This window comes from Bos mutus, chromosome 22 (assembly GCF_027580195.1).
Source record: "Bos mutus isolate GX-2022 chromosome 22, NWIPB_WYAK_1.1, whole genome shotgun sequence".
Classification (NCBI taxonomy): Eukaryota; Metazoa; Chordata; class Mammalia; order Artiodactyla; family Bovidae; genus Bos; species Bos mutus.
The window spans coordinates 423,889-712,246 of record NC_091638.1 but is presented as its reverse complement, the minus strand read 5'-3'; the positions used below and the strand labels follow the sequence as shown (position 1 = coordinate 712,246).

Below are 288,358 nucleotides of genomic sequence, written 5' to 3'. Positions count from 1 at the left end.
GATTCCATTGACTGAGCTGATGCCCTTGTCAGAAGAGATTAGGACACAGACGCAGAGGGAAGGTGATGCAATGACTCAGGGAGAAGAAGGTGGCCAAGGTGGGGATAAGCACCTCAGGAGGACCTGCTCTGCTGACACCTTGATCTTGAAACTGCAGCCACTAGACTTGTGAGAAGATGAACTCTGCAGTATCATCACCCAACCTGAGGTATTTTCTGCATCCCGTCTGTGGTGTGGCAGCCCCAGCAAACTCAGACAACATCTTTGAGGGGCTATTTTTCTTTTGGCCAGAGGGTCAGTCTCAATTTGGCCTAAGTTTAGTCTATTTGAGGAATGATAATACTTGTTCTTTTACCTGAGAGACCTAAGAAACCAGAGGCCTACCTGCACTGAATGAGCCAGGGTGACACGCCTCTCTCCGTAACTCAAGGGCTCTGAATCTGAAATTCGACATGGACTCTTTCAGACAGTGGATCCAGCAGGAGTGATTGGTGAACAGGACCAGGGCTGAGTTAGGGTTTTTGAGCACAGATAGTTTGTCTACAACAAGGAAACCATGCCCCCAGCCGGAGATAGTGGTAGAAAGGTAAGATGCTTGGGGCACCATGCTGTAGCAGCATGGCCTACCCACCCGGGCACACGTACAGGGTGTACTACCTCAGAGAGTCCAACGACAATGAACTGATTTCCACGTGCTTTTTATAATCACCTTGGGCTGGAGATTTTACACAACGTCACACACAGGGCTCCTGCCCCCTGCTGTGGGGGAAGGGAGTGGGACCACTGTGGAGATGATCACGTGGTGTTAGAGCTGACTGGGGAGTAAGAACATGGACAAAAAGAGGTTATGTGACAGGATCGCAGATGTGTTTGTGTGGTTACGTTGATGTGTGTCTCCTCCATGGCTCACAGCACCCTGAGGGCTGTGTTTGCCCTAATGATCACTGCATCGAGGCCTAAAACTGAAGATGTTTCATGAGTGGACAGATGCTGAAGTCCCATCTGGTAAGGATTTGGGAGAGTGAGATGAAGCTGCCATCATTTGTACACTACTTTTTAATTTTTGGAGGACTTTCAGTTTTATTTTCTCATTTGATCCACATATGTGCTGATATTTGCTTGACCCTGGTGCTATGGGTCCTGCACGGGAGCACAGGGACTTGCGCGTCTGCAGTCAGTGGTGGAACTGGGACTGGGAAGCAGCCTCTGACTCATCCCATCTTTTTTGGCTTCTTGCTTTCCCTGATAGAGAAACTACAGCACACAGAGGTAAAATAATCTTCACAGGGTTATAGAGCGACATTATATGAAAAACAAAATCACAGTGAAAATCTATCAGGTAAAAATAAGCAGTATTTCCCCCAATTATTTGCCTCCATTTGTTTATTCTGGTCCGAGGTAGATTCCCTACCATTGCATAAGTTCGCTTTCCCTACCAAGATGTTCCTTTCAAAATAAATTTGAGTTTAAAGATGTTCCTTTATAATAAGCAAAATAAACTTGAGTTTGGGGTCTTCATTTATGTGACTACTGAGATGCCATCAATCTTAGTTGCCATTCACATTCTCTTAGGAAAATTTTCTTTCTGTCATAAAGATGATTTAGCACACTCCTTCATGTCCTTTTCAATGTATTCAAAATAAGAAGAAATAATCCCAGGGTTTCCCTGGTGGCTCAGTCGGTAAAAAAAATTCGCCTGCCAATCTCTGGTCTGGGAAGATCCCACATGCCGCAGAGCAACTAAGCCCACACACCACAACTATTGAGCCTGTGCTCAGGAATCCACTAGTGAGCCCTCGCACCACAGCTGTGGAAGCCCGCGTGCCTCAGAGCCTGTGCCCTGCAAGAAGGGAAACCACCGCAGTGAGAAGCCGGTGCACCACAGCTACAGAGTAGCCCTCGAGTGCCACAACCAGAGAAAAGCCTGCCAGCAATGAAAACCCAGCACAACCAGAAATGAATGAAGAGAGAAAGAAGAAATAATTCCAGCCTGATAATGACTTATTTAACATGTAAATATGTAATACTTTGGAGTAGAAATCTGGGCTGAGAGTATGTGGTAGAAGCCTGTCTCTGACCTGTGTTCCACAGGGCTGGGAACTCGGAGCTGAGAAGGTTGGCGGGCCCTCCTGGTGCCTAAGAAGGCAGTGGGCCCTCGAGATCCAGTTACTCCCTGGGCTGTAGTACCTCCCCCCAAATCTTAACCTCATTTTGCTGACAAAATCAGCATCTGCATCTTTTCCCTTGACTGTTAGTACTGGGGATCACTTAGCACCTCTGTGGTGGAGCAGGACAGACAAGGCATGTCCTTGCAAGGCATCATCCAGTCATTTGCAGACGGAATACTAAACAAAAAAGAAAAAGAATCACCTTGTTTGGCAGCACTTTCTGTCTAAATCACCCATTAAGTAACCTCTTTAAAAGGGATTCTCACCTTCATAGAGTTCTGGATATTGCTGCTTTGAAGAGTGAAACTTTATGGGAAATTGTTAAGTAGGATTATTTACTCTGATTGTTCAGCAGCAGATAAAACATAAAGGCAGGCTTTAAAATAGAATTTATTATTTGCCCTTGATGAGTGTACTCATACTTAAATATTAGAGCTGTCTCTGCTTTCTGTCCTGTTTGCAATATTCTCAAATAGAATACATTCTAAGGGAAGAGATTTCAGTTGAGACTGTGAGCCAGTCTCACCCTGTGTATCTGTGGCAAACTGTTTGTTGCTCAAAATACTTGCTGTTCCTCCCACCAAGGATTGTAGACCCCACCACATGGAACAGATGTGAGCATGGGATTGACTGTGGCCAGCGAAGGGTGAGAAAAAGTGGCAGAAGTCATTCCAAGCAGAAGGGCTAGGACCAGCGTGGTCTCTTGTCTGAACGGAGCATTTCCTTGGGTTTGAGAGAAAAGAGCATGGAACAGGTGGGCAGTGGGCCCACTGCGGACGACCAACAAAAGCAAGAAAGAAGGTTTGTTGCCAAAAGCTTTCAACGCTGTTACTCACACATGACTCTGCCTGCCCCAACTAAAGTCGTGTCCAGGGTCTCTCCCAGGACTTTCTTACGATAATCTTTCAGTTAAACATACCTATGCATCCTACATGTTCCATGTCAGTCCTGAGTTCAGTTAGTCTATCCTGTGATTCTAATTTACACTTGTCGGATCACTAGTCCTAATCTGACGTTCAGAATAGCAGTGTGAGGAGTGGTCTGAGTCCTTCCTCAGGCAGTGCTGTTCTATGCAATGTCCCTCCTAGTGACTGCAGCTGGAAGGAATCCTTCCATCACAGCACACGCGTGAAGCCCTTGGGTGCCTACTTACAGATAACCACTTTGTATATTTGCATTGGGTAATTTAGTCCCAAATCAACCCTAGTTAGTAGGATTACTTTGATTACTAAATTACTGACAATAATATGGACTAAAACAATCTAGAAGTCATTTCTTCTGAAGAGACCAGAAACATAGGAGCAAGTCAGATTGAAAGGTTTTTATTTTTTTATGTGACTTTTTAAAATTTCATTTTCTAACTTTACAATATTGTATTGGTTTTGCCATATATCAACATGAAAGGTTTTTAAAAATAGATTTTGATACGGGTTTACAAATCCTTATCTGAAAATCCAAAATCCAAAACAGTTCTAAAAATTGAACATTTTTACTGGCAAATTTCATAGCAAAATTTGACAGGCATTGTGAATATCCCTGGAGGAAATACAGCGTTTTCCCACGCAATCATTTTTTCCCTTGGAGCATCTCAAGGGAGTCTTATTTTGGGAAATGATGCCCTGAGATAATCTTGTTATTAGTGCTGAAGAGCTCCTCATTTATTTTTTGCATAAATTTGGATTTTTTTCAGTTTACTTCGAGTCATTCTTTACTGCCTGACTATGCCAGGTTATCTGATGGCTTCACAGTGTAAAGATCACATCTATGTGTCCAGTTCTTCAGGGCTGATGAAGCAGTTTTGTATTCATTTCTCATATGGTCCTCAGTAAACCCCTATTTTTCAGTAATTCAGGAGTGGAGACACAGGACCCAGCTGGAACGTGGCAGAAGCAGAGCTGAAGCTTGGCTCTGGCCTTTGGGATCGCCCTGCCCCCAGTAGAGACTAACCCCAGTGCTGTCTCCAGGACAGCTTGTCAATGGCTCTCACAGGCAGGAAGAGTCCCATGTTTTAGATAATGCACAACCTTCACACCTACGAGGGAAACAAGTAAAGAGCAGCGGTGGAATAGCCGTGGCCCAGGAAGAGCAGTGGGATTCGGACTGTGGGAAGGCAACGTATGGACGGTTCAGCAGCCCGCCCTCCTCTGCCCCGGGTTTCTCTCTGTTCCCTCAGGAAGCTGAAAAGTCAAGATGAGTTAGGAGATATTTTATTGACCTGAAGTTATTGTGGCTCAGGAAGTTTTACGGCTTCTACAGCAGGTTGTGAAAGGGTCTGGTTCCCAAACCTTGGATTCGTTCCCTTGATATCCAGGAATGCAGGGCTGTAGAAGCACCAGTTCAAGCTCTTCATTCCAGCACAGGCCCTCGAGACCCAGGAGGGGCATCACTGACAGGATGCCAGTGAGTCAATCGGCAGAAGAGTTGGGGCTGGAATTCAGCTTCTTCACTGCTGAGCTCTCAACCTCAGCACCTGTAGACGGGAGGCCCGGATCCCTTGTGCTGTATGTTCTGTGCTCTACCAGCAGAGGGCACCATGAGACCGGGAATGTTTTCAGTAACGGTTTCTACTCCAGGCATTACCGGAAGTGTGTCAAGATTTAACACAATATAGGGATACGGCATTCGTGGATTGTGAGAATGAGTATTTGAATATGTGGTTTTTACAAAAAGATACGAAACATTATGATGTACTCTAAAGTGGGACTAGATAGAGCTGGGACAAGGGGGAGCTCTTTTGAAAACCAGATTTAGGGAAGCATCAGTGTTGGCTAAGCCCCTGAGGGGCCACTGAATGTTCTGTCCTTGTCATCCAGGCACAGGAACACACTGCCCTTTGTGCTGAGATAAAATGGGCAGAACACACGGGACTCACTCCCTCTCTAGAGCAACGTGTCACATTAAAACAAGACACTGCTTCCAAGCTTGGTTCCCAGGGAAGAAGGCAGACAGCTGGGATGAAGCGCTTCCCTGCGCCTTCTAGCTGCTCAACTTGGTGACAATTAGATCACTTTGCAGGGCCTTCATGGGAATGAGATGAGACTGCATGAAGCTGCCCAGGGTGATGCCCAGTGCAAGGAGGACCGACCCAAGAGGACCTGTGCTCGGGTGAGGGCTTTTGGCTACTAGCTTGGGCTGGAGATGGCCAGTGTCCTGCAGTGTTTGGGAGATTACTGGAGTCAGTATGAGAGCAGAGGCTTGGTGCCTGGACCATGGGTGACCTGCTGGGCATAGTCTTGTGCTTGAACAGGAAGGCCCTGAACAGTTTAGCGTGGGGCAACAGGCCAGTGCCCTGTTAGAGACTTGGTTCCAGGGCCTGGCCGTGCCCCCTGGGTCTCTGGGTGGGGTGAGCCTGCAAAGCATCAAGAGCACTTCCTGTTCACACTGGGCCTGGGCCCGCACTTCCTGTTTGCACTGGGCCTGGGCCCACAGGCTCACCTGCAGGGGGTGCTGTCAATTCAGACCAAGGTTGCTAAATCCGAGGGGGTGCTAGGAGCATCTTCACTAAAATCACCTTTCCCTACCTCCCTCTGCCCATCCTGCTCCTTCCCTTCCTCTGCATCTTGCAGGTTGGAAAGGTTGTGAGTGAGATTACAAGTCCAATAGGGACTGACGTGGAAGTGGCAGGGGAATCCACCAGGCCTGGCAGGCGGGTGTGTACAGGAGGATGGGCCAGTGGTGATGCTGCAAGTTTGGTGAAATGTGGATCTTGCTGCTCTTTTAGGGGAAGCTGGGGTGGGAGGGTGATATTAGATTTGCTTTATACATGCAGCTGATGTGCATTTGGATTTTGGGAGAGGGAAGAGGCCTGGAGGTACCTGTTTGGGTGTTTTCCACAAGGCAATTATAAGTGAAGCCACAAGTGTGGATAGAATCTCTGGGGAGTAAAAACTTTCAGAGAAGCTGAGAGGCGTGTGGGTTGGAAACAGAGGTAAGTTCCCTTTAGAGTCCAAGAAGGGACACGCAGCCTGAGGAGAAGACAAAGAGGGCTGTGAGATGTGGGTGGGACCCGCGGGGGAGAGAGATGGGAGCAGAGAGGATCTCAAACTGTTGAAGAGGCGGGGTGTCCGGCCCTCTGAGTTGACTGGCCGTTGTTATTGGCAGGCGCAGGACAGTTTGCATCTGAAACCACTTTACTGCGTAGGCTGAACAGGAGGCAAAAGCCCATTTTCTGCTGAAATTACCAAAAAAAGTCATCACATGATGATTCTGTGAACAGGTGAAATGTATATAACACTGAAAACAAGATGCTGAAGGTAAGGCATGACACCAGCACTTGCTGAATGCTGTTTTATTTCACTCTCACAACTACCTTCTGAGGAAGGCCTCATTACACCCATTTCACAAAAGAGGCGACTGAGGGACAACAGAGCTGTTTTGCCCAGATCATAAAGCTAGTAAATGGTAACAAACGGCAGAACCAGCTTTTGGCCGGCTTGAGCGCTTCTAGATTCCAAGTTCCATCCTCTCTGTCGTGACCTTCACGTGTCACTTGCCTACTGGTCTGGACTGTCAGCTTTCCTTGCGCCAGTTCTTCTGTGTCCCTGCCTAGCTGCCCACTTAATAAAATTATACAGTAGACACTTTCAGTCCATAGCTTCATGATGTCCCTCTGAAAAAAAATTTTACAGTTTTGAAATTTTCCTCTCCTTTGATGTTTGCGAAGCTGCCTGACCGTTTCTTCTGTTTCGCTGACTGTCTTTCCGCTGTTCACCCCCTTGGTGGCTGGCTTCTCCAGGACTGTGTGGTTGGACATCTCCATTAACTGCACCAGGATCACAAAGTCAAATGACTTTAGGGGCCAGCGAGAGAATGAAACTGTGACCAGCCAATGGATGAGATGTGGCCTGCTGCATTCGGACATGGAACATTGATACGGAGATGTGGGGTCCAGGTGAGGGTGCGGGATGGTGGGTATCAGAGTTTGTGAGAAATGAACCAAGCAGTGTCTACCAGGGGGCAGGCATGGAGGGACTGTGGAATGCAGGCTCAAGGAAAATTAGCTTTGAGGAAATTGATAGGATGTTTGGAATAAAGGAACTCAAAAACACATGGCCCAGTTGGGCCAGTTAGACATCAGAGGCTGGAAGGTCACTTTTTTCACCGTGCCCTTAGACAAAACATCTGGGCTTTATTTATAATTAGTGAGCAAATAAGCAAGCAGGCTTCTTCACACCAGTTTCCAGGCCAACACTGGAACTGGCAGGGGATGTGGATTGAGGTTGAAAGACTGTCACTGTGGAGATGGGTGATGAGGTCCAGAATGCTGACGGGGTCCCAAAGGGCACTGGAAAAGGCGGGTGACTTCCACTAAGACAGGGAATTCTACTCATCTTTTCATTTGAAAAGATCTTAGTTTCAATAAATCTTCAGTCTTTTCTAGGTACTCCACCAGTATCAGGGAGTTGATATCTGATGACAGGAAACCAAACCTCTGAAACCACTGTTGATCCTCAGAAAAAATTTGGATGAATAGAATTGAAATGTAACAGTTTTGCACTGTTACATTTCTAAGGTCATACTGTTACTTTAGGGGTCTTTTGAACATATCCTTCAGGAAGCCTGAATGGTCAGCACAGGTTCAGGGGAAGGTTTTCTGTGGCAGGTCCTGAGCCTTTGAGAAATGGCCCAGGGGATTTGAGGACCCCCCCCCAGTCAGAGTTTACAGGCATATGTAAGATCCACAGACACAGGCAGGACAATAAAAGCTGCTTTACTTTGGGGTGTGAGGGAGAATCGCTAGGAATGCATGGAATTTCATGGATCTCATCCAAAAATGGAGAAGGCAATGGCACCCCACTCCAGTACTCTTGCCTGGAAAATCCCATGGACGGAGGAGCCTGGTGGGCTGCAGTCCATGGGGTCAAACAGAGTCGGACATGACTGAGCGACTTCCCTTTCACTTTTCACTTTCATGCATTGGAGAAGGAAATGGCAACCCACTCCAGTGTTCTTGCCTGGAGAATCCCGGGACGGGGAAGCCTGGTGGGCTGCTGTCTATGGGGTCACACAGAGTCGGACATGACTGAAGTGACTTAGCAGCTTCGCAGCATCCAAAAATACCACCTTTTGAGAAGAAGACTTAGGGAGACTTCCCTGGTGGTCCAGTGGTTAAGAGTCCACCTTGCAATACAGGGTATACAGGTTTGATTCCTGACTGGAGAACTAAGATCCCACATGCCATGAGGTAACTACGTCTGTGTGCGGCAACTACCGAGCCCGCGAGCCACAGCTAGAGAGTCTGTGTGCCACGACAGAAGACCCTGAGTGACACAATAACGATTCCACAGTCACAGCTAAGATCCAACAGAGCCAGATAAATAAACAGACACCTCGTGCTATCAGCCCGACCCCAGGGGCCTTAAGTTCCTTCACCGAAAGGACAGTGGACCGCAATACAAAGCTACCTCTCAAATGTCTGGGTCACGTGAAGAGTTGAAGCTTGATCAGGAAAGCTCCCCCATAACCAATTGCTGTGGGGAAATGCAGACCATGCTGGGGGGAGTCTGGAAATGCATGTCCTTATCTGTGTCCCCTTCTGCTCCTTCCTGCCGACTTCTCAGAGCAGCCTTGCTTCTTCAGTGTCATCATCATCACTGTCACTCAGGTAAGCAGCTGGAAGACATCCCTCCACCTCCCAGGTCACTGTGGTCCCTCCTGTACGAGCCCCGACTCTTCCTTGCTTTCCTAAGGCAAAGACAGTCCCAGGGATTATATTCCACCCCACCACCTCCTGTTAAGAGAGGGGGATGTGCCCTGAATTTTGAGGCCAGTGCAGCCCAGGACCCTGCAGTCACGAGACGGACTTGGTGTCTGTTCTAAGGTCAGTTCCTCAGATAGACTGCAGAATTCCTCTCGTGTCTCCAAGGCCCCAGGCATGCTTGTCTCAGGTTTGTGGTGAGGTTTTCATGTCCTTCCCTGCCTCTTCTCTTTCTGCACCTCTGGGGCCAACATTATTAGCTAATCGATGTGTTCTTATCCTCAGTTCCTGCACCCAGGAGAGCGGCTGCTTCTAGTTGACGAGCTAGCACCCGAGCAGAGCCTTAGATCTCCCTAAGAGTCACCTTTCACTGCACTCCATGCCATCAGTCTGTTCTTAATTCCTGATCTGGGGCTTTGTCTTCCTAACTCCATCTTTTCCCGTGTTATTTCTACCTAGAATACTCTCCCCCACTACCCAGCAGTTCCTGCCCTTGGGTTGCGGGATGCGTAATACATAAAACAAACACTCTTTCCTTTCTTCTAATAGAAAACTCATGAGGATCCATGACAAAGATGAACAACAGCTCTGTAGGGTGATAACAGAAGAAGACCCTACCCCAATTTCCCAGGAAACTTTGACTCACATCACTGTTAGTAAGGGGAGTAGGAAGTTAGTTCTAGATCATACATTTCCCTCTCATTCCCCCCCAACATCAGTACAGGAGGGAGGGGTAAGAGGCGTGTGGACTCACATTGTCCACTGTCTGCAGCTCCAGGAAGGTGGCCGCACACACTGGGATGCTAGGCAGCAGCCCCTCGGGTGCTCTGGACCCCATGACCGACCAGAAGGAATCTCCCAACACTCATGTGGACAGTGTGGGCTGCAGAAATGTTCCATATCCTGTTTTCATCACTGCTGTTGTTGTCACTCAGTCATGTCCAACTCTTTGTGATCTCATGGACTGCAGCACGGCAGGCTTCCCTGTCCTTCACCATCTCCTGGAGTTTGCTCAAACTCATGTCCATTGAGCTGATGGTGCCATCCAACCATCTCATCCTCTGCCACCCTCTTTTCCTTCTGCCTTCAATCTTTTCCAGCATCAGGGTCTTTTCAATGAGTTGGCTCTTCACATCAAGTTGCCAAAGTATTGGAGCTTCAGCTTCAGCATCAGTCCTTCCAATGAGTATTCAGGGTTGATTTCCTTTAGGATTGACTGGTTTGATCTCCTTGCTGTTTAAGGGACTCTCTAGAGTCTTCTCCTGGAGAAGGCAATGGCAACCCACTCCAGTACTCTTGCCTGGAAAATCCCATGGATGGAGGAGCCTGGTAGGCTGAAGTCCACGAGGTCACTAAGAGTCGGACACGAGTGAGCGAATTCACTTTCACTTTCACTTTTTACTTTCATGCATTGGAGAAGGAAATGGCAACCCACTCCAGTGTTCTTGCCTGGAGAATCCCAGGGACAGGGGAGCCTGGTGGGCTGTCATCTATGGGGTCACACAGAGTCGGACATGACTGAAGTGACTTAGCAGTAGAGTCTTCTCCAACAGTTTCATCAATGGGACTAGGCCTAGACAGAGTTCTCCATTCAGCGATCTCTCCCAGCACGTGTCCATTACTCCCTCAGAAAACATACAAACTCTGGTGTTTCCAGCAGCTATGCTTTGCTGCACCCCAACTGCACGCCTCCTGAAAACCAGGATGCACTTCTTCACTGCATCAGGTCAGCTCTGCACCATGTCAACACTCATGGAGGTGTAGAGAGTTAACCTGGCAAACCCCTTCTTACAAAATCCTCTACAACTTTTTCTTTTCCCCGGAACTCTTTCCTGGAGTCAGCAGCCTCATCACTCCACCTGTAAGTCTGCTTGTCTGGGCCTCTCTGGCTGAGCTGGCTTCAGCCCTGTCTTCCCAGACTTCAAGTCACTTCTTTTCTTATGTAGAGTGACTTCTATAATTTGTGTATTCACTTTCATTCCTTTGCTGATCTAACAAAGATTCTCCTTGGAATTTGCTCCAAATTCCAAGGTACTATCCAGTGTCTGTTCTCTCATTTTTCTACAGTAAATGAACTGAGGGTGTTTAGCTGGGCATGTGGCCATGAGAACAGACCTCACCCCCCAGAGAGCATGGCTCTGTGAGTACAGGGCACCAAAGGGATATAGGTGTTCTGAGAAGTGTCCTCCAGAACAGGAGCACACCCTTTCCTGCCTTTGTCTCCTTTTTGCCTGGAATGTGGATGTTATGGCTGGAATTAGAACAGCAATTTTTGGATCAAGAGTTAAAGGCTGTGTGCTGGAGATGGCAGGTGCAACCAAAGAGAAAAAACAGGGGCTTTGGTGGATGATCAAAACTTTTACTTAAATTAAAAAATTTTTAATTTAAATTTTTAAACTTTAAGTTTTATTTTTTTAAACAAAGTCTCATAACATGTACACACAGAAGAGACCCAAGAAAATTAGCTCTTAAAGTTTTTTGTTGTAATTTTTCTATATGCATTATGTTTATAATTGAAAAAACCCTCAAATTCCATGATTTGAGGCCTTTTAAAAATTTTAGTTTCTCTCTTAATATTTCCATTAATTTCTTATATCAAAGAAAATAAATAAATAATTGGTAACTTGATTCTTAAAATATTCTAGTTTTGACACAAAGGGATATTGAATTTCTGGCAACAGAGGTCAGATTTGGATCCCTGATTTATCTCTCTAGATATTCAAACCTTTATTTGAGCCTTACATTTAACTGGCCCTGCTCTCCTGTCAAACAGTTGAGCTCCAAGACTTCCAACATAGGATAAGGAGCAAAGGAGACAGAGATCAGGGCATGGGGTGCAGAGCTGCTCCTAGAGGGATAAGAAAGTCGATTTTTTCTATGTTCCTGCTTTGCCAAACAAAAGCTGATGAAGTGTTTTTATCTAGGAGGAAGGTAGTTGCTGGGCCTTCTACTCATTCCTGATCAAACTTAGACAAAACAACGAGGCATGCCTGGGCCCAGCCCTTGGGATGTGGTTCAGAGGCCAGGTCAAGGCTCCTGCCTGTAGGGGTGGGAGCTGGGGTGGAGAGACAGACTCTCCTTGGCTGGCCTCCAAGTTCTGAGGCCTAAACCATTTGGAATCATGGGGGGATCATGGCCACTGTCCCTGGCAGTGCCGGCAGCCTCCTGTTTTTACAATCTGTGAGTTTCTTTCACTTGGTGCAATGTGAAATGATCCCTTTGCCTGATCCTCCTTCTTTAACCTTAAAGTTGGGTCATGTGTGGGCTGAAAGGGGGTGAATCTGTAATCACACTTGATGGTAAAACCAGAGTAAAAGGCTCTTACTAATCCAACTTTTCAGAAATTCAGATGTAAAGTTTCATCAAAACTTAAATATAATTAAGGCCCTATCATGAAAAACATTCAAGGCTCTGGTTCTCTTCTCTTTTAGACCTTTTTACCCAAGGAGATGTTGTGCCCTTCAAAGAACCAGCTCTCTTCCCATTGTCTCCAACTGAATGGTGAGTGTGTGTACGCTCAGTAGTGTCTGACTTTTTGTGACTCCATGGAGCTCACCAGGCTCCTCTGTCCACGAGCTTTCCCAGGCAAGAATACTGGAGTCGGTTACCGTTTCCTTCTCTAGGGGAGCCCAGGAATCGAGCCTGCACCTCTTTCATCTCCTGCATTGAGGCAGGTTCTTTACCACGGAGCCACCGTGTTTTCCTCCCGTGCTGTGTTCACAGCCAAGTAAGTGCAGGGGCTTGGAATCCAGAAGGGACAGGCACGTGAGGGTAGCTGAAGGTAGAGCTACATATGCAGACTAAGGTGAAGTTCTGGCTGAGTGAGACATTTGTTTGGCAAGGATGGGGGTGTGTGTGCATCTGTGAAAACTTTAGAGAGAAGGTGGAGAGGAAAAGAAAGTTGCTCAGTCATGTCAGATTCTTTGTGACCCCATGGACTGTAGCTTACCAGGGTCCTCTGTCCATGGGATTCTCCAGGCAAGAATACTGGACTGGGTTGCCTGCCATTCCCTTCTCCAGGGGATCTACCTGACCCAGGGATCAAACCCAGGTGGGCAGGACGGGGGCCTCATAGGAGGACCCAGCTTCCTGCCTAATTGTGCATGGTGTTTTCTGGAAGTAAACTAGAGCCTCAGTCTCAGGGTAATTCCCTAAGGAAAGAATTTAAAATCCCATTGCAAGCTGAACATGGATTACAATTAAAACAAGCCTTCCTGCAGAAAAGGGATCAGGGCAATTTCTAGCCTGATAGGAGAAGATCTCCATGGTGGGGAACCCAGCACAGTGAAAAGAAAGAGGCTTATACAGCCCGCATTACTATGAAATTTCAGAACTCATATGACAAAAGAAAATATTAGTGGCTTCCAGAGTAAAATAAATACCAACAGTAACAACAAAATCCCACCATCCAGGGGCAGGATTCAACATATTTAACACTAGGTATGGCCTGGGCACTGGCCCATCAGAATGGATTTTCTGGAAGCACTTTCAGGTGGGACCCTGCTGGCCCTTTAACTGTTTGGATGGTGGGAAGGTTTAGAGATCAAAGAGGAGAGGCTGCAGGTGCTGGGACATGCTGGGGTAGGGGTGGGGGCTCACAGGATGCTGACCATCTACCAACTGGTGCAAAAGAATCTCTATTTTAATAATAGGTGTGGCTGTGGTTAGTGTAGGCCAGCGGACTGTCCATCCTGCCCACTCCCCACCCCACTCTACCAAACAAGGGAAACAAATTAACATGGTACTCTCTTCTGATTCAATGCCTTTGGGCATCTGAGAAACAAAAATTCAAACCAAAATTTCTTACTTAGCCATGTTATCTGTCAAATATAAGTTATTTTCAGAATTGCAAGGCTTCAGAAAATGTACCTGCAATACAATGATGGATTCAGTTTTGGCAGGACCTGAAGTCTGTACAACCTAGGGGACTCTCTTTAAGAAAAACATTAAAAAATTGCTACTCCATAATTAGGTACAAAGTAAGTAGTTACTTAGAATCGTACAAGAAGTTACAACTAAATAAAATATTAGCTTTAAATATTGTAAAGTCCAGAAAAAGTTCATTTCATTGACTGATTTCTATTATACTTTTATACCTCATTTTCCTCATACTTTTTGATTGCTTCTTCATATGACAAAAGTCTTACACTATTTTTACAGAGCAATTAGAAACATTCAGTCCTTTCGCTGTGATTGATCAGAATTTGTTATTTCCTATTGGTAATATGACCACAGGAAAAACCATAGCCTTGACTAGATGAACCTTTGTTGGCAAAGTAATGTCTCTGCTTTTGAATATGCTATCTAGTTTGGTCATAACTTTCCTTCCAAGGAGTAAGCATCTTTTAATTTCATGGCTGCAGTCACCATCTGTAGTGATTTTGGAGCCCAGAAAAATAAAGTCTGACACTGTTTCCACTGTTTCCCCATCTATTTCCCATGAAGTGATGGGACCGGATGTCATGATCTTCATTTTCTGAATGTTGAGCTTTAAGCCAACTTTTTCACTCTCCACTTTCACTTTCATCAAGAGGCTTTTTAGTTCCTCTTCACTTTCTGCCATAAGGGTGGTGCCATCTGCATATCTGAGGTTATTGAGATTTCTCCCAGCAATCTTGATTCCAGCTTGTGTTTCTTCCAGTCCAGCGTTTCTCATGATGTACTCTGCATATAAGTTAAATAAGCAGGGTGACAATATACAGCCTTGACGAACTCCTTTTCCTATTTGGAACCAGTCTGTTGTTCCATGTCCAGTTCTAACTGTTGCTTCCTGACCTACATACAGGTTTTTCAAGAGGCAGGTCAGGTGGTCTGGTATTCCCATCTCTTTCAGAATTTTCCACAGTTTATTGTGACGCACACAGTCAAAGGCTTTGGCACAGTCAATAAAGCAGTAATAGATGCTTTTCTGGAACTCTCTTGCTTTTTCCATTATCCAGCAGATGTTGGCAATTTGATCTCTGGTTCCTCTGCCTTTTCTAAAACCAGCTTGCACATCAGGAAGTTCACGGTTCACATACTACTGAAGCCTGGCTTGGAGAATTTTGAGCATTACTTTACTAGTGTGTGAGATGAGTGCAATTGTGCAGTAGTTTGAGCATTCTTTGGCATTGCCTTTCTCTGGGATTGGAATGAAAACTGACCTTTTCCAGTCCCGTGGGCACTGCTGAGTTTTCCAAATTTGGTGGCATATTGAGTGCAGCACTTTCACAGCATCATCTTTCAGGATTTGGAATAGCTCAACTGGAATTCCACCACCTCCACTAGCTTTGTTCGTAGTGATGCTTCCTAAGGCCCACTTGACTTCACATTCCAGGATGTCTGGCTCTAGGTGAGTGATCACACCATTGTGATTATGTGGGTCATGAAGATCTTTTTTGTACAGTTCTTCTGTGTATTCTTGCCATCTCTTCTTAATATCTTCTGCTTCTGTTAGGTCCATAGCATTTCTGTCCTTTATCGAGCCCATCTTTGCATGAAATGTCCCTTGGTATCTCTGATTTTTCTTGAAGAGATCCCTAGTCTTTCCCATTCTGTTGTTTTCCTCTATTTCTTTGCATTGATCACTGAAGAAGGCTTTCTTATCTCTTCTTGTTATTCTTTGGAACTCTGCATTCAGATGTTTATATCTTTCCTTTTCTCCTTTGCTTTTTGCTTCTCTTCTTTTCACAGCTGTTTGTACAGCCTCCCCAGACAGCCATTTTGCTTTTTTGCATTTCTTTTTCATGGGGATGATCTTGATCCCTGTCTCCTGTACAATGTCAGGAACCTCATTCCATAGTTCATCAGGCACTCTATCTATCAGATCCAGGCCCTTAAATCTATTTCTCACTTCCACTGTATAATCATAAGGGATTTGATTTAGGTCATACCTGAATGGTCTAGTGGTTTTCCCTACTTTCTTCAATTTAAGTCTGAATTTGGCAATAAGGAGTTCATGGTCTGAACCACAGTCAGCTCCTGGTCTTGTTTTTGCTGACTGTATAGAGCTTCTCCATCTTTGGCTGCAAAGCATATAATCAATCTGATTTCAGTGTTGACCATCTGGTGATGTCCATGTATAGAGTCTTCTCTTGTGTTGTTGGAAGAGGGTGTTTGTTATGACCAGTGCATTGTCTTGGCAAAACTCTATTAGCCTTTGCCCTGCTTCATTCTGCATTCCAAGCCAAATTTGCCTGTTACTCCAGGTGTTTCTTGACTTCCTACTTTTGCATTCCAGTCCCCTATAGTGAAAAGGACATCTTTTTGGGGTGTTAGTTCTAAAAGGTCTTGTAAGTCTTCATAGAACCGTTCAACTTCAGCTTCTTCAGCGTTACTGGTTGAGGCATAGACTTGGATTACTGTGATATTGAATGGTTTGCCTTGGAAACGAGCAGAGATCATTCTGTTGTTTTTGAGATTGCATCCAAGTACTGCATTTTGGACTCTTTTGTTGACCTTGATGGCCACTACATTTCTTCTGAGGGATTCCTGCCTGCAGTAGTAGATACAATGGTCATCTGAGTTAAATTCACCCATTGCAGTCCATTTCAGTTCACTGATTCCTAGAATGTCGACATTCACTCTTTCCATCTGTTGCTTGACCACTTCCAATTTGCCTTGATTCATGGACCTGACATTCCAGGTTCCTATGCAATATTGCTCTTTACAGCATCGGACCTTGCTTCTATCACCAGTCACATCCACAGCTGGGTATTCTTTTTGCTTTGGCTCCATCCCTTCATTCTTTCTGGAGTTATTTCTCCACTGATCTCCAGTAGCATATTGGGCAGCTACTGACCTGGGGAGTTTCTCTTTCAGTATCCTATCATTTTGCCTTTCATACTGTTCATGGGGTTCTCAAGGCAAGAATACTGAAGTGGTTTGCCATTCCCTTCTCCAGTGGACCACATTCTGTCAGATCTCTCCACCATGACCTGCCCATTTTGGGTTGCCCCACGGGCATGGCTTAGTTTCATTGAGTTAGACAAGGCTGTGGTACTAGTGTGATTAGATTGACTAGTTTTCTGTGAGTATGGTTTCAGTGTGTTTGCCCTCTGATGCCCTCTTGCAACACCTACCATCTTACTTGGGTTTCTCTTACCTTGGGCGTGGGGTATCTCTTCATGGCTGCTCCAGCAAAGCACAGCCGCTGCTCCTTACCTTGGACGAGGTGTATCTCCTCACCGCCGCCCTGCCTGATCTTCAATGTGGGATAGCTCCTCTAGGCCCTCCTGCGCCTTACTCCTTGGAAGGGAGTTATGACCAACCTAGATAGCATATTCAAAAGCAGACACATTACTTTGCCAACAAAGGTTCATCTAGTCAAGGCTATGGTTTTTCCTGTGGTCATGTATGGATGTGAGAGTTGGACTATGAAGAAGGCTGAGCACCGAGGAATTGATGCTTTTGAACTATGGTGTTGGAGAAGACTCTTGAGAGTCCCTTGGACTGCAAGGAGATCCAACCAGTCCATTCTGAAGGAGATCAGCCCTGGGGTTTCTTTGGAAGGAATGATGCTGAAGCTGAAACTCCAGTACTTTGGCCACCTCATGCAAAGAGTTGACTCATTGGAAAAGACTCTGATGCTGGGAGGGATTGGGGGCAAGAGGAGAAGGGGATGACAGAGGATGAGATGGCTGGATGGCATCACTGACTCGATGGACGTGAGTCTGAGTGAACTCTGGGAGTTGGTGATGGACAGGGAGGCCTGGCATGCTGCGATTCATTGGGTTGCAAAGAGTCGGACATGACTGAGCGACTGAGCGACTGATCTGATCTGATCTGATCTGATTGGTAATATAGGAAAATAAGTGTTCCTACTGGGACATAACCTCAGGCCCTGCAGGGGTGACGCCTGATGGAGACAGAGAGGACATGGTGAGTGGGGTTGCTCCTGGCTTGCAAGAACCCAGCTCTGCCTGGAAATGGAGGCGCCGCAACTCAGAGTGTCCACCATTCAGCTTCCCTGAGCCACACTGTAAACGTGTGTTCAGGCAGCTCCACTGACACAAGGGGATTCCCTGGTGGCTCAGACAAGCCGCTGCATACAAGCAAATGAAGACAAGTGTTTGCCTGCAATGCCATAGATCCAGGTTTGATCCCTGGGTTGGGAAGATCCCCTGGAGAAGGGAATGGCTACCACTCCAGTATTCTTGCCTGAAAAATCTCATGGACAGGAGGAGCCTTGTGGGCCACAGTCCATGGGGCCGCAAAGAGTCAGACATGACAGAATGACTAACACTTTCACCAGCATTCAGGAAGGTGGGGAATGTGAGAGAGGGCAGGCAGAAGAGAGATGTTGCCCTAAACAATTGCTGTTAAAGTATCTAATTTTTGAAGAATTTGTAAACACACACAATCACGTCAATATAAGGCAAAGGCCCTTCCTTCCCAGGCCCTTGAAAGATGTTCATTAGCAGGGCAGGACGTCCACATTTACTCCTCTGCATCTATCCTGGGAAGCTACCGCAAGGCTGTGCTATGGCAAAAACAAGGACCAAATAAGAAAAGAAGCCATGGGGTCCAGGAGACAGTGGGTCCATGTTGGGAGATCTCTGAAGAGAGTTCCTGGAGGATAACAGTTCTCAGCCCTGGAAAGATCACGTCTTCACAGACATGGGAGAAGAGGGTTCCTGGGACACACACAAGTTTCTCCAAGGTGCAGGCCATGGATGTTGTGAAGGTGCCCTGTGGATGCTGTGACAGAGCCTGGCCACCGATGCAGTCTGGGTTTCAACAGCTCTCACCACTGAGACAATAGACATTTTGCAGTAGACCTAAAAAACACTAGGACAGAAAGAAAACAAGATGCCCAGGTGATGCTTACCATCTCTGACAGCTGCTGCTGCTGCTGCTAAGTCGCTTCAGTCATGTCCGACTCTGTGCGACCACATAGATGGCAGCCCACCAGGCTCCCCTGTCCCTGGGATTCTCAAGGCAAGAATACTGGAGTGGGCTGCCATTTCCTTCTCCAATGCATGAAAGTGAAAGTGAAAGTGAAGTCACTCAGTTGTGTCCGACCTTCAGCGACCCCTTGGACTGCAGCCTTCCAGGCTCCTCCATCCATGGGATTTTCCAGGCAAGAGTACTGAAGTAGGGTGCCATTGCCTGCTCCATCTCTGACAGCTAGGGAGCCTAAATTACAAATCAGAGCAGATGTATTTTCCATTTGACTTTGATTAATAAATGAGTGTTGGTATTATATTTTGAAAAGAGAGAAATGCAACATGCCTATAATTAGTGAAAGAAGAAATAGAGATGTAAAGATATAATTTAAATTTATAAAGTAACAAGAGATACATTGAAAACATATTATACACATATTTCATATACATATGTATTTGTATATAGTAGATGAATGTGTTATGGAGAAAGATATTGAGTATATAGGAAAACAAAACCATCATTCAGCATAACAGAGAGCTAATGGATACTACATAGAGCTGATGAGTCCAGAAATGGCTCTGTGCGTTTGTTATTGGAGGCAATATCAGAGGCAACTGCAGAGCCGAGTCAGAAATGATTGAATCAGGTTGCTCTAGAGAGCAGGGCTGATGGGGGGCATGTAGGCGGGGACAATGGTTTTCTTTATCAGTGTCTCTCACTAGTTGGTTTTTAGAAAACGTGTACATGTTATTCTGATTAAAAATGCATTTAAACATTTAGAAAAGAGTTTAGCTGAGGATGCTCACTTGAGCAGGGACACGGAGCTCAGGTATGTTATTGCACAGCGCTGCCAGTCCTCATCATAGGCGTGTGTGTCTTAGCCAGCTAGGGCTGCTGTCACAAAACACCACATTCTTGAGGCTGAAACAATAGACATTTGTTTCTCACAGTTCTGGAGACTGGAAGTCCAAGATCAAGGTGCCAGCAGATTCAGTTCCTGGCAAGCCCTCTTCGTGGCAGCAGATGGCTGCCTTCTGGCTGTGCTCATGAGTGGGGGCAGGGAAGCCAGGTCTCTGGTGACTCTTTTTATAACGGCACTAATCCACCATAGGGGCCCCACCCTCAGGATCCCATCTAAACCAGCCACCTCCCAAAGGCCTCATCCCCAAATGATGACTCTCTGGACCCCCTCATTCAGGCCCTGGGCGTCCACGTGTGATTTTGGGAAGACAGCTCAGTCCAAGTCACATGCGGGTGGGAGTGTTGATGTGCCGCTGTGCAGGGTGTTAGGTTTGGATTTACAAAGTGTTAGGGTTTGGTGTGGGCCACACGGCAAGTTCGTGGCAGAGCCTGTGCTCCTGTCTCCACTGTTTCTGTCTGTGGGGAGATGCTCACACTGTGAGCTCACAGACAGGGTCTGTGGGGTCAGATAAGGCTGAGCGAGGCTAAATAGGCCATCTCTCTCTCCCAGAATTCTGCAGAGTTCCAAATCGTTAGCAGATCAATGTTTCTGAGGAATCAGCAAGAAAGAAAATACCTTTTCCTAAAGCATACTTTTCCCCGAGGCAACAACTTTTCAACTTTTAAGTTTCAGGACTCTTTTTATTTTTATTTTTTGGCTGCACTGGCTCTCCACTGAGGCACATGGGCTTTCTCTGTTTTCAGTGGGTGGGGCTTCTCTTGTTGCTGGGCATGGGCTCGAGAGTGAGCGTACTCAGTGGTTGCAACGCCTGGGCTTAGTTACCCAACGGCATGTGGATCTTAGTCCCTAACCAGGGATCAAACCCACGTCCCCTGCACTGGAAGGTAGATTCTCAACCACTGGACCACCAGGAATGTCCTCCCCTTTCATTTTTAAAACTTACTAAGGGCTCCAAAGAGCTTTTGTTAATATGGTTTAGAACTCTCAGTATTTATTGAAGAAGAAATTACAGGTAGGAAACCTTTAACCTATTTACTAATTCATTTAAAATAACAATAATAAACCAATTGCATGTGAACATAAATGAAAAATTTTAGGAAAAATAATATTTCAAAAGAAATTTTAGTGAGAAAAGTGGCTCTGTTTTGTATTTTTGCACACCTCTTTGATTTGTTGTAGTATGCTATTATGGCAGAAATGTTTGCAGAAAATCCACAAAAAGGATGGGTATTTATTAATAAATATCTGCTTTGGAAAATTACAGGTCTTCTTTTTCAATATTACACCAAAACTCAACAACAGTAATTTCTTAAAAGGTTAGTTGCAATGTGGAATTTGAAACATCAATTAAATTTTTATAGTCTGTTACATTAAAATCCATTTTTCTATCTTGCAGTTCGAATAGATGTTTTACCATTGTATTATTTTGTCACATTTTGTGACTTTGGTCATTTGGAAAATACTGGATTCTTGAGTTTGAAGTTTTTCAAATATTGACACATTTCATGTTACAATACCAAAATATCACATCTGTTTCTATCACCACTGATCTCATTACAGAAGTAATTAGATACTGGGAAACAGACAAGCTCATGGTGGCAGATTCAAGTTTTCCAATATTCCAGTTTTTGTTAAAGATCTTGAAATTTCTCATTGGGAACTCTTGCTCTCAGTTATTTCCTTTGAAGCTTCAGGCTTGGTTTCTCAGTTTTTGAGAAAATGTCTCCCTAATACCCAAAGTGCGAATTTGTCTATAAGTTCTTTCAAATAAGACTGGTGTCCGTGAGAAAGCTGGCCAGCTCCATCCCTGAACCCCATCCAGCACCAGGCTCCTCGGTGCCATGACCATCACCCTTCAGCACAAGGTGCCCGCGCCTCACCCAGCCCCCTCATTCCACCTCACGCAATAGTAAAGGACGTGTATTATTGGCCCAGACTTAGTGAAATTGATACCTTCCCACCCCAACCCCCCCACCATTTATCAAGATTATTTTTGAGAGAAACTGACATCACTTGTCATTGGTGTCACATTTCTTTGTTCATGACTGTGTGCCTGACGGGGAGAGTGGGCAGCTGGTGGTTTGCAGCTGTTGTGTTGATGTGTGTAAAGGTGCCAGCAGGCTTAGTGCACTGCATTTGCACTCTCAGTGTGAGTGTCAACACCATGAAGTTTCCATCTTTATTCTGTATTTATGAGTTGGCATTCTACTTTAATAAAGAGCTTTCACTTCTTATATATATGTCTTTTATTAGTATGGACTCATCAACTCCTATTTGATTCAATGAGCTCTAATCTGTTACAATCATTGCTTATTTCATTGTTCAAATTGTTACAGCTTTGGAAATCTGCTTCTTTCTGCCACACATTCCCATCACAGATGGTCTTACTGTCCTTGCCCACCACTACTGGCCCTGAAATTGCAAGACCATTTGGACTTGGGTCTATGGCAAGTTCTCCTTGCATTTTAGCCTTGAAAGGTAACATAGTGATGTCTTCTTCTCTCTCTTTTATAGCATTTTTTCATGTACCTTGGCGTGGAAGGGAATTAGTTTGTAACACAGTCTTTTCATTTCAGGAGATTTATCAATATTTATTTTGGCCACCTGATGCAAAGAGCTGACTCATTTGAAAAGACCCTGATGTTGGGAAAGATTGAAGGCAAGAGGAGAAGGGGACGACAGAGAATGAGATGGTTGGATGGCATCACCGACTCAATGGACATGGGTTTGGGTAGACTCCGGGAGTTGGTGACGGACAGGGAGGCCTGGCGTGCTGCGGTTCACGGGGTCTCAAAGAGTCGGACACAACTGAGTGGCTGAATTGAATTGATCAATATTTATACTGGTTTGGAATTTCAGGCTGAACACTACTGAAAATCTTATTCCCACAGATTACTGACTCAACAAAAGATCTGGATACTTACCTAGAAGAATTTCCTTTGCAGAGGTGGCATTTCTAAATTCTCTTTCGTATTGGTTTTTGACCAGGTGTTTATAATATATTAACACCTATGTTTGACAAACCAAATGAAACAGTCTCTGTCTTCATGGAGTATAAATTGTGAAAGAGATGTGACAGATATACACAAACAGGGGAACCTTTGCTTAATGTATTTTGTTATTTTTGTATGTTTTTTTTTTTTTTTTTTTTTTAATTTTTTAATTAATTTTATTTTATTTTTAAACTTTACATAATTGTATTAGTTTTGCCAAATATCAAAATGAATCCACCACAGGTATACATGTGTTCCCCATCCTGAACCCTCCTCCCTCCTCCCTCCCCATACCATCCCTCTGGGTCATCCCAGTGCACCAGCCCCAAGCATCCAGTATCGTGCATTGAACCTGGACTGGCATCTCGTTTCATACATGATATTTTACATGTTTCAATGTTTTTTTCTTTATTATTTATTTTTCATTGACACCTGAACACGGATGAGGGTGAAAACATAATGACAACTAGAAAAAGGAAAGTGACGATTCCTTGCACGCACTAGTACATTCAAGGTCCTGCTCTGCATCCTTCACATGCGCTAGACCTGCCACATGTATGCTGGTGGCTCCCCACTTAGAGTTGGGAGACTCCCTCCCCTGCTTTTAAGAGTTTTCCATAACAGAGACGAGCCCCCGCAGCATGGATAAAGCAGGGCGAGCACAGGCACCGGTGCGAGGCCTGTGGAGCTGGCTGGCATCAGGCTGTTTCTGTGCAGAGGGACAGGAGAGGTGCCAGGCTGAATCTGGAGGGGTGGCCGCTTTCACGGCAGAGGAACCTGGCTGAGCACAGGGGGCATGCAGGGGCTCTGAAGCAGGTGGCCCGCGGCTGACACCGTCTGTCCCTCTGCTCCAGGGCAGCTGTGAGGATGCCCCTGGGCCATCAGTGGGAGCTGAGGACAGGGTGCTGGCTTCAGAAAGAGGAGCGACCTGGTGGCCAGGACAGCAGAGGCTGGGGGAGGCTGCACCGCCCACGCTGGATGCCCACAGCTCACCTGCACTTTCTCCTTGATATTAAACCAGATTGACACCTGAGCTGAAGTGGGTAATGAGCAGGCTGCCATCTCAGGACCACCGCGAGGCCTTGGCCGGACTCCAGCCCCCATGGTGCTCTCTCTTTGTTGTATCCCCCAGCGCAGGTGCTTCTCGAGGGAGAGAAGGGCTGAGAGGGGCGGGCAGGGGGCCATGGGGAATGACTGAGCTAGGGAGCCCAGGAGGCCAGATAAATGGCAGGAGGTTCTCCCCTCCAAGTGAGAAGCTGCTCTTTACCCCAAGCCTGCCCTTCAGCATCGGTTCCCGCCGGCCCTTAGTGGTTCACCAGGCTTCAGGCTGTGGCTGGAGGCCTTGGCTGGAGTCCAGGGAGGCAGAGCGGTGCCAGCAGGCCTCTCCAGCCCCCTCTGCTCTGTGGACGGAGCCACCTGGCTCTCCTGTCACCTCATCCGGACGCTTTTGCCTTCAGAAAAGAGCTGATGACACTCGGTCTTGTTCCAGAATCCCAGCTGGAGCCCTGGGCTTTGGTCTGGCACCCCCTGCAAGCCAGAGCTGAGCCAGCCCACCTCCCTGGCCACTGCTGCTTGCTCTGCCTGCTCCTGTGTGTCTGTGGTGACCCGACAGAAGAGGAACAGGAAGAGGGAGAGGCGGGCAGCCATCGCCTGTCCTGCTGTCACAAATCATTTTTCACAAGAATCTGAGTTGTCCTAGAAGACTTTTGTTTCCCCAGTTGACATCAAACAGCTACATGTTCTTTCAACTTGTGCTTCCTCCCCGCTTATGGGGAGAGAATCTCATTTTATATAACCCTGCATGTAACATTGTGGCTCACGGTTTCCTCGTTTGGGAACAGGCTGGGGAGTGTAGGCATTCTATAAAATACTGAACTGACAAGGAGGTAATTGTGCTCATGTATTGAAAAGTCTGGTTTTCTTGGAGGTTTTGCTGCTGCTGCTGCTAAGTCGCTTCAGTCGTGTCCGACTCTGTGCGACCCCATAGATGGCAGCCCACCAGGCTCCCCCGTCCCTGGGATTCTCCAGGCAAGAACACTGGAGTGGGTTGCCATTTCCTTCTCCAATGCATGAAAGTGAAAAGTGAAAGTGAAGTCTCTCAGTCGTGTCTGACTCTTAGAGACCCCATGGACTGCTGCCCACCACACTCCTCCGTCCATGGGATCTTCCAGAGTACTGGAGTGGGGTGCCATTGCCTTCTTTCTTGGATGTGAGTCCTTTACAAATGATAAAGTGCATTTCCATAGAGTCATTGCACCTTTGTAGGAGAGGCTAGAAGCACCTGTTCTGCCTGCTGTTTATTTCACATACGCTTGTAAATCACGTTAATGGCTGATTTGAGACTCTCACTGCCAAGGAAGTGGCTCCTCAGGTTATAACCTGAGTAAGCTCCCTCCTTTTCTCAAAGAATGTAAAACAAGGTAAGCACAATAGTGCTTTCGCCCCCTGAATGTGAAGTCCTCAGCTCGGGCAGTTTGTGGACTCCCATGAAGGGCAGAGGGGTCCTGTGCTTTGTCTCTCAGAAGCGAAAACATCTAGGATCCTGCTTTGTTTGAACAGCACACACAACGGAGCAGACCTCTGCTCAAATCCTAGCAAGATGTCTTACTCCAGCAATTTCAGATAAATCTACTAGCAACAGGATGCTCTTTATTCTTTATTGTTTGTTGTTGCTGTTGCTTAGTCGCTAAGTCATCCTTCACTATCTCCCAGAGTTTTCTCAAACTCTTATCCGTTGAGTTGGTGATACCATCCAACCATCTCATTGTCCACTGCCCATTTTCCTCCTGCCCTGAATCTTTCCCAGCATCAGGGTCTTTCCAGTGAGTCAGCTCTTCACATCAGGTGGCTAAAGTTTTGGAGCTTCAGCTTCAGCATTAATCCTTCCAATTAATATTCAGGGTTGATTTCCTTTAGGATTGACTGATTGGATCTCCTTGCTGTCCGAGGGACTCTCAATAGTATTCTCTAACACCACAGTTCAAAAGCATCAGTTCTTCAGTTCTCAGCCTTCTTTATGGTCCAACTCTCTTACCCATACATGACTACTGGGAAAGCTATAGCTTTGACTCTATGGATCTTTGTTGGCAAAGTGATCTTTCTGCTTTTTCATATGCTTTCCGGGTTTGTCACAGCTTTTCTTCCAAGGAGCAAGTGTCTTAATTGCATTCTATATGGTCTAGTAATGAGAACTCCAAAATGCATGAGGCCATGGGCAATGTGCCTTACTGTTTCCTGTTCTGTGGTAAATGGTCTTCATAACTAATATGCTGTATTCTGTTAGATGGAATAGGTTGGGGAGACTAAAAGGTGAGAGTGAAAGCTGAGCTGCAGTATGCAAGAGATGACAAAGTCATAGAAGAAAGTTTGTTTTTAGTGAATAAATACATTAAGGTTCTTGAAAAGATGGCTGTTGCACCTCCAAGCAGCAAGTCAGAATTCCAGGTGGGAAGTGGGCCCTGCTGGGTGTGGCCTGAAGCACAGACAACTCTTGGACTCCAGTTTCTCTCCACACCCTAGTGGATGAAAGGAAAGGAGGTAGAAATAACCCAGAGGGTGCCCAAATCTGGCACAACCTGTCAAGAGAATGCGAAGGGCATCATGGGAAGAGAAAGAAGGGAGAGCAGTTGTTCTGGACCTTTCTCTAGAATCACAGACACAGAGAAGCACATGGAGAGAGAGTGGAGGGAGAGGGGCTGTCTCCTCTGTCACAGGAATGGGTGTGAAGGAGGCTGATGAGCAAGTGAACGTGAGTGGGAGCTGTGAGGACTGTGTTAGCCCCTCTTCCCTGGGTTCCCCTTCCAGCCGTGTTGGCTCAACTGAGGTCAACTTTGACAGGACCTAGTCACATCCAGCAAGGGTGGAGTGTACTATGAAAGCCTCATCCCCACCCCTAGGATGGAGGCTAGACTTGGTTGTGCTGCTCCAAGCCTTGCTCTCAGAAATCCTGGGCTACACCCGGAGGCGATCCTGGTCACTGCCTGACTCCTAAGTCCCAGCTTCCATCTCTAATGCTAGCTGCGTCTCCCTGGGCCAGGTGATCAGCTCTGCCTTGGCTTCTTGGCTGCTTTCTGGTTTCCTCCTGAGGCTGCTGCCTAGTCCTGCACTTTGACCTACTTAGCTGAGCCCACACACCCTGATCCAGTTTTCCAGTCCTTCTCTGTGGGTTGGACTCTGCTCTTCACATCACTGTTAGCTTTCCAGGGTCTGCTCCACACTGAAAAGAGTATGTGGGTAACTGTAGGGTTCCAGCATCCCTGGCGTCCCCAACATCCCAGCCATTGGGCACTCCCCACATTGAGCCTCCATTGCTGCGCTGCCTGTGGAATTGTGATGAAATCTCTGGTTACCACTCGGTTGAATTCATACCTTTACCATAGTTCTGTTTCCCCCCAATTTCTCCTTGTGTGCACTGGCTAGTCTCTCTCTGGCAGCATCTCGTTTCTCTTGCTTTCTGCTGTAGTAGTCCCAGTTGTTTAGGTGGCAGAGATTCCTTGATTCTGAGAGGGTGAGTGACTACTCCAGCTCAAATGGATGGAACATCATGGCCCTAGAAGGGTCAGGGTATCTTGCTGCCCTTGATCAGTGTTCTGACAGATGACAGATAATCAAACTTCTAGAGTTTCTGACCCAAAGCTGCTTGTTTCGCATTCCTCTTTACCTGCTTCTCCTGTCTCCATCTTCTTGCTGTCATCTGGAGGTACAGCAGCCATCCTGCAAACTAGGATGATAATAACAGCCAACCTCATGAGGATTGTTGTTGCTGTTGGAAGGAAGACTCTGGTGCTTCTTTCTGTTTGAGGCCTGGAAGTCTTGGAATTGTCTTATGACAAAGGAGAAGGTGTCTCCTGCTGAAAATGTGCAGTGGTCTAAAGCCTGCCCAGCTCCAGGAAGGGGGACCCTGATAGAGTTGGCACGCACTTGAGGTATAGAGCATGTTTCTCTGACCCAACAAGGAGGAGAGATATGGTCATATGGATTGGTTCTCTAGTCTGGAGGTGGCTCAGTACCACCCTGGCAGCCAACAGCGTCTGCAAGTTCTTCTTGGAAAGATGATCCTGGCTATGACAGAATCTGCCAAGGTTCTTCAGACCCCTCACTGCCGCCCCATCCTGCTGAGTTATGTGGGGATGTGTTCCTCTGCCAGGAAAACATTTTTAAGGCATCACATGAACCTCCTACTGGTTAAGTCCCAGGGCTGTTCCTAGGTTTCCAGCCTCTGTGGGTGGTGTGGGAGGCATTTAATCACTAGGACCATGAAATCAGAACCAGAAAACCCAAAGCAGCAGGGCCATTTGGAATGTTTCCCTTGACTTTTCTCACTGAGGCTGGGACTTGGTTTGCTGGGAGGTTGTAGGTTTAATAGTGATGAGGGAGCAGACCTGCTGGGTGTGCCTTGGCCCAGGAAGTGCCAGCTGAGGAGCACGTGGCTAAGGAAACCATCTCATTGGAAGGATGTGTGGTCTAGCACCAGAGGGGGAGCTATGCTGTTGAAACTCATAAAGCTGAGAATAAAAAAATAATAATAATAAATAATTATAATAAATATAATATATAATATAATATAATAAATAATAATAAAGCTGGAGACAAACAAAAATATAGGAAAACATTTTTATGTCCTTAGGGAAAAGGAAGACCTTCTAAAATAAGATTCACAAGGCGAAAACCAGAAAGAAAAATCATTTGTTTGAACAATGTTAAAATTATGTTTACCAATGGTAATAGTTACAATATATACTGTATCTGACTAGAAAATTGAAAATGAGAATCCAGGGTATGTAATGAACTCCTATACATCCACAGAGAGGAAACAGACATCCCAATAGAAAAAGATCATAAACAAAATTTGAATGTGTAATATAATAAGAAAATAAATATATATTTTAATGTTCATTTATCTTTATTTATGTGTTTTACTTAAGTATTTTGTAAATGTCCATATTCACTAGGAAAATGCAAAACCAATACAAAAAAAGAAAAAGAAAAACCAAAACAGCTATTTAACATTCACTGAACTGACACAAATGTTAAAGTTTGATAATACTAAGAATTGACAATGATATTAAGAAATGAGCCTTTCATTATTATGGCAATTTGACAGTATGTATTTAAAATATCCCATGATTTGACAAAGCAGTTCCCTGTTGCCATACCTCTGAGACAGCCTTGCAGAGGTGTACAGGAGGGAGTATACAATGTCCATTGAAAAATTGTTTATAATAGCGAATGACTGGAAACAAGCTACCAAGGGGATACAAAGAGATAGTGGCTTTAAAAAGAAATGACAAGGTTATACTGTGGAGTGTGTGTGTGCATTGGTGTGTGTGTTCAGTCGTGTCTGACTCTTTGTGGCCCCATGGAATGTATCCCACCAGGCTCCTCTGTTCATGGAATTTTCCAGGCAAGACTACTGAAGTGGGTTACCATATCCAGTACTATGCAGGATTTGGATAGAATAGGCTGGATTTCTCTGTTATAAAAGAGAGAAGTCTCTTTTTATAATTTTGTAGCTTGCTCTTTTCCCTCAGGAAAATGTTTTGGAGACTTTTCCCTCCTCACACACACAAAAATCGATTACCATGACAATATCTTAGTGTTTTATAAAGAGGGATGAATTGACATTACATAGGTGTAGTATCAAAGACTATCTCCACGGATCGCGAGGTTCATGGAAGAACAGGAGTGTGGTGACACGGGCCACAGTGATGTGGAGCTGAGAGTGGGTGCTGGGGATGGATGCTGTGTGCTGATACAGGTCTTAAAAGAGAAATAAGATACAGGACCGCTCATGGCCAGAGATTTCAGCTGGAGTTTTCTGGTCATCTCATTCTGCTAATTATGCCTTTGGTCACTGAGAAATTAATTTTATAGAACATGGAGAAAGTCGCTGTGGGACTATTTCTGGATCTAAGTGAAGGATTGGTTACTACGTATAGACAAAGGCAGGGATCATGTTAGTTTGGTTCAACAAATCTTTATTGAGCACTTACTAAGTGCCCGTTACTGCTCTAGGCACCAGAGAATAATAGTTAGTATGGCACAATATTTGACTCCATGGAATTTTGTCTAGTGTGGGAAATACTCCACACAACAGAATTCTCAGTATGAGGTAGAGGTCAGACGTGGCTTCCTGGAGGAGGTGGCACAGGGCTGGGTGTTGTCGGGTAAGTGACAGCTGGATCTGCTGGGGAAGGTGGGAGGTGCGGCATCCTGGACCAGACAGTGATGGGCTAATTATGGGCTAGGAGGGTGGACAGGCTGGGTTGGGTCACAAGGAATGAATGTCACACTGAGGAATTTGGATGAACAGAGTCAAGATGGTGAGGTATGTGGTTGGATCTGGGTGCTAGATAGATCTGCTTGGCATTGGTGGTTAGTGGGCGTATTGAAGAAACCTGTCTTTGGCATTAGGGAGATGAGCTGGTGGGTGGTTTCACCAGTGAAAGCACAGAGTCCTAGCCAGCTCCGCTGTGGTGGTAACAGAGGACATGTCTGGGCAGAGTTAGTACTAGGTCTAGGAAGGAGGGGAGAGCTGCTTAAAGGAAAACTCAGTGAGGAAGTGTTGGAGGTCCTAGGAATAAGTAAATATACTTGAGAAAAAGGAGTCACCTGGAGAACCCACTGTGGCTATTCTGGGAACTCCTTGGTGCCTTCAGATTTAGAAACTTTAAGATCATCTATGTTGTCTCAGGAAAAGGGGGAATGTAAGAAACGAGCTGAGGCTCTGGTGGAGAGCAGGGCCTTGCCAGCTTTTCTACCATCACATCCCCAGTGTCCAGAACAGTTCTTGGCCCTTGGTGGCCAAGAAGTGTTAGGCACTGTGAAGAAAGCTGGTGTTCTGCAGCAAGTGCCTAACACTTCTCTTGGCACAGGGTGAGTTTGTAAATGTTTGCTGTAGTAAGCCGGTGTCCTTCATTACTGATACATACTCTACTGGCCTGTCATTCTCTGGGGGCCCAGAAGGACTATATCCCACCGTTGCCTGCTTTGACTTTGTGTCTGCAGCCCAGGCAATGTGCAGCTGACCCCCAGAGAATACCCCAGCTCTGTGGGCTCTGTTCCCATAAAGGTTGACATGACTTTTCCTATGTCCAAAATGGTAGTATAACACTGCATTTTAAATGTTTTTTCATCTGTAAAATGGGAAAATCATTTTTCTCTCATAGTGTAGATATGCAGTTAGCACAGTGTCTGACCTATGTTAACAATCAGTATTTGCTATTAATTATTATTTTCTTAGTTAATTTCTTTCATTGTTTAAGTATTAATTAGCACTTCATTATTGAGTGTATTCCTTCTGTTAGTGTAATGGCTGAAGCTTGAAATCCTTCTTTACTCTTAGAGGTCAGCTGGCCTTTTGATACCTGGAGAGAATTAAGCCCTATAGGAAGTAATCTAAGTGATTATCGTCTTGATTCTCCCAAGTATGGTACATAACTAGCACAATGCTAGACAGGCAGGGAAAGGTTATTAGGTACATGCAGCTGCTGTCGTTCAGTCGCTAAGTAGTGTCTGACTCTTTGTGACCCCTTGGACTACAGGCACCAGGTTTCCCTGTCCCTCACTATCTCCCAGAGTTCGCTCTAACTCATGACCATTGAGTCGATGATGCCATCCAACCATCTCATCCTCTCTTGCCCCTTCTCTTCCTGCCCTCCATCTTTCCCAGCATCAGAGTCTTCTCCAATGAGTAGGCTCTTTGCATCAGGTGGCCAGAGTATCGGAGCTTCAGCTTTAGCATAAGTCCTTCCAATGAATATTTAAGGTTGATTGGTTTGACCTTCTTGCAGTCGAGGGACTCTCAAGTATCTTTTTCAGCACCACAATCCGAAAGCATCAATTCTTCGGCATTTGGCCTTCTTTACGGTCCAACATTCACATCCGTCTGGCTCAGTCTCTTGTGGGGTCACTGCTCTTTTCCCCTGGATCCTGGCACATACAAGATTTTGTTTATGCCTCCCTAGAGTCTCTGGCAGGTATGGGGTTTGGTTTTAACATAATTGAGTTCTTCCTACCATCTTGTTGCAGCCTCTTCTTTGTCCTTGGACCTGGGATATCTTTTTTTAGTGGGTTCCAACAACCTTTTGTTGATTGTTGTTCAGCAGCTAGTTGAGATTTTAGTGTTCTCAAAGAAGATGAGCACAGGTCCTTCTACTCTGCCATCTTGACTTGGCTGCTCTCACATCCATACATGATTACTGGAAACACCATAGCTTTGACTACACGGATCTTTCTTGGCAAAATAATGTCTCTGCTTTTTAATATGCTGTCTAGATTTGTCATTGCTTTTCTTCCAAGGAGCAAGTGTCTTTTAATTTCATGGCTGCAGTTACAATCCACAGTAATTTTGGAGCCCAAGAAGAGAAAATCTATCACTGTTTCCACTTTTTCCCTATCTATTTGCTTTGAAGTGATGAGACTAAATGCCATGATCTTAGCTTTTTGAATGTTGAGTTTTTAAGCCAACTTTTTCACTCTCCTCCTTCACTTTCATCAAGAGGCTCTTTAGTTTGTCTTCACTTTCTGCCATTAGAGTGGTATCATATGCTTATCTGAGGTTGTTGATATTTCTTCTGGCAATCTTGATTCCAGCTTGAGATTCTTGCAGCCTGGCATTTCACATGATGTACTCTGCATATAAGTTAAATAGCCAGGGTGACAATATACTGCCTTGACATACTCCTTTCTCAATTTTGAACCAGCCTGTTTTTCCATGTCCAGTTCTAACTATTGCTTCTTGACCTGTATACAGGTCAGGAGACAGGTAAGGTGGTCTGGTATTCCTATCTCTTTAATCCACATACAGTGGATTCCCACATTAAGGCTAATCCTCTTGTGGAACTGGGTTAGGACTGTCTTTGGGATGTGCTCTTTGAAGGGAATATATTTAAGGAAACTCTTCCTAACACCCTCCTGCTCCAACTCACTTTAAAAAACATATCCCAGATCTTTCTGCTGCTGGTTCCTGAAGCCAATAAACTTAAAAATATTGTTTCTTAAGCATTAAAAAGCATTAAATATTGAAACTTTGACCTATAATAGCCAAGGCTTGAATACTTGGATCAGTATCTCACTTAAAAAAAAAAAAAAACCAGAAATTCGAAGGCATACTTGTATATCACTTAAACTAAAGGGTGCATGTGCTCTCACTAAAGTCCTCTATCCTCCTCCGGGTTCTTGTATTCTAAAATGAAGAAAGAGTTTTGTTATAGACTGAATATTTTTGTCCCCAGATCCATATGCTGAAACCCTGACCTCCAGTTATAGTAGTGTTGAAGATGTGACCTCTGGGAGGTGATTAGGTGAGGTCATGAGAGTGGGGCCCCATGATGGAATGCACCAAGACACATAGGAATCAAACTGACAAACATTAAAGACAGAGATGAAATATTAAAAGCAACAAGGGAAAAAGAAATAACAAAGGGAAATTCCATAAGGTTATCAGCTGATTTCTCAACAGAAGCTCCACAGACCAGAAGGGAATGGCACAATATATTTCGAGTGATGAAAGGGAAGAACCTACAACCAAGAATACTCTACCCAGTGAGACTCTGGATCAGATTTGATGAAGAAATTAAAAGCTTTGCAGAGAAGCAAGAGTTAAGAGAATTCAGCACCAGTAAACAGTTTTACAACAAATGGTATTCCCATTTGTTGGGAAGGGAATTCAGCACCACTAAACAGTTTTACAACAAATGCTAAAGGGATTTCTCTAGGCAGGAAACACAAAGGAAGGAGAAGATCTACAAAAAAATAAACCCAAAACAACTAACAAAATGGTAATAGGATCATACAGATGGATAATTACCTTAAATGTAAATGGATTAAATGCACTGACCAAAAGACATAGACTAGCTGGGCTGATAAAAAAATCAAGACCGGTATATATGTTGTTTACAAGAGACCCACCACAGACCTAGGGACACTTACAGACTGAAAGTAAGGGGATAGGAACAAGGGATTCCAAGCCAACGGAATTTATAAGAAAGCTGGAGTAGTAATAGTCATACCAGACAAAATAGACTTTAAAACAAAGACGATGTAAGAGGCTCAGAGTGGGGCTCCCTGATGTGTTAGTGTCCCTTTAGGAAGAGGTGCCAGGGAGCTCGCCCTCTCCCTCTATTTCTGCCATGTGGGTAAGCAGTGAAGAGTCTGCTCTCTGCAAGGCCAGGAAGAGGCTTCAGGACCCGAATCTACCTTCACTTTGACTTTGCATTTCTCAGCCCCCAGAACTGTGAGAAATAAATGTCTGTTGTTTAAGCCACTTGGTCTGTGGTGTGATTTTACGACAGCCAAGCTGACTAAGACTCCCTGGCTGTGGAGGGGCTATGTCGTCCCATCCTTGGTGAGCCAGGAACCTGTGTGCTCAGCTCGACTCCCCGCCAGCCACATCCTCTGGCGGCCTGAAGCCCTAACACTGCTTTCTCCTTCCACGACCAGCTCCCCCGAGACCATGCTGCAAGGATTTGTTCTGGGGGAAGAGAGGAAGAAAAGCAAACAAAACGAAAAACCGCTAAATGTTTTGTTGTGAGTGGAGGGAATGGAACCGACAAACATTAAATTTTGTCCCGAAACAACTGCCAAAATAATATATATTCATTATGGAAAGCCAAGCAACACAGAAGGATAGAAAACAGAACGTAAAGTTGTTCCTTGCTACTTTGTTATTTCACATATTGCTCCCTACTCAGTTCTCCAGCATGAATGGGCTCACATTACTATTCCCAGATGGCTTTCAGACTGTGTGCACACACCCCCACATACACACACACTCAAAGGTAGGTATATATAGAAATATAAGCTTTTAAAAATGACAAAAATGCTATTTAGCAACTTGCTTTATTTCATTTAGAACTGTATCATGAGGATATATCTCCATATTCATATAGATTTCTCCTATTCTTTCTCACAACTGCTCAGAATCCCGTATTATGAATGCTGCATGATTTATTTGATAATTTCTTTTTTGATAGATATTAAAATTAAAATTTTTTTTCTTTATTACAAATAATTTTTTAGTGAACATTTGTATTCATATATTTGTATGTATAATTCATATAACAAATGTATAATTGCTTGAATATTTGTCTTTTTATTCATATAACAAATGTATAATTGCTTGAATATTTGTCTTACCTCCAACTGGCAAAACAAAATACCACAGGCTGGGGGCTTAAACAGCAGACACTGACTTCTCACAGTTCTGGAGGCTGGGAGTGTGGAATCAGGGTGCCAGAGTGGTCAGGTTCTGGTGGGAACTCTTCCTGGCTTGCGGACAGATGCCTTCTCATTGTGTCCTCATGTGGCAGAGAGCATGTGAGCTCTGACCCCTCTCCTCTTACAAGGACACTAATTCCAATATGAGGTCTTAACCTCCTGACTTCACTTAACCCTAACTACCCCAAAAGGCCCAACCTTCAAATACTGGCATGAGGACTTCAGCATGAATTTGGGGTGGGGAGAAGTTTGGTCAATAACAGTATTTTGCACACATGTTTAGTTTCTAAGTCATGTTTGACTCTTTGCGACCCCATAGACTATCCAGCGCACCAGGCTCCTCAGTTCATGGAAATTTCCAGGCAAGAATACTAGAGTGGGAGTTTATTTCTACAAATATTAAATTACCCTATCAAAGGATATGCACATTTACACTTTTTTGAAAATTTATTTAATTTAATTAGTTTATTTAATATTTTTGGCTGTGGTGGGTTTTCATTGCTGCTTGTGGACTTTCTAGTTGCGAGGAAAGGGAGCTGCTCTCTAGCTGTGGTGCTCAGGTTTCCCCCTGCGGTGGCTTCTCTTGCCGCAGAGCTGGGGCTCTAGAGTGCAAGCTCAGTAGCCGTGGTGCACAGACTTAGTTGCTCCATGACACGTGGGATCTTCCCAGAGTAGGGATCCACATCCCCTGCATTGCAGGCAGACTCTCAACCACTGGACCAGGAGGGAAGACCCGCATTTAAACTCTTTTGCTGTCTTTGTACAGTCACTCTGTTGTGTTTGACTTTTTGCGATGTGATGGACTGCAGCATGCCAGGCTTCCCTGTACTTTACTATCGCCTAGGGTTTTACTGACCTCCAAAAAGTTTATGATACTTTATATTTCTATCAACATGTGTGGAGAAAAGGGTTTATAATTTCATTTTAATTGGCATTTTCTTGACTATTAGTGAGGCCAAGCATATATTTCCTTGTTATTAGTCATTTGTAAGTTCCCCATTTTGTTCAGTCTCTAAGTCTTGTCTGATTTTATGACCCCAATGGGCTGCAGCATGCCAGGTCTCCCTATCCTTCACCATTTCCCAGAGTTTGCTCAGACTCATGTCTATTAAGTTGATGATGCCATGCAATTATCTCATCCTCTGTTGCCCGCTTCTCCTCCTGCCTTCAATCTTTCCCAGCATCCAGGTCTTTCCCAATGAGTCAGTTCTTTGCATCAGGTAGTCAAAGTTTTGGAGCTTCAACTTTACCATCAGTCCTTCCAATGAATACTCAGGGATGATTTTCTTTAGGATTGACTGGTTTGATCTCCTTGCTGTACAAGGAACTGTCAAGAAGTCTTCTTCAGCACCACATTGAAAGCATCAATTCTTTGGTGCAGTGCTCAGCCTTCTTTAAGGTTCAACTCTCACATCCATACACAACTACTGGAGAAACCATGGCTTTGACTGTATGGACTTTTGCTGGCAAAGTGATGTCTCTGCTCTTTATTATACTGTCTAGGTTTGTCATAGCTTTTCTTTCAAGGAACAAGCATCTTTTAATTTCATGGCTGCAGTCATCACCCAAAATGATTTTGGAGTCCTAGAAAATAAAATCTGCCACTGTTTCCATTTTTTCCCTATTTGCCATGAAGTGATGGGACTAAATGCCATGATCTTAGTTTTTTCAATGTTGAGTTTTAAGCCAGCTTTTCACTCTCCTCTTTCACCTCATTATGAAGCTTTTTAGTTCCTCTTCACCTTCTGCCATTGGGTCGTATTATGTGCACATCTGAGATTGTTGGTATTTCTCCCGGAAATCTTGATTCTAGCTTGTGATTCATCCAGCCCAGTATTTTGCATGATATACACTCCATAAAAGTTAAATAAGCAGGGTGACAATATACAGCCTTGATGTACTCCTTTCCTGATTTTGAACCAGTCCATTGTTCCATGTCCAGTTCTAACTGTTGCTTCTTGACCTGCATACAGGTTTCTCAGGAGGCAGGTAAGCTAATATGGTTTTCCATCTCCTAAAGAATCTTCCACAGTTTGCTGTGATCCACAGTCAAAGGCTTTAGCACAGTCAATGAAGCAGAAGTTTTTCTGGAATTCTCTTGTTTTTCTATGATCCAACAAATGTTGGTAATTTGATCTCTGGTTTCTCTGCCTTTTCTAAATCCAGCTTATACATCTGGAAGTTCTTGGTTCACATACTGTTGAAGCCTAGTTTGAAGGATTTTGAAAATTACCTTGCTAGCATGTGAATGTGAGTAATTGTGTCATGAATTGTCCATGTATACACTGTCAAAGTCTTAGTACAGTTTTTAACATTTGTATGGGTCTGTTGGGCTTTATATTTTAATCCTTAATATTAATCCCTGATACCCCTCAAGGTTTTTTCTCCTTATATAAATTTTGACTTTTTACTGTGTTATTTTTTTCTTTAAAAACTAAAAAGAAGAATTTAGGTGGACATGATAACAGTCCTTTCCTCCATGTCTTTGGAATTAAGTTATTATGTGTCAGCATCACCTTGCCTGAGTTTCAAGAATATTCACATACATTTTACCCAGTTGTTTTGATATCTTTTAGGTTTAGATCTTTAGTCCAACTGGAATTTGAAGTAGATCTCTAATTAATTTTCAAAGGTATAAACATTTTCTCTAAAATCGTTCATTGGGGAGCCTTCTTCCCTGGTGGCTCAGATGGTAAAGAAACTGCCTGCCGTGTGGGAGACCTGGGTTCAATCCCTGAGTTGGGAAGATTCCCTCAAGAAGGAAATGGCAACCCACTCTTGTAGTCTTGCCTGGGGAATTTCATGGACAGAGGAGCCTGGTGAGCTACAGTCAATGATGTTGCAAAGAGTCAGACATGGCTGAGTGACTAAACACACTTTCATTCTTCCACTGTCTGGAAATGGCATTACCATTACATGCTACATTTCCATGTGCACATCTGTTTCCATAATTCTATTTTTTTTCATTAATTATTTCCTGTGGCTACATTGGTCCTAGGTAGCTTTATTTTAGATTTATATAGTGTATTCTTATATCATTGATATCATTACTCAGTTGCTTTCCAAATGTTCTTAGCTGCTGTCATGCATTTTCATTTTTAGATTCCAACTTCTAAAATTTCTACTTCCCAAAAGAATCATTGAAATTTTCAAGTGAATTGCATTGACTTTACCTTATAATTAGGAGAGAATTGATATTTTAACATGATTAGGTAGGTACTCATATCCATGAATACAATATATATTTTAAGTCTTCTTTTATGCCTCAGCAAAGTTCTATAGTTTCTGTTTTCATACTGTTCTTGCACATTTAAGTTTACATCCAGTTATTTTGTAGTTTTAATTGCTATTTTAAATGGGATTATTTTCCATTACATTGTTTAATTAATGATTGATGGTATATAGGATTAATGACATTTACATATGGACTGAATTTTCTTATTTTATTAATTTTGTTAATAATTGCTTTCATTCCATTGTTTGGGATCAGCAAACTTCCTCTGTGAAGGGACAGATAGGAAATGTTTTTGGCTTTGCAGGAGCTCTGTTGCCCCGAATTGACTCTGCGACTGCAGTGCGAAAGCAGCCTTAGGCAATAAATGTGACCATGTTCCAATAAAGCTTTATTTATAAACTAGCCTGCTGGCGAGATTTAACTCTTGGGCATGGAACAGGATTTGCTGACTATAGTCTATGGATGCAAATATATTGTATATGAATTATATGCTTTTCCTTGTCTCCAAAACAGTGGATTTCAGAAGAGTGTTGAATAACAGAAGTGATAAAGTCACTTGTTCTTTATTTGGTATTGGGTTGCTATTTCACCATTAAGGTCAATGCTTCTTTTAAAATTTTTGGTAGATATTTTTACCTAAAGGTGTTTTCATCCCTTCTTAGGTTACTAAGAAATTTTAGTAGCAGTGTGATTGAATTTTATCAAATCCTTTGTGAATCTCTTAATATTCACATTTTCCCTATTATTCTCTTCATGAATATAAATGAAATCTTTTATAAACTGTCCTTGAATTGATGGAATAAATAATTCCATTTCCTGTATTTCATTAATGATTTCTATATCTACATTTGTAAATGAAGTTACAGTTTTCTTTCTGTAATATTTCTTTGATTTTTAAAACATTATTCTAACTTTTGTAGGATGAATTGGGAAACTTCCCATTTTTTATAAAGTTTTGAAACACTTTAATTGATATGAAAATTAACTATTTTTTTTCAGGTTTGCTAAAACGTCCAGAAATCATTTGAGTCTAGTACTCTTCAGTGAAGGGCTGTGCCATTTCCATTTTGTCTGTTATTTATTGATCTTTATGAAGCAGAGCCTCTTTGTCCTGGTGGCTAAAGGCTGTGTGCTGTGTGAGGTCCATCCATTTAGACTTGCCCTTAAGGAAACTGTTCAGCTGAGTGGATGTGAGAGCAGAGGAAACTCGTCATAGGTTAGCATACGCTCCCATTTCTGCTTGGTTCCAGAACGGTTAAATTATACAATAGAGATAAGATAGAGGGGAAGCAGGAAAGGCAGAAGAGGCAAGCTCCTTAGAGAGAAAATAATTGGAAAGGAGAAATGCCGAGCTACTCTGGAATAGAATAGAGGGCAGGTACCCCTCCAACTTCTTCCACCCAGAGGGAGGAGGGCTGGGCTTTTTAATGGCATCACTGGTTCAAGGGAAGAAGAGGTTTTGCATTTTGGAAAACTGGGTGGGCCTTTCAAAGGCTCCTGGGAACCTTGGACCGCCCCTGCCGAGCTGACGGGTCATCGCTGCTTGCCACAGCAGCTTCAGTCCCAGGTGTCGGGGTCCTGGGCTGTAATCCTAGCTGTGTCCCCACAACACCCTTGCATCCTGGGACGCAGCCTTTCCTGGGGGAGGGGTAGGAAGTACGCAGAGACCCCCCCGCAGCCTGCCTTCCCTTCTCATGCTGGTGTAGGGGGCAGGCACTTAGGGAGTCCTCCCCTAAGCCCTGGTCAGCAGCACCTTCTCCGTAAGACCACCTGAGAGGCCAGGGTGGCCTGCTGTGCGCGAGGGGAGCCACCGGTGGAGGACAGAATGGTTGGCCAGAGGCCCTGTCTGTCCTGCGGCTGACCCGCACGTGTGAGGGCCTTGGATGGGCTAGCTCTGTGCTTGGGCTTGTTTTACTCCAGGAATGGAGTAAAATATACAAAAGATGTATTTTTGTTTTCTTTAGAACCTAGTATCCAGGGCAGGGAGGAAGAGACTGCAGGCAGAACCAGTGGAAAGACCTCAGGGCAGATGTGGCATCCCCCAGGGTTGAGTCTTTCAGGATGCTCAGTGTGCCTGGTGGGCCAGGGGGCAAGCCTCCTTCCAGTTCCAAACTACAAACGGATGCCCATGGGCTCTAGTATATTTTGTTTACTGTGTTTTGAGACCAGAGCAAAAATTAGATGTGATACAGCTTTCCTACTCCAGGTTTTAAATATCCTTTTCTGCGTGTGGAGGAAGGCCCTGAACAGCCTGAAGGAGCCGGGATCCAGCAGAGCTGGCAGAACAGGCTGCAGGAGGCCCTGCCCAAGGCCTGAGCTAGGGGAGAGCCACACAAAAGCAGGAAGAACCAGCTACTCATGCTTTTCAGACTCTCCTATACTTGGCAAAGCTGTTCTCTCTCCAGAGAGCTGTGATTACTTTTACAAGATTGTTGGCCCAAAGGCAAAATCTCTTCAAGCTGAAACCCCATCTGCACTGAGCTTCAGCTACAGATCAGGGGGCGGGAGGATGGAGACTGAGGGGCCGGTGTACTTATTCTCAGGTGGGGGTGTCAGCCTCCGGGTGAAAGCCATGGCCTTCCCCTGGGAGTGAAGGTTCCAGGCAGCCAGGCCCTAAAACATGGTCCCTGTACCTCAGTTGCCTGACCTTCCTTCCATGGCTCAGCCCTGATGGAAGGCTGTGATGCTGAGAGGCTCATGCCATCCAGGGTGCTGTGTGTGAGGGCAGTGGGGGCTCGGGGAGGCCAGGAGCCTGAGGAGGTCTGGGGGTGGGGCGTGTCCCACAGGGATACAGAAAGGTCCCTGGATCCGCTTATTATTCCAGAACCTAGTTAACCTGAAGTCCTGCTCCCACCTGTACGACAGTCCCGCTCAACCTGTGTTTGTAAGTGATAATGGTCTTCTGGATGAACCATGTTAAACAAAGCCACAGTTTTTCTGAAAATGATGGGTGTCACCCCAAGCATCAGGGAGACTGTGACACAAGAGGACCTAGGGGTGGCCCCCGGGGAGGTAGGGTGGGCTCCAGGTGCTGGCCAGCCTGTGGCAATCCCCCACCAGCACCCGCCTCCCGCCTGTGCACCCCATTCTCCCCGTACCCCCTTTTAAGGGCAGTTCGAATGAGAAACCTGATTCCCTTACCTGTTCAAGGATTTCATCTCAACGCAACAACTTCCCTCAGCACCAGTCATTTCTTGATGGGCTCAGAAGGGCTCCCCCACAGGCCTGGAGTGGGGGTTGGGGGGCCGGTCTTCCCCATGGGGGAGCACTGCTGGGGAAGAGTTGGAGCAGCTGGGCCTGAGGCTCTGCACACACGGTTGTGGTTTGCTAATGCCTCAGACTTTCAGTGTTTATGATTGAGCAGAACCACAACTTGCTGTAGAATCATCATCAAGGAATTCCCTCTCGGCTCTGGAAGGAGAAGAGACTATGCAGGGAATCCGGGAAGGTTTGCCCTACATTGCAAGGTGCTGGGACGGTCAACTCAGGCTCAGGAACTCTCCACTAATTGAAGTGCATCAGGCCCTGCAGTGTGCATGGAAGAGCGGGGAGCCTGTGGGGCAGAGGGCACATGGTAACTCTCCATAATTTCTCCTCAATTTTGCAGTTTTGAAACTAAAACTGCTCTAAAAATAAAGTTTATTAATTAACTTTAAAAAGTTGTCAGGAAAGGACATCTACAGTAGGTCAGATATTATTAATAACTATTATCAACACTGCATTGTTAACAAGAATACAATGTTTTTATAAGATACTTATGAGTAAAGAACATGAATAGTATACATCTAATTTTTTAATACTCCATATACAATCAACATGTTTTGATCAACAGTGTAAACCATATAAAAGAGAATCTTGCTTTCTATTTGTACAAATATTGATTTCATCACAGAAAAACTTTATAATATTAAAATGTACCATATATTAGAGGCTATAAAGCTATTGCTTGCTTGTTTAAAAATGAAATTACTGCTGCCTAAGGCTACTTGATTACATCACCTCTAATATGTCATCAGATCCACAGTACGTCTTCCTTTCCAAAATTTCATATCATACAGCAAGATTACTTTGTAGCCGAATTAAGTCAAAAGTATTTCTTTAAGAAAAAAATTAGTAAATGCACCTAAAAATGCAGTTTTATCTACCAGGTGATAGAGTAGGGATTCTTAGTACTTCTGATGGCAATTCAGACAGGAATTTGTAACCTCAGAGGGCATACTGTGCTTGTGAAGAGAAAATAATACTAGTTATTGCTTCAGTTTTTATCCTATATATATATATATATATCAGTTCAGTTCAGTTCAGTCACTCAGTCGTGTCTGACTCTTTGCGACCCCATGAATCACAGCACGACAGGCCTCCCTGTCCATCACCAACTCCCGGAGTTCACTCAGACTCATGTCCATCGAGTCAGTGATGCCATCCAGCCATCTCATCCTCTGTCATCCCCTTCTCCTCCTGCCCCCAATCCCTCCCAGCATCAGAGTCTTTTCCAATGAGTCAACTCTTTGCATGAGGTGGCCAAAGTATTGGAGTTTCAGCTTTAGCATCATTCCTTCCAAAGAACACCCAGGGCTGATCTCCTTTAGAATGGACTGGTTGGATGTCCTTGCAGTCCAAGGGACTCTCAAGAGTCTGCTCCAACACCACAGTTCAAAAGCATCAATTCTTCGGTGCTCAGCTTTCTTCACAGTCATATATATAAAACATTTAGCAGGAATCCTCTTGTTGGCTTTTATTTTATAAACACCATCCAACTACTCATGCAGTATCCTTGCCGTCTCCCTTTGTGACTAACTCTGAGTCCACGTTTCCTTTCTCCCTGGGCAGTGATGGCTGCACAATGGCTGGAGGCAGGGCAGCCAGATGGTTGACAGGTAGCAAGGATGCTTGCTATCCATCTACCTTTGACAGAGGACATGGAAGAAGGGGTCTGCTTTACATTTCTTTTTCATCGATGAATTAGGCCCTCTCCCCATCCTTTCAGGGTCCTGACCCGCAGCAACGGATGCTGGGGTCTTTGTGCTTAGAGTTCGCCCAATGCTTACGTACCTACTCTTGGAGAATCTACCTGCAAGTCCACACACCTGTGGCGAATCCCTAGGCTGGTGGTTCTCAGCTTTGGCTGTACATCAGAATGATTTTAGGAGCTTTACAAAGTATAAATCTTGGGTTTCACTCACCTGAGGCACTGTTAGGCCTCAAGATTTTCAAAAGCTTCCCTTCCCCCACTGCCATGATGTCACTGTGCAGCCTGAGATAAAAACCCCATCGCTAGGATGGCTCTGCTTAGTTTGGAAGACTGCTGGTGGTGTTCATCAAACATGCTACACATTAGGGCTCTGCAGGTATTTCTAGTCTATATTGTAAATGTCTATCAACTGTAAACACAAAAATAATCTACGTCAGTCAGATTGGTATATATAAACCAACAGAGAGCTCTGCTATTGTTTTCTTACATTTACAGAGTCCATCGGCAGATGAGTGGTATACAGCATGAAGCTGATGTTGTCTATTAGTTGTAATAGACGGTGGTTCTTTCCCACTGAATTGCCCCAGAGTCAAATGAACCTGATTCAGACAAAGAAACTAAATGTAATTGTTTCCTTTTCTTGTTTTATAAATATAAAAATGATTCTCCTCTTCATCAGGACAACAACCTAGCCCAGTTCTGCAATGACATTGTGCCTTTTTACGAGAGAGACTTTTCTCTTGCTTCAGTTAAATCCCTTTAAACAACAATTAAAACTGTTAAATGTTAAAATTGTTTAAACAACAATCTCGGTTTCAAATTTTGATTTTCTTGCAGTCTTTCTAAAGTAAACTATTTCCTTTAGCAGAAAAATGAGTTTTCCTAAAAATATACCTTACAAAGCTCAGTGCTCTAAAAAGTTACAAAAATAGACTTACATTTAAAAATCCTATTGGAATGTGTCTTTTATAGCATAAAAATGTGTGCCCCTGATATGGCTGATATGACTAGAGGCAAGAGACCCTATTCAGTAAGGTTTTATAGCCCCAGCAAGGAAGACAAAGGAAAAAAAAAAATAATGTGCTTGTCACCAAGTAATAAATGCAGAACAGACATTAAGGGCAACTTCAAGAACCGTCAGTGGGGTGAGCAGCTCATTCCCTGTAGCAGGAGATGGGTTTTTTAAACCAACTTCTTAGAAAAGAAACTGTCTAGGGCTTTCTCAAGGCTCAGATTTGGGGTATCTGCCACTGTTGGCATGAGTTAGCTGCTGGTGACAAGGAATTAGAGGCTTTGGAACGGCCAACAGCAGCCGAGGCTCCAGGCACACCAAGGACAGTGGTCATCCTGGCACGGCCTCAGGAACCTCCTCCACACACATAGTCTGATTCTGCCCTGATCAAGGGCACAGTGTCGATGCATAGGCTAGTCCAAGTGAAGGTGACCTGAGAGATGAGGGTTCCCATTCTGGTTGTCCATTAGAACCACATGGGGAGACCCTGCAATTATGATTACACTGCTCCTTTTGAGCTTACAGTCAGTCCTGACGGGCAGTGCAGGTGAGCACGGTGAGTCACCACGGCCTGACAGCCTGTCCTGCACGAATGCAGCCCCAGGCTTCGCACGAGTGGGAGGCTGTCAACCCAGGCCCGAGTCTCCCTGAAGGACGTTTTCCTTACACAGCTGTTGCCCAAACTCTGCCCATCAGAATCACCAGGGGAGCTCTCAGAAGCGCCTAGACCAGGCTGCAGCTGAGACAAATTCAGAGTCTTTTTGGTTGGGACCCAGGAGACACCCAAGGGCAGTCAGCCTGAGAACCACTGCCTGTCTGCTTCTGCACTTCATGGTTCATGCATGTCTGCAGTTTTGACAGGGGAAGGCTAAAGCTCAAAATTAAGAACTTTCAACAGACCTCTAAGCCTTGCCATCAACTGGAATGTAATCTGCACCCTCCCCTGTGCTCCTAGTTGTAACTCAGTGACAACTGACTCTGGGCAAATTTAGAGTTTGGAAGATTCAACTCTATCTTGAGGTGACAGAACTATTTTTCATAGTGTGAGACAACAGGGCCTCCTTAAAGATTATGTGATAATATGTATGTATGGCCCACTGGACAGCTAACTCTAGAACAGACCAGGTTGGGGCCCTGACCTCTGAGCAGTGGACTTGCCTGTAACTGTACACAGTCAGCTGTCCAGAGCTTTTGGTTCTTTAATGGTGAATTCGGCTGACTGGTGCTCAGGTGGCCTGTTGTGTCCGCTATCGAAGAAATCCATGTCTAAGTGGAGCCACACCATTCAAACTCATGAGGTTCGAGGGTCAGCTGTAAACACTCTCACTCTTCCTTTCCCTGACCTGTGTCTGAAGGCCTGGCTTGACTGGGCTGTGGGGAAATGCTCCAGGGACTGGCTGCGGAGGAAAACAGCAGACAGGCTCTCTGTGGGGCCTCAGGGCTTTGTGTTAACGAGCAGAAACCGAAGGGGTGAGGGTTAAGCTTTGAGTGGCCCCTCAGACCCCTGAGGTGTGAGAGCCCCTCTCCTGACTGTCCACGGGGCCCTGGGACCTGGATTCAGGCTCTGCTCTCTTAGGCTCTCTAGAGTCTACAGGCCCCCTGAACCTCCCTGGACAGACACAGTGAGAAAACTGATGGAAACACAATGTTTAAGAAAAAAAAAAAAAAAAAAATTTAGTGAGTAGATTTTATGCCAGGAAATTGAAATACAAAAAAGAAAAATCTTGAAGTTCTCTCTACTTTATTATGTTACAGTAAAATATTTCAAATTACAAAAATACTAAGCTCTTACTGCTACAGTTGGACCAGGATGTTGTGGTGCTCCCTCCTCAACTGTCTCCTGACAAACTTGTGAGAGCAGAATGTGGGTCATTCTGTCTCTCAGTGCTGGATACATATCTGGCTAAAGCACTTATGTTCTGAGATGAATAAATAATGAGAGTGGTTTGCTGACAAGGACATAAAACTTCAGATCCTTAGAGACATTGTTTAATCTTTTCATGAATCATTTTTAACCCCCCAGTGGGGATGGACCGGAAGGGCACTTGGGGAATGTGCCTAACCCCTAACCCCAGGCTTGAAGGGGCAGCAGAGCCTGTTGAGCTGCTGCAGGAGCAGCTTCTCTGGAGGACACTTTCATGGCCGGGCTCCCTCTGCTGCACTTTCCAATTCTTGCTGGTGACCCGACTCCATGGCCCCTCCACACCAGGCGCTCCTCACCCTGTGCCCTGTGCTGTCACCGTGCTGGGCTGACAAGTCTTGCCTGGCATCTGTCATGTCATTTTCAGGTTAGTATTCGTTAGTCAATTTTCGTTGCTAAATTGTGAATTTTGTGGAATCAGGTATTATGATTTATTTATTTATTTTTAACTTTAATACCTATGCCAAGCTGGTAAGGTGTTAAAGTGTGGAACATGATGGAGCTGAATATAACTTATATTTCTATTGAGACAAAATTAAATACTTTGATGACAAAACTGTGGGGCCCTGATCCACCTGAGTCAGTAAATAACTTAAAAGCTAATTGTGTGTGGGGGGAAAGTGGGGAGCTGAATAAAACCATGGGCTGAAAATACTGTCTGAAACACTTCTTGCTGGCTGAGATGGATCTTGACTAAGAGTGTTTACAACACTGTCTACAAAGAACTATGTAACATTCAGGGTTTGGGGACACAGATGAGAAAAAGCTTGTGTCGTAAGTAGCAGGTCTTCTAATTACAGGGAGTTATTTTAAGGGGGGATTGTTTTCTTCTTCCCACATACCTGGAGATGTTATGAAGGCATTATCATCAACCTCAAAGTGAAATTTCATATTTACCTGAATTTCATATGACACATAATGCCGTCTCTATTTCGCCTGTGAAAAGCGCCGTAGTGGTGAGGCACTCCTGCACAGATACCCCCGTGCCTGGACCCTTCAACTCACCAAGGGCAAGGAGGGTTCTGGGCAGCTTCCCAATGAAGAGCAAAGTGCCCTTTGAGTAAAAAACCCTTGAAGTAAAATAATTAATTATCTTCTAGGAGTAGCCTAAACAAATTGTTTTGTGTGTGTGTCGGGGAGAGCGTTGGGGGAGCTAAGAGTTTCAAGAGCAGCATCACATATGCAGTCTTCAGACAGACACCTGTCCCCTGACCTCCAAAGACTTGATATACTTCCTTTAAGACTCAAATTCGGGGGATTTGTTCCTTTTTTGCACTGTCATTCCATCTCAATTAAAGGCAATGGTCTGAATGCCGATTAATCACATATAAGCTGACCGTGGTTACCGTTTTGCTGTACAGGGAAAGCATACTGGGTTTCAAAACTATGGAATGGAAAATAAACAAGTCTAATACTTATAATTAAAATACACTGGTCACCCAAAGGAGAGAAAGTACCATGGAGACATCTATATACAAGTAAGTCTGAGGAAGAATTCTACTCCCTCTGTTTCTTCCTTGCTCAGGAAGAGTTCAAAGTGGCTTATTGTCTTGTACCTGCCTTGATCTGAGATAGTACCAATGTGGCCTGCTGAGAACTCAGAGGACTGGCTGGTTATTCAACTGACTTGCAGTGGAGGAGTCTCCAAGCAGAGCCAATGGAATCACGTGTTGGCTGGAAGGCTGGTCCGTGCGTCTCAGTCACAGTTGGGCCTGGGTCAACTCAGTACCACAGGTGCTATGAGCAAGCTTTTTCCTTATTAGAAAAGCTCATTAAAAGTAAAATCAGTGTCAATGAAAAAACCCCAGATGTTTCTAAGCAATAAAACTCCTTAAACATATTTAGTGTTTTTCAAATATACCTCACTGAAAGGTGAACTTCTGCCCAAACGGACATCATTCTTCCTGGATGCCTTTTGTGGAAGCCTCACAGTTTGAACACAAAGGAACGTCCCTGCAACTGTGCAAAGCGCATCTGTGTCGGGGGCACTTCTTGGTTGAAAGGTGGGCTGATCAGGGCAAATATGGACAAACCAGTCTGTGGGTCCAAGAGAGAATGTCGGCATGGTGGTCAGGACTCAACAGCTGCCATGGCTTGGTCCTGGGGGTGGAAGGGGCTGGAAGTTTATGGCTGATGTTGTCCTCCATGGTCAGGCCCCAGTAAAGTCACTGCCTGCTGGTGCTGCCCGCAGGTATTCTGCATTTTCAGCTGCAGGCCCCTTAAAGATGCCATTCGACTTGGCTTCCTTGGGAAAGAAGGCCTGCTGGTAGTCAGGGTTGTCTAGGCTAAACTGGTGACTGCCCTTCTGAGCCCAGAGGGCAGGGCCGTCGAGTACACCATTGATACAGGCAGGATGGGTGGTGTTGAGATACTCAGGGTTGTCCACGGCGTTGCTGAGTGAATTTTGGTACTGAGGGTCTCTGCCAGGAGCTGGATATAGAGGCTGATTGTGATAGACAGGGTTCTGGACAGAGCCTGCGGGTCTTTTGGGAACAGATTGGTTTACATATTCTGAAATTGAAAAGAAATCAAGTGTAATCAGCAAAGCATCATCCCCAACAGGATTTCACAGCTCTTTCTGAACCCTGTGACTATTCTTCCATGAGGCACTGGATGACAGAGGCAGGGAAGCCTGAGGAGAGGACTCTCTTGCAAAAATGAATTGTGTTCTTTTCGTACTGCTCAGAGAAACGTGCATGTTTTTCTTTTTAAAGTTTAAAGTTTTCAGAGGACTGCTTCCCTTGAGATGTGTGTTTGTGCAGGTTGGCTCTGTCTGGGGACAGAGCTTAGATTAAGTAAATACAAGTTTCACAGGCCAGAAATGCAGCCAGGAGAGAGAACAGGGATCTTATCTGTCTCTCTCTCACACACACACTCACTCTCTCACACACACTCTCTCTCTCTCTCACACTCTCTTTCTCTCATACACTCTCTCTCTCACACACACTCACACACATCTCTTTCTCACACACACTCTCTCTCTCACACACACATTCTCTCTCACACACTCTCTCTTTCACACACACTCTCACACACACATTCTCTCTCTCACACACACTCTCTCTCTCTCTCACACTCTCTTTCTCTCATACACTCTCTCTCTCACACACTCACATTCTCTCTCTCACACACACACTCTCTCTCACACACTCTCTCTCTCACACACACTCTCTCTCACACACACAGTCTCTCACACATACACTCTCTCTCACACACTCTCTCTCACACACACTCTCTCTCTCACAGTCTCTCACACTCTCTGTCTCAAACATACTCTCTCACACACACTCTCACACACTCACTCTCTCACACACACACACACTCACACACACACACTCTCTCATATTCTCTCACACTCTCACAAACACACTCTGTCACACACACTCTCTCTCATACACACACTCTCTCTCACATAAACACACTCTCACACACACTCTCACACACACACTCTCTCTCTCATATACTCACACACACTCACACACACACTCACACACACACACTCATATTCTCTCACACTCTCACAAACACACTGTCTTTGTCACACACACTCTCTCTCATACACACACTCTCTCTCACATAAACACACTCTCTCTCACACACACTCTTACACACTCTATCACACACTCACACACACACTCTCTCACACATACTCTCACACTCTCTCACACACTCTCTCACATACACTCTCTCTCTCACACACACTCACTCTCTCTCTCACACACACACACTCTTTCTCTCAAGCACTCACACAGGTATATCTTTACTGTTGGCTTCAAATTCTAGAAAATCTACAGACTCCTTCTAAAGACAACTTGGACATGCCTGGACCCATGTGCATACTTGGTCATTGTCTATTGACTGCCCTCTTTCTCCCTTCGTTTTGTCTGCACTCTCACCGTGGGCTCCACCTCTGAACCAGCTTGAAGGAAGCAGCTGGCCTGGCCCCGGGCCTGAGGCCGTGGAACAGAACTCCCCACAGCGAGCGGTACTCACCGGGTACTGGGAGGAAAGCGTCGTCCATGCTGTCCTCGATGAGGGCACCAGTGGGGTCTGAGCTGTAGCGCTGCAGGAAGCTGTCTTCCTTGAGAGGGTAGCTCTGTCGGGGGGAGATGAGGCAAGGTTAACTCCAGCCAGTGTTGCTCACTTCAGTGGGGATAAAAGTCACCTGAGAGCTTGCTAAAATGCAGATTCTGATGCAGGAGATCCGGGAGAGGGCCAGAGATGCTGCACTTCTAACCAGGTGGTACTTCACTCCTGGCCCAGACCACAGGGCAAGTGGATGGCCCGGACCAGGGCTGTCCAGCAGGGCTCTTGGCAATGACAGATGTGCCCTGTGATCTGTGCTCTCCCATACGGTAGCTCCTTACCACATGTGTGAGGAATGGAATTTAAAATTTTATTTAACTTTAATTAACATTTAAATTTAAGTAGCCACACATGGCTAGTGGCTTCTGCATTGGTAAGTGTGGATCTAATCAGGGCTTCACATATCAAGCATCAGCACTGCCTGGAAGGCGAGCTCACAGATGGCCAGACGCCTCCCAGCAGTTCCTGTGTCAGTAGGTTTGGGGTAGGGGCCCGACAGTCTGCATTTCTAACAAACTGCCAGGTCCAGGAACTGCATGATGCTGCTGGTCCATGAATCACATTTTCAATAGCACTTTGAGAAATGATAGCTAATTGCTGGCCACAGAGTAGGGATCAAGGGAAGAAGCAATACAGGAAGGAAATCACAATTATTCAGGTTAAGGTGGGTACTTCTTATGTCTAATAGATCTGGGGTACAGAGATGTTATTTAATTCTGGTTTGTAGATGTTGATACCTACCCCATTTCTATCAACGCAAGTCACAGTGGGAGTGTTGCTGGAGGTGCTCTGAAAAAGAATCACAGTGTTTATGATGCAGGCGGACACTCAACCATCTCCACTGAGAGCAGGAAGGGGCCTCAGGGAGAAGGGACATTTAAAGGGGCTTGATTTCATCTTGACGCATTAGTATGAGAAAACTAGGTTTAGTTCTGATTTAATTCTGTTCCTTAATGGACCAAAAAGATTATGACACAGTTGTTGCAATGCAATAAAATCACTGATACACTCAATTGATTCATTCTGATTTTAGCTTCACCATCTGGTTAAGTTCCGCAAGATGGGTATTATTTTCTCTAAAACTCAATCTGTTCAAATCAAGAGGCAGAGCTTAAGAAAGAGTGACTTTGGTACCAGCGAGCTGAGGAGGGGTGTCCGGGAGGTGGCGGGGCTGTGGAAGAAGCCCTGCTGGGGGACGAGGTACTCGTCAGCATCCACAACATCCTCCATGTCCTCCTCATCCATCAGGGCGCGGTAGAAGTTGGAGTCCGTAGGGCTTGGCAAATGCATTCTCTCGTCCCCCTGGCACAGAGATTGTGAGACCATCAGAAAGGCCAGAGAGCTGCTGTCCCACTCCCTTGCTATCGAGGTGTGGTCTGTGGTCTGCAGGTGCCTGTATATTTGCCAGTTTAGCTCTAATAACCCGCCCCCTTCCCCCGCGGGTTCTCCAAAATACAGTTCCTCCTCCCTTCCCCCATTCCCCACCCCCTGGCTGAAATGAAAACACTGAAAATTCCCTGACGTCCCAAAGTCCTCAAAGGAAATGCAGACAGCTCAGGAGGTAAAAGAGGTGCCGGAGGCACAGCCTTCACTGCGTGCTGTGCTATGTGCAGTAAAAAATGCACTTTTGTTCTTTATCCCTGCTCCTGGCACAGAATTCCTCAAAGTGAATGTCACTCAGTCACGTTCAACTCTTTGCGACCCCATGGACTGTAGCCTGGCAGGCTCCTCTGTCCATGGAATTCTCCAGGCAAGGATACTGGAGTGGGTAGCTGTTCACTTCTCCTGGGGATCTTCCCAACCCAGGGATGGAACCCAGGTCTTCCGCACTGCAGAGCTCCTAAACCCTTGGAATTTCCTCAGTGTCTCTTATGTTAATGAGGAGATTTTTGGGAGCACTGAAAGATGGGGGCTGGTGACCAGTAGAGCCACATGATTAGAATCCCATGTGAGGGTTAGAACTTTCAGTCTAGACCCTGACCTTCAGTGAGGGCAGAGGGCCTGGGGGTCAAATCTACTGGGGGTCAATGATTTAATCATGCCTATGTAATGAAGTCTCCATAAAGGCCTGAAAGGATGAGGTTCGGAGTCTTTCCAGGGTGGTGAGCACGTGGAGATTTGGGGAAGAGCAGTGCCTGAGAGAGCATGGAAACCATGCCCTCCCCTACACCTCCCCTCTGCGTCTCTTCCATCTGGCCTTCCCTACACCTCCCCTCTGCGTCTCTTCCATCTGGCCACTCCTGCATTATATCCATTTATAATCAAGCAGTGGTCTAGTGAGTAGAATGTTTCCTTGAGTTCTGTGAGCTGCTCTAGCAAATAAATGGAACCTAAGCAGAGGGGGAGTGAGAACCTCCAGCCTTTAGCTGGTAGGTCAGAAGCATCTGGACTTGGCACTGGCATCTGACGTGGAGGAGTATGGCCTCTGATGCTGTCCCAGGTGGACAGTGTCAGACTGAGCTGAATTGCAGGACACCAGCTGGTGCTGGAGAAGTGCTTGCCTGGGGGTGTGGGGACCCTCCCCCTAGAACACACACATTCCTGGAACTGCTTCAGGTGCTCTGCAATGCATTCTGCATTTATTATTTCACTGAATCTTTAAAGTTCCATGAGCTTGGTTTGGTTAACCTAAAGTGGAGAGTCAAGAATCTGAAGCCAGATTTGCCCCACACCAAAGCCCTGGTTCCCCAGAGACAGATATGAAGCTTTGGCTAAAGGGACCATGAAGATGAGGGGGTGCCAAGTGTGCTGGGCTCACACAGTGGCGGACAGTTGGGGGCCCCATGGTGAACTTGACTTAGTCCACCTTGAGCTGTGCTTGCTCTAATGCCTGACGGTTTCTGGTGCGGCCCGGGAGGCAGCGAGCTGCATCGCCGCGGTACTACAGGGATGTGTGAGCTCACTACAGGATCCTCCTGGGGAGGAGCGGGGGAGCGGACCGTACCTGGATGACAAGGTAGCGCTGGGGGTCTCGGGCCATCTTGGAGAATTCAAGGATCAACTCACGGAACTTTGGGCGACTGTCTGCATCTATCATCCAGCCTGGGGAAGGAAGGAGGGAAGTCAGTTCAGTTAGAACCCTAAAAGAACTGATAAAGATGGCATCCCTGAAAGTATTTATGGGGGGACTCTTTAAGACAAATAAATGAGGATGAAACCTAATCTTTGTGACAGGTTTTTCAGTCTTGGCAAGCAGGCACTGATTACTGTTTAAAGACCATGATGACGTCACATATTTGAGTCAGAATGGCAATAACATGCTCTAATTTCCTGTGCCTGCCCTTCCAAGGGTCATTACGGTGTCATCATCTTAAGTGACCCAGCAGCCGAATGACAGGCTTCACTTTCTGTGAACTGCTCTGACTGTAGGGAGCCCTGGGTCTCGACTCTCCGTAAAGTTCTCACTTGACATTCAGCCTCATCCACATTCACTCAGCAGTCTAGTAAGTTGGAAACCAGATTTAGGGAAATTTAGGAACTTTCTAAGAAGCTCAGCGCTTGGGAGTGCCATTCCCTGGCATTTCACTGTGTCACACTCAGCAATCACACATGCGCGTGACAGGACGCTCAGTGCCTTCGTGTGGAGGACGCTCCTGTTGACCACGCCACTGCATCTGATGACACAACGATCCAGGTCTAGATTAAACATGCTGGAGGAACAGCTGTTGACTGGAAATCCTCATGACCCTGAGAGTTCACATTTGTTTTCTATCAGCAGGACGTCAAGCTATTTTAGGCCAGGCTGCTATGTGACCTCAGACAAATCATGTGACCTCTCTGGATACCAGCTTCCTCAACCTAAAGCAAGGAAGTCACAATTGATTAGCTCTGTGGTCTGAAGTTCAGAAAGGCTCAATATTGACATGGATTTGGCTCTCTCACACTCCCTGGGCTGCTTTCTGTGTAAATTCTCATCATATATGTAATACTACCCCCAGAGCCTACTGAACTTGGGCTTCTGACAGCGAAGTAGTGTCACAATCAAGCCATACACTCTTACTTGGATTACAATGTTTACCTGCTACACTGCAGAAGGCCTCACGTAAATCCAATATCTGAAAGGTTTAAGTCAAAGCAGAAGTGTTGATTCTACTAATCTCGTGTGGCTATTCACCGTTAGGCATTTAAAAACAGTCTCTCTGGTAACAGGCTTCAAAATGTGGGGCAGGTTTTTCATTGAGCAACTCAGAGAGCAGAGTGTTTGATACAACAGCTTCTGGGGGCTTCTGACTTGACTTGTTTGCTTGAAAACATCAGCTCACAGTGCTGAGTGTGACATTAGCTCACAGTGCTCAGTGCAGCAGGTATGCGCTTCTGGTGAAGTGCCCTGAGAAGGGGTTGACGAATGTGCCTGCCTATAGGCTGTGATAGAGTGTCTTAGGGAGTCTAAGACCTGGGGTGTGGCTCAGGGCAGCCCAGTGACAGGTCCCGCTGGCCACTCACACTTGACCATGATCATGTAGACGTCGATGGTGCAGATGGGTGGCTGTGGGAGGCGCTCTCCTTTCTCCAGGACAGTCGAGATCTCACTCGCAGGGATTCCATCGTAAGGCTTGGATCCAAAGGTCATCAACTCCCAAACAGTGACTCCTAAGAGGCAGCAGGGGTTGCTTTATGAGTCAATAATAATCACAGCATCTTGTCTTTAGTCATCATTGTTGACATACTGTTCCAACGTTTAAAAACCCCTGTTTCTGTGGCTTTGGGCAATTTGCTCGGTCCTGGAAGCCTCAGTTCAGCGTCTGTCTCATAGGATGGTTGTGAGATCAAACAAGATAACACAACTTCAAAGTTCAGACAATGCCAGGCAAATAGTAAGTAGCCAATAAGTAGCAAACTTTAGTAATAACAGCACAAGACACCACCTCTCTGAGACATGCCTGGTCTATGGAGCAGGAGTTACACAGTCAGACGTGCGCCCCAAGAGACTTAACTAACTATAAATTGTGTTTTTAAAGAATAAAAAAATTAGAGATAAAAACCTCTGTTCCTTTTGATAAATATAAAAACTCCATATTTTAAATTTCAACTTCAATAAATCACCATGATTAAAAAAATTAAAGCAAGAGTACTATTAGAATTGGTGTTTTTTCAGACTGTTCTGAAGTTCTGATGGTCTTTCTACCTAAATGCCTCCCTTGATGGAATTCTCTGCTCCAGAAACACAAATGTGATGAGCAGTATGTCCCCATCTGGACAGCACGATACCCTGGGTGCCTCTAGTGATGAGCAGAGTGGGCCTGAGTCTTGAGTCCCCAAACCACACAGGAGTGCGGGGGGTGGTTCCTAATCTCCAACTAGTCTAACGACCCCTTTTCTTTAGAACTGACCTCTAAATACCATGCATCTGCACGGTGGATTTTCTAAAGGCCATTCCAAAACTGAATGATCTGAATTAACATGCAGATGCAAGGTGGAAGAATGAAGAAAAGCCATGGTCCAGGAACAAGAAAATATTAATAACCCTTCTGTCCTTCCCACCACAGAGTCATTATGGACTTGATCAAAAAAAGAAAATCTCACGTCCAGGTTTAAACTAGGTTTACACATTGCATTTAACACACACACACAATGACTTCCTAAAGGAAAGCAAACTTTGCAGGTTTGGGGACAAACGGTGAGAGAGGGCCGTGTGTATGCCTGGCTGCGGGTATGAGTAGGGTTGGAAGTTGGTATGAATTCTCTCTCTTTTCAACTGGTAAGTGGAACATGCAGGTTCCCGACTAAAATATTTTGCCTTGACTAGAGTCTAGAGAGTAGAGTAACAGGATATGTTTTTTAAACTAAAAATTCAGGTTCATATTGTAACAATTCTGGTGTACTGCCAGAACAGCAGATCGTAATCACTTGACAGCACAATTTCCACTGAGATGAAAAACATAACCCCTGTGCTGACGCTGCTTTCTGATGCTGGTTATAATCACCCAGAGGGATTAAGTCACTGAGTTTGAGAATTTTCATTTACTGGGCAGACATGGCCCTGCAGTCTGCAAGTGGGCACATGGGGCAAGGGGAGAACACAGGTGGGCAGCTGGGAAAGGAAGGGGCCCATACCACTCTTGACCATGGTCAGGGTTTCAGGTTTTATCTGGAGCATATTTGGAAAATCAAAGAAGGAGGTTAAGCAGAGAAGTAAAAGTCTAATGTAGTTTAAAATATTTTTGCCAGCTGTCTGGAGAATAGATGAATGAGTACAAAACAAGCCCAGAGAAGACCCAGGAGGAGCCCCTGCGTAGTGTCGCTGGAAGGGGGTGTGTGTCACCACACTGGGCTGTGTGGCAACAATGACAATGACGGGTCTGGGCAGAACCACAAACAGGAGAAGCAGCATTTCTCCCTGTCCCTCCAGGGGAGCAGACACTTCTTGAACACAGCTGAAAATAACAAGGTATCAGAATACTTTTGTTTCCTTATCTAGTTCGTCAACTGTAAGCAGCTCAGCTCACAGGTATAAATGAAAATTCACATATTCATTCACAAAGATTTCTGTCTTCATAAAGCTTATATTATAGCAGGAGAGATAGACAAAGACCCATGACATTTTTAAAAATTTAATTGGAATATTAGGAAGTTAATAATGCTGTAAAAGAAATGCTAAATGGGAGATATCCTGAATGATTCTGTTTTTGTGATAATGACAGCATTCCTCTTGGAAACTCCTTATAATACTACTCTCCTCAAATACATGTTCTATGGGTGGGTGATTCACCTCTATTGCTTTGATAGCTGGGATAGACTGATGTTCACCATTCAATGCAGATCAGCTGTTTTGCAGCCTTTGGGCTGATTTGGCAGTACAGGGGGGGCTGACTGCATAACAGTGGGTAGTACCCAGCACAGCAACCAGTGGAAATGCTTTCCTGAAAGGCGAGGCTCTTGAAGGCTCTGGAGCCCCTCTGACAGAGAACAAGATGAGAGCATGAAAGGTGTGTCTGAGGAGAGGGAAGCTGGGCAGAGGACAGAGCACAGGCCGCGTGGGATTTGGAGGAAGAAAGAAGCAGGTCCTGGTGAGATGGCCTTCATGAGAGCTGGAAGCAGCAGCTACTTTCCTCATATTTCCCCAAAGACACACTCTCACAGTGTGTTTTGTCGAGCACAAAGATAACCACTCAGTACACGGAGCTGCGGTCACTGAGTCAATCCACTGTAGAACCACACCCTCTACCGGAAACACTTCCACACGAAACCTGATTTGTCATCTCCCTTTGGTTCACTTCAAATTCACAGCGAGAGGTTATACCTGCTTGATTTTGGGGTACAGGCATTTCCCAGGTTCACATTCTTTCCCTCTTGTTACTCTCTCTCCTGACAAGCTCACTATTACCTCCAGTGACGCTCAGGACGGTAGTTAGACTCAATTTCCTTTTTCATGTTTTCTATTGTAGTCAGTGTCTCGCATGGCAGAGTGTACAAAGCACATCAACAGTGCAAGCCAGCACAGTCTCGGCCTTGATTCACCAGCCTCAGGATTCTGACTCACCATAGCTCCAGACATCACTCTGATGGGTATAAATTCGGTGTAAAATTGATTCCAAAGCCATCCATTTGATAGGGACCTTGGAATGATGAGAGGTAAAAGTAATAAGACAACTATTAGCTTCCTTCTATTGGAAAAAAAAATGACAAAGGGAGAAATTGAAAATGACAAAGGTGAGAAAACCAGGCCACCCACACCCTGCCCCCCAGGCCCAGGGCTCCTTCCCAGCAGGAGGAGAGGTTTGTCTGGCAGAGGACAGGGTCTCTGTCAGACCCCAGGACTGAGGAGGGCCTTTGGTCTGTCTGTGGGCTCCTCTGCTGAGCTGCGTGCATGGGCTGGTAGCTGGGGACCCTGGTCGTGCCCTGTGTTTGTGGGTTCTTACAGGGCCAGCTGCTTGGAGTCATGCAAGGCAGTGTGAAACTGAAGACGTGTACAGCTGATCTAGAGTGTTCTGAAGGGTGTATCTGGAGACCTGCACCCCTCACTGCTGGGAAAGCCCCCTGGAGAAGCCCCAGGCCTGTCCAGAGGAAGAAGCCAAGTCCATCATGGCCAGCGCCCCTCGGGAGGTCCTGGAACAATCACAGGAAACTTTCCTTGCTGCCAAATCAGCTATGACATTTCAAGATGTTCTTCCGAAGGGTCTTTACTCTGGAGCAGGAGGTGGAAACCTAACTGGCTAATAGTCCCCTACAGATGAAGCTGAATTCACATTTACTGCCTTTGGCTTCTGGGTGTGTCAGAAACATCTCTATTCACCTTCCCAGGAAATGCTTCTCCCCAGGCAGCTCTGGAGCCTGGCCAGACCCAGTGCTGGTGGCACTGTGACCTCACCTAGAAGGTCCTGAGAATGGCCCTGAGTTGGTCAGTCTGCTTCAGGAGAGTGTGTGCCTGTCGACAAGCCAGCCCCTCACCTTGCCTCCTTCTGCATGATACTCCTTCTCCTCGGCACCCAGCAGCTTGGCCAGCCCGAAGTCTGTGATCTTCACGTGCTGTGGCGTCTTCACCAGCACGTTCCTGGCCGCCAGGTCCCTATGCACCAAGCGCCGGTCTTCCAGGTAATTCATGCCCTGAAACACAGGGCCACACGGGAGGGGTGGGTGCCTCAGTGCCGCGTTCAGTGTCACACAACAGTATTTGACCTGAAGTCTACGCGTGGGCGAACTGCCCTCCACAGACACAGTTACTTGGACCTGGCAACATCAGTGACCATCGATCCGCTCCAAGGATGAAGAGGCTAACTGATCTCCATCCAGTTACTCAAGTTTCAAGCTCAAATGAACAAGTAGAAGAGGCCAGAGACAGAGAAGGAGCCCCACTGTAGGGCCAAAACCTGGCCGCATGCTACTCAGAATGGCTGCTGCCTCTTGCCTGGCCTTGCCACCCTGGGCCAGTTCATATGGGGCACTGCCTCCCCAGGGCCCAGGGCTCTCATCACACTGTCCTGGACTATCTTACATGATTCACTACCAGTGAAGGTTTTTGTCCAGTTTTGTTTTTCTTTTTAAATGGAAATCACAGGGCTTTAAAATTTGCTTTTACAAAGTACCAATCCTCACCCTCTCCCTGGCTGCCTCCATAACTGTGCTAATCAGAATCAAGGCTGTAAGGACGCAAAAGACCTGTATGCAGAAAACTGTAAGATACTGATCAATGAAATCAAAGATGAAACAAACAGATGGAGAGAAATACCATGTTCTCAAACGGGAAGAACGAATATTGTGAAAATGACTATACTACCCAAAGCAATCTACAGATTCAATGCAATCCCTACTAAGTTACCAGTGCCATTTTTCACAGAATTAGAACAAAAATTTTACAATGTGTATGAAAACACAAAAGACTCCGAATAACCAAAGGAATCTTGAGAAAGAAAAATGGAGTTGGAGGAATCAGGCTCCCTGACTTCAGACTATACTAGAAAGCTACAGTCATCAAGACAGTATGGTACTGGCACAAAAACAGAAATGTAGCTCAATGGTATGGGACACAAAGCTCAGAGATAAACCCATGTACCTATGGTCACCAAATCTATGATAAAGGAGGAAAGACTATACAATGACGAAAAGACAGCCTCTTCAACTGGACAGCTACATGTAAAAGAATGAAATTAGAACACTCCTAATACCATACACAAAAATGAACTCAAAATGGGTTAAAGACCTAAATGTAAGGCTTGCCACTATAAAACACTTAGAGGAAAACACAGGCAGAACGCTCTTTGACATAAAGCATAGCAAGATCTTTTTTGATCTACCTCCTAATGAAGATAAAAACAAAAATAAACAAATGGGATCTAATTAAACAAAAGCTTTGGCATAGCAAAGGAAACTATAAGCAAAACCAAAAGACAGTCCTTAGAATGGGAGAAAATATTTGCAAATGAAGCGATTGACAAAGGTTTAATCTCCAAAATATATAAGCAGCTGATGCAGCTCAATATCAAAAAAAACAAACAACCCCATAAAAAATTGTGGGGGGGGAGAGCTAAATAGACATTTCTCTGAAGAAGACATACAGGTGGCCATGAAGCACATGAAAAGATGCTCAACATTACTATTAGAAAAATAAAATTGAAAACTACAATGAAGTATCACTTCACACCAGTCGGAATGGCCATTATCAAAAAATCTATAATAATGTTGGAGAGGGTATGGAGAAAAGGGAACCCTCTGACACTGTTGGTGGGAATGTAAATTGGTGCAGCTACTATGGAGAACAGTATGGAGGTTTCTTAAAAAACTAAAAATAGAGGTACCATATAACCCAGCAATCTCAGTTCTGGGCATAAATCCAGAGAAAACTATGATCTGAACGGATGCATGACTCTCAAAATTCACTGCATCACTATTTATAATAGCCAGGACATGGAAGGAACTTAAAGGTCCATCAACAGAGGAATGGAAAAAGAAGATGTGGTACATATATACTGTGGAATATCACTCAGCCCATAAAAGGAAAGAAATGCCATCTGTAAAGACATGAATCGGAGAAGGCAATGGCAACCCACTCCAGTACTCTTGCCTGGAAAATCCCATGGACGGAGGAGCCTGGTAGGCTGCAGTCCATGGGGTCGCTGAGGGTCGGACATGACTGAGTGACTTCACTTTCACTTTTCACTTTCATGCATTGGAGGAGGAAATGGCAACTCACTCCAGTGTTTTTGCCTGGAGAATCCCAGGGACAGGGAGCCTGGTAGGCTGCCGTCTATGGGGTTGCACAGAGTCGGATACGACTGAAACGACTTAGCAGCAATAGCAGCAGCAGAGACATGAATGGACCTAGAGACTGTTACACAGGGTGAAGCAAGTCAGAAAGAGAAAAAAAAACATTATATAATATAGTGGGCTCTAGAAAATGATACAGATGAACTTATTTGCAAAGCAGAAACAGAGTGACAGATGTAGTGAACAAATGCATGGAAACTAAGTGGGAAGAGGGGATGAATTGGGAGATTGGGATTGACAAACAGACACTGCTGCTACGTCACTTCAGTCGTGTCCGAATCTGTGCGACCCCATAGATGGCAGCCCACCAGGCTCCCCCGTCCCTGGGATTCTCCAGGCAAGAACACTGGAGTGGGTTGCCATTTCCTTCTCCAGTGCAGGAAAGTGAAAAGTGAAAGGCAAGTCGCTCAGTCATGTCCGACCCTCAGCGACCCCATGGACTGCAGCCTACCAGGCTCCTCCGTCCATGGGATTTTCCAGGCAAGAGTACTGGAGTGGGGTGCCATTGCTTCTCCACAAATATACACTACTATATATGAAACCGATAACTAATGAGAACCTCTTGTGTAGCACAGGAAACTCTACTCAATGATCTGTGGTGGCCTAGATGGGAAGGAATCTGAGTGGATATATGAATACATGTAACTGACTCACTTTGCTGTATAGCAGAAACTATCACAACACTGTAAAGCAATTATACTCCAATAAAAAAAAAAATTTGCTTTTCTCAAATTGCTTCTGTACTTAAGAGAGCCCCAGCAGTTTATCTGGAGAAATCTTAGGTATTATTTATTACTCATAATATTGGAATTCTTTTCCCATTAACACCGTCAGTGTTTGAGTAATATGCCAATATGCATAGAAATATAGAAAAATTCTGATTAGTTAATGTTTAATGTATGTGTTATTGATATTACAGACACTTGTTTACTGCCAGGCTTTGATGTTAAGAGATGACTTTGGTATTTACCCCACCCTGCTCCCCGACCGCCTACTAGGCCAAAGAGGATATTACTCTCTACATATACTTCCCTAGATTCAGGATTTATATACATCATATTCCTTTCATGGAAATGTAGTCTGCCCTATAAATTGCCACAAGGCCTTCAGAATGAATAGATCTGAGGAACTAATCTGTGCTGAAAATTGTCCTCTATTTGGATAATGAATCACCTATGGTTCTCTTTTGGTTGTTCCAGTTGTGAAAGCTCATATAATCTTTCATTCTATCTTCATGGAATAAAATGAGTTAACTGGCCTGTGTTCCAGTTTTGTTTAACGAACCATGTCAAGAGAGAGTTTCTGTTCTCACCAGCTGTATGGAGACCTGCTTTTTCATAACATCTCAAACTGAGAAAAATCTCAAAGATATTGTCAAAATAGATACAAAATTGTCTTTTGTGCTCTGTAATTTGAATTTTTAAAAAACTAATAAATGGATTCTAATATGAAAAAAAAGAAGGCTGTAAGAGCAAGAATATTTGAGAAGCACCCAGCGCAGTGCCTGACATTTAGTGAATTCTCAGACGTGCAGTCCCTTGGTACCCATGAAACTGGTTCCAGGAACCCCTCCCACTGCCACCTCCCAACCAAAATCCATAAATATTCAAGTCCCTTATAAAAAATGGCATAGTATTTGTATGTAACATACACACATCCTCTTGCGTACTTTAAATTATCTCTAGATTACTTACAATACCTCATACAAAGTAATTAGTTGTAAATACAATGTAAATGCTATGTAAACAGTTGCCTGCGCCCAGCAAATTCAAGTTTTGGTGGTTTTTTTTCTTAGCTTTCTGGAATTTTCTTCCCAAGTATTTTTGATCCATGGTTGGCTGATTCTGCAGATGCAGAACCGTGGATATGAAGGGCTGACTGTGACCCTGACCTCTCATCCTTGTCCATAGCCTCCTTGGTGTTTTTGTTACCTGCCCTTCCTCCCCTGACAGGTGGGGTCACTTCCTGCACCTATTTCTGGCTTGATGCCTGCCCAGATGAGCTAAACTCCTTTGACCTTCCCAAGCTCTAACCTGTTGTCACAAGCTTGGCAGCCCTCGCTCCCAAGCCAGGCCTGGCAGGCAGGAGGAGCCTGTGTTGTTGGGACCACATTCTCTCCCACTTATTCACAGAAGTACCTCTCCTCTCTCCAGTCAGGGAAGTGGACCACACTTCCAGCCTCCTTTACAGCTGACACTCATAACCTCTCCAGGGAAGGGCAGGCATCATGGAAATGCTTATTGAAGGGCAAAAAATGGAAATGCTTATTGAAGGGCAAAAAATGGAAATGAATGGAATTCAACCAACTCTTCATTACTTTTCAGCTTTTTGTACACAGCTGTATTTATTTTAGTGCAAGTGCAGGGAACACTTGTAGATAAGAGTAGATCCCACATTTTCTGGCAAATTCTTTACTTCCTTTTGATACATATTAGGTAAAAACTAAAAATTAACTTGTCATATCAAAGCAAAATGAAAAATTAGGAAGATGAGTGAGTAAGTGAATGAAAGTCACTCGTTTTGTCTGACACTTTGTGACCCCATGGACTGTAGCCCACCAGGCTCCTCTGTCCATGGATTTCATCAAGGGATCTTCCCGACCCAAGGATCAAACCCAGGTCTCTTGTAGGCAGATTCTTTACTGTCTGAGCCACCAGGGAAGTCCTCATAAGAAAATAGGGTCTTATAAAGACATTGCTAGGAATTAGTCTTGGAGGGCTATTTTTGAGGCCTTTTGTGTTCTTCTTTCCTGTAAAAAGGTGACTGATTTCCAAGTCTCCTTAGTATGATTTAGAAAGCTCCTGAATGTTGAAGATGCTGTTTGATTTAATTGCTTCCCTTCCTAAGATTTCTCAGGTGCCAGGAAATAAGGTTAATCGGCTCATGTCTACTCAAGGGGAAACTGGCAGGTGCTTCCCTGGAGCAGCACTTCCAGGTTAGGAATAGTTATTTATGGATGGAGTATGGAGATGGAGAAAGAAGCAGGGCTTCCAAACACAGAAGGCATTCTACTCCTTGGCTCCTCTCCACCTTCACGGGGTTTCTAGCATCAGCCTTGTCCCCCGAAGGGTTCACTAAGCCCACAGGGAGGACAGCAGAGGGCATTTCCAGCTACAATTAACTATCACTGTGAACTTCCATTCTGCCTTTTTATATGCCCAACATAGAATCTGGTACACTGGATACATTTTTAAATAACATCTTGTTTCAATGCACTGGGATGACCCAGAGGGATGGTACGGGGAGGGAGGAGGGTTCAGGATGGGGAACATGTGTATACCTGTGGCGGATTCATGTTGATATATGGCAAAACCAATATAATATTGTAAAGTTAAAAAAAAAATGAAACAAACAAAATAACAGCTTGTTGAAGAAGAATGAGGGTATGAATGAGTGATCATGGCAGCTGACAGTTCCAAGTCAGGCATGGCAAACTCACCTGTAAAGAAACCTCTCCAGGTACTGGCAGACCCAGCACCCACACAACTGCCCTGAGAGCTGACCCAGGTCCCGAGGCTGAGCTGCTGCTACACAAACCAAGTGCTCTGAGGCCACCATTGGGACTGTGTCCATAATTTCATGCTGGGGTCTCTAAATGAAACTTGGCTGCTACCACAGAGACTGCCAAGTGCCAGATGCCCAGATACCAGAAAATATCCCAATACCCCAGCATTTGGTTCAGTTCGCTCTCTCAGTTGTGTCCGAATCTTTGCGACCCCATGGACTGCAGCACGCCAGGCTTCTCTGTCCATCACCAACTCCTGGAGCTTGCTCAAACTCATGTCCATCAAGTCGATGATGCCATCCAACCATCTCATCCTCTATCATCCCCTTCTCCTCCTGCCTTCAATCTTTCCCAGCATGAGGGTCTTTTTAATGAGTCAGCTGGTCCTATCAGGTGGCCAAAATAGTGGAGTTTCAGCTTCAGCATCAGTCCTTCCATTGAATATTCAGGACTGATTTCCTTTAAGATGGACTAGTTGGATGTCATCTCAGTCCAAAGGACTCTCGAGTCTTCTCCAACACCACAGTTCAAAAGCATCAATTCTTCGCTGCTCTGTTTTCTTTACAGTCCAACTCTCACATCCATACATGACCACTGGAAAAACCATGGCTTTGACTAGATGGACCTTTGTTGGCAAAGTAATGTCTCTGCTTTTTAATACGCTGTCTAGATTGGTCAGAGCTTTTCTTCCAAGGAGCAAGTGACTTTTAATTTCATGGCTGCAGTCACCATCTGCAGTGATTTTGGAGCCCCCCAAAATAAAATTTTTCACTGTTTCCATTGTTTCCCCATCTATCTGCCATGAAGTGATGGGACTGGATGCCATGATCTTAGTCTTTTGAATGTTGAGTCTGAAGCCAGCTTTTTTGCTCTCCTCTTTCCCTTTCATCAAGAGGCTCTTTAGTTCTTCTTCGCTTTCTGCCATAAGGGTGGTGTCATCTGTGTATCTGAGGTTTTTGATATTTCCCCTGGAAATCTTGATTCTAGCTTGTACTTCATCCAGCCTGGCATTTCACATGATGTACTCTGCATATTAGTTAAATAAACAAAGTGACAATATACAGCCTTGACATATTCCTTTCCCGATTTGGAACTAGTCTATTGTTCCAGTCTGGTTCTAACTGTTGTTTCTTGACCTGCATACAGATTTCTCAAGAGGTAGGTGAGGTTGTCTGGTATTCCCATCTCTTGAAGAATTTTCCACAGTTCGCTGTGATCCACACAGTCAAAAGTTTTGGCGCAGTCAATAAAGCAGAAGTAGATATTTTTCTGAATTCACTTGCTTTTTCAATGACCCAATGGATGTTGGCAATTTGATCTCCGGTTCTTTGGCCTTTTCTAAACCCAGCTTGAACATCTTGAACATCTTGAACTTCCATCTGGAAGTTCATGTACTGTTGAAGCCTGGCTTGGAGAATTTTGAGCATTACTTTGCTAGCGTGTGAGATGAGTGCAATTGTGCAATAGTTAGAACATTCTTTGGCATTGCCTTTCTGTGGGATTGTGATGAAAACTGACCTTTGCCAGTCCTGTGGCCACTGCTGAGTTTTCCAGATTTGCTGGCATATTGAGTGAAGCACTTTAACAGCATCATCTTTTAGAATTTGAAATAGATGAGCTGAAATCCCATCACCTCCACTAGCTTTGTTCATAGTGATGCTTCCTAAGGCCCACTTGACTTTGCATTCCAGGATGGCTGGCTCTAGGTGCATGATCACCCTGTTATGGTTATCTGGGTCATGAAGATCTTTCTTTGTGCAGTTCTTCTGTATATTTTTGCCACTCTTTTTAATATCTTCTGCTTCTGTTAGGTCCATATCATTTCTGTCCTTTATTGTGCCCATAATTGCATGAAATGTTTCCTTGGTATCACTAATTTTCTTGAGAAGATCTCTAGTCTTTCCCCTTCTATTGTTTTCCTCAATTTCTTTGCACTAATCTCTGAGGGAGGCTTTCTTATCTCTCCTTGCTATTCTTTGGAACTCTGCATTCAAATGTATATGTCTTTCCTTTTCTTCTTTGCCTTTAGCATCTCTTCTTTTCTCAGCTATTTGTAAGGCCTCCTCAGACAACCATTTGCCTTGTTGCATTTCTTTTTCCTGGGGGGATGGTCTTGGTCACTGCCTCCTGTACAATGTCACAAACCTCTGTCCATAGTTCTTCAGGCACTCTGTCTATCACATCTAATTCCTGGAATGTATTTGTCCCTTCCACTGTATAATCGTAAGGGATTTGATTTAGGTCATACCTGAATGGTCCAGTGGTTTTCCCTCCTTTCTTCAATTTAAGTCTGAATTTGGCAATAAGGAGTTCATGATCTGAGCCACAGTCAGCTCCTGGTCTTGTTTTTGCTGACTGTATAGAGCTTCTCCATCTTTGGCTGCAAAGAATAAAATCAGTCTGATTTTGGTATGACCATCTGGTGATGTCCATGTGTAGAGTCTTCTCTTGTGTTGTTGGAAGAAGGTGTTTGCTATGAGCAGTGCATTTTCTTGGCAAAACTCTGTTAGCCTTTGACCTGCTTCATTTTGTACTCTAAGGCCAAATTTGCCTTTTACTCCAGGTATCTCTTGACTTCCTGTTTTTGCATTCCAGTTTCATGTAATGAAGAGGACATCTTTTTTGGGTGTTAGTTCTAGAAGTTCTTGTAGGTGTTCATAGAGCCATTCAACTTCAGCTTCTTCAGCATTACTCGTTGGGCCATAGACTTGGATTACTGTGATACTGAATGGTTTGCCTTGGAAACGAACAGAGATCATTCTGTCATTTTTGAGATTATACCCAAGTACTGCATTTTGGACTCTTTTGTTGACTGGGAGGGCTACTCCATTTCTTCTAAGGGATTCTTACCTACAGTAGTAGATATAAAGGTCATCTGAGTTAAATTCACCCATTCCAGTCCATTTTAGTTCACTGATTCCTAAAATCTTGATGTTCGCTCTTACCATCTCCTATTTGACCTTTTCCAATTTGTCTTGATTCATGTACCTAACATTCCAGGTTCCTAGGCAATATTGTTCTTTATAGCATGGGACTTTTCTTCTATCCCCAGTTACATCATCCACAACTGGGTGTTGTCTTTGCTTTGGCTCCGTCTCTTCATTGTTTCTGGGGTTATTTCTCCACTCTTCTCCAGTAGCATATTGGGCACCTACCAATCTGGGCAGTTTTTCAGTGTCATATCTTTTTGCCTTTCCATACTGTTCATGGGGTTCTCAAGGCAAGAATACTGAACTGGTTTGCCATTCCCTTCTCCAGTGGACCACGTTTTGTCAGAAGTCTCTACCATGACCTGTCTGTCTTGAGTGGTCCTTCATGGCATGGCTCATAGTTTCATTGAGTTAGACAAGGCTGTGGTCCATGTGATCACTTTGATTAGTTTTCTGTGATTGTGGTTTTCATTCTGTCTGCCCTCTGATGGACAAGGATAAGAGGCTTATGGAAGCTTCCTGATGGGAGAGACTGACTGTGAGGGAAACTGGGTCTTGTTCTGATGGGCGGGGCCATGCTCAGTAAATCTTTAATCCAATTTCCTGTTGATGGGTGGGGCTGTGTTCCCTCCCTGTTGTTTGACCTGAGACCAAACTATGGTGGAGGTAATGAAGATAAGGCGACCTCCTTCAAAAGGCCCTGTGCATGAACTGCAGCACTCAGTGTTCCCGACCCTGTAGCAGGCCACCGCCAACCCATGCCTCTACCAGAGACTCCTGGACACTCATGGGCAAGTCTGGGCCAGTCTCTTGTGGGGTCTCTACTCTTATCTGCTGCTGTGTAAATGTAACAATGAAAGGCACCTCCACCCTACCCCTCCTCCTACTCCTGAGATCTTTAAAGGACCAGAGCAATGTTTTCTCAGAGAAGGCTTGGGAAAGGGGAGAAGAAAGCAGTTTATGTGTTCTGAAGCAGACAGCCAATCAGCCAGAGGGATTTAAAAGTCAGAGCTAATTACAGGATAAGATTAGGCTCCTTTGAACTTACATGAAACTCTATTCCTCGGTTTCTGTCCCACATAACACAGAGGGCTTGAAAGGCCATCTCAGTGCCCCACACAGTTAAGATTTTAACCAGCACCAAAGATAAGAGCCCTGACACTGCTCGTGAACTCTCAGAATCCAAACAGAACCGCAGGAAGCAACACCAGTGTTTAAGCCTCGTGGGGCCTCTTGGAAGTGCATTTCCCTGGTTCTTCTCTGAGATCCTCACTTCAGTTTAAGGGAATATATTTATTTTGTCAGTTAACATAGGACAGCAAAGGTGGATGTTGCAACCACGAGGTTAAAAGGGGATCTGAAGTGCCCCCTTCATGCTGGGACCTGAAGGCACAGACCTGTGGACACTCCATGAGGGATGTGAAGATGTTCCTGGCACAACACTCACAGAAGAAGGCCCGGGTTGGGTCTGACATTCACAGACGGCTTTCCCAGGCACTGCAGCATCCTGGAGCTCTGAGTAGGAGCCCAGAGGGAGAGGCAGACCTGAGCTGCGTTTCTAGCAGATTTTTTAACCACCGTGTGGGAAAGAGGGGGGATGTGACCTGGGGACTATGGAGACGGCATAAATAGGAAGTGGAGGGCAGGCAGAAGGCTCTGGTAGAGTTCAATGAAGCACAGCCTCCACACCACTGAGCCCTGCCCTCAGGAGAGGCGGGCAAGTGTCAGACTGTCCTGTTCCAGACACCAAGCTTCTGCTGGGCAGGGACAGGAGACCTGCTAGGCTCACTGGTCTGGGGGCACCACTCTGATCTGTGACATCAAGGGCTGGGGAAAAGCACAGATGTGGGAGCAAGGATGCCTGGGATCAAATCTTAGTTTTGCTGCTTATATACTTGAGACCTTGGCACGTTACTTAAACACCCTTACCTCACTCTCTCCACATGTAAGACAGGCTACTCAGAGGATTAAATGAGTTAATCCCTATGGAGCACGTAGGACAGCACCCAGTAGAATGGTCCGTCACTGCTGTGATTGTCATCATTTCCTCCTGGATGTCAAATCCATCCTCTCTACTCCACCCTTTTTGACATGACCTTGAATTAGGCCGCTGCCATGGCCCCCAATACCTGCATGGTGGCCTTGGCTTTCATGATGATGTTGGGGTTGAAGGTCCCTGGGTGGTATTCCCTCCCCTCCTGTCCTGCCCCTCATTCCTCAGCAGCCCTCAGCGTCTCTCCGTCACTGCCCACTGCTCCCTCAGACAACTCCCAGGACAGGGCCTGGCTCTCACTCCCATCAATGGAACCGAGCCACGTCCAGGACTCCAGAGGGTGTGGGGCACCTGCCTCACCACTGCCGTCCCCACACCGGGCGCCTGACTGGCAGGCTGAGCCCACCTTGCTGGTCCCCATGTGGCTTGTAGAGCAGCCTCTGGGAGTCTGGTCCCCACCTCTCCTGATCTGACCCCCTCATTTCTTCCTGTACTATTAGCTCTCTATGGATCTGTTTTCCTTACCTGTTCATAAGTTTGGGGAGATAAGAAATTTTGTCTTATATATATATTTCACATGATACTGGACACTGACAGATAAATGCTCAAGAAATAACTAAATGAAATGTCTAAGAGCTGATGAATATGCTTTAATCGTACAGCAACTTTTGGCTTTATAAGGACATAATGTAAAGTGATCATTTAGGTTAAGTTCAACTGTAATCTTTTATGGAACAATGTAAGAATGAAAAAAAAAATCCAAATAACTGAAAATATCTATGACTGGATGTGTGTTTGTCTCTGTCCTGTCTGCGGTTTGGTGCCTCGGGGTGCTATGCAGGTGTGTGCTTTGCAGGTGAATCAGCTCTTAGGAGGAGTCTTCTCTGGTCACCACCCTTAAGCTGCACAGTCAGTCAGCGGGGCTGGGGCTGCCTGGAACCTCACCTTTAGGAGTGCTGATCTGGAGAACAGGAAACCTGGGTGGTGTGGGGAAGGGGAGCAGACCTAGGTGCAAAGGTCAGAGCCCCCTGGGCCGGGACAGGAGGCTGTGCACGGGAGCTGCTCAGGATGGTCAGCATCTCCCACACGAAGGCCGAGCGATGGTGACGGATGACCACTCCTTTGCCAGCACGATTTTCATTCACTCCCGTTAGAGGCAGGACCACCTTCCTCCCCTAACCTGGATGGGTCTTCTCTTAGCTGTTCACACGACCTAAGAACTCCTATAAATGTGTGAACAGTGAAAATACCTGGGGCATTTTCAAATGAACTGAGACTGAACTAAGTGTCCGGTGTGCTTAAGAAATGGGTCCTTTGAATGGAATGCCTTTTGAAGTTCATCCTTATCAAGTCTCATCTTATAGAATACACTAGGCGTAGTCTGGTGCTTACGGAGTTGTGGTCAGTTTCTTTCTGACAGCCTCTCCCCTGGATCCCCCTTCCCCAAGGGCTGCCTTCAAATCTCACTGGGGCCTGGTCAAGATCTGAAACTTATCTCTCTGAAAACTAACTTCTGTGAGATCATAATCCAGGTTAGGTGAAAGAAAGCTCTGTGTCCCAAAGGCTGGAGAAAATGTTAAATGAATCAGCCTTGGGAGCTGATTTACATAGGATTTGCAGTATGCGTTCTGTGGTGCTCCAAGGAACAGCCTGGCACGGCAGCAGTGTTCTCTAAATTGAAGTCCAGCACATCTTTTGGATTCTAGGATTTTATGACATTATCATCCCATCTAATTATTTTGGAATTTACTAGCTAGTTTAAGTAGCCAGAAAGAATGGACACACTTTCTGAAGCACCTAAGTTACTTCCCGTGAGTGAGAGCTCTGTGTACCTTCATGAGCTGGGAACTTAGGAAGGGGGGATCATGGAGCAGATGATGGGACCACAGCCTTCTGAGACCTGAGTCTAGAATCCACTCTACCCCTGTATGGAAGGGCACCTCTGGTCTCCAAACCCCAATAAGAATCCTCCCAGGCCACCTCTGCTTCTTTTCTTTCTCCTTGTGCCTGGGTGATATAATTTTACTTGTCTTCCTACCAGTTTAGTGAGGACAATGAACCTGTGTAATAGTGTCTGACTTGTCAGCAACGTTTGGAAAACTTCCCAAGAGAGCCTGGGCCTTTGTGAATCAGTGAGGACATTTATAAGTCAATAAATCCCACTTCAAAAATGCCAGCAAGTTTAGTTTCTGGTCAGCCACTAAGTCTTTCTGGGTAGTTTCATTTCTAAGTTTTACAAAGAAAACTGTTTAATACCAAAGGTGAATAGTACCTAACCCAACAGCAAATTTCTCTCCTTACAAGTGAGGAGACCATTGCTTTCCTATCCTGGCAGGATAGATGCTGCACTGATACAGCTGTGCAAGCACAACAGTGAGGTTTCTCTGCTGAAACAGAAAGCAGCGCCACAGAGACAAAAGTTAATGACAGCTGCAACGTGAACGGACTTCAGAGGAAAATGATCTTAAACAGACTACAACAGGCAGAGCAGTGGATTTAAATAACAAAGTGAAATTCTGAATAATATTATATAGAGCACTATACTGGAAAACTTTCAGGCCCTGGGGACTCAACTCCAGAACCTTGGAAACTCAGGGCTGACCAGGGTCGGGCCAGAGCTGAGTTTGTCCTGTGGTGGGCACTGCCATGGTCAGGTGTTTGCTTTTCCTCATGCTGTAGAAGACTGATTTTGGGGTCAAACAAGCTTCCATCTATACAGTCTCTGTGGGCAAGCAGATCTGAATGTGGGGTTGCCAAAGAAAGAAGGGGAAAACCTCAAGAATAAGAAAGGAACAAAACCAGGAGATGCTGCTCTAAGGAAAGAGAGTAGATATAGAACTAGAATATGATGATATTTCAGCTGAGATTTTAGTCACTAACCTAAATCAGTCAAAGTGCAGGGAAAAACCAGAGGAGTGAGCATGGGATGCATCCTGGGGCTTGAGTGGGCGCTTCACAGGGGCTCTGTGGACTGTCTTCTCTGTCTCGGCTCAACCTCGGAGACAACTCACCTGCTCCGTCCCCAAGTTGTGTTCAACTCCTTGTGACCTGATGGATCATAGCCCACCAGGCTCTTCTGTTCATGGGATTCTTCAAGCAAGAATACTGGAGTGGGTTGCCATTTCCTCTTCCAGGGGAATCTTCCTGACCCAGGGATTGAACCAATGTCTCTTATGTCTCCTGCACTGGCAGGTGGATTCTTTACCACTGAGACAACTCGCCTAGTAAAAGCCAAAACGGAGCTGTGAATCCCCCAGAGTTACATGCCCAGTTCTGTAACTGGGCAGAACTTGCCAAGGCTGTGTGTCCCCTCACATAAAAATTCACTTTTGTGGAGCTGCAAATTGACACAAGATAATTAGAATGCTAAACATATGGGCACCTGGTGAGCTGTGCTCACCCTTCAGGCAGGAGCAGATAGCTCGGCTGTGCCGCATTCTGGATGCCTGGTCCCATGTGGGCAGCAGTCAGGGTACGACTAACAGCTCACCTCCCTCCCAGTGTCAAGTAAACAAGTATATAAGCCAGATCTTCCCAGGAAGCAAAAGGGGTTAAAAAAAAGGAAAGCAAGTTAAGCAAGGTACTAGAGACTGCCTGGCGGAGAAGGCAATGGCACCCCACTCCAGTACTCTTGCCTGGAAAATCCCATGGACAGAGGAGCCTGGTGGGCTGCAGTCCATGGGGTCGCACAGAGTTGGACAAGACTGAAGTGACTTAGCAGCAGTAGCAGCAGAGACTGCCTGGAGTGGAGGGGGATAACTTTGGCGATTCTCCTGCCTCAGATTATCAGGGAGGAGACTAAGGAAGAATTTCTGAGATTAGAGGTCAGGACATGAATAGACCTCCAGGAAAGACTTTATGTTTAGTGAAACCTATGGCAGGCTAATGACCTCCTCCCCGACATAAGACACTGGGCTGAACAGTGTCTCCAAAATTTCACATCTACCCAGAAACTCAGAATGTGAGCTCAGACACAGGGTTTTGCAGATCTAATTAAAAGATCTTGAGACGAAATCATCCTGGATTTAGGAATGACTGGCACCTTTTACTATGCCAAAGCCTTTGACAGTTTATTGTGATCCACAGTTTATTGTGGATCACAATAAACTGTGGAAAATTCTGAAAGAGATGAATCCCAGACCACCTGACCTGCCTCTTGAGAAACCTATATGCAGGTCAGGAAGCAACAGTTAGAACTGGACATGGAACAACAGACTGGTTCCAAATAGGAAAAGGAGTTCGTCAAGGCTGTATATTGTCACCCTGCTTATATAACTTCTATGCAGAGTACATCATGAGAAATGCTGGGCTGGAAGAAGCACAAGCTGGAATCAAGATTGCCGGGAGAAATATCAATAACCTCAGATATGCAGATGACCCTTACGGCAGAAAGTGAAGAGGAACTAAAAAGCCTCTTGATGAAAGTGAAAGAGGAGAGTGAAAAAGTTGGCTTAAAGCTCAACATTCAGAAAACGAAGATCATGGCATCTGGTCCCATCACTTCATGGGAAATAGATGGGGAAACAGTGGAAACAGTGTCAGACTTTATTTTTCTGGGCTCCAAAATCACTGCAGGTGGTGACTGCAGCCATGAAATTAAGACGCTTACTCCTTGGAAGGAAAGTTATGGCCAACCTAGATAGCATATTCAAAAGCAGAGACATTACTTTGCCAACAAAGGTCCATCTAGTCAAGGCTATGGTTTTTCCGGTGGTCATGTATGGATGTGAGAGTTGGACTGTGAAGAAAGCTGAGCACTGAAGAATTGATGCTTTTGAACTGTGATGTTGGAGAAGACTCTTGAGAGTCCCTTGGACTGCAAGGAGATCCAACCAGTCCATTCTAAAGGAGATCAGACCTGGGTTTTCTTTGGAAGGAATGATGCTAAAGCTGAAACTCCAGTACTTTGGCCACTTCATGCGAAGAGTTGACTCATTGGAAAAGACTCTGATGCTGGGAGGGATTGGGGGCAGGAGGAGAAGGGGACAACAGAGGATGAGATGGCTGGATGGCATCACCGACTCGATGGACATGAGTTTGAGTGAACTCCGGGAGTTGGTGATGGACAGGGAGGCCCGGCGTGCTGCAGTTCATGGGGTCGCAAAGAGTTGGAGACGACTGAGCAACTGAACTGAACTCGTACCTTATAAGAGAGAGGGTGATCTGGACTCAGCCCCAGGGAAGGAGGCCACGTGAAGATGTGGGCAGAGATGGGGGTGATGCTGGTACAAGCCGGGGATGCTTGGAGCCACAGAGCTGGGGAAGGGAGGAAGGATTCTCCCCTAAAGCCTTCAGGGCCACGGCCCTGCTAACACCTTGATTCTAGACTTCCAACCTCCAGAACTGTGAGAGATTAAGTTTCCACTGTGGAAAGCCACCAAGTCTGTCACGATCTTTGGTGGCAGCCCTAGGAAACTAACGCAGTCAGACACAGAAATTACTGCATCTTCATGAGACCGCAGCACTAAGGCGCACAGGCTCCGTCAGGACCATTGTTTAGCGTGGCCGCGTGGTTCCCTCTGTTCCGAAACCAGGGTTGTGGCCGTGACAATGACAGGAGCACTGGGGGGTGGGCGGGTTCTGAGAAGGCGCTCTCCCACTCCTAGGGTGCTGGAGCCTCCGGGGCTGTGGCTGAGACAGTAAGCCCAGTGGCAGCAGAAAAAGAGCGTCGTGCTGCTGCCTGTTTTCCCAGGAGGCAGCCTGCTGCCTGACAGCCTGCTGGAGCCCCCCAGTTCTGGGAGAACTGTAAATCCACAGGACCGAGCTGCACTGCTGCGCTGGGTGAGAGGAGCAACCAGGACTTGACAGGGCTGGGAGACGAGGGGCTCCCTGCCTCCCTGGTCTCCTCCAGCTAATAACCGCTCTCCAGGGATGAGGGGTTCGGGGCGGGATTCATCCACAGATTCCATTCATTCAACTGAGTGAAAGGTATACCCACTGTTAGAAGAAACAGAATTAGCAAGTTGGGTTGCAAATAACTGATGCAGTGCTGTGATCAAGAAAGAGAGATCTGAGATGAAAGAAAGTCTTTGTGACGCCACATGAGCAGCTAAATACCTGCCGCTCAGCTCCTGGCTTCAGCTCACAGTGTAGCCACCTGGTCACTGTCTGCCTACCGCCCCACCGGCTCCTCCCTCAGTCTAGCCTGTTGACAGCGGAACGTATGAGGGGCCTCAGGAAGCAGAAGCAGCATCTGCTGACCTCCTGCCACCACACATCAGAGCCAGCACCTGCCTGTCCACCCAGCACTCTGTCACCTGATAGCCTCAGGTGGGCTGGTTTGCTGGTTTTGTTGCCAGTTCTGCCTGTGTGAAAGCCATACCTCATCCTCTGCTACAAATTACCATAGTGTTCAACAAAAAGAATGCCAGGGAAATAAGACACTAACATGAACCATTCTGAGAGCACCCAACTGTGCAAATGTAGCTGAATAATTAGATTTTCAATGTGGAGTGGGAGGCACTAATCTGACGCCAAAGACAATCAATTCAACTTAATCCAAAATAAAGTCTACACTGTGTCTATGCACGCACGCACGCGCACACACACACATCTCTCCTGACAAACTCTCTGCTTTCCTAGGACGGAGAATGTAATTGTTGACTTCCTGGTGGTTGTTTTTTGCCCCTTACCACTGTTCTTTGGGCTCCCTCTAACGATCACATCAGCCCAGGAGGTGCGGGCACAGCAAGAAGCAGAGGTGGCTGCTGGGCCTGCTTTGTGGCCCTGGCTGCTGGCTCTCAGCGCTGGCTGCCTGCGAGTTACCTTTGCGATCTGCACACACCAGTTGAGCAGGTACTGGGAGCCGACGTTGTCCTTGTGCTCGCGGACGTAGTCCAGCAGGCAGCCGAAGGGCATGAGCTGTGTGATGAGCTGCACGGTGGAGGTCAGGCAGATGCCCAGGAGGCGGCACACATGGGGGTTGTCCACACTGGCCATCACGTAGGCCTCCTGCAGGAGAAGAGGAGAAGGCAAATCAGCGCGGCTCCCTGCCATGGCTACGGGACCAAGCAGGCAGACCCTTCCTAGATTAAAAACCCAACTGGAGTCTAAGTGTGGAAATGGGCACATGAAACATCTAGAGCAGTGGATGTTCACACAGGATCTCTGGCTCGTGAGGCCAAGCAGTGACCAGACATCTGGTGGGCGTAGGCACCCTCTGACTGCAGGTGGCATTCGGCACCACAGAGGGACCGCAGCAGTGCTCGCCACTGGCAAAGTGCTGGGTGAAAACAAGACCCGATGTCCCCAAGTTTGGGTGATGCTGAGTCATTACGAGGACCTCCGCCTCAGAGCCAAAGATGCCTCAGTTTAAAACACTGTTGGGGCGGGTGGCAACCCACATCCTGATGATGACCTGGCCATTGACTAAGGAACCCTCACCACGGGCATCGAGGTGATGGTGACAGCTCTGGGAGGTCAGTCCTCACTTCTCCTCCTCTGTGGCAGGCAGAGGAGGAGCCCCCCCATCCGCCACCCCACCATCAACACTGCTGGCACCACAGGCACCTCTACCACACACAGCGGAGAAAGAAGGCCTTTCTGTGTACATGTGCCGGCTCTGAAACGGAGAGAGGACGTTATACCTGCAGTGATCGCAGACGCTGTGGGCGACCCAGGATTCATCTCTTAAGAGGTGGTCTGTGTTGCTGGCCGCAGTTTTGGGAAAGGAAAACCACTTCCCCCAAGCCTACCCCTGCTGACTCAGAGGCGGCCAGGGCAGAGGCCTGACACAGACTCACGACCACGGATTTCATTTTAACTCTTCTGCTATCCTTGACTGGAGGAAGCTGACTTCATTTAAACCAAGCGCATAGCCGGGCCTCGCTTTTGTCTAAGAATTAGGGAATCCTAAATTTCTACCAATAAACTCAATCTCTTTCCCTTTAGAGTACAAGGATGCTGACCTTTTATACAGACACAAAAGGGACCACCTCGTCTCCAAGAGAAAGTTCAGAGGGGCCTTTCCCGCTCTGCCCACTGATGTGGTCGGGGCTGGGCTCCCTGTGCAGGAGCCAACACAGCCTGGGAGGCAAAGGCATCTGAGAGGGCTGCCGGGAGCTGTGCCTCAGGAGCGGACAGTGGGGACAGAGCAGATGGGTGGAGGGACTGGGGCGAACGCAGAGTCCGAAACACAAATGTCCTCAGTGTCCTAAACACCAGCGTCTGCAGTAACCTTGCCTGGGCCTCACCATTCCGGGGAGGCCCCCACGCCTCCCTGGGCTCTCCTCCCACAGGCGCTGCTGCTCCACCCGCTCACTGCTCTCCCACACTCGCCCCCAGCAGGGGCTTTGTCCGGAATGCCCCTCCACCTCCGCTTTCCCTGGCTGACCCCTCCTCTGAGGGCCTCTGACTCCCATCTAAGCTAAACTTTCCTGGCTTCTTGCAGTTGTTCGCTCAGGGCAGCAGGCTCAGTGCTGCTGGCCAAATTGCCAGAAATGCTGATTCTTGGACCCATCCCGGCGGGTGTGCTGTGTGAGCTGCAGGGAGGGGGAACTTGTTTAGTGTCTCCCTCTCCCCAACACCTGTTCCCCTGTGGGGCCTCCGTGCTGCCCAACACACCTCTAGAAATACCTTAGAAACATCACAGCTGAACGACACTGAAATCACACAAATCAGAGACCCTGTTGCTTTCACTAATAAGAGAGACTGCAGCTCTGCTACTTGTTTTAGAACAAGCACCCTGAGTGGGCGGTACCCCACCTTCATGGGCAGGCGGCCCTTCTCCTCTGGTTGTAAACGCAGCATCACAATGTTAAAGAGAAGAGTAGATATTTAATATTATGGACATTCAGACAGCTCTTCATTTTTCAGAGGGCTACTGATAAAAAGCTACTGATGCTTTCGAATTATGGTGCTGGAGAAGACTCTTGACAGTCTCTTGGACTGCAAGGAGATCAACCAGTCAATCCCAAAGGAAATCAACCCTGCATATTCATTGGAAGGACTGATGCTCAAGTTCCAATACTTTGGCCACCTGATGTGTAGAGTTGACTCATTGGAAAAGATCCTGATGCTGGGAAAGATTGAGGGCAGGAGGAGAAGGGGACGACAGAGGATGAGATGGTTGGATGGGATCACTGACACAGTGGACAGGAGTTTGAGCCAACGTGGAGAGATGGTGAAGGGCAGGGAAGCCTGCTGTGCTGCTGTCCATGGGGTCATAAACAGTCAGACACAACTTAGGAACTAAACAACAACAACAACTGATAAAAATTTAGGACTGGAGAAGGCAGGCAAGTGGTTCCTCCTGAAGCTACTATTCGTCTGAAGAGGAAATTGAGACCCAGTGGACCATGCCCAAGATCACACTTCTTGTCAGGACTGGGCCCACTAGAGTCTTCCCGCCCCAGGCCGCTGGCCTCCGGGGCCCCTCAGCCATCCTCCCTGCTACTGATTAACCCCACAGACCGGGGAAGACTTGCTGAGTGAAAGCCCTAGACCTTATAACACAGAGCACATATATGAATCTCTTCTGCATGCTGTTTCTATGCCCACCCTAAATTTAAACTAGAAAGTCTATGAGAAAATTAATAGGCCTTGTGATTGCCAGAAAAGCAGAAATCACATCTCTCTCCCGAGTCTGGGAAACTGTACAACCATAACACCAAAGTAATCCTCTGGCTGTTTCTATTTTCTCAAGATCTGGTTGAGATTTGGAAACATGTTGTACTCACTTCAGAGGGGAGAAAAATCTGCAGAGCAGAGCAGTCTGAGCAGCCCATCTGCTGTGGGCCGTGAGGAGCTGACCCAGGGCTCAGGGAGTGGAGCATGGGTGTGGGTGTCGGGCCACACAGAGCCTGGAGCCCTGCCAGGTCCTAGCTCCTATTAAAATCTGGTACAGCACCCGAGCTAGGGTGTCCCTTCTGCACGTCTAAGCCTGAGCTCAACAGGGATGCTGTCCAGTCACGTGTCCTATTCAGTGTGTGCAGGAGTTAACGTGAGATTTGTTCTTAACTGTTTATCTTGGAATCTCAAAGGTGCTCTGTGACCTACAGCAAGAATGCTTGGTATTCCTCACCATCTCTGATCAATCTGGAGCCTGGCAGGCAGAACCCACGCTCAGAGGCTCCCAAGGCTGAGGTCAGAGTCACGTGGCAGCAGAGCCTCTGAGGCTTGTCGACCTTGAAAATCTATTAATTTGTCCAGTTGTCGAAACGATTGTTTGGGCCTTCTTTCTTGCATGTCTCCCTCATCTGTGAACTAGTTTATGTTAAGGACTGGGGAAAAGGGATTTCACTAAACATTAAACTCCTTCAGGAGAGGCATATGCCCAGCTTTAAGAATAGTTTTGAAGCTTCCCAGTACCTAAGCCACCACTGATGGCACCGTGCACCCGGGGTAGAGGGCATGTGTGCTGGACGTTAGTGCTGGCCTGGGTAGGGGAGTAAAACCAGGGGAAGCTGGAGCCATTTACAAGTGCGTGTGAGCCAAGCCCACACTCAGCCCCCTGGGCAGCCTGGTCACAGGATTAACTTGCCCTTTAACTCACTGTTGAAACTGCCTTTGCTTTAGTTTTCCCTTTCCTTAGGGGCTCCCCATGGCAGCACCCAGCCTACGAGAGTGGCTCTGTGTTTGTGGGGCAGACGGAGCTTCAGGACAAGCAGACCAAGGCCTCAGGCTGCTGTCCTCTCCCAGAACAGCCACAGGGTGGGTGTCAGAGCAGAAAGAAGAAAGCAGGAATGGGCCAGAGGGAGAGAAGGAGAGGAGCCCAGAGACAGGGCAAGAGGCAAAAAGGGCTTTAAACACTTTTTCTAAGTCTTTACTTTCTCTATTTTCTACCCTACCCCTGCCCCATGAAAGCAGATTTCCTCCAGGTTAGGGGTTCTGGAGGGTCCTTTTCAGCAGAACTACTTCTTTCTCAAAGTATTGCTACTATCTTCAAAATTGCCCTTACTCTGCACAGAGAATATTGTCAAAATTCACATTTTGTGACAGTTATTAGAATGTCTTGAATGAGTAAAAAGTGAAATAAGGAAGCAAATTTTGCTAAAGTATTTTCTTTTTAACTGTGTAGGAAAAGGAGCTAGAGGTTGTAAGTGAAGAGACTTCACAAATGGCTTGCTTGTAACACTTCTTATGGTTACGTAAATAGGAACTGACATTATATTAACAGACTCATTAATTTGTAAACTGCTAAAATGAACGATAACTTGGCTTGATAAGCATATCAACAGTGTGTGAGATTTCCTGTTACACTGTGTTAATAATTCATCCTTCACAAAGAAAATACTGCAGTGGGACTTCCCTGCTGCAAAACGAATGGAGGGAAGGCTGCCTAGAGAAATGCGGATGGAGAGGATTTCCTCTTGGGAAGCTCAGTGTCTGAACACATTTTTTAAAAGGCCTGTTTGCTTTGCTTACCATATTATTCTGTTGGTTAGATATGAGTGGGGAAATATTACATTTGACCTTTGTCTTTCTTGGCTGCAAGATGAACTATTTCTGAGTCAGTAAAGGCAGTCACTTTCCTTTTTCATTGACTGTTCTCCTAACTCACTGCTGAGCCCCTCCACCTCTTCTTTTACTGGCTCTGCTTTGGGAAAAGAGCAAGAAAAACCCACATCCACCCATAGCGAGTGGTGGCAGTGCTGTTAGCTGGGGCCCGCAAGGCTGCATCCCTCAGAACTTTCTGAGCTTCTGCCTGAAGTAGGTTCTGCCCAACGCCAGGCTGGCTCCTCCTTCTTCCAGCCTCTTTCTAAGACCATGCAGAGCCCTCATTGGCTAGTGAAGGTCCAAAGGAAGCCGGGAAAAGTTCAGCAGAATCTAAAGTAAAAGCATGTAACAATAATAACCTTATGAAGTATTTCAAAGACTCCATAAAATAGCACTCAGCAGATGCTGGAAACATTTAAATTATTTTGAGAAAAAGTACAGAAGGTGAGCAACAGATTATAGAGTTTATGGAGCATGATATTGTTAATCCTAGGTACCTTTAAAAAGCCATTTCAAAGATGAGATATTTGGTGGAAGAAAACGAACACTCATTTCAGAATCAGAAGTAACCTGGTGCTGGAAACCTACCTAGCTTCGTGACCCTGAGCAGGCTGCCTCATGTCTCTGTTTCTTTCCCAAGGCATGCTGAACACAACACCTACAGTACCACAGGCCAGCCAGAGGCATCACTGAGATGGCAGGGGGAAGCCACCAGCCCCTAGTGGATGCCCAGGGACCACAGGTTCCCATTCTTTTGGGGCATTAAGAGAACAGAAGAGCGAGTCATCTCTATGAGGGAGAATTATACCAACTGTGTAGCCAGAAGGAAAAAATACAGCAAAAGTGAAAAGCGACCATTTAGAATGTGGTGATGAGAAAGTCCAGAACACAGAAATGTGCTGCCAACCATGAGAAAAGGTAGCTTCTGATGTCCAGGCCTGCAGATAGCTAGAGAACAAAGCAGAAACTCACATCAAGAATTTCCTTGTTGGCTTTTGGAGATGTGGCTTCTCTTAATTCCTTGATAGCTACAGGAATTTTAACCTTCTCGCCTTCTGGGATCCAGAGTCCCTATAACAAAGAGAGGAGAAGTCATTGGCTGGCAGTAGTCACACTTGTAAGATGTGGCTCCTGGCCTGGCTGGGTGTCATTAGTGGCCATACCCCAAAGGGTGAGGAAGCACAGCTCTGCACCCAAGGCCACCCAGGCTGGGAGTCATGACAGCTCAGCAGCTCTTTAGCTGTTGTGTCCCAGGAATCAGAGTAGTTAGATAAAACCCTTCAGCTCATGTAAGTTACAGAGTCAGTATGAGTCACTGTATACAGAATTCTGAGATACTGGGTCTAGGACTAACTGTGATTAGACTACGCAAAGAGGGCATAGAAAAAATAAATGAAGAGGAAGCTGTTTTGAGCTGGGCTTTATTCAGATGCTGCCCTGCAGATACAGGCCACACTCTTTCAGATTGACTTGTGCCACCCATCCTCTGAAAACTCACCCTGTCCTCCAGGAAATCATCTGTGCCCAAGTGGACCACTTCCTTGTCACTCTGATTATAAAAGATTTAATCTAGACAACCTAAGAAAAATACTGGAATTTCCTGAACCCTCAGTGACACAAAGAGCACTGCACTGTGATAAGCACCACAGCAGAGGAAGCGGCCCCAGACTCGAGTCTAGGCGCCTCAGGCTCACCTTGTACACGGTGCCGAATGCTCCTGAGCCCAGCACCTTGACCTTCTTGAATTCTGTTTCCTTTAGGATCCTCAAGAGAGCTTGGTTGGGAGCTTCTCCGCTGGGCGTCAGAGGCTCCACGAGCTGTGAGAGACAAGGGGAAGAGCTGATGCCTGCCTACATGGCCCAGGGATGGGGTGGCAGCTCCTGACTCCATGTGGCAGGAGGCGCGCTCACGCTCTGGCCCAGAGAGCTTGCCCCACTCACTCCCCAGACGGGGATACCTGTTCTAGGGAACTTGGTGAGAGACACCTAAGGAACCGGGACTGACACCTCCCACATCCTCCAAAGCATGTGACCTTGAACAGAACAGCTCCTGGGCAATAAGTGCAATTTCTGTTTCTGTGATCAGGCTAGGAAAGCTTGGGGGGAAGGCAAGCTTGTGTGATGGTCATTTTGGTAGCCCATCTGAGCCCTGCAGAGCCATGCTGCTGAAGTTGCCATGGGTCCCTCCTCCTGGGGGCTCTGGCCCCCAGGCCCTGTATGTCTCTGGAGAGACATACGGATGGTCACAGATACCACCTGAAGACCTTTTCCTGAAATCATGGTGTCAGAGACAATACTGGTCACTGGTGGGAACTGTGGCATTTTACAAAGTGACACCTCCTGTGCTCACAGCAACTCACGGGCCTCTGTGCACCATCTTCCCCCTCGCCGACCACTGAGCAGAACAAGCTGGGTGGTGGGCACCACAGCTGGGTAACCTCCAGCAGGACTTACCCTGGAAACAGCTGCATGTCACTGAATACAAGTACCAAAGTGTATACGGACTTGCTTACAACTGGACATTCAGAGATTCTCCTGGCTTTTTCATTACAATAAAGCTCAGTCATGCAATCTCATCTGTAAGACACCGCCTGGTGGTCGCCCAGCTCACCTCACGCTCCTGCAGCAGCCGGCGCAGTGTGCGCTTGCGCACGATGTGGCGCCTGCGCATGAAGAGGCCGACGCTCAGGGCCAGCACCACCACCAGCAGCAGGCCGCCCACGATGCCCGTGGCAATGGACGGGATCTTGGGCCTGGCGGACACACAAGGGGGGTTGGTTTGTCATGTTGGCATGTCCTATATTTGCCATGTGTGTGGATGCTGTGACATCATTTAGAACTGTCTCAGTGCGATAGTGCACAGCTTGTCAAGGAGAAAGAGAGGCAGATTAATATTCCCAGGGCAGGTTTTCAACTTTCTTCAGTATAATAGCCTCCTCACCCCACCTTTTTGGATTTTTAAACTGGGTATCATTTGGACTTCTCGCTATGAAGAGTATGTTGACTGTTGATTAAGGGAACATAACTCGAAAAATAGCTGAGTCAGTCATGCTTTCGGCACGAATTTGTGTGTCTCCCCTGGGTGTCTCCACTCGTTAGAAGCACACCCTCCCCATGTGATGTCTGCTGGCCAGGCTGGACAGAGGGACCCTTTCAAAACTGTGGAGACTGCTTGAGGGATCCTGAACTTATAACATGGGATGAGAACCGTGTGAAATGCTGCATGAATGTGTGGAGGAGTAAGGCAGGGACAGGATTTCCACACAGAGAGCAGAGTTGTCATAGATAAGTTAGGTCATTCTGCAGTCGTCCCCCCACCCCCACCCCCTTCCCCCACCAGGGGAGAGCAAACACCCAAAACTCACTGGGGAAAGAACTGTCTGAATGAGTAGATTCTGAATTTAGAATCTTTATAAAGCTATTGTTTTTCAAGCACCTGTGCCATCTGAGCTTCTGGCAAACTTTGTATTTTCAGGCAGTTAATGAATATCAAAGAATAATTAGTAGCACAATTTACACACAAAAAATGTGCCAGCATTCTTACGAATTTCTCCTAAGTGTCAAATGTACTTTATGTGAGTAGTACTTAGAACACATTCTTCTTAGCACATAAAAAAGTCCTGTCTTGAGTTATACTATTCTCCTAGTTAATGTAGTTTGAATTAATGGGTTTTTTTCTATTTTGAAGGGGCCATTGAAAGGTAAAAGGAATAATTTGTACATAGTATATGTTCCATGGATATTGTAAGGGTGGGTGAAAAGAGAAGAACAAATTGAAAGAATGAATATAACAAAGGTCATTGGCTGGTTTCAGGGTGGTGATATGATGGAAAACCTCATTGCTAAGATACTGACTGCAGCATGAAGAGAGGCCAGGGCAGAGGGGAGTCGGAAAAGTGAGAAAGCATTACCCTTGCCCACAGAACTATTGGTTGTTTCTGGTCAGATCATCACACACAAAGTGTCACACTTACCCTTTTTGTGGACAGCCTTCGAGACCTGGCCCTTCACAGCTGTAGGAATTGAAAGGTAAAGACACATTTCAATCATTTTATTTATCATTTTTTCTTGGAGAGTTTTTATTAAATCATAAGGTGACATGTGTCAAATTACTCTTAGACGATTAGAATCACAATGTGTCTCAATATTGCTTAATCATTTGTTTATCATGCATTTATTCATTTGTTCATTCACTCAGCAAGTAGTTTTGAGTGTCCAGTTTGTGATAGGGATTGAACAGAGTAGGCAGCCTCTGGTCTTTGTTATTGAAATGTTTTCATGTCTTACTTTTGACAGAGGTTCAGATACCTTACAGCTGGCTCTAGAACATCCATGTGGGCAGGAGGTGGAGGGATCTTGGCTCCCTCCTGGGAGCCATTTCCTGGGCCACACTGATTAAGGTGGGGGCAGACAAGTAACAATGTGCAGCTCAGGGCAGGGAAATGGGGATGATGGCAGACCCGGAAAGCCAGAAACTGGCTTCACCCTCTTCCACACAACTAAGATGTCATACACGAAGCATAGATAGCATTTGTCTTAACGCATCCCCTCAGCAGCTGGGTTCCCATTCTGGGGGGGCACCACCATCTGCTCTTCTGATTATAGGATGACGGATGAAAAGGCAGAATAAGTTGGTTTTGAAGTACAGCAATATTTGTCAATGCAAGACTGAATATTCAATAGCAAGATTGAATATTCCAGTTTGATGGAGAACACTAACATTCTTGGCCAGAGGAAAGATGAAGAAGCCCCGTTCAGGTGTGTGAACAGGATTTGTGCTTGTTTGATGTACACTGCCATATGGTTCTAGTCATTTTCTTCTTTTATTTTTTAAATTTATTTATTTTAATTGGAGGCTAATTACTTTACAATATTGTATTGGTTTTGCCATACATCAACATGAATTCTCCACGGGTGTACACATCATTTTCTATCTCATTCAAAGGGCTCTCATCTCTGCACTGTACTCCTCTTGGTCTTGAGGGTCTAAGACCCCTTTTCCATGGTGTCAGACAATGTAGTCTTGACCCTAAAAGCTTACAGACTTTCCTCCCTACACCAGACACAGGCTTCTCCTTTTCTCATAATCTGTTATCTCCTACAAAAACCATAATCGTCAAAGACAAAAAAAATCTGCTAATGGATGAACAGTATGAAAAGGCAAAAAGATATGACACTGAAGGATGAACGCCCCAGGTCGGTAGGTGCCCATTATGCTACTGGAGAAAAGTGGAGAAATAATACCAGAAAAAATGAAGAGACGGAGCCAAAGCAAAACAAAACAAAACAAAAAACACCCAGTTGTGGATGTGACTGATAATGGAAGTAAAGTCTGATGCTGTAAAGAGCAATATTACATAGGAACCTGGAATGTCAAGTCCATGACTCAAGGTAAATTGGAAGTGGTCAAACAGGAGATGGCAAGAGTGAACATCAACATTTTAGGAATCAGTGAACTAAACTGGACTGGAATGGGTGAATTTAACTCAGATGACCATTATATCCACTACTGTGAGAAAGAATCCCTTAGAAGAAATGGAGTAGCCCTCCCAGTCAACAAGAGAGTCCAAAATGCAGTACTTGGATGCAATCTCAAAAATGACAGAATGATCTCTGTTCATTTCCAAGGCAAACCATTCAGTATCACTGTAATCCAAGTCTATGCCCCGACCAGTAATGCTGAAGAAGTTGAAGCTGAATGGCTCTATGAATACCTATAAGACCTTCCAGAACTAACACCCCAAAAAGATCCCCTCTTCATTATAGAGGACTGGAATGCAAACGTAGGGAGTCAAGAGATACCTGGAGTAACAGGCAAGTTTGGTCTTTGAGTAAAAACTGAAGCAGGGAAAAGGCTAACACAGTTTTGCCAAGAGAGTGCACTGGTCATAGCAAGCACTCTCCCAAGAACACATGAGACTAGACTTTATATATGGATATCACCAGAAGGTCAATACCAAAATCACACTGATTATATTCTTTGCAGCCAGAGATGGAGAAGCTCTATACAGTCAGCAAAAACAAGACTGGGAGCTGACTGTGGCTCAGATCATGAGCTCCTTATTGCCAAATTCAGACTTAAATTGAAGAAAGTATGGAAAACCACTAGACCATTCAGATATGACCTAAATCAAATTGCTACAGTAGAAGTGACAAATAGATTCAAGGGATTAGATCTGATAGACAAGAGTGCCTGAAGACTTATGGATAAAGGTTCATGACATCGCACAGGAGGCAGTGATCAAGACCATCCCCAAGAAAAAGAAATGCAACAAGGCAAAATGGTTGCCTGAGGAGGCCTTAGAGAACAGTTAGAAAAGAAGAGAAGTGCAAGGCAATGGAGTAAAGATATACCCATTTGAATGCAGAGTTCCAAAGAATAACAAGGAGAGATAAAAGCCTTCTTCAGTGATCAATGCAAAGAGATAGAGGAAAACAATAGAATGGGAAAAACTAGAGATCTCTTCAAGAAAATCAGAGATACCAAGGGAACATTTCATGCAAAGATGGGCACAATAAGGACAAAAATGGTATGGACCTAACAGAAGCAGAAGATACTACGAAGAGGTGGCAAGAATACACAGAACTATACAAAAAAGATCTTCATGACCCAGATAACTTTGATGGTGTGATAACTCACCTAGACATCCTGGAATGCAAAGTCAAGTGGGCCTTAGGAAGGATCATTATGAACAAAGCTAGTGGAAATGATGGAATTCCAGCTGACCTATTTCAGATCCTACAAGATGATGCTGTGAAAGTGCTGCACTCAATATGCCAGCAAATCTGGAAAACTCACAGTGGCCACAGGACTGGAAAAGGACAGTTTTCATTCCAATCCCAAAGAAAGGCAATGGCAAAGAATGCTCAAAGTATGGCACAATTGCACTTGTCTCATCCACTAGCAAAGTTAATGCTCAAAATTCTCCAAGCCAGGCTTCAACATTACATGAACCGGGAAATTCCAGATGTTCAAGCTGGATTTAGAAAAGGCAGAGGAACAAGAGATCAAATTGCCAACATCCATTGGATCATCGAAAAAGCAAGAGAGTTCCAAAAAAACATCTACTTCGGCTTTATTGACTATGCCAAAGCCTTTGACTGTGTGGATCAGTCACAGATCAACAAACTGGAAAATTCTTAAACAGATGGGACTACCAGACCACCTTACCTGCCTTCTGAGAGATCTGTATGCAGGTTAAGAAATAACAGCTAGAACTGGACATGGAACAACAGACTGACAGACTGGTTCCAAATGGGGAAAGGAGTACGTCAAGGTTATATATGATCACCCTACTTATTTAACTGATATGCAGAGTACATCATGCTGAATGCCAGGCTGGATGAAGCACAAGCTGGAATCAAGATTTACAGGAGAAATATCAAAAACCTCAGATACACAGATGACACCACTCTTATGGCAGAAAGTGAAGAAGAACTTAAGAGCCTCTTGATGAAAGTGAAAGAGGAGAGAGAAAAAGTTGTCTTAAAGCTCAACATTCAGAAAACTAAGATCATGGCACCCACTTGCATCTTCATGGCAGATTGATGGGGAAACAATGGAAACAGTAAAAGACTTTATTTTTCTGGGCTTTAAAATCACTGCAATGGTGACTTCAGCCATGAAATTAAAAGACACTTGCTCCTTGGAAGAAAAGCTGTGACCAACCTAGATAGCATATTAAAAAGCAGAGACATTACTTTGCCAACAAAGGTCTGTCTAGTCAAAGCTATGGTTTTTCCAGTAGTCATTACGGATGTGACAGTTGGACAATAAAGAAGCTGAGCGCTGAAGAATTGATGCTTTTGAACTGTGGTGTTAGAGAAGACTCCAGCCTAAAGGAAAGCAGTCCTGGATATTCATTTGAAAGACTGATGCTGAAGCTGAGACTCCACTACTTTGGCAATCTGATGTGAAGAACTGACTCATTTGAAAAGACCCTGATGCTGGGAAAGATTAAAGGCAGGAGGAGAAGGGGATGACAGAGGATGAGATGGTTGAATGGCATCACCAACTCGATGGACATGAGTTTGAGTAAGTGTCAGGAGTTGGTGATGGACAGGGAAGCCTGGTGTGCTGCAGTCCATGGGGTTGCAGAGTTGGCCACGACTGAGCGACTGAACTGAACTGAACGGATGACCATTCAATATATCCCTCCTCGCTAGTGTTTTTATATTTTCCCATTATGCCTGTCAGTCTCCAGAAAGTAACAAAATGGGAACTCTATGCAAAGTGGTGCAAACTGGAACTGCAAATTTTGGACAAGAAGCAGGTTTCATGCAGCTTCTGAAAGTGCTGCTGGGAAACCTATTGGGTTTCTAGCAAGAAGTTACTGAGAAGAGATACTCACAGTCAGAGCTTAGCCAGTTTGCATTTGAAGAGATGATGGACGAGGGCAATGACAAGACAGGTGTGGTAAGAGGGGATGATCTGAGTATCAGAGGATTAAGAGGTCCATGAGAAAGCTGATGGTGCCCTGCATAAGTCTATAGAAATGATTGTCAAATATCAGGCAAAAGAGGCTGCATCATGCTATCATTTAATTTAGTCAGAAAAATTACTGCTTGTCTGTCTCCTATTTATTTTTTGTTACATGTAATTAAAATTGGCAAAATGTTATATTATTTAGTTTTTTGGCATAAAATTTCAAAGAAACCTTTCCCTGTTACCTTATTATAAAATATGGTTCCATTCAACAGTGGATGGCCTTTGAGTTTCCCGACCCATTCCCTTGGGTAACCAAACCTCCCCTGTGGGAACAGGATGGCTTCTTGAAGCAGGTATGCTCTCATAACCTGGGCTCTGTGACTGCAGGCTAATGACTCCAGAGCCCAAGTGTTGCTTTAACAATACAAATGGAAAAGCAGTGAGCCTGCTCTGAGACATCAATGAGACTATCTGTTTGATGATGCTGTATTCATCATAGATACACAATAAAAGACATGGTTTCTTATTTCCCCTTATCCTATCAATATTTCTCCATATTTAAAAAATTAAACCCATTTTTTTATCAAATAATTCTTTTGGATGAAGATACAGATAGTAATAACAAGATTACATAAAACTACATGCTTTTCTATCAGTGATACATGTTCACAGACACATACATAAATACAGTTATTTCCAAAAGACAGAAAAAAATAGGAAACATATATTTTATGGGTAATATCATTCTATTTAAGAGAATCTGTTCCAAAATTCCTTATTATGGAGAAATATGAAAAAAATAGATTGAGTGAGAAACTAGCAAACTATCATTTATATCATGCTTTGTAGAGTTTTCAAATTACTCAATATAACAGCATGTTGATACACCCAAAGGGAAAAATATTAAAAATCTTTAAATTTCTGTCAAGGAGGGGTCTGGTAAAATTCAAAATTCATTCTGGATTGACAAAAATAGTTCAAAAGTAGGAATAACTATAGGTAACTGTAGATAACTGTTTCTTTAACAAGATAGTAACTCACAGTAATAGCAAATAATGTTCTTAATGGTGATTTATTATAGCCATTCCCACAATCATCAGATATAAAACTCAGATATCCACTACTATTGTATCTGACATTATTCTAGAAATTCTGGCCTTTGTAATATGATTTGAAACTTTTGGAAAAGAGATGAAGATACCATTACTGGAGACAATATGATTGTTTTCCCAGAAACTTCAAGAACATGAACTAAAACATTAATTTCAAAGGAAGTTCAATAAAGACCATCAATATGAGATGACTATACACCTCCACCAAAACAATCAAAAGCTATCTTATATATTAGAAATAATAAATTAGAAGATATACTCTAAGTAAGGACCATTTCACAATAGCAAATGTAATACAGACAGAACATGAAAGAACAAAACTATAAAACTTAACTGAAGAATATCTGAATTTATGAAGAATAAAAAAGAAATTTTATTTCTTCATAAAATAATTTATGAAGAAATTATCATTTCCTGACTGGAAATACAAAATATTATAAAAATGTTAGCCCTAGCCAAATTAACTTACTGGTTTTAGTGGGGATTTTGGATGTTAAACTTGGTAAAATACTCCAAGTCACTTGGAACACACCAATAGGCTAGACTAACATTAGAGGGGGAAGAAAATCACATGTAAACGGCATAGGAGATCCCTAGGCTTCCTACTTGTTGCTGGGATTACTCTTCAGTCACCCAGGACTGAAACTTCTGGACCACAGAGTCATGGAAAGATGGTGCCCTTCCATTTACCCCTGTAACAGCTGAAACTGAAGAAGGTTAAATGATGGAAATTGACCAGGGTACAAGTCATTTCCAAATCACTTGTCTCCAGGCCCAGACTCCTCCATATTTGCTGTTGTTCAGTCGCTTAGTTGCCTCTGACTCTTTGTGACTCTATGGACTGCAGCACACCAGGCTTCTCTGTCCTTCACTATCTCTTGAGTTAGGAATGCCATCCAACCACCTCATCCTCTGTCACCCCTTTCTCCTCCTGCCCTCAATCTTCCCCAGCATCAGGGTCTTTTCCAATGGGTCGGCTCTTTGCAACTGGTGGCCAAAGTATAGGAGGTTCAGCTTCAGCATCAGTCCTTTCAGTCAATATTCAGGATTAATTTCCCTTAGGATTGACTGGTTTGATCTCCTTGCTGTCCAAGGGACTTTCAAGAGTCTTCTCTTACACCACCATTCAAAGGCATCAGTTCTTCAGCACTCAGCCTTCTTTATGGTTCAGCTCTCACATCCGTACATGACTACTGGAAAAACTATAGCTTTGACTATATAGACCTTTCAGCAAAGTGATCTCTGCTTTTTCATACACTGTCTAGGTTGGTCAGCTTTGATTCCAAGGAGCAAGCATCTTTTAATTTCAGGGCTGCAGTCACCGTTTGCAGTGATTTTGGAGACCAGAAAATAAAATTTGTCACGCTTTCCATTTTTTCCCTATCTATTTGCCATGAAATGATGGGGCCAGATGCCATGATTTTCATTTTCTGAATGTTGAGTTTTAAGCCAACTTTTTCATTCTTCTGTTTCACTTTCATCAAGAGGCTCTTTAGTTCCTCTTCCCTTTCTGCCATTAGGGTGGTGTTATCTGCAAATCTGAGGTTATTGACATTTCTCCTGGCAATCTTGATTCCACTGTGAGCTTCATCCAGCCTGGCATTTCTCATGATGTACTCTGTATGCAAGTTAAATAAGCAGAGTGACAATATACAACCTTGATGTACTCCTTTTCCAATTTTGAACCAGTTCATTGTTCCATGTCCAGTTCTAATTGTTGCTTCTTGACCTGCATACAGGTTTCTCAGAAAGTAGGTAAGGTGGTCTGGTGTTCCCATCTCTTTCAGAATTTTCCACAGTTTGCTTTGATCCACATAGTCAAAGGCTTTAGTGTAGTCAACGAAGCAAAAGTAGATGTTTTTCTGGAATTCTCTTGCTTTTTCTATGATCCAGTGGATGTTGGCAATTTGATCTCTGGTTCCTTTGCTTTTTAGCTTGTACATCTGGGAGTTCTTGGTTCACATACTTTTGAAGCTTGAAAGATTTTGAGCATTACCTTGCTAGCATGTGAAATGAGTGCAATTGTGCAGTGGATTTTGGAGAAGGAAATGGCAACCCACTCCAGTGTTCTTGCCTGGAGAATCCCAGGGACAGGGGAGCCTGGTGGGCTGCTGTCTATGGGGTCACAAAGAGTCGGACACAACTGAAGTGACTTAGCAGCAGCAGCAGTGCAGTGGTTTGAACATTCTTGGGCATTGTTTTTCTTTGGGAAAACAACTGGAAAACTGACTTTTTCCAGTCCTGTGGCTGTTGCTGAGTTTTCCAGATTTGCTGGCATATTGAGTGCAGCACTTTAACAGCATCATCTTTTAGGATCTGAAATTGCTTAGCTGAAATTCCATCACCTCCACTAGTTTTGTTCCTAGTGATGCTTCCTAAGGCCCACTTGACTTCACACTCCAGGATGTCTGGCTCTAGGTGAGTGATCACACCATCGTGATTATCTGGGTCATTAAGACCATTTTTGTACATACAAACACAGTTAAAATATTAGGACATATTTGGAAAATTTTCAAGACTCTTGATTTTTGGAAGTCTGCATCCCTTCAGGACTCTAATCATTATCACAATCACAATTACCACCATCACTACCACCAACACTGGCACCACCACTGCTTATGAACATCATAACCACCACCAACAGCCCCACGCCTCCTTTTGTGCAGTCCTTGATTGAGCATGCATGTGTTCCAGGCACCATTTAAGTACATTACGTGTATTAAGATCACAGAAACCTTGTGAGCAATGCAGTAGTATTAACCTAATTTACAGATGAGAAAAGTGAGGCACAGACAGGGTAATACACTTTCGAAAGGCCACAGAGCTAGTAAGAGATGGCTCTGGAGAAGAGTAACAGTTCTAAATAAGGTTGAGGACTGAGAGATAGAAGGGAATATGAAATATATATGAGAACTCAACTTTTCCTTCTGATTTCTAGAAGTAGTCTAGTTTCATTGCCAAATTTATTATTTTAGTAAACAAGATACAAATGTTCAGAGTGCTTCAGCTAACTGTAGTGAAAAAAAAAGCTCCTTTAAGGAACATTCTAGGCAATGTTATCTTCCATTAATTGTAAAACAGTAAGGATTCCCACAGGAATCCCAGTCATCTGGAAAGATGTGTAGAAACCTTTGAGGATAGGGTAGGACCTCGTGTTCATCCCAGCTGTCCTTACCCTTGTTTGCACTTGTTGGCACAGCAGAACAGAGCCCTGGCATGATGCACACCTGGAGATGCTGAGAGGCTTTCTGGTGAGCACCGTTACCTCCCGTGAGTTTCACTGCTGCTGCCATGGCTGTAGGGCCAGAACACCCGGAGGACCTGACTCTAATACAAAGCTCTGTACTTTACTGCCTGCACAGTTTGGAAAATGTTTTCAGTTTATGAGTCTGCATCTCTTGCAGACCCAGAGTTCCCTGACTCACCCATAGGTGCAGTTGGGGTGGCACAGGAGACACACGTGATTGGCATCTGCAAACTTCCAGATCAGGGTGCCGTTCTCTCCCGCGACTCCAGCAGGGCAGGTCTTGACGCAGTGAGGGCCATCAATGTAGTGGGCGCACTTTACACAGTTGCCTGGTCCCTGCACCGAGGCAGAAAAACCATTTCATAAATCAAATATTTATGTATGTGTCTTTCAGAATGAAGTAACTTTTTACTTAAAATATATATCACGAAAAAAAGTCAAACAATGTAGAAATGCTTCAAGGGGACGAATTCTTCTCTGACTGTGTCTTGCCTGATGTGACCACTGTTAACAGGTGAGAATAGCCTTCCTGACTTTACATGTGTATTGTATATGAAAACATAAAAGAAACTGAACTGGGTGTTTTACTTGACTTTACTTCATACCTTGTGGGCATTTTTCCTTGTTAAAACACTGATTGGCCTACGTGTGTATTTACATCCTTATCATTCAGATGGGCTTCCTAGGGGCTTCTGTGGGAAGCTGTGCTTGCCAAGGCAAAGCTAAGCAAACCCACACCTGCGTTTCCCCAGTGTTGAGAAGGTGGCAGGTGGAAACACAGTGGCTGCATAATTAACTGTGCTGTGCTAAATTTGGTTCTGTTTGTTAAACTTGTTGATACATTAGGGCTGCCTGGGTTGCATCCACACACTTCACAAGGGCTGAAGTAAGGTGGCTAGGGAGGGTCTGCCTGTTGGCTAAGCACCCTTATGTCTCAAAGACTGAGTGTTCCCAGAGCGAGAACAATCAGATGACTAAGTCAATCAACAGCACCAATCATTTTATTTCACTGATGAAAAGTTAACCCAACACTAACCTAAAAACCAGTGGTTTACTTTGTAACCAGCTATTTTGGCAGCTTGTACCTCAAAACCTTATCATCATCTGTCTGATTCAGAGAACTTCTGAAAAGTATTTTCCATCAGTAGATTTAGATATGACTGTTGCAGCTCAAATTCAAATAGAGCTCCTCATATAAGTAATACTGAGAATTAACAATGTGAACACATTGGTGTGAGAGGGATTTTCATTCTCACTTACACTCTCTAAAATATTACTGAACATGTAGGTATGAAACTGAATTTTGAAAATTTTTCTTTGTGATTTAAAAAACCTCCTTCAAATAACTTTAAACTACTGTTAAATAAGAATGTGGCAACGTTTGATTAAGATGATAAAGCGGTGGTGGCAGGTGTCAGGAACAGTGAAGGCTGGCTGTCAGTGCACCCTGTTCATAGGGCCCTGATCTGTGGTCTGAGACCAGGCACCACCGTGTGCGTCTGGGGGTTGGACACAGAAGATGAGTGCCCGAGCCAGCCAGGCCACATGCCGACCTCCCCTCAGTCACAGCCCCTGATGGCTGTGAGACGGGACGGGATGGGCCCGAGTGTGGGGAGTGGGCTGGACGGCGGTCTAGCAGCCACAGGGTGATGGTGGTGGGTCACCCTTGCGGGTCTGCAGCTGATGCGCGGGGGTAACATCAAACATGCTGCTTACGCGTCCAGTGCAGGTCACGTTCATGGCCTGGGGCAGGCATTCTGGATGGCACTGCACACACTCGGAGTTCTCCACGAATTCTCTGGGCTCTCTGACAGAAGGAAGACAGGAAACTGGTCAGTGCCATCCCTACACACCCTGCTTCCAAATGCTGTCTGGGTTCACCTGTCTGAAGGTTCAGGTGACACCAACCACCTCTCTTAGAAAGACAAAACAATTTTATGTAAAAGTCAAACGTCTGGGAAAGTAGGACTATACTGTAATTTAATAAAGTGATTCTGTCAGCTGAATCTTTAGTCATCTTCTCCTAGAACAAAGCATAAGCTTCATTTACGATCAAAACAGCTTCTCTACATTTTTTCTACAGGCACAGTCTCTGAATATTAGATAAGCCAACACATGGGAGAAAAGAAGATAATAGTCCTTAAAAGGCACCCCCTCCTATATCAGATTCATGGATATTTAAGTTACACTGCAAAGAAATGGTAACTAGATCAATACCTGGGAAAGGGAAAGAGAGCTATTAAAGTTTCCTTAGTGATTATTACTAAAAACAGTAAGAATGGAACACAGGTATCAAGTATTTTCCTTGGACTATTTTAACCATTCCTCAAAAATGGATAGAGTGGGACTTCCCTGGTGGTAAAGTGGAGAGAAATCTGCCTGCCAATGAAAGGGACACGGGTTCAATCCCTGATCTGGGAAGATTCCACATGGCATAGAGCAACTAAGCCCATGAGCCACAACTATGGAGCCTGCACGCTGCAGCTCCTGAAGTCCCTGCACTAGAGCCTGTGCGCGGCGACAAGAAAAGCCACCGCAGGGAAAAGCTGAGCAACACCATGAGAAAGCAGGCCCCACGCTTTGCAACTAGAGAAAGCCCGTGCACAGCAGTGAAGACCCAGTGCAACCACAAAGTAAATAAATAAATACTTGAGAAGCTGATGCTTGACTGAAAGGACATGGTAGATGTGGGCAGCTCTTAAGACTACTGGGAGTTAACTAGGCAGTGAACAAGAAGTGTGCACACCCAAAGATATGTTCCGTGAGTCCTCTCAGGCAGTCAGCGTCAATTAAACCAAAAGAGCCACATGACTTTTCCCTGTGCTGCTTCTTGAGTCACCACACGCAGTATAGGGGCCAGTTTTGCAAACAGAGAAGGTGCTGCTGGACACCAGGATCCTCTAATAGGAAGACCCAGGCACCACTGCCAAGGTTATTTTAATTACCTTGTTGCTTCAAAGAGAAAAATGTTGAAAGTGTTAGTTTTGTCCGACTCTTTGCAACCCCATGGACTGTAGCCTACCAGGCTCCTCTGTTCATGGGATTCTCCAGGCAAGAATACTGGAATGGGTAGCCATTCCCTTCTCCAGGGGATCTTCCTTACCCAGGACCTAACCCGGGTCTACCACACTGCAGGCAAATTCTTTACCATCTGAGCCACTAGGGAAGCCCCTTCAGAGAGACCTGAACACTGAAAATGTGAGCTCAGCATCTGCTTGCAGCCGTAAGGATTACACCAGTGTTTCTTACTTATTGAAACAATACTATTGATTATGCAAATTACTCTGTTAGGTTAATGAGCCTATCAACTAAAGGAGTCCTGTGGAATTGAATTCATCCTGCTTTGAGTATTTAGTTAGTTGAGCTGAGCTGTAGTTCAAGCCCTGATAGTGAAACAGAAAGGAAAATTTCCTAGAGCTATCTGTAACTCCTATCTTCTTCTTTACCATAAAATTTCTCTTTTTCTTTATTTTTAAAAATTGCCTCTTCCAGTTGCTATCCTTACATTTTGTTTTCCTGTTAGTTTATTTTCATCACTATTTGAGATCATTCAAAGCCTTACTCAATATCAAAATTCCCATAGAATCAACAGACTGTACTTTTTATTGACTGCAATAAATTCAACAAATGTTATACAAACTGTTTATTTCTTTGTCCAAGGTTCTGTTTAAAGTTATTTGCACTGTTCAGTGTGTCTTGAACATAAACAAAAACTAACCTGGAGCTGTGTTTTGACACAGCAGGAATGCCGTGCTACAAGGATACGACTAATGGCCATGGTCTTGGTCATCTGAACCATGGAAGACTGTTCTGTTTGTCTTGGGAACTTTGTGTAGCTTAGAAAAATAAATTTCCAGATAAAGAGACTCTATAAATTGGGTTGGATTAAGTAATGAAAAATGTATTTTCATTTCCTTTTGTGATTAACAATTATCAACAGGGCTTCACGGGTAGTCGAGTGGTCTGCCTTGCAACGCAGGGGATACCAGTTCGATCCCTGGTCTGGAAAGATCCCACATGCTGTGAAGCAGCTCAGCCTGTGTACCACAATGACTGAGCCGGAGCTCTGGAGCCCGTGCTCTGCAACAACAGATGCCACCGCGAAGAGTAGCCCCTGCTTCTTGCAACTAAAGAGTAGCCCCTGCTTCTTGCGAGCAGCAACGGAGACCTAGCACAACCAAAAACAATGAACTAACTAAATAAATCTACACACACACACACACACACACACACACACAAAACAATTGTCAACAAACAAAAAGGAAAAGAAAATTAACTATACACTTATAAAACAATCCTAAGTCTTATTTTTTAATCAAAACAAAGCAATTGAAAAAAAAAAAAACTCTTACCCCTCTAGAATGTTGCACTTTCCCACACACTCCTTGCCACGACTGAAGTTCTGGCAGGACATGCAGTATTTGGGTCCAGGTCCCCAGCAGCCCTCTGATGAGCACAGCGGGTGACAGATGTGGCCTGTGGCCTCTGAGAATACAGGGTGAGTCCCATGGTCAGACAAGGAACAGTGGCCACAAATACACCAGTGCCCCCGGGAGAAGCAGTGACACGAGGGCCTCCAGAGGCCCGGCACAAGTCCCCTTTGCCCTGCTGGGTGCTAAGCATATCTAGATGGAGCTTGTCAGAGCTGCAGGAGCAGAAAGCGTGAGGGTCCTTGTCATGCGTGTACAGGACACAGAACCAGGAAGACACCCAGAACTTCACCAATTCTCTTAATTGCACTATGGTGTGAGAATCATTATTGCCTCCATTTCATCGATGAGGAAGATAAAGCCCAAAGATTTAAGTAAACTGATGAATGCCTCAAAGCTAGGAAGGGCTCAAGCCGGGATATGAACTTGGCTCTGCTTCTACCGGTGGCCAGGATCTCAGCACAGGGGCAGGCACCACTTCAAAAGCTGACTATGGCTGTGAACTCGGATCTGGAAATGCCAGTGTGAAATGTTCACCCCATTCCTCTGCGTCTGTGTGTGTGTGTGTGTATGAGAATGTGTTTAGTCATTGGGGATGAAATGAGTAGGGAGGAACACACAGCTAAAATGCCATAATCAATACTAAATTTTGTTCTGTAAATTACCAATAACTGATGGCCTAGACTTCAAGGCAGATTTATCCTATGAGATGAGAATTATCTAGAAAAAAATCTGATGAACGTCACAAAAGAATATACACATTTCCCTTAATTTGCTTCTTAGGAATGTAAAAAGTAATTTAAATGTTTGGGAGTAGCCTTTCAATATTCTAAATCAAAATAAATGACCTGTTAGAACCATCTCCACAATCAACCAAAGTGATTACTCACTGCACTGTTTTTCACTCCTGTTGTTTAAAATTTTGGTTTTCTGAGTTGAGGTCCCAAAAAGTTTTTTCCAGCGTATTGTATCTGCATAGCACAAGTTTCGATTTCCTGAAATTATCACATCACCATCACTTATCTCCTTGAGGGAGCGTAATCCCAAAGATGTTATATCCAGGCCGACAACCGCAAGAGAAAACTGGCCACTAAGGTGGAGAAAAAAAATAATATTGTGAAAAATTATGACAGCATAGTATCAACAAAAACGTTTTTCTGTACCACTTTAGATTTACTACTGCCTTCCGGTTTGTAGTCATGTAAGTCATGTTATGGAAGGTCTGTCCTGCAACTTTGGAAAATTGCAAGTGTTTTTAAGGTTCCTCCAGGGAAAAGTTAGTTCCTTGTTCATTTACTATCTCTAACTCTAGTGGCAGACTAGGGGTTGAATAATTTATTAATATCATTATTTCATTTACTGCATTTTAACTTTGCTTGGCAATTGAGAATACGTTAACTTTTCAAATATCTAAATATACTTAAAAAATCATAGATTTAGCTTTCCATCCATCCACCTACCATCCATCCATCTATTAATCCATTTATTGAACAAATATTTGAGGTAATATGTGACTAATTTTATTCTAATTCTAGGTTAAGTGTGTGCTTCTTGCTCTCAAAAAACCCTTTATTACTGATGATACAATCATTTTTAACCCAGTACCATGAGAGTGGTGATGAGGGGACCACAGAGGCAAAGAGCAGGGTTCACCTAAACAAGTCTGAGGAAGGGTCTCTGGAAGAGGTGATGCCTGATCATCAGGACCTCCAGAGCAGGAGCCATGATATTTTCTTCACTACCCAACCCTGTGCTAGGTTCCTACAAGGTGACCAGGACGTGTTCATCACATGACCAGATGGAAGTTATTCTCACTAAAGGGAAGGAAGTCTTCCACACAGAGGAGCACGTGACAGGCACTGAGAGTCACATGCTGCTGCTGGAGCAGAAAGGTGGGACGGGGTCTGGGAAGGGAGAAGAGGCCAGAGCCTGGACCACTGTGGACACCACGTGGAGGAGGCTCTTGTTTGCAATGACGGGAAACCACAGGAAGGAGATGTGCATTGTTAGGAAGCTCACTAAACACCGAGGTGGGAAACAGACCAGTTGAGACAGCACTGAATAGAGAGGCTGATGATGAAGGCACGAGAGGAGAAAATGTAAAGTGTAATCGGGAAACTCCTTTCTCCTCGCTTCTCTTTCTCTGCCCACTCTTTCCTCTCTGTGTCCCCACAGTGTGACTCCTGTGTATTCGACTGCACCCCTGCTTTTAGGAATCCCTTCCCTTAGCCATGCTCAGGGGAGCCACGCCAGTGGGGACAAAGCTGAAGTCCTCCCTGAAGGGAGGTCTGGCAGGGGTCACACTTCCCCAGGAGGAACTGTGTATCATTGGGCTTCTCAGCAAATGTTATAAATTAAAAAAAAAAAAAAAAAGAAGTCAGTTTTATGTTTAAAACCCTAAAACTAAGCTGAGAGGTACATGCTAGTCACCCAAGAAAACTGACCTAAGTCTCTCATCTCTATATGAACTTTGGTCAAAAGAAGTATTCCTGAGAACTCAGGGCACAGGGCCTTTCTGGGAAATGATATTAGCTGCATGTTTAGCATCAGAGATGCAAAGCTGGAATGATTTCTGGAAAGGGATGCTTATTTTACATTCACTGTATTCTGATTTTCTTTATTACTCACAGTATTATGTAGCCCTCTCAGGTGTCCATTATGAGAAACAGTTCTCAAAACCAGGTATTTTCCAAGGCAGGTTTGAACAAGAGCGTCCCAAACTTTGCCTTACCACAAAATTCATTATTACCCTTATTATGTTAAAGATGCTTGTGTGTGTGTGTGTGCATGCGCATATGTGTGTTCGCATGTGCATGTGTGTGTGTCTGTGTGCTGGAGCTGGAAAAGTGGAAATCCTGAAAGACATGCTCAGTGCCTCTCAGGTCCCCTGAAATGAGGTGCTGATGAGGACTGGTAGCCTTAGTGCTATTCTTGCCAAAAGTACAAAACCTCAACCAAATCAGGAGAAAACACTGGCCATCCTACAAATGCCTGACCAGTACTTTTCAAAAGCCATGAAAGACAAGGAAGACAGAGGAACTATCATGAACAGCAGGGGACTAAGGATTCGTGACTGTCCCTTGCAGTGTGGGCTGACCAGAACACAAAAAGTGTTCGTGGAAAACTGGCGAGATCCAAGAAAGTCTGCAGTTCAGTTACAGCCATGCTGATGATGCAGGGTGTCACCATCGGGGGAGCCAGGTGAGGGTGTGTGGGGACTCTCTGTAGTGTCTCTGCAGCACTTCAGTAGCTTTTACCTCAAAAGAAAAGACTCTACAAGTCTTTGGCTGGGGCCCACTTACTGCTGCTTCGTTCTGCCACGTATGATTTCCAGGTTCTCAAAAGCATGGAGGTCAGTCCTGTTTTCGGGCCAGGCCTGAATCAGCAAAAACCCTACAAAGCAGTAGGAAAGTTCAGACACATACCACTTAGAAATTTCTATTTTGTATGAGACATTATTTGGAGAAGGAAATGGCAACCCACTCCAGTATTCTTGCCTGGAAAATCCCATGGATGGAGGACCCTGGAGGCTATAGCCCATGGGGTCACAAAGAGCCGGACACGACTGAGCAACTAGCACACTTAATGATTACACACCTGTTATTTCTTTTACAGTTCTTAGAATGTCCAGTTCTTTCGGGTCCAGAGGTGCAGTACGTGTGAAGGAGTCACTGAAACAAGTAACAGAGCCGTCAGTAACAACCTGCCGTGAACAGAGCAGAGTCTATTTTTCTCTGGTATACCAGTAACTTGATCTTTACTTACCCCCTAAATGCTACTGGCAGGATATGAAGATCTCCACTGATGGATGTGCAGTTTCTGAAGTGTTTAATGTTTGTAGCATTTATGGAAAGTGTGTCTTTAAACTCACCGATTCCTATTCCGTTACAAACTGTAAAGAGAGGTGTTTATTCCATTCACATGTATTGAATTAGTAAGAGCTGTGGTCCCTCAGGCAGACGGGAGCAGGAAGAGAAGTGCAGCCGCGGGAACCGTCGCTGGCGTGCTATCTTTCATCCCCGCAGCAAACACTGCCAGGCTCGCCAGGGACCAGGGGCCATGACAGGGTGTGAGGCTGCAGTGCAGGAGACGCTGCCTGTCCTCACTGAACTTGCCTTCTCCTCCTCAATTTTCCCCACCTGGGCCAGAGTCCAGTTGCCCCGGAGGTCTCCAGCTCCTTCTACACTACAGCTGCCCCCTGGGCTGTTGGTACCGCACGGGGATCACGCGTGTGCCCCCACTAAACCCTCAATGCCTTCCCTTGCCCTCATCTGGGCTGCAGCTTAGTTTTCTAATGGAAAGAAACAGTATGCATAAATTTTTTAACTAAAAGAGCAAGATGCATCCATGGAAGAAAACCTTGAAAACATGGAACAAAGAGGAACAAAATGACTAAAAATTCTATTGTGTAACTTTGATATTTTAGAAAATGTCCTTTCAGTTATCCTCCATGGTTATGTCACACCACATATGTAGTTTTTTGTTTCTTTTTTCACTTATTATGCTGCGAACATTGTCCTGTAAGTAAAATATTGTCCTATCAGTAAAACCATTCACAAGCATGGCATCACCGATGCGATGGACATGAGTTTGAGTAGGCTCTGGGAGTTGGTGATGGAGGGGGAGTCCTAGTGAGCTGTAGTGTATGGGGTCCCAGAGAGTCGGACAAGACTGAGCGACTGAACCGAAATGAACTGAACTGATATTACATCATAAAGAATACTGTAATAAGTCTTATCAGATGAACTGCTTTTCTTCCACAGGGCCTACTTAAGCCACATGCTTTGATCTCTGTCCTACTGTGACATCAGTCTCAGATGCCGTTTTCTGCACTCTGAGCTCATTTATTAATTTACATTCACTCCCTAATTTCCATCTTAAATGTCATCTCCCTCCGAAGCCCATTTATCTGTTGTGGCTCTACTTCTAGAATTCACAGTGCAATTGTTGGTATTTCTCTTTCAGACTTTATCTTTGAAGAATAATCATGGAAGATCTTATTGTTCAGGGTGAGGTCCTGCCCTCCCTTCTCAGGCCTCACCAGGGACATGGGAGCCCTGTTACCGCATCTCCTTCTTCTCCATTCTCTCTGGAGTTCCCACTGCTTGGTCTGCCACCTGGCCACGGGGCCTATCCCATCAGCCCCATGGAACTCCAGGCTTGCCCTGGAATGCATATACCTCGCTATGGGTCTGGCAAAGGGGTGGTGAGGCTTGCTTAGGATTCCAAGGCTCTGGCTGAAAACAGAGTGAGGCAGCTTCAGCAAAACAAGCCCCGAGGCAGATGCCTGCTGATGGGGACTTGCCTTTTAATTACAGGTTTGGAAGAGAATTCTACATGTTTGAGAGAATATTCATTCTATCTCTGCTCAGGCGTGATGGTGATGCTGGGGTTACCTTAATTCCTAAATATGGAGACAAACTGTAATTCACCTCTAGATCTTTCAGATCTGGAGGAGTTGTGGGCCATCAACACACATGCTCCCACCTTCGTTTACCAACATCTCCCTACACAAAGGGATCTCAGTTGGCCACTACTCCAGGATTTGAACTGCGGGTGGGTTTACAGCATAATGATTATAGGCGAGCCAAAATGTTTGTTGAGCACAAAATTAACAGACCAAAATCAGAAATAATCTCTGCTTTTATTGATCCATTTGAGGATGCTGGTAGTAAGCCTCTGTCTTCAGTGGCTGAACTCACTCACTTCCTCTCCAGGCACCACCCTATGTGTCATTTTCTTCCTTGCGTGTTTCCTTTGCCTGAAGATTCCCTGGAGCCAAAGGATATCCATTCCTCTGTGCACTGACGCGCCTGCCACACTGGGAGCTCATAGGTCTGACCTCAGACTGAAGCCCTGTGAGCTGTCCCAGCTTGTATCTGCCAATCCTGGCCACTGGTCCCTGGGCAAGTCATTTAGATCCTCTGTGATATAGTGCCTCCTCTGTAAGGGGGATCGTAATAGCACAAACCTCCTAAAGAGGCTGAGGGACTGGATGGCGTGGAGCATGGAGGCTCAGTCTGCCCCTGAAAGAATACATGGGGCAGTGGTCAGTGTCAGCTGAAACCACAGAAACTTCTTAGAGACGGTGGCATCTGAGGCAGATGTTCAAGCAAGCAGCTGTTCATTGAGGCATTTTTTTTATAGCAGTAAAATAGTGGAAACAATCTAAATGACCATATAGATCGTATAGGGATTGTGGACAGGGCTAAGCAGAATAAGGAAGATTCACATGATGCTATCTGGAGTGATCTCCAGGGGATGCTTAGAGTGTAGATGTGTCTTCTGTGCAAGTGGAAGATATGGCCTGGGCCTGGCACACACCCAAAGGGCCTGGGCACCAGCTGGGGAGGCTCCATGGGAGCCTGGAGATAGTCTGCACATCAGAGTGAATAATGTGAGGAGGGGTTATCATAAACTGAATAAAAAAGGGTTCAGTGAGCTCACATGGGTACTAAGAAAGCTATTTTAGAAACAGAATGTCCACTAGTAAATATAGAAGAAATGACAGAAATAGGAAGTCATTCTTACAATCGCCAAGCAATCTGACTGATGCAACTTCAGGCGAATCATCGGTTCTGCCATCGAGGTGGTTTAGTCACTCAGTCATGTCCAACTCTTTGCAACCCCATGGACTGTAACCCAGGCTCCCCTGTCCATGGAATTCTCCAGGCAAGAATCCTGGAGTGGGTTACCACTTTCTTCTCCAAGCAATCTTCCTGACCCAGGGGACCCAGGTATCCAATCCAGGTCTCATGCATTGCAGGCAGATTCTTTACCACTGAGCCAGAGAAGCCACAGAAGTAATGAGATGAGAGTTGTGCACCCCTGGTGGGACACTCTCTACCTGCAGTGCCCCATCTGTGTCCCGCCCCACAGAAAACATGACCCGACCAGACAGGGGTGGTCAGAGCAGCTGGCCTTGACTCCTCACAGCATCAGAGAAAAGAGGCCTGAGAAACGATCTTGAATTAATGAAGAGCCTGGATTGAAAAGCAGCTAAAAAGGATATATTGGGATAACAGAGGAGTTGAAATTAAACTGAAAACTAGAATCAATGTTAAACATGGGATAAGAGTGAAATTGTCTTTTGTTACTTAGGAACATGTCCTGTTTGTACAAAAGTGTGTTGGCGAATGCAGGGTGAAGTGTTATAATACCTGTAGTCATCACAGGACTCAGAAAACACACACAGAGAGACACAAACACGGAGTGAGAACAATGTGGTGATTACTGAAAATTGAGGAATTCAAGTTCAGGGCAGATGGGTGTTCATTATGCTATTTTGCAATGCTTCTGGGTGTTTGAAAAATGTCAAGATAAAAGATAAAGTGCAGGATAAGAAGGGATAAATTGGCATTGAAGACACCCCTGGGATAGAGCACAGCAGAAAGGAAGGAACATGTTTCTGAGCTTGGAGACTCCCTCAAATCTGGTCTGAGGATGATGCTGAGGGTCTGGGGGCAGGGAGCCTAGCCATGATTGGAAGCAGAGAGGGCCCCGTGCCCACACCGGGCAGCTTCCCACCTTTGCCACAAGGCCCGTCACACTTTTTACACTTGCGGACACCGTCTTCCTCTACCTCCTGGCTGTCAGAACTGCAGGCGCGGACGCAGGAGCCGTGGTCTGTCACCACGTAGTTACCTGGGGGACAGTGAAAGGAAGGTGGTGAAAGCAGCACCAGGTGTGCTGGGCATAGTGACCCTGGATGACAGTGATTCTCTGGTTCTGGGCATAGTGACCCTGGATGACAGTGATTCTCTGGTTCTGGGCATAGTGACCCTGGATGACAGTGATTCTCTGGTTCTGGGCATAGTGACCCTGGATGACAGGTGATTCTCTGGTTCTGGGCATAGTGACCCTGGATGACAGTGATTCTCTGGTTCTGGGCATAGTGACCCTGGATGACAGTGATTCTCTGGTTCTGGGCATAGTGACCCTGGATGACAGTGATTCTCTGGTTCTGGGCATAGTGACCCTGGATGACAGGTGATTCTCTGGTTCTGGTTACTTTAAGGACAAGAAGGAAGGCTGCAAACAGAGAGGAATGGGGTTCAAGGTGTTCATGGCCTCCCCATCAGGTTGCTGCTCGCTGGTTATGATGCTTACATTCAGGACTCACAGCTGAAAGCTTAATATTTATTTTAAAAAGTGACCCGAAACAAAGACCACTCTTCTCTTGGCCACCCTCATCCCCTCGGGCCTCTGTGGGCGACAGGGTCCACATCCTGCCTTGGCCGTCACTCAGGGAGAAGTAACTTGTGTTCATAATAAACTTTTCAGGAACTCTCTCTGTTTCTTTTGACTTCCCCAAGTGGATCCTCGAACCACTGGACGTTTGAGTGTTTAGTGGATATTTGTCACTTTCCTTCTGTAAATTGGCTGCTTATGTTCTCTGAGGCTCTGAGTGGTTTCCTGTAGATTTCAAATTCTCTCAAAGATTACATCTGTGTCACAGTTGTGGCTAAGTTTTCTTTATCTTGCCATTTACCTTACAATGACTTTTTTTGTGGGTTTTTTTGTTGTTGTTGTTGTTGTTCCAAATTTTTAAAATTTCATGTTCACAAGTCTGGTAGTATAAATCTCTCCTTCATAATTGTTCTTAAAAACAATTTTTTTTTTAGTTAATCTTCCCTCTTGAAAATCACTTCCTCTCCTATGAAATCACTCATGTTGCCATTTCCCTAAATACTAGAGTTTCATGTAAAGCACAAATAAGCAAAACCCAAGCCCCAACAATTAAACAAAGCCAATCAACAAGCAAAAAGCTCTCTTCTGTGCTCCTAACGGCACAAACACGCCCAGGTTTTTAACTGCTAAAGAAGGCTGGTCTTCTGACCTCTCTCTCATTTAGGCCTTATAAACACCTGCCGAGTACAAGAGCCAAACAGGGAAATGGCCCAACGGCCCTGGGTTTGTGCCAATCAGACCATGGAATGTTCTGGGCAACCATGGCTGGGCTCAGGACACAAGAACCAACTTGGGGTCAGCCATCACCTCACCTGCCTGATACTGAAGTGAATACAGGGACCCAAGGATCCCTGAGTGGGGGATACGAGAACCTCAGCAGGAGACAGAGCAGAAACAGGTGCCTGGCAATGAAGGGGCTCACAAGGGACACTCACGGGGACACTTCTTGACACAGGTGGCGCCAAAGCTGTACTTCCCCAGCGGGTTGACCTTCATTTCGTAGGTGGTAGGGTCATAGAGCATGAGTGGCGGACACGTGTCCTTGCAGGTGGCTTCATCACGGAACCTGCGGCAGACCTGCCACGGGAGGGGTGGTATGATCGTTAGACTCCACGGGGAGCGGGGCCACAGCCCTCTGTGTCCAGGGGTCTGGTCAGAGCAGACGTCTAGTAAAGCACTCTCAACAGGGGCAGAAAGACTGTTTTCTTAAAAGCATGGTTTTTCTTAAATGCACTGTTTCAGATAGTTTTGAGGAGATTATGAGGAGGGAAAAACACATCTCTGTTAACTTTCAAAATAAGGCAGGAGTTCACACGCTAGAGTAGTAACTCTAGAGCGAAAGTATTCAACTTAACTTACATCCAATTTCCCTCCTAAACAACACTTGAGGATACATTTTTGAATTTATTATCAAACACAGAGAACTTTGACTGGGGGCTATTGTGCAGAGGGACTCAGACCACACACAGAGGGGTCCTGACCAAGAGCCTGGTGTTGCCTTCCTCCAGCAGCCTGGCAGAATTGGTTCAGACCAGTGGGGTCCAAAGCCCAGGGCCCCTCCAGCCTCTGGAACGTTAGTCTCCCTGTTCCTAAAAACTATAGACTCTTCTGGGTCCCACTCAAGGTGAGTCTCCCAGTTTGGAACTCACTCAGTGCTGCCTCTGGGACCCTGGCTGCCTGTCCTGGGGTCTCGGGACACACAAGGTACCCATAATCAGACATGTGGCACCAACGGCCTACGGTGATACCTTCCGCAGTCACAGGGACTACAGCGAGGCCTTCAGCACCCTCATGGGCTGGGGAATCAGCAGAAAGCATCTGAGCTAAGCAGAAAGAGCAGAGGCTTTAGGGGCAAAAGATACAAATGGAGTCCAGCTGTCCTGCCCCTGAGGATCTGTGTGATCGCCTAACTTCACTGGGGACATTTTAGGGGTCCCTGCAGCCTTAGCTCTCTAGGTTGTAAGGAGAATTGAGCGGAGCAATAAATGGTGCTGACACTGGTGCTGGCCACAGCAGACATGAGGGACAAATAACACAGTTAGTATTTGGCTCATTCTGTGCCCTGGTCTCGGGTGTTGATGCCACATACATCGTGCTCTTTAGACCACGTAACGGTAGGTGAGGTCACATAATTTACCCAAGGTCATCAAGTAGGTGGTGAAGGCCGGTCACTGAAAGATGCTTTGTTACCTGGTGGCTGCAAACATCAGTCAGCACATTTCAGTCAAAGGGAGGCCCCTGAACTTTGGGCCGCAGAAGCTGCGGTGTGTCTTACCAGGCAGTCGCTCTCCCGTGGCCCTGTGCAGCCAGCGGCACACTGGTTGTGGCAGCAGTCACTGGGGGACCTGCCACGGCAGCGCCCGGAACACTGCTGGGCACAGATGATTTTGGTCACTGAAAGGAAGCAAAGGCCACCGTGAGCTGCGGGGTCAGGAAGGTGGAAGGATCACTTCTCAGGGACCCTGGGAGCACTTGCAAATGGCGATGAAAGACTGATAACAAGGATGAATTTAGTGATTCTACACTTAAGTTCCCAAACATGCTTGTTCTGCTAAACTCAACTCATCTTGATCTTTCTTACTGTATGTTTTCTTTTTTCTACTTGTTTTTAATCACTTAGAACTGACTCAGATTAACTCTGGACTTTCAGACTTGTTAAACTAGAGACTGACAAGAATTGAGTTTTGGGGTAACAGAAAGTATGTACAAATAACATAACGCCTGTCAGAAGGCAGTGTTTAAAAGGGCATAACAATCACATCACAATTTGACCTAAACACAGATCAAGCTGACATGTCCCTACATTTCCTGGCCATTCATGGTCTTAAGCTAGGATTCCCGCAGAAAAATCCCCTTCAAGAAGCTGCTCTTGCTTCTCTGGAGATGGGTACCCAAAAGAGGGGCAGGAAGGGAGAGGACACAGGAGGTGTCGTGATGCAAGAAACAGAGACAAGCCTCCGTTTCCAGGAAAACCCAAACTACTGTTCAGAGAGAATGCCTGGGTGGCAGGTCTGCACTGGTTCACGCCAGGCTGCAGTGCCAGCAGTGGCCCATGCTGGACTAACTGCATGCGGGGAGATGTGCAAGACTGTCATTCATGTAACTGCTAACATCTGGCCTTAAAATCAACAATGCTTGGAGTCTTCAAAGGGAAAACGAATATCAATACCATCAGCCAAGTGTAAGGGGAGAAGGTGGCCAGTGAAATTCTGTTCCTGACTCACATTTCTGGCAGTTCTCCTCCCCGGCACCCCAGCAGCTTCTGTTGAGACAGGCTGGATCACACTTTGGGCCTAAAATATACAAGTAATAGTTAAATTCATAATCACAGGGAAAGGGAACGAGAAACTGACAACACCTGCCCCAGCCTCTAAGCAGAGCTGCAGCCTAGAAACAAGAGCTTTCAAATTTCTTATTCTCTACTTGTTCAGCTGGTTGGTTTGCAAGATGATTTAAAAAGACTCTCATGAGGGAAAAAACCCAAGGGACTTAATATATGTCCCAAAGCCTGCTACAGTCAGGAGAATTCAGTCTCTGGGAGAATTTCAGTTTTAAATGGAAGAGATGATTTGCCAAGTGATGGTGGGATGAGGGCACCCCTTCAGTATGACCAACAAGGTTTATAGTTGATCCCAGGGGTGAAAGGCCCTAGTGCAGTGCTGGTGCTTCTCAAAATCCTGAAAGATGGGCAGCTGAGCCCCGAACGGATGGTGTCAGTCATACACCGGGAGAAGAGACAGAAATGGAGACAAGGCAGACAGAGAGAGAGAAACCTAAGAGGAAAGAGCAAAGTAACAGGTAGGTATGTAGAGTGTGGTTACATCTGTACAGTGACACCACGTGATCTTTCCTTTTTACCCTATATGTCACCATATTTTCAAATTTCTATTATAAGCATATAAGTTTATAAAAGAAAATATTTAAAATAAAAATGTTTAATGACATCTTTCCATAACACAGGAAATATTTGCCAATTAAGGAATTCAAAGTCTGTTTATGATTATATTCTTAAACTTCTGTGACAAAAAAAGAATCACAGAGATTATTTAAAATATGAGTAACAGAAAAAAGCAAAAAGAAGAATTGAGGATCATCCAGAGGTAATCAATATAGGCATGCTGCTGCTGCTGCTAAGTTGCTTCAGTCGTGCCGACTCTGTGCGACCCCATAGACGGCAGCCCACCAGGCTCCCCGTCCCTGGGATTCTCCAGGCAAGAGTATTGGAGTGGGTTGCCATTTCCTTTTCCAATTCGTGAAAGTGAAAAGTGAAAGTGAAGTCGCTCAGTCTTGTCCGACCCTCAGTGACCCCATGGACTGCAGCCTTCCAGGCTCCTCCGTCCATGGGATTTTCCAGGCGAGAGTACTGGAGTGGGGTGCCATTGCCTTCTCCACAATATAGGCATAAGTATATCTATATATAAGAATTAATATCACATTACACATTGCATTATAACTTAATAATTCATGATACATTATGACAATTTTCCATGCCTTTAAATATCCTTCTACCTAACATGAATTTTTATTTTTTTTAATTTTTTAATTTTACTTTATTCTATTTATTTTTTAAATTTATTTTATTTTATTTTACTTTACAATATTGTATTGGTTTTGCCATATATCAATATCATATATGAAATGAGTTGCCAGTCCAGGTTCGATGCACAATAACATGAATTTTTAATGGCATGGCTGTACCACAATTTATTTAACCAATCTCTTGTTTTTATTTTTTCTTTTTTTTTTCCAATCTCTTGTTTTTAGACATAAGTTTCCTTTGAAATGTATTAAACACAAGGATATAAGGAATATGCTTGAACAAAAGTATTTTTCTGCATCCTTTACAATTTTCATTCCTCTCATTTTTTCCTTAATATTCCTAGACATGATGTTCATAGGCCAGAGGCATGCATACTTTAAAACTTCAATACATACTGCCAAAATTAACTTACATGCCCACAAGTAGACTATGTAAATTTCTGTTTCTTTGCAATATAGGCACTGAAAAATCAAAAGGAACATATGTCTTTAGCAAAGGCAAAAATGATGCTTCTTTATTTTATTTTAACCATTTGTAATACAATGACAAATAATATTTTACTTTATTTTTGGCTGTGTGTGTGTGTGTGTGTGTGTGTGTGTGTGATGGGGAGAGGGGAGCTGCTCATGTCCTTGACCCATTTTTGGAGAGGTAGTCACCTTTTTCTTAGGATTTAGAAGACTACATTACATAGTCACATAGCAAGAATATTAACCTTTTCAAGGCAATCAGAAGCTGCACAGTATTTTCCTATCATTAATATTTTTTTATATGGAAGTTTTCTTTTATAGTATCTAACTTTGGCTTTTATTCAACTTGATATTACAAATATTTATTTTTATGTTTCTTTCTAGCACTTATATATACACTCAACATTTTTTATGTTTAACCTGCATTTGGAATTTACAGTGGTATATGAAGCGGATTATAGATTTATTTCAATTTCCTCTTGAGTAAACTTACCCATTCTAACTTCAAATTCCAAACTACATCAATAATAACGTAATATTAAGTAACTTTTCTGTCCATAAAACCCATGTCCATAAAACACTTAAATCACCTTATGAGATTTTTTGGGTAAAGATGACATGAAACAAGCTCTCAGAAGTCATCTGTGACCTGAAAGCTCCAGTTGAGAGGAGCAAGACTGTGAGTTTGTCCCTGGTCAGGCAACTAATGAGGGAAACACAGGTAACGGGTGATGGTAGTTTTGTAATTTCCAATGTGACTAACCTAATATCCTTAGTTCCTTTAAAAAAACTCCGTTAATAGTTCTGTCACTTAGGTATTTTTCCTTTAGTAGTTACATTCCAGAATAATATATTAAATATTTAATTCTTTTCTTATTTGCTTACAATGACATTTCTTTATGGACATTTGATTCAGCTGCTGCTACTGCTAAGTCACATCAGTCGTGTCTGACTCTGTGCAACCCCAGAGACGGCAGCCCACCAGGCTCCCCCGTCCCTGGGATTCTCCAGGCAAGAACACTGGAGTGGGTTGCCATTTCCTTCTCCAATGCATGGAAGTGAAAAGTGAAAGCGACTGTCTTATTTGTCTATGGCTTATTTTTATATGTCTATTCTTAAACCAATACCATCTTGGTTTATTGCCGTAGCTTTGTAATATTTGAATCTTATTATTGCATAAACCTGTTCACCATTTGTCTTTCCCAACACTGTTTTGCCAGGTCATTTCTGCAGCTATGGCGTAAGGAGGGCAGGTAAGCTACTTTGGGTACCTGATTTGATCTATAGCAAAACCATATTACGCTCACAGCCTTTCCATGACAGTTTTATTTTTTGTTGTTGTTGTTATTGTTGTTGTTACAAATTTACACAATTTAACCTCCCCACTGTACATCAGATTGCTGAGCAAAGGCTAACCTCCATCTCTGGAAAATGTAAAATTTTACATTGTAAAAGAAAGCTTTTGCTTTCTTGCAAGCAAAGTAGGTCAGTTGGGTATCTGTTGGAATAATGCATTTACAAAGTCAAAGGGCTCAATGCCCATGTTCACAGCAGCATTTTGTCCACAACTGTCAAAAGGTGGAAGCAACTCAAGCAATTCAAGTGCTCATTGACAGATGAATGTATAAACAAATGAAATATTATTCAGCCATATTAAGGAAGGAAGTTCTGACACATGCTCTAACTTGGATGGCTCTTGAAGACACTGTGTTCAGTGAAAGAAGTCAGTCACAAAAGTACAAATTTGTCAAATTTGTCACAAAAGGACAAATACTGTGTGATTTTACTCATATAGGGCACCTAAAGTTGTCTAATTCGTAGGCTGAAAGTAAGATGATGGATGCAAGGCCTGGGGGTGGAGAGTTAGTGGTCAGTGGGGACAGTTTTAGTTTGTCAAGAGGAAAATACACGACTGGTGGCGATGGCTGCACGACGACGTGAATGTGCTTAATGCTACTGAACTGTACACTTAAAAACGGCTAAGATGGTAAATTCATCTTAGAGGTATTTCATCATAATCAATCAATCAAGTCAAAGAAAAAAAAGCAAAAAACAAAGCAGCTTTAGTTGATTTTTAAGACCCATATCAGCTTCAAATTCTAAGACCAAAAACACCAAAAAAAAAAAAAAGTAAAAAAAGCACCCATGCATCCACTGCACAGTTGTTGGAAAACAGAGAAGCAGGAAATGGTGATGGCTTCTTATTTTAAAAGCCTGAAAGGTGAGGGAGATCAGGAAGGGAGCAGGCTACTTGGAAACTGGGGTCCTCAAAGTTTCCCACGAGGTATGTCAAGGGTGCTAATGGGGAGACTTGACCTGCAGCGTGGTCCTGGCCAGCTGCTCCCTTTATTGATGAATAGTGGGGACTAGGTCATGGGCACTAGTTAAATGTGGACAAGCTTATCTCCATGTGCTCCTTAGTTCTGCCGGGCACTCCATCCATGTGGGAGTGCCCGGGACCTAGGAGCAGAAGGGCAGAGCTGAGCCTCAAAGCTTCCAAAGGGCCTGGCGCCACTTTGAGCCTCAGCAGAAAATCGGAAGCTACAAAAGCGTGGTTAGTCTCCTCAAACAGGATGAGAGAAGCCCCTTGCCAGGGTTGGCACGATGGGCTTTTCTCAATGCCACATGTGAGCTCAGCTGCCCTGGCAGGGCCGGGGTGTGTGTGTGTGTGACCTGTAAGCAAGTGAGCTGTCACCACGAAAAACAAACCTATTTCTGTCTTAAATAGGTGCTCTTCTAGTGAGCATATAACCTGTTTACTACTTATTTTTGCTGTAGATTCATGTAACTTAACATGAACTGTGCCTTCTCTGGCTCCCCACCCTGCCTTATGAGCTGCAATCCGGGGGTGGGGTGGGGGGGAGCACTGTGGAACACTTACAGTTGCCCTGCTGGTTCTGAAAGTCCCCTGTCATGTTGCTTAGAAAATCAGGGTTGACGATGTCCCGCCACTGGATGGTCTCCACGTTGCAGAGGACAGGGTTGTTGCTGAATCGCACGGCACCTTGCAGAATTTCTGCATGAGAAAGGAACCCCCATGAGCAAACGTGCCATCTCTTCTAAACTCTTGTGAAGTATGCATATGCTTCTTCACATTTTACCTTCTGTTAAGAGATGGCAGCATGCAAATGAGACTCCCTGGAACTGCAGTGGGGCAGTGGAAAGTGAGCTGATGGACTCCTCTGTGGAGGAGTTGGGATTCCCCTGCACTGGGTCTTTGAACAATGAATGACCAGAATTTAGAAATCAGGGGCCATGGGAAGATAATGCTTTAGTCAAGTAGCATGAATGACAGGTATACAGTAAGTTGGTGGTTCCCAGGGAGGCTGGCTGGTCCCAGCCGGACCGGGGTCACCACGTGATGACAGTGTGAAAGGGCAGATGGGACAGGAAGGGTGGGTGGAAGGGAAGATGCTGTGGTGCTTGGGAAAGTGGGGAAAGAGGAGCAGGAAGGATCTGTATGTGTGATGAAGAGACTGGGTGGCCAAGGGAAGGCAAAGACTTAAAACTGTTCAACTGCTCAAAGGAAGAGTTGGCATGACGTGAAACACCAGGGGTGATAAGAAAACTTGAGCTGGAGCAGAGGGCAAGTATTCCCCCATGACACTTATGCAAACATTTACCGAATGGCTTCTGTGCACAGAACATGGAAGTGAGTGCTGTGAGGCATGCAGAGATGAATGATTCCTGCTGGCTCCTCTCTAAGAAAGGACAAGCATGTGAGGGGCAATGCATAGTCAGTAACCTCTTGTTCACAGAGGACCATGACCCACGACGAGGCTGGCACTGTGCCAGCTGCTTTACATGCATGCATGCTCAGTCACTCAGTTGTGTCTGACTCTGCAACCCCATGGGCTGTTAGGTTCCTCTGTGCATGGAATTTTCCAGGCAAGAATACTGGAGTGGGTTGCCATTTCCTCCTCCAGAGGGTCTTCCTGACCCAGGGATCGAACCTGCGTCTATTGAATCTCTTTACCACTGTACTACCTAGTAGTCAGACATATGCATGGCCTGAGCTAATCCTCACATGGTCCTCTGACCATAACTCAATTCTAGATATGTAAGCAATGCCAAGCATCCCAGAGTGGGAGAGGACACGGAAAAGGAAGAGTTCTTCTGGGGAAGCTCTCTTTGGCTGCTGGAAATAACATCTCTGGGAAGAGAACATGTGGAGGAACCCAGATGGAAGTGGGCTCAGTGTGCTCCAGGCGGATAGACAGCCCCAGCAGAGGCCGTGAGGGGCCAGGTAAGCAGTTCCTTCGGCAGATGGTGGGGAGGGGCTGCAGTCACAGAAGGCAGGCTGGGGGGTCGGAAAGGGCCACATCTTGTTTTGGGTGTGAAATCAGATATGACAGCTGGACAACCAAGTGAAAAGCTTCACTTAGGAGGGAGCCAGAGTCAAGGGATAAACTCATGAGAGGCCAGAGCTGGAGACATAGAAGAGAGAGCTGGGGTTTCAGGAGCCTCAGGATGACAGGCCAGGAGCAGGAAGGCCAAGGAGACAGCAGCGGGATGACCAGAGGCCCGTGTTAGTTATCAACTGTTGTTGTTTAGTCCTTAAGTCATACCTGACACTTTTGCGACTGCATGGACTATAGCCCGTCAGGCTCCTTTCTGTCCATGGGATTCTCCAGGCAAGAATGCTGGAGTGGGTTGTAATTCATGTCGAATAATCCAAATTAGAGGATTATTTAATAAAATGAAATAATCTGAATTGATACAACCCTAATACTCACAACAGGAATAATACCAAGCACAGAAACAGCTCCCTGGGGCTTTGTCTGCAGTAATTCACTTAATCTTCTCAACAACCCTGGGGAGTCTGTTATCATTGTCCCCCCATTTTTGAAATCACAGAAAGAACCCACTCCCAGGCGCCTGGCTGGTGAGCCATGGAGCTGATAGAGCTGGGGCTGGAAACTGACAGTCTGCGCCCCCACCTGCCTCTGCCTGGCACCACGAGACAGCAACTTTGGGAGGCATCCCGGTGGGCTGAGGGCGAGGACAGCACAGCCCAGTGCCAGCACCGCACCCAACTGCGTGGGAGGCTGAGGGGAGCCCTAAGGCCATTTCATAAACGCAGAGCCCAGGAGCTGACCCGCACACAGGCGCCATGGGGCTTGGGCAGTCAGCCCGCCCTGCACCCCGGCCTGGGGTCAGGCCCCGTACCGCGACCCTCCTCTGCTGTGTGTCCTCTGCTCTCAGCCCCTTCAGGGCTGGCCCCGCTGCCCATCAGAGCCGTGAGGCATGAGGGAAGGTTAGGGCTCTGTGGCATGGTCTGGGTGGCCAACCCTGGCCATTTCCTCACTCCTGTAGGAATTCAAGAGGGTTACTTTGACCAATTTTTTTTTTTAAAATGGCAGAGCATACCACTTGCTCTGAAAGAAGGTGAGGGGCATTAAATTAAGTTACCAATTTAACATGGCTGGCACTGTACCTGCCACAGTCATCGTTATCTTCAAATTTTAAAAATCAACTTGCCGTTTTTCCACAGTTTTCTCTCACAGCACCCTCGTAAGTGCCCTCCCCACAAGAACTCAAACTTCGCCTGTAACACCTTTATTCTCTATCCTTACAAACTTAAAAATGGCTTTCTGTATAATAGCGTGACTCTGGAAAATGTCTCAGACAGTGGCTGGATTTTTACTCTTTGTGCCTTATACATGAGGTCCAGGCAGTGACTGGCGGACTACCTGAGCATTCCAGTCCCGTCATCTGGTCATACTCTCCTTTTTCCAGAACCTTTACCATGTCTTAATTTATTTTGTAACTCTCTGGATACATTTCCATGAACAAGACAGAACCTGTACTTGGCTTAACTCTTCCCTTCCTGCCCCATTAACTACTGTCTTCTTAGAACTTCTACTCACTGTCTCTTGCATATGGCTGGCATGCAAAGCAAAAGTCTTCCCTGAGTGGAATTCAGAAAAGCACCCAGTCTGCTAAGTACCGTCCAAGTCGCTCTTCGTACTATAGCCTCCTGCGCCCTGCTCTCACCCTGCAAGTTTCTCAAGGGCAGCTCCCTCAGTCCGGTTTTGTTTGCTCCATAGTTGGATAAGACGGCTAAGGCATGGGTGTTTTCATAAAGCACATTTCCTCGGATGATCTGCAGGTTTTCCAGCGGAATCTTCTCCACTGTGTTGAGGGCAATGAGTACATAGCCGGCAACCTCCTGGATGGTCTAAGGAAATAAAACATGAACATATTATTTCTCTTTGGAGGAACCATGAACGCAAGATCTAAAGCGGATCCAGAGAGCCCAGGACACCTAGCTGAACAGGAGTGGTTGACAAATCATGTAGATAATTACCACTGACCCCATGGGAGGTAACAAGATTTATAGTGATTCCTGCATTTTTGCCTCTTGAGCTTGACAGCAGTAACAACGGACCATGTGCGTTACTGAGGAATGCTGTGACTTTCATTTTGCCTGGTGTTTAACAGACTTAGCAGAAAATGGAAACATTTTATTAATTTATTTTGTATTTGTCTTGCAGGCTTTCCATCAAAAGCAAACAAACAAACCCAGAAGAAAACCAATCAAATCCTAAGTTTAACTACACCAACTCAGAAGCTTTTAAGGCTGGCTCCGATTGGCTCACTGGAGCCTATTGCAAAACATATGGGAGTTTTGTGAACTAGTTTTTAAACTCTTGGTAGCCAGAAATCAACCGTGGTGGGAGTATTTATACCAAGAAAACAGGCAAGGGCTACAAAGCAGGTCTTCTTTCTTTTTTTTCAAACAGCCAGTATAGCAGGATACCATGGCTGCAGTGCTGGTTAAAAGATTAGTGTCCACAATGATAGCAGAATGCCAGGCTAGTCTATTTCTCTTTGCTATTCTTTTATAGCTACACCTTGACACTATCTGGTAAAGTGACCTTTCCATAAAACTTGCATGTGTAAGTAATTGCCATAGTAAAAGTAAATACACTGCCAATTAAATTCTGCCAAGGCCTTATTTACTTATATTTACTTTATTTACTTCTACTGTATTTGGGTAAGGATCAAATTCATTGAACTAACCTTGAGAAAAGAAAGGTTGTAACTACTCTGCATGTAGGTAATTTCCAAATTCCCAAGGACCACCTCACAGTTGTTGAACATCCTCTGTAGGCTCAGAAAGTGGTCTTCAAAAGTGCCCAACTGGGTGAGCTTGTTACTTGTCCCTTGGCAAACTGGAAACAAGGGAAAAAAGGTATCACATGAAATAAAGTAAAGTAGAAAAACTAAAATAAAACAATCTTCACAATCTTCAACTAACTGCATGCTTCAGGGACTTAGGATAGTAATTCTGATTGAAGGCCACTCAGGACAAACATGATAAACAATGTTTAAAAGTTTATACAAGATGCAGTTCAAACTAAGGACTAGTTCATCTCTATAATGCATGCAACTGTTTAAAAATATTAAAAATTCAAGGAGAAACAGATGAAAACCCTATGGAAATCTTTGAGACCAAACAGTCTATAAGAGTTTTAGTAAAATGCATGAAAAAATAGACAATAATTGTATATTTACAATGTTAATAAATATATAATGAACTTTTACTTTGTAAAAAGATAACATGTCACATTATTATGTGTTGAAAGACTATTTACAAACATAGTTTCCTACCACAGCTTTGTACAACCTAAAATCAATGACAAGACTGTAAATTAAAATCCATTGACCGGAGACAAAAAATATTCTAAACTGATGCACCGAAGAATAAAATCAAATATTATATAAAATTTAGAAAGTAACATGAAAACACACTTGGTTGCTAAGAAACCAGCATGTCTTTGGGTCTGCCACACTCTAAGGAGCCTGCCACCCAGGTGGAGGGGCAAGGGTTTGGCATCAGTTGCTGGGATGTGGCCTCGGCACACTTAATGCCCTGATGTTTTCAGCTGTCAAACTTAACATAAGAAAACATTTTAAATTAGGGGATGAAGTCAGACTATGAAAATACATTTGGTAGTCTATATTTAAAAGCAAAGGAGAGGATTATAATAAAGCCATGTTTATAAATTAGCTCTTTGAACAACATGTATAGGCAAGCATAAGAAAACAAAGAGGTTTGGGACTTTTGAAGCAGGGAGCTGGTAAGCGACTGTACTTTGAGCCAAAATTATCATAAGTGAGGAAATATGGCCTCTGGCTTTGGAGGTTTGATTCAGACCTGACCAGGCAGGGCTGCAATCTGCAACCAGGTGGTTGAGCACAAAACCAACACCAGAGTCAGTATGTGGGGACTTCCTGAGGAACTCTTCCCAAATCTGCATTTCTATTTGATAGGTTCTTTGCTCCCTCCCCACAGTAGTGTTCTGCAGAGCATCATTTGACTGTCTGCTCTTGCATTTTGGTGCCAAGGCACTGAGCGCATGTTCAGACAGCACATAATGAACGTGAAGCGTTTACACCACCATTAAATATGAAGCAACCCTTACTTCCTCTTTGACTTTGTGAGGATTTCCCTCTTCTCCCTTCTGTGGTCTCTTTCAAATTTGGTGGTAGAGAGAATGCTCACAAGGGAACTGCAATGGTTCACAAGACAGAGCCCCCTGCACCGGCTCCAGGGCACGGTGATTTCATCACTCTTTCAACCATAACACGGGACAGACCCAACATCTCTGGCTGCCTTCACTTAGGAGTGTGGGCTGCTCTGATTGCAACCTCAAGTTGGAATCACTGTACACAGTTGGCTGCAGTGCATACAGATGAGGCCAGACTGATTTCCCAATTCGAAGGTCCTTAAAGATGCCAGCATCAGTGGAAGTGCCGGATTTTGACAACAAGAGGTGACCTTTCTGTTGGCACACCTTGGAAGCTATGGTCCCTAAATTTCAGCCTAACTGGTCAGCTCTGGTCTAGGCAGCCCCAAGTATTGGTCATGCCCTTCATGCCAGCCAGGTGACCACTGTTGACTAGAACTGGGTGTTGGAGCATGTTTCCGAAGGGTTTCTTCTGTACACAGAAGGATGAAAGCAATCACAAATGTTTTCATTTTAAAGGCTCAAAAATATCCATTTGTAAATTTCTCTTGGCTGAACTATTTTTATTACTAAATTATGTGAAAATGACTTTCATCAGTTAAAAAGGAAAACATGTCAGGTAAGTTTACCCTGTTAAAGAAGAAAATAATTGCAAAAGGACTACACTTGTGTTTTTATTTATTCTTTCAAAAAGTGCTAAATGAACACTGAAAGGACTTATTTGATGAATACCTACCATGACCCTTTGCTATTTACAGTTACTATAAATTACTTTCCAATTTAAAAAAAGATCCTATATTTGGAAGACAATAGCAACATTACACATTATTGATATGAATGTTAATTTGTAAAACATTTTGGAAACAACTGGACAGACTGTGCATACAAATAAATATGCTTAAAGTCTATGTCATGATGATTCCCCTACTTTGGAAAATCTATTCTGAGGAAACAGACCTAAATTTTCATGCAAAATGTTGACATATTTTTTAATAATGGCAAAAAATTGCCCAACTGCCCAACATGTTTATTCTTAAGAAAAAGCAGCCAACACACTATTGGACTGAGCGGAAGGCAAATCCATCTTGAGTCCTACTCCTGGGTTAATGACTAAAGTAGCAACAGAAAACATGACAAGGCTGCTTATTCTGAGGTTTCTCTGCCACACACAAAAAGGGAGACAGCAGGTCTGGGGTGAGGATGCAAATGGCTTGGCCTGGGTTTCTTGACTGAACAAGGTATAATCTTGGCTCCATCTTTATACCAAATATCTCATGTTATGTAATATAGGACATTTAAATGTGAGACCATTAAATCAGTAATATTGAAAAATAAAAATCACTAACTAGCGAGGCAGACCTAAGGCAAAGCTGTGAGAGGAAAGGCTCTGAGCTCAGAGGAGAAAGCTTCCGGTCAGCACTTCCCCTGTATGCAGACTGAAGGACTTCCCGGAGTTCCGCAGCAGGGTTTTCTCAAATACAGACTTGCTAAAATCCATTCTGGCCTCCCAGAGCTATTCTGAGAAGTGAATGCACACAAAGCTTCAGGTTTCTTTTGTTACAGCTAACTACTGGGGACTGTGACAGCTGCCTTGACAGAAGGTGTGCCCAGACAGACGCTGGGACCTCCGTGGATGTGTCCTTGTCCGGTGATACTGTGTGAACTGGCCGCATTTGGTTGGCTTACTCAAATACTGGGCATTAAATAGAGTTACTCTGTGAGAAGAATATTTATCCAATGGGAAGAAGAAAGAAAAAATAATATATTGTACTTTAAGAATTTCATTGAAATATGCATTTAGGATTAGGTTTTTAAGCAATTTATTCAGAGAGAATTCAATATTACATTAGGCTAGGCCTTTGAAAACTAGACAATTAAAAGTGTTTGTGTCAAGCTCCACATAACATGATAGAGATTTGCTTTCCTTCCCGCAAATCTGAAGACAAATTCTACTGAAACAAGAAGGGGGCCTTCAAAGCACTCAGCTTTTCATCTTCACAATTTATTATGATGATTCATAAATGGACAAAAACCTAACAGAATTGTACTGTCAGCATCCTTAAAGTAGCATTTTATTATGTTCACTTTAACACATACCTACCATCTAATTTTTTCTATGCATTACAAAGTAAGGCACAGATAGCCGTATCCTTCATCCTGACATGCCACTGGTTACAGTTCAAGATTACTGACAGTGGTTATTGAGGTCACACCACAAACTATGAGATAATCAGTAATAAGTGTAGCACTGGATGAGTTTCAACAAATGCATGCAGCGTGTAACCTATACTCCTGTCATGCCCAGAACATCACGGTCACCCTGGGAGCTCCCTCGTGGCCCTGTTCAGACAGCCCCTGACCCAGACACCACAAACTGCAGATGTGTTTCCAGTTAGGACAATTCTGCCTGTCTGGGGACTTCTGCTCATGGACTCACACGGCACCACTGGTACCAGGGTTCATGTGCTGTCCAGAGTCAGGCTGTTCTCTTTCTGAAGAACCAAACCCCACCCCCAATTTATTTGAATTGAAAATAAAACAGTCTGCCACCTTTAAGTCCTGAGACATGCCTGATTTGACAGGGAGAGCCTGTGGCTTTCCTGTGTCATTGTGGGGGTGTACCTCTCTCTTTGCCCACAAGCCCGGACAAATCTGTAAGGCTAAGACATAACACTAAAACAGGTTTCTCCAGATTTTCCCAAATCCACTTAGATACTTTTGGAATTGCCTAATTGTTTTAATTTGCTTTCTCTATGCTTTAATGGCAGCCAAGGTCCCTGGGCACTTGCAAATCTCTCCACATGGCCTCTAAAACTGTCTGTTTTTATTATTGCCTCATTTTCCCACGAGCACCTCATTTTGAAGCAGAAATCACATCTCATTGCTCTGGGTTTGAACCATCCGAGTTTCCCAGGGAAGCAGAACAGAGGATGGGCCCCTGCCCGTGCCCCTCCTACCATCTCTCTCAGGCTCCCTCCCCTGCCCTTTGGTCCAGCCGAGCCTCTCTGTTTCTCCCAGCCAGCAGGTTCCCGCCCCCTTCAGGGCTCTTCCATCTGCTTGGAACACTCTTCCCTTTCTCCCCAGGTCTTTGCATTTTTGTGTCCCTTTTGTCACTGAGATTCTACCTCGGTGGACATGACATCCCTTCAGAAAAGCCTGTTCTGGGACCAGGTCAGCTTAAGTCTTCCCTACTGAACTCTATCACATTTTTCTGATTTCTTTTCTCTTCGCATTCATCACTACTTAAAATTATTTATTATGCAAATACAAAGAGTGGGGAGAAGTGGAATACACATATATCTCCTTGGACTGACTGCTGGGATGTGAATACACATGCTGTGTTTACATTTTAGATGTGAAAGCAATGGGCTGATAGTGGTCATGTGACCAGAGTCTTGGATGACTTGACAGGGACCTCTCAGCCTTTCTTGTTTCCCTGTGTCTGGTGGTAGAGGAGGAGGCAGGATGTCGCAGGACAGTGTCAGGTCTCACAACTTTCTAGTTGGTTACTGTAAAATCATTCTAGACTACTTAACGTATTAGATTAAGCTTTAAAACCCAAAGGAAGATTTTGCCCACTTTCATCCTGAAAAGGTTTAAGGAAATCTCAAATAAGATATTTACATAACGGATTTAAAAATAAATAAAGAAAAGATACTCAGAGAGCTTGCTAGAGGTTTCATAGTATCAGGATTAATCATTTCTTTTGCCTACTCAAATTGTGTTATGGTGGTAATTTCAAAATGTGTATGTTTATACATCCGAAAAAAAAATGCACAGAAATGTTATTGGAAGAAAAATTGTTAACAATAGTCTTTTATGAATACTGGGTTTGGGGTGTTTTTCTTATTTCCTCCTTAGAGTTTCTGCATTTTTCAAATTTTCTACAGTGACCATGTATTACTTTATAATAATATATTACTGAGGAGATAATTTACAAAACTCTGTGTTGAACAAGGCCAAAAGAATGACACTTTTAATAAAATACATTTCATAAAAATTGAGAAATGTTCTTCAAAGTTTTGCATATTATTAATTGAATGGCTTTATGGAAGTGCTTTAAAAATTAGAAGTAACCAAATAAAATACTAGATATAGAAACTGTTAGAAGGGTAAGGAAGCTACAGGTTGTTCACTTCATTGGTATTCAGAACAGTTGCATATGGTAGCCCTTGGGAAAAGCCATGCATTGCACAGATTTGGTGTCTCTTCAATAATGATGGAGTTGAAGAGATTCCAAGTTCCATTTACTTCCTGATCTATCAATACATTTTTTACATTCATTTCAGGGAGTAGAGAGTAAATTTATCCCATAGAAAAATGTCATAAATTGTGATTATAGCATCAGACTGGCCTGTGAAATTTATTTAATCCATATAAGTTTGTAGGGATGTTGACCTACAGTTAAATTATAATGAAAAAGTTGGGAAAACATATAATAAAAGTAAACACAAATATGATTTTTAAAAAGTACAAAATAGTATTTAAATTTTCATTGTGGCTTTAATAAAAGGTTTTGTGGAATGGGAAAAGTTTCATTATAATTTTGAAAAGATTTTTATTTTTCAAAACTTTATATTTTATCAACAGTTTCTTATTTGATCATATTTAATTTCATACCTAATACATAGTCCTCATCCTGTAGGCATCCAAAGACTGTTGTCAAACTGAATTTCAATCTACACTGCAACTTGGAAATGCACATATAACACTCAAAAAGTCCTCTTAAATATTTGGTAATTTGCAATGTGCATTATAATACGCCTACTGGATTAAACATGCCAAGCCTTGGCATGATCGACACATCTACAAAATCAAATCTAAGCTAACAAGCAGAAGACTTTAAAACAACACCTATTTTGTTTTAGAGTTGGGACACAGAGTACCTGGTTGATTTCCTTCCCTATAATTTTCCCCTTAGCCATTAAAGTAAGCCCAAACCAAGTTTATGACTTTTTAAAAATAAACTACAAGTTAGGAGACCTGTGCACATTGTGTCCACTTTTTTGGGAGCTAACTGCTGTGCATGAATCCCGGGAAGACCAGCTCGGGGAGGGGTGGTGGAAGGTTTCCAGTGACAGCATCAGATCAGATCAGATCAGTCGCTCAGTCGTGTCTGACTCTTTGCGACCCCATGAATCACAGCACGCCAGGCCTCCCTGTCAATCACCAACTCCCGGAGTTCACTCAGACTCACGTCCATCGAGTCAGTGATGCCATCCAGCCATCTCATCCTCTGTTGTCCCCTTCTCCTCCTGCACCCAATCCCTCCCAGCATCAGAGTCTTTTTCAATGAGTCAACTCTTCGCATGAGGTGGCCAAAGTACTGGAGTTTCAGCTTTAGCATCATTCCTTACAAAGAAATCCCAGGGCTGATCTCCTTCAGAATGGACTGGTTGGATCTCCTTGCAGTCCAAGGGACTCTCAAGAGTCTTCTCCAACATCACAGTTCAAAAGCATCAATTCTTTGGCGCTCAGCCTTCTTGACAGTCCAACTCTCACATCCATACATGACTACAGGAAAAACCATAGCCTTGACTAGATGAACCTTTGTTGGCAAAGTAATGTCTCTGCTTTTGAATATGCTATCTAGGTTGGTCATAACTTTCCTTCCAAGGAATAAGCGTCTTTTAATTTCAGGGCCGCAGTCACCATCTGTAGTGATTTTGGAGCCCAGAAAAATAAAGTCTGACACTGTTTCCACTGTTTCCCCATCTATTTCCCATGAAGTGGTGGGACCGGATGCCATGATCTTCGTTTTCTGAATGTTGAGCTTTAAGCCAACTTAGACATCTCCAAATCAGTGTGAAGACTGTGATGTATCATTATGGGATGATCTCCAGCCAGTTATCTCAACTCTCTGGGTCTCAACAGGACCAGCTTGATGCCCTTGACAGGGTAGTTGTGAGCAGTAATGAGATTGTGGACACAAAAGTGCTTCATAAATCACACATTTCTCTAAATACAAATCATGTCTGACATTGAGGCTTTGCTACAGCAGTATTCAGAGCAGGCAAACCACTGCAATCTATTTCTGCCTATGTGTCTTCAAGGATACCAGCAAACTACCCCCACCTCTTGGGGCGGCGGGGTGGATTTCTTCTTTAAATGCAGTCAACAGAACTGCTGTGTTGTGTCAAAATTGAGGATGCTTTAAAATTCTAAAATTAAAGACATTACTGTTCACTTTTATTGGATGCTGTCCAGAGAATGGTTCTGACAATGGAAATGAAAAACTTTTGAATCATGGAGCTGGTTGTCCATTCCATTTTTATAGGTAGTTGAATGGCTGGTAAGTAAGAAATGAATTTTACCTATTTGGGATGATCAAAAATGAACCTGGACCAGAAAAGATTTCAGAAAGCCATACCCATTAATTTTTTATTCATTCAGCCCCATAAATCTTTTTTGAGTATTTGGCAACACAATTTGTGCCTGGTCCTCTTTATTTAAACAGATGGACAAATACTGAATGAAAATTCATGGGCAGATGAATGACATTATCAGATTATACACCAGAATCTATATTAGGTAGTACAGAACTAGATTACATGTGGTTAGAGTGTTCCTTGAGTGAATATTAAATGCTGAGCAGGGTACACTGAAGAAAGGACAGAAGATTGGAATTGGTTTAAAATCTCTCCATGTGAAAATATAAACAAGAGAGAATTTAGTGTGTCTGGTCTTTACTTTCTAGAGATATCATGAGTCAGCGCCTCCTCCCGGCTGGGTTCTGTTTTTCTAATCTCCTAGCTGGGGACTACTGCTTTCTCACGCTCCGGGGCTCTCTCCACACACAGGCATGCCTCTCAAGTGAGAAACGCCACTGCCAACCCATCACCTGGATGCTTCACCCCCACTTCGATTTTCATGCTTCTGACCTACTTCTTCAGAGTCCTGCTGTGTTTTCAGGTGAGTCCTTCAACCCGAGCAGTGAGGGCCAGTGCAGAGGCCACAAGGTCAGTACTTGACACTGCACAGTTGCAGAGACAAATTTCAAAACTCTTCCTCAAGAATGTGACTGCTGAGACCTGCCTATCACCTAAATGAGGAAGGGCCGTTACTCCCTCTCACCACAGAGGGCCACTGAAATGGGATGGTCTGCCTGTCTAAAAGCAGGAGACTTGAAAGAGCAGAGCAGGACGGAGGCAAGGGGTGGGGGCAGATGGTCATCACAGAGGTAAGCCTGGAAAGTCGGAAAGGGAATATTCCTAATGGGGTGGGTGTCAAAGACCACTACTTGAAACCGGTTCAAACCTTGACAGTTCAGAGTCTGACTTAAGACAGCCTCTGTCTCCCTGCACCTTTCACCTCTGACTCCAATGACCCTCTTCAGTAGAGACCTGGAGAGCAGAAGGCAGTGGCTTTCTATCCTGCCCAGGCCTCTGTGACTCCCCTTAATGAGGAAGGCTGGGGAATGCTCCCCAAGGTGGGTGCTGTTCCTCTGGAGCTCACCCAAACACCAGCCCGGCCGAAGAGCACCCCAGCCTGGGGAGCCACGGCTGTAGGTGTCGCTGGCCACTGAGCAAAGGTTTGTTCCCTCTTGCTCTGTGGTCAGCACCAGGGCCACGAGGGCTGCTTGTTCTTCTGTTCATTCACTGCTTCAACTAAAACATATTTAATAAAATGGCTCAACAACAGTTGTCAAGAATGAATCAGAAGTGCTCACTGCCCTGAAGAGACATACCAGCCCTTTGGGGAGATGACTTTACTCACGAAATAATCACAGGACTTCCCCCAGCCATGCAACAGAGCCACTGAAGGACCCAGGCCCGCAAGAGGAGAAGTCGCCAATGGGAACATTCCTTATGTTCCTCACAGTAAAGCAAAGAAGTCACTCCATGTTCCCAGCAAAGAGGAGGCTGCCTAAAAGTGCCAGGCGCTGGGCTTGGTGACTCCACTACACCCAGTCCCACAATTTGCCACACTAAGAAAATAAGATTTATTTCATTTCTCCTTCTCCCCTGCATTGCCCTCCTCTGGGTCATCTGGAGATACACATGAGTGATTCTTCCTGGGTTCTCTATAGTTATCTCTAAGAATCACTTCTCCATGCATTCTTAATGAAAACAATTCTGGAAAAGATACATAATTTGCAAGGAAATAAAAGATGTCTAAACCAGAATGGAGGGTAAGGATCTTTCTTGCAACTGTTTCTCTATGGAAAGACTGGGTGTGGGCTCCATGTGGCATGTCTACCCCCACCCCAAGACAATCCGAATGTGCTTTTAAATGTTTTCTCCTATCATTATTGATTTTGTTTTTAAAAATAAGTCACTAATGCACAATTGTTTCAAGGCCACGTCTCTAAATAGATACCCATTTAACTTGGTTTACTCGTGAGCATAAGGAAAATCGAACACACAAATAGTCACCTACCCCCAAAAACAGCTAAACAAGGGAGTGATCACTAACACCAGGAGAGGTCATGACACCAAAGGTTTCTTCTGAAAACAAAGATGTTCCCAGCACCCCTCCCTGTGCTTCCCCACAGGCACCAGCCACAGTAAGGCCAGGACTAGCTCCTCGAGTGTCCCATGGTGTTCTGCCCAGCCTTTGCTGTGAGACATTCAGGAGGTCACAGAGGACCTGTGACTCTCCTACAAGGGAACCTACAGGAAAAAGGAGCAGAAGAAAGGGAGCAAAGATGTTAGGAAACAGAAGGAAGCTGGTCTACTGGGACTGCTTGGGAAAGGATGGATTTGGGGGAGGAGGGTTCAGACCTGGTAAGAGCTAACAGGGCTGAGATTTCTAAGCCATTTTTCAAGTCTGAGCTTGCATTATGCTGCTTCAGGCTGGAATTGCTTTCTGTGGGGGCATCATTGTATCCCTTTTGCCCCTGGGAACAAATGAGAAACAATAAAAGGAGAAAAGTAATCTCCCTAAAAAGATAAGGGGCTTGATTTCACCAATGAGCTGCTTGCTTTTTAAAAAGTTACCAAAACATGTCAAGTCCTCAGCACAACTATTTGAACCAATCCGTCACAGTCATGTCATAAAGGATTTGAAAAGTCAGAAAAGGGGCAAGCTAACCTCCTATCCATTCTGACTACAGAACAAGAGCATCCAAATTTTACAATGACCTGTCAATGACCAATGGCCTTAGAGCCATAAGGACTGGGTAAGAACTCTGGTCCCAACACTACTGGGACCATGTTTCTATCACACTGAGGTTCTTTTTCTTCACCTATAAAACAGGGACTCTTGGGAGGGTTCAGGGAAATGGGAGAATCTGTGCTCAAAGCATCTGACACATGGTAGACTCAATAAATATTACTACAACTTTAATCTGAGTTAAATCTGGACTGGGTCCCAGTAGAATGAATTGCTTCCTTCCTTCCAAGCTCTCCCAGAGGTTGACCCCTCTGCCTTCTGCTCACATTGTTACGTGTGGCCTGGCGAACAGCTGTGGCTCCTGCTGCTGAGGGAGGAACAGTGGACACTGACCATAGCTAACCCAGAGCCCATGGCCTGAAAGGGGGCACATTTGGACCCATATCTGATCAGGGAACCTGTGTTGGGCACTTAAGCCTGAAGAAGCCACACCTATTGTGTGTCTTTTAGAAGAATTCCCTTAGAAGAGCTCCTAGCTTTGTGTTCACAACATTCTCTACTCTTGTTATTTTTCATTTAGCAAAAAGCTTCATCTGACCCTTCGCAGTTGGGATTTGTGTGCTGTGTGTATTTACATATTTTTATTTAATGCTTGTTTTAAAATGAACAATTTTTTCACTTACTCCTACTTACTTTAAATATTCCTTTTAAGTTGCATTTCAGTGGGGGAGGCGTGCAGCCTCTTTCCTTGGTTTACAATGTGACCCAAAGCCCATCCCAATTCCTGGGCTCAGTGATGAGGAAAGACTGACTCAGAAATCACTAACAACTTCTCCGTTGACTCGGGAGAAGCCTGAGCCAACTTTCTGCTGCAGAAGATTCTTGATTGTGCTCAGATACTACTGTTTCTAGAATGTGAAAGCTCTCCATGAGAAGCCAGCAATTCAAGGTCATAGTTCTCCTACAGAACCATCTGCTATTAGATGGACCATGTGCCTGGAAAAAGGTGTGAATGGGTGATGCCAACCAGAGCTGCCTCTCACTGACACAGGTCTGAGTCCAGAAAATACAGTCTGAAGCACCCTGTATGCTGTTCCAGAGCAGGGGCTGGAAAACTTCTGAAAAGAGCCAGAGTAAATATTTTCAGGTCTGCAGATGATATGGTCTGTGTCCTAATCCTCGATCCTGTTGTGGGCCAAAGACAGCACCAGACACAAGTAATGATGGCCAGGTGCCACCGTGTGTCAATGAAACTTTATTTGTAAAACAGGCAGCAGTTGGATTTGGGCACTGGATTGTACTTTGCCAATCTCTGATTTAGGGAAAGGCCTGACAGGAGGAGGGGAAGCACACAATTAGAATTCCCTTTATCCTGGACTTTCTAGAAGATAAACCTGGTTAAAGTGGGTAATTTCACTCCTAAGGTCAAACTCCAAAAGGGTTTGTGTGTGTGTGCGCGTGCTCAGTCAGTCTCCGACTCTTTGCAGCCCCAAGGAATGTAGCCTGTCAGGTTCCTCCATCCATGGAATTTTCCAGGCAAGAATACTGGAGTGGGTTGTCATTTCCTACTCCAAGGAATCTTTCTGACTCAGGGATCAAACACATGTCTCCTGCATTGGCAGGTGGGTTCTTTACTGCTGGTGTCACCTGGGAAGCCCCCAAAAGGGTTTTCTTAGGGTTAAATTCTTCCTAATTCATCATCAGCTAAATAGAGGGATTGAAGATATAAGGTACTAAGAACTAACAAGGAAGTGAAGGGCTTCAAGCTGTTATTTATATGTGTATGTGGGGCTTACAATCTTCCCAGGTGGCACTAATGGTAAGGTGCCAGTGCAGGAGATATGAGAGACGAGGGTTTGATCCCTAGGTCTGGAAGATGCCCCTGGAGGAGGGGGATGGCACCCCACTCCAGTATTCTTGCCTGGTGAATCCCATGGAAGAGGAGCCTGGTGGGCTATGGTCCACAGGGTCACAAAGAGCTGGATGTGGCTTAGCAAGCACACATGCAGGTTACGGTTCTGTGTGAAGCAACATCTATTCTTAGAACTGGACAGCCAAATCCATGTCCAGGAATCCTGGCTTTCCATATTCATGACAAACAAAAACTCAAGTTCTGCTTATCCTTCCCAGTGACTAAGAATGTTAATCCTGCTATGAGTCGGTAAAGCAATCCAATTTTCCATCTACAATGCTATCTCAAAATTATTCCTTCTCTTCCCTGAAGCTAGACCCCTGATAATGGCCTTTGACTTAACACAGATGCAGCTCATTTCTCCTCCACCTCTGGGCGTGCAGATATGCGAAGACAATGAGAGTCTCTCACTGCTGTTTTTAGCCCCTTGCTTTCAGGATCCCTGAATCCTGCCTCCCCAGCGCTCTCGGGAATTCCACGTGTGTGGTCTCCCTTCACAGGCTGTCCTCCAGAGAGGCTCCCCCATCAGCTCCTCCTCCTGGCTCCTCAGCCCTGTGGCTGCCTCTTGTCGATGTGCACTTGCTCATCATTTTCACTTGTGGTGAAAGCATTCTGTTGTTTCACAGCACATTCTGTCTCTTTAAAGAATAACATGTCACCTGAGAACAACAGCAAACATTCTGTTTCCTTTGGCTTCCCTTTAGCTTATTACACTGAGAAATTCAGCAAGCAATAAGAGATGAATAAATACTGCTGAGTTACTAAAATCTCTATATTAACATCATATATAGGTTTTCAGCAGACTTGATTCACTTCTTTTTTAAGTTTAATAACTAAAGTGGCAGATGAGCAATGAAAATGGAATCTCCACTGCTTCTATTAATAGTAGGGCTGATGGTAAATTCCTCTCAGGCTTGGATGAGGAAGTATTTTTCCTTGCTTGGGTCTCTCTTAGGTTTTAGTTTCTATTACATCCTCCTGGCCTAATAGAATTGGATTTGCTACAGACTGCAGACACAAAATTCTGTTGTTGAAAGCCCGTTTTCTGATTGAATGTATCTGGGATTTAACCAGACTGATTCTTCCAAAAACATGGTCTATTAAGTAACAGACAAGAAAACTTACCCTTGCTTTCCTTGCTGCATTATTAACTATTATCCAAGGGAATACTTAAAAATAACGCACACAGGATTCACAAGACATACTTTTTATCTTCTTTTGAAAAAATTCCTACCTTTAACTTCTCTCTTATGCTTTTCTCCTGCTCACAGAAGACATTATGTAATTCTCTTCCTTGCCAAGCGTTCTTAGAGAGCCTTCCTTTAAGTGCAATGACCAAGGTAAAACTGCTCCACCATGACAATCATTCTAGGCCAAAGAGTCCTGAGTGGGGTTTCCTTATCTCTTGTGTGTGTGTCGGTCGCTCAGTCGTGTCTGACCCTTTGTGCCCCTATGGAAGGTAGCCTGCCAGATTCCTCTGTCCATGGAATTCTTCAGGCAAGAATACTGGAGTGGGTAGCCATTCCCTTCTACAGGGGATCTTCCCGACCCAGGGATCAAATCTGGGTCTCCTGCATTGCAGGCAGATTCTTTACCATCTGAGTCACCAGGGAGGCCCCTTTCTTATCACTCAAAGTAAAGTGAAGTTGCTCAGTCGTGTCCGACTCTGCGACCCCATGGACTGTAGCCCACCAGGCTCCTCTATCCATGGAATTTTCTAGATAAAAGTACTGGAGTGGGTTGCCATTTCCTTCTCCAGGGGATCTTCCTGACCCAGGGATTGAACCAGGGTCTCCCGCATTGTGGGCAGATGCTTTATTGTCTAAGCCACCAGGGAATCAACCTTATCACTTAGTAGCAAACTATTTGAATTTCTTTCCTCTTGGGGACAATCAGAGACTCATCTCTAGGAGCAAAATATGCTGCCTTTGATCATGGTTAGTGTCTTTCGAAGGGCAGGTGCTGTAAGTGAAGTTACAAGGCTTCAACAATATGCCCTCCATCTATTTGCTTGTGATCATATGTCTAAGAGACTCCTGATAGTTAAGGGAGAGGAGTGAAGTGTTGGGGCTGGAGCCAAGTCCCTGGGTCTAAAAACCACCTCAAGGGAAAGCTGCCGAGCCCCACAATAAGTCTAAGTACCAAATCCAGGCTCAACAATGCACTCCAAGAGATGGCAAACCTTTTCATTTGTTCTTAGCCAGTCTGGGATTCTCAGGCTGTGCCATTCAATCTGACAGAACATGTTGATGGGGATAAAGTCATTCTTGGCAGCCTGGGGCCTGCAGGTCCCTGTAAGGCCAGTGCCGAGTGAGGATTGTGTCCAAGGGCCTTTCAAGTGGCCGGAGGGCTTGGGCCTAATGCGGTGGATGTAATTAGTTGGTAATCTGTAACCTACTTTTTTTTTCTTGCTGACTATCTGGTTATTGAGGCCAGTAACCAGAGTGGTGAAAAACTGTGAGTGTGTACTTTATGTTTTAACTGAACTCATCATCGAACTGTTTATTCTGGCACATGATCAAATCTGCAGGCGGGGGTGGTGGCAGCAGAAGGGGCTGCTCCTGTGGGGCTGCAGGAATGCCTTCAGTGAGCTGATTTCTACCCTGGTGAATGGCCACTCAAACCAGACCTCTCCTTGAAGCCGAGAAAGTTTCCTACACAAACATTTCTTTGTAAGCTCAATTAACTTTCATAATAATTTGTGCTTTTAGTTTAGGAACTACAGATGTTGTGTGGGTGGTGGCAAGGGTGAGGGGGTGGGAATGAGAGGATGAAAGAGCAAGGATATAGATCCTCCTCCTTTGGAAAATGTGGTAACACTTCCTTTCATGGAAAAAACACATCAGTTTTTAGAATTACTAAAAAATTTGAATCATTTGTAGAACAACTAGAAAAAGCCATGGCTGTTTGGTTTGGGGGAGGTCAGACTGGGCCGTTTCCCAGCTTTTCTCCCTCATAATGAGACCCAGATCTTTGTGGCATGATTATCTGGGATTGTAATTTTACACTGGAAATGGTTCAAAAGTTGGGCAGCAGAATCCAGCCGTTCATCAAATGATCGCTCAGTTTGCAAAAGAAATACAAAATCAAAAATATTAAATAGTAATTGGGAGCAAGTATTAACGTGCTAAGGGACAAGGGAACTCTTATTAACTAGACAATAAATTAATTGTCACTGGGAATGGTTTTACCACCAGAAATACACTTGCAGTTTTTGCCCTTAAGTCCAGTCGCTTCTTATTTAATGTTGATTTGAGGTTAAATGGGGAGTGTTACGGGATGTTTGTGGCTATTTCACAGGACAATTCCTAAGTCAATTTTATACTCCAAATCCTACAATATTGTTCATATAATGAGTGTCATGTTCATTATACCCTCATCCACTTACAAATAAAATAACATTTACAAAATGTTTTATACTTCACACATGCAAATAATCTCAGTTTTCTAATTCATGTCTAATTCATGTCTACTTAATGTTCTGTGGGTGTGTGCTCAGTTGCTCAGTTGTGCCCGACTCTTTGTGACCCCATGGACTATTGCCCACCAGGCAAGAATACTGAAGTGGGTTGCCATGCCCTCCTCCAGGGGATCTTCCAGACCCAGGGATCAAACCTGAGTCTCCAGTGTCTTCTGCATTACAGGTGCATTCTTTACCACTGAGCCACCAGGGAAGCCCCTACCTAATACATAAGCTATTAAAAAGTCAACATAAGGAAACTATTGAGAATCAAGCCCACTAGAATGAAAGTCTTGGTGTCTCCTATGCCCTGGTTAATGAGGGCAGTCTTGGGACCACTTCCCTTCTGTATTCACGCAGTGGATGCTCTCACTGGACACCTGACCACCATGCATGGGGCCCAGCACAAAGGTTGCTTGTGGTGAATACTCCTGTCCTAGCTTGAGGATTCCAACTCTGATGACTGCCTTTGAGCCAGCTCTGCAGGGACTGGTGGTATCACCCCAGGCAAATTATTTCTTACTCAGCCTGTCTTTCCTCCTCTGTAATGGGAGTAAAGGTGCCTGCCTTGTGGAATCAGCGTGAGGATTAAACTGTTAACATCTGTAAGACAGTGTCTGGCTCCCAGAGGCCATCGCTGTTGTCGTCATCATTAGTCCGTCACTGTAGCATCAGCGTGTGTCAGGCACACACGAGGTCCAGGGACACAGCTGAGAATGGCCTCACGCTGCTCCTGCCTCAGGAAGCCTGCAGTCCAGAGGGGGTGACGGACTGCCACCAACTCATGGAACTGCTCGCTGATGCGTGCACTGTGAGTGTGGCTGGGGGAGGGTATGGAAGGTAGACCCTGATCCCGTCTGAGAGGCCCTGGCAGGATCCTTTGAGTTACAGCCATTCATCTGAGCTCTTCAGGAGCCTGACCAAGTGTGGGGAAGGGCTTGACAGGCTTTCCTGCAGGAGGAGCTGCGACTGTGGAAGGTCCCCTGGATGGACATGAGTCTGGCAGAGAGCAGGGTAAGGGGAAGCAGGGGGCCGTTAAAGGGCTTGCTGCTGAGGACTCTCCATTTTAAAGGCATGAGAAGATTTCAAACAAGGAGGAACATGCTCAGGTTTGTGTTTTAAAAATACCTGCTGCTTTTTGGAGCAGGACCTAGATGGTGACCAGAAGTGAATGTGTCTGTAAGAGGTTCTATGGGAGGAGATGTTCTGTTCCAACAAGATGCTCCACTGGGGAATTAGACAAAAGGTTGCACGGGGCTTCTTGGTACCATGTCTTACAACATGTGAGTCTCCACTTTTCTCAAAACAAGAAGTTTAATTACACAACTTATTCAGAAGCACAAGCTCTGAGGCAGAGGTCTTGTAGGAACTGGCACCCCTAGAACATGCTACCTGTCTGAAGAGCCAGCACCCTAGGCTGAAGCCCAGAGCTGATGGGAATGAGCCTGGCTTCTGGCAGTGTCCTGGTGACAGGGGACTCTTCCCCTCTATGTGGGATGTCAGTAGCTTGTAATTTTCAAATGCTGTGATTTTTTCTTATAAACAGAAAAGCCATTATTTTTGCAGCATGTGGTTTCAATGTTTTTTTCAATGCAAAAACAAGAATTACATTTCTCTATGCCATGTTGCACCTTCATAAAATTAAATAATCTCCCTCTTCTAATTTAAACAAACGGCCTTACTGACCCACGGAGAGGGGCCCAGAAGGTCTCAAGAACAGTGTGGAGAGACCAGTTAGGCACATGCAGAACAGTTTAGAGCCTCACATTGTGGAGTGGGGGCTGCAGACTGGCAACATTGGCCTCACCTGCGAGAGTCTGTTAGCGATAAGGAATCCTGGGCCTCATCATAGACTCACAGAATGAAAATCTATGCCTGAACAAGATCTCTGGAGATGCCCGTGCACTGAGCTTTCTAGCCAGGCACTAACGTGGTGGCAGGGTTACAGCCAACCCTGGCAGGTGTTAGGGAGTCTGAATCCACAGAGAGGTGGACAGCTCAGTACAGAAGCACAGAAGAGCATGATGTCAGGAGCACTGACCTTCCCAAGTAAAAATCTGGACTGTGAGCTGTCACGGTAGTAAGGGAAAACTAAATGCTTGGATCCTAGGGAAAGACCTTGAGTTCAATCAAGTCAGGGCAAGAGGGGTGGCCTGTCTTGGACTGGGCCTGGGGCTGTGGATGGGAGCGGGGGACCTGGGGGCAAATCAGGTGGCGATGGCTCCCGACTGTCAGCCAAGTGCACAGCTCACAAGGGTCTGTCCTTGGAGTTAGTTACGCCAAGTCCAAACCTGTGTATGATGACAATGCAGCATCACAAAAATCTCCAGATTTTTGTATTCACACAGGAACCCCTATGGCTTTCCAACCAGAGGCTGTAAGTAAAAGGTATCCTGGGCAACATCACAGTTGTAGAGCTTAAATTTGCAATTTTGAAATTCTGAAAATACCAACAAAGTCAAATAAGTCTCCAGAGCCTGAGTCTACACCTTGTATGGGGTTCAGCCTCTATCATGAATGATTTAGTTAATTTCATGCCGAAATGTGCCTTTAAAAAACTTGGTAGAGACTTGAAACACAGATTTCAACAAAACAAGCTGAAACAAAGCTTTGAGATTTGCTTGAAGGAGTATGTAGTGTCACAGCAACATTTTGTGCCAATAGCACAGGAGGAAAATATTAACAAGTCTGGACATCTTAAAACCATGACTGAACTACAGCAGAGAGTTTTCCTATAACTGAATCCATAGCTTTCTTGATCATGTCCCTATTCCTTTATTCACTCTCCCTAATTAGACTTGCACACATGTACACACACACACACAGAGCTTTAATTCTGTGTTTGAGCTGGCAAAGTCCAGCTGCTCTAGTCTTTCATTATAATTCCCCCATATTTTAATCCTTCTCTGTCTTCTCCTATAGACTTTCCTTCTCAAAACTGCACCTTGGATTTAAACTGACATTTATACTAGATACACCGCAGCTTTAAAGCTCCTTTTAGAAAGCCTCATGAAATGAAATACACGATAAAGGTGGGATGAAGTTCTTCAGGGTGGTACATAATCTTGAACAGAAATATGCAGTATTTTTAGTCATGTTTTCTTTTCTCCATATTTATCAAAGAAATGGTTATGCTAATTACTATAAGTGAACTTTGAATGTTTATTTCTTAATTGCTAGAGCAGAAAATACTTCTTTTATTCCTTGGCTTTCACCACAACATCACCATCACTCCACAAATTCACTGAAACTTACTAGGCCACACCAAGAAGGGTCTATAGCCACATATCACATTTTTTCCAGACAAGACATTTAAGACACATTCTGGTAAAATTGGAGGAGCCAGGTGGATCATTTTCAGTATCCTCTCTGGCAAGCCAGTGCATGAAGAAGGAATCCAAGACCTAGTCTTGTGTTTTGTGTGCTGATTACAGGACCTCACTCTAAGGTAACCCAGTATGTGGGTTATGTTAATGTGATCTTTGCACCAAAGGTATGCTACTGTAAAGTGTTAATTAGCCAATTCATCCATCCATTTGTCACCATCTACTGAACACAAGATACTTGTATACTGGCTCCAGGCCTGAAGAGACTCAGTCCAGGGAGAGACAGAATGTGACAAGCTGGAAAGAAGTTACAGCAACAGCTTAGACTGCTAATTCTCAACTAACAGAGGACAGAGGACACCTTAAGAAACAAAACAAAACAGCTTCCTAAAGGATCTGATGCTTGAATGTATGGTGCAGAGTAGCTTTTCATTATGCAGAGGAACACGGGTTGCGGGGCGCAGGGGAGAAAGAAGAAAGGAACAGAACATGAGCAGACTACGAGAAGACTGGAGGGAGGGAGGCAGCAGGGAGACAGGTCCACCCACTAAGCGAGCCAGCATGCTGATGCCAGTCTGGCACTGTTGAGAAGGAAAGCCCGCACAGCGGGCCGGCAGTGCAGGGAGGGCCTGTGGCACACAGGTGGGCCAGGGCTGCTGCAAAGTGTGCTGTCAGAGGGCAGGGAGGACCGGCTGGGGCATGGAGGGCGGCTGTGGGCTGGGAGCTTAGGAGGTGGGGAGGGATGTGGGTGTTAGGGGTTTAGAGTGGAGCACCCTAGGTGATGGTGTGGTCTCAGAGGCTCTTCGGCTGCTCGTTTCACCACGACTACCTAAGTAAACTAGCCTTCCCAGGTGATGCCAGTGGTAAAGAACCCGCTTGCCAATGCAGGAGATGAAAGAGATGTGGGTTCAGTCACTGGGTTGGGAAGATCCCCTGGAGGAGGGCATGGCAATCCACTCCAGTATTTTTGCCTGACAGAGGAGCCTGGTGGGCTACAGTCCATAGGGTCACAGAGACGTGACTGAACCGACCTAGCATGCACGCACCTAAGTAAACTGGTATCATTTCTCTCAGAAAGTGGCCTCAGACACACTGTCTAAATCTTTTGGGGATGGACTCTAAGGGTATGAATTGACTTAAAAAATCAAATAATGTATTTACTTTTTAAACACTGTATTGTGGTAAGATACTTAACATGAGACCTATCTTCATAACTGATTTTAAATGCACAATACCATGTGACTTGATGGAATCGGACAGCAAGGAGCCCCCTGCACAGAACAAGGGGCTGAACACAGAACTTGTATTCAACAAATACATTTCTTAGACAGCTGAATTAACTACACCACACACTCAGTTGCATCACTGAAATGCCTTTTTATTCTGGTAAAGTGGGAAGGTCTTCTAATATTAAGTTCAATTAATTGACACTATCCAGGAAAGCTTGGTTATCTAAAACAAAAGATAAAACAATCACCCATTACGCTGCAGACTGGTGTATTTCTAGTCTGTTTTTTATTTTTTTTTATATTTAAATTTATTTATTTTAATTGGAGGCTAATTACTTTACAATATTGAATTGGTTTTAATGGTGGTTCTCTGAGTGTAATTCAGAGGGAGAAAGAATCAGGGGTGGTGGCCGAGTCAGGGGCAGAGAGGAAGACAGAGCAGCAGCAAGCTTGGCCCAGCCGGCTGAGTGTGAGGACGAGAGAAGTCTCTGGAAAGGCAGGATCTTCTGTTCTTTTTGCCAAGGAAAATGCAAAGATGCCCAAGACATTCTTCTAATGGCCAAGCCACTACCTGAGAGGGAGGAATGGCAGGAGGCCATGGAGAGGACCTGCCTTACCCGCCCTGCCTGTCTGCTCTTCTCTGTGGAAATGCGCGTTCTCTGTGGAAACAGCTTCTGCAGCACAGAGGCAAGGGTGCAGGGCTGCTCATCCTCTGGTGCTAGTGGGAGAAGCTCGCCTGTCCTTTGGTATCAGTTTCACCCCCAAATCTACTCACAGCTGTGAACATCTAAGCACTCAGTGCTTTGGATTGCACGGGCTTTGCAAAGAGGACAGCATGGTGAATTTTTGCTTTCATGTTTAATTGGGGGGCTTCCTTATCCAGAGCGGTCTGAGGCAGTTCCCTATGTTGTAACACTTGGATCTGGTTCGTGGAATCTTCCCTGCTTTCAAAACAGATGACCTCTCACTAGAAGATTCACTTATCTCTCCCCCTCCAGCCCTGAAAACCAGTCCAGCAAAGTCCCAACTTGCAACAAACAGGCAGTTCAGTCGACCAGACAACATAGTTATCTAATCCCTCAAAAATGACACCTAGCAAGTTTCTAACCCTAATGCCATTGGACTTGTTTCCATCACCATTTCTTCTTAAGCAATACTAATAATGCCTTTTTAAGTCTGAGAGCTCCATAACCAGTGGAAAATAAAGTATTAATAACAGGCAGCCTGACAAGCAGCCTCTGCTCCAAATGTTTGAAGATTGCTGGTGATGTTCGTAGGAGAATAAATGTGCTCATATGTCGTTCATCACATGTTTCCTGGGCCCAAATACACGCCAGGCTCTGTGCCTGTTGCTGGGGGTGCAAATGGTCTTTGTACTCACGGAACTAACAGTCCAGTAAGAAAGACCAACACTACACACAGGTGAGTGCTCACACCACCACTGATGTGCTGTACTCAGTTGTGTCCGACTCTTTGTGGCCCCGTGGACTGTAGCCTGCCAGGCTACTCTGTCCCTGGAATTCTCCAGGCAAGAGTACTGGAGTGGGTAGCCTACTCCAGAGGATCTTCTCTACCCAGGGACTGAACTCGCATCTCTTGTGCCTCCTGCACTGGTAGGTGGACTCTTTACTACAGCGCCACCTGGGCAGCCCTGCAGGGAAATGAGTAGATGCCTTTTCAGATGGGCCATATCCACACCAATGTCCTCATGGCGGTCATATGTTCTCTTTTGTACTAAAGTGAACAACTTTCAAATGAAAGAGTGGAAGCAATGATTTATCAAAGAAAGAAAGCACTTCCTTTTGCCTTTAATAAAGTTGCTCGGCACCCATGCAGTGGCTGAGAAATTCATACCAAAAACCAGGAAGCAGAGCCTGCTCACAAAGAAGCTCCAGTGTGGTTCCACGAGTGTAGATGGGTCTGGCTGGGAGCGGGTCCCCAGGCTCAGAGAACAGCTACTGCAGCGCTCTGCCAGATGCAGCTGGGGCCCAGCTTGCGGGAAGGCAGAGATGCAACGATGTCCAGAGTGCAAGCCAGCCCCTGCCAGGTGGATGGCCTTGGGTCCCTCCAGACTCACACACAAAGATTCCCCATTCATACCTTCCCAGGTGGTGCTAGTGGTAAAGAACCCACCTGCCAATGCAGGTTAAAGGTTTAATTTCTGGGTTGGGAAGATCCCCTGGAGAAGGGCAACCCACTCCGGCATTCTTGCCTGGAAAATCCCAAGGACAGAGGAGCCTACTGGGCTAAAGTCCATAGGGTCACAAAGAGTCACACTGAGCAACTTAGCATGCACACATTCATATCCAGCCACTCCGTTAGAGCACTGACCTCAGTAATAATCACACCAGGAACTCGTGAAACTGGTTCTCAAGCCCTGGAGGGCCTATGAATTACCTGAGATTGTGTTAAAATACAGATCAGAAACTCCTGGGGACCTGGGTTTCTACATTTCTAACAAGCGCCAGGTGAAGGTAGCACAGGAGGCAGTAGGAACTGAAAGGGCCTCTGAGCAGTCACGGATTGCGACCCTGTCCTCCCAACAGGAGAGACTGTCAAAGGCACGAACACAGAGATAGAGACAGACAGCTGAGACAGGGCAGTCCCCTGAGCCACGAGGCAAGAGCAGCTGCCACACGGGCCAAAGCTGTAACAGCTTCCGCAGGAAAGAGTAAGGCATGGACCAGATCTCACTATAGAGGCAGTCTCTGAATCTTTCCCAGATGAGTTTCAGTGGTGTGCTTAGAACACACAGGTTGTATTCTGAGGAAATTCACACACTGCCGAGGAGGAGAAAACGCACAGTGACAATCTCTTCTCACATTTGTTGGAGTAAGACTGTCTCTGACTACACTGAAATTTGAAATTCTAGCTTCCGAGGATTAAACATTTGTTGAAGTACAACTTTAGAGCCAACATCACTTTCTCCAGCTTTATCCAGGCATAGTTAACAAATAAAAACTGTATCTATTTAGGATGCACAATGTGATAATTTAATAATGCACACATTATGAAATTATTACCATAATTAATACAGCCATCATCTCACAGAGTTACTCTGTGTGTGTGTGCGGTGAGAACACTTAAGATCTACTCTCAGCAAATTTCGAGCTCACAATATAGTATTATTAGTCACCATGCAGTTTTAAACACTCCAACTTACGTCACATCGTATCATATCAAAGGAAGGAAGAGTCTGATGTTGAATTCTGAGTCTGTATTCTCACTGTGTTACATCTTACGGGAAAGGACTTGCAGACCACTATACTGCTCGCACAGAAGAGAGGACTCGGTATAGGACTAGAGAAGGCTTCCAGAAGGCGTGCATTGCAGAGCACTCATATTCTTTTCACATTAAACTGTTTTATAAAATTAAGGTGTTAATAATGATACATTTCTTGCAATAATAAAATGCTGACACTTTAATTGTAGAATGAGCAGTGGGGAAAGGCGAAGTGGTTTCAGGCTTACTTGAACTTCCCAGACTCTTATTCTTTTCTCCTTTACTTTGGAGGAAGGGTAGGATTTGTTTAAAAATGTATGGCAAAACCAATACAAAATTGTACAGTAATTAGCCTCTAATTAAAATAAAAAATTTTAAAAATAAATTTAAATAAAAAAATATATATTTTTGAAGTATATTTTGAAACTTTAGATTTCCAATAAGAATTTGTAAAATGAAACACACACTGCACATTTTCTCTGCACTCTTGAGAGTTCCTCGAATGCAAGGAGATCAAACCAGTCAATCCTAAAGGAAATCAACCCTGAATACTCATTGGAAGGACTGACGCTGAAGCTTAAGTGCCAGTATTTTGGTCACCTGACATGAACAGCCAACTCACTGAAAAAGACCCTGATGCTGGGAAAGAGTGAATGCAGGAGGAGATGGGATCTGACAGAAGATGAGATGGTTGGATGACATCATCAACTCAATGGACATGAGTTTGAGCAAACTCCAGGAGATAGTGAAGGACAGGGAAGCCTGGCGTGCTGCAATCCATGGGGTCGTAAAGAGTCGGACATGACTTAGCAACTGCACAGCAGTCTGCCGCTTCAGTGTCCAGCCACTGCTGACCCAGTGTCTGGTCCCTGAGGGACCAGCCCACACCACTTACTCCCGGGCTCTGAGTGACTGCCTGACTTGTGTGCTGGTGGACGTGCGCTTTCTGGGGGGCAGGCACTGTGTCTACTGGACTTGCCACAGCTGTGTCACTGATACCTGGTGGGGGTGGGAGAGCAGTCTCCTGAGCAGCAGGTGGACCTGCTGGCCCACCCTGCTCTAGCATTTCTGCTGAAAACCTGAAGGGGGAACTAAGTATTTTATGAAGACAAAGAATTCATTCATAAAAACTTAACTTATACTAGAGACTTCTGAAGCTACCAACAATGTGAGAGCACACATTCAGTTCCCACACAGGTTTATAGATGTGGAGGCTGGGGCGTCTGCCCAGTTCCTCCAAGCCCACTGCGGGCATCCTGCAAAACGCCTGTGGACCAGTCTGAGGAAGCAGCACATGGACAGTGCCCTCTGCAGAGGGTCTGGGTGACCACAGAGATCTTTCCATCAGGACAGGGCTGTGGCCTGGAGGCATGTCTCCCCTACTCAGATCTCTGGCTCCAGGGTCACCCTGGCTTTCCTAGGATCAAATATTCCTCCATGCAGCAGCTACAGCCAAAAGGTCTTCCTTTTTGACAAGTTGCCTTGTTTGGGTTTTGTAGCTTAACTGTAACATGCTTCTTAATTGTGGGGGTGGGAAAGCGTGGGTGCTCCCCAAAGAAATGCCCCTCCCTTCTAGAACGTTACATCTTTCTTTGGGTGCTATGACCCCACTTCCACTCACACCTTCATAAACATTTACTGATCTATTAATAAAAAGGTGGCAAGAAAACCTTTAACCACACCCCTACCATACTTTATAAAGAAAGAGCAAATGCATTTCTTTTTTTTTTTTTTTTTAATGTGGACCATTTTTGAGGTCTTTATTGAATTGGTTAAAATATTGTGTCTATTCTATGTTTTGTTTTTTTTTGGCCACGAAGCATGTGGGACCTTAGTCCCCCAACCAGGGATCAAACCCACATCCTCTGCATTGGAAGGTGAGTTCTTTTTTTTTTTTTTTTAATTTTTTTACTATATACATATTTATTTCATATATATTTTTATTGTATGAACATTATATGTTATATTTTTTATTTCACATATATTTAATTTTAAACAAAAATATATTTAGAAGAAGAACTGAAAAAAGGCAAGAAAAAAACGATTTGACAAATGAATAAAAAAATACACAGTGGTAACTTTAATATCAAAACCCCACAAAATTATAGTATAAGCACATTTTTAAAAGATTATATTGCTAAATTAAAATGATGCACTCTCAAAGTTACAACAGACAAAAATCCCTATGTAGCAAATGACCTAGTAACAAAATACAGAAAGCAGCAGTTTCTAGATACCCAAATGAAAAAAAAAAATAGAAGGATGACAAAAGAAAATAAACACCTTTTTGGAAAAAAATTTTTTTTTCCAGTTTGGGAATCTTTTTTTTTTTTTTTTTTTAAACTTTACAATATTGTATTAGTTTACCCAAAGCAATTTATAGATTCAATGCAATCCCTATCAAGCTACCAACGGTATTCTTCACAGAGCTAGAACAAATAATCTCACAATTTGTATGGAAATACAAAAAACCTTGAATAGCCAAAGCTATCTTGAGAAAGAAGAACGGAACAGGAAGAATCAACCTGCCTGACTTCAGGCTCTACTACAAAGCCACAGTTATCAAGACAGTATGGTACTGGCACAAAGACAGAAATATAGATCAATGGAACAAAATAGAAAGCCCAGAGATAAATCCATGCACATATGGACACCTTATCTTTGACAAAGGAGGCAAGAATATACAGTGGATTAAAGACAATCTCTTTAACAAGCGGTGCTGGGAAAACTGGTCAACCACTTGTAAAAGAATGAAACTAGACCACTTTCTAACACCATACACAAAAATAAACTCAAAATGGATTAAAGATCTCAACGTAAGACCAGAAACTATAAAACTCCTAGAGGAAAACACAGGCAAAACACTCTCTGACATACATCACAGCAGGATCCTCTATGACCCACCTCCCAGAATATTGGAAACAAAAGCAAAAATAAACAAATGGGACCTAATTAAACTTAAAAGCTTCTGCACAACAAAGGAAACTATTAGCAAGGTGAAAAGGCAGCCTTCAGAGTGGGAGAAAATAATAGCAAATGAAGCAACGGACAAACAACTAATCTCAAAAATATACAAGGAAGGTGAGTTCTTAACCACTGAACCACCAGGGAAACCCTACATTTCCTTCTCAATTTGCTGAATAGTTAAGTCATTGGTATGAGAGGTGTTGGATTTATTGCAAACAAGTTAATTATACTAACTGCGTATGTCAGAAGTTATTTTCATTTTGTCTTATATATAAACGCCGAATTTACTAGAGGCACCAAACACTGTGGAACCAGCATCTGATCCCACTTTTGGAATCAGAAGGTCTGAGTTCTAGGTGCATGTAGGGCACAACGACATTAGAGAGTCATTCTACCTCCTGAGGCTTAGTTACAGGTTAATGGAGTGAACTGTTGGGCTGGAGGATTCCCATGCACGTGCTCTCTCTCTCTCTTTTTTGGCCACACCATGAGACAAGTAGAATAATAGTTTCTCAACCAGTGAGCCAAACTGTGCTCCCTGCTGTGGAATCATGGAGTCTTTACCATCGGACCCGGAGAAGGAAATGGCAGCCCACTCCAGTATTCTTGCCTGGAGATTCCCATTGACAGAGGAGCCTGGTGGGCTACAGTTGATAGCGTCACAAAGAATCGGACACGACTGAGTGACTTAGCAGCAGCAGCAACAACTGGACCTCCAGGGATGTCCCCAAGCTCTCTTTGAAGTGTCGTCCTCTATGATTTTAGGGATGTCCCTGGGAAACCTATGAAAATCCATACCATCCAGGAGCAGAACAAAGCAGAGAGACCACACGTCAGCTTGCCATCCTTCGTCAGAGCTCACTGTGGCCCATGGCCCTACACAACCCTCATGCTTTGCTAAAGAACACAAGCTTTTCTGTAGTAACCATGAATTTTTTTAAAAAAACCTGTAGGGAGGAGGGTATAAACAACAAACTACTATTGAACATAGTGTGCTCAAGGCTCTTCTCTTTTATGGCTCTTCTCATTATGTGATCTAATCTTCACGTAATTCCATCCTTTATTCCAGTTTTATGAAAGGAGAAACTGAGGTTTAGAGATAAGTTACTCAGCTGACAAAGGCAGAAGCAACATTGAAGCCCATTTCTGCTTTATATAGTGTCCTAGGTCCCATGCTACCTCCTTCGCATAAAGGCTATATTTCTATATTTATAAATTTAAGAAAGTTAATTTTAGGAAGGTTAATTAATATTGACTTTCATCATTAGATTTCCAGGAGCACAGGCATCAGAATAGCTAAAATAATGAAAACAGACACCAGAATCATTGAGCAGATCCAGAGCAGTGGGAACTTTCCAACGCTGCAGGTAGTGTGTAGTTTGCCAGAACCACTTCAGAAACGTTTTGGTAATATCTACTTAAGTAGAGCAAACCCACACCTAAGACCCAGCAATTCCTCTCCTAGGTATCCAACAGAAATGCAGATGAGCGCACCAGCAAACATGTGCAATAATATTCACCATGTCATAACTGCAAAAAAGAGAATAACACTAAAGCTCATGAATGGCAGATGGACAAATGCAGCAGAGAATTCTCTTTCATGGACTATACAGTGGGAATGAAAAAAACACAATTCCACAGAACAATATGGACAAAGCTGAACATGTCATGTTCAGTGAAATAAACCAGACCCACAAGAGTACTTATTGGATGATTTCATTTATACAAAATTCAAGAATAGGCAAAGCCAGTCCATGATGTTAGCATGAAGATAATGGTTCCCATATCCCAGAACAAGACACAGAGGCCGATTATCCTGATCTGGGTACTGGTTACAAAGACGGGTTTGGTTTGTGAAGTTCATCAAATTTTATGTACCCCTTTGATCTGTGCACTTTTCTGACTCTGTGATATAGGAATTGAAATTTTACTTGTAAAAATTCTAGGACTGTTGCTCTCTATATGAAAACCTGCCTGAGTTGAACAGAATCTCCCAACAGGAAAAGGCTTTCAGAATTCTGGGAGCATGCATGAAGCTGCAGAGCATACAGATACGGGAGCCCTGTGAGGGCCAGGGCACTGTGGTGTAGCTCAGGACCTTTCAGAGCCTCTCACTAAGGCACTGGCAAAAGAGGAGATGCTTGGTGGGGTTGGACTCCTGAGGAGGGCCACCAGGGCTGGAACTCTGAGCGCAGCGTGGGCACAGGGACCTCACTCACCTGCCCCGCGCCAGAAGAGAGAAGGCGAAAGGCTTACAATCAGGCGCCCGCCGCACAGAGAGACGTTTAAACCAAGAGCACACGTGGCTTCCTCAAATCTGTCAGTCCACATTTTCCCCAGGGCAGTCTCTCCTTTCTAGCATGATTAAGCTATATTTTCAAGTGTCATATAAGGTTATAACAATAACCACGAACCCAAACACTCTTCCCCCTATTCCAAGTTGAGCAAATTAATAAAATAGCTGAACTTTGACTCGGGAACACTTGTTTCCAACTTCAGATGCTTATCCATGTTTTGGAAAGTGCTGTGTGCATCTTCCTCCACACACCTGCTGTCATTTAAACGTAAAATTTTACCAGTATATGATTGCCTGGAGGATCATAAAGTTTACTGAGGTCATTCTCCATTCTAGTTATGTAATCCAGGGGCCAACCAGTCCAACCACTCGCAAAGACACTGATTTGTCATTATGTAAATGGAATTAGATGGGAGAGGGAGGGGCACACAGGAAGGTCCCCATGGGATTGACAGAGTTGATATAAATAAATTACCACGTCTGATTAGCAGCAGCCTGAGTGTCTGAATGGAACTTGCAGGTGGGGAGTGAAACCCTGAAGAACCCGTGTCCCACTGTCCCAGGCCAGACCTGAGGGATTCCCAACAGCCTCCACCTCCAAGATGGTTTCCAGGAAACCCTTCATATTTACAGATCTGTGAGTCACTCTGAAATCCTGTGACTGATTACACAGTCTACTTTTAAAAGATAGAAGAGTTAAAGTCTTAGGTAATGATAAATAATTTCTTTAACGCAACAGAGGACAATACATATTTGTTAAACAGAATTCATAGAAATAGCAACCACAGATATTTACTCTGTGGGCACTGTGCATGGTGTTTCTTCAGTTATCCTGGTAGGTAACATCCTTCTTATCAAGTCTATCATGGCATTAGGACACAAGCCTGTCAAGTGCCTGATGCACTTCCATTGAGATTTAAAAAAAAATTTTATTTGGCTGCCTTGCGTCTTAATTGTGTTACTCGGGATCTTTGCTGCATGCTGCAGGGTCTTTCTCTGGGGTTCCAGAGCACATGGGCCTATGCAGTTGCCGCACTTGGGCGTAGCTGCTCCTTGGCATGTGGGATCTTAGTTTTCTGACCAGAGATCGAACCCTTGCCCGCTGCGTAGCAAGGTGGATCCTTAACCACTAAACCACAAAGTTCCTGTACTTTTGCCTAAGAAGAGTCTTGGTAATATTTTAAGTTAGGGTATTTTTTGAAATTGTCTTAGGTTTTCATGTAAACTTAAAGAATACTAAATAAAAGGCTGCAATGTTTCATTATGCCTGTATACGTTCCTCCTCTCAAAAGCTGATATTACATAGGTTGTAACAATATATTTCATTCTGTCTGAAATGCCAAGAAAAGAACCCCACAAGCATATATATTAGTACTTTAGATCTACTGGACACAGCTACCATAGAAGAGAATAAATTCTCCAATTACATCAAGTCCACTGGTTCCTTCTGATAAAAATCAGAAATGTATATTTAACAGAATACCATTTGTTTAAAAAATTGCTGAATGTCCAATGTTAAGAAACTCTAATAAATAAATAATTGCACATAGGTATAAAATTGAGTGGTCTAACAATGAAACATCTCTTTAAAATATTAAATGCCACAGAAAAATCTCAGGGTATACTGTTAATGAGTAAAAGACACTTATACATACTAGTCTGTTAATACTGATTGTCTCTGGATGGCAAGGTTTTTATTTACTACAATATACTTTTCTAATATTCCAGGATGGCCATGTCTTACTTTGTAAATGGAAGAGAAGGTATTAAGTGTGGAGAGAAGGGGATGTGTCATTCACAGTGCTTCTGGGGGCACTTGTCCCTGGGGGCTTTCAAAGTCCCACACCCAGGGCAGGGCCCAGACCTGAGGATCAGAGTTTGGTGGGGCTGACCCAGCAGCGTTTCTTCAGTGCTCCCCAGGTGGCCCTAGGCCACCAAGTAAGGCATGTCTCATGCTTTCTAGAGGTCTGTGGGCCTTTGGGTAGCACTTGAACTCCTCTTAAACAGTTCCAGAGCCTGTCCCACTGCTCTGCTTCGTACCAACTCACCGTGGGGTCTTTGTCACAGATAAACTGCTTGTATCAGAACTGAAGCTCTATGAATACACAGGGCAACAATGTTGGAAAAAAGCTGAATTTCTGAGCTCTGTTTTTGGATCAATAGTGAATGTAATAAAAGCTTTCAATGAATCTTTATTGGAGGCCATCCATTGAAAAAACATTGGAAATGTGGAAAGAAAGTTATTTCCTTGTCTACAGGCAAAAACATAATGTGTAAAAACATTACGGACTTTTCACACTTTCGGAGATAAAGGAAACAGAAAGGAGCCCCCTGCCGACACCTGGGAGAGCAAAAACAGGGCACACGTCTCGCTGTGCACTTCACCTGGGAGGTAGGCAGCTCCTGGGTGCTGAGGGCCGGACTAGGAAGTGGTTTTATGGGATGAAGACGTTTCCTGAGCGCTCACTATGCAGGAGGCAGTTACGCTATCTCGTTTAGTCACCGTGAGCATGAGACACGGTGAGCAGTGTTATCTCACTGTGTCACTATTAGTCAGAATGTTTAGGCAATGAGCTGTTCCAATTCACTGAACTTTCTGTGTAACTGAAGGCTCAGTTACAAAGTTCTGTGGACCTTTCTACAGTGTGGGAATCGCTGCTCTGCCTGCCTGAGCGGTTCTCTTAGGGATTTACCTCCAGGGTCTGGTCTGGTATATCCCTTGTCTCACTCACGACAGTGTGCTAGTTTGCAGGGAAAATTATATGGATATCCTGAGTCTATGGGGCATAATTTTATCTTCCATTGATGTTTCAGGGCCACCACGATAAACTGATACCTATCTTTAGAAGCGAAGCCTGGAGCCCAGGGGTTTGGACTGCAGTTCCTGTGTGACAGTCAAGAGTGTGTGCACGATGAAAAAACCACACAGGACTGAAAATCAGGAGACGGATCCAGGAGTGGCCGCACCACGGTGTGCTAGTGACCTGGGCTGGTTACAAAAGCCCTCTGGACAGCAATTTCATTGCCTAACAAGGATTGTCACGACGTCACATTTCAAACAATTACTCACATCCACTCTTTCTTGTTTTTCACTCTAACAGCAAGCCTCATAGGTGAAGGAGGCCCAGGTAGACTTTCTGATTTGGATCCGTGCAGCCCTTCCTCAAGCTTCCCAGTCGGCCGCAGAGCCTGCCAGGGAGCCCCAGGGGGCTTACTCTGAGGCCATGTCAGACGAGGCCGAAGGCCTTCATTGAAAGTGACAACCCCCAGCCAATCATCTGTTTGTTTTGCCTGTGAATTACAGGTTTGAGCAACAGCCCCCTCCCACCAGCTGCCTGGACACCGGGCTGTTGTGTCCCCAGAGCTGGCCCAAGATTCTTGGCTGCAGGATGGGGGGAGAACACTGAGCAGCAGCCATCAGAGTGTCCTCAAAATTGTGCTGGTGTCACTATGAATATCCACGAGATGTAGAAGGATGGGAAACTCACTCTGTGCACGTTTTGCATAATACTTGAGGAGTCCACTGTGGCGCACAGGTTTAATGCTTTGTTGCTATTGTGGTGGCTTTTTCTGGCCTGAAAAGGAGGAGGTGACGAGCAGCTGCCCTGTTGCCCACGAATCCTGTGCAGTGAGCAGCTGAGGGCTTTCATCCAGCCAGGGTGGGCCTCAGTCACAGAGGAGTTCAGTTCCAGCTCCAGGCCTTGGTGTAAGCAGTCAAGCCCCCCATACTCCCCCCACCAGCCCCTGCTCCCTACAACGGGGTACTCTCAGTCTAATGTGGACAAAAGCACTTGGCACAATGCCTGGCAGAGAGGAATTATTACCAGAGGTACACATTTCACTTTTTCCCCATTTTAAAAACCTTTCCTTTCATTAGCACCACCCCAAGCCCTCCTAAATGTGGCATTTCTATGGTTTTTACTGGATGTGCTGCTAATGGGAGAGGCCAGCTGCTTCCCAGGGTAATATTCCTCTATTCCATATTATCTTTAACTGAACACATTTACTCTTTAGGTAAGGCCAGTACACAAGGAATTTACCTCTGTAGGATTTTATTCAGTCTGGAAGGTAATAATATTCTTAGTGTTTTTTAAGACCACATTTTAGGCAATTTTAAACCTAAGACATTTACTGCTGCATTGTATTCAAGAAGCTGGTAGGTCCTCCTGGGAGCCTGTCTGAATTGGTGGAAACAACAGCCTCAAGAAACTGAAATCCAAGTCTAATAAAAAAAAAAAGTGTGAGGTAAGAAAAACCAGCAAGGAAGCAGGATGAAACCTGTCTCTCTGGGCAGCTGCCCTGAACCCGTTACTGTCGGTTGAAATCATACCCTGGTTGATTAAGCCCAAATCACAAAGCACCTAAAGAATGAAGCGGAGCTCATTCTGGTCACTTCACCATCGGTCAGAGGAGCTGGAGGACCCAGCCAGCCAGCCCAGAGCACGTACTTGGTACCTAACCCATCTGGCAGGGTTCTTGGGAAGAGTGTAGTCAGCTGTCTGCTAGCATTCAGCAAGTCCAAATCCAATTTCTATGGCTTCTGAATCAGTTCCTGGGATATAAATGGAAGCAGGGGGAAAGGGACAATGATGCTTCCAAGAATAAAAGCAGTATAAGTCTGGAAACCCCCCAAAACTCCACTCACTGGAAGGAAGCTTTTCTGAAGGCACTTGAATCCCCTTCATTTCTGCATACTGCCAATGGAAAATGCAATCACTCCCTTCTTGGCTCTTGAATGCTTCTCTAGCTACTTCACACCTGGGCCCAAGATCTGCCAGGGGCCAGCTGGTCATTGTGCAGAGTCTGGTGGCGGATGGCCAGCAAGAGGCAAAAGAAAGGAAAGTGGAGCTAAAATTGGCCCCAAATACAGTCTGAAAAGCAATATTTGAAATTCAACTTCCGGGTGTGAACGGGAAGCAACATGGAAATCCAGTAATTACAGGACTGAGAGTAGCCTGGGTCCTTGACTCTGTTCATGTAGATACATGTTAAGATTTAAGACAAAGGCCTATAAAAGATTGAGGGCAGTACTGATGCAAACCTTGGGAGATGCCCAACCTTGGCTGCCTTGCCCCTGGAGGGGTGAGAGGGCTGCCTGGAGACAGGGCTTTCCCTGCAGGGCTGGGTGGGCTTGGCTTCAGGGACACAGACACTCTGTGCTGCTCCCTCCAGGGATCAGTGTGGATAGACTCAGAGCCATCTCTCTCTACTGAGATCTCTGTCTCTTTCTGTTAATTCTCATAAGATTCATATGAAATCTTCTCTCCAAACTCTTCCTCCACCAACTCTTACAGTGATAATATCACACCGCTTGATATCTGTTTATATCATTATATCTCGATTTCTTTTATCTTTTCACTCCCCCTAACATACTTATGAGGACTTCCCTGGTGACTAAAACTCTGAGCTCCCAACACAGGGGAACCAGGTTTGATCCCTGGTCAGGGAACTAGATCCCACATGCTGGGATTCCCTCGAAGCTCATTTGGTAAAGAATCTGACTGCCATGCAGGAGGCTTGGGTTTGATTCCTGGGTTGGGAAGATCCCTTGGAGAAGGAAATGGCAACCCACTCCAGGATTCTTGCCTGGGAAATCCTATGGACAGAGGAACCTGGCGGGCTACAGTCCACAGGATCGCAAGAGCTGGACATGACTTGGTGACTAAACCACCACCAACGTACTTTCCAATTTGGTCATCTGGATGACCGTTCAGTGTGGAGGGCTAGCTTGCCAGATGTCCTGCACAGCAAATCACAACCAGCTTTGAGCAGGACCTGGTTCTCCTCTTCCTTCAGAAGTTCACTGGAGACCTATTTTTGGTACTCATTAAAAAAGAGAATGGTTTTATATATCTGTTTTTGCTTGTTGAAATATCAAATAGGCCTTTTCATCATTCAAATAAACACACCCTCATAGTCTTAGGCTCAATGGAGTAACAGAATCTGTCTTTTGAGACAAAAGTTTATACTTAAGCCAGGAGGAAGTCTCACTTTAAGGTCTGAAAAGGAATTAAGCCCTTCTGCGAAGGTAATTTTCTAGCAATGACTCATATGGGAAAGAGAGGAAGGCATTGCTATAGGACCTGTCTAGTCTTGCTTTCTGCTTGGTCTCTGGTAACTGGATTGCCTGCAATCAAGCACTGTGTTTTGTGCTTTGGTTTTTTGAAGACAGTCATGAGGCCACGCCTTAAGGCAGAAATCAGCCTGAAGTTACTGTTATCTGGGAACACAGTCCAATGCTGGAAGATATTTACTCCAGATATTCCTTATAATTCTCCTGACAAGAATGTGAGTCTCCCACAGTAACTACAGTAAAATTTGATCCTTGGGAAGAATATGAGAGCTTGAGGGTACATTTTGTTTGGATTACAACAATACATCTGATGTTGAAAGAGACTTTAAATAACATTGCAGATCCCAGAATTCAATCCTCTGTGTACATTAATCTATTCCCTTTCTAACTTGCAAGGCAGTGGAATTTACTGCCTAATAAGGCAGCCTATTGGAGAAGGCAATGGTAACCCACTCCAGTACTCTTGCCTAGAAAATCCCATGGATGGAGGAGCCTGGTAGGCTGTTGTCTATGGGGTCGCACAGAGTCGGACACAACTGAAGTGACTTAGCAGCAGTAGCAGTAAGGCAGCCTATTCTTCATTTGGGCCTTTACTGTTTATCTTGCTAAATGCTGCCCCTCATCTTTCTTCCCTTCCAGTCACTCTCTACTGCTGTACCCTATATATATGAACATTGACCAGTAACATTTCAATAAGCATTGACCATGATCATTAATTTCCTTTTTGGTAAGTTCATTTCTACATTTTCTGTTTTCCAAACTAAAATGTAAGCTCCATGAGAGCAGACAACTTGCCAGGTCTGTGTTCCTGCTGCTAAGGCAGGGTCTGGTTAGTGCCAGGCACTCTGTACATCCTTCCTAAGCCTAAGAAGCCATGCTTGGAGTCCATCCTTTGGCACCGCCCACTCCCAGTTTTGCCTCCTTCAAGTGGAGTCCATTCCATGCTCTTTGCAGATTTGAGGATGGTTGTCCTATCTGACGGAGAAGGCAATGGCACCCCACTCTAGTACTCTTGCCTGGAAAATCCCATGGATGGAGGAGCCTGGAAGGCTGCAGTCCATGGGGAAGCTGAGGTTGGACACGACTGAGCAACTTCACTTTCACTTTTCACTTTCATGCATTGGGGAAGGAAATGGCAACCTACTCCAGTGTTCTTGCCTGGAGAATCCCAGGGACGGGGAAGCCTGGTGGGCTGCTGTCTATGCAGTCACACAGAGTCAGACACGACTGAAGCGACTTAGCAGCAGCAGCAGCAGTCCTATCTGAGGCACCCTTTGATCCTCCTGTCAGGACTGAATAACTTCAGCTCTTTCAACTATTGTTCATGAAACCCAGGCAGGCTAAATCTCCTTGTTGTTGTTCAGCTGCTTTGCAACCCTATGGACTGCACCATGCCAGGCTTCCATGTGCTTCACTATCTCCTGGAGTTTGCCCAAACTCATGTCCATTGAGTCAGTGATGCCATCCAACCATCTCATCCTCTGTCATCCCCTTCTCCTCCTGCCTTCAATCTTTCCCAGCATCAGGGTCTTTTCTAATGAGTCAGCTTGTTGCATCAGGTAGCCAAAGTAATGGAGCTTCAGCATCACTCTCAGTCCTTCCAATGAATATTCAGGACTGATTTCCTGCAGGATTGACTGGTTTGATCTCCTTACAGTCCAAGGGACTCTCAAGAGTTTTCTCCAACACACAGTTCAAAAGCATCAATCCTACAGCATTCAGCCTTCTTTACAGTCCCACCCTCACATTCATACATGACCACTGGAAAAACCATAGCTTTGACTAGATGGACCTTTGTTGGCAAAGTAATGTCTCTGCTTTTTAATATGCTGTTTAGGTTGGTCAGCGCTTTTTTTCCAAGGAGCAAGCATCTTTTAATTTCATGGCTGCAGTCACCATCTGCAGTGATTTTGGGGCCCAAGAAAACAAAGTCTGTCACTGTTTCCCTTCTTCCCCCATCTGTTTGCCATGAAGTGATGGGACCAGATGCCATGATCTTTGTTTTTTGAATGTTGAGTTTAAGTCAGATTTTTTATTCATCTCTTTCAATTTCATCAAGAGGCTCTTTAGTTCCTCTTTGTTTTCTGCCATAAGGGTAGTGCCATCTGCGTATCTGAGGTTATCGATATTTCTCCCGGCAATCTTGATTCCAGCTTGTGCTTCATCCAGCCCAGCATTTTGCAAGATGTACTCTGCATATAAGTTAAGTAAGCAGAGTGACAATATACAGCCTTGATGTACTCCTTTTCCAATTTGGAACTAGCCATTTGTTCCATGTCCAGCTCTAATTGTTGCTATTGACTCCACATGGTTATTTAGGAGGCAGGTAAGGTGATCTAGTATTCCCATCTCTTGAAGAATGTTCCATGTTTTTTTGTGATCCACACAATCAAAGGTTTCAGTGTAGTCAATGAAGCAGATGTTTTTCTGGAATTTTCTTGTTTTATCTGTGATCCAATGAATGTTGGCAATTTGATCTCTGGTTCCTCTGTCTTTTCTAAATCCAGCGTGAACATCTGGAAGTTCTCAATTCATATACTGTTAAAGCCTTGCTTGAAGATTTTGAGCATTACTTTGCTAGTATGTGAAATGAGTGAAACTGTGCAGTAGTTTGAAAATTCTTTGGCATTGCCTTTCTTTGGGATTGGAATGAAAACTGACCTTTTTCAGTCCTGTGGCCACTGCCGAGATTTCCAAATTTGCTGCTATATTGAGTGCAGCACTGTAACAGTATTGTCTTTAGGATTTGAAATAGCTCAGCTGGAATTCCATTACCTCCACTATCTTTGTTCATACTAATGCTTCCTAAGGCCCACTCTACTTTGCAATCCAGGATGTGTGACTCTAAGTGAGTGATCACACCATCAAAGTTATCCGGGTCATGAAGATCTTTTTTGTATAGTTCTTCTGTGTACTCTTGCCACCATTTCTTAGTATCTTCTACTTCTGTTAGGTCCATACCATTTTTGCTCTTTACTGAGCCCATCTTTATATGAAATGTTCCCTGGATTTCTCTAATTTTCTTGAAGAGATCTCTAGTCTTTCCCATTCTATTGTTTTCCTCTATTTTGTGTTCACTTAGGAAGGCTTTCTTATCTCTCCTTGCTATACTGTGGAACTCTCCATTCGGATGGCTATATCTTTCCCTTTCTCCTTTGCATCTCTTCTTTTCTCAGCTATTTGGAAGGCCTCCTCAGACAACCATTTTGCCTTGTTGCATTTCTTTTTCTTGGGGATGGTTTTGGTCTCTGCCTCCTCCATATACCTCCATCCATAGTTCTTCAGGCACTCTGTCTATCTTATCTAATCCCTTGAATCTATTTGTCACTTCCACTGTATAATCATAAGGGATTTGATTTAGGTCATACCTGAATGGTCTAGTGGTTTTCCCCACTTTCTTCAATTTAAGTCTGAATTTGGCAATAAGGAGGTCATTAACTGAGCCACAGTCATTTCCCAGTCTTGTTTTTGCTGACTGTATAGAGTTTCTCCATCCTCAGCTGCAAAGAATATAATCAATCTATTTCAGTATTAACCATTTGGTGATATTCCTTTTGTAGAGTTGTCACTGTGTTGTTGGAAGAGGGTGCTTTCTATGACCAGTGTATTCTCTTGTCAAAATTTTGTTAGCCTTTTCCCCTGCTTCATTTTTAACTCCAAGACCAAACTTGCCTGTTATTCCAGGTATCTCTTGACTTCCAGGTATCTCTTGACTTTGCATTCCAGTCCTATATAATGAAAAGGAGATCTCTTTTTGGTGTTAGTTTAAGGAGGTCTTGTAGGTCTTCATAGAACCATTCAACTTTAACTTCTTCAGCATTAGTGGTTGGGGCATAGACTTGGATTACTGTGATATTAAATGGTTTGCCTTGGAAACGAACAGAGATCATTCTATCATTTTTGAGATTGCACCCAAGTACTGCATTTTGGACTCTTTTGTTGACCATGAGAGCTACTCTATTTCTTCTAGGAATTCTTGCCTATGGTAGTAGATATAATGGTCATCTGAATTAAATTCACCCATTCTGGTCCATTTCAGTTCACTGATTTCTAAAATGTCGATGTTCACCCTTGCCATCTCCTGTTTGACTACTTCCAATTTACCTTGATTCATGAACCTAACATTCCAGGTTCCTATGCAATTCTGTTCTTTACAGCATTGGACTTTACTTTCACCACCAGACACATCCACAACTGGGCATTATTTCCACTTTGGCTCAGCCTCTCCATTCCTTCTGGGTCTATTTCTTTGCTCTTTTCCAGTAGCATAATGGGCACCTGCCAACCTGGGGAGTCCATCTTTTTGTGTCATATCTTTTTGCCTTTTTATACTGTTCCTACATGACTACTGGGAAAACCATAGCTTTGACTATACAGACTTTTGTTGGTAAAGTGATATCTCTGCTTTTTAATACACTGTCTAAGTTTGTCATAGCTTTTCTTCCAAGAAGCAAGTGTCTTTTAATTTCATGGCTGCAGTCACCATCAACAGTGGTTTTGAAGCCCAAGAAAATAAAATCAGCTACTGTTTTCACTTTTTTCGCATCTATTTGCCATGAAGTGATGGTACTGGATGCCATGATCTTTGTTTTTGAATGCTGAGTTTTAAGCCAGCTTTTTCACTCTCCTCTTTTTCCTCACCAGCAGATTCTTAAATTCCTAGTTTTAGTTTTAAAACATTAAACAACTAGTTTTAATCTAGTTTATCACCTTCTTACAATGTTCATCTAAAACTCTCACAAACCTTTGACCATGATTTCACTTCCAGAAATTATCCAACAGAAACTAAAAGTGTATGAACAAGGAGGCGACATTTTCTAGAAATAAACCAAATATCTAACAATAGAGGGTTTGTCAGACCAATTAGGGCACATCCCAATCCTTGAATACAGGGAAGCTATTAAAATATTAGATACAGAACCTGCTCAAGTTGTAGAATGAAGTTAAAAAGGAAATAAGGAACTTTCAGAACACAATTACAACCATGAGTTATGAACTCTTAATTAAAGGTTAAAACATGAACATGGTTCTATTTTTGTTGAAAATTCATTATGTATGAATTCACACCTCTCCTTCTCCCTATATACACACATATATATGTCTCCATACACATACACACACACACGCTATATGAAATACAAAAATTTGGGGAAAGTTATAAACTGCTATTTCTTGGTTGTGTGGGGAAAGAGGTTTATGGGGATTTTTACTTAATGCCATATATTTCTATAATTTTTGAAGTGTTAAATATATATATAATATATAGTGTTAAATATATATATAAAGTATAGTGTTACTTTGAATATCAGAAAAGCAATATGTTACTCCACTAGAGGTCTGCCGAGGGAAGCAGACCAGGACCACTTTCTCCTTTGCTCTGAACACCAGCCATCCTTCCATTAACTCATAAGAGGTGCTCAGGGTGTCTTCTAAAATGAAGGGAGTAAGTCTGTACCAAGCTTGCAGGCAACCACAATGCCTGGTCTGTTCTTTGGGTCTTCTGGATCACACTTCACAGAGGAGTCTACATATAGCCATTTCCTATCACTCATGGCTTTTCTAGGCTCCTATGTGAAAAACAGACTAGCTCAGAATCAAAGAATTTAGCACTTGAATCAGAATATAGCTAGGAATCACCTTTTAGAAGTTCTTCCAACTTAAAAAGAAAAGAGATTTTGTTTCAACTTCATCTTTCAAGGATAATGACTGAAGAGAAAACACAGATCTTTGTAAGAAACCCTGTGGGATCCAGTAAAAAGATGCTTCATTCCAGTTATTCTTTGTTTATTGACAATTCTTATATAGTAAAACATAGTATAACTGTTTGCATGAATTTAAAATATTTTTCTTAGTTTGCAAATCCTTTATTTGGAAACATGCCTATCTTTTCAGTAGTTTGCTTCAGATAAGGGGGTGGAGGAGGGGGTTAGAAATTTTCTGAGTGGGCAACACCTCTCCACATGATGTATAGGCAGTTGTGCCAAACCATCCTACAGTTTCATAGGGAAACTGGCCTCAAGGATTTGGGAGTCAAATGTACTCTGGATAAGTGGAATTCACTCCTGTGCCTTATGATGCACTCTGTCCAGCAGGACATTGCTGGGATATTACAAGATGCTGAAAAATAGGAACTCGGATATTTCCCACTTGCTGCAGCATCTACTCCTCACATACTCCCTTCTACTGGGACTATAACGCTAATATTTCACATGAAACTCATTCAACATAAACATCTGAAACAGTAATACATTTTTATATCATTTAGCTCTATAGGTGCTACTGAAAGCAAAATAAAACCAAACCTGGGGAGGGGGGGAAATAGTGATAATAATTTCACTTTATCAAGACCTAATGGGTATTTTCCTTCACTGAAAAATCATATTCTTTTTGTGATTATTTGTTTGTCATGTAGCTTGACAGTGGAAATGGAAAAATATATATATACCAAGTATCAGGAACAAAAAAATGGCGAGAAAGAGGAAGTGACAGATGGGAGGAAATCATTTGTTACAACATGAACTATTTTGTGTAAACAATGAGAATGTCTGAGTTTTAGTAAACCAGATGCTGCCAAATTACGCTTCCTAAAGCACACTTTTTTCTGATAAAGCAGACTTGTAGTTGGAAATATATATATGTGTGTGTGTGTGTGTGTATGTATTACAAGCAAATATATCATACATATATTTAGCATGTTTATTATGTAAATGAATTCAGGAACATTTGAGTTATGAGAGTTGAAGGAATTCCATGGTTAATAGGGTATTGTCTTGCCCCTTATAATTTTAACAAGATCTCTAAACACTACTTTTTAAAAACTGATTTAAAAATATGCATTTAAAAAAATGCAGGTGTTGAGAAATAATTGACAAACTATCACATTAAGGATATACCAGGGCTTCCCTGGTGGCTCAGCTGGTAAAGAATCCGCCTGCGATGCGGGAGACCTAGGTTTGATCCCTGGGTTGGGAAGATCCCCTGGAGAAGGGAACAGCTCCCCACTCCAGTATTCTGGCCTGGAGAATTCCATGGAGTCACAAAGAGTCGGACACGACCGAGCGACTTTCACTTTCACTTTCAAGGACAGACATTGGTCACTGTTGTTGCTGTTTAAATGCTAAGTCATGTCTGACTCTTTTGTAACCCCACTGCAGCCTGCCAGGCCCCTATGTCCATGGATTTCTCCAGGCAAGAATACTGGAGTGGGTTGCCATTTCTTTCTCCAGGGGATCTTTCCAACCCAGGGATTAAACCCACGTCTTCTGCATTGGCAGGTGGATTCTTTACCCCTGAACCACTACAGAAGTCCTGAGACACAGAGATACAGCCACAAATATGAAGGGAATTTCTAAGCAGGGATTTCTAAGTAGGACGACACTCCTGGTGAATCATGACCAGGACCAGAAGTGCTCCAGCTCATTTCTGACCTGAGAGTGGGCGTGAACAAACAGCAAGCCCCCAACCAGTGCTGGGGAGGGGCTGAGTGAGCATCCTTATTTATTTGCACTACCCACCCATGTAACAGCTGAGCCACCCCAGTCTCTGCGCTCCACATCTGAACAGTTTTCTATCTGCTCTCCAGAGTGGCTGTGGCCCTGGCTTTCTGCTGAGGTGGTTGAGCTGAAGCTTCTGGGGATTCTACGTACTACCTCCTTTCCAAAGCTTTGAATTTTGTTGTTTTCAAGAAAGAACTAAGAAATTCATGTGACAGACTTCTTATTTCATGCTTAAAACATCTATTACTTATTTTTACCATCCTACTTCTTTCAGAGGAAAAAATAAAAATAGTTTTAAAAAACCCACTCATCAAATGCACATTTATTTTAAATTAAATCTTATTTGTCAAATGTGTGTGTTAGTCGCTCAGTCACATCCAACTCTTTTCAACTTCATGGACTGTAGCCCGCCAGGCTCCTCTGTCCATGGGATTCTCCAAGCAAGAATACTGGAGTAGGTTGCCATTCCCTCCTCCACGGGATCTTTCTTACTCAGGGACTGAACCCTCATCTCTTATGTCTCCTGCATTGGCAGGTGGGATCTTTCCCATTAGTGCTACCTGGGAAGCCTATTTGTCAAATTCTACCAAAACAGTGAAATTAAAAACATATACATTTGGAATAACCTTAAATATAATGAGCTTTAGAATAAAATCAGGATTCTTTTTTCTATGCATGTCCTAATGTGGGTGAACCTATGCCCTATGATTTACCTGCATGTCATCAACCCCTCTGGAGTCAGACACAGGTGGCCAGCTCTGCGCCCAGGCTCTGAGGTCCCTCACACTGTGACTGTGCCTCATTCACTGCACACACCATTATGCAGGAGCTGTTTCCATGATGAAAAGGAGAGAAGCAACCCACGTCTACATATGGGCACTGAGACTACTAGACCCAGGCTCTCCTTTTTTACTCCTTAATTTTACTGAGCAATAACTGGCAAATCTAATAGGACAGATTTCATGCATATGAGTGATGCATGATACATACACACATATACATTGATAAATAATTATCAAGATCAAGATCGTATCACATAAAGTCATTTGTCTGTGTGATGGCAAATCTCAAGAATACAATGCTGTGTTATTAACTGCAGTCACCAAGCCACAAGTTAGATCCTCAGAATGAACTCCTCTTAAGACTGAAACTTTTTACCTGTATCTCCCCATCTCCCATTCCATCGGCCTAATTTCTCTTTGATCACAGAAGGTAGGTTTAACACTCTATTTTATAAGAAAGTTATAAATTCCTGTCTTCTAACACAGAAAACTGACTTACAAAATCCCTTAGAGTAAGACTTTTTAAAAAAGGAACAACAAATGAATTAGTTTCGCCTCCAATACCTGAAGGAGTGAAGGCGCAGCCTTTCTTTGGTTTCCCTAAGTACATGAAGTCATATTATTACCAAATGTCTTATTCTTGCCTAAGTTTCTGACATCAGAGGAGACAGCTAAAGTAAGCAATAAGGGTAAAGATGCAATAACCACAAGCTCATAACAATAATTGAAAATGCTGATTACACTCCAAATCCTGAAATCAAAAGTAAATATCCACTGTACAATTAATTTTCAAAGGCGTCATTGTAGTGTAAATTGACCATATTAACCAAAAAGAGTTGTTGCTGATTATTAATTCTATTTCTATAATGGAAAAGTTTACTAACCCAAATTCCTTTCCTGACCCCCACTTTTCTTCCATGTGAGTAGCTTTCTGAGAGCAGTTGATCTGTTTTCAATAAAATGAAGCTAAAGTATAAACAAAAAATGATTCTAAATCACTTTCCCTGAAAGGCTGCCCACTTCCTACTTCACTGGAAAAACAAACAAAAACACAAAAAACAGACTCCACAGGGTCACTAACATGGATTTTGAATGAAAGGAGTCAGTGCTTCCCTGAGTTGCTGGGCTGAGCCCAGCCCAGCCCTGCTCATGGGCAGGAGCTGGGAGAAGAAGGCAGATGGGCCAAGGCGGCTGTGACCTGGCATACCTGGCATCTTTGCCCCAAGAATACAAAGCAGTGCTAACCACTGTGGACCATGTGGTATATACTGGGTACCTAGTAGGTATTGTGCTCATCCTTGGAATTGTTAAGATAACCTTCCATAATTGGCCCTAGTTTTTCTTAATTTATAGTTGAGAAAAGTGAGACTCAGGGAAATGACCTTGCCACAGGGCTTCGCTGGTGCCTTAGATGGTAAAGAATCTGCCTGCAATGTGGGAGAACCTAGTTCAATCCCTGGGTTGGGAAGATTCTCTGGAGAAGAGAATGGCTACCTATTCCAGTGTCCTTTTCTGGAGAATTCCATGGACAGAGGAGCCTGGAGGGCTACAGCTCATGGAATCGCAAAGAATCGAACATGGCTGAGCAATTAACAATTTTCAGAAAGGTCTTAGAGCATGTAGGCAGCTGGGGTGAGATTTAAACCCAGCCCATCTGAGCATTCAATGTGACTTCAAATCTCCATCTACCACAAGTTACTTATCCGCAGCAGCCTTGCAGATGGGCTGGAACCAACGTGTGTGGCTTCAATCCAGCTTGACAGGTTATCGCCAGTGTGGCCTTGGGATATTTATGTAGACTCTTTATGCCTCAGTTTCCTCCTGCTGAATTGCTCACAATGCTTTTTGCCATGGAGGGTTGTCAATGAGAACCTAAAGCTCACATGCGAGTGCCTATCACAAAGTAAACACTTGTTAAACATTTCCTATCCTTTTAGCAACAGATGTTCTTTCAGCATGTCTCGGATGCTTCTGAGTAGGCATAGGCATCATGGATCCTATATACTGGGTTTTGATTCAGACAGAAATTAACACTGTTGTTTTTAATATGAGCATAGGCACATCTACCCTCTGGCATGAAAACATAAAAATAAAATAATGTAATGTAAGCAATAAAATTTTAGAAACCATATAATTCAATAAAAATTAATTTTCGTGAATTAAAAGATGTGAAGGTCCTATACAGCATCCTTTGTTCTTGCAACTAGAGATGATAAAACCTGTATGAGTAGTTCCCAATCAAGAGACAGTTCCAGAATACTTTGAATTTTTTTACAGGATTTTATTCTGTAGAAGAACGTAGTCTGATGCCTAAATTTCCTTGACAATATTCCTTGCTCAGATTCAGACACTGCCATCCACTGGTACCTTGTTCTTCCCAAAGCACTCCACCTGCACAGCTCTGTCTATATGAACTTTCTTCCTCAGACTGAGCTTCAAATGAAATATGCCAGCTTTCAACTCCATCTCTTAATGTGACACTACAGGTTCATGAATGTTCGATTAATTTTGCAATGGTATCTCTAAAAAATGCATTAGAAAGTATTAGGAAAGTAGAGATATTTTAAGGCATATTATAATTATGAATTGCAATGAGACCATCTAGTTAACTAAACCATAAAATTAATTAGTAAAGATGTGGTGGCTGATAGGATTTCATGGATTCCCATACGGTAAACAGAGCCTGTTGACAGAGTATTGATTTCTAAGCAGTTGAGGGCAGTAGAGTTAACCACATACAACTGAGTCTTGGTCAACATCTATACCACAACACGGTAAACAAAGTCACAGAAAGCACTATGAAACACTGGGAAGCCAAACTGTGCGGCAGGCTTGGATCCCAGGTGTCCTCAGGAAGCTGAAATAAAGGAGTGTTGATAACAGTATTAATTTAAAAGGGACAAAAGATAAGTGCTTTACTTAGGTGTCCAAACCCCAATACACGCAGCAGCTGCGAGACGGCAGGAGTCGTCGGGGGCTGCCTGGGAAGCACCGGGTCCCTTGGGCCGGTGACAAAGTGTGACAAGAGCCATCGTTGGTTGCATGGAGGGTACTGCTTAGCTTCAGGTAGAGGATGTTCAGTTGTCTTTAAACTGGGGGACTCACATGAAGAAAGAAGGCTTCCTGTGTGGTGTCAGAGGACCAGAAGAAAGGTGAGGTGGGGACATGGATACTGTAATGATGTCAAAAAACTTTTTTTTTTTTTTAAATTACTAGAGCTACGGAAAAAGGAGGCACATAGACTGTCTCTGGTGTGGTGAGGTCCTGCCATTGGCAGAGTTCAAATGGACCCTAATCCCGTAGGCCCGGGCAGCCTGGCTGCCACTTCCTGTCAGGTGTCCCCCGAGCCCAGGACCCCAAGGCCTCGGTGCTCCAAGAGGGCGGAAGCCGCAATCCCCTTCCTGGGCCTCGCTCACCACAGCTGTGAGCAGGGTCACCTCGGTGCACAGCTGCGGTGGCTCTGAGACAATTTAGAAAGCAGACAGCTGGAGGGGGAGGTGCGCCTGTAGGCACAGGCTCTCTTGGGGGCCCACCCACCAAACCCAGAGGAGCTGGCCAGATGGAATCAACACTGCTGTTTACATGGAACATCCTGGCTCACAGGGGAGGGGAGTGCATGACGCAGCTGTGACTGGAGCCCACAGTGCACAGGAGCTGGGCCTTCTTGGACCACTTGATACAGTTAACATTAGCAAACAGGCCGGTAGCAGCTCCATGAAGGTTTGTGATCTTCTAGCGCTTTCCTTTCCTAAGGTGCTCAAGGCCCTGCTCAAGGAGCAGGCCACCCACAGAAGGCCTGGAGGTGCTGTGAGGCTGGCTGGCCGCACACCCTGGCCACCCAGGCCACAACGAAGGCCGACGTCTTTCTGACAAACCTGGCTGGTGTGCAGGGCTCCTAGACCCAGTGTCTCTCAGAAAAATGTTCAAAGATTAAATTTATAGAATGCAGCCCACCTTGTGGAGCACAGGCAGACTCCAGAGACACTGCAGGTTCCATTCCAGACCAGGCAATAAAGTGAATACGGCAGTAAAGTAAGACACAGGAGTTTTGCACTCCCAACGCACATTAAAGTTATATTTACACTATATGGTAGTCTAGTGGGTGTTCAGCAGCATCGTATCTAAAAAAATATACATACTCAATTAAAAAATACTTTATTGCTAAAAATGTTAACCATCATCTGACAAAGCAGGGTTGGCACAAATTTTCAACTTGTAAAAAAACGCAGTATCTTTGAAATACAATAAAGCAAAGAGCAGTAAAATGCAGGTCTGCTCATATATGTAAACACTGGTGCATTTAATGTATTGGTTCCATCTCTGAGATTTTAAACAAGTCATTAGCCTATTTTCTTCTGTCAGAAACATCCTAGTTATAATATTAAATTGAGAATGGAGGTCCTTTGCTTTTATTTTTTTAATTCCACATCTGTTCACAGAAGTTGGCAGAAGACATGGGAGGGATTGTGAAATCTGGGCTTTCTCACGAGTCAGATACGGGAAAGGGGCACACAGAACCATCAGCAGAAGATGCCCCCCAGCCTTGCATGCCTCAGTGCAGGCACAGCCTGGTGAGCCTGTCCTCAGAGGGGGGCCACAGCTGGGGACGGCCGGGGACCCCTCGAGAAGGTGGCTCTGGCAGCAGGGCTCTGCAGCATCTGTTCACAACTCTCCAGTGACTAAGTGCAAAGTGCTCTCTTCCCACCTTTCGCCTGAATTCTTCCTGTGCCTCTGGGACCAAGTGTCCTCCTCAGCTATTTTGAGCAATTATTTAATCTTCTCATAGAAAGGAATGTTGCCCTCACTCTCAAGGCTTGTACCATCACACTGACTTCCAATTCTGAAAGCCAAATGTTGGCTTTTAATTCTTAAAAGAATGTATCACTAAAAAAAACTACCCGTTCCATGGCCCAAAACAGAAGAGTCAAATGGGGCCATTCTACCCTAGAAAGGGCATCTGTTAGAGCATCTGAAACATCTATTTAATCGATGAGACATGGGGAACGTGGACCATGGTCTTCACAGCATTCCAGGAATGGGACTGCGATCCACTGAATTCCAGAGAATAAACCAACAGAGGATACAAAGGAAACCACTTGTGAGCATACCAGGTTAGCGAGAACACAGGACTATTTCTAAAGTGATTTCCACTTCCTCTGAGGCCACGGGAGGAAGGAGGGAAGATGGGAGAAGACAGGCACTTGAGAAGAGCCTAGAGGGCCACATGCTATGCTGTGGGGGCCTTCCTCAGGCTTCTCACCTGCTCCCTCTGGAGACACAGATCCTGGAGCAGCAACTGCTGCATGGAAATCAGAAGGTGGAGTCAGGAATCAAATCACTTAATTATCGGTTCACAGACAACACCTTAACACCTTCTATGAGTTACTTGTTCACGTATGATTTCAACACCTGGTTGAATATTTTTATCAATTGAGAAATCTGAAGCTTCAAATTACAAAGGACAGCTGCTTGGAGGGCCATGTTGTTTAAATAATTCAATTATTTCACTTTTATGTTGTTGAAGGAACGTGGTCTTTGAAGCAAACTTGTACTATAGATAAGCAAACAGGAAAAAAGATAAAACCAATGATCTTCATAGGTTTTTCTATTTTCAGAACTCTTTGTATGAATACCTGGCAGGTAGGGACTTTATTTATAAAAATGGGATTCTACTGCACATAATTTTTACTTGCCCTTTTTATTACTAAAATTAATAAACTGCAAAATTTGTATTTTAATAAATATTTAAATACAGAATACTTTTTACTGGCTGAGGAATATTTCATCATGTAGAGAGTCAAGTTATATATTCAAAGCATTCTCGATTGTCGGAAGGCCGTGAATGTTTCCAGGTCTTTAGAAACATGCTGGTGGCTGACACACTCACAGGAGGTGAAGAGGTGTGCTCCTCCCTTGACTGCGCTGGTCCCAACCAGGCCAAAAATTGGTTATTCAGAGAAATATAGGCTCTTTAGAAGTAGGGTTGGAAGAAAAATAAATGAGCTTTCTGTTTCCAATAATGCTACCTACACCCTCATTTATAAAGCAAAGGGGATTCTCCGTTTCAGCAACTACACCATTAAGGCAAAGGGCAGCTCTGGGGTCTGTTCTAGAAGGAACACCAATTTTAAATAAATGTTAGAGTAGTTATTAGGAGAAGGCAATGGCACCCCACTCCAGTACTCCTGCCTGGAAAATCCCATGGACGCAGGAGCCTGGTAGGCTGCAGTCCATGGGATCGCTAAGAGTCAGACACGATTGAGCGACTTCACTTTCACTTTTCACTTTCCTGCATTGGAGAAGGAACTGGAAACCCACTCTAGTGTTCTTGCCTTGAGAATCCCAGGGATGGAGGAGCCTGGTGGGCTGCTGTCTACGGGGTCGCACAGAGTCGGACACGACTGAAGCGACTTAGCAGTAGCAGCAGCAGCAGCAGCAGCAGAGTAGTTATTACTGTGAAGCATGATTTGAGAATATTTTCCTATTACATTTTTAATTATTTTCAAACTTCCTATAACAATTTACACTTCTAGTTAGAAAAATAATAGAATCAATTTCATTTTGAAGTTTGGGAAAAGATCAAGAGTATAGAAGGATATAGAGCTAAAAACATTTTTAGAGGTGCTTGTGTGTGTGTGTTGTTGCGGTGGGGGGGGCGGGTAGTCACTTAGTTGTGTCTGACACTTTGCCACCCCATGGACTGTAACCCGCCAGACTCCTGTGTCCATGGAATTCTCCAGGCAAGAGTACTGCAGTGGGTTGCCATTCCCTTCTCCAGGGCATCTTTCCAACCCAGGGATCAAACCTGGGTCCTCCAAATTGCAGGCAGATTCTTTACTGTCTGAGCCACCAGGGAAGGCCCTTTACAGGTGCTTAGGTGCATATAAGTGTATCACTCCTTTCTTTCACAAATGGGAATGTTCTGTGCCTGTTGTTGGACAAAGCATAGACTCCATCTTGGCTGTTGCTCACCAGGCACACTGTGATCTCCTGAAATCTCTTTACTCCTGTGCAGGAGCCACCTGTGGCCCTAGAAGAGGACACAGGCTTTATGGGTCCTGAGACTTATGCATGGAGAATTAGGTACAAAGTGAAAGTGAATACTTGGAATGAAAAGTCACAAGATAATTCCTTTATGCAAATTTCATAAAATATAAAACCCTGCCAGCATACTGCCAGGACCTCCCAGGGCCTTGGAAGGAGCTTCAGTTTCATTAGCTTTATAGTAAATTCCCTCCAGGTGAGTGTGGGTGATTTGTTTATCCATTTGTTCCTTGATGGATAGCTGGGCTGGTCAGTTTTATTTTGTTTTGCTGTGGGTGGGAGGTGTGAGCGGGAGCTTTGTCAGCTGAGCTCACTCTCACAGCAGCTGTGTTGCCTGCCTGCTCCTCTGGATCTGAGAGCCCTCAGGACATCGGGCAAGGAGCAAAGAGGAGGCTGGGGTCCTGTGTTCTAGGAAAGTGGCTCAGACCCCCCTCAGGAGGCTCTGGTTCTGTAGATCTGGGCAGCACACAGAAGTCTGAATTTTGACAAGTGTTCTCAGGAGTTTCTTTGCATGCTAACATTTTAGAACCAGTTATTCAAGGAAGATAAGGGGACAACAGAGGATGAGATGGTTGGATGGCAGCATCGACTCAATGAACATGAGTTTGAGCAAACTCTGGGAGTTGGTGATGGACAGAGAAGCCTGGTGTGCTGCAGTCCATGAGGGGGTCGCAAACAAGCGGACACGACTGAGCTGATTCATGCTCCAGAAAGAACTGAACTGAACCAATTCATGCTTCAGAAAGAACACAGGCTCAACCTCGGGAAAGTCATAGTCTCTCTTGCTTCCGTTTCCTTATCGGGTAAAGGAGGATGATACAGTGCATCTGGAGGCCTGGGGAGGAGCTGGGGTATTAAATTTACATTACATTCATTCCATTGCACTAGCTCCATTGCACAAGTGCGGTACAGGCGGTTTATTAACATCTAATCTCGGCAGAACCTCCAATAACTTCATGAAGAGAGCAGTCAAGAAACACTGCCGCCCCAGCGCCCTGCCCAGCCCCCAGCAAGGGCATGGCCATCACTCAGAGCCACTCTGGAGCGGGTGGCGAAGACATAGCCAGATTCTACCACCAGTGCAAGGGAGACAGAGGTCTATTTTTCCAAGGGAATTTATACGTTTCTACTCAACAAATGTAAAACTGGAAGCTGAGGAAAGAGCAGCTGGGCTTGGAACACATGATCAATCAATTTATATCCAAGTGGGAAAATATTTTGGTTTCCTGCTCCCGGAGATCATGATGCTTCATATCTTCCTTCAAGTAAAATATTCAGAAATAGAATTTGTTTTTAAATAATAGGTGATCTCTGTCATCTAATTCCCATAGCTTGGTAGAATTTTTATAAACAAGCAGAAAAACTGGGCTTAAATGGCCAAGACAGCTATTCCCATGACATGGTTTAGGCTTTTGTCCACTGGCGTGCCAGAGTTAACTCAGAAGCATACTTCCCTGTACACATGGGTATATCTTACAAGATTCTGAATGGTTAATATAACTATATAACTGGAAAATCAATGAAAAGTTTAAAGTCTACATTTTATCCAGATTTACAAAGAAAATTTTATCTAAATTAATATATGGAATTTAGAAAGATGGTAACAATAACCCTGTATATGAGACAGCAAAAGAGACACTGATGTATAGAACAGTCTTTTGGACTCTGTGGGAGAGGGAGAGGGTGGGATGATTTGGGAGAATGGCATTGAAACATGTATAATATCATATATGAAACGAGTGACCAGTCCAGGTTCGATGCACGATACTGGATGCTTGGGGCTGGTGCACCGGGACGACCCAGAGGTGCGGGGAGCGAGCTCCGCCTCTGGCAAAGGTCATGAGGAAGGAGGCTTGGCATACGCAAAGGCGGGATCAAGCCTCAGGAGTCTCCCTGGAAATTCTCGAGCAATCTACCCCCAAAACCAGAGTCTGCCTACTTTCTGCTTTGTGCTTTCACCTACACCTCTGACTTTACGGGGGGCTGTCCCCCACTACCTCTCTGAAAAAAGAGTCAGCTTACAGCTCCAGTTAATAATTCTTGGGTGTGACAGTGTTTCAACCTACAAACTCCTTTGGAAGTCCTCTAGCCTGCATGAATAGGTTTTTTCCGGCAACATGTGATTGTTCAGAGCCTCCCAACTGTGAGAGGCAGGAGATGTTCTAAACTGTCTAAACACAGATTCCTTTGAGTAGTTAAAAGATTGATTAGAAATTGTATTGGTGAAGGGTTTTTCACTTGTTGGGCCAATGTTTGCTGCTAAGTCTCCATATCCCTTACCTACTGTGTCCTTGGCGGTGTATTGATTGATATAATGGGTGTATAGAAATGTAAGCAGTTGCCTCAATGTTTGTAACCTGGGACCCTTGAGTTAATTCTTTTTCTTGTTGTAGCCCACCACACCTTTGCTCTGTAGGAATGCAACTTTATCTAATGCTTTTGGAGGGTGGCTCCTGACCAATCACCTTTAGAGAAAAATAAGTTTTCTGAAGAAAAGGTGTTAAAATGTTAACAGGCCTCCGGGCCAGAAGATGATGCAAATCTCCTAACTTTTGCATATGCTAAGTTTGCAGGAAGAAAGCCTGGCTTGCTGCCTGACTACCCCTTCCCCCATTATCCTCTATGCATAACTTAAGGTATAAAAACTACTTTGGAAAATAAAGTGCGGGCCTTGTTCACCGAAACTTGGTCTCACCATGTCGTTCTTTCTCTTACCTTCTGGCTGAATTATTCAGCATCTCTTCTCCACTGAATTTCTTCACTGAGCTATCCTTATTTCAGCCTCTTTCCTTCACTGAATTTTACTGAGCTATCCTCATTCTATTACTCTTTATATCCTTAATTAACGTTTAATTAAGCAATTGTTTCCTGATCTTCGCCTACGCCGTCTCTCCTTCGAATACCCTGGATCAGCCGGGGCTGGTCCCCGGCACAGAGGGATGGTATGGGGAGGGAGGAGGGAGGAGGGTTCAGGATGGGGAACACATGTATACCTGTGGCAGATTCATTTTCATATATGGCAAAACCAATACAATATTGTAAAGTTACATTAAATAAAATTTAAAAAAATTAAAAAAGAAAATTTTATCTAAATTAGCAGAAAAAAACAGGGCTTCACATTGTAGGAGGAATGACAAAGATTGTGAGGATGCTTGTGTGGTTTATCAAAGCAGATGTGTCTGGTCAGCTCGACTAAGCATCTCTCTGTGCTCGGCAGCAAGTGGCCTGGACACTTTCAACACAGCTCACAACCGTGTGTCAGAGGCAGGGAGGCAGTACCCTGAGAACATGAGGAGGAACTGTGGCTCCAGACAGATGACAATTTCCAAACCAGACATGGTTGGTAAGTTTTAGTCTTTATACAGGTATACAGGGTTTAGTCTTTACTAAAACTGGACTTCTCTGGTGGCTCAGACGGTAAAGTGTCTGCCTACAATGCGGGAGACCTGGGTTCACTCCTTAAGTGGGGAAGATCTCCTGGAGAAGGAAAAGGCAACCCACTCCAGTATTCTTGCCTGGAAAATCCCAAGGACAGAGGAGACTGGTAGGCTACAGTCCATGGGGTCGCAAAGAGTCAGACATGACTGAGCAACTTCACTCACTTCAAAACTGCAAAAGAAGGTTTCCATATAACATCTGGAAAGATGATGAAGAAGAGACTGGGGATCAGAAGAAACACTAGAATTTAACCAGTAGAGAAGAGGGGTGACATTCTTATAAGAGGGGAGAAGTCTTCATTATGAAAAAATAAAACAGTATGAAGTGTTCATGCAACCCTAGCTGCTCATTTTCTTTTTTTTTATTCAAACCGTAGTGTAGGCAGACCTCAGAGGTGTTTTGGGTTTGGTTCTAGATCATTGCAATAAAGTGAAAATCACAATAAAGCGAGTCACACAGATATTTTGGTTTCCCAGTTATATTTACACTATATCATTATCTATTAAGGGTTTAATACATTATATATAAAAAAGTAATGTACATACTTTAACTCAAAAATACTTTATTGCTAAGGAAACAATCCCATTTACTATCACAATAAAAAGAATAAAATACCTGGGAATAAATGTATGAAAGGAGGCAAAAGACCTATACTCAGAAAATTACAAAATACTGATGAAAAAATTCAGAGATGATACAGACAGATGGAGAAATATATCATATTCTTAGATGGGAAGACTCAATATTGTGAAAATGACTCTACTACCCAAAGCAATAATCTACAGACTCAATGCAATCCCTATCAAATTACCAATGGCATTTTTCACAGAATTAGAACAAAAAATTTTACAATTTTTATGGAAACACAAAACACCCTGAAAAGTCAAAGCAATCTTGAGAAAGAAAAATGGAGCTGAAAGAATAAGTCTTCCTAACTTCAGGCTACACTACAAAGCTAAGTAATCAAGACAGTATGGCTAGGACAGAAAGTTTAGGGATAAACCCATGCACCTAATCTATGAAAAAGGAGACAAGACCACACAATGGAGAAATAAATTGTGGTGCTGGGAAAACTGGACAGTTACATGTAAAAGAGTGAAATTAGAACATTATTTAACACCAGACACAAAAATAAACTCAAAATGGATTAAAGACCTAAACATCAGGCCATAAAACTCTTAGAGGAAAACACAGAAAAAACACTCTTTGACGCAAATCACAGCAAGATATTTTTTGATCCATCTCCTAGAGTAATGAAATAAAAACAAAAATAAACAAACGGGACCTAATTAAACTTAAATGTTTCTGCAAAGCAAAGGAAACCATAAATAAGACAAAAAGACAACCCTGAAAGTAGGAGAAAACATTTGCAAATGAAGCAACGGACAAAGCATTAATCTCCAAATACACAAACAGCTCATACAGTTCAATATAAAAACAAACAAACAAACAAACAAAAAGTGGGTGGAAGACCTAAACAGACATTTCTCTAAAGAAGCTATACAGATGGCCAAGAGGCACATAAAAAGATGCTCAACATCACTAACTGTTAAGAGAAATGCAAATCAAAACTACAATAAGGTATCGCACACATTACACAATCAGAATGGACATCATCAAAAAATCTATAAACAATAAATGATGGAGAGGGTGTGGAGAAAAGGGAATCCTCTTGCACTGTTGGTGGGAATGTAAATTTATACAGCCACTATGGAGAACAGTGTGGTGATTTCTTAAAAAACTAAAAATAGAACTACCGTATGAGCCAGCAATCCCACTACTGGGCATATATCCTGAGAAAACCATAATATGAAAAAACACATGTACCCCAGCGTTCGCTGTGGCACTCTTTACAATAGCCAGAACATGCTGACAGATGAATGGATAAAGAAGTTGTAGTGCATATATACAATGGAATATCATGCAGCCACGTAAAGGAACAAAATAGGGTCACTTACAGAGACATGGATGGACCAAGAGATTGTCATACAGAGTTAAGTAAGTCATAAAGAGAAAAACAAATATTGTATGTTAATGCATATATGTGGAATCTAGAAAAATTGTACAGATGAACCTAATTTCAGGGCAGGTATAGAGACACAGACGCAGAGAATGGACATGTTGGGTGGACATGAGGTGGGGAGAGGAGGAAGGGATGAATTGGGAGATTTGGATTGACATATATACACTACCGTGTGTAAAATAGCTAGCTAGTGGGAAGCTGCTGTCTATCTCAGGGAGCTCAGCCCAGTGCTCTGTAATGATCTAGAGGAGTAGGATGAGGAGGTGGGATAGAGGCTCAAGAGGGAGAGGATATATGTATACTTATGGTGGATTCACTTTGTTGTACAGCAGAAGCTAACACAACATTGTAAAGCAATTAGACTACAATTTAAAAAAAAGTACTTTATTGCTAAAAAAAAAAATGCTAACAATCTGAACCTTCGGGCAGTGGTAACCTTTTTGGAATAATAGCATTAAAGATCACTAATCACAGATCACCAAAACAAATATGTTTTAAAAAAAGTCTGCAATATTGCAAGAATACCAGAAGTGACACAGAGTAAGCATATGCTGTTGGAAAAATGGCACTAAAAGACTTGTTTGATGCAGGGCTGCCATGAACCTTCAATCTGTTAAAAAAAAAAAAAAAAAAAAATGCAATGTCTCCAAAGTGTGATAGAGCAAAGCACTGCAACGAGCATTAAATTTGGGTTCCTGATCTTAGGCTTGAAGATTTCTGAGGTGAAACAGCTATAATGCCGTGGGAGCAGGGAGGAAAGGTGATTTGGAATTACACATCTCTGGAGTTCCGAATGTCATTCTCAAGGGCGTTGAGTGATAAACCTTAAGGACAGGGCAGTGGGTACTTCATCATCTGGAGACAGCAGCTGAGAGCTCTGAAATACCACTCACTCCTCTTCACACAGGACTTCCCTGGTGGCTCAGATGGTAAAGTGTCTGTCTACAAGGAGACCCAGGTTCAATCCCTGGGCTGGGAAGATTCCCTGGAGAAGGAAACAGCAATCCACTCCAGTACTATTGCCTGGAAAATCCCAGGGACAGAAGGTCCATGGGGTCGCAAAGAGTCGGACACGACTGAGCGACTTCACTTTCCTTTCCTTTTCCTCTTCACACCGTGGTATCCAAAATGTTAGTTATGGTGCAGCAGCTGCGGAACCCTTCAGAGGAGATCCAGAGGAAGTGGTCAGAGAACAGGCTCAAGATGTAACCTGGGCCGGGGCACCACAGACACAGGGAAATGGGCTGGGGAGGGGCTGCCTGAGCAGTCGGAACAGGGGGGCCGAGGCTGCAGGAAGTTGGGGCACAGAATAAGGGATACCTTATTTGTTACAGAACAGGTTAAGGCCCCTGCCAGCAGCATCTATTAGCATTTAAATATCATATGTGAGGAAAGTGAGCCCCAAAGATACTGTTCAGGTCAACAACAAGCAAGGGAGTGAAGAATACGGCTGGTCACGGTATGAAGAGGTGCAGTCAATCCTCTGAGCGCTGACCACTGGCTCTGGCCTAACTGGACTGAAACAATGGGGGAGATGAGAGGGCAGGGCTGTGTCTGCTTCAAACCTACATGCCCAATATTCAGTAAAGACTCAGCAGCCCGAAAGAGAAACCTGCTGAATGAATGAGCTAGTCCACAGGCCACCGTCTCCATCACTGATGATACCTCATGGTGTGCTGGCATGTTTTCTTAACCCAGTGTTACTGTAAACTGTTCAGAAACAATACTATTCCCAGCCAGCAGACAGCTACAGCCAACAGGAAGAGACTTCCTGATGTGCAAATTCACCCTTCAATATTTGCTGGGGAGACAAATCCCCATCACCACCATGCTCTTCTAGAAAGAAGCCATAAGTGAATTCTGATCAACAGAGCCAGCACTGCTATGAAATAGAACCAAGAGTTGCCAACCCTAGAAGACACAGGTGGGAAACTCCCACTTACTACCAAGAAAATTAAAGGGAAAGAACTTATAGACTGAATCATTGGGTTAGATGTTCAGTAAGTCATGGTACATTCTTTAAAAAGTGTTACTTGCAAATTAATCATTCTGGGGTGGGCACTGGTGTTTGTAAGCTCTTCAGACCATTTCAGTTGAGACCCACTGAGCTGAGGGTTCCTTGAGGGGAGGAGTGGTTTCTGGCAGGAGCACAGTGGCCTGACCCTGGCCTGCCTTCCACTTGGCTCCACTGAAGAGGCTGCTGTGTGTACTCCCAGCTGCTGGATGTTACGTGGGCCCAGGATCTAAACAAGGTTGCCAGGGTGAGCATATATATATTTTAATTATGAGGATAGAGGCAGTAAGTTATTATTTTGTTTTCACGATGCCCTGCTGTCAATCTAGGCTTTGTTGCTCTTATCACTATTTTGTGACTTTTTCTTTCTTAATAGTGGTAAGGGCTTCAAACATGCAAAAAGCAATACATTCAACCCTACAGGGTGACTTCTAAGGCTCTATAAAACCTATAGAGTTTTCACTGAATTGTAAGTAAAAGAAAATACAAATTTGAGTTTTAAAATACTGTTTTCTCTTTTCCCTGTGAAATCTAGTCAACTGAATCTCCCAGAAGTTCTTCCCTTATCAGCTTAAGAGTGAAGAAGCCCCAGGATCACCCTGTGTTTACCTCTGACTCTCCTGTTTAGCTGGAGGTGGCTCTAAGTTCCCAAGGTGACAGATTCCTTCTCCCAGCATTTCCAAGCAAGTGCACCCTCAGGGTCTGGAGAGACCCTGCCTTCAGTCCCGCAGGCCTGAGCACCAGAAGTTACACAAAAATAACAGGATCAAAGAGTGTCCTCAGGGAAATGACCATCTTTTTGGTCCACACTTGCAAGACATTCCTGGTGACTTATGGTAAAGAATCCTCCTGCAATGCAGGAGATCCAGCTTCAATCCCTGGTTCAGGAAAATCCCCTGGAGAAAGGAATGGCTACCCTCTCCAGTATTCTTGCCTGGAGAATTCCGTGGACAGAGGAGGCTGGTGGGCTATAGTTCATAGGGTCACAAAAGGTTGGACACAACTTAGCGATTAAGCACACACACACATTGAGGAAAGAGGAGTGAGAAAAACTACTGATGGAGCTCAGAGCTCCATCTCTAAGTTCCCAAAAAGCCTTCAGAGCAACTTCCCAAGTCTGGATGTCTGAATTCAAGTTAGAGTCATGAATTGCATTACTATGAGTCATGGTTTTGAATGATCCAAAATGCCTCTGCTAAATTGCTGGGACCTTTCTAATATTTCAAAGATAATGACTTTGAAATCTGTTAGAAATCTAATATTTCAAAGATAATGACTTTGAAATCTGCTAGAAAGCAAAGTCTGCCTGGAGCTCATAAACATGTGGTGCTGAGCAATGATGATGGTCAGAAGCAGTGTAAAGCACCACATGTTTACTTCTTTCATGCGCTTCCAAAACTGATCTGAGATAGCAGCATGCATGCAAAGTCTTAGAGTATCTAGCATAAGGGAGAGATGAAGTTAGAAGGAAAATTGCTAGAATGCTCTAGAGTAGATTCCTCTTCCTATTTTCATTATGATCGCTTAGTAGAAAACCATGACCTAGATGTTAGTCTCTAACTTAAGGAGTCTTCAAGCACTGCTCTATCAACTGCTCCCGAATCAGATGCTTGCAAACTTCTCTCTGACTGGACCTCCGACTGTGGCAGGTCAGCTTGTCCTGTATGATCACCTGGACGGTAGCAGGGTCAGTTCCACGAAGCCCCTTGGCTGTGCTCAGGATGATCCTTAGGCAAACATCCCAGAATTGGCACTGTCACAGAGCTGCAGCCTCTCCTGACTGACCACGAGAGGTCAAGCGCTCTCTCTCCCAAGGATGGGCAGCTGGATGCTGGGGTAGGACAATTCATTCTCCTCACCAGTCAATGGAAACTCATTTCTAAGATTAACTTCCAAATGAAAAATGTTATTGCCAGATGTCTTAAAGACAAACTTTCCTTTGTCATGGGGAAAACAAACAAGCCTTTGTGATGCTCTGCATCTGTACAATAGTCTCATTTTTTAGGTGTTATGTGCATCTCATGCTGGCTGTACTGGAAGTTCTAGGTGGATGCACTTCCTGTCCTGCGCATGGTTTTCCCATCATCTGCGATATAGCTAATATTTTACGAGGACAACTGCTCCGTGTCTGCTGGCACCTATCTTCCTTGGCCACTTTCTGGGCCATCAGGAACAGTCACAATGTGACCAGAAGGATCAACACCACTGCCAGGAGTGGACTAGACTCAAAACATTGAGCCTTACATGACACGCTAAGAGAAACTCAGGTGAGTCTTTGGATAACAGATATAAAAACTCTCCCATGCTTATAAGAAAAAACTTTAAAAACAAAACCCCAATCTCTAGAGAAAGTTTCCATCAAAATTAGAATAGATATAAATGCAGTTTCCCTCTCAAAAAATCATTTTTTCATTATTGACTGTGTACAGATATGAGTAGAAATCACTGCTTCCAGAAGAAACAGCTGTGTGATCCCCTGAGAGGGCAAGGAAGATCAGTGCAGAGGAGCTCTACAATCAGGGTGAGACACGCTCTGTTTTGTTTATCATTAACTAGGACTAAAACCTGGAAATGAGCAATGGGAAGAGAATATGGATTTGGTTACTATAGTCATTTGTGGGATTTATTACTAACTGTAAACTACCATTTGGGGTTATAAATTGGTCAAGCTGGAGATTCCAAAACTAAGTGGAGTGAAAAATGACCAATACCAACACAAAGGCAATTTCGTTTTAAAAGCCTGGAAACATGATCTTGATAATTTCAAATACAGAAAACAGAACTAAAAGGGTAGAAGGCAGATCTGCTCTCACAGGACACGACCACCAGAAGTGACCTGAAAGGCTGCCCAGGGTGCGGAGTGGACAGGCACTCGTGCTGCAGGGGACCACTGAGAGCACTAGCCCATCCTCTTTTTCCTACATGCTGCTTGAGGAAGTTAAAACAACATAAATGAAATAATTTTTCAAAGTCCCATTTAAGTCTGGATTTTTTTAAATTAAAATTAGAAACGTGAAAACACAGGGCAAGTTAGAATGATGCAACACATATAAGTAACCAATTAAGTGAACTTTGTCCATTACAGGTTTTCAGACAGGTGTTCAGGCTGAATTCAGTCCTCTAACTGGCCATTTGTAGAAACGCTAGCAATAGAAACCATCCAGTCCTAACCTCTAATCCAATCTCTACACTGACAGCTCTTTAGTAACATGATCAAACCACATTTATTATCTGCAAACTGCTGGAGATGCACTACCAGCTCACCCTGCCCAGAGGCTGACGCCAGGACAGGCAGCTGTATTAATAATTAGCCTGGCACATGAATGACGTCACCTGCTTGTCACTGAGCTTGGTGACATTTGCTAGGACAGTCTGTTGTGAACTGGTGAACAAGGTTTATAAACTTGATTATATTAACATATTCCACATGATATAAAATTTGAACACTGTCTTCAAAAGCAATTATACAATAATAAATATAGAAAAAGCAGTTCTAGGGAATGAAAAACAGGATCGTTCATGTGCTACAATTGTGGGGGTAGGTGAATTGTGAGAGTGCTGGGTTCTAGGGCTGCTTGGATTTGCAAGTGAGGACTCTGGAGCCTTCATGTGGCACATTTCACCGCAGGGCTGCATATGAGGCTGGGGCTGATGCTACTGATGCAGAACTTATCGCAGCAATTAAGGTGACTGCTCCACGACAGGGAGCCACGTGATCTCAGCCTCGCGGGCATTCCCTGACCTCTCAAATAAATCCGCAGAATTCAGCATCTAATTGAATTGTTAGGCTGAGTGCAAAATGAAGCAAGGGACAGTTTACAATATTTCACCCACAATATTGTGTTACAGGCCATTCTGTCCCCAGCACAGAGAAGTCACAGGCAGCTTAGTCATGAAGGGTGTGCACCGTATGTACTGTTCTGCCAAACTTCACTCATGTGCACACCGAGTAAGGACTGGGTCTGGCCACGTGAGTGCAGCTCTTCAGAAGGCGGAGGGGCCTTGTATGAGGCAAGCTCTGCTCTTGTTCAAGTAGTCCTCATGGACTCCTGCCCAGGGCCAGATTTAGAACATAGTAGAGGCTCTTCTGACCAACAGCTTGAGGCTTTCTTGAATTTCCATTCTCCTTGGGACGACAGGAAACTCGAAATTTTCGGGATACATAATGAAGGATGGTGTGGTGAAGTGACATCACTTCTTGGTGCGACATGACTGGCTTCACAAAAGGATAGGTGGGGCAAAACTAATACAATTATGTAAAGTTTAAAAATAAAATGAAAAAAAAAAAAGGATAGATGGGGAAATGATCTTGATGATTTGGGGCTCTGCATATGTATTCCAACTGCTGAGTATGATGGAAATTTTTTAAAAATTTGATCAAAAAATCCATGGAAAGGTCTTTCCTTTCCAACTCTTTTCTGGAAAACCCCTTCCTGTATGCAGAGAAAATCTGAGTCAACATGTTCACTACAGCCCACAGTGTTCTGGCTGACAAATCCAAAGCCATCTAAATGCCCATCAGCAGCAGCAGGCCACCCCAGGATGAGGAACAATTACACAGCTGTCCACATTATTGCAATTTGGAAAGCTCTCAGGTAAAGTGAAGCTACAAAAAAAGGAGCAAGAGGCAGAAGAGTTTGCATTATATAAACTCATAGTATAAAACTATAAACAAAAACTATTTTTATTTGTGCGTATTTTTGCATGTAAAATACAGAGAACAAATTCTGGGAGGTACCTCCCAAACTGGCTGGTGGAAGTGGGATCTGAGAGGTTGGTTCCCTACACTGTCCGACTTTCTGCTACCACTGAACTTTTTACAAATATGAGGCATTTGTGTCAAGTAATTAAAATACTGCCAAACAAATAAATAAATGAAGACAGATAAGCATAGAGGAGGAGCAGAAGAAGAAGGATGGGGGAGTGCAGGATGTCTTCACATTCAAAGGGATGGGAGTGAGACATACATTTCAATTTAATCAGCAGAGGCTTTTCATTCCAGAAAGAAAACAGTGTCAGCATTAAAAAAAAAAAAAGCAAATGGGGCTGATAAGAGGGCTGCGTCCCCATTAGCAGAGAAATGGAGGCTTTCATCAGGGCTGAGAGGGAGGGTGATGGCTGCTGCTAATCACAGGGGTGGGTGCCTGTGAGGGCACCCAGGTGGCACATGTAATTTGTATTGTAATGAACTATTACCTTAATAAAGTCACGTGCCAGACATTTAATTTGCAGTGCAGATGCCCAGCAGTGGCAGTTGACTTTTAAATTACTTTGAAATTACCCCCGTGTAATCTGAATAACCAGAAGTGTGGCTTGGGCTCCATTCAGGGAGAGTGGAAACGCTCAGGGCAAAGTGGTTAAGTGTCCTTGAAGGCACCTGTGTTCTGGCTCATGAAGACATCCTAGGAACATTTCTAGCATCTGTCTTGCAGTTTTACAGAATGGATTTCTGGCTCATCCACGATGTCCTGTGTGTCAAGGGGGCCTGATAGAGCAGGGCAGGAGGGCGAGGTGAGTGCAGAGTCTGAAACCAGGTTTTCTTCTCCTGGAGGTAACCATCCTGTTTCCGTCTTGATACCTCAGGCTTTGTGGGGCTGTCACCCAGACGGGAGAGGAATGGGAACTGGGCAGGTATGGCAGATGCCAAGGATGTGGAGAGAGGGCATTTTCCTCCCTCTATTATGCCAGGATCTAAGGAAGGAGACTGCTGTTCCCATCTGTCACCTCCTCCGTGGGCCCGTCTCAGGCAGCTCCGGATACACACACCCTGTGTTCCTGCCATGGGCTCCTTCCTGTGGCCTGTGACACACAGAGGGAAGGGTGCGGGAGGGAGGGGCCACTGCACACCAGGTACTGGAATGCTCCCCGCTCACCTGCACAGGTTCCTGTAAGCCCTGACTCAAGGTCAGGCCTGCCGGTAACCTGCATGAGAGCTCGGCCCACGGGGTGGGGCCCTGGCTGGGGTGTGGCTGTTCACACACTGATGACCCTGAGAGGGCGATTCAACTCATCACCGCACAGCGGACAGCAGCTAAGGGTGCTTTCTTAATCTTCCCTCAAAGTCTGTTCCTGTCATTAATGCTCCTAATAAAAATAACAAATCTTTGGTGCCAATAAAGCACATTTTGCCACACATTTGAAATGTTTTACACACTTTAGGCACAAACCATCTTTCGTAAAAGCACGTGCTCTGCCTTTTTTGGGTTCAGAAAACAAGACTTGGAATGTGAGTGTTCTGGAGGCCCACCCTCCCATAATCTCAGTTACAGGCCTAGGAATACCCATTTTTAATAAGTACCACAGCTCAGGGTGATCAACACTCTAAGCAATGAAGGGTGAAGGGTTAAATAAAGGGATATGAGCACAATGTTCAGATCACAGACTGAAAAAAAAAGTAACTGAGAAACTTCTTAAAAGAACACGAAATAGTGTTAGCCTGAAGTGTGGTGCTGGGCAGCAGGGCAGCTCCGTGGATCGGTGTCTGGAGGGAAACTCGCCACGTCCGAGTGCTTGTGGTCAGTGTAAATAGCACACTCATGGTGGCGGGGGAAATATTTTTCCTTGTTTCAAGTGGGCAGTGGAAGTAGTGAAAGCCTAAGTAAACCCTGGCCATTAGATAATAGGCCATTATAACTCTGGACGACTTCCTGAATGGCTCTAAAAAATGAGTTCTCATTTCCTGCCTGGAGAAAAGAGAAATATTAGGACAGCACTGTGTACACAGAATATGAGCTTGCAGCGGGGCCACAGTGAGGACACGCAGAGGGGACAAAGTAGGGGGAGACTGGGGTTGATTCTCAACTTAGAAGGGGGAGCAGAAAGAAAAGAAGCACTCAACCCCCAGATCACAGTCTTCTGCTCAGCCTGCAGTGGCCGTGGCCCAGGGGACCAGGGAGCAGTGGCCCCTGTGCCTCGAGGGCCAGCACTGGGGCTGCCAACTGAACGGCTGTCCAGTGGGCCAGGCAGGTGCCTGAAGTTAACTAAGCAGAGATGAGAGAAAGAAGTGAAAGCACTACAGAAAAAAGTCACTCTGCAGCTCATATTAAGCCAGAAAACTCTGCTGTAGTTGGTTTTGTTCCAAGATGTTGCCAGGAAAGGACTGGCTCACAGAGAAGCCGCAGCTTCACTTTTTCCCATGCTCTGGTGATACGTCTTTCCAGGGCTCTTGCTTCCTCCAAGGGAGCCAAATAATCGCACTTTTTTGGATTACCACAGTCTTTTTTTTTTTTTTAAATCTTAACCTGTAATTACTGATTTTAAGACATTAAGGACATTCTGGGTTGGAAGCCCTGGCTCTGTACTGACCAACTGTGTGAGCCAGAGCAAGTTATTCAGTCTCTGAGCTTCACTTTCCTCACTAAAGCAGGAAAACTGTGCGGCAATACAGACATCTGTTGTTTAGTTGCTAAGTTGTGTCTGACTCTTTTCGACCCTGTGGACTATAGCCTGCCAGGCTCCTGTTCATGGAATTTCCCAGACTAGAATACTGGAGTGGGTTGCCATTTCCTCCTCCAGGGGATCTTCCCAAACCCAAGGATCGAACCTGTGTCTCCTGCATTGAAGGCAGATTCTTTACCACTGAGCCATCAGGGAAGCCCATTACAGACATTAGATAATTCATAATAATTACCTAGCACAGGGCCTTGTACCTGGTAAACAGCAGCTACAGTAATACTATCAATACTGGTTTTAAACAACTTGTGAGCCGCACAAGGAGTTATCAGTGGAAGACATTTGCCTTCCTGAGGGCGGTGGGGGATGTCCCCACTTAGGCCTGTAGTTGGCACAGACCAGACTCAGAGCAGCACATTCAGTGGATGAAACACAGAGCCAGATATGCATGAGCTTGGCCACTGCATCTGCCCCTATGTCACTGGGGTGCCTGTGAGCATCAAGGATGCCCTGAGTAAGGAACGAGCATTGTGCCAGGAGACAGGGACCCTGAGTGTCAATTCCTCCCTCTGCCTGACACTTAGCAGATCATGTTGAGCAGAATTTCACAGCACTGATATTATGGTATGGCTAAATGAACATTCTAAATGCTCAAGGATTCTTGTCCAGTTATTTCAGAAGTAATTTTCAGAAAGTAGAAGTATTTATGAAGCACCAACTATATCGTTTATTCTGTATGTTACTCTATTAGGTTTTCAAAGACTCTTTTAGAGACAGAATCACCCCCATTTTTATGGGAAAGAAAATGGCTCAGTGAGACAGAGCAGACACCTAAGGGTGACTTCAGATCTGAAACCAGTGCCTACTTGACCCCAGGGCCCACAGCATTCGGATCTACCAGATCATCCTGGGGAAAAGCAGATACAAGCAGAAGACTTAAAGAAGATGGAAATGATACTGAGTTTTTGCAATATTAAAAGAATTTTCTGAAATGTAGTTAGAAAGGGGCAACTGAATGTCAATTCCAATGCCTCAGGTAAGATACTTGAGGCAACTTTTCAAACTGGTACATATTCTTTACATGATTAAATACAAAACAATGGTATGGATGTTTTTTATTCTAGGCAGCTGACTGCTGTCCACTTGGGCACCAGACACTTCTGAACGCTCCTGATTTTCTGGTGCCAGTTGACCTTTGAGGGTCTAGACAAATAAGGGGAGGAGACACTCCTTGGCTTGGAGCAACCCTTCAGTAGATCAGTCCAATGGAAATGTGCCCCTGCCATGGTTCTTTCTCTATTTACTGAGTATCCACAATATGTGTGATTGCTGAAGACTAAGACCAGGGCTGTGCTCCTCTGGAATTCCAACAAGCACTGAACTGGAGCTAGGAAAGAACGTGGCAGGCAAGCGCTGGGGCCAGGATAAGTGTTTCCGGATGGCACATTCTGCCTCTCTGAAGGCCAAAAGCCAAATTCCTCTTCTCAATGATAGCCCTTCAAATATGTGAAGACAGCTACTATATCCTCCCTTAGTGTTCTCCCAAATAAGCATCCCCAGGCCATCTCCATCTGTCCCTGTGACTCTCCTAAGTGCCTTCTTCACCTTTTGGCCTGTTTTCAGTTTGCACACACCCCTCCCAAGTACAGCCCTGGAGTACAGCACTTCCAATCAACATAAGCTTACCCAGCTTCATAGCCCTGCTCATTTCTTCATGCAGCTTGATCCAAATGGCATGATGGGCACCATGCCTGTGATTAGGTTTTATGTCAGAAGCAAAGGGATCTTGCAGATGTCATTAAGGTCCCAGATTAAACAGGAGAGTATCTGTGTGGGCCTGATTTGATCAGGTAACAGCTCTTAACAAATGTCTCTCCTGGCAGAGACACTTTGGCTGTGAAGAAAACAGTCCTGCTGTGAATGTCAGGCAGCTGCTAGTGGCCAAGGGCCTCAGTTCTACAACCTCCAGGAAGCGGATTTTGCCAACAACCTGGATGAGCATGGAGGAGGGCTGGGAGCTCCAGCTGAGAACCCAGCTGGATCCTAGCACTGTGGGTCCCTGAGAACCTGGGCACCAAACAAGGTGACGAAGCACGTATGTTATCTGAAACCACAGCACTTGCAGTGACTTGTTACAACATCCCAGTTGGGGCTCTTATTTCTTTATGGCAAGCTAGCCTCACGTTCATGGGTGCATCTGTTAAGTCAGCTTTCCTTCATCCTGTATCTTTGCAGCTGGCTCTGCCTTGACCTTGCTGTTAATGAATTCCCTAGGTCTGTTCCATTCATTGTGGTCCACATTTCAGGATTCTGATCTTGCCAGTCTGTATATTCAAATTCCTCCTCATTTATGGTATTAAAAAAACCCTGGTTACTTACTGAACCTGGATGATCATTCCCAGCATGTCACCTACTGATTCATGTAAGTAATATGTACAGATAGTGGACTTTATTCCACCAAAGACTTCACAGAATACTTAACCAGTGGCTGTCTGCATTATAGTTCACATTTTAATTTTTATTGAAATGTAGTTGATTTACAATACTTTGTTAGTTTCAGCTATAGAGAAAAGTGATTTGGTCATATATATATATATATATATGTGCGTGTATATACCTATACACGAACAAAGCTAGTGGAGGTGATGGAATTCCAGTTGAGCTATTTCAAATCCTGAAAGATGATGCTGTTAAAGTGCTGCACTCAATGGGCCAGCAAATTTGGAAAACTCAGCAGTGGCCACAGGACTGGAAAAGGTCAGTTTTCATTCCAATCCCAAAGAAAGGCAATGCCAAAGAATGCTCAAACTATCGCACAATTGCACTCATCTCACACATTAGTAAAGTAATGCTCAAAATTCTCCAAACCAGGCTTCAGCAATATGTGAATGGTGAACTTCCTGATGTTCAAGCTGGTTTTAGAAAAGGCAGAGGAACCAGAGATCAAATTGCCAACATCCACTGGATCGTGGAAAAAGGAAGAGAGTTCCAGAAAAACATCTATTTCTGCTTTATTGACTATGCCAAAGCCTTTGACTGTGTGGATCACAATGAACTGTGGAAAATTCTGAAAGAGATGGGAATACCAGACCACCTGACCTGCCTCTTGAGAAATCTGTATGCAGGTCAGGAAGCAACAGTTAGAACTGGACATGGAACACAGACTGGTTCCAAATAGGAAAAGGAGTACGTCAAGGCTGTATATTGTCACCCTGCTTATTTAACTTCTATGCAGAGTACATCATGAGAAACACTGGACTGGAAGAAACACAAGCTGGAATCAAGATTGCCAGGAGAAATATCAATAACCTCAGATATGCAGATGACACCACCCTATGGCAGAAAGTGAAGAGTAACTCAAAAGCCTCTTGATGAAAGTGAAAGTGGAGAGTGAAAAAGTTGGCTTAAAGCTCAACATTCAGAAAACGAAGATCAGGGCATCCAGTCCCATCATTTCATGGGAAATAGATGGGGAAACAGTAGAAACAGTGTCAGACTTTATTTTGGGGGGGCTCCAAAATCACTGCAGATGGTGACTGCAGCCATGAAATTAAAAGACGCTTACTTCTTGGAAGGAAAGTTATGACCAACCTAGATAGCATATTCAAAAGCAGAGACATTACTTTGCCAACAAAGGTCTATCTAGTCAAGGCTATGGTTTTTCCAGTGGTCATGTATGGATGTGAGAGTTGGACTGTGAAGAAGGCTGAGCACCGAAGAATTGATGCTTTTGAACTGTGGTGTTGGAGAAGACTCTTGAGAGTCCCTTGGACTGCAAGGAGATCCAACCAGTCCATTCTGAAGGAGATCAGTCCTGGGTGTTCTTTGGAGGGAATGATGCTGAAGCTGAAACTCCAGTACTTTGGCCACCTCATGCGAAGAGTTGACTCATTGGAAAAGACTCTGATGCTGGGAGGGATTGGGGGCAGGAGGAGAAGGGGACGACAGAGGATGAGATGGCTGGATGGCATCACTGACTCAATGGATGTGAGTCTGAGTGAACTCTGGGTGTTGGTGATGGACAGGGAGGCCTGGCGTGCTGCAATTCATGGGGTCGCAAAGAGTCGGACACAACTGAGTGACTGAACTGAACTAAACTGAACTGGTATACCTATATTCTTTTTAAAAAATTCTTTTCCATTATAGTTGATTACAAGTTATTGAATATAGTTCCCTGTGCTATACAGTAAATCCTTATTGTTTATCTATTTTACATGTAGTAGTGTACATTTGTTAATCCCATCCTCCCAAGTTATCTCTCCCCTCTCTTCCCCTTTGGTAACTATAACTTTGTTTCCTGTGTCTGTGTTTCTGTTTTGTTAAGTAAGTTCATTTGTACTATTTTTAAGATTCCACATATAGGTGATATCATATGATACTTTCTTTTTATGCCTGACTTACTTCACTCAATATAACAATCTCTGGGTCTATCCATGTTGCTGCAAATGGCATTATTTTACTCCTTTTGTAGCTATTATTCCATTGTATATATGTATCATACCTTCTTTATCCATTCACCTATTGATGCACATTTAGGTTGTCCCCAAGTCTTGGATATTGTAAATAGTGCTGCTACGAACACTGGGGTGCATATATCTTTTCCAATTAGTTTTTATCTTTTTTTTTTTTGGATATTTGCCCAGGAGTAGGATTGCTGGATCATATAGTAACTCTATTTTTAGTTTTTAAGGGCACCTCCATTCTGTTTTCCAGAGTGACTGTAACAATTTATATTCCCACCAGCAGTACAGGAGGGTTCTCTCTTCTCCACACCCTCTCCAATATTTATTATTTGTAGACTTTTTGATGATGGCATTCTGACCAGTGTGAGGTGATACTTCATTGTGGTTTTGACTTGCATTTCTCTAGTAATTAGTGATATTGGGCATCTTTTCATGTGCCTGTTGGTTATCACTGTGAATTGTCTTTGGAAAAATGGCTGTTTATGTCTTTTTCCCATTTCATTGGCTTACCCTGGTGGCTCAGACGGTAAAGCATCTGCCTGCCATGTGGGAGACCTGGGTTTGATTCCTGGGTCGGGGAGATCCCCTGGAGAAGGAAATGGCAATCCACTCCAGCACTCTTGCCTGGAAAATCCCATGGACGGAGGAACCTGATAGGCTACAGTCTATGAGGTCGCAAAGAGTCGGACACGACTGAGTGACTTCACTTTTCACTTTCACCCATTTCTTGATGGGGTTATTTGCTTTTTGTTATTGAGTTGTATGAACTGTTTGCATAGTTTGGAATTAAGTCCTTGCCAGTCACATCATTAGCAATTATTTTTCTCCCATTGTGAAGGCTGTCTCTGTGTTTTGTTTATGGTTTCCTCTGCTGTGCAAAAGGTAATGAGTCTGCATTAGGTCCCATTTGTTTAATTTTGCCTTTATTTCTATTGCCTTGGGAGACCAACATAAGAAACCTTGCTATGATTTAGTTAAGAGAATGTTTTATCTATGTTCTCTTCTAGGAGTTTTATGGTGGCATGCCTTATATTTTAAGTCTTTAAGCCATTTTGAGTTTATTTTGTGTATGGTGTGTTCTAACTTCACTGATTTATATGCAGCTGTCCAGCTTCCCAGCAACACTTGCTGAAGAGTCTGTCTTTTCTCCATTGTGTATTCTTGCCTCCTTTGTCAAAAACTAATTGACCATAGGTGTGCAGGTTTATTTCTGGGCTCTCTATTCTGTTCCATTGATCCATGTGTCTGTTTTTGTGCCAACACCATGCTGTTTTGATTACTGTAGCTTTGTAGTATTGTCTGAAGCCTGGGAGATTTATGCCTCCTGCTTTGTTCATTTTCCTCAGAATTGCTTTGGCAGTTCTTGGTCTTTTGTTGTTCTATGTACATTTTAGGATTATTTATTCTAGTACTGTGAAAAGTGCCATCAGCAATTTGATAGAGATCACATTAAATCTGTAGATTGCTTCAGGTAACACGGCCACTTTAACAATATTAATTCTTTCAATCCAAGAGTATAGAGTATCTTTTCATTTCCTTGAATCATCTTTGATTTCCTTTATTAATGTTTTGTAGTTCTCAACATACAAGTCTTTCACCTCCTGTGTATTTTGGACACAGTTTTAAACAGGTTTGCTTTTTACTTTCTCTTCCTGATATTTCATTGCTAGTGTAAAGAAATTCAACAGATTTCTATATATTAATCTTGTATCCTACTACCTTGCTGAAATCATTTATCAGTTCTATTAATAATAGTTTTTGTGTGGCATCTTTATGGTTTTCTATATAGAGTATATAGAAACCTACACATAATAACAATCATGACTTTCTTTCTGTGGCCAGAAAGACCCTTTGGGCTGTCTCTGTATGACCAAACCAAGCTGTCTCTCCAGGTCTGTCTGCTGAAGCCAGTCACTGCGCACACCAGCAGGCATGCATCTTGGGCTGGGAAGCACAGTGATGTGGCCAGGACCGTCTGTGCTGGTCTCTCTCTGCCTTGTGGGGCCATGTGCCAGCCCGCAAACTTTCCTCTCCAGCCTCTGAAGCTCCCTGTCTGTCCAGGCTGACCTCCTGGCCAGTGAAAGAGGTTCCCAGGGGGAGGGAGCCTTTCCTCTATCATAGCTCCCTCCCAGCATCCAGGTCCCCTCCCCACACCTCCTCTTCTCTCTTTTTCCTTCATCCTGCCCGTTACATGGAGATCTTTCTTACAGCTCTGGTTGTATAAGATCTTATGCAAGCTTCTGTAGGTATTCTGTGAGAATTGCTCCAAATGTAGATGTATTCTTGATGTATGTGTGGGAGGAGGTTAGCTCCACATCCCTCTACTGTACCATCTTGATCTCCTCTTCACATATTTTTTAAAACACAAGTTTGATTAATGAATTGCAACTTCTGAGGGGCAAAAGTGATTCCCTTTCCTCAGTCTCTGTTATCATCTGTAGACTCACCAGGGCTCTCCAGTCAGCCCTGCTATAATTTAAAACTTGCGATATCTAAGGTGTCCCACCGTATCACTTTATTTGTTACACTGCAGATCAGTTTTCAAGCCCCTGGGAATGACCTACTGTGGGTCATTCTCATACTGCATTCACCACAGACAGCTTTCAGCCAGGGCTCCAGACCACCAGCAAAGGTATCTGCCACAGTCTTTCTGGACTGTGGGGAGGGCTTGGTGGAGTCAATCATTAAGAAAATCCAAAGGAAGCCCTTCATTGGAGTTCAAGGTTGACTGACTATAGACTAAGGAAGGGAATACAATGTTTTCAATGCACTTCAGAGATCATGTGCTTTAGGCTGCCTGTGGTTATGAACACTGAGATCAAAGTCTTCAAGTGGAGTAGGTAGGTGACTGTGCAGTGAGCTGAGTTGTTCAACAAGAGGTGTCCATGTCCTGATCTCTGGTATCTGTGATGTGACCTTATTTGGAAATAAGGTCTTTAAAGATGTAATCAAGTTAAAATCATGTCATACCTGATTGGGGTCCTAATCTAATGACTGGTGGCAGAAAGGAGAAAATGAAATGGGGAATAACGTAATAATGTACCTTTTATTCCTGTATGAGGTTCAAAGACTATCTTTCTACTTGCTGGAGTACCAAAAATGGCCCAAGTTCCTGATGCTGTAACAGTTCTAATCCAGATTCTGCCACTTTATAACTAGCTTTAACCAAGTTGAGGTTGAGGTTAATCACATGTCCACCAATGGCCTCAGTTTTCTGTTGTGTACATGAGAATCATGCCACAGATGCTATTTTAAATTGCGGCCTCAATTCAGAAGTGTGCTGGGAAATCATCTTAGTGGATTAAGACCAGCATAACAAAGAAGAAAAAGAAAAACACATTGATAGAAATAAAAGAAAGTGGACAGTATCAGAATAACATTATAAACATAGTATTATTTCATGAAACTTTATATATAGCTATGTGTAAATGTCATAATTTTTAAAATAGATTTCTCAGTTTGGTAATGTCTTAGAGCCATTAAACTAAATATTATCTTGAAACCTTTCCTGTACCAATTCTTTGTGAGTCTGATTGGCTTCGAAATCCCCTAGAGAATAAACAAGAAAACACTAACACTGTGTTCTGAAGAGAGGAAAAGAACTTGAAGGAAAAAAACATTCACTACTTTAAAATGTTCTCTTTGCCCATTCTCTTCCTAGCAATACCAAGGAGTTGTGCAGAAACAGTCACTGCTATCCTAGGCTAGGGGATAACTTGGTGACTGCCTGCTCGCCAAGGGGAGGCTGTGGCAGGGACCTAGTGGCTGCTGCCACCTCTGCACGGTGGCCAAGGGCAGGTGCACTCAGTACTGCAGCTCAAGTTCACCTGCACCACAGCTTCCTGGGACCTGGCCTTTGTTGGGAGTCTGCAACACACAGCAAAGAAGAAAGCAGATCCAGGGTAAACACATCTGCTTCATACCAGCAGCAGGAATGGCCAAGAGGAGGATGCATGTCCTCTGTGAGTGCCGCATTCTCCTCCTGCTCCTTGCCATGGATGAGGAAGAGGACTGTCCACAAAGTCCAACTTCTGGGGTATATGTCCCAGTCCTACACTACGTCAAAAGATAATGTTCCCTCTGCGCCAAAAGTCCAAACTGATAAACCACCCTGTTAATCATTTCCCTATCTGCAAGGAGCCCTGCCAAAAGCATGTTTCAAAACACGATCAGCTCAAATTAAATTGCTTTTGCTTTACATTAGGAAAAATTCCTCCAGGAAAACTATTTGACATAAACATGGTAACCATGTACTTTGTAAGCATTTAAACTCTAGGAATGACCTTTCATGCTTTGCTGTGCGCCTTTAGTGGGCATTTATCTAAGTGTCTAATGGTTGGCAGGGGGGTCTTGTCATTACCAGCACCCCAACTTCCAAACAAATGACTGATGTCACCAAGTAGCCCCAAGGTCATAGTGCCATAGGGAGGAATGCCCCATGTTGGTCTCCACCATGTCGATGTTGCAGTGACCAACATTTATTATCAAAACAAAAAGAAACAAGACTTCCTGATTATCACAGGTGTGTAATGTCTTGAAATAGGCTAGCATTTTTTCTACAGATGCTGCATGAGCAACTGGACATTAGAGGCAAAAAAAAAAAAAAATGAATGGTGACCTAAAGATCACACAGTATATTAAAAATGGACCAAAGGCTTAAGTCTAAACTGCAGAACTATGAAACTTTTATAAGAGAAAACCCTCAGGATTTGGACTTTGGGGTGGAATTAGACATGACACCAAAAGCACAATCCACAAAAAGAAACTGATCACCTGTACTTCATAATGAGAAAGGTTTGCTCAGCAAAGACCCCGCTAAAGCTGTAGACTGGAGTTAATACTGCAAACCACATATTTGACAAAAGACCCACAAATATAACATATGAAAAGCTCTCAAAACACACAAATATTTGCTTCTGGCAACAACCTATCAGTCAAGGCAGGAAAGAGTAAAGAACCCCTTAGTGCTGATCTGATTGTCTCTTCTCCCTTTTGAAACCAAAACTGAGCATCAGGACTTGGTACCTGGAGGAGGAGGGGAGTCTGGTGCCCTGTGCCTGCATCCCACTCTATGCCACACAAGGACGTGGGGCTACACACAGCAGCAGAGTTCCTGGACTGGTTCTCACCGCGCCTCTCTGTGGAGGATGCATAGGTGATGGAGTGGATGCTCTGGAACCCAGAGACCCCCTGCTGCCCGTGGGCTGCCCACACCTCTGTCCTTCTGAGCAGAGACCACACCATGGACCCATCATGGCTTCCACGCTGGCAGTTACTTAATACAACAGGTTCAGCAACTGGAGCATCAATGTGGTTTCCAAACTGACAGGCACAGATAAACATACAGATGGAAAGACATGTTACAGTTTGTAAGAACAGGTCTCCTCAGGGAGTTGAGACCAGACAGAAGAAGAAGGAAGCTTATAGACTATTTGTACATTCAGGTATTGTTTGGCTTAGTTCAACCAGCATTTAGTCTAGGTATTAGGGAAAGTAAAGCAAAGAAAGAACAATGTTTCTCCACAAGCGTGGTACCTCTGGAGACATGGGGGACCTAAAGTATGGCTATGAGAAGGGCACTTTCTGGCCCTGTTGTGGCCTTTAGGGAAGCGATGGGTGTGTTGAGGGCCGACCCTCATCCGCCTCCATCCCATCACAGTCCCACAGCTGTCATTCTGAACACCCCCCCACCACCCCCACAGGCAAGGGACACACAGGAACTAGAAGCACGCCACAGTTTCTAGAAAGCTGCGAGGAACACATGCAGCCTGTTCCTGACTGTTCTCCCACCTGGGGAGGACAGCCAGGCCTGCAGTGTACTTTACCCGAGGGAGTCAGCTAAGGTGCCCACCCATACCCTCCACACCCTCAGCACTGCCGGCTCACCAGCCATCGCCTTTACCTGGTAAAACACTGCAATCCTGTGAAGCTTTGCGAGCCAAACCAAACAGAACGAAGGCGTCAGAGCCTGCTCTGCAGCCCTAGCCCAGGGGACAATGTCCAGCTCTCTGTCACCGCCTTAGTTTAAAAGAAAAGGTGAGGGTGCACCCAGAAAAGCACCTCTCCGAGTCTTCTTCCCATGAGTGTTTCACTAACCCTAGCACCTAAGAGCCCGTGGCCTCACAGGAGGTCCCCTTTTCCAGGAGCCTGGATTCCTGCTCTGGTCTGCTTCGGCTCTCTGCTGGACTTGGGTCGTTTAGTCTATGTGCTACCCAGCCTGGCTTCCCCTGGGCTGGCTCCACTCGGGAGGCTACATTTCTGTCACAATCACACATCATCAATCTATATATTAAACTAGGAAGTCTGTACGTGGGCACATGACACAGCATGCTTTTCACTGTTAAAGAAAGAAAAGGAAGACAAAAATTTCCCTTCTAGGTAAATAGCAAGACTGAGATTAGAAAATTAAGCAATTAAATGGGATAACAGCTTATGTTGTACAAATATGTATTTACTATTTTAACCACACAGGAAAATAATTTCACAATCTTAATATGATCTTTTACACTGAAATTCCCCAAGGTTCTATGCTAGGCACACTGATATGTTATTAAAAACAGCAGATCTAGCACAGAATACTGTCCGTTTCCACCCAGGTATACAAAGAAGGAAGATTTGCTCCAAATATCTTCTTTGGAATCTTTGCATCTAAGTAATTATAATTGGTCTCACTGAGACACTGAATGACATATCAACTCCTCTATTACCACATGGGTATTTGCTCAACAACTGTGCTGACATATTGGTACTAACATGGATTTCTGTACAATTTTCACTCTGCCTTTATAGGTCCTATGATGGTAGTGAACTCAGTTTTCAAACACCAAAGCAGAGAAGGTTCAGATCTTTGGTTGTTGGTCAACTTCTCTCATTCTCTGTTTTATTCATCATATGTTCGTTGACCATTTACATGGCAATGCCAGTGATGGGGTGGCTGGCATTACAAAGATCTAGGGTAAGTGAAGGGGTGACATTCTAGTAGGGGAGGGACAATGCATGCCCAAGTAACTTTTCCTCAAGAGTGAGCTGTATCCTGTACAAATGAAATAAAAAGGAGGAGAAACTATTTCCTTGCAAGGGAGACTGTTGGAAGAAGCAGGGATCACTGAGATGAGCTCTGAAAAATTGATACAAAAGATATAGGTGAATGTGTGTGTGTGCGTGTGTGTGTGTGTGTGTGCATGGTTGTTTTGGCTGGTGTGTATGAAAATAGGTGAACCAAATAATAGAAATAAAAAAGAATTATTCTCTTGACATTAACTATATTCCTAAGTCCAGGCCACACAATATACTGAAAGTTTCGATCAGTAAAGTGTTTAATAAATTTCAAGTTGATGAAACATCACTAATAGAATGTCATAAAAAACAGCAGCAGTACCTTAAATGAGATTTTTTAAATATCAAATGCCCCACTCGTTTCTAGGTAGTAATGGATGACTGCTAGGCTGGACACGCAGACAAGGACAATTGCAGTAAACGGACTGGATATTCCCAGTTTCTCGAAATGGCCGTGCAGGGAGCCCGCCTGTCTTTGTAAAGCACTGTGCTGTGGGGCCTCACTGACTCTCCCACACCACTGAAATCAGCCCCTCGGACTCAGTGTTCTTCTTAGCTCAGCAGATTTTGACCGGAGAGTTGATTTGCATGGATTCTTGTGCAATCCTATTTACAAACCAACTGGAAAAGAAAACAAAACAGTGCTCCAGTCCTGGAGTGCGCCGTGGAGCGTGGTGCTGCACCGTGGAGCGTGGTGCTGCACCGTGGAGCGTGGTGCTGCACCGTGCAGCGTGGTGCTTCACCGTGGAGCGTGGTGCTTCACCGTGGAGCGTGGTGCTTGCCAGCCGTAGGCAGCTACAGCACACTTGTGATGGGCCCGAGGGCCCGCCTCACTTCCCTGCTGGCACGGGCCTGCCTCCTGGGCATCCCGGTCAGGGGAGCCCTCACTTCAGGGAGCAGGCAACTTGTAAGCAAGTTCAAGAAGACGTATTCCCAAAATTTGGGTGGGGCACAGCTATATATCAGCTGTGATGTGACCAAAACCGGGGGAAAATGCAGGTTGACAGATGTGTTCCAAAGCACACTGGGTTTCTCTTTTGTTTCTGTTATTGTCGTTGCTAAGTCCGCTCCCCCATGAGCACAGTCTGAAAACTGTTTCTATTATAAAAGCCCTGAGATGAGAACTTCTGCCACGGTGTTTATAACTCGCTTGATTAAATGACCTCCAGAAGAAGGGCTCAAGCGAAAGGAATGCTGTCACACGTACCGAGGAACCTGAGGCCTCAGTCGTGGGCAAGGGAGGCCAGGCCATCAGAGGTGGCATTCCACCTGGTGGAGTTGACTGGTTCCTTTGAGCTTTGTCTTCCACTGTGCCAATCACAAGCCCACAGCCGGGGGCCGCCTAACCCTGCTCTCCCAGCAGGGGACAGTACCGCCACCTGGACACTCACTCAGTGACCCTCACTCAGTGACTTACAAATGTTCTGTGAGAGTTTTAAGAGGGTGATGAAGTGACTTCACTAGGGTGCTTTGCCTTCTTGAGGTTGTTCTTATATTGGTTTTCCATTAACATGACTGTAAGAATCTTCACCAAAGTTGTCTAAGATAGATTTCTGAAATACAATCTCATGGTTCAAATTCTGGATGGAAAGGTTTTGTTGAAATATCCTTCTTTAGAGAGCTCTTTATCTGGTAATTATAATGATAGGTTAGCCATTTAGCAAAAATAATCTGGATTTTGACAGCTTACTAATTGATTTGTTGATATTGTTTAGTCACTAAGTCATGTCCCACTCTTGTGTGACGCCATGGACTACAGCCCACCTGGCCCCTCTGTCCATGGGATTTTCTAGGCAAGAATACTGGAGTGGGTTACCATGCCCTCTTCCAGGGGATCTTCCTGACCCAGAGACGGAATCCACGTCTCCTGCATTGGCGGGTGGATTTTTTACCCCTGAGCCACCAGGGAAACCCTCACTAATCGATTACAAAATTCTTTTTTGACTTCAATGCCTGGTTCATTTAGTAGTTGCAGTAGTTTATAACATGAAAATAAGGATCCCTAAATATAAGATATTCTTTAGTAATACTGTACATCTATTGCATCCTAGAACAGGCCACCCCAAAATATGCCTCAAAAGCATATTGATTAATTTGAATTAAAGTTACTTAACAAATAGCTGATGGCAGAAAAGGTATAAACCCCCCATTTTGACCCTCTTCTTTCCCCCAGAAAGTGGGAAGCAATCTCCCATGTGAAGGTGTCCTCCCTGTACCAAAAGGGTAGAAGGCATCTTTACTACCAGATACATGGAATTCAAAGCTGGGAAAGCCGTACAAGCAAACTCTGCCACTTAATTATTCTGCTCTCCCAAGCACAAGCCCCTCTGTTTGTTAAATCTTCACAAATAACTCTTCTTAATCTAAAAATGATATAAAAACAGTCTGCTCTGGTCAGTTTGGGGGTCCCATTTCTATGAGGCCTTTGTGCATATGAATTAAACTGTTTTTTCCCTCCTATTAATCTTTTTTTTGTGTGTCAACTTAATTACTAGACAAGCCTAAAGAATACAAGGTGGCTTCTCAGGTGGCTCAGTAGTAAAGAATCCACATGCCAATGCAGGAGCTACCGTGCTAAGTCGCTTTAATCCTGTCCGACTCTTTGCGACCTTGTGGACTGTAGCCTTCCAGGCTCCTCTGCCCATGGGATTCTCCAGGCAAGAATACTGGAGTTGCCATGCCCTTCTCCAGGGGATCTTCCTGACGCAGGAATCTAACCCACATCTCTTCTGTCTCCTGCATTGGCAGGTGGGTTATTTACCACTAGTGCCACCTGGGAAGCCAGCCAATGCAGAAGACATGAGTTCAATCTCCAGGTTGGAAAGATTCCCCTGGAGAAGGAAATGACAACCTGCTCCAGTATTCTTACCTGGGAAATCCAATGGACAGAGGAGCCTCGAGGGCTACAGTCCATGGGTCACAAAGAGTCAGGCACAACTGAGTGATTAAAGAACAACAGCAAAGAACACAAGAGTGGCAGAGAGAAATTATCCCCTCCCTGAAACATCCTAGGTAAGAACATCATGTATTCAGGGAACAGGTAGGATGTTTAAAAATAATTAGGTATTAAAAAAAAAAATCTGTATTAGTCTCAAAAACAAGTGGTCTTTCACACTGAGTAAAAGAACACATCACTACTTATACTTTGTTTCTATTTTATAAACACAAACCAGGGAGAACCAGCTGGAAACTGGTGCTCAAGTTTGATGACATGCTCATAACTTTCAGTCCTGAGGGAGCCAGGATGTAAATGCAGCAAGGTATTAAAGTTATGAAGTAACTGGTCATCCAGGAGGAGACTCAAAATGGAATCTCACAGTGACCATGTGGTCCTTTTCCCAAGTGTTTTTGTGGATCTGGATGGGAGTCATGGTCAAAACAGATACTGTGAAACATTTTCAGCATGACTCAGAGCAAGTGGGAAGGGCGGGGAGCCAGCCTCTTTGTTCTCTCTTGGGGTTAATAGTGAGCACCTTAGACTGAGCCAGAACCCAGCAGGAGGAGGAGCAGAGCTGCTGCCCTGGAGGACTGGGCAGTGGACCAGAGGCCAAGCAGGGACCGCCGGCCACACCCAGGACGAATGGAGCCCTGCTCACATTCAGTGGCTCCGCCCTCCCCGCTCCACATCCAAGTGAAGGGTGCAGCTTACACTCTCGCTCAGAGAGGGCTAGTTTAACTCAGTCTAAGATATGATTGCACTCATCTCACACGCTAGTAAAGTAATGCTCAAAATTCTCCAAGCCAGGCTTCAGCAATATGTGAACTGTGAGCTTCCAGATGTTCAAGATGCTTTTAGAAAAGGCAGAGGAATCAGCGATCAAATTGCCAACATCCGCTGGATCACTGAAAAAGCAAAAGAGTTCCAGAAAAACATCTATTTCTGCTTTATTGACTATGCCAAAGCCTTTGACTGTGTGGATCACAGTAAACTGTGGAAAATTCTGAAAGAGAATGGAATACCAGACCACCTGACCTGCCTCTTGAGAAACCTGTATGTAGGTCAGGAAGCAACAGTTAGAACTGGACATGGAACAACAGACTGGTTCCAAATAGGAAAAGGAGTACATCAAGGCTGTATATTGTCACCCTGCTTATTTAACTTCTATGCAGAGTACATCATGAGAAACGCTGGACTGGAAGAAACACAAGCTGGAATCAAGATTGCCGGGAGAAATATCAATAACCTCAGATATGCAGATGACACCACCCTTATGGCAGAAAGTGAAGAGGAACTCAAAAGCCTCTTGATGAGAGTGAAAGAGGAGAGTCAAAAAGTTGGCTTAAAGCCCAACATTCAGAAAACAGAGATCATGGCATCTGGTCCCATCACTTCATGGGAAATAGATGGGGAAACAGGGGAAACAGTGTCAGACTTTATTTTTTTGGGCTCCAAAATCACTGCAGATGGTGACTGTAGCCATGAAATTAAAAGACGCTTACTCCTTGGAAGAAAAGTTATGACTAACCTGGATAGCATATTGAAAAGCAGAGACATTACTTTGCCAACAAAGGTCCGTCTAGTCAAGGCTATGGTTTTTCCAATGGTCGTGTATAGATGTGAGAGTTGGACTGTGAAGAAAGCTGAGTGCCGAAGAATTGATGCTTTTGAACTGTGGTGTTGGAGAAGACTCTTGAGAGTCCCTTGGACTGCAAGGAGATCCAACCAGTCCATTCTAAAGGAGATCAGCCCTGGGATTTCTTTGGAAGCTATGATGCTGAAGCTGAAACTCCAGTACTTTGGCCACCTCATGCAAAGAGTTGACTCATTGGAAAAGACTCTGATGCTGGGAGGGATTGGGGACAGAAGGAAAAGGGGACGACAGAGGATGAGATGACTGGATGGCATCACTGACTCGATGGACATGAGTCTGAGTGAACTCCGGGAGATCGTGATGGACAGGGAGGCCTGGTGTGCTTCGATTCACGGGGTCACAAAGAGTCAGACACAACTGAGCAACTGAACTGAACTGAACTGAAAATATGATTATTTCAGCTTTAAAGGGGAAAAGGTGCAGGCAGTATTTTAACTATAATTTGCCTAAAAGTTATTTCTGATGGAAGATATACATCCCAGTAGACAGAGTCTTCAAAGAAAAATATGTTATATGCTTAACTGACAGAGTAGACAATATATTTGCCTCTTTTTTTTTTTTTTTTTTTTTTTTGCCACCATGTGTGTGCTTGTGGGACTTTAGTTCCCCAGCCAGGAATTGAACCTGGGCCCTTCAAAGTAAGACTGCAAGAGTCCTAACCACTGGACCAACAGGGAATCCCCCACTAGTGGGGAAACTATTTCTTTTTAATGAAGCTGATAACATCTTAAGAGGTGGGGAAAATGAAATCTGGTGTAGGTGTGGCTGTCTCTATAATTAACAGGGTGGCAAAGGAACAGAAATGTGGTTCAGATGATTCTAGAAAGTACTCTAATTTCTGCTCCTTGATTTCCTCATGGGAAAAATGGCGCAAAGTGGATATAAATGCTCTTAACAGCAGTTACGAGCCCATCATGTTATATAAATTAAAGACTGAGCTCACACTTGAACATTATGGAGTAACATACATTTCACATCCCCAAGGTCACATACAAAGTGTGAGCTGCACTCCAGTGGCATTCGGGGAGTGTGAGGAGAGCCATGTGTGCATATCACAGGGCATCTACACTGCACACCCTTCATCCAGCAACCGCAGAAGCATTTCTGGCACATGCCTTATCCACACACTGTGCTAAAGTTTTCCAGTGAGTATTTGATTTTATTCTCACACACACACACACAAATCTAGTAGCAAGGCACTGTATTCACAGTTTTTCACAGATGAGGAAGCAGGCTCGGGGGAGCCCTAGGCGGCGGATGTGGATGATCAGCACTGTCCTTCACCAACTATCTGGACTGAGAGCAGTCCTTCGGTTTTTGGAATAGTCATGGATAATTAAGTGGCTAAATGACAGAAAGAAGACTGACGGGTAGCACACTGGCCTTATTCCAAGGGAGGAAAAGAACAACAAGGCGCCTTGAAAGTGACGGTAGAGCAAAGCCCGAGTGCTTATGCACGAGCAGCGAGATGCTAACATGAGAAAATTCAGTCTAGTTGTTAGTAAGCTTTCCAGATGGTGAATTAAACTGTAACCATGTACCTTAAAAAAAAAAAAAAAAAAAAAAGTCACAGGCATATGACATTTTGGCAACTGGCAGATTCACAAGGAAAGGAAGCAGGTTCACTTGGAGATGTCAGGTGTCTTGACAGCTTTTCACCTGTGCTGTCATCTTTCACGGAGAAGGCGATGGCACCCCACTCCAGTACTCCGGCCTGGAAAATCCCATGGATGGAGGAGCCTGGTGGGCTGCAGTCCATGGGGTCACTAAGAGTCAGACACGACTGAGCAACTTCACTTTCACTTTTCACTTTCATGCACTGGAGAAGGCAATGGCAACCCGCTCCAGTGTTCTTGCCTGGAGAATCCCAGGGACAGGGGAGCCTGGTGGGCTGCCATCTATGGGATCGCACAGAGTCAGACACGACTGAAGCGACTTAGCAGTAGCAGCAGTAGTCATCTTTCAAGGATCTCTCTAAGCAGACAAAACAGCACATTGTTAAAATCTATCGTCAGTATTTATCTAAACACATCCAAGCAATTTGACTGCAGTGCAGCCAGCAGTCATACAAAGACTAAACCACCATTCCTGGCCCCATTAGAGGAAACAATTAACCGGCAAATGTTCTGGTAAGAAGATGTCCTTATGTAGCTGGTGCCTTTGCATAGGAAATCACTTCCTTAAAAAGAGAACCCAGCACCAGCAGCACTCATGACAGCAGGTAACACAGCACGTGCCAGGCACGGCCCCACTTCACACCTTCCAGGGCCCTCGGGAAGGGTCCTCGCCGAGGACGTGTAGGTGCAGGTGCCTCGCGGAGCTGACCAGATCCCGTGGTCGGTGAGGCGGGAAAGCTGCGGTTTACACTTGTTGGTCTCCCTCCAGTGTGTGTGTGCTCTTCCCGCAGTGATTGGACGCTATGAATAAAGCTCTATATCACTTGAGCAAGCAGTATGTGCTGAAGTTTGTGCAAAGTTACCTGAATAAGTCACTCCCAAATCACTCTGCTAGTAACAGTGGTGATACCTGGACTGATGTTCTGTAAAGCAATAATTTAGTTGGCACTGGAACTTTATAAGGCATACCCACTTCACCTTCTAGGAAGTCACATACAATATGAGAGCTGCCTGCAAAGTCATGATCAAGGAGGTGCTGGCACCAGTGTGTCCCTGGCGGAACTCCTACCAGGGACAGTGCTGATCCCAGCACTGACGACAGGAGTTTTTCAGGTTTTTCTACACTGTTTTCTCTATGCCACTTCCTGACCCAATCCAAGAGAAAAATGTGCTGCAGTATTGGCTCTACTCTGATTATGCTGCTAAGTTACTGAATATTTTGCCTTGCCTTGCCCAGAAAACCATGTCAACTGTCTTTCAAGAGATAAGTTACATTCTGGAACATACAGAGTTACATGTGACCTAAATGTGCCATGAGTATATTTGTAAGATACATTTTGGTTTTGCTTGCACTTTGAAATACAGTTTGGAGGGAATTCTGTGATTCTATACTGATTTGAAACGTAAACTGCAAACATATTAGTATTTAAGCAGAAATGTATCTCTTTAGAGTTCTTGTAAGCTACACGTGTGCATACATATGGGCACACACAGGCACATGGGTACGAGCGTTTAGGAGGGAAGGACGGTCACAGTCTAAGAGAGAACAAGAGACCCAAGAAGCCACAGAATTGCCAGGACTCTGCCAACATGCCTGGGCAGCTTGTGAGGAGACAGCCACCGAGCCCTGGTTTAACAGACACCCTCAGGCTCTCTGGATTCATTTTTCTTTTCAAATAAAACATTCTGAGAGAACTTTTCATCTGTTTCTCGAAGATTCTGAATTTTTAAAAATAGGCAAAACACGATCATAAGGGAGAGAAGCAAACGGAGGTATATATTCAAAACTTTCTTTCCTTTTGCCATAACCCCCAAACACACAAAGTCAGTTTTGGAAACTATATCCTTTATGAGTTTTCTACTGTCGCACACAACTAGTGGAGTGGGACTGACAGGGCGTCTTCATTCACACAGCTCCTCTGGCTTGTGAGCAGGACATGAGACTCCCCCTGGCAGTGCTGCGAGCTGCCGTGTTGCTCTGCCTCAGTGGTCAGTGTCAGGGGACCCTTCTGGATCTCACAGCAGACGCAGAGGCACAGGGGGCATGACAGGGGCTGGCATCTACCTCTGGGGCTCATCTCCACTTTGCCTCCTGCCTGAACTTGGCACAGACCTCACCTGCTCCAAGTGACTGAAACATTCAGCGGGATGTGTACATCCTCGTTTCCATGGGATAAAGAAAAACTTTATAAAGCTAGGATTAAGTAGGATTCTTCTGGGAAGAAAGCCCATCAGCTTTGTTCATTTCTTTTTCTTTTCTCCACCTCCTTTCGCTTCTGTGGGACTAATGTGTGTGTGGGGCGGGGGGGGGGGGCGGTGAGGAAGGCAACACTGATCAATGAAAGTAGCAAGATAGGAGGAAACCCAAGCCACAGTCTGTGTGAGTTCTTCCTGCATGTTTTGCTTCTAAAATCAGCGTTCGCTGTGGATGATGACATAAAATGGAAGACGAGAGGATCATGTGCCAATGGCCATCTCCACAGGCCTTCTCTCTCATCTACAAAATGGGAGATTGACCTGGGGAACACACGTCCTGTTCTAACTCCAGCATCTCATCATTTTTTAAAATGCTGTTCCCAGTTTCTTCCATGTGGGTATGTGTGTACATATGTATTTAAATCTTAGAACTCTAAATGGAAATTAGATAAGAAGTTCAACACTTTGGCTCTCTTCCTACTCCAATCATGGCAGTCCTCTCCAAAATGGGTAAGCTCGTTATATTTCAGGCAGTGGAGGTTTTGCTGAGGCTGGAAAGTTGGTGATTCTTACAATCACCTAGATGGAGAATAAGTCAGGCAATGATATTAGGGGGCTCAGAAGAGCACAAGTTCTTGGATCAAAACCTATGCTTGTCTGACCAGAAGTAAAAGAAGGTGCTGTGCAATAAAAACATGGGAAAACAGGAGCTTCTTTACTCAAAAGAGACACAATGTACCCCTGTCATTTTTCTCATGCAGCCTGGGATGGGAGAAATGTAACATTCAGAGAAAGGTGGGATAAGGCACGCAACTCTTATTCTCCTTTTAAAATACTGTGAAACCTAGTTTTCTAACTATATTTGTGTCCTGCCTGTGCATTTCAAGTGTGATATTTGTGATGTCTGAAAAATAATGCAGGCTGCATTGCTCTCTCTTAGAACAACAACAACAAAACAGCTCAGGTAATATCTTGGTTTAGTACATGATGTGTTTCTGGAAACTATTCTGAAAGTGCACTATCTGAAAGTTAAGCAACAAGATTCTGTGTGTGGGCAGGGCTGTGTGGAGAGGGGAAGAAAGAGAGAGAGAGAATGCATGTTTGTGTGTGTAATAGAACCTCTGTGATTAGTGGGGAAATCAGTTTGGGGGATGCACTGTAAGGATTTTCTCCTCCAATACTAGGGAAGTCTATTTAAGCATCTTCTGGGTTCACTGCATCTATCTGACTCCACTGTTGGTGGCCTAATATTTAAACTCAAGTTGGCAATGTCACGGGAAGGTGGATACTCAAACACAGTGTTGTGACCTAGAAGGTCTCCAGTTCTTGAGAGGAGGACAAAGTGAGTAGGGAGCCTGCTCCTGATAGGCAGAGTACCTGTTGGGCTATGGGGCACCCAGAACGGAGCAAGATGGGAACTGATGGGCCTGCTGAGCTGGGCCTATGGGGACCTGTGAGTGAGTCGGGATGGATGGAGCAAGGGGTTCTTCTAGACCTGGGATCGTAGGCCCTGGCAAACACCCACTGTCTCTTTTTCTGAGGCTGTTTATTATTCATTCAACAAATACTTATTGGACACATATGTGTAGCACAGCCATCACTAGGGCTAAAATCACCATTGCTGGGTGGTTATAAGTGACTTCATTCTGCAGCTGAGCATATGGAACTCCAGAGGCATCAGTGTAAATTTTTCTCTTCACGTGCTGAGCAGTGTCAGGAGGATCACTTGTCTTAAAATTATTTGGATTTTAGAGGAAAAATTAACTGTAGAACTCTCACCTGGTTTCTTTACCTTTCTTGAAATGAGAACTCCATTAAAAAATACAGTAAAGGTTGTTTGGGGGAGGATGCATATATGCATGGCTGAGTCCCTTGCTGTCCACCTGAAACTATCACAGCATTGTTAATCAGTCACACACCAATACAAAAGTAAAAGGCTAATAAAAAATACAGTAAGAATAAGCCTCATATTCAACTCTGTAGTCAGTCTGGAACTGAGAGTCTCAAAGCTATATTTTATAAGAGATGTTAGAGGGAGCCCAGCCTGCTGCTCCGTGGCGACCTAGAGGGTGGGACTGGAGGGAGGAGGCAGGCTCGAGAAGAGGGATGTACATGTGGGATATATCTATATTTATGACTGGTTTGTGTGCTGTATGGCAGAAACCAACACAACACCGTAGAGCAATTATGATCCAACTTAAAAAAAAAGAGAGATGTTAGTCTCCTGACCTTTCTCTAAAGAAAAAGGAAAATCAGGAAAAAGAAGTGGCTACTGTCCCTTAAGGGTCCTGGAAGTTCAGTAACAAAGCCAGACCTCTCTACCTGGAACACACGTCCTAACACTCTTCCCCTGCTGCCCATCCCAGCCTGTTCCTCCACTCAGCTCCATACATTTCTAATACAAGTATGGAGGTGAGCCCCTTTCTCCTTTCAATTCTTCCCAAGTATGCTCTTAGATACTGACAGAATATCAATATCCTGGCTGATGGCACTGGCATGCTGACTACCACAATACCATTTTATGGAAAACCCCAAATGAACTTTTTGGCCAACCTGGAGTTGGTGATGGACAGGGAGGCCTGGCATGCTGCGATTCATGGGGTCGCAAAGAGTCGGACACGACTGAGCAACTAAACTGAACTGAACTGAACTGAATAAATTGCAGCAATATTTTCTTAGATCAGTCTCATAAGGCAAAAGAAATAAAAACAAAAATAAACAAAAGGGGTCTAATTAAACTTAAAAGCCTTAAAAACAAAGGAAATCATCAACAAAACAAAAAGACAACCTATAGAAACATGTATAATATCATATAGGAAATGAATCGCCAGTCCAAGTTCGATGCATGATACTGGTTGCTTGGGGCTGGTGCACTGGGATGACCCAGAGGGATGGTACAGGGAAGGAGGAGGGAGGGGGGTTCAGGATGGGGAACACGTGTATACCTGTGGCAATTCATGTTGATGTATGGCAAAACCAATACAACATTGCAAAGTAATTCACCTCCAATTAAAATAAATAAATTTATATTTAAAAAAAGAATGGGAGAAAATCTGTGCATATAATGTGAAAAGGGATTGGCATCCTAAATTATTCAAACAACTCATATAATTCAATATAAAAAATCTAATTAAAAATAAGCAGAACACATAAACACACATTTTTTAAAGAAGATATACTGATGGCCAACAGGCACATGAAAAGATGCTCAACATCACTAATTACTAAAGAAGTGCAATTCAAAACTACAATGAGGTTTCACCTCACACTGGTCAGAATGGCCATCTTCAAATGTCTACAAATAAAAAATGCTGGAGAGGATGTGGAGAAAAGGGGACCCTCCTATACTGGTGGGAAAGCAAATTGGTGAAACCCTCATGGAAAACAGTATGAAGGTTCTTTAAAAAACTAAAAATAGAATTACCATATGATACAGCAATCCTACTGCTGCTGCTACTGCTGCTAAGTTGCTTCAGTCGTGTCCAACTCTGTGTGACCCCATAGACGGCAGCCCACCAGGCTCCCCTGTTCCTGGGATTCTCCAGGTAAGAGCACTGGAGTGGGTTGCCATTTCCTTCTCCAATGTATGAAAGTGAAAAGTGAAAGTGAAGTCACTCAGTTGTGTCCGACTCCTAGCGACCCCATGGACTGCAGCCTACCAGGCTCCTCCGTCCATGGGATTTTCCAGGCACAGCAATCCTACTCCCGGGCATATATCCAGAAAGGACACATGCATTCCAGAGTTCATGGTAGCACTATTTATAACAGCCATTACATGAGAACTACCCAAGTGCCCGTGAGCAGATGGCTGACGTAAGAAAATGTCCCCCACCCCCACACAAACACATGGGAACATTACTTGGCCATAAAAAATAATGAAGTGCTGCCATTTGCAGCAACATGGGTGGATCTAGAGAATATTATACTTGGTGAAGTGAGGAAAACAGAGAAAGATGAATACTGTATGATATCACTTACACGTGCTTGTGCTCAGCTGCTCAGTCATGTCTGACCCTTTGCAGCCCCATGGACTGAATCCCAGCAGGCCCCTCTGTCCATGGAATTTTCTAGGCAAGAAGACTGGAGTGGCTTGCCATTTCCTACTATAGGAGATCTTCTTGACTCAGGGATCAAACCACACGTCCTGCATCTCCTGCACCAGCAGGTGGATTCTTTACCACTGTGCCATCTGGGAATCCCAATATCACTTATATGTGCAATCTTAAAAAACAATACAAATGAATATATGTATAAAATAGAAACAGAATAACAGATATACAGAAAAAGGGAGGGATGGGAAAATTGGGAATATGGAATTAACACATTCAAACTTTCATAAATAAAACAGATAAGCGATAGGGATATACTGTATAGCACAGGAAATTATACCCACTGTCTTGTAAAAACCTATAATGGAGTAAAATCTGAAAAAATGATAACTGGATCACTATACTGTATATCCGAAACTAACACAATATTTTAAATCAACCTTACTTCAATAAATTTTTTTTTTCAAAAAGAATAAATGAGAGACAGCCAAGATGTCATCCAAGACACGGTCTGTGCCTCTCCATGCAAAAGATACTCACCAAAAGCTGGTGGGGGACCTCCAACAGCTAGGCTGATGGTAGGAGCCCCGGGGGCAACCAGGTATGAGAGATCAGGCCTGAGTCCCTGTGGTGAGAATGCTGAGTCAGAACTGCTACAGTAACAGAGAACATCAGGCCCCAGGCAACAGTAACCAGAGTGAGGTATCTCAGAGGTCCACACTGGCACACCAAGATCTGGTTCTACCCAACTGCATGCAAACTCCACTGCTGAAAGCCTCAGGCCCAATAACTAGGAAGGCAGGAACACAGTCCCATCCATCCAAAAAAAAAAGAAATGACAAAAAATATATGTTACAGATGAAGAAGCAAGGTAAAAAGCTACAAGACCAAATAAATGAAGAGGAACTAGGCAACCTATCTGAAAAAGAATTTGGAATAGTAAAGAAGTTTCAGAAGTTAAAAACAAAATGGAGAAAATGCAAGAACATTTAACACACGTAACAAAGACCTAGAAGAAATAAAGAATCGACAAACAGCTGTGAACAAGACAATGAATGAAATTAAAAATACCCTAGAAAAATCAACAGCACAATGAGGCAAAAGAATGCATAAGTAAGCTGGAAGATGGAATGATAGAAATAACTGCTAAAGAGCAGAGAAAAGAGAATGACAAGAGTTGAAGACAGTCTCAGAGACCTCTGAAACAATGTTAAATGCACCAACATTCAAATTACAGGGTCTGAGAAGAAGAGAAAAAGAAAGGGTATGAGAAAATATTTGAGGAGATTATAGTAAAAACTTCCCTAACATGGGAAAGGAAAAAGTCACCCAAGTTCAGGAAGGCCAGAGAGTACCACAGATGATGAACCCAAAGAGAAACATGCCAAGACATATATTAATCAAACCAATAAAAATCACACACAAAGAAAAAAATATTAAAACCAGCAAGGGAAAAGCAAAAAATAACATACACGGGAAGCCACATAAGGCTAACAGCTGATTTTTCAGGAGAAATTCTGCAGCCCAGAAGGGAGTGGCAGGATATAGTTAAAGTGATGCAAGAGAAAAACCTACAACCAAGACTACTCTACCTACCAAGGATCTCACATCGGACTTGGTGGTGAAATCAAAAGCTTTATAGACAAGCAAGAACTAAGAGAATTCAGCACCACCAAACCAGCTGAACAACAAATACTAAGCAATTTCTGTAGGCATGAAACACATGAGAAGAAAAAGACTCACAAAAACAAACCCAAAACAATTAAGAAAATGGCAACAGGAATATAAATATCAATAAATACCTTAAATATAAATGGATTAAATGCCCCAACCATAAGACACAGACTGACTAAATGAATACAGATGTGTCTATATGCTGCTTGTAAGAGATCTGATTCACCTCTAAGGACACATACAGACTGAAAGTCATGGGATGGAAAAAGATATTCCATGCAAATGGGAATCAAAATAAAGCAGGAATAGAAATACTTATATATTTGGCAAAACTAATACAATTATGTAAAGTTTAAAAATAAAATAAAATTAAAAAAAAAGAAATACTTATATCAAAAAAATTGAATTTAAAATAAAAACTGTTACATGAGATAAGGACACTACATAATGATCAAAGAATCAGTCCAAGAAGAAGATGTAACAATTATAAATATCTATGTACCCCAGATAGGAATACCTATAAGACAAATGCTAACAACCATAAATAGATAAATCAACATTAACATAATAATAGTAGGGGATTTTAACACTTCACTTATTCCAATGGACAGATCATCTACAGAGAAAATAAGGAAACACAAGCCTTAAATCACACTTTAGATCAGATGGACCTAACAAATATCTTTAGGACATTCCACCCAAAAACAGCAGAATACACTTTTTTTTCCCAAGGGCACATTCTGGAACATTCACCAGGATAGATCACATGTTGGGTCACAAATCAAGTCTCAGTAAATTTAAGAAAATTGAAACTGTATCACGCATCTTTCCTGACCAAAACGCAATCAGATTAGATATCAAGTAACAGGAAAAAATTCTAAAAAACAGAAACACATATAGACTAAATAACACACTTCTAAATAACCAAGAATAAAAAAGAAAATAAAAAACACATAGAAACAAATGACAACAAAAACACTATGACCCAAAACCCATGGTATGCAGCAAAAGCAATTCTAAGAGGAAAGTTTAAAAAAGAAGTTCTAAGAGGGAAGGAGGAGAGTGAAAAGTTGGCTTAAAACTCAACATTCAGAAAACTAAGATCATGGCATCTGGTCCCATCACTTCATAGCAAATAGATGGGGAAACAATGGAAACAGTGAGAGACTTTATTTTGGGCATCTCCAAAATCACTGCAGATGGTGACTGCAGCCATGAAATTAAAAGATGCTTGCTCCTTGGAAGAGAAGTTATGACTAACCTAGACAGCATATTAAAAAGCAGAGACATTACTTTGCCAACAAAGGTCCATCAAGTCAAAGCTATGGTTTTTCCAATAGTCATGTATGGATGTGAGAGTTGGACTATAAAGAAAACTGAGTGCTGAAGAATTGACGCTTTTGAACTGTGGTGTTGGAGAAGATTCTTGAGAGTCCCTTGGACTGCAAGGAGATCCAACCAGTCCATTCTAAAGGAGATCAGTCCTGAGTGTTCATTGGAAGGACTGATGCTGAAGCTAAAACTCTAATACTTTGGCCACTTGATTCGAAGAACTGACTCACTGGAAAAGAGACTGTTGCTGGGAAAGATTGAGGGAAGGAGAAGAAGGGGACAACAGGGGATGAGACGGTGGGATGACATCACTGATTCTATGGATATGAGTTTGAGTAAACTCCTGGAGTTGGTGATGGACAGAGAAGCCTGATGTGCTGCAGTCCAAGGGGTCACAGAGTCTGACACCACTGAGCAACTGAAGTGAACTGAACTGAAGAAGGAAGTTTAGAGCAATACAAGCCTACCTCAAGAAAGGAGAAAAACATCAGATAGACAACCTAACCTTACACTTAAAGCAACTAGAAAAAGAAGAAGAACCCCACCCCCACCCCCCACCAGAGTTAGTAGAAGGAAAGAAATCAAAAAGAACAGAGCAGGAATAAATGAAAAATAAATGAAGGAAAAAATACCAAAGATCAATAAAACTAAAAACTGGTTATTTGAGAAGATAAACAAAATTGATAAACCATAAGGCAGATTCATTAATTTAAAAAGGGGAGGAGACTGAAATCAATAAAATTAGAAATGCAAAAGATGTTACAACAGACAATGCAGAAATACAGAGGATCATAGCAGACTACCACAAGGAATTATTGCCAATAAAATGGACGATCTCAAAGAAATGGACAAATTCTTAGAAAAGTGAAAGTAAAGAGTGTTAGTTGCTCACTCATGTCCAACTCTTTGTGATCCAAAATCTTCCAAAACTGAACCAGGAAAAAACAGAAATCATGATCTGACCAATCACAAACACTGAAATTGAAACTGATCAAAATTCTTCCAACAATCAAAAGCCCAGGGCCAGATGGCATCACATGTGAATTCTATCAAATATTTAACAAAAAATTAACACCTATCCTTCTCAAACTCAAAAACTGCAGAAGGAGGAACATCCCAAACTCATTCTATGAGGCCACAATCACCCTGATACCAAAGCCAGACAAAGATATCAAAAAAAGAAGAAAGAAAAAAAGAAATTTACAGGCCAACGTCACTGATGAACATAGATGTAAAAATACTCAAAAAAAATACTACAAAACAGAATCCAACAACACATTAAAAGGATCATACACCATGATCAAGTGGGGTTATTCCCAGAGATGCAGGGATTCTTCAACGTTCACAAATCAATCAATGTGGTACACCCTATAAGCAAATTGAAAGATAAAAACACATGACAATCTCAATAGACGCAGAAAAAACTTTTGACAAAATCCAATACCAATTTATAATAAAAACTCCAGAAAAATGGGTACAGAAGGAACATACCTCAACATATAAAAGGCTATATATGACAGAGCCACAGCAAACTGAAAGCATTTCCTCTAAGATGAGGAAGAAGACAAGGGTGCTCACTCTTGCCACTATTATTCAACATAGTTTTGGAACTCCTTACCATGGCAATCAGAGAAGAAAAAAAAATAAGGAATTCAGATTGGAAAAAAAAGAAGTAAAAGTCTGTTTTCAGATTGCTGCTGCTGCTAAGTCGCTTCAGTCGTGTGCGACTCTGTGCGGCCCCACAGACGGCAGCCCACCAGGCTCCCCCGTTCCTGGGACTCTCCAGAGGCAAGAACACTGGAGTGGGCTGCCATTTCCTTCTCCAATGCATGAAAGTGAAAAGTGAAAGTGAAGTCGCTCAGTTGTGTCTGACTTTTAGCGACCCCATGGACTGCAGCCTTTCAGGCTCCTCCATCCATGGGATTTTCCAGGCAAGAGTACTGGAGTGGGGTGCCATTGCCTTCTCCATTTTCAGATTACATGATACTAATCATAGAAAACCCTAAAGACGCCACCAGAAAATTACTAGAGCTAACTGATTAATTTAGTAAACTCATAGGATATAAAATTAATCACAGAGAAATCCCTTGCATTCCTATATACTAACAATGAAAAATCAGAAAGGGAAATTAAGGAAACAATCCTATTCACCACTGCAACAGCAAAAATAAAACACCTAGGAAGAAACCTACTTCAGGGACTCCCAGGTTGTGCCAGTGCTAAAGAACCTACCTGCCAATGCAAGAGACGTAAGAGAAGCAAGTTCAATCCTTGCGTCAGGAAGATCCCCTAGAGGAAGGCATGGCAAGTCACTCAGGATTCTTGCCTGGAGAATCCCAAGGACAGAGAAGCCTGGTGGGCTATGGTCCACAGGGTCATTTTCAGTCATGTCTGAAATGACTTAGCATGCACATAAACCTACCTCTCACTGTTTCCACTGTTTCCCCATCTATTTGCCATGAAGTGGTGGGACCAGATGCCACGATCTTAGTTTTCTGAATGTTGAGTTTTAAGCCAACTTTTTCACTCTCCTCTTTCACTTTCATCAAGAGGCTCTTTAGTTCTTCTTTGCTTTCTGCCATAAGGGTGGTGTCATGTGCATATCTGAGGTTGATATTTCTTCTGGCAATCTTGATTCCAGATTCTGTTTCATCCAGTCCAGCATTACTCAGGATGTACTCTGCATATAATTTATATAAGCAGGTGACAACATACAGCTTTGATGTACTCCTTTTCCTATTTGAAACCAGTCTGTTGTTCCATGTCTAGTTGTAACTGTTGCTTCCTGACCTGCATACAGGTTTCTCAAGAGGCAGGTCAGGTGATCTGGTATTCCCATCTTTTTCAGAATTTTCAACAGTTTACTGTGATGCACACAGTCAAAGGCTTTGGCATAGTCAATAAAGCAGGAATATATGTTTTTCTGGAACTCTCTTGCTTTTTCAATGATCCAGCAGATGCTGGCAATTTGATCTCTGGTTCCTCTGCCTTTTGTAAAACCAGCTTGAACATCTGGAAGTTCATGGTTCAGAAAACTAAGATCATGGCATCCGGTCCCATCACTTCATGGCAAACAGATGGGGAAACAGTGGAAACAGTGGCTGACTTTATTTTTCTGGGCTCCAAAATCACTGCCGATGGTGATTGCAGCCAGGAAATTAAAAGATGCTTACTCCTTGGAAGGAAAGCTGTGACCAACCTAGACAGCATATTAAAAAGCAGAGACATTACTTTGTCAACAAAGGTCCGTCTAGTTAAGACTATGGTTTTTCCAGTAGTCACGTATGGATGTGAGAGTTGGGCTATAAAGAAAGCTGAGTGCTGAAGAATTGATGCTTTTGAACTGTGGTTCAAAGTTGTGGTTGGGGAAGACTCTTGAGAGTCCCTTGGACTGCAAGGAGACCCAACCAGTCAATCCTAAGAGAGATCAGTCCTGGGTGTTCATTGGAAGGACTGATGTTGAAGCTGGAACTCCAATACTTTGGCCACCTGATGCGAAGAGCTGACTCATTTGAAAAGACCTTGATGCTGGGAAAGATTGAGGGAAGGAGGAGAAGGGGACAACAGAGGATGAGATGGTTGGATGGCATCACTGACTCAATGGACATGAGTCCAGGAGTTGGTGATGGACAGGAAGGCCTGGCGTGCTGCAGTTCATGGTGTCGCAAAGAGTCAGACATGACTGAGAACTGAATTGAACTGAACTGAAGCCAAAGCAATCTACAGATTCAGTGCAATGCCTATCAAATTAACAATAGCATTTTTCACAGAAGTAGAACAAAAAATTTCTGTGTTTGTATGGAAACACAAAAGACTCCAAATAACCAAAACAATCTTCAGAAAGAATGGAGCTGAGGAATCAACCTTACTGACTTTGGACTATACTCCAAAGCTACAGTAATCAAGACAGTATGGTACTGGCACAAAAATAGAAAGACAGACCAATGTAATGAGACAGGAAGCCCAGAGATAAACGCATGCATCTATGGGCAGCTTATCTTTGACAAAGGAGGCAAGAATACCTAATGGAAAAAAGATAGTCTCTTCAATAAGTGGTGCTGGGAAAACTGGACAGCTGCATGTAAAAGAATGAAATTAGAACACTTCCTAACACCGTACACAAAAATAAACTGAAAATGGATTAAGGATCTAAATGTAAGGCCAGAAACTATAACACTCTTACAGGAAAACAGGCAAAACACAGCAATATCCTCTTTGACCCACCTCCTAGAGTAATGGAGATAGAAACAAAAATAAACAAGTGGGACCTAATTAAACTTCAAAGCTTTTTTACAGCAAAGGGAACTATAAGCAAGATGAAAAGACAGCCTTCAATATGGGAGAAAATAATTGCAAATGAAACAACTGACAAACAATTAACTTCCAAAATACATAAGCAGCTCAATACCAGAAAAACAAACAACCCAATCAAAAAGTGGGTGTAAGACCTAAACAGACATTTCTCCAAAGAATGAAGAACAGCCAACAAACACATGAAAAGATGCTCAACATCACATATTATTAGAGAAATCAAATCAAATCAAAACTACAATAAGGTATCACCTCACACTGGTCAGAATGGCTATCATCAAAAATCTAAAACAATAAACACTGGAGAGGGTGTGGAGACAGGGGAATCCTCTTGCTCTGTTGGTGGGAATGTAAATTGATACAACTACTATGGAGAACAGTATGGAGATTCCTTAAAAACTAGGAATAAAACTGCCATATGACCCAGCAATCCCACTACTGGATATATACCCTGAGAAAACCATAATTGAAAAAGACACATTTACTCAATGTTCATAGTAGCACTATTTACGATAGCTAGGACATGGAAGCAACCTAGATGTCCATCTACAGATGAGTGGATAAAGAAGTTGTGGTACATACACACAATGAATATTATTCCATAAAACAGAACACATTTGGGTCAGTTCTAGTGAGGTGGATGAACCTAAAGTCAGAAAGAGAAAAGCAAATATTATATATTAACAACATTCAGAAAACGAAGATCATGGCATCCGGTCCCATCATTTCATGGGAAATAGATGGGGAAACAGTGAAAACAGTGTCAGACTTTATTTTTCTGGGCTCCAAAATCACTACAGATGGTGACTGCAGCCATGAAATTAAAAGACACTTACTCCTTGGAAGAAAAGTTATGACTAACCTAGATAGCATATTCAAAACAGAGACATTACTTTGCCAACAAAGGTCCGTCTAGTCAAGGCTATGGTTTTTCCTGTGGTCATGTATAGATGTGAGAGTTGGACTGTGAAGAAGGCTGAGCGCCAAAGAATTGATGCTTTTGAACTGGGGTGTTGGAGAAGACTCTTGAGAGTCCCTTGGACTGCAAGGAGATCCAACCAGTCCATTCTGAAGCAGATCAGCCCTGGGATTTCTTTGGAAGGAATGATGCTAAAGCTGAAACTCCAGTACTTTGGCCACCTCATGCTAAGAGCTGACTCATTGGAAAAGACTCTGATGCTGGGAGGGATTGGGGGCAGGAGGAGAAGGGGACGACAGAGGATGAGATGGCTGGATGGCATCACTGACTCGATGGATGTGAGTCTCAGTGAACTCCGGGAGTTGGTGATGGACAGGGAGGCCTGGCATGCTTCGATTCATGGGGTCGCGAAGACACGACTGAGTGACTGATCTGATCTGATCTGATGGAACCTAGAAAACGGTATCGATGAACCTATATGCAGGGCAAGGATAGCGATGTAGACATAGAGAATAAACTGGACATGGTCTGGACACGGGAACGGAGAGGATGGGACAAATTGAGACAGTGGCATTGAGACATACACACAGCTGTATGGGAAACACAGCTATGTGAAACACACAGCTGATGGGAAGTTGCAGTATAACGCAGAGAACCCAGTGCAGCACTCTGTGACTACTAGAGGGGTGGGCTGCATGGGTGCGCAGTGGTGGGGGTTCAAGAGGGAGGGGACCTATGTATACTGGCTGATTCATATTGTTATATGGCAGAAGCCAACACAATATTGTAAAGCAATTCTCCTCTAATTAAAAATAAATTAATAATAAAAAATTTAAAAAGAATATATGAGACAGAATAATGGTGTTGATTGAAGATGTCTGTCTATAGATAATTATCATTGTTCTGACATTTCAAACCAAGAAGCATTTTCCAGCTTGAGCTTTTTAAATTCTGACCTTCCTCATTTACTCTGACACCACAGAATTGTAGTTGGCTGATGCACTTCCTGTGCCAGGCACTGAGTAGGTGCTGAGTACCCTCACCTCATAGCATCCTGCAGCAGAGAAACCCTGAGGGGTGCAGAGCCAGCCCAAGATCCTGTGGTCAGCTGGTGGGGGAGCTGAGCCCACCTGCTGTCATCCTGCAGGCAGGGTGAGGCTCACCATCCTGCTTCTGGAACTGCCAACTCAACCTCGAGTTCTGTCATTTCAACTCTATCTGAATGCGTTAATTATTTTTAAGTTTCAGAAGGTCTATGTGAGTGTGAAATGATGTACTTCTTCCTTGCTGTATCATTTTCCAAGCTCAGGAACGTTACACATCATTAGTCTTTGTTGAGGCCCATTCCAAAGAAGAGCAGTGCGCCATGGACCTCAGGAATAGCCACAGCAACCTGCCAGGCACAGTTCATCTTCCTATCTTTCCTTCCTAGTACTGATCTGAAATCAAACCTTTTCACCTGCCCTTTTTTGTGACTCAGAAAACCAAACTTGATGGTGAAAAGAGATGCCTCTGTGTGGTCCTAAAGATTGTGTGCTACCATGCATTCTGACTTCATCTCCTTGCAGGATCTGGGTTCTCTTCGCTTACATGTTGGCCTTGGTCTTGCTGTGACCAAGCACTGCTGGGCATCCCCTGCCTCTGCTGCCCATCACCTACCATGCCCAGGCTCCTGCACCACAATAGTCCTATGTTGAAAAAGAGCTATGAAAGTCCGAAAATAATAGAAGCAGGGTGAGAATTCATTTTCTATCAAATGCCACAATATTATAACCACAGTGTTAATTCTTAAACTTGGGCTGTAATTCTCCAAATTCAAATCAGATTAGTTATTTTATGTTTCTGAAGGTGAGAACACCACCAAGTGAAAGGTGAAGGAGTCTCTCCAAATGGAAGGAACATGTTAACTTGCAAAAAAGAGAAGCAAAAGTTGAGCAGACCCCCACAGGGCAGGTCTCCACAGGCACAGAGAGACATGTCAGCATTCAGATGTCCTATCTGCGCTGAACTTCAATCATGCAGCCACACCTAGGAACACATAGGCTAGAAACAATCTCTAGCCTTTTGGAACAGCTCATCTTTTTCATAATCTATGACAGCAAGAGACTTCCGGAACCCTCTCCAGAGTTACAGAGGAATGCGACAGCAGAGAGGTTTGGGAATGACAGTGCTATATGACCCAACTTGATTTGGTAGAAAAATTACTTCACTTACTCTGTTGTCCCCTGCCAGAGGGACAACATGTCTTCAACCCTGCCAGGTACATTAAAACCTGTTAGTGGAGAGAAGTAGGGAAACCTGGTCCACACGCCCTACACCCAAGCACCTCCTGCTGATGCTTCATCTTATCTCTGGTTTTATTTGCAGACCTCTTTCCAGCTGGAGTTAACATGTTTACAACATGATCCATGCTGCCACAATCCCAAGCTATTTCTTGCTTCTTCTGCAACAGGAATCTTTTAATGAGTACTTTCAAAATTGGGAAACTGCCAGTTTTTAACGACTTTCCAGCTCTTGCTTTGTACTTTTAATCTTAAAATAAAATTGATCTTTTAAAGGCTACAAATGTGTTGGTATCACCCCTACACTTCTGGTGAGTAAATTACTCTTCCGGAATAATAAATTAGAGGCTTCTGAAAGTGCATTAACTCTTTAGACTCACCCAATGCATCTTACTTGCACGGGGAATTTCCACACAGCACATGAGTCATCAGCAAAGGTTACTCCTCATCCACCCCTCTCCTCCCTAGGGAGTTAGTTACTTAGCATATCTAAGTGTTTATACATGAAAAGCCTGGAATGCAGCAAGATCTCCAGGAAGCTAAGGAATTCTAGAATTACATTTCTGAGACAGCAGAGGGGGAAATCCTCATCTGGCCCCTCATTTATTAAGGATCAAGCAATCTCCTATAAAGAAAGCTGAGTGCCAAAGAATTGATGCTTTTGAACTGTGGTGTTGGAGAAGACTCTTGAGAGTCCCTTGGACTGCAAGGAGACCCAACCAGTTCATCCCAAGGGAGATCAGTCCTGACTGTTCACTGGAAGGACTGATATTGAAACTGAAACTCCAATACTTTGGCCACCTGATGCGAAGAGCTGACTCATTTGAAAAGACCCTGATGCTGGGAAAGATTGAGGGCAGGAGGAGAAGGGGATGACAGAGGATGAGATGGTTGGATGGCATCACCGACTTAATGGACATGAGTTTGGGTGGACTCTGGGAGTTGGTGATGGACAGGGAGGCCTGGCATGCTGCAGTCCATGGGGCTGCAAAGAGTTGGACACCACTGAGTGACTGAACAGAACTGAACTGAAAGCAATCTCCGAAAACCGTTGTCACCTTCCAGATAACTCAGATTGACTTCTGTAAGCCTTGAGAATGCTTATTTCAATGGTTTTGGATAAGTATTTGTAAAATATTTGCTGTAAGCCTTCCGATGTCACCATATTAGGTGTGTGGTACCGTGTACAGGTGACTGCTCTGGAGATGACGCTGGGACACCACCCTCCTGGGCCCTGGCTGGTTGGGCTTGCTTGATGTCTCATGGAAGACCTGCCCCTTAGGCTTATAACTTCTTTTTGTGTCCTTCATCCCGACTTTTTCTTTGTTCTGGAGGCTGTTATGAGAACTTCTAAATTCAGAGGTCTTAAGATCAATGAGAAATTCTATCTTTGTGTTGTTAGCAGTTTTTACCTGCTATAGAAATCGCTACACTTTTTTTTTTTTTTTTCCTGTTGTCAAGCTTTTAAAATCCTTTGTGGACATACAAGAATTTCTGGTTTCTAATTGGGTTTAAACTGTACCTAAAATAAGAGCAAATGGCCACTGAGTGAGAATATGCAGGACTGAACGAGGAGGAAAAAGGGCATAAACATCAGTGGGATCACTCTAAGATCTCTGTTTGGTTTGCATCTATTTGTGTTTTTGTCTGTACACTGGGTCCTTGAATAACCCAGGTTTGAACTGCACGGGTCCAGTTACACACAGGTTTCTTGCAATGGTAAAAACTTCAGCATCACGTGATCTGTCTGCTGTTGGTTGAAGTCATGGATACCGAGGGCTGACTGTAAAGTTATACTCACATTTTCCTCTGTGCAGGAGCTCAGTGCCCCTACACTCTGTGTTGTTCAAAAAAGGAAAATGGAGTCTGAAAAGGTGAGGGGATCTTTGTGGATGTCTGGATTCTAATATGTTCTCCTAACAAAGCAATACAGGCTGCTCCATGACAAATATCCAGTTCTGGATTTTTGAAATTATAACTAATACTATGTTAAAATGATTTTCCACATGTGAATGGCAAAGCTTGCATAATTTGCTTACTGGTAGAGAAGAACATGACACAATTATTATGAATTGAAGTTACTTTTACTTGACAGTCAAATAGGCCTGTGAATAACACACACAATCTACTATTAAACATTCATTCTATATTGATAGGTTTATACATAAGCCTGCACGTATTTTTAAAGTCTAAATAAAAGACATAGTTTAAAGAAACGCATTGTTATAGATCAAAATCCGATGTTTTCTTGTACTTGGGTGCTTTCTTTTAGTCTAGGGAAGATCATTCTTTTAAAAGAAAAATCTATTTTGTTCAGGCAAGTAAACCCAAGATATCTGATACAGTATTTGCTGTTTCTTGTGCGTCACACACCACGAGGCACTGATAAAACAAGAAGGTTGATGGGACCTACCTTTCTATTAGGGCTGAAGGACAGTGGTGTCCAAATGACAAACACGTACTAAAACCTCTATTTTCCATGTTAGGCTTATCACTCCCTGAGGGCGGCATGTGGAGGTGAAAAGCAAGGAAAACAAGTAAAATGTGCAGCACAAACCAAATAAGCCTAAAAACTGCACTGATTCAGCTTCATTTCTTAGTTTAAGACAAGAGTTGTTGGAATTTACACCCCAGGACAAGTTAAGCGGTGCCTTTAGTCCCAGGGGACACCCCTCTGTGTCACCTTCAAGAGAGCGTGTCATCACAAACCATTCCACCAGCGCTCTGCTTCCCTTGCCGCACAGACCCAGCCTGGCAATGAGTGCCCACTTCTGGGCTCACGAGGTACTTTTGCTGGCCTGGCTGATGCCGTGTGCAGTCTGGCTAGCCCCAAGACGGCCCATCTCTGAGTAACCTCTGGGTGTGCTAATGGTAAAATACTTTGGGTGGATCTCATGGGGAGAGAGCTTTTTCTGTAAGTGTAGGTTTAGTATTTACATTAAAAAAAAAGAAATCTATTTTTTGTTCTTTCTATTTCCTCCCCCACACCTGGGCTTTTAATCTTAAAAACACACTGGACCTGTCCACAACTCTACTGCTGTCCAGAGAATTCCACACCGTTCCAACTGCATCAGCCCACCTGGGTCCAGCTAAATAATGAACGACAGTGAAACAAAGCCTGGACTTTAATGACTTCACCAGGGAAGATCAAAGAGGAAACGCGGGGGAGAGAAAGTCTGCCAAAGGCAAAAAGGTTGGAAATGAGAGGAGCGACTGGACCAATTTGATGAGGCCAGTTGTTTTGGCTTCCTGGCATAGATTTCCCAATTTCTCTTAAGGTTGAAATTTGACCCCATCTGTTCTTCCCATTTGATCCTGAGAGATGAGAATGGACATGCAGTGTGGTGTGGAGAAGCAGAGCGACTCTGGCAGCACACAGCTCGGGGCCTGGGCTTGGCTCTGTGAGTTTGGGGTAGTCATTCCACCTCTCTGGTCCTCTGTGTCCTCACCAGAAAAGGAGCCATGATGTGTCTCTTGCAGGCTGAGTTTAAGCACAACGCCTGCCATGGGACAAGCCTCCACAGCATGGTAAGATTCATCTCATGTAAGCAGTTACGGGCTCCGTTAACATGGTATTAAAAGCACATTTGTCAAGTTCAGAGCACAGCATCATATTAAACAGGTTTTCAGTAATGCCACATGTCAGCTTCTGATTATTAGTATTTGCAAAGAACTGGGAAGGATAAAAAGCTACTGGGAAATAATACTGAATCACAATACTGTATAATACTGTGACTAATACTGAATAATACTGTTTTCCTGCCTGTCAAATAGGATCTAAATGGCACCGTTACAGTGGAGAGGAACAGCATAAAATTAAACTCAGAAACCCATGTACATTTTCCCATGCAAATGAGTAGTGATGAAAGAGAAATCCATTCAAGTGATAGGTGAAAATGATCAATGGGCAATTATTTGTAACTTATTCCTAGGGTTATTTCTGGAGAAGGCAATGGCACCCCACTCCAGTACTCTTGCCTGGAAAATCCCATGGACGGAGGAGCCTGGCAGGCTGCAGTCCAGGGGGTCGCTAAGAGTCGGACACGACTGAGCGACTTCACTTTCACTTTTCACTTTCCTGCATTGAGAAGGAAATGGCAACCCACTCCAGTGTTCTTGCCTGGAGAATCCCAGGGACGGGGGAGCCTGGTGGGCTGCCGTCTATGGGATCGCACAGAGTCGGACACAACTGAAGCGACTTAGCAGCAGCAGGGTTATTTCTATGATCTTAAATAAAGGGTTCAGAAAGGGTGTAGAGTCCATTTTCTCTACTATTTCACCCTTTCATGGCCACGTATTACTTACATTTTAATTCAGATGCTTTGGAAGCCAGAACTCCTGCCCCTTTCTCACGTATTAAAGCACAAATCCCCCACATGTCTTTGAAGCATAATTTTAATTCAAAAATGAAGTGTCCTTCTCTACCAAGTGTTGGGAGCTGCTGAGGCTGGGACCCTGCCCCATCATTCCATTCTAGCTTCTAGCCTCAGGTTCTGTAGTTCCTAAAGGCTAGATTTCTTACCTTTCACTATCCCCAGCATCAGTTCCCCTCCTGGTTCACAGGCGTTTTTAGTTCCTCCCCAGGGGCCCTAAATTCCCCTGAAGCTGAAATTACAGTCCCATGTGTGTGTGCTCAGTCGCTTCAGTCTTGTTCAACCCTACTGATCCTATGGACTTGAGCCCACCAGGCTCTTCTGTCCATGGGATTCTCTAGCCAAGAATATTGCAGTGGGTTGCCGTGACCTCCTCCAGGGGATCTTCCTGACCCAAGGATCATACCCTTGTCTCCTACATAGATAGGAGGGTTCTTTACCACTAGAGTCCCATGTCTCTGGGCAATTAGATCCCCAGCCCCCGATCCACCGAGAATGACAGGGTGCACCACGCACTTGAGCTTGTGAGGACCAGTCAGTCCAAGCTTTATAGCTCCAGAAATGGTACCCACATAGAGACGGTTGTCTATGAGGCTTAAACAGATTCCCTTCTGAGGTGCTACACAAATTGTATCCATCAAAGTACAAACTGCCTTGTTGGTTAAGGAGATTAGATCATAGCTGGCCTACCTTTTACAGTCTCTTGGCTAAGTTCATTTTGTCTTGGTTCCAAAAATCCACATGTGGACAATGGCATTCCACACAGAGAGCTCTGTATGTTTATACAGTGATTGTTACATATGACATCCTCTGAGCCCGCTGAGGGAGAAGCGTGCCTCTCATGGCGGTCTGGGATAGGAAGCATTTGTCTAATCAGAGCAAAGAAATCCGTGCAGCGCAAGTACTGCAGTGCAGGGAGGGCAGAGCTCCATTACAGAAAACACTCACTGTTGTTTCCTCTCCCTCTGTGGTTCAGAATTTGCATGGACATGGGAGAATTGTACTGATAGAGGCGCAAGCCAGGTTAAGTACATCAGGGCTAATTGGAAGCAGCTGAGAAGAGCAGGAGGCGTGCTCTCCACATTTGGACACAGCTCTCCTTAGCGTGGGTGGGGAGCTGTGTCCCAGGGCTGGGGCCTGAAAGCTACCCAGCGACACATCCCTACGTGGAAGCAGAACGCCGTCCACACGAGACCCTTACGCCCAGGACTGGGGCCTACTGAACATGACCACGAGATCCTCTGGATTCACGTTAAGTGATGCAGAGTGGGGCGTGCTGTTTTTCAACTCAAGTATCGCTGGTGGAAACACGGTAAGGAGTGGCCTGCATAGGTGCTTGGGCTGGAGTTTACGGCTTGTTTACAGAGCAAGGAATGTCTCCCAATGTTTTGTTCAACTTCTTTCGGGTCATTTAGAAGCCTGACACGTGACAGGAGTTAAAGTATCGCAGATCTGGCTACGTCCGTGTAACGTCATCATGAATAACAATAATTTGCTGGGCTCCCACTCTGTGCTTATCATTCCTAAGGCTCTCACGGTTGTGCGGCTGGTGACGGGCGGTACTGAACCGAGACCAGACTCTCCAGCTCCAAAGCCAGGCTCCTTCTCCAGGCCACGCAGCAGCCAGTGTCCCCAAACCTGCTCACCCACTGTTCAGAGGGAACTGCATTGTTACACTGGGAACAAGCCAAATAACCTTCTAAACTATGGTGTCTTTCACAGTCTTCTATGGCTCCCCAAACACAAGATGAAAAGTTCCACAATGTTTTCCTGAAATGGAGACAGAGTAAGGGCCACCGTGCTCATGAGGGGATGGTATTAGAGCTTGGGTTCTTGAAACAGTTTGATATTCTCCTATAAAAATGGACAGAGATGATACTAAGGAAAGGTTTATTTTAAATTAAAAATATGTGCATTGTTACAATTTTTGTAGAGTGTGGGGCTTTGAAAAATTAGCATCACTGTGAAATTCAAAAGTTTTACCACGAGACTGTAGTAATTTCACTTTCTGAACTATACCCCAAGGAAATAATCCAAGAGAAAAATAATTTTGTATAAAACTGAGGCACTATTGCAAACATAAATATCAAGAAACCACACAAACTGGTCCAATAAAAAATGGTTGAACAAACTAGAATACCTAAATTTAACAATAAAAAATCATATGACTTCAAATGGCAATTCTGTGATTAACAGTAATAAAACTGGTCACTGGGAAAGGGAAGAAAACTTGGAGTGACAGAAGTAAATTAAAATCAGGCTGTTCTTCTGTGGGGGTGGAGGGAGCCCCGCCTGTCCCCCTCAGGACCCCATGTGGTGGGGAACCCAATTCAGCCTGAACCCCCATGCTTCCATCTCAAATTCCAACTGGATGTTCTCTGGGTCACAAACAGGCCCAGAGTCCCCTTAGCACATCTCTGTGAAAACATTGTTTTCTCATAATGATGATGTAATGGATAAGAAATCTTGTAAAACTCTGATTAATCATGCAAATATTTATTCAACAAATATTTATCGAGTACTACTATAGGTTACATAGTTTCACACTGACAAATGTGGTAAGCATAGAGTAACACAAAGCGAAGGAGCAAATACATTTAAGTTGGCTGTTAGCACCACGAGCCTGTCCATCACGCTGCATGCCCCGCGGGCCCTCAGCTACTCGTGTGTGGATTCTAACTCTCCTCGTGACTCCACTCCACTCCACAAACTCCCACTTGCCACGGTCCCTACAAGGTGTGCCCTGGCTCAGCCAGCAGGGTGCACTCTCTGCTGCCGGCAGCTGGCGCTGGGCCATCGCCTCCCGAGGGCAGGACCCTGAACTCCCACCAGCACGGTGCCATGTCCACACCACTCCATTGTTGGCTCACACCTAACCCGAGCCAGTGTAAACACCCCATCTTCTTCACACTTACGTAACTCGTGCTTTTTCATCCTGTCAGTCACTCAACAAATAGTGCCTTCAAGAAAACTGCGTCCACACCAAAAGTGGACAATTTTCCGTAAGATGGTCGGACAACAAACAGACTAAGGAAACACAAGGACTTGTGATCTACAAGTGAACCCGAAATTAAAATTTTCCATGTTAAAAGTTAACTATATTATTATCAGTAGTTGTTAAAGGCAAACCCGGCAGGTAGAGTCCCAGGGACACATGGAGTTCTATCACATCCCACAAGCATGCTCAGACACGAGTGTTTGAGGGGCACAGTATATCTCTGAGATAAGAGTCAGATTCTGTCATCAGTTTGAAAATCAGTAAAAAGAACATCTTTCAGTTTAAACTGTTATTCTTAGAAGTTACTTCTTTTTTTTTTAATTTAATTTTTTTTTTTACTTTACAATATTGTGTTGGTTTTGCCAGCATATTGAAGTTACTTCTAAGAAGGGAATAGCTGCTTTAATGACTATGACACATCAGACGAGCTCCTTAGTTTCCCAGGCATTACCCTACACATAAATACAGGATAACCATCTATTTTACTCAAATAGTGAAAACACTCATGAATTTTCCTTAAACTCTAAAGCTACAAATGTCACTTACAAAGGTCTTTATTCATTCTTTCATGTTTTGTGAATATTTTTTCAGGAGCAAAAGGTCTAACTCACCTTTCGTACTCCCTTCATAATTAACAAACTGTCACAGAAATCAGGTTAACTATTAAGAGCAAACTCAAGGTCAGAACTGGAGAAACCCAAAGCTTTAGTACACTGAGGCTCCCTGATGTGCCCTGTTCATTCAGCTCTGACCCACATGTGTTCAGTTCTGTGTTAATAAGCACTGTGAACACACAAAGCTCAAGAAACTGACCTCAAATAGGTGGAAATCCACTTTAAGAGAAACAGTAAACAGAAGAGTTAAGTCACTCAAACTCAGAAAAGTTCATGATGTGGTTCACTGCAGATGACACGGATCCTGGTGCGTGTGTCTGGAGGTGGGCAGGGATTGCTAGGGGAAGAGGAGGGAAGGGGAGAGAGGAAGCTGCACAGCTAGATGTGGTCACTTCAAGGACAGCCCCAAATGTCATGAACTTACGAGGAAAACAGCCACGTGTCATATGCAGCTATAGTAACCAGTTCCTAAATGATGTCTGTGGGCTGGATGAGTTAACGCACGACTGTAAATGTGTACACTGAGTCCAGATACGTTCCATTTTGGACCTACCTAACAGAGTTAAGGCGCTTACGACCTGAGGAGATTTGACTGCAGGGAGGGCTTTGCACTGTGTCGGCAGGGGCCTTTCGCCATGAGCATGGAGAAGAGGATGAGGACCAGGACGGACGCAGATACAGAAGGCCCCGAGGACCCACCACCACGGCATAGGTGTGAGCGCAGAGGTGCGGGCTTCCTACTGTGTCCATACTTTCCCAAGCAGATTTCACACAACCAGGCTTGCTGTCAAGCCATGATTCAGATGAAGTGTCCCAATTTTGGGAGCAGGGGACACAGATGCATGTGTCAGCCTTGATGACCCAACTCGAGTGTGGCTGTAGAGGGAGGAGGGTTTCTGTAGGACAGCCTGTCAGGGCTCCAGGCCTGCTCAAGGCAGCCCTACCCACCAGACTCTGGCCTCCCTGTCTGGGCAAACACAGCTCTTCCTGCCAGATGGTTCCATCCTCCAGTGCTGCCTTCCACACAACACTGTCACCTGGTCCTGAACACACTAAAGGGAGGATGACCTGGAGGGAAAACTTGCTCAAGGTCAGTGAAGGCTGAGGTGGGTGGAGTTGGATGGCCGGATCCCGGCTACAGCTGGTGCTGGGCTCTGGGAGCCACCTGAACTGGGCCATACAGTTTGAAGGAGGGAAGCATGGAGTGCCAGCCTTCAACCTTCCAGAAAGGGTGGGTGCAGGTTTGGGCAGAGAATGGACAGGAACAGGCAGCCAGGTGGGCAGGCTCTCCTCTTCTATGGTTGACAAGGCCCCACACGGCCACCCGCGGCAGCTGCTGACAGCTGGAAATTGTCCACGGAGGGGAAGGGAGGGCACCTTTTTCACAAACTGGGGGAAATGAAAACTCTTTTTCAGAGACGGGAGAAATCATCAGTGTCCCTTGGGAACTGGGTTTGTCTGCTTCCAACAAAACCATCTCATTGTAAAGCAGATCAGTTAAGAGCTCAAACAAACAAACAAAAAGCAGTGTGAGCTCACGTGAATCACCTGGAAGAAGGGCCAGGGGTCAGGTGTCTGAGGAGCTGGCTCCCCCACCCCTTCTTCCTGGGACACAAGGGCCGCTAGGTGGGGACAGGAGCTGGCAGGCGCTCCCAGTAAGGGGTCAGAATTCTCGGATTTGCTGTCCTTTGCATTTTAATTGTAACATTTGCTTTTTGGCCTTGGGCAGCTAGCCAACAACATTATGACCCGCATTTCTCCCAGGGCGGGAGGCTTTCTGCTGCCCTGGAAAGCAGAAGCTGAGCTTCCACTGACACGGGCAGCGCTCTGGGATCACATGCAAACCCCACAGTGGAAAGCACGCCTGGGAGGGAGGCGGCTCCAGCAACCACAGGCTGGAAGTTCCTCGGCCGCCGGGACAGAGTATCGGGACAGGGCGCGCACTAACATCCCTGCACCACCTCTGGACCAGGGCCACGTGACGTCGGGCTCATTTCCAGAGCTGCGGTCCTGCTTCCTGGGGTCAGGGGTCTCCCAGCCCCCCAGGCCAAGGACTGAGTTCTTACAGGAGCTGGGTCCGTGAAGTTTTATTTACTCAAACACGAAGTTATGACAGTGAAACATGTCGGGGAACCACAGGGATTTTCCTTAAATAAGCAGAACCCATATTAAACTGGTAATAATTAGAAGAGTCTGCTTTGAGGAATGTGCAGCAGGCTAGATTCTCTCCCTGACCTAGGAAAGCTAAAATAACATATTTTTCCTCAAACTGTGTCCCTGAAAGGCTTGCAGGGCACTGTTTTCAGAGGTGGAGGGGGCTCTCCTGGTGCTGGAAATCCACATTTTCTTTTCTTGGCTCTTCTCCCACTCACCATGTGTCCCTGTCCGCAGGGTCACCCAGAACTGAGCAGTACGGGTGCACTGGGCCCCAGCAGTCAGAGCCCAGTGCCCTTACCCTCTGCAGTGGACCCTTCCTCCGGATGGCCCCAAGCCAGCCTCAGTCACATTGCAGCCATTGCATCCCCACCAGGAGCGTGGAGACTCACCCCTTTCTACTCAGCCCACCTGGCATCTGCTCCTCGGGCACTGACATCAGCCCTAGTGAGCAAGAGGCTGGCTGCATGCCCCCGCTACAGTGTGCACTGCCGGGGCCACGTCTCTATCTGGTGGCATCTCCCCTTGATCCGTTACAGAGTCCCATTCCTGGCTACGGCAGTCCCAGGGTCTCTGGGGAGAGCAGCATTTAGACTGCTTTCAGTGGAGGCAGCATCATTACTGCCATTACTATTAACGATTGATTGCTACTTAAAATACTGAAAGAAAAGTCTGCTTTTTGAAGAACAGCAAGGCTTAACATGTGAGGGTCCAGTCACACGAGGCCAAGGTGCATGGGCAGTGTTGTGGACACCACACTACTCCCAGAACCCCTTTCTAGTTAATACATACATCTAGTTAATAAACTGTGCCTGAGAAAGGACCGTGTGTAAGCCTCTTTTGCGAGGCTCAGAGCCATTTCTCATCAGTGTGCAGGCACTGGCTCAGTGTCCATTCATGTAATCCTCCAGTAAACCCCAGAAAAGGGAATATTGATCATACTACAGCAGATACGGAGAAGGCGATGGCATCCCACTCCAGTACTCTTGCCTGGAAAATCCCATGGACGGAGGAGCCGGGTGGGCTGCAGTTCATGGGGTCGCTAAGAGTCGGACACGACTGAGCGACTTCACTTTCACTTTTCACTTTCATGCACTGGAGAAGGCAATGGCAACCCACTCCAGTGTTCTTGCCTGGAGACTCCCAGGGACGGGGAGCCTGGTGGGCTGCCATCTATGGGGTCACACAGAGTCAGACACGACTGAAGCTACTTAGCAGCAGCAGCAGCAGCAGTAGCACAGCAGATAAAACTAAGGCCCAGAGAGGATGCGGGATTTGAGAAAACTCACTCCGCTAAAGCAGGCACCACAGAGCTGAGATTCACGTTTTTGTTTTTTTTTTAACCACTCTCAACCCAGTGCTTTTTTTTATCAATCGCTGTATGGTGGTGCTGGCCTCTATGACTCCACAGCTGGAGGAAGCAGGTGAGAACTCCGCCCTTGTGGTCAGAGACATTTAAGGAGCAAACACTCTGCAAGGTGAGAAGGAGGTTACAATGGAAGCTCTGGGATAAGCTTTCTAGATGGAGGGAACAGCTTGTACTTCAGTGGGAGAAATTAAACAGTGATCTGTGTGACTGGAGCCGAGTGAGCCAGGGGGACAGTGAGTTAACACGACGCTGGGGAATGGGTGGGGCCAGCCTGAGTGCATGAGTGCGGCTCTTTACACTTTTGAACAAGCAGACTTAAGAGGGTCATGACCCTAACTTGACCAAAGAGGGCTGAGCCCCATCTTTGTGTAAAGACTTCCTAGGACTGTGGCAGCCGCACAGGTCACTCTCTGGGGACTAGAATCACTCATGCACAGAGCTGTGACCTGGGCAGCTCCAGCAGTCTGCAAAGGAATGACTTTGCAGGGCTCTCCTGAGGGTCAGGAGCTGTCACACTGCTCAAGGGACCTTTCCAGTACATTAGGCACTTGGGGAAGAACAGGATTTCCAAACTAAACCAGATGTCGTGCCGGCTCTAGGGCTCAGATCCTACAGGTAACACAGACACACAGAGACAAATACAGGAGGGAGGGGATGGAGCAGGCATGTGCTAAACCCTAGGCAGAGGCCAGGACACCTGAGCTCTTTGGGTTTTGGGGTTTTTTTTTTTGTTTTTGTTTTTAAAGAAGAAACAAGGTTTGAGCAGGTAGAGATTTGAGCCACATTCTAGAGGGAGGGCAGAGTAGGGACACAGGCAGACGGCTATGGAGATTCAAGGCTCAGCCACAGCTATGGGCCAGATGACCCAGGGCTGGCAGGAGAAAGCCACGAACACCCCGGCCTTGACCCCGCTGGGCAGATTTTAAGCTGGGGAGTGACTTCATCAGATTTGGGCTTTAGAAAAGGACAGCAGTCACCCATTTCATAGCAGCATTAGTCACAACAGCCAAAACGCAGAAGCAAGCCAAATGTCAATTGAAGAATGAATGGATTAATAAAATGTGGTAAATATACACAATAAAATATTATTATCTTTAAAAAGGAAGAGAATTCTTCTAAGCAAGGGGTTTGCACTCCTCTGAGCTTGTGGACACGGTCTTGATTTTCTTTATCACTCATACATGAAAGAACCCTGCTCCCTGCGGGCTGGTTTCTGAGGAGGGCCTCACCCGACTCTATCTGTGGTTCTATGCTGCCCAGAGCCTCTCACCTGCAGCCCTGGGAAAGGTGAGGGATGCCCAGGGGCGTGGCTAGGCTGCCAGGGGAAGGTCTGTAGGAGGATGATAGAGGCCTGGAACAGCTAGTCTCCAACTGTCAAATGGGACCTGTGCGTGAAAAATCAGATTTCCTTCCACAAAGCCCATCTAAGGGCTGATAGGTCTGCCGGACCAGCGGCAACCTGTGAAACAGTGAGGAGGGGCTGAGCACTCACGAGTCCATGGCCAGGAGGGTGCCATGGCTCCGGGTTTTCCCTAATAAAAGCTATGTTAAAATTCTACTTTCTTCATGCCTCCTAGGTTGTGAAGCTGGGGTAGCCCTTTCTATGCACATATCAATGAATCATTAGCCCTATGTGCAATCTGTAAAAATCGTATTATAATTTATAATGTGGATGGAAATCACACTTTGCTAATTTGGATATAAAAAGTCATGTAACGTACTGTATCAACAATAGCAAAATACTTCATGTGGCTAAAGCATACATACTAATACTTCCACTTATTTTAAAGGGTTGAAAATACTCTTTTAATATAGGACTTTGAGTTTCTAGTTCTATCGTCAATGCACTGGAGGCCATTTGTGCTCCTAATTATTAACACACAGCCACTCCAGGCCTCCGTGCTCCTTCAGTGTCTTCTTTGTGAGAATTAAGCTAGCTGGTTTCTGTTTTCTGTTATCCTTCTAGCCTGACTTTCTTCTTTCTGGTGTTACAGAAGCAACTGAAGTCGAAAGATCTGGGTATGGCTCCAGTGTCCCATTACGTGGCCACGTGGTTCTCCAGCCCTGTTACCTGCAGACGGGCTGCCTCAGAGAGCACCCCACTCTATGCACGCACCGAAAACCTGAGTGGTTCTGGCTACACACCTCCACTGATCATTCACAGGGAATGGAAATACTGACACAGAACTTTTTTTCTAATACAAGGACTTCAGACTACTTCTCAGACTTACTATTCTTGTCAAATGGCAAGTGTGTGTATAGATAGTACTTGGGACTTTTTGAATCTCATATCACAACCACGCTTGCTTACTTTTAAAACCATGGGGGGTGGCAGTGAGGTGAGTTAGTCTTAGACACAACACAGACTCACAATGCCGTTGTTTTCTTTAAAAAAAAAACTATATCAAATATAGATTGAATTTTCTAGATAGGTATGCTGGTTAAACATAGTAAGCATTTGGAAAGGGGTAATACAACTCCTGCAAAATTTAATCTCTGAGAACAATTTTAAGCACTGGATCAATTACAGCAAAGACAAGATGAGACCCTTGACTGTGACACCATTCAGAGAATCAGGAGCCTCCAAAGACAATGATAACAAAAACTTTTTGGGGGTTGATTTTTCAATACAGCATCACCCTTTGTATGTTCCACAGACACTGTATCAGCAGGCAGGCTACAACTAGCATCAGCAAAATACTTGTGGAAAAGATATACATGTAGTGTCACCAACTTCAGGCAACAAAAGTCTGATGATTTCATTTCCACTTTATAGTATAATCCAAACACTCGGCCCATAAAACCAATGATTCTCCTCCTGTTGTGGATCCTGACAAAGTATTCAGAAAGCAGGGGAGATAACCAGGGTTACTTGGTGTCTATACCAAAAATCAGAGTGGAAAGTTTGGGAAACGCTAACAGAAAAACGAGAGCCTTACCTGGCTGTGGTTTGCTGTGTATACATGGCTTGTTCACACCATTTGTACCAATAGTTTGGATGTCCTTTAATTAAGAGACAGTTTGTATTTGATGTATATAACTCCTTTCTGGGAGTCACCAGCATTCTATGCTATTTTCATTCTTAGAGACATTCAAAAGAAGAAAATCCCTGTGTGAACTCTGGATCGGCTGTCCTGCAGTTCACCTGACTGTGCCCTGGGACAGCGGGCCCTGTCACTGTGAGCACCCACCCTGCTCATCCTGCAGTGTCCTGTGTGCTGACCATGGTGGAAGCCCCACCCAAAGTCACAAACCAAGACTTGGGCTCTGGAGCATGCCCTCGGTCCCATCGGTTTGAGCCCAGTCTGTCTATAAAGAGTCGCCTTTAACCACTGTCTTCTATTGGCTCCATGAAAGTCTGGTAACCAAAAAAACAAACAGACAAAACCACTGTAAAAGCATCATGGAAGGTCCTATCACGCCAGAAAAGATGCACATGCATGTCTCCAAAGGTAAATTACAGTGATGTCCAAGGTTACCCAGAGGCCATCGGGCAGCTGTGTTTACGTAAACTTCACCGACTTCATTCGCACTTGTAACTCAGATTCCATGCAGGGCCCTGGAGCCAGCTTACACAGCTTGACAACGCATATGCTGTTACCTAGACCCTACATATCAGCCCAGAGAAGCCACGTGTCATTACAAAAAATTTATTTTAAATACCCCTCATTACTGAGGGAAAACCAGTGGACAAAGCTAGAACAGGAAGGCCTAAACGGTTTGGATCATCATCCCTGTTGACAAAATATATATTGAGAACACTCCTGTAATAAGTGATCATCCGATTATAACACACATAGACCATGGTATAATATATCTTATGCATTAAGAAGAGAAAATCATGAGATAAAAATTAAAGTTTCTGCTCCTCAATAGAATATTTTCCCTAGGGAAAATATCAATCTTTGATTATTTTCTAGCCCTGTCACAAAATACATAATATGAATATTCAGATGACGTCTTCTTTTTAACCCTTCTTTCGCCTCACAGTTGCCTTTGTGTGTGTGTGTGTGTGTGTGTGTGTGTGTGTGTGTAGTGAGGTTTAAGATTCACTCTCTTAGCAGTACATTTCTAGTAGACAACACAGTACAATTAGCTATAGTCACCATGCTGTACATCAGATCCTCGGAACTTATTCACCTTACAACTCAAAGTGTATGCCCTTCCACCAGCATCCGCTCACTTCCCCACCCCCTCTCCCCCAGGCAGCCCCTGGCAGCTACCATTCTATTCTCTGTTCCTACAAGCTCAGTGTTTGTTAATTTGTGTAGACCCCACACATCGTGATGATAAGCACTACCTGTCTTTTTTTGTCTGGCTTATCTCTCTTAGGATAATGTACTCCAAGTTTATCCATGCCATTGCAAATAGCAGGCTTTCCTCCTTTTTTAAAAAAATTGCATCACATTTCCTTCATCCATTCATTAATTAATGGACATTTAGATTGTCCCCATATCCTGGCTCTTGTGAACAATGCTGCTGTGAACACGAGGGTACAGATATCTCTTTGAGATACTGATTTAGTTTCCAGGAGTGGAGTTTCAGGGTCATAGGTAGTTCTATTTTTAGTTTTTCAAGACCCTCCATACTGTTTTCCACAGTGGTTGCACCAATTCACTTTGTCACCAGCAGTGCACAAGGGTTCCCTTTTCTCCACGTTCTCACCAATACTTGTTACATCTTATGTTTTTGATAATAGCCATTCTGACAGGTATGAAAAGATATTCATGGTTTCAACCTGCATTTCCATGTATCTGTCAGCCATGTGTTATGTCTTCTTTGGAAAAATATCCATTTGTGTCCTTTGCTCACTTTTTAAATGGATTACTTGTGTTTTGTTTTTTTTTTTTTTTTTTGCTATTGATTTAGTTGTATGAATTTCTTGTATATATGCTGGAAATTAACCCCTTATCAGACATATGGTTGTACACAGTCTTCTTTCATCCCAATTTTAACCTTTTAAAAGCAGCAGGCCAAATCATATACACAAATACATTTTTCATTAAAAAAAATTTGATTGAGTGTATTAGATTTCTTTCTTTTGAGATTTTTTATAAATAAGTTTTTCTGAATAACAACACTAAAGTACTGCATAATCCTCTAAATTGAAATCTGAAGTAACTGGATGTTGGAGGAGATCCCCCCAGAGCTGACCATGCTGGTATGACTTAGACGGCACAGGCCTGTGGTTGGGACCATGAAGCCGCAAAGCCTCCTGAAACCAGGAGGCTCCCAGCTGGTGCTCACGCCCAGCTGCGTGCCTCGCACCGGCCTGCCGCCTCCCGCAGGGCCACCTCCTCCCCGTGTGGCTACCTTCCTGTTACTGTACAGTTCTGCTGGAGTGGTCCTGTCAGATTTGCATCTCTCATTAGATGTGTCAATTGTTGTCAGGAAACAGACTGGTTATAAAGAAATATAAACTTAAGGCAAACCCTTTGTGGCTTTGTTCTTATTTTATTGATCTAAACAGGGCATTCTTTCATTATTGTTTGAGAAAACAAACAAAAAAAGAACGGTACTCATAAGAGGTTGACACACTAATAAAAACAGCAATTACTGTTTTCCCCTCACTCTTTGTAGAGAAGCACAGTTATCGGCGACTTCCTCCAGTAAAGGCAATCAACAAAAAGCAGGCTCACATTTCCAGGGCAGCGTTTCAGCCTGCCTTCCCTGAAAACATTGTTCATGTGAACGGACCCTTTTCATTAAGAGAATGTTTTTGAAGCTATCTCAGGCGGGCAGTGGGATGTGTCTTACAGGTGCTCTTTGAAAAGGATTCTGTGGTCAAATAAACTTGAGTGACTGTGGGTGGTGAGAACGTCAGACAGGCCTCTTCACTGCAGAGTCCTTCACTTCCCAGAGTCCTTAATACAAAATGTGCACAGGAAGTAGCTTTGTGCATGCAGGGCCTTCCACTTAGAACTTTTTTTTCAAGAACAACTTTAGCACTAACATGTGTCTAAGGAACAAAGCCGGGAATCACAAACTGAAGAAGCACCAAGCCACGTGCTGCCCTTGAAAGGAGAGCCATGGGCAAGGCCATGACACTCTCTCAGTGGCCCTCTGAGAAGCAGGGAAGTGGATCTCCCTTCATTCACTGGGGGCAGATTTATGCTTAAACAGGACCTCCCCTTGGCCAGAGCCGAACAGTAAGAGAGCAAATTAAACTCCTATTTGCTTAGGTGCTTATTCTTTTCAATCTATTTCGGCCAACCCTTCGGAGATAAAGCCTAAAAAAAGCTAAATATTCAGGCCCATGATGTGAGGACTGGAACTGGAGGAGACCAGGAGATGTGGTAAGATTGTAAAAAAAACCTGCAGCATATTTCAGGGACCCTGGCTGCCCGCAGCACCATCCAGTAATATCATGTGAACCACATATGTCATTTAAAATTTTCTAGTGAAAAAGTTGGAGAAGGCAATGGCACCCCACTCCAGCACTCTTGCCTGGAAAATCCCATGGACGCAGGAGCCTGGTGGGCTGCAGTCCATGGGGTCGCTAGAGTCAGACATGACTAAGCGACTTCACTTTCACTTTTCACTTTCATGCATTGGAGAAGGAAATGGCAACCCACTCCAGTGTTCTTGCCTGGAGAATCCCAGGGACGGGGGAGCCTGGTGGGCTGCCGTCTCTGGGGTTGCACAGAGTTGGACACGACTGAAGCAACTTAGCAGCAGCAGCAGCAGTGAAAAAGTGAAAGAGTTAGTTGCTCAGTCATGTCCAATTCTTTGTGACCCCAGGCTCCTCCATCCATGGAATTTTCCCAGGCAAGAATACTGGAATGGGTTGCCATTTCCTTCTCCAGGTCACATTAATAAAAAAGTAAAAAGAAATAGCTGAAATACATTTTAACAATATACTTCATTTAATGCAATATGTCCCAGATCTTTTTATTTCAATGTGTAATTAATTTTAAAAAGTGTTAAGATTTAGTACAAGAGAAAGTATATGAGAAATCTTACTTTAGACTCATAGCACATCTTAGTTTGGACAAGCCACATTTCAAGTAGCCAAAAGCCACTGAATGCGACTCATGGTTACCTTACTGGTAAAAGTCTGGAAACCACAACATCAATAATCAAAGCAGCAGCAGTAAAATAGTTAACGTTTGCTGAGCGCTGTCTACATGCCAGGCACTTCATACATCACCTCCCTGAACCCTCCTTATGTCCCTAAGCCCTGCTGCCACGGTGCTGGCATCTGGCAGGTGTGGAAACTAAGGTACAGAGAAGTCCTCATTGTTACCAGGTGGTGGTGTTGACTCTGAAGCTGCAAGACCCCATGTGCACTTGGGCCAGAGACCTCCTGTTGGAAAATTGTCCTTAAACTCGGTAAAGGTACCTTTTATCATGAGGTCTAACCTCTTTTTTACAGATGGGAAAATGGGATCAATTATTGGGAAAATCATACAATATAGAAATTCAAATTAAGTTCAATCAGTTATGTAGCGGGCTACAGTCACACTAAATTTAATTAAAATGTGTCTACTTCATTAAAAAAAATTATCCATTTGGTTCTCTAACTTGTATTGCATTCATACAGAGAGAGTAAGAACTAATATATATAATAAACTAATATATAATCAACTAAAGAACTAATATATATAATATATATAAATATTTTTTTTAAAAATCTTGCTTAATGGAGTTAGACATTTGAAAATATCTATTTCATTGTTTTAAAACTAATAGTTATGTTGAGGTCTTCAGCCGCATTCTATCTATTCTTTGATTTTTTTCTCAGCTGGGGAGATGCAGACTTGGGGAAGTTGCAGCTTAAGCAAACCTGGAGGCTCTTTGTAAGGAAGCTGGAGCGGGAGCCGGAGGGGGCCCACGCAGCACCATCCGCTGAATGACTGTTTCCCTGGGGTCCACGTGAGCACACCGACCACAGGGCCCTGCAGCCCATGAGCCATGAAAGCAAACTTTTCACCTGGCAATTGTGGGATGTCTATGGGCCTCTTGTTTCCATCTCTGTTAAATGAGAACTGGAGCAAGAGCCCATAGAGTTCTGAACCCATTCATTCACTCAACAGATACTTACTGAGCCCTTGTTGTATGTCAGGCACTATTACAGGGACAACTTCAAAGTTCAAGAAATGATTGTGTTTTATGAGACACATGAATTATTGGGCTGGGGGGGGGGGCTGTCAATGAAGCCCCCCTGTGGACTGTAAAGCTCATAGTCCAACAAGACCCTGGGTCACCAGCCCTGCCCAAATGCCCCAGGAATACCCCACAGGTGTGTGGCCCCATTCCAGGACTCTAGTAACTCCCTTCAGGCATGGCCTAGAGCATGGTGACTTAGCCCTTTCAGGGGTCTCTGGCCGCTGGTGGCCAGCACCCCACAGCGCTGACATGGTGACCCCTGCCTGGAAGAAGCTTCGTCCTCCTCTGCTAGGCTATCAGGTATAGTGATATAAAGCCCCAACACACAGTCTCACTGTCAAGTACCATAAAGCAGAAACAGGCATGCATTTACTGCTCATTGTGTAATTCAAACAGTTAAATGCATTTTACCCTTGGGTGAACTGCTATCAGAGAAAGGCTATTTCAGAATGGAGCAGCTGCCTTCTCTCCATGACAAAGCTGGGCTAGAACAAGCTGGGTTTTCTTCTGGTTCTGGGGAGTGGCAGGGAGAGATTTCTTCACCTAGTGGCACTTTTGAATTGCCAGGATGGAGACAAAAGAAGAAAAGAAAAGCATGTGTTGTATGTGAAATTTATGTTGTTTCTACAACAGTGAGAGCGCCAGTTTCTAACTCCAGGGCTTCACAGGTTCCTTTCTCAGCAAGTTTATGGGTGGGTATAATTAAGGCGTCTTCACAAGACTCTTGCTTTCACTTGGTAAGCTTTCAGGCTGGACAGGCTAGTGCAGGTGGAGGTGGAATGCTGGCCTGAGAGCAAGCCATCAGGAATGCCAAACTCCAAGCCTCTGTTGCACTGCCAAGCGTACAGAAAACCCAGAAGAAGGAGTAATTAACTCCAAAGCAAGAAGAATAAAGCCCATGAGTGTATTCTAGGGTAATATGAAAGAAGATGGATGAGTATGAGCCTAATTTAGTGGTTTTGGCCTAGCCCAGGCTTTTCCTACCTCAGCACCACTAACATTTGGGGTTGGGGATCATTCTTTGTGGTGGGGGCTGTCCCTGGCCTCTCCCCACTAGATGCCTGTAACATACCCAGTGTGAAAACCAGAAACTGCTTCAGACATTGCCGAATGCTCCCTGGAGGAGCTCTGAAGTGCAAGTCGCTCGGTCGTGTCTGACTCTTTATGACCCCATGGACTATACAGTCCATGGAATTATCCAGGCCAGAGTGCTGGAGTGGGTAGCTGCTCCCTTCTTCAGGGTATCTTCCCAACCCAGGGATCAAACCCAGGTCTCCCACATTGCAGGATTCTTTACCAGCTGAGCCACCAGGTAAAGAATACCTGGTGTGTCACACTGTAACACATCCTGTGTGAAAACCAGAGACTGCTTCAGGCATTGCCAAATGTTCCCTGGAAGAGTTAGGGGGAGGAAAAATTGTGCCCAGTTAAGAACTGTTGGTCTAGACCTCCATATTCCTGAACACAGTTAAGTTTATTTGCAACTCAAGTCCTAACTTTGAGGGTAACAGCTTGTGCACGGTAGTCAGTCATTACTGGCAGTGTGAAGGACAGAATGTTTGATTTGAAATAAAATAAGTATTTCTAAAGGATACCAGCTTATCACAGTATTTGACATTTAAATGTGATAGTCTGTTTTAAAAACAACAAAAGGAAATTCACAGACAGCTGCTACATCCCAGTAAAGTCACTGTCACCTACAATGCTAATTTCCATTTCCAGAGATAAATGGGAAAGAAGAAAGAACTATTAGTTAAATGCGTACGAGCAAAGTCAAGACCAGGGCTCCTCCTCAGACTCATGTGTGGTGGCAAAATTTGACCTGTTATCATTATTTTGTTGAGGTTTTTTTTTTTCTCTCTATTCTATGTCTTTTGGTTTGAAGATTCAACAGTTTATCTGGTTGATGGTTCAAAATTTTATAGCTTCCTCACACACTTACATACAGTAAATTACATGAATCACCTTTGTAAGGAGACTCAGCCACACCCATGCTAGGTGGAAATATAAAATGAAACAGAGGAATCCTGCACAGAGTACAAAAAAGCATAAAATACCTGGGATATGAATCACAGAATCAAATGACCTTTGCTTTCCCTGTCCTTGACATTCAATTTTACTTCATTGAAAAGTTCTCATTTACTGCCTGGGCTAAGTTGCTTCAGTCATCTCCGACTCTCTATGACCTACAGACTGTAGCCTGCCAGGCTCCTCTGTCCATGGGATTCTCCAGGCAAGAATACTGACATGCGTTGCCATGCCCTCCTCCAGGGGATTTTCCTGACCCAGGGATGGAACCTGCGTCTCTTAGGTCTCCTACATTGGCAGGCGGGTTCTTTACCACCAGTGCCACCTGGAACTGTGGTCTTCTCAGCAATGTGCCAACTCTGTGCAGATCCAGACACACAGACAGATAGGACGTGACTTCAGTAACAAATAAAAATAACCACCAACCACTTAACTTTCACAACACTCTGGCATGAAGCAAACTCACTGTTCATAATGTTTCTTGAGGTTACAGTTAATACCTATTTCCAAAATAAATGAAAGTGAAACTTATTCTTCTTGGTCGTAATATTTAAGACCTTTAAACGACCTCTCAATATGCACTTAAAGTCACCTTACTGACTTCCACACAAAAATAATTAGTTTTTCTTTTAATTACTAAGGACACTCTGAAGATCAGATATTACTCTGAACTGCCTGCCAATTTCTACTACTTTAAATTTTTAAAAAAGAAAGAAATCTATACTCCTGAGTTCTTTGGATGATGGTGAATACAGCAGATAAAGCTCAGACCCTTCTATTCAAAGAGGTCTAATCATAAATGCTAAGATATGCTTTTCCTTGATAACTAAATTCTAATCCAACTACTAATTCCTTAAAAATACATTGAAATCAAGTTATTCACTTTAGAGATGAATTCTCTGAAAAGTAAAATAATAAAACACTTGGTATTCTCCTTCAGACATGCTTGTTTTTCTATGTACTCCAAAATCACTTTGCCAACAAAGGTCCATCTGGTCAAGGCTATGGTTTTTCCAGTAGTCATGTATGGATGTGAGAGTTGGACTATAAAGAAAGCTGAGCACTGAGGAATTGATGCTTTTAAACTGTGGTGTTGGAGAAGACTCTTGAGAGTCCCTTGGACTGCAAGGAGATCCAACCAATCTATCCTAAAGGAGATCAGTCCTGGGTGTTCATTGGAAGGGCTGATGTTGAGGCTAAAATGCCAATACTTTGGTCACCTCATGCGAAGAGCTGACTCATTTGAAAAGACCCTGATGCTGAGAAAGATTGAAGGCAGGAGGAGAAGGGGACAACAGAGGATGAGATGGTTGGATGGCATCACCGACTCGATGGACATAGGTTTGGGTGAACTCCGGGAGTTGGTGACGGACAGGGAGGCCTGGCGTGCTGCAGTCCATGGGGTCACCAAGAGTCAGACATGACTGAGCGACTGAACTGAACTGAATGAGAAAATTCATGAATTAAGATGATCATAATCTAATCTTTTGTTGGTTTAAAAAGTTCCCCACCACTACCTTTAAAAAATAATTCATGCTTCCTGGTGAATAAAGATGTGTTTGGATTTTAGAAGTTTATTTGAAATCCAATCATACCTTAGACATGTTCAATGGGTGCAGCCAGTATTTATTTAGTGCCTACTGTGTACCTGGGATGGGGCTGAACACTGTGGGAAGAATTAATCAGATAGTTGCTTTTCACATAGAGTTTACTACAATCTAGTGAGAAATTTGTTCTCATTACTTTACCAACAAAGGTTCGTCTAGTCAAGGCTATGGTTTTTCCAGTGGTCATGTATGGATGTGAGAGTTGGACTGTGAAGAAGGCTGAGCGCCAAAGAATTGATACTTTTGAACTGGGGTGTTGGAGAAGACTCTTGAGAGTCCCTTGGACTGCAAGGAGATCCAACCAGTCCATTCTGAAGGAGATCAGCCCTGGGATTTCTTTGGAAGGAATGATGCTAAAGCTGAAACTCCAGTACTTTGGCCACCTCATGCGAAGAGTTGACTCATTGGAAAAGACTCTGATGCTGGGATGGATTGGGGGCAGGAGGAGAAGGGGATGACAGAGGATGAGATAGCTGGATGGCATCACTGACTCGATGGACGTTGAGTCTGGGTGAACTCCGGGAGTTGGTGATGGACAGGGAGGCCTGGTGTGCTGCGATTCATGGGGGCGTGAAGAGACGGACACGACTCAGCGACTGAACTGAACTGAGAAATTTGTACCAGAACATAAACAATGATAATGCAATTTAGAACATCATAAAAGAAGTACAGAGTACTTCCGGCTCACTCTGTGGCTTTACATATAACTTCTTCCACAATCAATGACTGATTGCACGTGTGGAGTTAGAACACTTCCCATCATAGAGACTCAGACTGATTTGCTAAGGCATTCAGCAAGGTGGGCAGGGCAGAAAGGCCTTGTGAACTCCTGAAGAATCTGACGTTGCTGGGATTTCTGTCACTGAATGTAGATTTCCAAATAGAACCCCACTCTTTTTCACATAGCTGATTTTATTCCTGGATGAACAGCAAATATCTTTTGATGCAATAGACTTGACCTGACAATTTTAGAAGTTTATAGTGGAATTCTAAATGTTCCAATGACCTCTTACCTAGTTAACAGTGTAAGTATATACAAAGGTTACCAAATTTCTCATGCTCCCATAAACAAAATCAGATAAACATCCAGTGCCTATTTAATCTTAACCTGAGATTTTCTGGGAAAAGGCATGCTATCTCTGAAACATGGTAGTTCAAAAGACATGTTTTGTAAGTAGACAGCAAAAAAACAAAAACAAAGAACATCTCCCTTCAATAATCCAGTGACCTGATGGGGAAATGTAGAGCAAAGGAGAGTCGGGAAAGCACTTTAAATATTAGTCTGTAATGGTTCAAACCAGCCTTGAAATAAAAGCAGCAACGCGTAAAGGGTATTGAAGAGCTCTGATTCACCCACTTTGCACCTACCAAAGCTTTCCCCGATGCCATTACAGTAAACAGAGAATGCATGTAACGACACAGATCTCCCAAGCTCACCTTTTTCTTAAGCATCTTGATCCTACCTGACTTTAAGATTAATATTTCTTTGAATATATGTATATAGTAGTTCTGCAGAAATCTTACAGGCAATATAGCTATAGAGGTATAATCCACTTTTTATGCTTCCCTAGGTAGAACCACTCCACTGAGCTCACATGGCCAGATTCCAAGCTTGAAGTGGAGAGGCATTGCCACAATAAAACCTCGATAAGCAGTTTTCTTTGTTGTAACAAGGGCCAGTGGAGACAAGGCTGGATCTACCCCACGTGTTAGCAAACTTGTTTAAAAACACCTGCTTACACACTGTGACCCTCACAGAGCTCTGAATCTTTGCTTCACCATCAGTGTATGAGTTAAGAGGACAGTCATATGTTGGAGATTAGTTAGTCTAGGAAAGAGAGATCAGCCAGGTGCCTGGAGAGCACCCATCTCTTTCCTTCATCCTCAGCAGGTTAGGGACGGCTCCCTGCTCCCAGGGCTGCTGGGTGCATGTCAGGCCGTGCTTTCTCTGTAGCCACTGCGACAGCATGAGAGAGTGTGAACAAGCGTGGATGCATGGAAATTCTTCCTTAAATACCTACACACTCAAGTGTTCCTAGACACTCTCTATAAATGAAGATCTCAGCACTAACCCTGCATGATGCTCAGTCTTCAACCCTCCAGGACAGAGGGGCTCTGCCCCAGCCAGGCCATTCCACTCTGGACTCAGAGTTGATGCCTCGTACCTCTAGGAGCCTCTGTTGCCCTTCCTCATCCCTGCACACTCACCTCCCTGTCCACCTGCGGAGTCCAGTGTGGCCCCTGAGAGTTCCTCTCCTTCCCGTTAGGTGTCCTTAGTTCTCATCACTGGTCCTCATCTTCCACTCTCTCCCACCATCTCTCCCACTATCCACACCTGTCTTCCAGGTTCTTCACACAGCGGGGAGTGCACAACAGAATTCCAAATCCCAAGTTTATTCTGCTACTTGACGTCAATGGAGCATCTGATGATCAGACCCCTGCTATGGTGTGTTGAAAAAGAACCTAACTGTTTGCTTGTTCCTCAGAGCTTCATTCATTCATAGTGAGGTTGCTCACATTTAATATTTCATGGGCTTTTTTTTTTTTTTTTTTTTTTTAACAGAGAGACAATTTCCTTTGGACCCCAGCTGGGGAAAGTCAGAAATGATAAAAAGTTCATCCACACATCTCTGCTTCTGTCCATTCCTGGGTTACTGGTACTAGACTCAAACTCCTGCTATCAACAACCAAAAACCTGAGTGAAATAGTTGAGGCAACTCTTTTCAGGCACAGCCACGGTCAGTGCCAGCCTAAACAACAGAAGAGAAGGGAAACACACAGTAAACATGTGGCTCTGTGGACAGCTTTCTTTTTCCCTCCTAATTCTATTAGTACTCAGGTGACTGCTGAGATATCACTGGAGGGTGAGGTTCACTGCACCCACCGTCGAGTGGTGATCTATTGCTACAAAATGGTTCAGTCTGCACAAAAGTTCAAAAGAATTCAGATTATCCTCAAAATGAATACATAGGATTTAAAATCTCATGAAATCCACAGGCTCTTCCCCAAGGGGTACATCTATGACCCCCAAGTTTGAGAGCAACTTTACAGCAGCTTCAAAATTGCCACCGCTACTGAAAAGCTCAAGGTGGGAGTGGACTTTCTCCCGGCAGCAGCCCCGGTGGGGACGCATGGTGGACTTAGAGTTGTGTAGGAACAGCGCGCCTGCACGGTGATGGGTTTCTTCAGCACTTTTCCGAACCTCTGGGCTCTTCACAGCCCCCTCCCTCTGGAGGAAGGCCCACTGCTCAGGAAAAGGCCGGTGCTGCAGGCCAGACGCTGCCTCCCGCTTCCTGAATGACATTTTCACACCCCTGCCGCTCTGTCTCATACCCACTGTGGCGGCCCCTGTGGGACTGGGACTCTCCATGGTCTACCTCTCCTGTGTGCACTCTTTCCTAATGCCCACCAACTGAACCCATGTTCACCTTTCACAACCACCCTCCTGGTCCATCTCAGGCCCCACTAAGGTGCCAGGATGCATGGCACCGGACTCAGCCACGGAATACTGTAGATAGCCTGGTAGACTCCCTCCCACAGCAAGTCCATGGCATCTCCTTGCCCCAACTTCCCATCCAGTGTCAAAATAACCATCTCAGAATTGGCATTCAGAACTGAGACAGACCTTCTGAGGAAAGTATTAACAAGTATTTTGACCAGAAAAAAAGAAGTCAGTGTCTTTCTGGCAGCTTTACCAAAGGACTGAAATTTTCTCTCTTACAACTATTAAGCTTATGGTAAATGATTTTAGATGTTGACTTAGAAATGTGGAAGGAGTTCATATTTTCTGAATCACTTCAGTTATTTTGTGAACACAGGAGCTTGGGGTTTGTTGTCCCTGATAAAGACATCAAAAATGCAAATGGGGCTATTCTTATATGATTATTAAGACAAAATGAAGTGTGTCAGAGGCTCTGAGAAAGCTGCAAGGGACTCAGAGCTACACCATGCTTCACATCCATGTGCCAGCACCTACTGGACCCGTTCAGCTTTTGTGTGACTGTCACTTTGGCTGCGAAGAACTCACAAACCCCTGTAGACTAAATTCTCACTTTCGGAAATGCAAGGGAAAGAACAGGCTTCTGGACTGAAGGCTCTCTATGGGCAAAGACTATATTTTCTGACTATGGAAGCCAGTCCCCAGCAGCTTTTCGGTACAAAGTCTATGCAGGAAATATTTAATGCACGTCTATTGAGTTGAACTGAACTGAAAAATGAAAATGAAACATGACCTAAGATTCAGCAAAATTATATCAATCTAGTACGATCAAGTGCCCCTGTGGTGCTGTGAGCACAGTGTGACAGGGTAAGAGCCAGGGCGCTGGGAGTCTCTGGAGAGCCCCACAGGAGGATCTGCAGGAAGGGAACACTCATGCCATGTGCACTGGCAGTGTCTTTACCATGGGGTTGGCTGTCCCTTCACTTTCCCTGTGTGTGTCTAAATACAGCTCCACAAGAGCCTGGCACTGGGAGGTAACAGGCAGGGAAGGAAGATATGGTTATCTCGGAACGACACTGTCTTTCTGCAAGAATTCTCCAGTTGGTTAATACCTGTTAAAAGAGGCTCTCTGTGTGGGGATTTTTATATATATGTAAGGAGGAGGAGTATGCCACTCGAATGCTATCCTTTTTTAAACCTATATTTAAAATAACCTGTAATTCAGTTCAGTTCAGACATGTCTGACTCTTTGCGACCCTATGCACTGCAGCATGCCAGGCCTCCCTGTCCATCACCAACTCCCGGAGTTTACCCAAACTCATGTCCATTGAGTCAGTGATGCCATCCAACCATCTCATCCTCTGTCGTCCCCTTCTCCTCCTGCCTTCAATCTTTGCCAGCATCAGGGTCTTATCAAACGAGTCAGGTCTTTGCATCAGATGGCCAAAATATTGGAGTTTTAGCTTCAACATCAGTCCTTCCAATAAACACTCAGGACTGAATTACCTTTAGGATGGACTGGTTGGATCTCCTTGCAGTCCAAGGGACTCTCAAGAGTCTTCTCCAACATCACAGTTCAAAAGCATCAATTCTTCAGCACTCAGCTTTCTTTACACCCCAACTCTCACATCCATACATAGCTACTGGAAAAACCATAGCTTTGACTAGATGGATCTTTGATGGCAAAGCAATGTCTTGGCTTTTAAATATGCTGTCTAGGTTGGTAATAACTTTCCTTCCAAGGAGTAAAAGTCTTTTAATTTCATGACTGCAGTCCCCATCTCCAGTGATTTTGGAGCCCCCAAAAATAAAGTCTGACACTGTTTCCCCATCTATTTGCCATAAAGTGATGGGATCAGATGCCTTGATCTTAGTTTTCTGAATGTTGAGCTTTAAGCCCAACTTTTTCACTCTCCTCTTTCACTTTCATCAAGAGGCTTTTCAGTTCCTCTTCACTTTCTGCCATAGTGTAGTGTCATCTGCATATCTGAGGCTATTGATGTTTCTCCCAGAAATCTTGATTCCAGCTTGTGCTTCTTCTAGCCCAGCGTTTCTCATGATGTACTGTGCAAATAAGTCAAATAAGCAGGGTGACAATATACAGCCTTGACGTACTCCTTTTCCTACTTGGAACCGGTCTGTTGTTCCGCGTCCAGTTCTAACTGTTGCTTCCTGACTTGCATATATATTTCTCAAGAGGCAGGTCAGGTGGTCTGGTATTCCCATCTCTTTCAGAATTTTCCACAGTTCATTGTGATCCACACAGTCAAAGGCTTTGCCATAGTCAATAAAGCAGAAGTAGATGTTTTTCTGGAACTCTCCTTCTTTTTCGATGATCCAGCGGATGTTGGCAATTTATCTCTGGTTCCTCTGCCTTTTCTAAAGCAGCTTGAACATCTGGCAGTTAATGGTTCATGTACTGTTGAAGCCTGGCTTGGAGAATTTTGAGCATTACTTTACTAGCGTGTGAGATGAGTACAATTGTGCGGTAGTTTGAGCATTCTTTGGCATTGCCTTTCTTTGGGATTGGAATGAAAACTGACCTTTTCCAGTCCTGTGGCCACTGCTGAGTTTTCCAAATTTGCTGGCATATTGAGTGCAGCACTTTCACAGCATCATCTTTCAGGATTTGAAATAGCTCAACTGGAATTCCATCACCTCCACTAGCTTTGTTCATTGTGATGCTTCCTAAGGCCCACTTGACTTCACATTCCAGGATGTCTGGCTCTAGGTGAGTGATCACACCGTTGTGATTATCTTGGTCGTGAAGATCTATTTTGTACAGTTGTTTGTATATTCTGCCACCTCTTCTTAATATCTTCTGCTTCTGTTAGGTCCTTACCATTTCTGTCCTTTATTGAGCCCATCCTTGCATGAAATGTTCCCTTGGTATCTCTAACTTTCTTGAAGAGATCTCTAGTCTTTCCCATTCTATTGTTTTCCTCTGTTTCTTTGCACTGATCACTGAGGAAGGCTTTCTTATCTCTCCTTGCTATTCTTTGGAAATCTGCATTCAAATGGGTATATTTTTCCGTTTCTCCTTTGCTTTTCACTTCTCTTTTTCCACAGATATTTGTAAGGCCTCCTCAGACAACCATTTTGCTCTTTTGCATTTCTTTTCCATGGGATGGTCTTGATCCCTGTCTCCTGTACAATGTCATGAACCTCCATCCATAGTTCATCCGGCACTCTATCTATCAGATATAGTCCCTTAAATCCATTTCTCACTTCCACTGTATAATCGTCAGGGATTTGAGATAGGTCATATCTGAATGATCTAGTGGTTTTCCCTATTTTCTTAAATTTAAGTTTGAGTTTGGCAATAAGGAGTTCATGATTTGAGCCACAGTCAGCTCCCGGTCTTGTTTCTGCTGACTGTATAGAGCTTCTCCATCTTTGGCTTAGAGTAAATTGAAGTAACAGTAAGAACAGCCTCACTTTGAATTGGAGAGATCTTTTTGCTATTTATACCAAGAGAAAGAACAAATGTAAAGCCTTGACTTGGAAGTCCAATACCGTCTTTGAGATCTTGATTTTTCTAATAAAACCTTGGCTTTCCCTGTAGATGTTTTATCTTCTCTACTGCATGACTGTGATTCTAGTATTTTAAATTATTATAGCATAACATATACGTAGAAAAGTATACAAATAAAAAATGTTCAGCTCCATGAATTTTTCACTGAGTGACATATCTGTGGAATCAGCATCTGAATCAAGAAACATGACTTCACCAGCAATCCAGAAGACCCCCTTCTAGGCCACTTAAAGAAGGCAAAATAGACCACATAGACAAAAATAAACATGGGATGAATATAATGCTACACACACAAAAACCCAACCACTCTGACTCAAAGAGAATATAGACTTGGCAAATTAACCCCAAAACTACAAGAAAATGTTTGGCTTGTCCAAATAATCAACAAAAAAGTAATCAATCTATCTGTCTCTATTTCTCTGTCCATCTGTTCATCTGTGTTCTTCACTCATCCCTCTTTAGCTTTCCCACCTCACGACTGCATGGTCTCCAAATTTGAAGACCAACAAATTTCATTTTAAGAAATTACCTTCTAAACAGTATTGTAAAGACTAATTTATAATACTACCTAAAAAGCTAATTAAAGCAGCGAGCATTTAGCTTATTAGATAAAGATGTCAAATTGAATAGTTACAGCTTTGTGAAGATGTTCCACTTGGTGGGGCGGGGGGTGGGGGGTGGTGGTGAGGTGTGGGCAGGGTGCATAGGACCTCCCTGTGCCTGTTTTGCAACTTCCAGTGAATTCGTACTTCTTTAAAAATAAAAAGCTAACAACAAAAAGCCTTGCTGTTACAACAAACCACCATTCATATTTACATAACGTGGTCAGTGTTTTCAGTATGCTTTTCCTAAGAACTACAACAATTTAAAAAGTCTTCTGAAATTCTCTATTAAGTGAAAAAAAAAAATTGAGAAAAAATAAGATCCATACGTTCAGTTCAGACAAATACCCACTTTAAAACAGGGTTTAAAAGTGAAGAACTTACTGTCACTAACATTATCTAGGGGATGTACAGTGGTTAACTTCCTTAATCCTCACCTTCCTAACCACACATTTTCTTTTCTCCCATTCTTAAAATTAAAAAAAGAAACGCTAACCATAAAATTAATATTCTAAGAAAATAAACGTTTGCTTGAGTGCTGACTGCTTCCCTCTGTGTCCTGCGTATTTTCAAACAGCCCGCTCCCAGGCAGGCTGTATCCCCACCCCGTACCATGTGACTCCAAAAAGCTCAAGGGTGGCAAGACCCGGAGCGAAGGTTAGAATGCCCTTCATCCCAGCTGTAAATTAAGTGTCTCATAAATCCTCTCACTGTTTATAAAGCAGCTATGCTGCTAGCAATGCCTATGAGATAAATGATCAACTTTGTACCGTTAGCTTTTCCATTTTTGGTGTTTCTTGCAGCAATTTATTTTTACTCACAGATTTAAAACAACTTTAAAAATAACTTTTATATGCTGCTGCTAGGAAATAGCAAGTCTCTAGTGTATTAATTCATGACCATCTGTTATCTTGCAAATTCAAAAACAATGATAGAAATAATAGACAGATAGACAGGAAGAATGATGGGTAACTGGTGCATTTTCATGGCTCCACAAGAGCACCTGAAAATCTTAGTACAAACTCAGTGAAGAACAGGAAAGCAAAGGAAGTTATGAGGCTGGCGCCCGGATGAAGGCAGCGGCCGCTGGGTGGGACGTGTAGGGGCTTAAAACCCATCACAAGTGCACGAAGCACTACCTGAAACAGTTGAATTAGTTTCAGAGCAAATAACACTTCCACTTTTTTCTTTCTTTAGAAACGTAACTGTCACTGAGAGGGGCACGGGCTTCCGACAGGGCGTCTGCGAGGGGACCCTGAAGTCTTAGAGGCTGGGAAATGTGTGTGGCCATCTCTGCTGTGTGTGCTGTGGTGACGAAAGGAGAAAGTGAGCAAGGAAAGCAGAGGAGAAACGGCCTTTCACCATGGCCACAATGAAGCGCCAACGTGCACATAGCACAGGAATAAGTCATCAAGTTGTACAATGAAACCAGGAGCATTTTAAAAACTGGCTCAGGGATCTACAGGAACAAAACAACAACAGCGCTCTTTTGAGGGAAAGTGAGGCCCACTGCGGAGGGAAAGAGTGGGTCTGGGGAGCCTTTGCTGCTGGGACCCCACAGCCTTCCCAGGACCCAGAGCTGGTGGGTGTCTGGGGCAGAGGCAAGCATCTGCTGAGGACACGGGTCCCAGGCGGGCTCCAGAGTGACCCTTCCTGGGCACATGCGTTCAGGTAGGTGAAGGGACAGGAATCGTGAAGGTTGAGGTAAGGGTTAGAGGTTAGAGTGCAAGGCACAGCACTTACACAGTCATACAGTGAGCTCCTGTGGAATGGATAATCATCTCCTTTCATCCTCTTGGCAGCACCAGGAGATAAGCACTACGACTGTGTCTCCATTCTAAAGATGAGGAAAGCAGGACTCACAGGGCTGCTGGGCTGAGCCAGCAACCAAGAGGTGAAGCCCGATCCAGACCCCACACCACCCTGTGTGTGTTCAGGGGGCAGGGGGGCCTCAGTAACTTTTATCCAAAAAGGCACCACATAGCAGATCTAGACGTTCTCTGACATAATCATTTTGTATATTTATATTTTAGTCCCATGTGCACATTTGTTTGTCCTGTTTATAAAACATTTAACCCCAAGTAGATGTTAGAGATACAGAAGGTTATTATTGCCTTTCCTAGAATGAAAAAAAAAAGTCATCTGTCAAATGTTGATGATGATTGGTCCTAGAATCACTGGTCTAATGCATCCTTTAGCATAATAATATGTAGACTGGAAAAATTAATCATAAACATGATAATTCTGGACACAGAACCAGTGAGGTTCACAAACACCCACCTAACGGAAGCTTTTGTTTTGAGAGTAGTTACTTCAAGAGCCCTGAACAGTTGGCACATGTGACTTTGTTGGCCTCCAGTTTGGGAGGTCCTCTTCACCCCACAAATGTAGTCACTTCTTGGCTAAAGAAGTGTCTTCTTTCCCTGTTTGAGTCAAGAAGCCCAGGGACATTTCCCCCATTTAATAATAACATTTTAATAAGTAACACACATATTCCACTCTACAGTCCCCAAAATACAAACAGATACAGATTCTTCAGGAGAATCAAGTCTGTATCAACTAGTGGGCAGAGATCATTGATAAGTGACTGTGGCAAAAAGACACCAACAACAGAGACAGTCAGGATGGTCAGAGGGCAGTGGTTGCACACCTCTGGAGGTGGCACACACGTGCAGACCTACAAACATGTCCCAGCCACGTGTGTCAGGATGCACACGGTTCCCACCTGTCAGGGCCAGCCAGGCCACACCAGGAGGCAGAGGTGTGTGCATGTGTGTGAAGCTCTATGAAATGTCACCGATCAAACTCTAAGGAAACCCCTCTGCAGACACGCTCCTCCCTGTGAGGCACACTCAGCTTCCACCTCTCTGGCCAGAGCCGCTTCCCCAGACAGACACAGACTTCATGATCCTACCCTCTCCCCGTCACCAAGAGACGCCACTGAGTCGGCATGTTTGATGGCTCATTTCAAAACCACTGGGTATTAATTATCATTTGTTACTTTTAAAGTGCCTCTTAAACTCAGCCTGAGCCCCTTCTGGCTGGACAGAGCAGCTTGTGAACAGGACATGTGACAGTCACGAGATCAGGACTGCATATTGTTATTACGTTACATGATACCTAGTGGTTCTGTCTTAATTAAAATTCAGCCTTGTACATAGTGTCCAGAAGTCACCCCGCCTGTAAAACTTCTATAAACTGCACTCGGCAGCCCTGTGTTCACCCCTGTTCCATTTCACTGTGACTGTCACCTCGGTCCACCTCTCCCTTGTCACCTAGGTGAGACGATACAAGCTTAGAAGGCGGATAAAGTCCAAACTCTCCCCAAAATGAGTCGAAGGAGGAAAGAAAAATGCAACAGAAGCAGGCACTCCTGACAACTGTCCCCATCAAGGCATCAAAGACCCCATTCTCATTGGTTCCTAGGATGCTTCAGACCTGGAACTTTTGACTACTTATTTCCCTGGCTACAGTTTGAATGTTTTGTTTTGGCAACTGGGCAACATTATGCATAGTTAGTAGCCACTGCTCAACAATCTAAAAACCTAGCTTTTCTATTCGAGACTTTAAGAACAATCACTACGTCACGAGGGAACATGGACTTGAGATACCTGCCCAAATCCTCCATCTACCTGGGACTTTTGCACTTAGTGCCTCCCCCAAACCAGGCACAAGGTTAAATGTGCATTTAAACAAAAAAGAGTATCTAGAGGCTGAAAGTGAAGCGAAAAACTGGGCAATTCATCTGATTGACTCCTTACGTTGTTCTGTTTCACCAAATTGCTTAACTTTCTGTTCTGCCTTGGCTGGGCAGACTTTGCTGACTGAAGGTGACATGGCATAGCTTTTGCCCAAGTAACTTTCGCAAGACTTAGAGGCTCAGTTACTAAAGTGGCCCTGAAATCAATACACTAGCTGCCTGTTCTCTGCGAGGGTTTGTGCCATCTCAGGCTGCAAAGATCATGTGTTCTCTCAGTGACAGACCTACACCTGTAATACACAGGCAGCAACTGCAGACCAATTATGCTGCTTACTTACAAACTTTTTCCTATTTCACTTGATAATTATGAAATATAAACATGCTTTGCGGGAATTTCTGCTGGAGTACTGAAAAGTTTCCACTATGCTAGGAATAAACAATGACAAACAAATGTCCTTTCCTTCATAACGGGGGAGAACGAACACCGTGTCTGGTACTTCTTTGAGAAAAGGTGTCTCTGCATAAATGAAGTCCTTGTTCCATCAATTTAACTAACAAAGCTCCTCAAAGTGGAACAATTTTATTTTTGTAATAATTTCTCCTTAAAGTCCATGCTTCCAAGGATGATACCATCCAGAATGGGTTCGTGTAAAGGGTGTGAGCCATCCTGGAGTGCACATTGTTTACTGAGTGTGTATCTTTTCATAATAGCTGTTTACACACCCTAATGAACTGAACTATGTGCTCCATTTAAATCACAGATACGACTCTTCACAGAACTGTGTACGTAAATGAGCACACTTTGCCACAGGCATTGCTAACTGATCCAACTGCTCTATCAAGTTGCTTTCTCCCTTCATTTTTCTTCAAGTATTTACAGGTCTGGCAAATTTAAATAAGTTTGTGTTGTATGTGTTCAGTCGCTCAGTCCTGTTCAATTTTGCAACTCTATGGACTGCAGCCCACCAGGCTCCTCTGTCCATGGAATTGTCCAGGCAAGCATACTGGAGTGGGTTATCATTTCCTCCTCCAGGGGATCTTCCAGACCCAGGGATCGAACCCACATCTCCTTGACGGTTTATGACTCTTTACAATAAAGTTATACGTTTAATTTCTAGAGTAAATGTTTTCAAGGCTCATAAATTCACTGCCTATATCTTATGAAATAGGCTACTCTAACACATATATAAGAAAACTAAAAAAATACTTCAAAACATGAGGAAAAATAGGAAAGGGACAAAAACAGAACAGAACTTCTGAGAGGCATTAAATAGAAGTAAGAGAAATATAACAGAAATGTTGAAGAATACTGTTAGTTTTTTGATTCTCAAATTGGACTAAAAATGATAGGCGGTATCAACAGCTAAAAACCCGTCTCAAAGGAGGAGTAAGGAGAGTTTGGGGGCACATTTGACACAGCAGTTCGAAAACAGTGTCTGTTGTGAAGCAGGAAAAGCTCTCAGCACCAAAGTGTCGACTAGTCCGGCGACCACAAGCAAAGTGTAGAATGCCTGTGAGCCTGAGTCCTGCACCTTCAAATGTGAATAATTATCTCCATCCTGTGGGGTTGTTAGGAGGCTTGGAAAGATGGATATTAAGGCATTGTGTAAACTGTGAAGTGCTGTACAAACGCAAGCTGTTATTATTATTATGACATCAATGTTTTAGCATCTAAATTATAGGGACAATACATTTATTATCAATGTGTTTAAATACATATCTTGCATGCATTTAGATTTGCTTTTAATTTCATAGATACTTCCAGTTGGCAGGAGTCTCATAACCATGTGCTTTAGTTATTTTATGGAAGTTGAAACTGGGAAGGTAGATTCCAGCCTGTTTTCTCTTCCCCCTTGTAACTAACAACAGATTACTGGGAAAAAATACACGAAGCTGCATACTGAGACAAAACCCTTGAGCAATGCCACTTTTCAAGGAGTGATATGTGAATATGCTTATTTGTACTAAAAATAATCATAAGCATGAATGTCTTTGATACTTTCTGACTTAAACAATCATATTCTATATTTTTACAGTCCCTTATCAAAGTTTTTTATTGTGATCTTTTGTCAAAGTTTTCTTTCTCTGCAAAGGCTTACTCATAGCAGCTTCCAAAAACAAAAGAAAGGGAGAAAGGAAGGAGGAAGGGAGGACAGATTAAGGTAATACATTATTCTTACTTGTAAATGCGTTCCAGGCATAAGTACTAGGAAACGGTAAGAGATAAAGCAATCAGGAAGTAACTATAAGGAAAGGTTTCTGATTCTTTATTAACGCTGTAGCAAATCAAAACCAAGAACAAGTCTTGAAACGCCTCGTAATTAAAATCAGTACCTTAAACACCAACAGGTGATACAATAATGCTTCAACTACCACCTTTTGCTTTTTTGTCATTCATGTGGACTTAATCAAAAGTAGATGAAACCGGAAGTTCTGGGCTTTTTTCCCCTTGTGAAAGAGATGGTAATTTTTAAACTTTCTAGTATTACGTTAAAATATACCTTAGTTAAAAAAAAAAAAAAAAAAGGCTCTTGCAACTCAGTACTACAACAAACTTAAAATAGTTTAATTTATATTGTTTGGCACAACTTTAGCCATCTACTCTGGCTTATGACACATACGAATGAACTAAGAGATATTGTGTAAATGCAGAAAAGGAATGGCAATGAAATCTCCTGACAATTTTCAGGTATTCAGCATTTGCTGGTAAGTAAGTAAAACAGGTAAAAAAAGTTTTGAAAAACTTTCTGAAATCCCATTTACAATCACAAGAGATTTCCGGGAACACTTGCCTGTCCTGAAGGACTTCCACAGGATCAATAAATGATTTGTCTCTATTCCAGACACTAGAGATGAATTTATGAGTGAGCGCAAAGAAAGCAAAACAGGCACAGTTTTTCACATACATTCACACATATTCAGCTTGTCATCCTGGAGAGACTATAAGCAGTGAGTCAGTTTTCTCCAAGAAAAATAAGAAGCTTTTACCTAGAGTAAAAGAAAGGAACTTTAGCCAGTGGCCATGATAATCTCATGAGTAAGGGACTACAGCTGCTAAGGCCATCATGACATCACCCGCTATGAGCAGGCCTGGGCGTCTGTAGTAGGAAACCATCAGGTATCATGTTGCTGCATTTAAAATAAAGTCCTTCACAAATGCTCTAAGTAAACAGTGGTCTAGAACCACCTCCATATTTCTTTCCACATAAAGGCAGGAATGAGTACACAGGGGTGCATCAACAGCCATTAACCCTGTTACAAGTCTGCCTGCTTGTTTCCAAACAACCTCTGCAAATAAACAGGTAAACCAGTTTTCAACAGTGAATCAGGAAACAGATGTCTTATAATTTACAAGTGAGCAAGGCTCGATTAATGCGAGAGATTTTCTGAGTTCAGTGTGATTTAACAAGTATTTATTGTGTCCAGAACTAGGCAGACTTCTGTTTTCATTCTCTCTTTGCTTTCTGTAGTAGGAGTTACATAAAGGATCGGACAAGGTCATTTTTCTTATTCACAATAAGTTTTAGGGCCAAATCATGCTACTGGGGAGAATGTTAAAACTATCAACTATTGTCCAGATTCTAGTTCAATCCTTCATATCTGGTTACTTTTTAAAAAAATGACCAAATGGCCACTGTATTTTTTAAATGCACTTTACTTTTGATATTGTGAGTTTCCTTATGATTATTAAGAAAATGAAGCAGGAAATGCTAAACGCCTTCGCCCCTGCGTGTATGACATGACCAGTCATGGTGGGCCCACTGCAGGAACATCAGCCACAATATTGCCTCTCTTTTCCCTTCGCACAGAGACCAGGCAAAAACTTCATCCTTTGAGGTTCAACTATATGTCCTCTTCTGGGGACACTGCCACTGTCACAGAGACAGAGGCAGCTCCTTTTTTGGGCTCCCATCAAACCCCTGTCATGTCTGTCATGAGACGCTGTACTACACGTGTCCCTGTCCCAACTCAGCTCTGCAAACTATGCATCCAGGAAGGCCAGACGCAGTCACCGTGCTCCTCCAGTGAACTCAGAACCCAGCCTGAGGTCTGTAGGCAGCACGTCAGCAGCTCTTCCACCCCGGTGTGCATCTCATCGTGGGCCTGACCCCCAGCAATTATCCAGAGGTCTGGGTGGGGATTCAGGAATGGACATTCCTATCAAGATGCTCTTACTGCTGTCTTGGGACATACTTAGAAGCCAGTGGACTAGACTTCTCATGTATCAGTTCATGAAAAAAAAAAAGTAACTTTGAGTCTCTTTTACTAATGAAATATAAACCAGTTCCTTGATCTTGAGGAAACCCATGTGTAATGTGTGAAAAGTGGAAGTCAGGAAACAGACAAAACTTGTCTGCACAAGCTGCACACACCACTTAATGTACTCTTCACAACCCCCCAGGGAGTTTTTAAAGGTATATTCAGTGCTCCATCCTCCAGAAATTTTGACTGGACTGACCTAGGGCATCCTTTTTCTCCAGAAGTTTCTTGGTGAGGAATGTTCAAAGTTCAAAGGCTACTGTTCTGTTTTGTTTTTTAAAAAAGAGTCACCTCCTAGTCTTTTTGGATCAGTCATTAACATATAAAAAAAGCAATCTGATGCTTTCCTACATAAGAAATGGTGAATTCTCATCTGATGATTTGCAGCAGTATACTAACATGATTCTCAACATACATGAGATCATTCCATGATAACATGATTACAAGTACATGATTCTTAACGTACTTACATGCACAATATGTACGGTTGTTGATAACTGCACCTAATCTGGCTTGCTAATCACAGTGGCCTAGTCCAAAAAGCAGCAGGTAATCTAGAACCTGGCCAGGCTCAGTATGGATGGTGACAAAGAGCATGGAAGAGGTTGGGGTGAGTTGTTCCACTGCCAAAAACATTGAAGACAAAGACAATACCAAAGACACTGAAATGCTAATAAAACAACAATTCAAGGCCACCACTCTCCTGGGCTCCAGACCTGTATACTGCAACTGCCTCCTGGACTTTTCTATCAGAGTACCGCAAATTCCACCAACTGACTCTACTCCTTCTGGAGCACTTGCAGCCTCTGTGAATGCATTTATGTTTGTCCAGGTTTTCAAGTCAGAAGCCTGTGTGTCATCCTGGAACTCTCTCTTTCTTGTACTCGTGACATATGATTATCAATCAATTCCACCTCCGATCTTCCTGAGTCTCTTGTTCTGCACATTTCATCTCATGTTCTGCTACAGCATTTCATCTGCATGACTCACCCATCTCCCTATTTCTACCATTGCCCATGTAACCCATTCCCCACAAGCCTGCTAGAGTCTTCTTTCCACCAAATACATTACACCAGTTCCTAGCTGCATGGCGCCCCTCCCTTCACACATAGCTCTCAAACAACTGCAGCCTCGTCAGCTCTCCCTTCACCTCCCACCACAATGGATAACCAGTGCTCTTCAGGACTTTGCTACTCTTGACACATTTCTTGGAATGTCCTTCACATCATATTATCTGGGGAAATACACATAGTTCTTTTCAGGCTCAAATGAGTAATCCTTCCATTTGGTGCTACACCTAGCCCCCTCTGCAGGCAGAATTTAAAGCAAGGACTAAATACCAGAAGATTGCTTTATCTTCCATTGAATTCTATCACTGCTTCTGTGACATTTTCACACTTGTTATCTATAGATCTCTTCTTCTTCTACTTGACTTCTAGACCCTTATGGGCAAGTATCAAGTCAGATTCATTCCCAGAGCTCAAACTGTGGATGGAACAGCACAAATAGTCACCATGGCTAGAACATAAAGAAAAAAAATGCAAATAAAAGCCAAAGTTGTCATACGTAATAATACCTGTCTTTTTACTCAAAGGAAGAACAACAGTGGTTAATTCATATAATAATAATTAAATATAATAAACTAAGTCAAAGCCATGTTTACTGGCCACCTAGTAACAGGTGCAGTTGTGGCTGTATCAAGAACTGTTTTGGACACTCTTGCACTGCTGGTGGGAACGTAAATTGATACAGCCACTATGGAAGACGGTATGGAGATCCCTTAAAAAAAATAGGAATAAAACTGCCATATGACTCAGCAATACCACTCCTAGGCATATGCCCTGAGGAAACCAAAATTGAAAAAGACACATGTATCCTATTTTTCACTGCAGCACTATTTACAATAGCTAGAACATGAAAGCAACCTAGATGTCCATCGATAGATGAATGGATAAAGAAGTTGTGGTACATATACACAATGGAATATTACTCAGCCATAAAAAGGAACACATTTGAGTTCTAATGAGGTGGATGAACCTAGAACAGAGTGAAGTTAGTCAGAAAGAGAAAGATAAATATTGTATTCTAACACATATATATGGAATCTAGAAAGATGGTCCTGAGGAATTTATTTGCAGGGTGGCAATGGAGAAACAAACATAGAGAATAGACTTGTGGACTTGGGGAAAGGGGAGGAGAGGGTGAGATGTGCGGAAAGAGTAACATGGAAACTTACATTACCAAATGTAAAATAGGTAGCTGGCGGGAATTTGCTGTATGTCTCAGGAAACTCAAACACGAGCTCTGTATCAACCTAGAGGGGTGGGATGGGGAGAGAGACGGGAGGGAAGTACAAAAGGGAGGGCATGTGTGTATATATCAGCCTATAGCTGATTCATGTTGAGGTTTAGCAGAAAACAACAAAATTCTGTAAAGCAATTGTCCTTCAATAAAAAAATTAATTAAAAAAAAAAACTGTTTTCGAGACATTCTCATCCAATTATTAGTTCACTAAATTGCAATTCAAGGCTCTTGATAAAGGCACATTCCAGATACAGTCAGAAAAGATACTTGGATCCTGGGTTTTTCCATGAGAACCCACCAAAATGGGGTATAATGCAGAACAGAAAAGGAAACTCTATCCCACACTCAAGCTTTCACAAATGACTTTCTTAAGCAAGCTGCTGAAATTTGGTAGGAGTAAAATTTATTTTAAGCATATACAACTCACAGATGCTCGTTCAACAGGGTCAGACATTTGATATTATACTTCAATGTCTTCAGAGATTAAAATGTCAAATTCAGCGCTTAGCTTCTAATGGGGCTAAGTAAACAAGCTACCACAGTCACCAGCCCCAGCCACCCCTCCTGCCCCACCTGGCTCAGGGAACCTTCTAGACAACTGAATCGTGTCTACCTAAACCTGTTGCAAGGAAGCCGGACCTGATGACTCTGAAAAGGTGAAAATTTCAGTCAAACCGGTTATTTGGCGTAAGTCCTAAAGCCTGGATCCTTGCCTCAATTCAAGCTCACCTGCTGACGCCCATGGGCTGCATGGCAGACTATCCTTAGACATTGTGCAAAGAAAAAACTGTTGGAATTTTCTCCGGGAAAAAACCTTTTAGAAGGAAGATAAAAAAGAAGGTACGAGCAGAAGCTCTGATGCAAATGGGAATGACGTATAAGAACAAGCTACGATGTAAATTCTGTTCCGTATGTGTTGATGGTTCAGAAATAAACAAGTAATTATTAACTGAAATAAAAAATGGTTCTTATAATCTTGAATGTCCACAAATAAAAGAAGAAAACACAACAGGGTTTGAGAAGCAGAATCTAGTTTTTGAATTACGTCTACAAGGAAACAATGCCTAGAACTTGTTCTAGAACTTGGATCTTTTCTGGAAAACATATCCCCATTAGTAAAACCAAAACCCATTTCTACTATACTAAGTCCAAATTAAAGCGCACACACACACACAAACACAACTTTCACAGCAAGTCACATGGCAGGGGCCAGGAGAGCTCCTAGATGTCCTTTAACAAGTTGAGGATCCCCATCACAGATCCTGCCCCCATATCGAGGCTTGGGGTACCAATATGGGCTATCTTCTCTTAAATACCATGATCATCAGTTTAATGTTAGAGCTGGCTTGCCACTCCCGTGAAGAAAGTTTCAGACACTAGCTGCTGGTTCTGGAGCTTGGACCAAAGGAAAAACAAAGAATGTTTTATTTTAAATAGGGCAGAATTCTTCTCTTTATTGACACCACCTCTAAGAACATTTTACAACATGTTAGTGCCATCACATGGACTGAGTCTAATTATGTAGCACAATGAATTCTGGCAATTGGTGTCTTCAAATTTCAGAATAAGTTCTTGAAAACTTATGGACTATGCAACTAAATATATGAAGCATGAAATGGCAGTCCAAAGCCGATGGGAGCTATCAGCCATTTACTGCTAGATGGAGCTACATAGTGTGGACAGATGACAGCCACACAGATGCTGGTCTCCTTTCCAGATCGGAAAAGCAAGATACTACTTAATCAGTGGCCTAAAGCACCACTCTGGAAACAACAATACAAACCATTAGGATAACCACGGCCCCTTTTAACTCATCATGTCTAGCACATGCGATGCACTCAATAAACATTCATTGAATTGAGAAACAAGGTCTCAGAACCTGGAGCTGGCAAGGGACACATTCACCTTCACACAGCGTGGGAATGAGGACACAGGCTCCTGGCCTCCAGGCCAGTACTGAGTGGGCGTCCTCTAGTCTCCTTAAAGAAAGGGAGGCTTCACCCTGGATACGATTCAAAATCCCCAAATTTGTTCTCTTTTATACAGCCCAGATCTACTGAGCCAAGGATATCACCTGAGGAGGGGCCAGGCAGGATGGCCTAGCTGAGAATACCATCCAGGATCACTTCTGGAGCAGCATCTTCACCTTTCTGTTTTTCAAAAGCAAGGAACTTGCTCAACACTCCTCCGGCAATCTCCACATTCATCGCTCACTTTGTGACAGAGTTCTTCCACAAAAGGCCTCCTGAGTACTGGGAGCAGGAGTACAGACCATGGGCAGGTGGCTTCCTCATCCCCAGTCTTCTTCCTCCCTCTGCCAGCATCCTATATCACACACACCGACAGGGCTCCTCAAAAGCCAGAACTCGCACAGAGCAACACAGGCAGCGCCTAGGGGAGGGCTCTGGGGCCAGAGTTTGACTATAAGATCTGCCTTTTGCAAGCTACGGGAAAGTCACTTTACTTTTCCATACCTCGGTTTCCCCACATATAATGACAAGAGCCAACTTGTATGGTTGATGTAAGGATTAAAAGGACACTTAAAATGGTGTCTAACAGGACCAAGTGCAGCAAGAACAAAGACAAACCTCTCTAAAATGAGTAAATATTCTAGAATAAAACTTACCAATTTGATCAACACAGGTCTTTAACACTGGCTGTTAATAATTTGCCCTGTACATTTTGGTCTTCTTACTTTAACATTTGTTCACCTACTCTCACTACTCTATTCAGAAGCATTCTGTTTTAAACAAACATGGGACTAACAGGCAATTTAAGTGGTATTTATATATTTCTTAGAAAAGAATCTTTAAGCACTAATAGTAGTGTTCAGAAGGGTAACAGCAAAGAGCTGGGAACATTTCTGAAGTGAGAAAAGTGATGCTTTGGAGGCATTCCAAGGGTTTAAAATAAGGATGGGGTCCCCTTGCCACCTGCCTTCAGGCGGGAATCCTGTTGTCAACTGATTCAGGAGCTGGACCACAGCCTGGGACTCAGAGGAGGAGAGACTTTCATTGAAAAAACTAATTTCTTTTTTTTTTTTTTTTTTATACTAAAATCATCATTCTCTTTCCTTTGCAAGATTGTTAAAACTCCAGATGTTCCAAAAGAGCTTTTTACATCGGCAGCAATCTTGCCAGAGATTTCACCTCTATTGCCAGTGATTTCCAAACTTGGCTGCCCAACAGAATCACCTGAAGAGCTTTTAAAAATTCATACAACCAGGACTCACCCCAGACCAGTGAAATGACAAAGTCTGGGGGTGGGAGCCAGACATCGTTTTTTGTTTCTTCTGTTTCAAATCCCAAGTGATTCTAATTTGAAACAAAGTTTGGGAAACACTGCTTTATGCCTTAGCGCTCCCGCATCAAACTCGCTCAGCACCATACCCTGTGCCAATGACCTCAACAGCAAGTACAGACCTGACTCTCGGAACCCAAGCTGCTCGATCTTGAAATTGTGCAATTAAACCTTCTGAGGCATGTTTCTCATTTCAAGTGGGTTTATGGTCGGCAGTCACGAAGCCAGACTCGCTCATGTTCGGTCTGGATATTTGGCACACGTGAATCACGGACATCAATTTTTTTTAATTTAAATTAAGTTTAATATTTTGGTTGGCTTAATGTCAAATTCTTCAAAACTAGAAAACACATCCCAAACACAAAAATTTCTGGATTTTGAGGAGGAGAGCTTGCTGTGAGCCCTGTTTTGAAACCGTGGGGAACCAGCCAGGATGGGTTCCGCCCCTGGGGCGTTCGCACCAAGCCCCGGCTGTTTGGCCACGGCCTGTCCCACCGCTCCGTCCCATCCACCTCGAAGCCGGGACACGCGGCCCACGGGCCGCAGGTGGGGGCGAGTCTCGGGAGTCCCGGGAAACCACCACTCAGGAGAGTCCACCGCCTGAGGGGCGCGGACGGCGGGGGCAGCTCGGGCCGCACCCGGGTGTGGAGGCGCTGTGAGACCCGCCCCCTGGTGCCAACGGGTACCTCGGCCCTCCCTGACTCGCAGCACAGGTGGCCGGTGCCCGGAACGAGCTTCCGGGCCTCCAGGTCAAGGCTGCTCTGGGAGGATGGCTGCCAGGTTCGGGAGCCTGACCGGAGGCTGGGCGCGGGTGCGGGGCCGGGCGCGGAGGGCCGCTCCGGTCCTGGAGGTCCGAGGGAGCGAGGTGGACAGTGTCCCGTCTCAGCTCCCGGCCCGGGCAGATTGTGGGCGCACGTGCTGGGACGCGCTCGCCTGGGCGTCCAGCCCGCGGAGGGCAGGAGAGCTGAGGGGAAAGCCGCGCTCCGGGCTCCTCGGCCCGCCGCGCCCCGCGTCCCGCGCCCGAGGTTGCCCCGCCGCCCGGAACCGAGACGCGCATTCCTCTGCAGCCCGGCGGAAAGCGCGGCCGCCCGGGACGGGAAGGACGGCGGCGCGGGCGTCCTTACCTTTCTTCTCCTCCAGCGCTAGACTCGTCTGGAAGTGCGCTGCCAGCAGCGCCAGGAGCGCCGCGCGGCCCGCCCCGGAGAGTCGCATCGCGCCGGGCTCCGCACTCGGTTGGGACGCAGCGGCCGCCGTGCGCTGGTCTCGGCGGCGCGGGACACGGCGGCGCAGGACGGACAGGGCTCGCGTGGGGCCGCGGGCGTGCGCACCGAGCCGGGGCGGAGGCTGCGCGCTGCGCCAGCCACCGGGACTTCTAGCTCGCTGGGGCGGAGGCGGGGGCGGGGGCGCGGGGAGGCCGGGCTGCAGGAGGAGGGACCGGGAGGAGGGGCGGACCGCGCGCCTGACCGAGGAGGAACCCGCCGGAGGAGCGCCGGCCGGCAGGACTAGGGGCGGCGGACAGCGGCTGCCCCAGGAGCCTGGTGCCCACGGAGGGGCCGTGAGGAGCCGAGCCGGGCGTCCCTCGCGGACGCGCCTGCTGTCTCCCTAATCCAGCCTTCTTCGAGCCACTTTTGTGCGGGGTTACCATTTCCCCTCTTTCTCCCTCCAATTTGCGGGGCAAACTTGTACTAACTCCAGGCAAACTGGCTGAGCCCTAGGCCCAAGGCCAGATAAGGGTGCCTTGGGGGAAACCACCGCTTTATTCTGGCACCCAACTCCTCTGAGCACCCTGGGATCCCAGTGGGGATCGGAAGTGGCCTGGAAGCTAAGACGTTCGTTAGCCGCGCCCACGTGGCTGGGGTGGGTGTCTGGCCTCTGAGATGCTCTCTCAAGCCCGAGGGTCCTTCAGGTGGCGTCAAGCACCCTCGAATTCAAATGAAACAAGGACACCCAACTCCTGGCAGAGACTAGCCTTGGAAAAATGTTTGTTGAATCAATGCTTGGGCACCGAAGGAGTATGCCAAGGGTACATGAAGTAAATCACTTCAGAAAGTCAAAGCGCTTAGAATAAAGGCTTAATATAAATACTAGCTAGATGCCCCTCCGCCCAGAGACAACCACGGTGTAACTCAAGCAAGAGAAAGACAGAGAAACCCACTAAGGACTGGGCAGGAAGAAATTAGGCTTTCTCAGGCTGCAGGGGAGGAGGCAATGGCACGCCACTCCAGTATTCTTGCCTGGAGAATCCCAAGGACGGGGAGCCTGGTGGGCTGCCATCTCTGGGGTCGCACAGAGTCGGACACGACTGAAGTGACTTAGCAGCAGCAGCAGCAGCAGGCTGCAGGATCTTTTTAGCTAAATTCCTTCTGCAAAGCCCACCCTAACCTACTGCTCCTCTTCCTCCAAAACAGACGTCCTCCACCATCTACAGTCAGACTCCTTCTCTTCACAAGATCCACTGTGACATTCAGGTGGTTTACCTCTGGTCTCCCTGATATTTAAGCTGGAATCGCAAACTCACAATAATTGGAGTTAGAGCAGGACCTTTCCTATGGTGGGAGGAGCAGAACTTGCATCTTTCCTTCCCAGGGACCAAGTCCATGGAACCTGGGTGGGGCTTCTTTAAATTTAGAGTTATTTGTGTTTGTTTCTTCATTTTAATGAATCAGGATGACCATTGAGCCTGTTGAACTCATCCAGCCCCTGGATGAAGAAGGCTGTGTAGATTCTGCAGGCCATGGCTTCAGTCCCCTCCAAACACTCCAAGCAAGGACGTAAAGTGGTTTATAGAAAAACCACCACAGGAAAACACCGTCTGCTAGAGAAGGGCACAGGGGCACGTAGCAGTGGGCATGGAGTGCAGCCAGGGGTACTTCGCATAGCTGACCTGCTCACAGAAGTTCCAGGCATGTACTCCACAAGGGCCACAGACTGAGCCCTAAGCCTTTGTTGAGGAACATTTATGCGGTAGCATGGATCATATTGTCCATTAAAACACAAAGCTACCACCAATTTGGAAGACTGCACAGGAATTCTCCCATGAGTCCCCCAAAAGAGGTCAACAGCAATAACCTTCACAGTACATCCTTCCACATGACCTGATGGTATGTCAAGAAGGAGAGATTTGTGGAAACAATTACCTGAAGAGACAGTGTGGCACACGAGTCAATATGGGGTGGGTCCAGTGGGGAGAAAAGGGTGGTTCACCATCCTCCTAGGACAGGTATGTGACATGTCCTGAGCTTGTGATGTGAGGGGTGACATGCAGGATGATTTTATGCTCTTTGATAGGTACACGGAGGGGTATGTACTCATAAATGTGTTACTTGTTAAGTAAAGAACTGTGTGACTGAGCTAGCAGAAATGATATCCTGAGAGAGCAACGCTTTTCCCAGACTGGACCCTTTGTAGAGGATGCTTGGGTACTCAGCCTCTGAAGAAAGTGACCCCAGGTCACATCCAGGGCCATAGCCCAAGCAAAAGCTGCCACCACCATCACCACCATAAGAAAAGCAGGAGCAGCCCTGACTCCACTGTACCAGGTACTGTTCAGGAACTCACTTATCTGACCACCCATGAGCAAGGTTACTTGTCTGCCTTTTATGGCAAGATGATGCTGTGGCTAGGAAATGTTAAGTAAATAACTTGCCCAAAGTCTCAAAGCATCCTTGCTAGTCATGAGGCCAGGCTCGAACCCAAACCCTGGCAATGTCCTTCATCACTGTCATACTGCCACTTTTCCAAACCTGAGACACATAGAGACTTTAGGCCTCCAAATTCTATTTCAGAATATTTTGGAAACTTTTTAGAGACAGTACAACCAAAGTTTCTACTTGGCCACCAAATTCCTAGATAAAGCCTCCCTGCACACCAAGAATTTACACATTAAATCTCCTGTTGTCCATCCATTTTCATAACACAGATTTGTTCATTACTTTGCCAGCTACAAATTGGAAACTCTTTTTCTCCTCTGATAAGCAGTTCTCCTCTTTGAAGAGGTTTCTGAGTATTTTAAGTAAGAGTTCAATCCTTTCTAGAGGGCACATGGCAGAGAATCCCCTGAAACCACACACCCTGTGAAAGGGGAGGAGAAGCCAGGATTATTTGGCAGGGTGATGATGGGAAGGCTTCAAATATTTTAAGTTCCATTTTAGGCAAAAGGCATTTGGCCACCTGTTTTCGCTGGCCTTTGAGGTCAAAGCAAGAACTGAAGAGGAAAAACACCAGAGTGGCAGAGTTCAGAACTTTAAAAATTATCTTTTATAAACTACTGGAGTTTTCTAGAAGTGGGATGAGTTGCCTCCAAGTGGAAAGTGTGTTTGTCTATCGATAGAGAAATTTGGATGCAGAAGCAATACCTGGGAAGCTGTGAATTAAGAGCTGAACTAGATGCCTTCCAATCCTAAAGTTCTATAAGAACATGTGCTTCTAAAACAGGTTTCCACTTCAATGTACACATGCTCAACAGTTCTTCTAAAGATATATTTTGAGAAGATATAAGAACTGCCACTGGGGAGGACACCTCCCCAGCTGGGAAGTAGTTGAGGGTCAGGAGTTGGAGGGAGACATGTTTTCAAATGTCTGTCCTTTTACACGCTTACAATTATTCACTGTGAGCAGGGATCACATGCTTCTGAAAGGTAAGAGTCTATGGCCCCAGAACCCTTGCTGAGGTTCCTGGGAGGTGCTGGTGGCAGGCTTTCCTGATTTCTTCTCCCTTTGAGTCACGTTGTATGCATCTGACTCTGAGTTGAGGCCTGTCTCTGGTACAGTAGATGCAGCTTCTTCTTCAGGGATAATATACTGACAGAGAAGTGCTGAGGCCTTCATTTGTCATTAGTATTCTTACTACTAAAAATTTTATGTCATTAGTATTTTTCATTAGCTCTAGGGTTGATGGTGTGGATCACAACAAACTGTGGAAATTTTTTAAAAAGATGGGAATACCAGACCACCTTGCCTGTCTCCTGAGAAACCTGGATTGGGTCAAAAAGCAACAGTTAGAACTGGACATGGAACAACATACTGGTTCAAAATTGGGAAGGGAGTATGATAAGGCTGTATATTGTCACTCTGCTTATTTAACTTATATACAGAGTACATCATGCTAAATGGCGGGCTGGATGAAGCACAAGCTGGAATCAAGATTGCCAGGAGAAATACCACCAACCTCAGATATGCAGATGATACCATTCTAAGAGCCTCTTGATGAGTGTGAAAGAGGAGAGTAAACAAATGCTCACTTGAAACCCAATATTAAAAAAACTAAGATCAAGGCATCTAGTCTCATCACTTCCTAGTGAATAGAAGGGACAAAATTGGAAGCAGTGACAGATTTTATTTTCTTGGGCTCCAAAATCATTGCACATGGTGACTGCAGCCATAAAATTAAGATGCTTGCTCCTTGGAAGGAAAGCTATGACAAACCTATTCAGTGTATTAAGAAGCAGAGACATCACTTTGCCAACATAGATCTGTATAGTCAAAGCTTTTCCAGTAGTCATGTACAGATGTGAGAGTTGGACCATAAAGAAGACTGAGTGCCGAAGAATTGGTGTTTTCAAATTGTGGTGCTGGAGAAGACTCTCGAGAGTCCCTTGGACTGCAAGGAGGTCAAACCAATCAATTCTAAAGGAAATTAACCTTGAATGTTTATTAGAAAGACTGTTACTGAAGCTCCAGTACTTTGGCCACCTGATGCAAAGAGCCAACTTATTGGAAAAGACCCTGCTGCTGGAAAAGATTGAGGGCAGGAGGAGAGGGGTGACAGAGAATGAGATGGTTAGATAGCATCACCAATTCAATGGTAATGGATCTGAGCAAACTCTGGGAGATAGTGGAGGAGAGAGGAGCCTTGCATGCTCCTGTCCATGCAGTCACAAAGAGTCAGACACAACTTACCAACTGAACAACAACAATAATGCTCAAAAAGCAGGAGCTTGTTTTGAATGCTAGATTCTAGCATTGTTGAGATTTTTATTAATTAATTTGCACAGGGATCTTGTAGAAAGTTTCTGGACTCTACACAATGCCTTGCTCATGTTAAGGGTTTAAAACTGACACTAAATATTTTATCCAAGGTGTCACTACTTGTCTTGCTAGAAACACTAGCCTAGAGGTTTCAACTGGTGGCCTGCAAACCAAGTTCAGGATGCAGATGTAGTTCTGTGGGGTCCATGTAATATTTCTTCCAATTAAAGTAATTTATTAATAGCAGCATTTAAAAATCAAGAGATTTCATATTCAAAATGTGGATTTCGTGTTTCTTTTGAAAAATGCGAAGTGCTGGCCAACTGGGTGGGCTTTCACGCAAGCTGGCATTTCGAAAGGTGATAACTGTCGTTTTCGGAAAGGACACTGGGTCTCCAACACCACCAAGCCTGATCCAACAGGTCATGGGGCCTGTGTGGCTACTCCTGGCATTAGTGTTTGCAGCCTCAATCTTCCTGATTAAATAGTGCTACTGCCACATTTTAGGTGTGGTTCTCATTATGGGTTTGCTCTCACCGCTACCAATTTCACTGATTTCTCAATGCCATCAAAAAATAGGATTTTTTACCATTCCACTGTAAAAATAATGTCAAATGTAACTAGAAATCTCAATGCCTGCATTTAAGGGAATTGCTATTTTGTCACTGGAGATGAGTGAGGTGTTCTAATGGTGGCACTTAGATTTGTCACATGCTAAGATCATTTGGCCAGAGAAGGCAATGGCACCCCACTCCAGTACTCTTGCCTGGAAGATCCCATGGACGGAGGAGCCTGGTAGGCTGCAGTCCATGAGGTCATAAGAGTCGGACACGACTGAGCGACTTCACTTTCACTTTTCACTTTCATGCATTGGAGAAGGAAATGGGAACCCACTCCAGTTTTCTTGCCTGGAGAATCCCAGGGATGGGGGAGCCTGGTAGGAGGCCATCTATGGGGTCACACAGAGTCGGACACGACTGAAGTGACTTAGCAGCAGCAGCAGCAGCAAGATCATTTGGCAAGTTCCCACTGCCTTTCCTCTTTAGTAATCTCTCTTGAGACCAATTAATTGTAGCCCAATGAGGAAAAGCAGAGTGTCCATGGCGTCTTGCTGCCCTCACCCCATAGAGGATGGAACCTTCTGTTCCCCCTACAGCCTTGGACTTGTGGAACATGTTACTGGAGAGATTCATGTCATTTCTGGGCAAACTCTTCAGAAGCAGAGTGCACTTCCCCATGACACTTTCCTCGACCTTAGTTGCTGATGGTCCACAGAGTGGATTCCTTCTCAGCCTGGGCCTGGAATAAGGATGACGGCAGGGAGCAGACCCTTCAGCTTGTCGCATCTACATGATGGACAGGAAGAGCAGGAGAGAAACTCAGCTTTGCTCAGCTACCTGGATGTCCAGGTTGTTTCTCACTCTATTATACCCTAGCATTACTTAGTTTATACAAGAAGGTCTTCAACACCTAGTTAAATATTTAAATGATATTTTATGAATAATTTGTATTACATTATTTACTTTATGTTTGATACATAAACATTCACACATATATATCTGTGCATGTATAATATATATTATACACAAGTACACACACACACATATATGGGGCAGGGGGCATGTGTGAAGTAACCAAATGAATAAGATCTAGAAATTGCCGTTAACTAAATGGACTTTGAGCATGTGTGTGTATGAAAGTTGCTTAGTTCTGGGGATGGAACTTGGCTCTCCTGCACTGCAGACATATTGTTTATTGTCTGAGCCATTGTGAGTTTGAGCATGTTTTATTTATTCAATCTTTCCAACAAAAAGCCTTAGTTTTTGTCTCCATAAATTGTCATTAATTCTTTTTATTTATTTATTTATCTTGCCACTATAGAATTATTATGACAAAATAATGTAGGCAAAGCACCTACCACATAGCAATTGACAAAAACTACTGTACACGTTTTTCAGAGCTGTGGGTTGTATATGTAACATTCTTTCATTTCCTGGAGGTTTTCTAAGCCTTCCTCATATGCAGACAGAGCAATAAGCAAACACAGTTCATTGGCTCAGCTCTGAACCCTTAGATGGAGTGGCAGCCCATTAGATTTACCCTTCAGCTAATCTTCATGGTCATATAAACAATCTGGACATAGAATTAGTCTTTTAAAAAACAAAACAAAACAAAACACCCTTTCAGTCTCCCCATGGAACAAGCTAACAACAATGATTTTTTTCCCCTGAGGTTTCTAATGATGAAACTTGGAGGGCCAGTGTTGTTCCTTGCCTTCAAAAAAAAAACTGTTATTTGTTGCGACAGCTGCGTGGGGAAATGAGCAAATACCCTCCAAGTCTGTGCCCACCATGAGCTCAGCCTGGTTTGCAGGTTCACCAAGGGCCCGCGCCACACAGTGGCTCCCCTGCCTCCCTTCCCCGGGTGCACTGTGCTCCCTTCCCCCTTCGCAGAGAGGCGCGGAAGAGCGCCCGACTGCGGACCCTCAGGCCGGAGCTGTAGTCTGGGCTGGCCATCTGGCCGGATGGCCCGGGAGGACGCGTGGAGGTGGGGGCGCGTCCGGGGTGGGCCACCCTAATGGTTACTCCCAGCTTCTCCTGGCCGTGCATCTGGGCCGCCTGCGGATGTGCTGCGTGTGAGGCGTTCTTCTCTGATGTGGCCAGAGATGATGGTGTGACCCTTTATTGTGATTTTGTTCATAAGGATCTCTTTGTAACTGGGTGTTTTGGCTATATTGCCCATCCCCCACTCTTCCCTCAACTTTTGTGTACTTTTAAAAAATATTTAGCTTTTAAATGAGCGGACTAGCAGGAGAAATAGGGTAGGGGGGAGGTTGGTGATTTCAAGAGGACAGAGGAGAATATTGGCTGCTTTCCTTACACCTTCTTTTCTGAGATTTGGGGATATTTCTCGTTTGTTTTTCAAACAGCGATGTAGATCTCCTGCAATGTCTTGAGCTCAGCAGGTGTCACTGAAAAGGGCGTCCCTAAGGTCTATAGAAAGCTCCTCTGAGGGCAGCCAGAAGGAAAGGAGCTGGGCTGAGCTACAGCAGAGCCAGCGAGATGGAATCCAGTTTATCCTCCTAGAAGTGTGGTGGGAACCTTGGACATAGTCCTATCAAGCGAAGTGCCACGTGGTTGTGTTGCAGGGAAAGCGGGGCTCAAGCAAAATAGTCACATTTCAGGTCTTGACTGAGTCCCCGGGAGGGGCGCCAAATGAGGGGCCTTGGCTTTGCACAGGAAAGATCTCAAAAGCCAGACAAAGAAAAGTGTAAACAGATTTATTTAGAGTTATACACACTCCATGGTTTCCCAGGTGGTAAAGAATCTGCAAGTCAGTACAGGAGATGTGAGAGACGCAGGTTTGATCCCTGGGTAGGAGAGATCCCCTGGAGTAGGAAATGACAACCCACTCCAGTATTCTTGCTGGGAAAATTCCATGTGCAGAGGAGCCTGATGGGCTACAGTCCATGGGGTTGCAGAGTCGGACCTGACTAAACATAGCACACATGTGTACACACTCCATTGACATAGTGTGGGTCCTCTCAGAAGGCGAAAGGTGACCCCGGGGGATACATATTCTACAGACAGAACACTGTCCATCTCAAAAGGCAAATGGCCAGAGGTGTGAGGGTGGTTAGTTTTTATGGGCTGGGTAATTTTATGGGCTAACAAGAGGGAAGATTATTCCAACTCTCTCGGAGAAGGGGTGGTGATTTCCAGAAATTGGGGTACCACCCACTCTTTGGCCTTTTATGCCATCCTTGGAACTGTCATGGCACCTGTGGATGTGTCATTTAGATACTCATGTGTTACAACAAGCATGCAATGAAGCTCATGGTCCACTGAAAGTCAAAGCTTCCTCAATCTTGGACCTAGCTGATCCTTACTGGTTTATACAGTATCTTAAATGGCTATGCCACTCTTCTAAAGGTTGCACCCTGCGCCCTTTCCTCCTGTCTCAGTAGGTAACCACCTTTCACAGTCCCTCTAAACCAACTTTAAACTGACTAAGGCTAGAACTACTTTGAAGAGATCCATGTCTTTTGAAGAAAACACCCCTCTGCTGAACCTGGTGAGGGGAGAAGCTCTCACCTGCTACTTGTTATCTGATAAGAGGGATTTCAACACTGCAAGTCCTCCTACAGATCAGCTGACAGTGCTTTACTGGATGGGACATCTTTATCTAGCCTTAGAACACCTGATGACTGCAAGTTCCACATAAAGAGTAATTCTAGCCCTAAATTCTGTGGCAACAGGTTTCATGGACCAATCTGGTCGGTGATACACTTTCCCCTAAACCTAAGGGGGCCTCTGAGGTATAAAATATAAAATAAAACACTCTGAAAAAAAGCAGACCTGTGCTTCATATCAAGTTCCATCTGATTGTAGCCCCTGTAGGCATTCCTGGATATAGGTCCTCTGCTCTGAACACTGTTGGGTCAACCTAGGACCAGCTTCAGAAGGCTGTACCTTCTCCAAGGCAGTTTATACACAGAATTGCTAAGTCCTTTCTCTCCAGCAGCAAGCAGAATGTGCTTCTGGTCATCTCCCAAGACAACCCATTAATTTTTCACCTCTTACACCAGCTGCGGGACATGGACCAAGGGAGATTTGATCTTTGCCCTCACGTCCACACCTTGTTTAGGGTTAAGGAGGAGGAAAGTGGGTGGGAGATGGCCTTCAGCTAGTCGCAGTTAACTTGAAGTTGTCTAGTTTGTGTAGTAAACTCCTTAGTTGCCATACTTGCATGCATATGTTTGCTGAGTGATTGCTGTGTGCTGGGTACTACTGTTTAATCTCCTGATTGTTAAGGGCAGTGCTCAGCATGTATTCTAGTGGGTGGAAGACTGCCAATAAAGAGATATTATGGGGAAAGTGCTGTGCGAGAATAATGATGGAAGGGAGGAGCAGGAAGATCAATGAATTTGAAATGAGATGGGGGGAGGGGTGCTCCCTCAGAAGGGAGCAGTGGAGTACAAGAAGGAGAGGCAGTAAGAGTTGACAGAAATTACTGAGGAATCTGGGTGTGAGGGAAAGACAAGAGCCAAGGATGACCTCCAGGTCTTGGTTAGGAAGGGGTGATGGTAGTCTTTACTGAGATAAGAAATGGAGCGGGGAGGAGAGTTTGAGAAGGAAAAATGAGAGTCTGATTTTGGGACTTGCTATGTTTGAGCTACTTTTAGACTTTAGAGTGGAGTACTGGAGAAGTTGGCCTTACGAGTTTGAGCTTCAGGAGAGAGGCCCAGGCAAGAGATAAAAGAGGTAATCATCGATATACAGATGCTACTTAGGCTGGAGATTACATAAGATCATAAAGGGATTAGAGGAGGAGAAGTGATCAGAGTCCTGAGCCCTGGGGCCTCTGATGAAGAGACTTGGGAGATAAAGAGGAAGAAGCCAAGGAGACTGAAAAGAAGTGGACTGATCTATGCTGGAGGCAAGTGGGGCTTAAAAAGTTGCAGATCCACCCATGGAATCTGGTACTGGAATGTCGGTGGTGTCCTCGGCCAGAAGTTTCACTGGAGTGGTAGAGCGAGAGTCTGGTTGGAGTGGAGGTTTGGTTGAAATTTCATTAACTTTATAGGAATATTTAAGAAGTATTGATCTCTTTAAAATATTTTCTCTACCTCCTGATAATATTAATCTTCACATTCAGAAAAATAATGTTTTCCTACTCCCCCGACTCCTTTATTACATAGGCAGACATCAAGTGACACTTTTGCTGTGCTGGGATCTGAAAGGTATCTGTGGAGAGATGGCAGAGGGAGGGGTCTGGTTGCTTCTTCAGGGCAACTATAAGAGGGAATGGAACTCCTGAAGGTCTAAGACAGAACAAGTGTCAGAGGCCAGAACTAGAATGAGCCAGGAGGGGAAGGAGAAAGGAGGGGTGTAGATGAGGAGTCTGCTCATTGGCTTGACTTGGAAGGAGGTGAGATTTCCAAGGATCCTGGCTTTTGATACTTAGCCATGAAGAGATGTGGTGGGTTGTTTGTGTCCACTTATTTTATTAAGTGAAATTAATTTAAACTTTGAGTAAACAAGTGGAATTTCTGAGTATTTTGTTTCAGTTTTAAAAATAAAACTCTCTTTTTTTTAAGATCTGCATTTAAAAAATTAATGTATAATTTAGATGAAATGAAATACATGTTTTTATGGTTTTATATGGTTTAAGTTTGCATTTCCTTATTGTCTAGTAGTACTGAGCTTTTTGCTCATGTATTTATTGGCCATTTGAGAGCTGTCTTAAGTCTTTATTATCTATATGTATAAGTGATTCACTTTGCTGTACACCTGAATCTAATACAATGGTGTAAATCAACTATATGCCAATAAAATTTAAAAAAAGAAAGAAGTATTATCAACTTGATGAGGTATTATTTACACATCTGTCTAAAGTGTACAATGTAAGCCCTGTGAATCACCAGCATAGTCAGAATACACATGTACCACCTTGATGGCTCTCTCGTGTTTCTTGGCAAACCCCAGCCCTCTGCGCCTTGCCCCAAGTAACTTATGTCACTATAGCATGCATGCTAAGTTGTGTGCAACTCTGCGACCCCATGGACTGTAGCCTACCAGGCTCCTCTGTCCAGGGGATTTTCCAGGCAAGAATACTGGAGTGGGTTACCATTTCCTTTTCCAGGGGATCTTCCCAATCCAGGGACCGAACCTGAGTCTCCTGCAGCTCCTGCATTGCAGGCAGATTCTTTACCGCTGAACCACCAGGAAAGTCTATGTCCCTATGGACTAGTTTGCATTTTCTAGAATTTCTAAAGGAATATAGATTTCAAAAGGAATTAAACAGTATAAAGTACACTTGATCCTTGAACAACACTGGTTTGAAATCTGTGGGTCCACAATACAAATTTTTTAAAATACATATATTGGAAATATTTTTGAGATTTGCAATAATTTTTAAAAACTTACAAGCTGTAGCCTAGACACATCATAGAAATTAAGTTAAAGGCATGACGAGCACATAAAATATAAGTAGATCTGGTCTGTTCTATCATCTACTACCACTGGTTGCAGCATGAGGGATCTAGTTCCCTGACCAGAGATTGAACCTGGGCCCCCTGCATTGGAAGTGGGAGTCTTAGTTACTGAACCACCAGGGAAGTCCCCAACAAGTAAGGTATTTTTTTTAAAAAAAGCATCTGCAATTCCAATATCAAATTTATGAATATGACTATAAAACTGTATCCCATAAACATTTTGTAACAACTCACTCATTAGTATATAGACTAGGCTACCATAAAGTAATTGCTATTGATTACACTAGGCAACCATAAAGCAATCATATTGATGCTGTTCATTATGAATAATTATATCTGTAAATAAGTATGAATTTATTTTTTAGATTATTTTTTGATGTGTTAGTGTGTTAGTGATATAGTGATATATATAGTGATATAGTGATATTTTTCACTAGTGTTAGTGATACATAAAACATCTACAATATTTTGTGTTACATAAGACAATATTGATGTAGTTGCTGACAGATGATTCATCTTGTAAACAGGCAATGCAAACTTATGGTATCAATAAATGCAGTGCACTGCTGTAAATGTATTTTCTCTTCCTTATGGTTCTCTTAATGAGATTTTATTTTCTTTAGCTTAATTTATTTTAAGACTATAGTATATAATACATATAACATGCATAATACATGTTAGCTAACTGTTTATGTTATCAGTAAGGCCTCTGGTCAACTGAAGGTTATTAGTCATTACATTTTGGGAGAGTTAAAAGTTCCATGTGAATTTTCAACTCCTGTGTTGTTCAAGGGTCAACTGTATTCTGGGTCTGGCTTTTTTCACTCAGCTTATTGAGATTCATCCATGCTGCTGGTTTTATCAGTAGCTCCTTTTACTGCTGAGTTACTAGTTGTTGTTCAGTTGCCAAGTCTGACTCTTCCTGACACCATGGACTGCAGCATGCCAGGTTTCCCCACCCCTCAACATCTCCTGGAATTTGCCCAAGTTCACGTCCATTGAATTGGTGATGCCTTCCAAGCATCTCATCGTCTGTTGCACTCTTCTCCTTCTGCCTTCAGTCTTTCCCAGAATCAGGGTCTTTTCCAATGAGTTGGGTGTTCGCATCAGGTGGCCAAAGTATTGGAGCTCCAGCTTCAGCATCAGTCCTTCCAAAGAATATTCAGGGTTGATTTCCTTTAAGATTGACTGGTTTGATCTCCTTGCAGTTTAGGGGGCTCTCAACAGTTTTCTCCAACACTACAATTGCAAGGCATCAATTCTTTGGAACTCTGTCTTTACAGTTGAGCTCTCACCTCTGTACATGACTACTGGAAAGACCACAGTCTTGACTACATGGACCTTTGTAGGCAAAGTGATGCCTTTGCTTGTTAACACATAGTCTAGGTTTGTCGTAGATTTTCTGCCAAGGAGCAATCATCTTCTGATTTCATGGCTGCAGTCACCATCTACAGTGATTTTGGAGCCCAGGAGAAGGAAATCCGTCACTGCTCTTCCTTTCCCCCTTCTGTTTGCCATGAAGTGATGTCACGATCTTAATTTTTTTTTAATATTGGCTTTTAAGCTATCTTTTGCACTCTCCTTCTTCACCCTCATCAAGAGGCTAGTTCCTGTTCACTCTCTGCCCATAGAGTGGTATCATCCGCATATCTGAGGTTGTTGATATTTCTCCCTCCAATCTTGATTCCAGTTTGTAACTCATCATCCTTCTCATGATGTGAGCTGCGTATAAGTTAAATAAACAGGGTGACAATAAACAGCCTTGTCATACTCCTTTCTCAATCCTGAACCAGTCAGCTGTTCGTAGTTGAAAGTCACTCATCCTGGACAAACCACGTTTTGTTTATTCACTCATCAGCTGTTGGACCTCCAATTGTTTCCAATTTAGGGCTATTATCAATATCAATAAAACTGCTATGAATATTCATATACAAATCTTTGGATGGACATATGGTTCTATCTCACTTGGGTAAATACCCAGGAGGAGAACACTGAGTTGAAGGGCAAATGCCTGTTATGCTGCTCCATATTCCTCTTCTGTGTGCCATGTCCACCATAAAGCTGATGTATTTTGGTAGGGCTGCCAAGTTTACTCTTAAAGGAATTAATTCTGTAGCACTTGTCCAAATGCCACCTTCAAATGAAACAAATAAACACCCTGATGTGGTGCTTCTGTCTTTCAACCTTTCAGGGAGGAGGTCAGGCTGCTGCCTAGGAAGTTGGCCCTTGTGTGATATGGAGAGGGTCTTGATAGTCCTTCTGGGCCTTCCTGGTGTGGGATGAAGCCTCAGTCTTGTTTCCCTGATGCTTAGAGCTTGTTCACAACTCCTTTCTGACTGTTCACAGGCTAAAGGAACTTGAACAATTCTCAAGTTCCACAGAAACTTTTACAAGTGACTCAATGAAGAAAACTGGTTTTTATTTGAAGTTAGTAAATTTACAATTGTTTGGTTATTTTTATTAGTGACTTTTTTTTTTATATTGGTGTTGAAGCAATGCATTCAGCCCCAGATTTACCATGGCTAAGATATTATCAAACATTTTTTTTCTCCCTTAGCAAATGTGCAGTGTTTCTCAAACATCATTTCTATTAGCTCTTTCAGATCTCTTAGTTTTTCGGGCTCCAAAGAGAGAAACTAAAGCCCAGGTACTAAACATGGCATAAGAAGTTTGAGACTTTTTCACTTGCAAATGGTAGGGGGAAAAAAGTCCTCAAACATGGACTTATTGAAGGCAAAAAAAAGGGGGGGTGGGCAGGAGAGGAATTTACAGACTGGGATACTGAAAAGCTGAATGAGTGTTGGCAAGTATAGCCTGTGGCCAGCTCTGGCCTATGGCCTGTTGTAAAGCCAGCAAGCTAAGAACAGTTTCTAATGATTGCGGGAAAAAATCAAAAGAGAATAAGAATTTTATGAAATTCACATTTCAGTGTCTAAAAATAAAACTGTCTTGGAGCATAGTTCTTCATAGTTTACATATTACCAGTGGCTACTTTTTTGCTGTGAGAGCAGCTGACTTGCCACAATAGAGTCCATAGGCCCACAAAATCTAACTTATTTGTTAGTCGGCCCTTTTCCAGAAGTTTTCAGCCTTGCCCTGGAAGCACGATGGCACCAGCACACAGATATCATCTCACTCTCTCCCACTATTTATTTTCTTTCTGCGGCTTCATTTCCATTTTGTGAGGGCAACAGGGCAGAAACAGCACACACTTACTTTCTATCCTCTCAGCCAACAGAAAAGGAAAAAGAGTTTCTTCTCACCTAGTCCAATGAACCAGACCGAGTCCCACTGACCTGACTGTGTCCATCTGTGTGCCAGTCACTTTCACCAGGGGAATGAGCTCTGACTGCCCAGACTTGGACCACTTGCCCACCCAGGGAGCTGGGGGAGGGGGTGGTCTGCTCTGCCCTGAGCACCTAGATGGGGTGGAGGTGGTATGCTAAGACAACATGCTGCTGCTGCTGCTAAGTCGCATCAGTCGTGCCTGACTCTGTGCGACCCCATAGACAGCAGCCCACCAGGCTGGTGTCCCTGGGATTCTCCAGGCAAGAATACTGGAGTGGGTTGCCATTTCCTTCTCAGCATACTTAGGTGCTATTATCAGGAAGAGTGTTGGATCCTGGACCAACCCAAGCTATCTAAATCTACTGGAGGTGGTTGTCAGGTCTCGAAGAAATCTCTCTTATGGGAGAAGGGAAAGTTAGAGATTAGAATAGGAAAGACAGTCTGGAGCTGATCAAGTTATACATCTTAGATCTATGCATAACTGCTTCCAGTCCTATTTGTCAGACAAATAGCACACATTTGTCAGACATTTAAACTCTACTCTTACTCACATTAAAAAACTTAAAAGTTGGAGGAGATCAAGATGGTGGAGTAGGGGGAGCTGAGCTCTCCTCTCCCCATGCACACATCAAAAATACATCTTCATGTGGAACAGTTCTCACTGAAACAACCTGAAGTCAGCAGGAAGGCTCTGTTACAACCAAGGCTGTAAGAAATATCCACATGGACTCGGTAGGAAGGGAAGAGAAGCAATGGGGTTGGAACCTGCACAACAGGAGGGGTCACAGAAGAGGAAGGGGTTATACAGAGTCAGGGATCCTCCTTGGGAAGCAAGGGGTTCCAGACACATATTGAGGATTCCATCCCTGACATCCAACACCAGGAAGGTGACCCCTCTTGGCTGGTTTGAAATCCAGTGGGGCTTACAGGAGGGCTGTAAGAAACCAAAACTCTGCTTGTGAAGAGTGCACACGCCTGCTCACTCCTGAAACAAGGGGGCAGGAAGCAGATTGAAACTGCCTGGGGCTCTGGCCTGTTTCCCACGACCACCCATGTGTGCCACCTGCCTGTGCAGGCTCCTGCCCTGCCCTCCCGCTCTGGTGCAGCTCCCTGCTAGGGCAAAGCTGCTGTTGCCCTGGAGAGAGCCCAGCTGTGTGTACCCATGCCTGCATCTGGACAGAGCAAGTGCAGCCCTTGTTGGTGGAGGCATTGGATGTGGAACGGCTAGAGCTCTGACTTGCATACTGGGACCGTCCCAGTGTTCATACCCCAACCTGCACTAGGCACCCACTTTAGCCCTACTTGTTTTAGCACAGCTTTCGATGGGGGGTGAAGATGAGGTTGTTGGGGGAGAGCACACACTTAGAAGGAACAGAACCAGCTTGGACGTGGCCACAGGGCTTCTGCTGCAGCACCTCAGGACTTAGCTCATCCCTGATAGTGTAGTGACAGCCACTGAACATAGGAGAAGCTCTAGCTCCCTGTTCTGGCTCAGTCCTTCCTTCTCAAGCCCCACCTCCCACCACGGTGACACTCTGGGGGGAAATGTGGCTTGTGCTCACTCTAGCTCCCCCATGAAAGCTACTGGGCACATGCAGTCTGCATCAGGATGCTCCCACATAAGGGCACATCTTTGAGACCAGGATAGGTAACTATTTCACCAAGTTTCATAGAGACAGAAAGTTAAAATGAGAAGACAGAAGAGTTTTTTCTTTTTCTTTTTCAAATGGAAGAGCAAAAGTCTGACACTGTTTCCCCATCTATTTGCCATAAAGTGATGGGATCAGATGCCTTGATCTTAGTTTTCTGAATGTTGAGCTTTAAGCCAACTTTTTCACTCTCCACTTTCACTTTCATCAAGAGGCTTTTCAGTTCCTCTTCACTTTCTGCCATAAGGGTGATCTGCATATCTGAGGTTATTGATATTTCTCCTGGCAATCTTGATTCCAGTTTGTGCTTCTTCTAGCCCAGCGTTTCTCATGATGTACTCTGCATATAAGTTAAATAAGTAGGGTGACAATATACAGCCTTGACGTACTCCTTTTCCTATTTGGAACCAGTCTGTTGTTCCATGTCCAGTTCTCTTTGTTGCTTCTTGACCTGCATATAGGTTTCTCAAGAGGCAGGTCAGGTGGTCTGGTATTCCATTCTCTTTCAGAATTTTCCAGTTTATTTGATCCACAGAGTCAAAGGCTTTGGCATAGTCAATAAAGCAGAAATAGATGTTTTTCTGGAACTCTCTTGCTTTTTCCATGATCCAGCAGATGTTGGCAATTTGATCTCTGGTTCCTCTGCCTTTTCTAAAACCAGCTTGCACATCAGAAAGTTCATGGTTCACATATTGCTAAAGCCTGGCTTGGAGAATTTTGAGCATTACTTTACTAGCGTGTGAGATGAGTGCAATTGTGCGGTAGTTTGAGCATTCTTTGGCATTGCCTTTCTTTGGGATTGGAATGAAAACTGACCTTTTCCAGTCCTGTGGCCACTGCTGAGTTTTCCAAATTTGGTGGCATATTGAGTGCAGCACTTTCACAGCATCATCTTTCAGGATTTGAAATAGCTTATATATATATAGAACTAGGCAAAATTCAGTAGGATGAGGAACTAGGGAGAAAATAGGAGTTTTGGTAGGCCTGGATCTGACCTTGGCTGGTGGGTTAACTGAAGCAGGGGTCTGATACCCCACATTGGGGCAATTGTCTGATTCAGAGAAGAAACATTTAAGGCTGAGAGTGAAACAGCTGATCTGTGGCAGCCTAAATAGAATGAGAATCAGACAGTCCTTGCCACAGCCATACATACTCCAAACAGGGATGCAGGTCCCCTGGAAGGTGCAGCAGCTGGGAGCTGGAGTTTAGGGATTGTGGAGCAATCCCAGGGCGAGGGCTGCTATTGACTGGGGAGAGACAGATTGAGGGGATGTGAGGGAGGAGACTATGGTGGGAAATGCCTGTGGAGAAAAGCCAGGCAGCTATGGAAGCAAGGCAATACTGCTGAGTCATGCATATGGGGGTGGAGCCATCCCCGTAGCCTCTCTGTCCGCACACACCAGCATCAGCAGCTGAACAATAGAGAAGCTGGCCCATCAAATGGCTGACGCACTGAACTACAGAGTAGAACCCTAGCCAGGGTGCCCCTTTAAGTGCCCGGTGCACCGATCTACAGAGTAGGACCCCAGCCAGAGGGGTCCTCTATGTGCTTGATGCACTGAACAACAGAGAAGGACCCCAGGCAAGGGAGCCCTCTAAGTGCCTGAATGGGCAGAGCTATGGAGAAAGACTGGCCGAAGAGGCCTTTTGATTGCCAGCTACAAGAGGCTCAAAAAAAGACTCTGATAGGGCCATAACTCCTGCAGAGGAGGTAGGCTGTGTCCCTGCACACTCAGAATCACCAGAGACCCTGCAAGCCAAGTAACTGTGCCACCTTCATGCTCAATTCTCACTGGGGCAGAGCTGCCACAGACAAAAATAGTCTCGCGTCTGTGCTTGCAGGGTCGCTTCAGTAGTGTTCGACTCTTTGCGACCCTGTAGACTGACTTCCAGGCTTCTCTGTCAGGGAGGGAGATTCTCTAGGCAATAATACTGGAGTGTATTGGCCAATACTAGTTGCCATACCTGTTTAAAGCACTATATTTCCTGTTGTCCTAGCCACCAACTCCCCTGAGTACCTGGTGCTGCCAGAACCCGTGCAACCCAAGCAGCTTCACCACCTTGACACATGTGCTCCAGGGCAGACTCAGGAGCAAGTCCCAGTGGGTGACCCACATGCAGAGGTGGAAATAAAACCACAGTTGAAATTCAGGGGCAGTGTGGCTAAAGAAGAAGACCCAAAACCTTCCCACCAGCTGTACAAGCTGCAGATTAAATCCACATGATCAACTAGGCAAACTCTGTGTCTATGGAATATATAAAAGGCCATTGAGAGCTCTCACAAAAGAAAACACACTAGTTCTGATAGCTGTGGACATTGGAGGCGAGAACACACAGGAATAGGACCAGATTAGAATCTCAGCTCCCCCCACAGTAGGTCCGGAGATTAGCACAGTGTTGGAGGGCATCCTAGGAAGGTGATGGGGACTGTGACTCCCAGTGAGGGAAAGGACTCTGACAACAGTGACTCAAGAAAAACATTTATTATTCTTATGTTTTGACTTGTTCTGTAGAATCTTTTTGATTTTTTTTCTTATTTTGTCCTCCCCCACCCATTGTAGTTGTTGATTTTATTGGCACTATGAAATCTAATTAAACTTTTGAGCTTTTAAAATATTTTTCTCAGTCACATTTTTTATTGTTGATATAAACCTCTCTCTCTCTATGTTGGGCTTTTGCAGTTCTGTGGAGTTTTCCCTTATTTTATTTTCTTTTTTATTAATTTTACTTTTTTAAACCTATTATTATTTTTTCTACATTTATTCCTTTGTTTGCTTTTTCTACTGTTATTTTCCCCTTGCAGTTAGTCTTTAATGTATATAAATCTTATCTGTCTCTATTTAACCTTGCATATCAACTTTTTCTTTCTTTACTTTCTTTCTTTTCCCCTTAACAAGTTTGTTAATTTTGTTTTCATTACTTTATTCACCACTTGGCACCTTGCTTTAGTTTTGTTTTCCAGTTTGTGCTTTAGTTAGTTTTGTTCTGGTAGATATAATTTTCGGTTTCCTTTATTTGCCGGGTCAATGAGTTGTACTTTATTTTTGTTGAAATGTTTTGATTTTGCTTATGGATGTGTATATATATGTGTATATTCAGTCACACTCTTTGTTGTTGTTATAAACCTCTGCCTCTACGTTGGGCTTTTGCATTTCTGTGGAGTTTTACTTTTTTTTTCTTTCTTCTTCCTTTTATCTTTTCTCATTCTTATAATTTTAATTTTTTTAAACTTATTATGTTGTTTCTACATTTATTCCTTTGTTTGCCTTTCCTGCTGCTCTTTTCCCCTTGCAATTAATCTTTAATGTATAAAATCTTCTTTATTTACCTCTATTTAACTTTGCATATCTATTCTTTTCTTTTCTTTCCTCTCAACACATTTGTCAGTTTTCTTTTCACAGCTTTATTCCCCAACTGACACCTTGCTTTTGCTTTGTTTTCCAGTTTGGGCTTTAGTTAATTTTATTCTAGTAGATAAAATTTTTGGTTTCCTTTGTTTGCCGGGTCAATCTATTGTACTTTATTTTTGTTGCACTGTTTTGATTTTGCTTGTGGGTATATATGTATGTGTATATTCAGTCACATTTGCATTGTTGTTATAAACCTTTCCCTCTATGCTATGCTTTTGCAGTTCTGTGGAGTTTGCCTTTTTTTTTTTCTTTTTCTTTCTTCTTTTCTCTTTTTTGTAATTATATTTCTTTAAACCTATTATATTTTTTCTACATTTATTCCTTTGTTTGCCTTTCCTGCTGTTCTTTTCCCATTGCAGTTAATCTTTAATGCATATAAATCTTCTTTATTTACCTCTATTTAACTTTGCATATCTATTCTTTCTTTCCTTTCCTCTCAACATATTTGTTATTTTGGTTTTCATTGCTTTATTCCCCACTTGGCACATTGCTTTAATTTTCTTTTCCAGTTTGTGCTTTAGTTAGTTTTGTTCAGAGAAGGCGATGGCACCCCACTCCAGTACTCTTGCCTGGAAAATCCCATGGATGGAGGAGCCTGGTAGGCTGCAGTCCATGGGGTCGCTAAGAGTCGGACATGACTGAGCGACTTCACTTTCACTTTTCACTCTCATGCATCGGAGAAGGAAATGGCAACCCACTCCAGTGTTCTTGCCTGGAGAATCCCAGGGACGGAGGAGCCTGATGGGCTGCCGTCTATAGGGTCGCACAGAGTCAGACATGACTGAAGCAACTTAGCAGCAGTAGCAGCAGCAGTAAATATAAGTTATGATTTCCTTTGTTTGCCCGGTCAATTTACTGTACTTTATTGTTTTTGGACTGTTTTGCCTTTGCACATGGGTGTATATTGCATTGTTTTAAGTATTATTTGCCTGATTTTGTAACAGCCATTTGTCTGGGGTTCATCTTTGGTTTCTCATTTTGGGGCATTTGTTTTAATCTCACCTATGCCATAACAAACCACTGTGGAATCTTTGTTCCTGACCAGAGATCCAGTCCCGAGACTTTGGAGTGGGAGCACTGAACCCAAGACCCTAGACCACCAGAGAACTAACTCTAGGGAGTAGAAGAAAACAGTAAGATGGGAAAGACTGGAGATCTCTTCAAGAAAATTAGAGATACTAAAGGAACATTTCATGCAAAGATGGGCTCAATAAAGGACAGAAATGGTATGGACCTAACAGAAGCAGAAGATATTAGCAAAAGGTGGCAAGAATACACAGAAGAACTGTACAAAAAAGATCTTCCTGACCTGGATAATCACAATGGTGTGATCACTCACCTAGAACCAGACATCCTGGAATGAGAAGTCAAGTGGGCCTTAGAAAGCATCACTATGAACAAAGCTAGTGGAGGTGATGGAATTCCAGTTGAGCTATTTCAAATCCTAAAAGATGATGCTGTGAAGGAGCTGCACTCAATATGCCAGCAAATTTGGCAGTGGCCACAGGACTAGAAAAGGTCAGTTTTCAATTCAATCCCAAAGAAAGGCAATGCCAAACAAAGCTCAAACTACCACACAATTACACTCATCTCACACACTAGTAAAGTAATGCTCAAAATTCTCCAAGCCAGGCTTCAGCAATATGTGAACTGTGAAATTCCAGATGTTCAAGCTGGTTTTAGAAAAGGCAAAGGAACCAGAGATCAAATTGCCAACATCCACTGGATCATTGAAAATGCAAGAGAGTTTCAGAAAAATATCTATGTCTGCTTTATTGAATATGCCAAAACCTTTGACTGTGTGGATCACAATAAACTGTGGAAAATTCTTAAAGATAGGGGAATACCAGACCACCTGACTTGCCTCCTGAGAAATCTGTATGCAGGTCAGGAAGCAACAGTTAGAACTGGACATGGAACAACAGACTGGTTCCAAATAGGAAAAGGAGTACGTCAAGGCTGTATATTGTCACCTTGTTTATTTAACTTATATGCAGAGTACATCATGAGAAACACTGGGCTGATGAAGCACAAGCTGGAATCAAGATTTCCAGGAGAAATATCAATAACCTCAGATATACTGATGACACCACACTATGGCAGAAAGTGAAGAAGAACAAAAGAGCCTCTTGAAAGTGAAAGAGGAGAGTGCAAAAGTTGACTTAAAGCTCAACATTCAGAAAGCTAAGATCATGGCATCCAGCCCCATCACTTCATGGCAAATAGATGGGGAAACAGTGGCTGACTTTACTTTTTGGGCTTCAAAATCACTGCAGATGGTGACTGCCATCATGAAATTAAAAGACTCTTACTCCTTGGAAGAAAAGTTATGAGCAACCTAGACAGCATATTAAAAAGCAGAGACATTACTTTGCCAATGAAGATTCATCTAGTCAAGGCTGTGTTTTTTCCAGTGGTCATGTATGGATGTGAGAGTTGGACTATAAAGGAAGCCGAGTGTCGAAGAATTGAAGCTTTTGAACTATGGTGTTGGAGAAGACTCTTGAGAGTTCCTTGGAGTTCGAGGAGATCCAACCAGTCCATCCTAAAGGAGAGAAGTCCTGGGTATTCATTGGTAAGACTGATGGTGAAGCTGAAACTCCAATACTTTGGCCACCTGATGCGAAGAACTGACTCACTGGTAAAGACCCTGGTGCTGGGAAAGATTGAAGGCAGCAGCAGAAGGGGACAACAGAGGATGAGATTGTTGGATGTCATCACCGACTCAATGGACTTGAGTTTTGGTAGGTTCCAGGAGTTGGTGATGCAGAGGGAGGCCTGGCATGCTGTAGTCCATGGGGTTACAAAAAGTCGGACACGACTGAGCAACTGAACTGAACTGAACCTTAGGGAGTATCAGATAATGAGAACTCACACTATGGAAACCACTTGAATCTAAGAGCCAGCATCACTCAACCACCAGTAGCACCATGTGCAGGACGCCTCATCTAAACAACCAACAAAGCAAAAATACAAACCCAATCATCAGCAGACAGATACCTCCTCCCTTAACCTTGCCCATCAGAGGAAAAACAAACAAACAAACAAAAACACTTAGCACAAGTCTACCCTATAGGAAGTTTACAGAAACCACTAGACCAACCTTAGGAGGGCAGATACCAAAAGGAAGAAAGAATTCAACCTTGAAGCCTGGGGAAAGGAGACATCAAACACAATAAGTTTTTAAAAATATGATGAAAGGGCAGAGAAATACTACACAAATGAAGGAACAAATGAGAAACACAGAAGCCCAAATAAATGAAGAGGAAATAAGCAAACTACCTGAAGAATAATTCAGAATAATGATGGTAAAGATGACCAAAAACCTTGAAAACAAAATGGAGAAAATGCAAGAATCAATTAACAAAAACCTAGAAGAATTAAAGAATAAACATACAGAGACAAACAACACAGTCACTGAAATTAAAAATACTCTAGAAGGAATCAATAGGAGAATATCTGAAGCAGAACAAATCAGTGAGCTGGATGATAAAATGGTAGAAATAGCTTCTGAAGGGCTGCTGCTGCTGCTAAGTCACTTCAGTCGTGTCCAACTCTGTGCAACCCCATAGATGGCAGCCCACCAGGCTCCCCCGTCCCTGGGATTCTCCAGGCAAGAACACTGGAGTGGGTTGCCATTTCCTTCCCCAATGCATGAAAGTGAAAAGTGAAAGTGAAGTTGCTCAGTCGTGTCTGACTCTTAGCGACTCCATGGACTGCAGACTACCAGGCTCCTCCGCCCATGGGATTTTCCAGGCAAGAGTACTAGAGTGGGTTGCCATTGCCTTCTCAATAAAGTAAAAAGAATGAAAAGAACTGAGGATAGTCTCAGAGAACTCTGGGACAATATCAAATGCACCAATATTCAAATTATAGGGATCCCAGAAGAAGAGGAAAAGAAAGATTATGAAAAAATTTTGAAGAGATTATAGTTGAAAATTTCCCCAACATGGAAAAGACAGTGGCCAATCAAGTCCAAGAGACACAAAGAGTCCCATACAGGGTAAACACAAGGAGAAGCACACCAAGTTGTATGCTAATCAACCTAACAAAGACCAAACACAAAAAAAAGAATATTAAAAGCAGCAAGAGAAAAGCAGCAAAAAACAAAAGGGAAACCCCACATGCTTAACAGCAGATCTTTCAGCAGAAACTCTCCAGGCCAGAAGAGGATTACATGATATATTTAAAGCACTAAAAGGGAAAAATCTACAACCAAGATTACTGTGCCTGGCAAGTATCTCATTCAAAATTGATGGAGAAATAAAATCTTTTCAGACAAGCAAAAGTTAAGAGAATTCAATACCACAAAACCAGCTTTACAACAAATGTTAAAGGGACTTATATAGTCAAGAAATACAAGAGAAGAAAAGAGATCTATAAAATCAACCCTGAACAATTAAGAAAATGGCAATAGGAACATATAAAGGAACATTTCATGCAAAGATGAGCTCAATAAAGGACAGAAATGGTATGGACCAAACAGAAGCAGAAGATATTAAGAAGAGATGGCAAGAATACACAGAAGAACTGTACAAAAAAGATCTTCACGACCCAGATAATCATAATGGTGTGATCACTGACCTAGAGCCAGACATCCTGGAATGTGAAGTCAAGTGGGCCTTTGAAAGCATCACTACGAACAAAGCTAGTGGAGGTGATGGAATTCCAGTTGAGCTCTTCCAAATCCTGAAAGATAATGCTGTGAAAGTGTTGCACTCAATATGCCAGCAAATTTGGAAAACTCAGCAGTGGCCACAGGACTGGAAAAGGTCAGTTTTCATTCCAATCCCAGAGAAAGGCAATGCCAAAGAATGCTCAAACTACTGCACAATTGCACTCATCTCACACGCTAGTAAAGTAATGCTCAAAATTCTCCAAGCCAG

The 288,358-nt window shown here is 44.1% G+C and overlaps 1 protein-coding gene and 1 long non-coding RNA gene across 4 annotated transcripts; one reads left to right on the top strand and one right to left on the bottom strand.

The window, feature by feature from the left end:
• The first annotated feature begins 5,065 nt into the window (after positions 1 to 5,065).
• Positions 5,066 to 22,742, top strand: LOC138984702 (uncharacterized). 2 transcript variants are annotated; one of them, XR_011461970.1, is made up of 6 exons: positions 5,066 to 5,273; positions 6,270 to 6,421; positions 6,904 to 7,059; positions 12,297 to 12,366; positions 21,991 to 22,132; positions 22,231 to 22,742. It is a non-coding gene; the product is annotated as an uncharacterized lncRNA (long non-coding RNA). The 2 variants fall into 2 exon arrangements; XR_011461972.1 differs by lacking the exon at positions 6,904 to 7,059.
• A 24,520-nt stretch (positions 22,743 to 47,262) lies between these two features.
• EGFR (epidermal growth factor receptor) lies at positions 47,263 to 263,541 on the bottom strand. Of its 2 annotated transcripts, XM_070360477.1 has the most exons (29): positions 263,286 to 263,541; positions 141,695 to 141,890; positions 118,100 to 118,251; positions 117,071 to 117,254; positions 113,955 to 114,089; positions 109,288 to 109,356; positions 108,339 to 108,457; positions 106,999 to 107,140; positions 105,401 to 105,517; positions 101,639 to 101,765; positions 101,471 to 101,544; positions 101,176 to 101,266; positions 98,764 to 98,963; positions 97,796 to 97,928; positions 95,160 to 95,250; positions 93,622 to 93,779; positions 84,631 to 84,669; positions 83,268 to 83,409; positions 82,352 to 82,474; positions 81,630 to 81,728; positions 75,987 to 76,172; positions 58,481 to 58,636; positions 57,573 to 57,648; positions 54,536 to 54,682; positions 53,037 to 53,134; positions 51,227 to 51,394; positions 50,834 to 50,881; positions 50,000 to 50,102; positions 47,263 to 48,517 (listed from the first exon to the last, which is right to left on the bottom strand). In XM_070360477.1, exons 3-29 carry the CDS (start codon positions 118,178 to 118,180, stop codon positions 48,156 to 48,158), a joined length of 3,468 nt encoding a protein of 1,155 aa, XP_070216578.1. In that variant the 5' UTR covers positions 118,181 to 118,251; positions 141,695 to 141,890; positions 263,286 to 263,541; the 3' UTR covers positions 47,263 to 48,155. The 2 variants fall into 2 exon arrangements, with proteins under 2 accessions (XP_070216578.1, XP_070216577.1); XM_070360476.1 differs by lacking the exon at positions 141,695 to 141,890.
• Between the last annotated feature and the right edge of the window lie 24,817 nt (positions 263,542 to 288,358).

Excerpts from the sequence above, each read along its gene's own strand:
- EGFR (XM_070360476.1), bottom strand. The coding sequence starts at position 263,373 with ATGCGACTCTCCGGGGCGGGCCGCGCGGCGCTCCTGGCGCTGCTGGCA. Across the intron at positions 108,458-109,287 it reads GGAGGAGAACTGCCAGAAAT|TGACCAAAATCATCTGTGCC; the intron begins GTGAGTCAGGAA and ends GCTTCCTTTCAG. Across the intron at positions 53,135-54,535 it reads CTACATGATCATGGTCAAGT|GCTGGATGATAGATGCAGAC; the intron begins GTGAGTGGCCAG and ends TTCCTTCCCCAG.